The 288,358-nt window shown below is 43.2% G+C and overlaps 1 protein-coding gene and 1 long non-coding RNA gene across 19 annotated transcripts; both read right to left on the bottom strand.

The window, feature by feature from the left end:
- Positions 1–10,390: 10,390 nt before the first annotated feature.
- On the bottom strand, positions 10,391–182,487 carry RBPMS (RNA binding protein, mRNA processing factor). 18 transcript variants are annotated; one of them, XR_010409696.1, is made up of 11 exons: positions 181,420–182,428; positions 109,371–109,448; positions 106,613–106,651; positions 105,332–105,394; positions 77,287–77,437; positions 36,485–36,615; positions 25,717–25,850; positions 23,640–23,709; positions 16,182–16,285; positions 10,782–14,604; positions 10,498–10,610 (listed from the first exon to the last, which is right to left on the bottom strand). XR_010409696.1 is itself a non-coding variant. In XM_045879774.3 (9 exons), exons 1-9 carry the CDS (start codon positions 181,483–181,485, stop codon positions 10,605–10,607), a joined length of 738 nt encoding a protein of 245 aa, XP_045735730.1. In that variant the 5' UTR covers positions 181,486–182,428; the 3' UTR covers positions 10,391–10,604. The 18 variants fall into 18 exon arrangements, 8 of the variants coding, with proteins under 8 accessions (XP_045735730.1, XP_045735733.1, XP_045735735.1 ...); XR_008506473.2 differs by lacking the exon at positions 10,782–14,604 and having other exon boundaries at positions 10,391–10,610; positions 181,420–182,487; XR_010409695.1 differs by lacking the exon at positions 10,498–10,610 and having other exon boundaries at positions 11,553–13,346.
- On the bottom strand, positions 143,433–181,184 carry LOC135363698 (uncharacterized). The gene is made up of 2 exons (XR_010409704.1): positions 150,287–181,184; positions 143,433–148,434 (listed from the first exon to the last, which is right to left on the bottom strand). It is a non-coding gene; the product is annotated as an uncharacterized LOC135363698 (long non-coding RNA).
- Positions 182,488–288,358: the final 105,871 nt, after the last annotated feature.

Below are 288,358 nucleotides of genomic sequence, written 5' to 3' on the forward strand. Positions count from 1 at the left end.
TATATGCCACAGAGCAGGGTTAGGGTCATCATCCCGCTGTACATTACATCCCAGTCCTGACTTATCTTGGAACTGAAATTTGTACCATTTGACCACCTCCACCCAATTTCCCCTGCCCCGCCCCTGCTTCTGGTAACCACAAATATTATTTCTTCTATGAGTTTTTATTTTTTTGGTTTCACATATAAGATCATATAGTATTTTCCTTTGTCATATTTCACTTAGTGTAATGCCCTCAAGGTCCATCCATGTTGTTTCAAATGGCAGATTTCATCCTTATTACAGCTGAAGTATTCCATTATAGAATAATATTCTATTCCACCACATCTTTATTCACTCATCTGTCGATAGACGCTTAGGTTGTTTCCATGGGGTGCAGACAGCTCTTACACATACTGTTTTCATTTACTTCGGGTATATTCCCAGAAGTGGGATTGCTAGATGACTTGGTAATTCTGTTTTTAATTTTTTTGAGAAAACTCCACATTTTCTGTAGTGGCAGTACCAGTTTACAAACCCACCATCAGTGCACAAGGGTTCCCTTTTTTCCACATCCTTGCCAGCATTTGTTACTTCTTTTTGATGCCAGCCATTCTAATAGCATCAGAATACTTCATTGTGATTTTAATTTGCATTCCTCTAATGATTAGTGATGTTCAGCATCTTTTCATGTGCCTGTTGGCCATTTGTATATTTTCTTTAGAAAAACGTCTATTTCAGGTCTTTTGCCCAGTTTTTAGTTGGATTTCTTTTCTTTCTTTTTTTTTTTTTGCTATTGTAGGAGTTTTATATTTTTGAATGTTAACCTCTTATTAGATACATGGTTTGCAGATATTTTTTTCCCAATTTATACGTTGCTTTTTCATTTTGTTGATGATTTCTTTGCTGTGCAGAAGCTTTTTAGTTTTATATAGTCCCATTTGTTTTTTTTTTATTTGTTGCTTGTGCTTTAGGTGTGATTATCTGAAAAATCATTGCTAAGATCCATGTCAAAGAGCTTTTCTCCTGTGTTTTTTTCTCGGAGTTTAATGGTTTCTACTCTTACATTTAAGTCTTTAATCCATTTTGAATTAAGTTCTGGGAGTGGCGTAAGGTAGAGGTCTAGTTTCATTCTTTTATGTATGAGTACCCAATTTTCCCAGCACCATTTATTGAAGCAACTCTTTATTGAGAGTTCTTGGCTCCCTTATCAGATATTAGTTGACACTATTTGTTAATATTTCATACTGTTTCAGTTACTATAGCATTAATACAGCTTGAAGTCAGGAAGTGTGATGCCTCCCACTTTGTTCTTTCTCAAGGTTGCTCTGGCTATTTGGGGTCTTTTGTGGTTCCTTATAAATTTTAAGAGTGTTTTTCCTACTTCAGTAGAAAATGCCATTGGAATCTTGATAAGGATTTCATCAAATCTGTACATTTTTTTGGGTAGTATGGACATTTTAACAATATTTATTTGTCCAATTAATTTAGTCTATGAACACAGGATACCTTTACATTTGTCTTGATTTCTTTCATCTGTGTCTTGTAGTTTTCAGTCTAGAGCTCTTTCACCCCCGTGGTTAACTTTATTCCTAAGTACTTTATGTTGTTTTTGATGCTTTTGAAAATGGGATTTTCTTTTTTCTTTTTCAGATAATTTGTTGTTAGTTTATAGGAAAGTTGCTGATTTTTACATGTTAATTTTGTTTCCTGCAACTTCACTGAATTTGTTGATTAGATCCAGCAGTTTTTTTGGTGGAGTCTTTAGGATTTTCTTTCTATAAAATCATGTCATTTGCAAATAGCTATAGCAGTTCTGATGCTTATTTTTCTTGCTTGATTGTTCTGGTTAGCACTTCCAGTACTGTGTTGAATAGGCTTGGTGAGATTGGGCACCCTTGTCTTGTTCCTGATCTTCAAGGAAAAGCTTTTAACCTTTCACCATTAAATATGATGTTAGCTGAGGGCTTGTCATTATATATGGCCTTAACTCTGTTGCGGTATGTTCCTTCTGTATCTGATTTGTTGAGTTTTTATCATTAAGTGGATGTTGAATTTTGATAAATGCATTTTCTGTATCTATAGATATAATGATTTTTTTCTTTCATTTTATTAATGTGATGTATCACACTGATTGATTTGCATATATTAAACCATCCTTGCATCTTAAGGATAAATCTCTCTCTGTCTTTCTCAAATAAATAAATTTGATCATTATGAAAGAGCTTAATGTGTTGCCAAATTTGGTTTGCCAGTATTTTACTGAGAATTTTTGCATCTGTGTTCATCACGGATATTGGCCTATACTTTTTTCTGGTAATGTCCTGTTTTGGCTTTGGTACCATTGTAATGCTTGCCTTGTAAGATGAGTTTGGGAGTGTTCACTCGGAGTTTTTGGGAAGGTTTGAGAAGGATTGGCATTAATTCTTCAAATGTTTGGTAAAATTCATTCTTTGAAGCCAGATATCTCTGGTCTTGGGCTTTTCTTTGTTGGGGGATTTTTGATTGCTGATTCAGTTTCCTACTAGTAATTGGTCTATTTAGATTTTCCATTTATTCTCGATTCAGACATGGTAGGTTGTATTTTCTAATAAAATTTTCCATTTTGGAGAGCCTGGCTGCCTCAGTCAGTAGAGCACAAAACTCTTGATATTGGGGTCCTGACTTAAGCCCCATGTTGAGCATAGAGCTTACTTAGAAAAACAAAAACAAAATTTTTTTTCCATTTCTTCTAGGTTGTCCAGTTTGGTGTACAGTTGTTCATAGTAGCCTCTTAGGATCCTTTGTTCTTCTGTGATATCAGTTGTAATGTTTCCTTTTTCGTTTATAATTTTGTTGATTTGGAATCTTTTTCTTGGTTAGTCTAGCTAAATGTCAATTTTATCTTTTCAAAGAACCATCTCTTTGGTTAATCTTTTCTGTAGTTTTTCTGTTCTCTATCATTTTTTTTTTAATTTTCACATCTAGCTTTTTAATTTTTTTAAAGATTTTATTTATTTATTTGAGAGAGACAGAGTGAGCATGAGCAGGGGGAGGGGCAGAAGGAGAAGCAGACTCCCCATTGAGCAGGGAGCCCAACATGGGGCTCAATCCCAGGACCCTGAGATCATGGCCTGAGCCGAAGGCAGATGCTTAACCAACTGAGCCACCCAGGTGCCCCAAATAGAAATCATTAAAAAAAAATTTACCAAGACTTATTTTTTTAGCCTAGCATATGGTTTATCCTAGAAAATGTTCCCTATGTGCCTGAGAAGAATATGTAGCTTGCTCTTGTCAGATACAACGTTCTATATTTGGTTGTTAGGTCCATTTGGTCTGTAAGTATTGTTCAGATCTGTTTCCTACTGGTTCTCTGGATGATCCATCCATTGTGGAGAGAGGGGTATTAAAGCCCCCAACTATTAATATATTGCTGTTTATTTTTCCTTTTAGCTCTGTTTGTTTTTGCTTTATATATTTGGGTCCTCTGATATTGGTGCATAAATATTTACAATTGTTTTATCTTCTTGAAAGATTGACCCCTTTATCATTCTTTGATGACCTTTGTATCTTTTTACCATTTTTGAGTTTTATTTTGTCTGATACATATATATCTACTTTTTTTTTGTTTTTGGTATCATTTCGTTAAAGTATCTTTTACCATCCCTTCAATCTTAGTCTGTGTGTGTCTTTAAGGCTAAAGTGAGTGTCTTGTAGGCAGCATTTCATTAGATCTTGTTTTTTAATACAGTCAAGGTGTTCTGTGTATTTCAATTGCAGAATTTAATCCATTTATGCTTAAAGTAATTATTGACAGGTAGAGACTTATTGTTGCTATTTTGTTAAATTTTTTTTAGATCCATTTTTGTAGTTTTGTAGATCCATTGTTCCTTGTTTCAAATTTTGTCTTTTTTTGTGTTTTGATGTCCTTTGGTATCAGTATGCTTTGACTTCTTTATCATGTTCTTCTGTGTAATCACTGTACATTTTTCCCTTGTGGTTACCATGAAGCTTATGTAAAATATCTTAAAATTATAACACCGTATTTTAACCTGATAACAACTTCAATAGGATTTCTAAACTTTACACTTATCTTCCTGCTCACACTTTAGGTTATTGATATTGTTTACATATTTTTAATATTGTGTAACTAATAATAGATTATTGTTATGTTTTTTTTTCTGTGTTTTTAAACTTTTAAACTAGAGTTGTAAGTGAACTATGCACTGCTATTACTATGTTACAGAATCTAATTTTGACTGTATTTACCATTATCAGTGAGTTTTATGCTTTCTGTGTTTTTTCAGTGTTACTTAGCATCTTTTTTACTTCCCTCCTAAGAACTCCCTTTAGCATTTCTTATTAGGCAGGTATAGTGATGTTGAACCACCTCAGCTTTTGTTTGGGAAAGTATTTTTCCTCATTTCTAAAGGCCAGCTTTTCCAAGTATAGAATTTTTGGTTGACAGTTCCCCCCCCCCCAACATTTTGAATATGTCATCCTATTCTTCCCTGGCCTAAAACCTTTGATTAGAAATCCTCTGATTAGGGGTGCCTGGGTGGCACAGTGGGTTAAGCGTTTGACTCTTGGTTTTGGCTCAGGTTGTGAGATTGAGATTGAGCTCTCTGCGCTCAGTGTGGAGTTGGCTTGGGATTCTCTCTCCCTCTTCCCCCTGGGATTTCTATTTCTTTGTTGAACTTCTCGTTTTGTTCATTTATTGTTTTTTGACATTGTTGTCTGTGTAATTCGTTAAACTTCTTAAGAGGATTATTTTGAAGTCTTGGACAGTTTGTAGATCTCCATTTCTTTTGGACTGTACATGTTTACTTTAGCAGAGACAGTTCCTCATCAGTCAGCTTAGTTTGGGCTTCTGGATGTGTCTGCTAGTAACATCATTGGGCAGGTAGGTTTTGCTATCAGCTCTATTTTTGATGAAGCCACTGCCCAAGCTCTGAGGTCAGGGAGGCTGGCTGGGGGTGTTGGATAGGACTGCTGGCTTGCTTCCCTGCCAAAGTGAGTCTAGAGGATGGACTCTGCAGTTGCCTGGGTTCTCTGGTCAGGCTTTCTAGATGGGCAGGACTGGGTCCTATACTCAGGTGGGGCTACGAATTAGCCTCTCCGCCCTGCTTGGGCAGCAGGACAAGGCCCCAGGGCCTGCATGGCTCGGTGTTTGGTACCCAAGTAAGGCATGACTGTACCCTGAATTCCCTGGCTAGTCGGGGCCCATGGTTTTACCTTGTGGACAGGGAGTGTGCTCTGTGTTCTCCGTTCAAGTGCTACGGTAAGCAGGGCTGTTGGGTGGTCCAGGCAGCTCCCTGTATGCTCTGGTGAGATTCCCTGGTGGGCGGGCTGAAAGCTATATTCAGCAGTGGGTGGGGCTATGGATTCGTTTCCCTGCCCAAGCTCAGCAGGAGCTTCAAGGTCAGTAAGACTGTTGTCTTGACTCAAGCCAACGCACATCCCAAGTTCTCTGGCCAAACAGGCCCATTTGCTCTGCAGACTCCTGAGGCCTGCCTCCCAGACTCAGCGTCGTGGGTTGTGCAGCTTTCCACGTATCCTGGCCGGACTTTCTGGTCAGGCAGGGTCAAGAGCTACACTCAGCATTGGGCAGGCTTATGGCTCCCTCCAGGGCTGGAAAATCACTTCATTTGAGGACCAAGATCAGGCAGCCCTGCTCCCCACTGAGCCCCCTGGTCAGAGCGCATCACCGACTTCCTTCTGCAGATGAACAGAGCTACTGGTTGGGACTGCTGCTTGGGAGCTGCAGGTAGGAGCTTGGGCTGCCAAGATCTGAGTGCTGGTTGTTGCAAGCCCTTCCTCCCTTCTCTGTCACTGTCAAGATTCCCAGTGGTCAAACTCCGCAGATGCCCCTGAAATCCTGGTGCAGCCGGACCCGAGTTGGTGCTCCTAAGAAGTGACCCACAATGTTGGGAAGCTTGCTGGCCATCCTGGCAGTTTTTTCCCACCGGAGGAAATAAGGCCAAGGGGAGGGGAGGCACAGACAGTGAGTAGCTGCTCCCTTTATTCTTCTGCTACGGTCTGTCTTGGTCTCCACGGTGCAGGAGGGTGCTTCAGCCTCCCCCTTGTGTTCCAGAATTCTCTCAGTGGCCTTGTCCTTGTATAGTTGTTGTTCTTGTGACGGGGAGCAAAGTCAGGAATGACCTAAGTCACCATTTGGTGATGTCACCTGTCACCGTCCTGTTTCATTGGTTAGGTCTGGAAATGCATTTTGGGCATCTCGAACACTTCATCTTGTTTTGCAACGAGACATACCTGGTGGCCGCCATCACAGACTCTAAGGTCAGATACTTTTCTGCTAGGTGTGTTAGTAGTAGTTTCGAGCTAAGCCTGTGCTCCCAGTGTTATAAACTGGCATGTTGATTTCTGTTGTCTCAACTTTCAGAAAGGAGGAAATTGAGATAGAGAAATGCAGTATTTTGCTAAATTGTCACACCTGCAAATTCTGTAGCTTTACCTCATTCACTTGCGATTTTTTGTGTTATGCCTTGATCCCCTCTCCCTGCTACGTGGAAGAGAAATTTCTCCATCTACCCCTTCTGGTGGTCTGGGTGTTGGGGCACCTGGTGACACATGGTGAGAGATGTAGTCTTTGTGGGAAATTGTGAGAGGGCCCCGGTTGTGTCGCATTCAAAAGGACGTCTTTTACTAGTTCTGGGTGTCTGAAAACAGCCCCTCGAAATTCAAGTTAGAGCGGAAGTCCCGTTCTTGTTGCTGTTCCCCTCTCTGCTGGACCTGCTGGCCACCTAGAAGCAAGTGGGAGTGGGCATGGCTGGCTGATTTCGGAGGTGAAGACAATCTGCGGTGCGTTTTGATCTGTAATTGAGGGACGATCATTCGAGGCTTTTAGGGGAGAGCTAAGAGAAATGTAGCTGTGCCCGGACAAAACGTAATCATGAACATCCAGCCGCTGCCGTCACCCCCTAGCAGTGTGGCGAGATGGCGGTGGGACCTGGGGATGGAAGGGCTCGGCCGCCCGGGAGCAGAGTCCCTGCGAGAAGGCCGTGCGGGGGTACCCACTGCTTCTGGGCTGCGCTCGCGGGGAAGGCACTGCGAACACGCAGTCCTCGATTTGTCTGGGGAGCTGTTTGAGGTCACAAGCAGACAAACCATGTTCTGAATGGGGATTATGGCATTCGGATTTATAAATTCCCCAATTCCCACCAGCTAATGACGATTTTCTGTGGCACAGCGGAGACTCAGGGTCCCCTCTTCCCCGTAGCTGCTGTTTTTATAGGTTTCATTTGCCAGGAAGATTTTGGGTTTTCTGAGGCTTTTTTGGGTTTTCTTAACAAGCCACGGCCAGCATAGTCCCCGTGCGGCAAGGCTGGAGAGGTGTTGTGTGGACGGCAGTGATGGCCCATCATCAGTGCACTGCCGTCCTCGGCTTCACGTAGGACGGGACGTTCCTTCCGGCGTGTGTTTTGTGAGCTTGTCCTGGGCTTGTCTCGGTAGGTGTTCCGTGGGAGGGCCTAGGACTTCTAGGACCCATGTCTACACTGACTGGGCCTTGGATCACGTGACCCTGTGCTGTCCCAGGAGTGTTGTGTCGAATGAGTGCACATTTCTTAAAGTGATCCGTATGCCCTACTTGAGGCTCGAACTCACGACCCCAAGATCATCAGTGTGTTTGAGTGTAGGCGTCTTGAGGATGGTTTCAGATAATGCCTCTCCAGTAACGAGTGTTCTTGTGCCTTCTAAGGATGCTGGAAGTGTGTGGTATCAGGAGAGGGCGCCGGACCTGGGGTTGAAGGTCAAGAGCAACCACGTGCTGCCACTCTTCCAACCGGGTAGGAGTGCCCTTTTTACTCAACATGCGGACACCCCAGTGGTGTAGAACACGGGGAAATCCGAACACACTCCTCACACTAAGCATGCCCTGCCCAGAGCCCTCGGGAGTAGCTAGTGGATTCCTGTCGCCCCGAAACCCGTGTAGAGATACAGAATTCAGGGAAATCCGCCACGCCTCCTCCATTCTCAAGAATGTTCCTTCCGTCACAAAAGTCAGGACCCAAAGATGCCATGGGATCCTGGGCTTTGGGCGAACCTCACAGATGAGGGTGGTGATTGCCAGTTGGTCCAACATCTATGCAAGTGCTGGGTCCGGTGAACCTGGATGATTATCTGCAAGTGTAACTTTCATTTTGCAAGTTTTAGGGTTCTTTTCCAAATTAATTAGCAGTTTTGTCCCAGAGGTGGAAGGCATAGTGTTTAATTTCAGGTGTCAGTTGTATAGCTAGTCTTGTGCTCACAAGAGGTACAAGTGAACAAGAGAACAAGAAGGGTCACTTAGTAACCAGATGGCTTAGTGGCCACGTTCCGGGGCTCTGCACACCTGGGACATCATGCACAGAAGCAGAGGGAACGAACAGACCTGCCTTTTTCTTATCCCAAGTTCCCAATTCCAAAAAATAAGAGCGTATTCTCACTCGACAGAATGACAGAAAGACCATTTTTCATACGGTCACGAAGCTGGTGTTTCACCGGTCAGTGGGAATCTGCCTTGCGTTCACAGTAGACTGGTAAGTACCATCTGGTCTTGTCACCTGCATGGCACCTATGGTCGTCAGCACAGTGGCCCAAGGCAGGCTGGAGAGGAAGGGAATCTCCTTCGGGGCAAGCTGCCTGTCCCGTCCGCTGCCCCAGCCGGGGCAGGTCCCAGATGGGCTGAGGCAAGCTGCAGATTAGTCTTCTACGGTCATACGGACGCTCCCGGACACAGGACCGCGTGACCGGGACCTGCTTCCGGTGGATGGTTCCCTTGCAGAAGGGACGTAAACGGCAGTGCCCGCCAAGGCTAGTTAATGGTTACTGTTGGTTGGTGGTGTTACTCTGATGGAGCACTGTGGATTCTCCCCCCTCCCTTTCGGGGGATGAGGGGTGGGTGATAATCACTATCCTCATGGCTATCAACGCCTGGCTTATCCCTGAAGTTGGCAGAAAACCATAAATGACCCTTCTTAGATTGCAGATCATCCTGAGCTGCAGCTCTGCAGGCTGATGTGGGTGTGGAGTCCGGCAGGCGCAGTAAAAGGCATCAGAAGGGGGATCCTCCTGCCAGGTCAGTAAGGGCCAGGGGCCTGAGGCGTCCATGTGGCACCAGGGGCCCCAGCTGAGCATTTGTAGAGGTGGCTCCCTGGCTGTCCCATCCCTCTCCTGTTCCTTAGTCCCTCAGTCCTCAGCTTTGTCAGCGCTGAGAACAGGAAAGAAACCTGCTGGGCTGCGGGGGGGGGGGGGGGGATATGTTCCTGCTTGGTCTTGCGGAAAGGAATGTGCCAAGCAATGGTGTGGCAGCTGGAAAAAGCACTTTATTTTTGAAAAATGACAATAGAAAAGTATCTTTACAGTTTATGAAAGTATAGTAGGCAGTGCGGTTTTCCTTAGAAACGAGAGTCCAGAGGTCTCCGCAGGGGCCAGGGGGCGCTGCAGACGGCGGCCGGGTTTGAGCGGAGCAACCCCCGCCCTGCTGGACGTGCCCCTCCCTCAACACTGGTTCTTCTTCTTGTCCCTTTTTGTGATGACCTTTAAAAGCTTCTTGATATCTTTATTTCTAATGGAAAATAATCCACTCCCACCCCAGAACCACCATATAATCACTAAAACACTGGTCTTCAGCATAACGTGAGACTAAGCAAGCTAGGATCTGGTCAGCCCTGTAAGCAGCCGAAAATTCTTAGGTCAGTTTATTTTTACACATGGCTCTTCTACCACAAGGGGGAGAGACTGAGCTGCCGGGCTCCGGGGAGGGGTCCGCTTCCACCGCGACTTGGGTTTTGAAGCAAGCTGAGCAGCGTCCGCTGCAATCCCCCATGGGCCGCGCCCTCTCTCCTCGGGCCAGGGGGATGCCCCAGCGCAGTCCTCCCACTCGGGAGACAGGAGCTGCCTGCAGCAGCCAGCTCCCGTGGGAGGTGGGCCTCAGTGGGTCTCAAGAGTCAGGGTGAGCCGGGAGCAGGAGAAACCCCAGGGAAGGGCAGAACCCACCCGGGCACAGTGTGCTTGGGCCCCTCGGCAGCTGCACCCTGCTCAGGAACGCGGGCCCATGCAAGGCTGCTTTGCCTGTCAGCGTGCCCCCGCCGTAGCAGCTCCTGGGGGCTTCGGACTGTCCCGCGGGAGCGTCCCACTAGAATGGGGGGGGGGGGGGCATGCACCTAGTAGGGCTGCAGCTCGCCGTTCTGTTCCTGCCTTGCCCTGCACTCAGGCCAGGCAGGTGGACGGCTATACATTCACGATACGATTCTGGAAATTCTGTAATATTTAAAAACATGCCTCAAACATGCAGCTTGGAGGAAAAAAATATCTATTTTTAATTACAAGCATTCAAAAGTCCAGCACAAAAATTGTGATCCAACCCAGTGTAAGATCATCCATTCTCTCATACTTAAAATGTTTGGTATAAAAATACTCACTCTCTTGGTTTTATTGTTGACATCTTTTATGTTTCGTTTGAAAATATCTCCAAACTGTACAGAAATGTCAGACCATGCGTTCACAAACACCACACTATTTCTTAAAATTATACAGTGTAAAAGAGTAAAACATTTTTATTATATTTGTTTCTTCGAGAAAAACAGATGTGTGATAGGGGCTGTGGCAAAGTCTTGAAGGGACCAAAACTGGGCAAGGTGTTTTCAAGCCTGAAACAGAAAGAACACGGGTGAGGGGAGCGCTCACCTTCCCGCAGGCTGCGGGGGGGCTTCCCGTGCCCAGAACACGACCCCCCACCAGAGTAGTGCCATTCTCCCGAGACACGGGGGCAGGACATACTTCTCTCTCACCAGAAAAAGACCTCCTTCCCCTGCACTTGCCTGTGCTTTGCTTTGTGGCAAAAAAGAAAGCAAGCCTTCGAATCATCCCCGAGACTTTGCCAGCTGCAGAGTCCCGGCGTGGCCCCACGGTTTCCTTCACTTGTGTAAAGCCTCAACTACTGCTCTGTCCCTGTCCTCTTGCCATCTTCCCAACACGTCAGACTCAAATCTCGGGTGGTAGGAAAGGTCTAGGCAGAAGTAACTCCACAGACACTAGAATTTTGTGCAGGGACCTGCTTATTTGGGTGTGGGAAGAAGCTATAAAGAAAACAGCATTATCACTAACACCCCATCGAACCATCCTAAGTTAGACTTCTTTGGGAGGATGGGTCTTTGGCAGTGACTCCCACGAACACTCGCAAACAGCACGAACTGGACGATTTGGGTAAATCCGATCTATGCCAGGCCCTCACTGAGCTGGGGCACCCACGCTGTGACCCAGAGTATCTTGGCACAGCCCGTTTGCAGGTGACGGCAGAAATAAAGGGCAAGTCAGAAGACCCAACCTCATGACCACATAGCTACGGTTCAGGGAACGATCTCCCCGGGAGAGACTGGGGCGCCGCTTTCGAGGGCAGGGATCTGGACAGGCAGAGCGTCCCCTGTCATCTTCCAGTAACACTCAGCCTCTCTCGAGCTTGTTGCCACTATCTGGCTAGTTTACGCTTTTCACGGAGAGGCCCAGCTAGAGGGGCCTGGGGCTGGAGACGCTCCCAGAGCAAGCTCCGGGAGGCCTGCAGTGCCCACCCCTCCGCCTCCCCCTCCCCCCCCCCCCCCCCCCCCCCCCGCGGCCTTTCTCAGCAGAGCTCTCTGACAGGCCAGGAATGCAGGAGGAGAGACCCGCCTTCTGGAAATCCCACTTTCTGTTCTGCCTCCCCCTGGAGCCCAGCACGGGAGGGGCGTCGCCGGCCACACCCCGTCTTGGGCACATGTCACAGGACCCGCGCTGCTCCGTGAGCAGGGCGAGGGGAAGGGCCCGCTCTCGAAAGCATCTTGTTGCCGCCCCCCCGACTTGTACCCAGCGGGGACACTGGGTGCGTGTGGCCTGGAGCAGCCCTGGTGGGTGGCAGGGGCCTCGGCGCCAGGCAGTACCTGGGCCTGCAGCAGCTGGCCTTCCCAATGAGCCGGGCCCTGACGGGCCCCCCGACCGCCGAGGAGCCTCCCCCGCAGACTGGGAAGAGGCAGCGGCCGCAGAGAGGGAACCCTGCTTAGACGGAGCGGATACGAGACGCTGGGGCGACAGTCCCACGTCATCCCAACCTTGACCGGGGCCAGCAGCCCAAGCTGAGGGCTGGTTCCAGGAAGCGGTTTCTGAGGAACGGCAGTCCCTCTACGGCGGCTGCTACTTTGGGACAATTCACAGGGGACGGCGCTCGGCCGCCCTCGGACTCTGGGAGCCTTAAGGGGCCCGCGCTGCCGAGGCCGCCCCCCGACAGCAGCCCCAGCTCCGCGTGCGGACGCCGCCTCGCGCCAGAGGCTGAAAGCACAGCTGCCGCCCGGCAGGCCAAGGACACCCGTGGTCGCCCCCAGCCCTGCGCAGGCGCCTGGCCGGGGGGCCTTCTCCTCTGGAGAGCTCAGCGACCGTCTCTGGGCAAGAACACGTTGCTACTCCGGCCCTTTCTGGTTCCACAGCCAGTTCCCGGACAACTGTCCCCATTCCTGTCAGCTTTGCCCTGGACACTTCTGCCATGACCGCACAGGCACCGCGTCTAAACCCGGACTCCCCACCTCACCTTCCTCACGAGGCTCCCGCCCCCGCCCCGCTCCGCCTGTGTCTCCGACCCTCCACCCAGCCCCGCGCTCTCGGCTGACTGTCACTTCCCGACACCACCGTCGCCATCCTGGGCTCGCCTCCCCTGCTACGCGTATCTGATCGGACCCTTCATTTTGCCGCGGGCAGCCAGGTGACAAAGATTCCGAAAACAGCTCCCCCTGCCTCGCCGAGACCCAAACCCCTAACACATCGCCCCAGGCCCTCAAAAGCCTGGTCATAATCCACTCTGGGCAAGAACCCGCGGCACAGAGCTTCCTCCTGGTCTTACAAACTGTTCGCGCTCAGAGCTCCGTGTGAGCGCTCCCCCAGCCCTCGGGCAGCCCCCCGCCCCCCAGCAGGGCCTGCTCGCCGGCTCTCTAACTAGAGTCCTCACTGTCCAGGCCATTTGTTTCGCTTCCTCACGGATTAGCTCGGATTCTCTTCCTCCCTAAGACTACGTCCTCCTCCCTCCACCCCATAGTCACTTGCACGTAGAACTTCACACCCCCATATGCAGGCCACTAAAGGAAATGGGAACGACGGAGGACAGTTAATGGCACGTGGCACTGAGACTGGTGGCTCCTGAGTCTGGCTAACAACCCCGGCTGAGCACCCGGAGCCTGTGTCTGCGGCTGCTCTGGCCCTGATGGGGGCCTCCCCGAGCGGCCCGTGGCGGGGGGGGCCTCCAGCTGCCCCTGGGCTCTCAGCAGCCCACCCTGGCCTCCCAGGACTCTGCCCCCTTCTTCTTCCCGGACTCTTGAGCAGGAAGCAGGGTGCACGGGGCTGGCTCATTCCAGCCGATGAGGAAGGCTCTGGAGGGAAAAGAGAAGGGGGGGGTGAGAGCTGATAGTTTCCCGAGCTTTTCCCCAACTGTGCTGCGGAGATGTAATTCTCACATGGGAAAAGAATGCGTCCCCATTGCCATAGATGTTCCCAGACTGAACAGAAGGTCAGAATGTGGCTATTTCAGTCCCTGTAAACAAGGAAGGGGTTTAGCTAAGAACGGAGTTCAAACCTTGGAATGTATTAACAAGGACATTTTAAACAGAATACAGAGACATCCGGGAACACGGAGCACCGTGGCGGGATGGGGGCGGGGTGGGAGAGGGTCAGGCTCTGTTTGCTGAGCAGCTTCTGCTCACAGCCTTTCCCGAAGGGCGGTCACCGGAGAGACAGGGCAGGAAAAGAGGTGGAACAAAGCTCGCCGGAGGCAGGTCGCAACTGTCCCGTATAAGACCATGGAGAATGTCTGCTGCTGTCTGAAAGAATATTCTATAATTCTTAAACACTTCATGTCCGTTGTCCTTGATCAAAAAGATCAGCCTGTGGCCCTCCGGACCGGGCACAGCTGCTGCTGGGTTTGGGGCCAAGGTGCTTGCTGGCTGCCACGCCAGACAAGACGGGGCCTGCTCTCCCCGGACTCAGCCCTGAGCTCTTTCTCCCAGCAGTAAAAAAAATTTGGTTTCCCCCATCTACTACATACACTTGGTCTACTGACTAATGATTTCTTTCCCAAGAGTTTCTCTAAATGTATTCATTTTTACCGAAAGTCAGATAAGGAATATTCCCCTCTACTCAACTCCCAATAGACATAGAACATAGTTTTCATTTTATAGCTGTAAAAACCAAATACCGGTATGAATTTGTAACAAAAAGCCTAGGTGACATTTTAAAAGGTTCACAGGCTAGTCTCCAGGAGAACAGTCTCCTGTAGTTGGAAACGGCTCCCCCCATTCTAAACACACATCCCCACCTGCGCCCACAAGCGCGCACCCCTCCGCCCCAGGAACTCATGCCGTGCGCCCAGCAGGCCACCTCCAGACCTGCTCTCGTAACCCACGGCTGGCCCTGGAACTGGTGAGCCCCACGCTGAACATGGCTAGTGCCAAGGCACCCTCCAGCTCGTCTGGTCCGTGCTGGCCGGCCGCCCCGAGTCCCAGCACTACCCCCACCCCTTCTCTGCTCCTTCCATTGTCTAAATGAAGTCACCGCGTGCGTGCCCCGGCCGCTGTGCTTCCTGACTGGGCTCATCTGCATTTGCCTGGAATTACGGATGTTTGGGTTCGTTTACTGCATTAAAAAAAAAAAAAAAATCGTTATTCTAACCTGCTTCCAAAAAATTACATGGGTAGATTTTAATTGGTTTAAAGTGTGCCAGAGTGTGTGTGTGTGGGGGGGGAACCAACAAAATCTTGTCCTTTAAGCAGGTTTTACCGGGGGCCCCTGGGAGGCTCAGTCAGTTAAGCCTCGGACTCTTGATTTTGGCTCAGGTCATGATCTCAGGGTTGTGAGATCGAGCCCCGGGCTGGACTCCATGCTCAGCATGGAGTCTGCTTGAGATTCTCTCTCCCTCTGCCCCTCCCCCCGACTCACACTCGTGCTTGCTCGCTCGCTCTCTCAAATAAAAGAAAATCTCAAAAAAAAAAAAAAAAAAGTTTTACCGGGTGATAATATTGGTAAGAATAGAGTGGGCACTGTTATTAAGAACCATGACAACAAAAGAACCACCCAATAAATTAGAAGGCTAAGGAATTGGTGGGATTAAACATTAGCTGCCCTACACGATGTGGAAAACGCTTCCCTGTTAAGTCTGGTCAGTGGGAGGAAAGACCCCAAGTGCAGGCCCCTGGGGCACACACGACGTGCCTGCCTCTGGATGGGCTCTACTCTGAGAGCACGAAATTACCTAAGTCCCAAGAATGTGGTAATGACCTCCTTGGCTAGATCTGCCTGGTTCTCTGTCCTTAGCAGGAATCTTGCCCTCTTTCTGACTCATCTTTTCTTCATTGGCCCCTTGTAGGGATGAAATTTGCCACCTTATTTGGGCCGAGACATAACCGCTGTGGGCCTGCCCTTGGTACTCCTGTTGTTCTAGGCCAAGTTTCCAGAGAGCCTGGTAGCCCCTCTGTGTGGCAGCCAGCGGCCGGTCACCTGCGGGAACGCTACATTACTGTTTTAGACTACGCTTACTACTAGAAGCTGAGGGACCGCTCGAAGAGATGAACAATCACCAAAATCACCAGCCGGCAGGAAGCCCAGAGTCTGGAGGAGTCCAGTGAGAGCCCTGCCTCATTTGCCTGTGCCCAAGGACAGCCACTCTTCTTTCCAAAGAGGCTCATGCACACGTCTCGGGGTCACCGAGAGGGCTGCACCGTATTCAGTACAAGTGGATGAAGTCAGGAGGAATATACATACTATCTCTAAAAGATGCTCACCAAAATGGTGAATTTCCAGAAAAGGCGTAAGGGTTTAAAAGGGGAAAGTGTCATTTATCTGTAAATTCCCGATGGCAGAATGGCTCGTTCCATGGCTGCGGCCTGAGCACGTGCAGGTGGCCTCACCGTGTGCGCGGAGGGTCTGCAGACCCCCCCCCCCCACTGCCCTCCCAGACGCCCTTCCCTAAGCACGCCGTGGCTGGAAGAGATCATGAAGGGCAAACCCCTGGCCCCAGTGCTCTATGCCATCGCGTCTCAACCTGGAGCACCCACCAGGATCACCTGGGGGAGGTGTTAACACCTAGGCTGCTGGGCCCATCCCCGGGGCTGCTGGGGTGACGGTCCCGACCACACTGGTCTCCATCACCGCGCCCCGCCCGGGACACGCTGCCTCCCCAGAGGGCCTGTCCGGCCCCCGACTGCGGGACTCACCAGCATGCTCCAGTCTGGTAGAACGGCTTGAGCACAGCACCCACCAGTGAAGGTTGCATTAATACCCACAAGACAGATTGCAGCCACCATCACACACCTGGAACCTGGGATGGAGAAAGAAATCGCCCATTAACGGTGTGCGGTCATTTCCAACCCCAGCGCTGGTCTGCCCGTGGGTTCCCTGGGTGCCGAAGGTCAGCCTGTTCTGCGAGCAAAGAACGGAGAGTCAGTGGCAAAGGGCCAAGGCCGCCCCGGTGGAGCTGAGGACAAGCGCCCGGTGAGAATGACCACACCAGCGGCACGGCAGCTCCCCCTGGGGACCACGGGCGTCGGGCCTGGTCAGAGGGAAAGCGCCCCGGCGGTGGAGTGTGGCTGCCGGGGCTCCCTGGCACCAAGGCCGGGGGGAAGGGACTCTGGGCCCAAGCGTGCTGTGGGCGACGCGGTCCTCACACGCTCACCCGAGCAGGCGCGCGTCCGTCGTGGGGGGCGGGCCAGGGCGAAGCTGCGGCAACAGCAGGCCGCCCGGCCCAGGAGGCAAGGCAGCCGCGCCGAGTTCCGAGGGCCGGACCCCCAGGCCTGTTCCAGAGCCCTGTCGAGGGGAGGTGCAGGACCTGAAGCCGCCCAGGGGAGGAAGCCCCCCAAACCTATCCAGCTCCAGGAGCTGCCTCAGACCACAGTAACAACGTTGGTCAGCCCCAGGCCACAAAAGCAATTCTCCAGGAGGATCCTGTGCTGTCACGTGCATCAGTGAGCTCAACTTTGCTCCAAGCACCTTCTGGAAAACAAAAACTAAAAGGAAACATTTGTGACTACATCCTGTTCCCAGGGGTCTGAGAATTTTGAAATATGAAGGTGCCGAGACCCAGAAGATCATAAATTTTTAATATTCTTCCGCAGGCATGACTGCCTCTGAGCCAGCTGGTTTTCATGAGAATTCCTGGAGCCAAGGAAGGACGCCGGCCTCCCGGCGCGTGGATGCCAATGGCCCTCTTCCCTGCTAACATCTCTTGCGTGTCCAGCCCTCCTGCCTGCAGACTGACAGGCGGACTTGGGCACACGGGGCTTCGTGACCAGGAGTGCGCAGGGCACTGCCGCGAACCCCGAGTTCCCCACAGAGGCCTCCCTGGTCTGCTGGCACGGGAAGATGCCCCCCTGGGCTTCGGCAGGGAGGCTGGGCCTGGGCTGAGACCCTCCGCTGGGGTTATGGGTGAGCCGGAAGGAAAGACTGCCCTCCTAGGACATCTCTCTTCTCAGAACTAAGGAAAAAGAAAGTTTTGCCCAGATTTCCACTTTAAAAACATTATGAAAGAATTAACAGATGTAATTCCAGTTTCCTAGTGAAAATTGGGTTGAGGACAGGAAAAGAAATATTCATCTTCTTTTTTTTTTTTTTGAAGATTTTATTTGTCAGAGAGAGAGCACATGAGTGGGGGAGCGGCAGGCGGAGGGAGCAGACTCCCCACTGAGCAAGGAGCCCGATGCGGGGCTCGATCCCAGGACCCTGGGACCATGACCTGAGCCGAAGGCAGACGCTTAACCGACTGAGCCACCCAGGTGCCCCGAAATATTCATCTTTGTACATAAAACTTATCAGCTCCCCCAACTTCTCCCCACCTCCCGCACCTCTGGGGACGGCCAGACCGGCGTGGCACTCGGGGCACCTGCTGCTTAGGATGTCCCACCCATGGCCACATCCCTCCAGGCGTCTGGGCTGAAGCTCATTGGGGTGACTCCGGACCGGTGGGTGAGGAGCACGGGGCACTGTCACCGGGCTGCTCTTCGCAGTAGCACCTGTCTGCACACCAGGGCTGCCCCCGCGGACAGGGAGCACACACGGGCCAGTCGGTCCTACAGGGACCCCCAAGACGACTCCGCAAAGAACAGAGAACACCGCAGGGAAGTCTGAATGTGTTCATTTGTGACCTTACAGCGAACACGCAGGCCTTCCGAATGTCCCTTTCCAGCCGAGGTGTGGCGTGGGGGTGGGGCAGGGGCTCCTGTAGGTGGCCCTCACCTGCCCCGTGAAGGCGCTGAGACCCCATGGCCGGGTCTTCATACTCGGCCACCCTCTTTTAACTTCCTCCAGGGACCGTCAGGCAGTTCTCGTGGTGCATACGCTCAGGGGACGGGCCAAGGCAGGGAAATCACCGCTCGGACCGCCCTACCAGGTGCGGCGCGTAGGTGAGCTCAGCGCCCGTGTGGCGAGCAGAGGGCTGTGGTGCCTTCCCTTACGGAGCGGGGAGGGCACGGCAGTGGCTGGACGGGTCCCCAGTCGCGGACACGGTGCAGGCGTTCGGGCCCATCCCTACAGCTCACACAAGAACCGAACAGACCCCGGGCTCGGGGACTCAGGACCAGGGCGACACCGCGCCGGCTGCGGGGCGTTCTCTGCTCCCCTAACGCCTGGCCCAGCGAAGGCCTGCTGTGCGCAAGCTTGTTCACTTGGACTCAGCAAAGGAGAAGGCAAGAAGACCGGAGAGGTTCAATTATTCTCTAAACTTGAGTCAAGCGAGCCTGTTCTGAACAAGGAAGCCCGTATGAATCTGGGGAAGCTCTGGGTCGCTGCCTGACCGTAAGCGCCAGGCTGACCCCGAGCCCCGCGAGCCCCGCGCTCCCCCGTGGCACACGAAGCCCCTCCCTCGCTCTGCTAGTTTCCCCTCAGCCCGTCTCACCGCCTGACCTAGTGTGTGTCTTCGTGATTTATGACCCATCTCCCCCCTGTTAATGGAGGTCAGCTCCATGCAGGCAAGGATTGTGTTTGCTTTTCTTACCCTTGTATCCCTAGCAGCCCAAACAGTCCCTTACTTGCTGCAGATGTTCACTGGATAGTGACTGTGCTAACGAACTTGAGACACAGACCGTGGTTAACAGGAGGGGGAGTGGCGATTCAGGGCAAACACTGCCCCGGGTCCTGGGCACGGCGCCTCGGGGTTCCTCCTCTTCTTCTTTTAAAGATTTTATTTACTTATTTGACAGAAAGAGAGGGAACACAAGCAGGGGGAGTGGGAGAGGGAGAAGCAGGCTTCCTGCCAAGCAGGGAGCCCGATGCGGGGCTCAATCCCAGGACCCTGGGATCATGACCTGAGCCGAAGGCAGATGCTTAATCAACTGAGCCACCCAGACGTCCCACCCGGGGCTCTTCTAGGGAGAAGGCAGGGGTGCCTGCAGGACCACAGCGCTGTCTGAGCTCCCAGCTCTGCCTGACACCCGGCTCCTGGGGCTCCCCGGACAATGGCTGCATCCCCAAGGCCCTCGTGCTCACAGCCAGAGACAGACGAGGCTGTTCCTCCCAAAACAAAACATGAGGACTACACAGCTTTACATTCCGGTCTTATTATCTCTTGCCGTGTCCTTCTCTCATTTGTTGATGCTGTAACTACATGTGCTTGTAATTTGGGTGCTATGGTCTTGGTCCTAGGCCAGGGAGATTTTCGGAGTTCTTAAAGAACGCCCTCCCACATCCACCCCCGGTTCCCAACTCTCTCTCTTTTTGATTTAACTACATTGTTGGATACCCAACAAGGAAGGCTGTGTAACTCATTCCCTCTAAAGAGTTACTAAAAACTTGCTCATGCTCTCCTGTTCTCAACACATCTGGGAAATGGATCGTTTTCAATGATTATCATGTAATCTGGGGTTGTCCAGCCCATGGCTGGACCATTAGCAAAACTCCAATGATGAGCAGACAGAACTTGTAGCCAGACTAAACACCATCAAGCAGGATGCTGAACAAATTAAAACACCAATGACACCACCCCTCTGATGGTCTTAAGTTGCCACGGATGACGGTAAACACACCCCCACCCAAGGGGCTTTCCTCACAAGCCCATCCTGGAGCATCCTCAGCAGGAACTCTTTCCCTTTAAAATGTATATCCATGACTCCCACTCACTAGAACTGGAGTTCCTCAGGGGCACAGGCCTGGTCTGCATGCACATTTTTCTATCTAGCACATACTGGACACATATGTTTACTTAAAGAATAAAGAGCTTATTTACTTTTCTAGTCTAGTCCCTGATTTCCCAGTAGGAGGTCAAAGTGAGTAAATGAAAAACCCCTGCAGGGCCTGGGCGCTTCAGGACTTGGAAGGGTGGCCCCCAGAGCTCCACGTGTGGGGACTGAGCGCCGGTCTGGGTCTATGTATAGGCCGTCATGTCTGATACCAGCCATCACTCCTGCTCTTGTCTTCTATTCGGGTGCCATCTTCCCAGAGAGGAAGGACACCCGCTGCGCCCTGGCAAACAGAGGAAGGCCACGTCACTGGCCGCACCTATCCTACATCTGGCCTTTTTGAAAGACCAGTTTGCACTAAAATATTTATTGTTTCATCAGAACCACTGTTCTCAAGTCTAATTTGCATTTCCCTAAGATTACGCAGCCTGGACTATTAGCTCAAGGACTTGATCCAAGAGACTAGAAAGAGCCTGAGTAACGGATCCACACTGAACTGGTCTAACCTTAGGCAGGATGGGAGACTAGAGTCCTAACCCCAAGTGCGGTGGTAATAAGTGCAATTACCCATCCTCCTTGCCTACTGCCCCTCCTCTGCGCCCTCTAGACCCCGAGGAAGGAGTCTGGCCCATGGCCCAAGTCTAGCTCAGAACAAACGGTGCATCCACAGGAGATGTTGCACCTGCATACGGGTCCGACAGCTTCACAAGCCATACTTCCGAAGGGGGAACCTGCTAGGCCTTCTTTGGTAGCCACTGCTGCCTCTAGGTCTCCGGTGGGAAGGTCTGTGGGGAAGGATGATCTGGAACAACTTAGGTGAGCGGATAGAAACAAAGGGCAGGATCCCACTGGCTGGAACCGTGCGCCGCTGCTTAACCATCATGCCTCCCCTTTGGCCTGTATAAATGCTTAAAAAAAAATCCCTCCTCAGGCCCTATGCCACCACCATCCTCGGCCAACTGCAACTGCCGGGTTCGGAGGTATTCTCTCATCTTACTCAAGTTTCCTACACCATCTGCTACTGCTGACCCCAGCAGCTCACCACGGCCCTTCCGGGCTCCAGCCCTCAGCGGCTCCTCCGGGCACTCGTCCTCTGTGGACCCTACGGCCAGGTGAGCCTCAAGGCTGTGTCGCACTGACCGCTCTTCCGGTTTCATCAACTTCCTCAACTACCTGCTTATGCTGAATGCCAGATCGACCCCCAACCCATCAACTCTTCTGCGAGCCTCAGAAATCCCAGTTACACAGTCCTGGGTATACCTGCGGGTGAACACCTAGCAGCCTCTGAGAACGGAGGGATGAGCGCACGGTCATGGGAGGCAGAGCGCATGATCGCTCAGTGCCTTCTGGAGCCGGACGACAGGGCTGCACCCGCCTCACCCTGGCAACGGGGGCAGGGTCCCTCGTGGCGAAATGACTAAGGCTTTTGTGCACGAAGAAAGAACAGAGAGCTGGGGACATGTCATTTTAAAAATTAATTATGGGCATGCGGGTATGGCACATGGACTTGGGAAGTCCTGGACATAATGGACCCTAGAATATACCTCAAAGCTTACAAATTGTGTTTCCAGGAAGAAGAAGTCCCCCCTAAGCAGCAAACTTTTATCTACCATGGACTACTGACTTTTTTTCTAAGAAACTACATTTAAAGTGCAATTGCCATTCACGGATATTTACCATCTCATGTAAAATGGGTACTTGAACACACATACAACATAATTTCAGAATAAGGGACAAATCAAGCAGCTTAAAAAAAAAAAATCTAACACTGTCCTAATTTTTCCCTCATCATAAACAGATTAGTGGTAACTCTATCATAATGACCACTGGCCCAAAGATCTCTGTATGTGGGTGTCACTGGTTTGGGTTCCGGATAAGAGATTAGGGCATGGTTTCCCAAAATGTGCTCTATGTAAAACAACATTCTCCTAAGGGTCTGTGAAAGAGAGGGCTCCCTTGTCTCAGATGAGTTTGAGGAATCCTGCATCCCTGAGTTCCCTAATTTTACAGATTCATGATGCTCATGTTATAAGAAAGGTTCCAAGAATCTTTTGGTAAAAAACAAAAAAACCCAAAAAGTGTTTAACTGTTTGACCTTGGCAACATTTATGTAGTCTGCCTCCAATCATCCCCAAGGACTAGTGTTGCTCTGGCCACACTCAGAAATAGGTCTGGTTAGGGGAAGAATAGGCACAATTCTAACTTATTGAGTTGATGTCTTAAAGCAGAGAAATGTGATCCGTCAACTTACTCATTACCCCACCAGCAGAACAAGAATCCTGACCAGCTAGGGCGTGGGTCTGCTGCCTACCACCATCCTCCTGTGTGGTGAGGCCCCTCCTCCAGAACAAAGATGCCTGCCTTCCGACCTAGGACTGGAGCTCTCTGTAAGTGCTGGCCTCTTATGGTGGTAAAGACTTCAGCAAGTGAAGTCCACGCTCAGCAGTCACCCGGGAAATTGAAATGAAGGTGACATGACCCACCAAGCGAGACTTCGGGTCAACAGGGCAACTTGCCTGTGGAAAATAAATCCCAGAACTCTTTGAAAAGCCTATTCAGTGCTCTCCTTCCTCCTCACTAGGAGGGCCTTGACCTCTGTGACTCCCCACTGAAGCTGAACCTAAGTCAACCGGAGGCCAGTTTTTCCCACATATGTCCTTCGAAAGATCAGCATCAGGTATAGTTATGTACATAATTCTGCATGATCTCTTTAGCATTTCTAAATGGATGAAGCTCTGGTCCCTCCCTACACTCATTTTTCTTCCTGTCTTGTGAAGGAATGATATAAACCAAGAGAAACCGCAGACTGTAGAATTGTGTCATCTCAGAGACTTTCCTTGAGGGCAGACCCCCCAAATTCACACACCCTATCAGAATTCAGAGTTAACAGTGCTTTGTATTTAACAGAGATCCAGTCAAGATACCGAATTAAAGGCGGCGTTTGGGATTTCACACAAATTATACATTTATAGAGAAAACACTGACTTGGTAGTTCCCTGAAGCAAGGTTAGGCGCAAAGATGCCCATTCAGCACATTGTTTCCTTCGAGACAAGACACTGTAAGGCAAGCCTACTAGGGAGAGCTTGGCCCAAGCTCTAACACGCACACACGCATGGAAGTCAGCTCTGATAAACGGCCGAGGGCCCCACGAGCCCGCCCTGGGGGCAGCGGAGGCCGGTGGCCGAGTGACGCGGGCAGCGGGTGAACTGCCGCTGCGTCATCCGGTGTCCCGGCCCCCGACGCGGCCCCGAAGCAGCGCTGGCTGCTGAGTTAGGACGGCGAAGAGCGGGATGAGACGCGGACAGGGTGACATCCCTCGGTCTCCCTCAACCCAGGCGGACGCCCCGGCAGTGCCGCAGGGCCACAGAGGAGCCCCGCCAGTGGTCTGAGGACGACGGGCGACCACAGGTAACAGGCAGTCTGGAAGGTGTGGGTGCCGCGCGTCCCACGTCCCGGACGTCTGCTCCGCCCGGGGCGCGCGGCGGCCGCGCAAACCACGTACTTACATAGCATTCAGCAGAACTGACGGGACTTCCAGCCCTGAGAAGTAGCCTCGGAGGGAGGGAGCCAGCGCATCTGGAAAGACACGTGGGGAGAAGGCGGTGAAGCAGGGCTCCCACTGGACGGTCTCGCTCCCCACGGAGCAGCCTGCCAGGCTGCCGCCGCCTTCACCATTCCGAGCCGGAGCCCACTTACACGTGCCGGCGGCGCAGGGGACCAGAACAGCAGCCCGAGGGGTCGTCCACGTGCCCTTAGTGAACACGGGCCAGGCTCTCAGCAGAGCGCCCGCCCCAGGGAGCGGGCCGGGCCCAGCAGCTCCCCCGCTCCCACCCTCCTTGCCACGGCGAACAGCCAGCCGCCGCCTGGCCGGACCTGGCCTGAGGCTGGCCCAGCGAGTCCCTTTGGTTGCACCCGCTCAGCAGAGCTGTGCCGAGGGCACAGGCCGTCTCCTGGTTTGCTCAGCAGGGTGTGGAAACACGTATCTGCTCCGGTAAGGGAGGGACGCGTTCATGAGCCATCCGTGCCAGTAAGCCGGCCTGGACATCCTTGAGCTTCTGCTCCTGTTCTTTTAGAAATGGGGTTCTGGCTTCTCAGCCCTATGGGGTATCTGGTACCCCAAGCCCTCCGCTCACTCTGCTGAGGAAGACCCATCTTTTCCATGAAGTTTCCAAAGTGGGAGGCCAGCAACAAAACAACTGGACTGAGTGATATTTTGTCCACTTGGCAGAATGTTCCCGCTCCTGTGCTGAGGAAAAGTGTGAAGAAACAAACAAAAGGGCAAGAGCACTTTGGCTTTAACAAATGTCCATCTGTCAGCAACGTCAGTTTTGCCCCGCAGCCTTTGGCCAGAAACAAGAAATGCCCATTTACCGCTGCTCCCGTTTCCCCGGAGGAGGCATGGCCTCCCCGCAACACAGGCAGCTGGGAGTGGGGGAGGGAGAGCAATTACATCAAAGGGAGGGAGATGCTCAGGAGGGCTGGATGGCTCTGTGGAGAGCGGCATCCTCCCCAGTGTGGCAGGAGGAGAAAGATGGATCTTCGACCTGGGTCTGGCCCAACACGTTTCTAGAGTAGAATGCAATGCTGGAGGGAACTTTACCCGGGCAAATGGACGTCGATGGTTTAGTAGAAGAGATTTTGCTTGAGAACCCCCTTTTCACATGGCATCTTACTCAGATCTCCAAAGCATAAACAGATGAAGCAGCATCCTGGCAGAGGTGGAGGTGCAGGGGGCCTGGAACCTGCAAGGAAACTCCGCAGAACCCGGGGGTGCTGGGGGATTGATGAAGACCTCCTGCCTCTTCTAACCTGCTTTTACATGTGGGGAAATCCATTGACAGCTGGGTATTCTGAGTGACATCCCACGGGCACAGAACCCAGCGGGGTCAGGATCCAGGGCACAGGCTCCACTAGCCCTCGTTGACTGGTCTAGGAGTGGGCCCCCAGACATGCTCACACAGGATGCCCAGCCTTTGGTCTCAGTCCACATGCAGAAGTCCTCAGCATTTCCTTCTACCCCATGGGCCTCCCCTTCCTCTCTGGCTCTCAATGCAGGGTGATGGGCCACACTGGGGGACTCGATCCCAACTTGGGGCCTCACCTACTTGGGAAATGAAGACTTAAAAGGACCACAGATGTGTTTTGAGCTTCTCCCCATGCCAGGAATCCAGGTCAGGGAACTCCTTGGGCCAGCTGCGCATGAGAGATCCTTCGGGGCATCACACTGGATATTCTTAGAAATCAGATCACCAGCTCGAGGGGGTCCCCCTCATTGTGAGAGGGCAAAGCTGTATTCCTCGGGAGCCACCAGCAGGTAGTGAAGTTCATTTAAGGCAGGGCCAGAGTCATTTTCAACACTCAATAGCAATTAAAGGGATGAGGGACCAGAAATTCTTTGCAAGCAGGTAGGCTAAAAACATGTCACTTTGTGAATTTAGGAGTATATGCAGGATAAAGAAGAGAGAAATAAAGAAGGGAAGTGTGGGAGGATAGGAAGGAAAAGGGAGGGAGGAGTACAGGGGTGCAGGAGGAGGAGGCAAAAGGGAGGAGAGGGTGAGTGAAAGACAAAAATTTCATACCTACCCATGGCTTATGGCTTTGTGCATCTGAATCCACTTGCTCACTAAGCAAAGGGCAGAGTTCGAGCTCCCTTCCTGAGACAGGTGGTAAAGGAGGGGACGGGGGCACAGCCCCATGGCAGCTGGGGAGCTGGGAACCTAAACACACAGCGGGAGGGGATGGGTCTGTGTGCACTGGAGTCGGAGGGAGCGTGGTGGTGGCAACTGGTGCTGCCTGGGTGTGGGGCCGGGGCGCTGAGCCCCATGAGGCCAAGACATGTTGGTGTTTCAGAGACACAGGAAGAGGGAGGTCTGACCAGGGGGTGGGGGCGCAGTGGATGGCATGATTTTTGGTGACAGTGACTGCGAGAAGGAAGCCCTTCATCTCCCACACGCCCACCCCAGCCTCAGCCAACCTCGGGTGCATGCTGGCCTCTTCCACCCACACCCTCCTCAAACCCGGAGCCCTGTAGTCAGCCTGGTCTAGAACCCCTGAGCACTCCAGGGTGCTAAGCAGACTGACTCTGGGCCGTGGGCTCTAGAAGTCGTACCCAGCTCAGCCGAGCTGAAGATGGCCCGCTGGCTGATTCTCGGGGAGGATGTGGTGGTGATGGAGGCAACATAGGCCCCGAAATTCATCACTCCGTGCCCCATGGCTTGGACACCACAGCCCCTGCCAAAAGGGTGGCCCTTCTCACTCCGCTTTCAGCTCGGAGGTGTGCAGTGGCAGGCACTTGCCAGCAGAGGGCAGCGCCCCCGCCCGGCCGAGCCTGAGCTGCCTGCCCCGCGCTGGTCCAGGCGAGCGAGCTGTTGGGTGCTAACTACTGCTGTCCTCCGGGACGGGGCTGGGGGGGCGGACCCCCACCTGGGCTGCTTGTTCTGCTGTGGCTTCTGGCTCCGGGTCACTTGTGGCCACTCCGGGCCACTGCCCAGCGGCTGCTGTAGAGCGTCGTCAACGCTGGGGAGACCTGTGCTTCCCTGGCGCCCTGCCCACGGACAATACAGCAGCGCTAAGTCTGTGCCATTGGCCTTCCATGTAAGACAGGATCCTGTCTGTAGAAAACTGCACGTGAGCTCGCGTGCACACCCCCCCCCAACTGCACACTCACAACCCTGCCTACGATCCCAAGAGCTTCTCACATCCCTAGAAGAACCTCTACCGATATATGTGATCCACGGCAACACCGCTGCTCGCTCCGCCAGACCGCTGAGCACACCATCGCACGCACGCACGCACTGCAGCCTGTGGGCCCAGAAGCGCCCGGAAGACGCCGGGACGCTTCTCGGCTCCAACTCAGTACTGCCGAGTCGTTACCGTCCGGCTCACTACCCGGGGGCCAGCTGTATGGGATTCCACCACCACACTTCTTCGGGAATGCTCTTCGAAAACACAGCGGCCCTGCAAAGTAACACTGAGGTCCCCCCCACCTTAGCACAGATGGCACTGGCTCCCGCGACGTGTATGAGAGCTCGGACAGGAGAGGAGAACACCCAGAAACAGAAATACCCCAGAGCAAAAATAAACTGGAATGCTAGAGAAAGTAGTAAGTATCCATAAAAGTCATTTCTATCCTCTTCCACTTACAGATGAGGAAACTAAGGCCCAGCGGAGGGAAGTACATACAGAATTCACAGTTCCGAGCATGTTGCCGAACAGGAAGACCCTGACTGGTCTCGAGAGCGGAGCCCTCAGCCCTCCAGCAGACAGTGCGGAGCAAGCGGCGAGAGACCACGGACCCGTGCTGTACCCCCACCCCCTTCCAGGGGCCGCCTGTCCTCACCACGCCAGCCTTCAGAAATAGCACGAAAAGTGCCTACCAGGTGCTGTTTTCTTCTCCATGAAATAAAGGGATCAGTCTAGACCAGCAGTTCTCAGAGTGTGGTCCCTGGCCCACTGGCGTCACCAGGGAACTTGTCAGAAATGCAGAAAGCCCGGGGAGAGAAACCCAAGTCCCTGCATGTCACAAGCCCTTTGGGAGATGATGATGCACACATCCAAGTTCGAGAGACACTGTTCCTGTGTGAGGTTTCGGAAGTGTGGCTGGAAGCAGGCTGTCTAGAGATGCTCTGTGGTCAAGGAAGTTGGAGAGAAATGTGGTCTCTGCCCCTTCAGCGGAATGGAGAAGTTCCACCATGAAAAATCCCGTTTGACTTGATTTAAACCCTGGGTTTCCCAAGTTTATCTGCCCACAGAATCTTTTTATTATGTTCACCTGAGCTTCCTGAGAAATGCTGGTGTGGAAGACCCCTTCCAGGGGGTGACTTTCGGTGGATCTGGGAGGCTGAGGCATGCCAATATGGCATCCAAGTTTCTAGCTCTTAACAAAACTAGTCAGAGCTGGAAGACCACCAGACCAGCTAGGTGCCCTGGATGTCTGATCCAATCTGTCAGAAGCAGTGAAGATTTTCATACCCTTCCCGAAGCAGGTGCTGTACCTGAACACAGATTTCCCCAGCACCATCTATTCAGAGCCGGGCTCTCCTTTCTAAGGCATGGATATTCAGGTTTCTACACTGGGCCCGAGAAGGAGCGCTGACTACCCTGCTGGGGCTCTCCCAACATGGAAACAACTGCAGCCAGGCACTCACACATTCTTTAGTTACAACCAGCCCTGGCCTGCTCACTCCAGGCCCAAGGATCCATTCTGAGCACCGAATAAAGCACGTCAGGGCCTACAGCAAACTTTGCTGAAGGCTGCCAGGCTAAGGAGAGGCTGCCAAGCCAGGAGCACACTGCGGTCCAAGAAACTCCAAACTCACCAAAGAGACTAGATTGATCTGCAATACAAAAAAGATGATCATCTTTATGGGACTACTCACAGGGTTCTTTAAAATAGCACCCCTGCCCTATCTAACACAGTGCTCGCCCAAACTGGAAAAACACATTTGCTCCAGCCCTATGCCCCTGCAAGATCTCCCCATGCAGATGGTGGCACGCTGCTGAGGCCTGAGCCCAGGCAGCGACGAGGTCTAGACCCCTGTGAACACCTCCTGCTAAGACCAGTCAAGGCCGGGCTTAATTACCCATAAGCCTTCAGGGATAATTTTCTCTCCTGGGCTTTTAGACTCTTTCCCTGTCTGTCCTAAGCACAAGCCAGGTTCTTGCCTTCAAAGAGGCATGTGAAATGTGCCCAGACACCCCAGAAGTTCACTCAAGACGCCACTCAGGTCGAGGGCACCCAAGCGTGTAACATCCTGTGTCAGATTAAGTCCACAGTGGCTGCTTGTCATCCATATTTAATTCTGCCAGTCTGTTAATTTTTAACTATGTTTGCTATCAAGGGCCATTAGAGGTCCCCAGGAGCCGAGCCCAGTGAAGCGAGAAGTACTTCATGGCAGAGTGATGAGGCTTGAAGTTGGGGTGTCCCACTTTCCCATCCTGTCACTGAGCTCTGGCCTTCCCCACCGGCAGCACAAAACCTGAATAAAACATGATCCCATTTGGAGTTGATTTGCCTTTTTTCCCCTGTCAGAATTGGTTTTCTTCAAGGAGAAGTTCACTTTCTTTTCATGAAGGCTACATTTTGTATTTCTAAACTTTCTCTGTAGCCTTGGTTTTGTTTCCAGAGCACTTAGAATTCACATACTTTTAGATGGTATCTGGGTGCCCATTCCTAGGAAAAGAAGGCCCACGCCCGGGCGGAGGGCCACCTGGCCAAACCAGAGCCTCGCCTTGGCATACACCATGGCCGCAGGCTGCCATTCTTGCCCTGGCACCAGCTACTTCTCTTCCGCACCCGGGAACAGAGCCTGGGCCCTTAGGGTTCCCTTGGTGGGGTGCTGGTCTCGAGTCCCTATATCCTAACTGCTTCTAATGCTACAAAGGGAGGGCTGGGAGCCTCTGGGCCATGCCAGATCAAGTTCCGACAGAGAGAAGGAAACAGAAGAGCTAGGTTAATAATTACGACCCCATGCCAAGCATTTTACTCTTTCACTCGAAATGACCCCATCAAGTAGATATTCATTCTTCCTACTTAGAGATGAGGAAACCGAGCTTCAGTGAGGTTAAAATAAACTTGCTTAAAATCCCAAAGGTCGCACAGTGGGTGGAAACGGTCATTAAAACTGGCCTGTTTGATCCCGATTCCGTGCCAGGCCCTCTGCACCGTCCTACTGGGATGGTCAGACCACTTACTTGTTGATCATCCCAAGGACGAGGTGGGCTCGTGGACTTGGGAGGAGCTCTCATTGCGAAGGAGGCCGGGGGTAAAGTCATAGGCCCTAGGAAGTTTAGCCTTACAAAGGCCAAAACGAAACATGCTCGAGACACCGGAAAGACAGTGCCCCCAAAGGAGGAAACCCTGTGGCCCCCCAGCCAGGAAGAGGCCCACGTGGAGCCGCTCGCTCAGTCACGGCAACGGTAAATTTGAGGGGAGTCTCGCTGGGGTCCCCAACCACGGCCGGGGCCACCACACTAGGGGGCTGCCCAGCGTGGCGAAGTTCGGGGCCCGGCAGCAGCTCTGGCCACAGGAGCCAGCTACCCCTGTGAACTCTGGCTGAAGGCCTCCGGACTGCTTCTGAAGAGGCCAGTGCGGATGCTCCGAGCGCTTCTGCCCCTCACTGCCCTAAGGGCTCCCGAGTTCTCCAGATACTGAGCCGCAGAGGAGGGGGTGAGGACAGAAAAGGTAAACAGGAGGTCATTTGCTTGGCCAGGGTGGGATCCCCTGGGGTTCGGCCACAGGGCTGTGGAGTGAATGACTTCCCAAGGCACAAGAGGGGACGCTGCCACCTGGAAACGAGACGGGGCAGAATCCTAGCGGACGGACTGTGGGAAGAATGAGCCACAGAGTCCAGGGAGGAACGGGCCGGATGACCCGTGGGTCTTTCTCTTCTCCAGTTTCTCCGATAGCAAGGCAAGATAAGGCAGCAGCTGGAAAGTTCAGGGACAACGGGTCTGAGTAAAGCAACCCACAGGAACCACTTGGTCTCTCTGGGAATTCAGCTGTTTCCCACTCTTGATCTACTTCCTGTCAGGGATCGGCTTTCTCCTGACAGGCGTGTCCGGGCCTGGCCGTGGGGGAGGGCGTCCTGCGGGCACGCGTCCTCCCGGCGCTGGCACGGGCTGCAGACACCTCACGGCTGGACGCAGGGCTGTCACTCTGGCGGCTGTCCCCAGATGCCTCATCCTGCTCGCCTGTCCCTCGTTTATTCTTCCCAACCTCTGGCCTTCCATTCGGCCGCAGCCAGGAGGACTCTGCAGCCGCCTCCATGTCGTCAAGATGGTGCTGGATGCCTGAAGCGTCTGAACGATCACTGCCTCGTAGAGAGCTAGGCCTAGGTGTTCTCCTTGTTGAAAATCCACATGCTCCTTAAAAGGCTAGCATTTACGGTGCACTCTCTCATTCTAAAGATTTTATTTATTTGAGAGAGCGTGCGAGAGAAAGCACAAGACAGGGGAGGGTCAGAGGCTTCCCCGCCGAGCAGGGAGCCCGATGTGGGGCTTGATCCCAGGACCCCGGGATCATGACCTGAGCCAAAGGCAGACACTTAACGACTGAGCCACCCGGGCGCCCCCAGGCCCTCTTGTTCTACATGAGGGATTATTAGGCCCACTTTACTGAAGCCCAGAGAGGTTACATAAGGCACTTGTTCAGTCGAGGTCACACAGCTCGTAAATGGCAGAGCCAGTGTCTGCCCAGGTAGCCCCAGAGCCCGCACTTCCAAGCCCGTGCTACCGCCAGGCTCAGCCCTCCTGAAGGACTCGAGTTCCAGCACAGGCCAGGCCTCGTGGGGCAGGCACACGAACAGCCCGAGGTGGTGCTGGGAGAGGAGAGGGGGCTCTGTGCTCCCTTCTAAGTGGCAGACACACGCCCAGAGCTCAGAGGAGGCCAGCGCTGTGAGCTCAATGCCTGGCCGGCCTGCCCCCCACCTGGCCTCCTATGGGAGTGAAGCCAGGGGCCCCTAGACGAGAAAGCTGAACCGAGTCAGGAACTAGACAAGGCTAGCACATTCAGGAGACAGAGCACCCAGGGGCAGTTTCTCCTCACAGTCTGACCTTCACGGAGCTGTAAGGTTTAAAGGGAAAGGTACATTATCAGAGGATTAACAGTTTCATCGATGTCTAAAAACAATTTAAAGCCTTGGGCTGATCAGCCCCCAAAGGCAACCTCTGCAGTCCCTCAAAGCCATGCTCTCCCAGACAATCACAAGGCCTGGACTGCAGGGAGACAGTGGCCATTGGAGAAAGCCAGGCCTCGAGGACCAGGTCTCGGGCGGGAAGAGCTGATGCCATCTGGGAGGCCCTGAAGCAAACACCCTGAATCTCCCGACTCTTCCCTTCCCTTTGGGAGGCTGGCCAGCCGCTGGGATGCCGAAGGCCCCCCGCCCCTCCGGCTTTGTTCATGGCTCCCTCTGCAGGACCAGACACCCTTACCCATTGTGCGCGAGTCCCGCCCCACTGGGTGCTCACCCAAGTCCCTACTCACACCTGCCCTGCTCCCTGCCTCCCTCAAGACACTCCCTCTCTCCTGGGCCTTGCGCTTCCATTACACCCCGTGCCAAACCAGATCGCTTGTGTCTCATCTCAGCATTCTCCATAGGGCATAGTGACAAAGGAGAGGCTTAAAGACTTTAAATTTGTTTTTATAAAAAAGTTTAAAGATTCAGTTTGCAGTTGCCTTTCGCTGAGTAAATGCCTGGATCGGGCGGGCGGGCGGCTCTGCCGTGAGCACCCGCAGAACATTCCTGGCCCTTCTCTCCCCCCGTGATCTCTCTTCCTTCCCTGTGTGCCTGGGTCACTTTTCCCATGGTCCATTTTTATATTGATTTTGGGTTTAACCTTTACAATTTGTCCTGCGTGTCACAAGGCACCTCCCAAGGGGCATGTCCTGCCCTGGAAGTCTGTGTTACAATTTTAGAACCTACTGTTGAGACACAGGTGATGGGTTCCAGCTGTGAGCCGTGGAGTAGCCCTGGAAGATTTGCCGTTGACTCAGGGCAAATGAGGCCCCTGGAGAAGACACAGGGAACCGGGACTTGCTCTCTCACTCCTACTTACCTGGACAAGTTTCTGGCCCAACAAGGTGGCTCTGGGTCAAGGGTAAATGGTATTCTGTTTCTAGAATGTAACGGGAACAGTGCACTTTATTGGTTTTCTCTCTGCCCCGTCAGCAACAAGACTAAATAAATAACTGGCACTAAGCAAAACTGAATGGGGACCGAAAAGGCTGAGCTGTGTGAGGACGACGTGGCAGGAAGTGCTGTATGTGCATGAGAGAACTTTCCTAAAAGCCATGGATGAAACCTGCCCTCCTGTTCACAGCGACTTTCAGAATATATTTAATAAATTTCAAACACCAGTGACCTTGAAAGTAAACAGGATGATCATGTCTAAAAATGTTAATGATCTTCTTAGAACTCTGTTGTTTGCTGCATCAGGTCGTTCCTTCATCCCTACAAACGACACGGCAGTTCTGCAGCCTACAGTCCCGTTACCTTCTGCAATGAGGCCTCAAAAAATAAGTATCTTCGATTTACAGACGGAAGCTGGAGCAGAACCAGAAGATGCGACTCCTGATCTTCAATGGCAATTTCTGCCCCTTGGGTCCTCCTTCCTCGGGATCAGGGCGGACAGACTGGAGAAAACAGCTCTTTCTTCACACAGGCTTCTGATAGCCAGACACACCACCCCTGCTGATGCAAGATCTCCTGGTAGAGGCGACCCACACATGCTAGAAAGAGAGTCTTCCAATGTGCGGCTCCTGATGGCGCAGGAGCCCAAGAAGAGAGCAGTAGCAGCAGGGAGGCCTCGGCTCTGGGCCACGCCTCCCCTGGAGGCTCTGAGGCCTTCTCCCACGTGGTGTGTGCTCAGCCTCATGGGCCCAATTCTCCCACAATCTCAAAGCTCCAAACTCGCATCACCATGAAAACAAAACGCTGCAGTCTACTTGAGATAATTTTTGCTCTGATTAAAATTTTTATTGAAATCTCTCAAATGTTACCAAGAAATAATTTTTGCAAAATGGGGGAAAAATAGCTAACAAGCAAATTCAACATGGGAGCTCCCTCTGCTGGTCTGCAGTAGGTTGGTATGTTACAAACACATTCCCAGAGACAAATCTAATTTGCTGGAGAAGTGGACAAAAGACAGGTGTGTTGGGCTTTGCCTCAGGAGAGAAACACTAGAAGAAAAAAAAAATCCAAGTCTCAAAACAGAGCACAACATTGCTAAGAAAAGCAAAATAATATAAAAGCTTCTCCAAAGACATACAGTAAGATCTCCAAACAAAACCGGAACCATCCACTAAGGGGATGTTCCGTTTTAGTCTTCCCCACTGCTCTACCTCCAGTTAATAAAAATTCTCTCAGGCCCTTTGAGTGAAGGTTAAGTTCTTATTCCCTTGTCTTTGCCTCCAAGTCTCTTCTTACAGGCTTCTCATCTACTTAGAGAAGAAAGTTCCAAGGAGTCAGTGGAGTGAGGCCTTTCCAAAATTCCAACAAAGAGTAAGTCTTTGGTGAGCCAGCACTGAGGCGTGGAAAGAGCAAGGCCTGGGAGTCAGGTGACCTGGCTCCAGTCATGGTAGAGCCACTCGCGACTGTCGAGAACTCTCCATCTTCTCCAGTCTGTCTCCTCAACTGTAAAATGGGCCAGACCTGCTGGATCGGTAAGGCCTCTACCAGTTCATTCTAGGATTCTCATCTTGGACAAAGGAATTTAAATAACCGTATCTGTTCATGAGCCTTGGATACAGAACCCAAGCTTGCACTGGGAATGACTCCAAACAAGTTTTGGGGTTGAGCACAAGGATCTCACTGATTTCAGATGAAAGTTCCACCAACTCTAGGACCGATGTGGCGGAGCCAAGTGGATTCCAGGTTGGGAAAGTCTCAAGATCAAGACAGAACTCACAGGGAAGGGCGCCACCCTGGGCAAAACATCCCACTAAGTCAAATGGTTGAGTCCATCTAATCTTGGCACTGTCTCTAACCTTTCTCACGATGGGCATGGGCTTTCTAATCTCTTAAGACTCTTTAGTTCCTTCTCCCATACACCCCCGGATAGACTTTGGATTTCAATCATTATACGAAGCAAGGCAAGTTACCCGGATGTTATTAAGGCCCCAAAGCCACCGTTCCCACTCCTTTCTGGCCACTGTCAATTCTTGCTTTTCCAGGACAATGGTGAAAGGCTTTGCTGCTGATTAACAAAGCCACTGATATTCACAATACTCTGCACACCTGGCACCCTTCCATGGTATTCGGAACATTTGCCTCAACTGTCAGTTAATCCTTCTTTAGGCGGTCTAGGAAGAGGAGCGAAGACATCTCCACAGATGGTGGGGGCGGGCCCACAAACAGAGGGGGCCTCTTTGACTTGCTCCCCATCACCTACAAAGTTATATCCCCAAGGCCACTGCGAACATTTCGATGACTCAGCAGAAGACAGCCACAGGTTTAGGTTTTATCCCTTCTCCCTCCCCTGGCCCCTGCGAGGAGCCCGAACGCTGACGAGGACTGAGGCCGAGGCAGCAGCGAGGGAAGAGAAAGCAGAAAGCACGGCCGATGTGGACCCTGGGCCATCGGGCTCCGAATCCTGGGGCTGCTCTAAGTCCTGTCCCAAGCCAGCAGCTCTCAACCGTCACCCTCTCCTTTTCCCTCACTACCTCCTTCTGCCAACACCGAGGGTCATCACTTCGGGGGCCTCTCTCTGTAGTCTGCCTGCTCGGTGCCTGGGAGGCTGGGCTGTGCACGCGTGCACAGAGCACGGACAGCTCGGCTGGGACGGAATGGGCACGTATGCAGCCGGCACCCCGCCTGAGCCCCTGGCCACGAGGACGTCAGCTAGGGGGCTGCTTGTCCGGGCTTTAGTCAACACAGTGAGTTCTGTACAACATGGAAGTTTCCCGTCAGAAGGAAGAGTTTTTTGGGAAGCTGTGTATTTCACCCAGCCTTGTAAATAAACACTAAGCAAAACAAACAAAAACCCCACCTGTCTGTCCAGGCCAATGGTTTTTCAGAAACCAGGCTTTCCTGCTTTTAGAGGAGTTACACGTGCAGTAAAACGAATGAAATCTATATTCTCTCCTCTTTGCTGGTGATCCTCGCTGAATCCTAACATTACTTCATTACTACTGCTTGCACTAAGAGCAAAACTAAGAGCAACACCCCCCCCCTCCCCGCCAAGGGGAGAGGGAGGGTTGGGACGTGGGTAGTAATCTTTGTGAAAAAACAAGGGAGTTTTATTTAACTAAGAAGGGAACTGGGTCCAGACAAAGACCTTCACCTTGACGTTTAATTACATTCTCCACACTACACTGTACCTCCTTTTCTAAAGGTGGAAAAAAAGGAATCCTAATCTTTCCTGTAACATCTGTAAGCTAGCACACGGTCTTCCTGGAAGCTTCCAACTTTCCCCTCTGGCCACTAGCTCTCCTAGAACCCGAGAGACGAAATCCCTCCACGCACAGACACAGAACTCTGGCAACCAGCGCGCGCCTCCCTCGGCAGCTCCCGCACGACCAGGCGCACGCGACTAAGTTCTAGGGACGCCCTCGGGCTGGCTGGGGGCTGGGGGGGAACCTGCACCCCGTCTCTCGTGTGTGGTATGAGGGTGAGATCATTAGGGAAGAGAGAGGTGTCACTGGGGCAAACATCAGGCAGTGGGTGATGTCATTGCTGTCAGACGGTCCTCAAGTCCTGGAGGAGCGTCAGCTTGATTTAGAGGGGGTCATTAATCTCTGGAAGGGGGGTCTGTTAGCTGGATAGGTGTTAGTTGTATGGTGTGCTCTGGGGAACCAGGTTTGAAAGGACCGGTGGTGGAGGGAGTGAAGTCGTGGCCGATGGGTATAAATTACCTGGGCATGCAGTGAAGCGGGATAGGTGAAAGCAGGAGGAGGTAGAGCAGGCGCTAACTCCGCTGGGTACAGAGGGTACGGGGCCCACACTTCAGGGCTACTGGGGTAAAGTGCAGGCACTGTGAGCTCATCTGCAAGAAAAGAATAAGGCAAGAGTTAGTGGTTACCAAACAGCTGCTTTCAAATCAGAAACAAAACACCAAACAACCCCGAGCCCCCATCCAGTCAGAAGTCAAATTACTCTCATGCTTTCAATAACCTGTGGGTTTTGGTCCCCAAACTCTAAGCAAGGGAATGGTAAATACAAAGTGAACAAAAGCAACCGGCATCTGCTGCCTGTCTGGCCTGCTGGGATCTCAGGCCTGGGCTCTGCCCTGGACACTCTGATGTCTTTCCAACCAGAGCTGGGGGGAAACAAGAACAGTGGGGATTTCCTGCCCCAAACCGCACACGTGGCCCTCAGAGGGAGAGAGGAAGAAAGAGAACCGGTAGGAGATATCCCATGAAAACCCACTGCAGAGCCTTTGGGAGAACAATGGGTTACTGGCAGGGTCATGATAGACCAGAACAACTGGAGGCCTTCTCTGTTTATCAGTGTAATTACTACTGACAAATACATCATCATCACCAAGCACTTTCCGTTCAGCTCTCCGAAGCACGGGGCCAGCCACTGTACCTGCAGGGTGTTTAAGATGTCAAAAATGCAGAGAACAGAAGTGAAACAGCCTGGCGTATCCTGATTAAAGTTAAACTCCACGAAGATGCAAATTAGAACACTCGTAGTTCCTGCTTACACTGACTGTATTTTCTAGGGGGAAAAAAGTGAGTCGTGTTGCCAACTGACTGGTCTGAATCCGATTCCATTCAGGTCAAGCTGCAGTTTGCCAGACTGAAGGGCAAGTGCCCGGGGCTCAGAATGTATCAGGAAGCAATCCATTAAAGTAACAGCAAACACATGAGGGAGCGTCTCAGCAAAGAAAAAAAAAATCACATCAGTCGATAGTTATGAATCTGGACTCTGTGAAGCAGCGATCTCAGTATGTGCTTTTATCACCTGTCAAAATCTGAAATCAAGGAGGCCAAGGATGCTACCCGGGGCTGCCGAAGGAGTCAGAAAAAGGCGACTGTCATAAAGCCATTAGTGACTCTGCCATTCAGGACTGTCCAGAAGTCGAGTGCACGTGACCCAAGGTCGAAAGGGTCATTTCACTCCTTCCCACATATAAGCCGCCCCAGGCCTGCTCATTCTGCGTCTCCCTCATCCTCTCCATCCTCCCCCCTTCCCCCAAACTGTGGCTCTGGGAAGGCTTTTCAGTATGGGAAGGGGACTAGAGACAGAGAACTTTCCCGAGTGTGATGTGGGGACTACTCTATGGAGCAACGGGGAAAGCAGCTGAGCCTATGGGTGCACGGGGACCTGGTGAGTTTTTCCACAGCCAGCCAGCACGGCAAGAACTACTGAGAAGATGGGGAGTCCAGAGCTGACTGAGGACTATCCATTCAGAGGGCAGCGTGGGGATCCCAGCAATGCAGAGAACTACGCTGCGGCCGCCCCAACTCCCCGACTCCCTCTCTCAACAAGGCAGTTAAAATGTCTTCTTCAGACTTGGCGAGGGGAGGGCAGACTGCATGTAGGTTAGACTGGAGAGCCAAGCCCAAAGCGCGGACTCATCGTTATTATTCGAATAGGAACACAGTAGCATCCTAAGCTTCTTCAAATGATCAGGTCTACACCACCTATTTCCAGCTCTAGGGTGTGTAGTTTCTGTCAGAAAATTCCTTACGGAGGGGGTGGGAGAACGCTTCACAGACCCCTGTGTTTCCGGTCACGACGAGACCATATGATTTCCATTAGAGCAACTCTTGTGGGAGCCCCGCTCGTGGAAACGAACTGCTGCCAGAACCCAGGCCTCGGATTTTAAACAAACAACCATTCTCAGGAATGGCAAGCTATTATTGTTGTTGTTGGTACTGTTGTTTCAGCTACCATGCTATTTTAAGACATTGAGTCTTTTTTAAAAAAAAAAGTCAAGAGAGTCTCAGGACATAGCACACGAATGTCTTAGCCCGGCCTTGCTCAGCCCTACTGTGACAGCAGATGACTGACTAACTGCCATCAGACAGGACTACGCAGGGCCTGCAGCCTGATGGCAGCACGTCCTCATCCTGTGGCCTCACAGGAACTGACCAAGTTGGGGGTGCTCTAATCTGATCCAGTTTCCTTTAGAAAGTTTTAAAAATGAAATGAGAGGTCTTTTAAGATACCTGATCCTAAAGAGACAAATACTGGAGACAGGTGGAGTCAGGATTTCAATCTTGGCCTTGACAGATGGGATTTATGATTTCCAGACATTTCCACATTTTTATGCTAAAGCATTACTTCCCATTGGGTCTAGACTCATGCTCAGAGACTATTCACTAACATTTGCCCAAAACCTAGCCCAGCAGGATGGGGCATTTGCTTCCAAATCTCCCACACCCAAAGCCGCTGAGTAACAGAAGTCAGGTAAGTGAAGTGGAGGCCTAGGAGAGACTGGAGTGAACTTGCATTTGATCAGGTCTTTCATACCTCTCATCATCTCTCCCTTCTCCCCTTGAGAAGGAATCTCGAGTTACAATAAATGTCAAGAGACATGCAGCACAGAGTGGGCTGGTCAGGAGGAGGATGAGGACGATGAGCTCAAAATGTGCCAGTGGAGATGTTCTGAGCTGGAGAGTACTGGGGGAGAGGAGGGCAGTGAGGAGGATTTCTCCAAGGGTTGGCTAGTGAGCGCCCAGGAAGGGAGGATCCAGGGCTTCACCAAGTCTGAGCCCCTGGGGCCAACTCGGAGACTAGCATTTAGTGTGTAATACTGTTTGCTGGACTGAACGGTACCTGGTGGAACATTCTAAAAGTTGCTTAAAGATACACCACTGTTTTATTAGAGGAGTTTAGGAAATATCCATAGGACCTAGATCTAAGATTTCCCAATCTGTTCAGTATCTGTCACACTAAAACAAAAATGAAACAAAAAAACCAGCAAAAGAGCAAACGGGGCTCAAACCAGAACAAATGCTACAGAACAATGATCTTCAAAGTTCAAAATAAAAGCAGTGGAACCGTTTCTTCAAACTAATTTTTCCCAGAATCCCTTTTTAATTTTTTTAAAAAAGATTTTATTTCTTTGACTGAGAGAGCACAAGCAGGGGGAGCAGCAGAGGGAGAAGGAGAGAAGCAGGCCCCCCACTGAGCAGAGAGCCCGATGTGGGACTCGATCCCAGGACTCCGGGACCATGACCTATGCTAAAGGCAGATGCTTAACCGACTGAGTCACCCAGGTGCCCCCAGAATCCCTTTTAAAATAGAAGTGTAGCAAATTTTGGTTGACTTAGTGGTGGTGGTGGGGTTGAACTGGAGGACCTCAACCCCCATGACAGTCCCCAAGATCCGCTAGGGTTCCAGAGAACAGTCTGAAAACTGCTCTTAGAGCTGCGCTCACCCAGGGACTAGTTTGGAAAGTAAGCTCCTCTTCAAGTCTCTGGAGACTGAACTCATTCCTACTGCTCCTGGAAGCCCACCTGAGAGAGGGCCATGAGCAGCCGGAGCAGGGGAAGAAACCAAGAACACGGCAACAGCTGGGCTAGAAGCCAACAGGCTCTCCTAACACAATCCCCAGCGCCCGAAGTACCTTGGAATGCTGCGGGAGTCCTCCAGGGCAGGTTTAGGGCCTCACAAAGTGCAGAAAAATCTGAGCCAGGAAGTGTAAGAGGGGAAATGACAGGAAGAAAGGTGCCTATTCTGCTAGAAACTTACTAGGATGCCAAGACTGAAGAAAGAGAAAGTCTGCTGCCATGGGCCCATTAGGACGACTAGAGTTCAGGGAGGGGGTGAGACTCCCCCCCTGACAAAAGAGCCTCCTGATCACCCAGAGCGAGCCAGGCCTCAGTGAGCAGAGGGATCAGGAGGCTAGAGCTTTTTGTCTAGGCCTAATCCGACCCTCTCTTGAGAGGGTGGGTCAGGCCTTTCCCACTGCCCCAGATTTCCCTACATCCTTTCTCCTTTAGCACCTCTGAGGATAAAGTTTTTGAGGGCTCCCAATATACATCTGAATAGGCTCTTTTCTTAGCATAAGAATATGCAACCAGAAGAGCTCAAATTGAATTCTGACAAACAAGGACTAGAAATTTCCAACTCCACCTTTCAATCCCTTTGAAAAGAAAAAACTGCAGTGTCTGATGAAGGTTTAAACCGAAAAGAGCTCAGGAAGATCAGCTAGTCTGCCTTTTCATTTTGGATGAGGAAACAAACCTGCAGAAAGGTGAAGCTTCCCGTCTAAAGTCACACTGAACCAAAGATGAACAACTCTCAGAAACAAGAGCAAGAGGAACAAGGACAATCTTTGATGAACTTAACCTGAGTACAGCTGAAAACACAAGTTCCAAGAACTTTAAGTCAGTATTTACTTTGCCTCTTGGATATTTTTATTTGGATATATTCCACAGCAACCTCATACTCAACGTGTCCGAAACTAAACACAGTCCCTCCAACTGCCTGTCCTCTTTGGGTCCAGATTTCAGTAAAAGATGCCCCTCAGTTGCCCAAGCCATGGTGACCTGGTAGTGTTTCCCCAAGGTCCTACCGAATCCATCCCACCATCCACTTTGATTTTAACTACCACTGCTGGGTTACTGAAAAGGCCTCCTTACAGTCCTCCTGGCGGCCTCGATGCAGTCAGGACAACTTTTAAAATACACAGTTCTGCAATGTCGCTCTCCTGCTTAAAACCCTTCTATGATTTCTCCTTGCTCTCAGGACAGTGTCTGAACTCTGGCTATCATGGCCCACAAGACCGCACATGACCCTGCCCTCATCGACCTTTGAGACCCGCCTCTCACCTGCCTCCGCATCATGGGCTAGGACCAGCCCTTTTCATTGTGTGACCATGCCTGGTTCTCTCCCACTTCTAGGCCAGGGGCATTCTTCTCTCCTTTCAACTGGCTAAACCCTTACTCATTCTTCAAAGGACTCCACTTAGATGTTCCTGACTGAGGTGGCGGGGGGCGGGGCGGGGAGCACCTTCTCTTTGTTCTGCTGGGTCTTCTATCTCCCCACCAGGCCGCAGCACTTACCTCCACAACTGCAAGTTCTCACTCTCTGCTCACCCAGTGCCTAGCACAGAGCATCACAAAGTATCAACAAGTCAACTATACTTGATAAAACCAAGGGAGAAAGAAGAACATAACTTCTATCTTGCCCTTCGGAGGAGGAACGGATCAAAGTGTAGGTTAATTCAATTCTATGTGGGAGAGAAATATACACAGAAAGAGGACAGCTGTGAGAGCATGTAAATGTGACTTCTTAAATAAGATTACATTTCAATCCGGTCTTAATAACACATTATATTTGCATATATTTTTATATACAGCTAAGAGCGTGTATATCCATTATCATTCTGGATATCCATTAAAAGCTCTGGAGAAAGGGCAGGAATTTAACAATGAGAAAAAAAACCTATCCAAGGTCTCATAGTTAACTGGTCTCAACTGGAACCAGAATTCCGGTCTGTTGTCTCATGGCTCAGGGTCCCTTCCATACACCATCCGGCCCCCGACTCCCTACTACTAGTGGTGGTGACCACCCTAGAGTGCAGGTGGTCTTCATTTCTCGTTATAGCATACTCAATTTACTAGAATAAACCCAGGGACAGAGTCCTTCAGGAGAGCTTGCCTGTTAGATGAAAAATCTGACCAGGAAAAAAAACCAAAACAAAAGGCCCAAATATAATGAAAAATTCCATTTTTAATGAAAAAAAAAATCATTTTTGAAGAAAAATAAATCAAAGACTCTTAAACAACCAACTCCCACTCACACATACCTCACAAGTAGCTGATCCATGTATGTTAAGTAAACCCCTCAAAAATCAGTCTTACAAGGCTGATTCTTTTGAGGACTATCCTATCCGGACACATTCTCTTCTCGTGTTAGGGCTACGAATGCAGCCCATGCCAGCTTCCATGGCCCAGCACACTGACTAGCTCTGGCAGTGGGTGGAATAGTGCCCTCCCCAAATTCACATTTACCCAGAAATGTTTTTGAAAACAGGAATTTTACAGGTGTAATTATTTAAGGATCTTGAGATGAAATCATCCTGGATTTAGGGAGGACACTAAATCCAATGACTGATGTCTTTACGAGAGTAGAGGACACAGAGAAGAAGGTGATGTGAAGATGGAGACAGAGACTGGGATGACTTGTCTACAAGCCAAGGAATGCCAAGGATGGCCAGCAGCTACCAGTGTTAGGAGAGGCATGAGATAGGTTCTCCCTTGGAGTCTCTGGAAGGAACCAGCATTGCTGATACCTTGATTTCGGACTTCTGTCCCCCTAAACTATGAGAGAATATGTTTTCAGCCATATTTATTGTGGTTGCTCTAGGAAATGACAGTTCCCAGAGAAGGTCACACACTTTCACTGGCTCCCCAAGAAGGGAAGTGTCAGGGAAGAATCCGAAGATTTGGTGAAAAGCTCAGAGGATGTCTTCAGCACCACCGAGCACAAATCACAAATGCAGTTTCTGTATTCTGCACATGGAGCTAATCGTCCTAAAGGCTCGAGACACCAAGAGAAATCAAGTCTGTGCTCAGCTCTCTTCCACCTCTGCTACTCTTTATGATGGCCCTTGGCCACTTCCATTGTTTCAATTATGAATTCTCTTTAGGGTAACTCATTATAATCTACAGCTTTGATTTCCACTCCAAGGTAGGCATTCCCAACTCATCCAGCCCAACTCATCCACAAATGAACTCACTGTCACTCACAACCAATTCCTCTTCTCACCTCCCCACATTTTCCTTTATCCCATTTATTCAGGTTCAAAGTCTCCTTCATTTCCCACATCCAAACAACTGCTAAATCCTGGTAACAGCAAAGATGACAAAGATACTGATAGCAAGGACAGCAGTCGCTAGTGTTTACCGAGCACATACAATGAATGTGTTACACGCTGTACTGGTGGCTCCTCGTGGGAAGTATGAACACTTTCCCTTCCCCACGGCAGGAAGCAGAGACACACACATTAAAGAACTAGCACAGGACTCAGCAAGTGGTAGAACCGGGCTGTGAATCAGTCATCTCAGCCCAGATTCCAACCCTTCACGCCCCTGCCTCTCCAGACGATTAGGTCTCCTCTAGGCCTTTCTCACTATCTTTTCCTTTCTACGCCTGCTTCTACCCAATTGCAGGTTCTAGTCACCTAGACCGATTTAACAGCCTCTTGACTTTTTAAACTGGCTTCCGGCTAACGCCCACCGTCTCTCCACTCCATTCTTTCTATCCTAACCATATGCCTGGAGTAATGCTTCAAACCTGCAGGAAGGCCATACAACATCCAGGAAGTATGCCAAGGAAATTCCAAAACCAAGCTAGTCTGGATTCAGCTGGCCCAGAGTCACTTCCCCTCCGGTTAGTGATTTTTTTGTCATGCCTCTGAGCAGTCACTGCTCTTCACAGTCCTGTTCTTTCGTGACCGTCCAGCTGTCCCAGGCCAAAAAACCATCCAACACAATCCGTGGTTTTAAAAGGATCTGATTCCTGACCTGAGAGTTGAAGGGAACCCAGAGCATATGCCGGAAGAAAACTGTTCTCTGGGGACTTGATTCAAGTCACTGGTTATGTGTTCCTGCTCCTCACCAATGGACACGTCCATTCCTTTTCTGCCTTGAGACCCGCAACTGCAGGGTTGAGGGTTCCACAGCCTTTCCCCAGTCAGTTCCCTTCCCAGACACGGGCAACTGAACTTGGAGGATGTTCTGCCAGCTTCTCTGAGACCTTGGCTTTCTTAACAAGTGCAATCAAATCTAGATGTTTAACAGGAGCGGCATTTCCAGAAAGTGTTGGTTTTATATCATATTAACCATACAAAAACCTCTGCCCAGACCCACTCTGCTAGAGACCTGGCTCAGCTTCCCAAAGCTGGACTACAGCTCAGCGGTACTCAAAAGCGTGCCTTTCCAGGTCTGACACGAAGCAGGCACTCAGTAAATACTTACTGAATCAATACACCCTTACTTCTGCATAACATACCCACTCCCCCTCTTTTTCTGTTCTAGAACTGTATGGTCAGTTAAAGTGAGTCTTCTGCCTCTTTTGTTGCCCAAACGACCTTTCCCATCTGTGGTAGAGAATTTGAACTGTAAAGGGATTTCCGTATTGTACACGAGTGGTAGTGTGGCTAGCCTACGGGGCTATTCACATATCGAATGATAATAATAAGGGTATTTATACAGCACATATTTTGTGCCAAACACTTCACAGACTTTAGCCGATCCATTCTCCACAACAGCCTTCTGAGGTAGGTACTGTTAGTATTATCTCCCTGTCACGAATGGAGGATGTTAAGGGCTTGGAGAGATTAAGTGACAGGCCCAAGGCCATGTAGCTGGGAACGAAGCCATGATTTCAATACAGACAACGCAGCTCCAGAGCTCATGCTCTTACCCACCAAGTTAGGATGGTGATTTTGTCTAGCCAAGCACCTTCTCCTCAAACCGTAAGGTTTAACTTCTTAACCAAGTTAGAAAAGATAGGTCACTAACTTCAAAAAAACAAAAAAAGAAAATACTACTTCAGGGTGGATGGATAACATAAGAGGTAATATTTTGAAAACATGACAATTCTGATCTGCTTTTCGGGGACATCACGATTTTTAATTAAATGTATAATAAGAAAAGCATACCCATGAGGTGATCTTCACGTATGTTTTCCAAAAACTAGTTAAGAAGACACATACTATGTGTATATGAACACAGAGTGAAAGAGAAAGGAGGCATGAGAAACTGCAGGTTTGGATCTCAGAGAGGACAGATGAGAAATGTCAGCAATCTGTGCTGTACTGAAGAGTCCTGGAGGCAGTAGAAAGGGAAGAAAAGAAACCTCTTCCTTCCTCTAAACAACGTTTAGCCTTTTCCTAGAACTTCGAGTTGCCACTCACCTCTTCTTGGTGAGGGAGGAAAGCTAAAAAGGGGAAGGTATTTTCAAGAACACAGGGAGGTGGGCGCCTGGGTGGCTCAGTTGGTTAAGCGACTGCCTTCGGCTCGGGTCATGATCCTGGAGTCCCTGGATCGAGTCCTGCATCGGGCTCCCTGCTCAGCAGGGAGCCTGCTTCTTCCTCTGACCCTCCCCCTTCTCATGTGCTGTCTCTCTCTCATTCTCTCGGTCTCAAATGAATAAATAAAATCTTTAAAAAAAAAAAAAAAAGAACACAGGGAGGCACAGGTGCCTTTGTAATGAAACTGCTACTTGAACAGATAGATCTCTGTCTAGTCTATAAAAATGGACCATCTACCAAACCATTTTATTAAACTATGAGCTCCTTGAGTGCAGAGCCTGTGTGTTTTGCTGTTTTGTATCCTTGGTGCCCAGCATAGTACATGTTATAGAGCAGACATTCATAATTTTTAATAAGTGCTGTGTTAGGCATAAATCTTTCAGTATATATTTTTTTTCCTTTGAGATAAATTCTAAGAGTAGAAAAACTATGTCTAAGGTGATGAGGATTTTTAAAAAAAGATTTGAGAGAGAGAGCACCCCTGAGAGAGCAAGGCGGGGGTGGGAAGAGGGAGAGAGAATCTCCAGCAGGTTCCCTGCTGAGCGCTGAGCACAGAGCCGGAGCCGGGAGTGGGGCTTGATCCCATGACCCTGAGATCATGACCTGAGCCAAAATCAAGAGTTGGACCTCAACCAACTGATCCACCCACGTGCCCCTAAGGTGATGAGCATTTTTAAGGACCTTGATATATCTTACTGTGTTCAACTGTTTCCATATTACATTCCCAATAGAAATAGATACATTTGTACCAACTTTTAAATATGACCACATTGAGAATCATCATTAAACATGAAACTAAACAAAAACAGTTTGATAAGCAAAACATCTCTCCATTATTTTGATGTGTTTTCTTTGATAGCTGACAAAGCTGAACAGCTTCTTAGTCGGAACAGGTACTGCCTAGAGAAGGCTTCAGGGAGGCAATGACGCTCTCTTGAAAACCCAGGACGGACCCAATGCCCTTCCGATAGCACCCTTAACGGCACACGTGTACCCTGATCGCTGCACTTCTCCCTTGTACTGCTAATGAGCTCCTTCCGTCCCTTTCTTACTTCCCAAACTGCAATCTCCTACTCCCAGCACCTAGGTTTAGCACACAAAAGCTACTTGATGAAAGTCTGTGAAAGTTAACGGATATTACCGCGTGGCTGCAACTTCTTACACTATCACAACTGAGAAACATATAATCAAGCCAATGATTTCTAGTTTAGCACCTTTTCTTGCCTTTTAAGAAAACGTCAGTCTAAATCTGTACAGGTTCCAGTCTGGATAAAAAGGCAGAAACTTCAGTAACTTGTCAAGCTATCAGTTTTAAAGAGACTGAAAGTGACTTACGGAACTGAGGAGTCAGTCAGAACTTCAAAACATACCTGGGAGAACAATAACACAAATCCAGATGCACAGTGGCCTATGGGCTGTGTGAGGAATTCCCAAATGGAGGGTGTGTCTGAACTGAGCTCTCGCTCTCTGAGCTTAGCAACTCTCCCCCTCTTGGTTCCCCCCCATCTATGTTCACTGGCTGCCCTCAGCTATTTGCCCTTGCTTTATGGACAGGCAATGTCAAGAATATTCACAAGCCATTAGCAGAGCATAATATACTGGCTGCGGAGCCTGCAAAGATGAAAGGTGGGTGGACCACACGCACAAAACCAGTCACCCCCCTCTTCCCACTTTCTTGGTTTTCTCTCATGTCACTGCAACCCTGGTCTATAGTCTGTTCCTAAAAGAATTCTGAGGTAAGCAGGAGTGGCTACGTCAAAAAGTTCTATGCATACATTATACAAATCAAGAAAATTTATCCACCTTTATGGAAATAACAAAAAAGGCACTAGCTTATGCTAACATTCTGTATCCCAAGAGGCCTTTCCAATCACCAAAAAGAGAGAGCCCACAGATTAAAAAGTGTCAGTCAAACACAGAAATAAAGACCTAGTGTAGTAAAATGCCATGGTGTCTAGAGATGAAAGCTGAAAAATCTTACTGTTCTTCCTAGCTTCTTAGGTGGCACTATAATTTGGACTCCTAGAAATTCAAACTAAAACTGCAACTACAAAACTGAACAAATCAATTAACACATATCCTTTATCATCTTCCTGACTGAGAGGGTGTAGGCACTTTGCCACAGTAACCACCCCCAACCCTCCTGGCTGGCTGTGCACTGAGGATGAGGCACCCAGAGAATGCACCAGGGCCACCACTGGGGTCCATCAAAGCCAGGAGGAGTATGGTAGCTGAACCGCATGTGTCCCAAGCATAAACATGCTTTCCCCAACTATTCTTGCCCCAGCCTCTACATGGTACTTGGTGAAGACACAATATGATGAGGACTCTATCCCTCATGGTGTTGTAGTGTTCATTATTTGAAATAGGATTTTATTATTTATTTATGTATGTATGTATGTATTTATTTATTTATTTTTTATTTGACAGAGAGACAGACAGCGAGAGCAGGAGCACAAGCGGGGGAGTGGGAGAGGGAGAAGCAGGCTTCCTGCCGAGCAGGGAGCCCGATGTGGGACTCAATCCCAGGACTCTGGGATTACGACCTGAGCCGAAGGCAGATGCTCAACGACTGAGCCACCCAGGCGCCCCTGAAATAGGATTTTAAAACTGACCTGAATGCCTGATCATCATCATCATCCTACAGAAAGTCTTCCTTAGTCTATCAGATGCCTCAGCACCACGATGCTGACGGCTATGGTGGAGGCTGCTAAGTGCTGCCCTGTGCTGAGGGGTTCTAAACATCCCTTTCTGGGAGGCTAAAAATCCAACACTTAAAATGGAAGGTCTCACACTGCCAATCACTGTGAATATGAAAAACCTAGAGAAACAGAGCTGTCAGTAGACCTGGAACTTCCTGTCCACAGGTAACAAGGTTGCTAGCACAAAGAAAACTCAGAAACTTCTCCTTTTCCATCTTCTCCAAACTCCTCCCCCCTTCCTTTACTCATTCAATTTCATAATCTGGTGGGTCAGGTTCAATCCTGAGTGCAAAGCAAAACCCCACTTGTAGAAACATCTGTTGCTATCTGTGAGCTGCTTCCCTTTGTCCCTCCAGGTTCTCAGAGGCGACAGGGGTTCCAAATCACCCCTGAAGGACAGCTCTACCTGCATACTCTGTGATGGCACCAAACAAAACGTTTTCTCGGGGTACTGAACCATGAGGACACAATATGGATGAAGAAACTGGGCAGTCACCAACTAGAGTAGCAGAAAGAGACTAAGCAAGGTTCTTAAAGGCAGCTCAGGGCCAGCATGAATGAATAAACCCACAGTATCAAAACATGTAGTCAGGGGGCGCCTGGGTGGCTCAGTTGGTTAAGCGACTGCCTTCAGCTCAGGTCATGATCCTGGAGTCCCGGGATCGAGTCCCGCATCGGGCTCCCTGCTCAGCAGGGAGTCTGCTTCTCCCTCTGACCCTCCCCCCTCTCATGTGCTCTCTCTCTCAAATAAATAAATAAAATCTTTAAAAAAAAACAACCACCATGTAGTCAGGACTACTTTCTCTCCAATTTTACCACTTCTCTGTCAATGTTTGCAATGAATATTTACTAAGTACCTACCATGGGCTAGATGCCGGATGAATACCATCATCTTTTATTTCTCCAGCCCAAATGTGGGGCAGTGATGCTGAGCCACAGAAGGACCTCATTCTCTACAAAGTTGAAAGGTAATTCCTATTTAATTGAATGTATCCAGGCGATCCCAGGGTAGGGTGGGGAGAAGAATGTACTTGAGAAAAACTATGTAGAAATGGAACTCCTTATTAATTTCATAGTGGCAGGCTATTAGGAAGCTGTGATTTGTCATCCAGAAAGTGCTGGAAGAGCTGTAAACTCTTCAGGGAGCCAGCAAATGGTCACTGAAAAGAAAATGGGCAAGAGAAGAACGACTGACCTCCTTGTGTATTTCCAGAAATGTGGTCAAAAGTGACCGAGTAAGTTTCACCTGAAAGTCAGACCGGTGCTTCCCATCTTTAAGTCTTTTAGTTGTAGATGTTGCTAGCTGCACAACCTCGGACAACTGACCTCATTTCTCTGAGCCTCGGTTTCCTCAGGTAAAAATACAGACAACTGCAGAGATTCATCATGAAAAGGAAAATCTGAGAGGCACAGAGCGAGTGCGCGGTATCACACAGCGCCTGTTAGCAAATGGCGACACTAACATACAAAAGGAGGCGAGGACACGATCTGGGAGTGTAAATAAGGTTGTCTATGCAGTAGGCAATCTATCCTTACTACCAGAAAATTCCTTGGTTCATCACATTGACTGGGGCCATACTTGCACCGAGGCGGCAGCAGGGAGTGGAGCTTTGGAATGTGTGCCCTTAGCCACTTCTGTTTAACCCTGTTTCTTCCTCATTCTTTTGTGCCTCATACTTACTGTTCAGCTCTTTTTACTAGGAATGAGTTGGTGACCACTGGAAGATAAGGCTTTGCTAACTACTATGTTAACCACATGGCATTTTTTATTTTTAAAATAATACATTAAATGTTAATTAACTGAATTTAAATAAAAAAATAAAGGACGCTGAAATTAAAAACAAACTGCTTTTAAGAGCAGAAGGCTTCCTTTAAAAGTAGTCTCACTGCCCTTCAGCTTCTCTAAGGGTATCTGATCTGCTCAAAAGGCCCATTTAACCTCAGAAATAAAAGCAGCCAAGTACCTTTGCAGACTGATCTACGCTGTCCTGGCCACCCAATTCCACAGGCTACCAGACTTCCAAGTTACAACAGCAACTCCAGGTGTTGATCCATCTAGCCCCGACTGGCCACATTTTCTCGTCTTCTCCCCATCTCTCTGCCTCATAAAAATCAGGTTCAACCACAAAGTTTAAGAACAACCATAACAAAAAGCCTAGATGTTAATTGTGCGGGAGGTTAATAGTCACGCTGTTGACTTTCCAGTAAGATAAACAGTGCAAACTTGGCCAGCACTAACGTATACAACCCACCCTGTCATTCCTAAAGATTGTACTCATTCTTGGGATGTGAATGACAGCAAGAGTTCACTGGAGAGAACAGGGCATCCTAACCTGTTAGAAGCACTGAGATACCAAAAGAAAACTGGAGGTTTAGGCTGAGCTGCTCTATTTTGGGGAATGGTAAGTAATTCTATCTCATGAGGATCTTGAGTCTGTGATGAACAAATTACTCTCAAACTCTAAAAGACTGCCTGCCAGGGTAAGTCTTCCAGTTCTCCTCTGCCTCCAACACCAGGAAGATCTGTGCGAGAGGGTCAGCAGGAAGGCTGGCTGGCTCTGGTAGGACGTCCGAGCCTTGGTACATGATCCGCACAGGAACCAAGGGGCTGGTGGGAGTGCTTCGCCTCCCCCAAAGCCAGATACCAGAACGTCTTAGAGTAGAAAGGGCATGCCCAAGTCATCCTAGTGTCAGCAAGATCCCTCAAAAATCTAGAACTGGCAGCTGGTTAAGCATTATGAAGACGTTCACAGAAGGTTTTAAAAAAAAAGAATCAAGGAGGAGAATCTTACTGTTCAAATCCAGAGGCTGGTTAAGTAACTACAAAATGGCATATTATTATAGCCACCAAAACGGGTGATGCGAGAGATCTGTATTTATGAATATGGAAGTTGTTAACGAAACACTAAGTGAAAAGGTGAAGAGGTTACTGAACACTATGTATAGTACAATCCCATTAATACAAAGACACAGACACACAGATGCTTTGCCTGAGGGACTGGCATAATGCTCTGGTACGTTGCTCTAGGTTTAAGCCAATCATTAGCTATGTGACCTGGGGTAAGTTAGTAACTTAAGGCCAAATTTCCTCATCTGAAAACTATTGAAGAGGAAGAAGGGGAAGAGGAGGAGGAGGAGGGGAGTACACGTTCTCTTAGGCGGTCATGAAAATTAAATGAGAGCTGTAAAAACAATTTTTAAAAGCTCCTTGTGATAGGGATGCCTGGGTGACTCAGTCGGTTAAGTGTCCGACTTTAGCTCAGGTCTTGATCACAGGGTTGTGAATTCAAACCTGGTGTTGGCCTCCATGCTGGGTGTAGAGCCTTACTTAAAAAACAAAACCCAAAAACACACCACCACCACCCCGCCACAAACCGCCCCCCCAACTCCTTGTGATATAACACATTTAAAGATTTTACTTTATTTTGAGAGAGAAAACTAGTGGGGAGGGGCAGAGGGAGAGGGAGAGAATCCCAAGCAGGCTCTACACTGTGAAGCCTGACATGGGGCTCAATCTCATGACCCTGAAATCATGATCTGAGCCAAAATCAAGAGTTGGATGCTTAACTGACTGAGCCACCCAGGCTCCCCTGTGATATAACCCATGTAATAATATTACTATGATTTATCTCTAGATGGTGGATTCTATGGATAAATATATCTCTGGATTCTTTTCTGCTCATTATGCCTTCTGAATGTCTACCATAGACATGTATTTTACTAATGTTTTTGTTTTTTAAAGGGGTAAAAATATGGGGCACCTGGGTGGCTCAGTCAGTTAAGCATCTGCCTTTGGCTGAGGTCATGATCCCGGGTCCTGGGACTGAACCCCACATCGGACTCCCTACTCAGTGGGGAGTCTGCTTCTCCCTCTCCCTTTGCCCCTCCACCCCTCCCCACTTGTGCTCCCTTTCTTCTCTCTCTCAAATAAATAAAATCTTTAAAAATAAATAAATAAATAAAGGGGTAAAAATACAAAGAGACACAAGGACCATTTGGGGCATGAAAAAAAAAAAAAAAGAACACACTGTTCCAATGTTATAAACAACACACACAGGAAATGGAAATATGAAAACCGAAGATTTTCTTCATTTCATACTTGTTAAATTTCTTGTCAGTAAAAGCACACAGAAGAAAAAATATCTAAACCCCAGCACATGAGCCATTAAAAAGAAGTCCTAACACATGTTACACAATATGGATCAATACTGAAAATATAAAGAGAAAGAAGCCAGATATTAAAGGACACATGTTGTAGGATTCCACTTATATGAAATCCCTAGAACAGACAAGCTCACAGAGATAGAAAGCCAATTAGAGACTACTGGGGAGCGTGGCAGGGAGGGTACAGGGAGTTACTGGCAATGAAAAAGTTGTGGAAATAGAGAGTGATAATGGTTGCACAACACTGTAGATATATTTAATGCCACTGAACCGTACACTTGAAATGGTTAAAGTGCCAAAGTTTATATTATATACATTTTACCATAAAAAAAAGATAGTATACAAAACCACACTGAATTACACATTTTAAATTGGTGAATTGTACGGAAAGGGAATTATTATTATTTTTAAAAATTGTATTTTTTTTAGATTTTTAATTTTATTGGAGAGAGAGAGAGAGAGCACGAGTGAGCACGCACACACAAGTAGGCAGAGTGGGAGGCAGAGGGCGAGGGAGAGGGAGAAGCAGGCTTTCCACTGAGCAAGGAGCCCGACGCGGGACCTGATCCCGGGATCGTGACCTTAGCCGAAGGCAGACGCTTAACCGACTGAGCCACCCAGGTGCCCCAAAACTGTATCTTAATAAAGTGGTTAAAAACCCAAAACCACCTTGGGCTCTGTGGCCAGACAGACTTACCTGGCTTCTGAACCCCAGATGGGCAACTAACCAACTGCGACCCTGGACATATTTTTAGAACTCTGAGCCTGATCCCTCGTTTGTGAAATGAGGAGAATAACTGTGTTTACACCATAGTGTTTGGAAGAGTGAGAAAATAATAAAAAGAGTTTAACAAAATGCCCTGAATGAGAAACCATTGCTATCATCATTATTTTAAACTTCTCATTCCTGAAGATTCCCAAGGGTCAAACATGCTCTACCCACTGACTCCAGGTTTTACCAGCTCTCACAACTATGTAAAACCTAGTGACCCACCATGGCAGCAAGAACGAATCCGGATATACGTCCTGGATCCCCATCCCGGGACGGTTAGGCAAACACACCTGTGGGAGCCCTGCCCTCCTCATCCTGCCCGTCCCCACACGGTGTCAGCTCCCCCTCCTCACAATCAAAATCTCACAGCAAATCGCAGGAGGGACAGAAAGCACACGGAACAGTGCCCTATTGCACAGACTGGGCAACTCAGACCACCCGTCCTAAGCAATGGAACATCCTGCATAAGGACAGTCCATCACTAGCAAGGATTAAAAAAAATTAAAAGTATCTTTATGGGTTATATTAACTGTGAGGAACAGGAAGGAAGCGAAGGGACCTTCTCTCTCAATCTCTCTCTCCCTGTCCATTCCTTCCTAGAGCTAAACCTACCCAGTTCCTTTATCCCTTTCTCATAGCAACGCCTCTTCCCAATCTTTCAATCATTTTCCTTGTGCTGGATCCCGTCCAAGTTTTTCTTTTCTCACACAGTGCTGAGGCCCAGCATGGGATGCGGGGGCTGGGAACAGTCTGGTAAATGGATCATGGAGCCTGCAGTCCACACGGTGTGGGGCTTGGATGGTCCATTCTGAAAAGCTTAGGCCGTGTATGTAGAACCAGTGGCTGTGGGCCAGCTAGTGGGTAACGTGACAGCAGCTGACAAACATCCCACAGAGGAAAAAGAGACTGTTTGGAGAGCTGTCTCTGGACCTTTCATGAGAAGTGATCAAAAAGAGATGAGCATGGAAGTTTAGTTCAGAGACCTGGAGAACTGGTGGCTGGGGGAAAGAAGAACAAACCTCACCCAGAATGAGGCTGGAAGGCCCAGAATAGACCTCTCCAGGCAGCTGGGGTGGGGGTGGGGGGCGGGCAGGGGCAGCATGCAAGGCTTCCACTGTGTAGAGACTCCACGCTGGCCCCCAGGGTTGTTCCATATGCTAATTCCTCTGTCCCCGCTGCAAATATAGAATGAGAAGCCCGCCTGAGGGTCAGAGAAACTTATCTCAAGGTTTTATTGGAAAAGTTACTTTTCCCACACTCAAATATCTTTAGAGGAGAATCAGGTCCAAGGGGGCGAATGGTGCTGGAAATAGAGGTGGGGGTAATACTGGGAAAGTTTCTTGGGAGTACATGTCCGAAAAACAGGCTAATGTGCCCTTTTTAGGATGGAGCCACACAGAGCACTATCTGAATCATCACCCTGGCACTTTTGGTGATGCATTTGTAATTTTTCATTTAATTTTTACGGGATGACAAAATACCTAAAACAAACCCACATCTCTTTTAAAACCCACTGCTAAGTTCTTTCTGATAATGTAATTCGTCTTCTTGCAGATCTCCAAGAGATCTTCTGAATTCAAGAGCTAGCCTAACTGTAATGAGGGTTTTCATTTACACCTTCCTTCCTTCTTCCCATACCCACCCCACACACCATCACCTCATCTCTAGTGATGATTTCATGAATGAAGTTATCCCTGCCACTAGTGTCAGGCCCATTCTTCCTCTAGCCTAGAGTGGAAGTCGTCTCAATCAAGGGGTGGCCACAGAGCTTCGAATGGTTTCCCCAAGGCTGTGCGCGCTTCAAGAGCCAACTTCAGGGCCTCGCAGCCTTCAAAGCCCCAAAATTTGATCTCAGTGGAATGTCTTCACTTTAAGAACTTCTTACACTCATTTTTCTTAAATGTAGTCAGGATCTACGCTACTACCTTTTTGTCTTCCTTCTGAAGAACAAACACTCTACCATTCTTTTTTTTTTTTTTTTAAAGATTTTATTTATTTATTTGAGACAGAGAGAATGAGAGAAAGAGCACATGAGAGGGGGGAGGGTCAGAGGGAGAAGCAGGCTCCCTGCCGAGCAGGGAGCCCGGTGTGGGACTTGATCCCTGGACTCCAGGATCATGACCTGAGCCGAAGGCAGTCGCTTAACCAACTGAGCCACCCAGGCGCCCAACACTCTACCATTCTTTAGAAGGAAAGCTATCCCTTAATCCTCTCCTCCTGACAGATGTTCCATAAGCAAGTAAGTATGCTCTGCTGAGGTGTAAGAACTCACTCTTTTCCAGAATATTGCATTCTTTCTGGGGAACTATCCCCCAGAAGTCTAGATTCTGAAGGGCTTATATATAAAAAAACCATATAAAAATGGGGCTAGACTTGTTCCATGAAGTCCAGGAAATAAAAATAGGTGAGTGGAAGTTTCAGGGTATATAGATTTTTGACTAGTCAGTAGCAGAACTGGAGCAAGAATGAATTAATTTAGCAAGCATTTATTAAACACCTACTATGTGTCTAACATTAGGCAAAGCCCGGTGTTACTACTCAAGAAGCTTAGAAACTACAGACGGAGATGGAGAAGTAACTGGCAATTTCCGTACAGTGTGGCAAGGAATAAAGACAGTTACCAACCCAGTAGGGCTATTAATCTACCTTTGGAGAGTCAGATAAGCTTTCTAGAGGATGAGACAGTGAAGGGACTTCTGAAGGACAAGCAACTAATTTGCAAAAGGACTGAATTTACAACCATGGAATGGGCACTCTGGCTGGAAAGGTCAGAGGCCAAGAGAGCACATGATGTGCCACAAAGACCCCCTGAAGCGGAGTAGTGCTGGAGGACAGCTTGGAGGAGGCCTCTGGCTGGGGGAGAGGAGCAGAGGTGCAGGCCACAAAGGCCTGTCCACAACGCTAAGGAAGAGAGATCCTATCCAGGGGGCAGGCAGGGGAGCTCTTTGCAGTCAGTACAGCGATTTCCATCTATTAAAAATACCTTTTCATCAAAAGGTCTGTTATAATAACTGCTGCTAATCTGGGATTTAAATGTATCGACTATTTTAAAATAAATCAGTACCTTTTGCACAAGTGGTAAGGAACTCTTCCACACACTGTGTAATGGTATCCAGGGGAGAATTCAAGAGAGTGAGCCAGAGGCGGGGACGCCTCAGAGAGGTAGAGTTGGGAAGACCAGCTGGAGGGGCTGTCTCCAGTGGCAGAGGTGGGAGCTCCATCTGGGTTGGTCCTGAGACTAGCAATCTATCTGGCTTTAGGGTCTATGCCTCATCAAATGCCTTCCTCTCTATAACCCAGGATTTAACTACCTATAGTCCCCTCAAGGAGTTTCCATTCTTCTAAACTCTCATTACTCATTCACTTAAATAAGTAACACAATTCTTTCTAGAAACTGGAAAAAAAAAATGCTCTTGTGGTTCCACTTAATCATTTTAAGGCACCTAATGTTTCTCAAGTATAAAGTGTCACACTTTTATCTGATGGTTTGTATTATGGCTCCAGAATTTTAGATGACTTCAGAGAGGAAGCCAGTGAACTTTGAAAGGACATCATTTACATTTGTTTGCCATATCAGGTAGCACTTAAAATATATAAATGGGGGAGATGTGGGGAAGAAAAACAGAAAGATTTCTAAAGTTTCCAGAGGATTACTGTGGATCTTTTTATTTGTGGGGGGTGAGAGGATCAAATGGAAAATGATTACAGGACTTAAAACATTAAAAAAGAATCACATAGTTTCCTGTTTGCACATCTCTTTTGGCATTTGTTAATATCAGAGTCTAGGTCTTGGGAGAGGCCAATATATTTCAGACTTTTAGAAGTTCACTTGGATTTAAACTAGAAGTGGAAGACTGCTAATTGCTAAATTTAGCTTCTACACAAAATCACTACATTCAAAACTTAGCTCAACCTTTGAGGGGTAACAGTTTGCCAAAAGTCAAATTAAATTGCTATTTTAGGAAAAGAACTTAAATGAAACAAGCCTGAGAAACATTTACTATATAATAAAATGGCTTTTGAAATACCTTTTAATGACAAGGTTTATCAAACACATCTAGATCGAGTTTCTTCATAAATATAACCACTGATAAATTAAGAGAGAAGTGCTAGGAAAAATGGTATGTTTAGGTAAACGATGGACTAAGTTTGGAATGTTCCCATAGGATCCCAGCTTTGGTACTTTTTATAGTGTTAATAAATGGTCTTTAAAGGACATGGAAGAAGGTGCTACACAAAAGTAAGTCTTTCTGGCAAAGTCTGAAATTTAAGATGCTAAAGCCACTGATGTTTGGTCAGTATATTCTGAAAAACACACAGGATCAGGCAATGACCTAAAGTAATGATAATCAATGGCTGGATCATTATAAGCATCAGAGAATCAAAATGAGAGGAGATACCGGGGAATATTCTGGAAATCATTTTTATGTTTTTAACTCTCTTATCTGAACTGTTCAGTTCCTTTCTTTTAATCTCTCACCTCGCCCTCTTCACTTCTTCCCTTCTACCATTTCTAAGTGAAGACTGAGCAATTACCTAGGGCTATGGTGAAAGGGAAGGAAGCTTGTGTTATCCTGTTCAAGACTGAGTAAGGAAGGACTCGTAGACTGAACACTCGCTACTGTACTGTGTGACCTTAGGGAACGCTATGACCCTCCTTAAGCCTCAGATACCACATGTATAAGAATACTGGGGTACTCTAGTACATGGCTGTTGGCTCTGTAAATTGGTATAATCTTTACACAAAGCTATTTGGCAAATGTATAGAATTTTTTTTTTAATTTCATGAAATACAATTTAAAAAAGTGAGTAACTAAACATAAAAAGGAACAGGTAATTAACCAGTAGATCTGGGCAGAGACTTTGATGGCTGTCAACATTACACAAGGTGCGATAACTAATCATTATGTGTCCTCTGATGGAAGTACATACTGCCCTCCACCCCTGATTCTAACCTGAATCTGATCAATTCTTTGTAACTACTAACTTACAGAAAATTCAGAAACAGGACCATGCTAAACACCACCACAGAGATGCAGTTGGCAACATCCATACTATAGGAAATTATAGGACAAACAATCTGGGTTCCTCAGCAAATATACTGCAAGGAAAAAAAAAGAATGAAACAGAACACAAAGACTCCTATAAGAGACCGACCAAATGTAAAGATGGTATAGATTTGGACCTTGATTCAACCAACTGTTAAAAACAACAAAACATTATATTAAGAATCTACTTTTGTTGTTTGAAATTTTCCATAATAAAAAGTTAAAAATAAAAAATTAGGAGATTACTATTAAAAATGGTAACACAGAAAGCAAGTTAACAATCAACGTGTAAATGTGATCTCTTTTCTTGTCTATCCTCTTTGTTACTGATTATTCCCCCACTCACCAGAAAGTAACAGATTTCACAATTTGTGTCTATATTAAGGGTAATGCAATCTATGGACTTTGTAAGAGCGCAGGAACCAAGAAAACAAAAAGGTATTTCTAGAGGAATCAGATTCCAAATGACAATCCAAATGACGCTGCGCTTAAGCCCTGAGCTTCATGTTCTCCTGGTGTAGCAATACCATTTGTAATGTGCCATTATGTAGCGCTTAATATATTCCAAAGCACATTATCTCATTTTATTCCCACTACAGCTCAGGGAGGTTAAGGAGAACCGGGAGTTCATCATTATTTTAAAGAGAAACCACCAGCTGTGAAGGATGCTCACATTATTAATTTTGAGGGGGAGGGGAAAAAAAAAACCACGGAACTATCAGCTTCTCCTTCAAACGAATGATGAAGAAATTATCCACTGAAAATAAACCACACTAGTCAAGAAAGCACTGTTCTTACATAGACATATCAATAAAGAAAATAAGAAATAGACAAGTGGGGGGCGCCTGGCTGGCTAAGTTGGTAGAGCATGTGACTCTTGATCTTGAAATTTTAAGTTCGAGTCCCATGTTGGGTAGAGAGGTTGCTTAAAAATAAAAATATTTTAAAAAAGGGAATAGAAAAATGGAAAAATACCTCTCTCAAATTAAATGACCAATGAGTATGTGACAAGAAATTAACTTTATTAATAAACCATTAAAACATCATGCCATTTTTACTAGACAGAATGAATCCATTTATATATAATATCCCCCAGCCGAGAGAGGGAGAAACAGGAAAAATAGGCATTCTCATTCAAAGTGCCTACCTAGTTTCCATGTCTGTGCTAGGCACCATCCTACTTGATGGAATCAGTCTACTCTTCATGGACCCAAGATGAAAAAGTCAGTGAACCCAATCAGATCATAATGGAATGATACAACCATACTGTCTTGATTCTAAAAAGCCACCAAATTTTCAATGGTATTAATAAAACTGCAAAGAAACAACTAAAGGGCTTATACAAACAAAGAGAAAATGCCAAACAAAGCCACCCAGATCACTGATTTTCTTCCCATCTATACATTCCATTCCAGGGACCAGGGTCAGGTGTTAAAACAAGCAGAGGAGACATGTTCCAGGAATATTCCCACCAATGGCACACTGCCACAGAGTGAACAGTTCACACTAATCTAAACATTTCACTTTTGAGCTTATTTTTAAAGTGGCTAGTCAAAATCATTGGTCAGTCTGTTTCATGTTTATTTTATGTGCGTAGTTCAAAAACTCTTTTAATGAAATAAATTTCTTTTTGATGAACATTCTGTTACATGTCCCACCTTTCCATTTTTAGTTTAATTTAATTGGGGGAAATTACTGGGCATGTAGAACTATTTTTCATTACTGTTCTGTTCACATATTCTTAATATTAAGAAGGAAATCACCAATCCTATATAACCACTAATAATCTGTGTTCTACTGCAGTTCATAATTAAGGAATCTGGGAAAAAAACAACAACAACAAAAGCCCAAAACACACCAATCTATTTTGTAAAAATCTTAACCTCAACAAGGATGTAAAAGTGGCCATTTTTGTGGATAAAAAGTTACTTTGACCAGATAAATAGCCAAAGAAACTCATTATACTCCAAGAATGACAGGTCCTATGCAAGCACTTGGAAAACATCCTAACAAAGGCACAATGCACCAATCCTGAACCGCGAGGCAGGAAGACCCCATCACTCATATGATGGAAACATGGAAACTACAAAGCTCCGCCCACTGAAGCAGTCCTGGAATTTCCTTCCCTCAAAAAGATGCTGCTGATTCCCTGCCCCCACACATCAGGAATAATGACTGAAATCCACTGAAACACCCTGAAAATACAGAAACCCAAGTTCATTATGATATTCAAAAGCAGGGAAAGTGAAAGAAAAAGTGATAACCAGTCACCAATCCCTTATGTTCAAAGCCGGCAGTGAAAGGGAAAGAATCAGGCACTTATCTTGCCTTCAACCTTTTTCCTGATAAACAATTTCAGGGTAAACAAAAAGAATTAGGAATGCAGTAAAGACCAGAGGATAAAGCCGTGAAAATGAAGCTGACAGGGACCTTCACAGAGGAGCCATCCCACCTCTACTACGTGAACACAGGCCCATTTCCCATCAGCAGAGAACGACCTGAACACTGGCTACTTCATAATGTGGTGTCACATAAAGCACAGGCCACCAACGAGGTTTCTTGACAAAACAGGTGACCCTGAATTTAACCAACCTTCCAAATCTAATCAAGCCTTTCAATCTGCAGTAAACAGAGGGGACGCAAGAACGAGCGGACGGACACCTTAAGAAAACAAACCAAAAAACCCAGGAGGGTTTTTTTCTCAGGAAGGCAGATACTTTTTTCAGCAAAACAATGGCATAAAAAAGGGACAGGCTGAGGAAAGGGACTGCTCTAGATGAAAAGACACTTAAGAGATGTAACTAAATGCAATATATGGACCTCGTTTGAACAATTCAACTAAAAAGACTGAAGAGGAAGAGAAAAGAAACAAGACGCTTAAAAAGCAAATTGTGGTGTAATCTTTTTTTTTTTTTAAAGATTTTATTTATTTATTGCAGAGAGAGTGAGAGAGAGAGCATGAGAGGGAGAAGCAGACCCCCCACCGAGCGGGGAGCCCGATGCGGGACTCGATCCCGGGACTCCAGGATCATGACCTGAGCCGAAGGCAGTCGCCCAACCAACTGAGCCACCCAGGTGCCCTGGTGTAATCTTGATAACACTTAAATATGAATGATGGGTTTCTGGGTCGATTATATGATTCTCTCTACATTTTGGTATGTTGAAACAATAGAGAGGGAGACTTACTCCCCCTAAACAGAAATAAAACAAACCTTCAAAACACCAATGTCTTCTGTATTGTGGCCAAAAAACAAGTTCCTTCTGTAAAGTTGCCAAGTAGACTCAGACTCAATGAAGCCTGGGTCCTAAGTGGTTAAGTGATTTAAGTTATCAAGGGAATGGTCTCATCAGAGTTTTGTTATGCAAACAAGCCCACCCCCTAGCCTTAAAGTCACAGAGTAGTAAGAATTTTTAATAAAAGGTTTTCCTTTCCAAAAAAATTCAGCCTTGTAAAACCAAAACAAAACAGCAATGCACTCTCCCTCTCTGCAGGCTTCTCTCCATCTGTCAAATGGAGACAATGCTGCCTTACAGTTTTTATCAAGGGTTAGCAATAATGTATGTATGTGCCTTTATTTGGCCCGTAGCAGTGGCTCAATTAAATGACAGCTTATAAAAAACCATACTTCTAGCCAATTAGCTACAACCTCAAGATCCTGAAATCCACCACAACCATGTGGGCATAGAAGAGAAGATGAAACTGCAGACCAGACAACCCATTCAGTTCAGCTCTGTGAGACCATGACCAGAGGACCGACCCAGTAAACCCGTGCCTGGTATTCTAACCTTCAGAATCTGTGAAACAGTGAGTGTATGTCATTTTAACCCCCACCCCCAATCCAGCCTCCTTTATCAGCTTGCTGATATTAAACATAAATGTTCATCTGGGATGACTAAAGCATCATGCTGGTGAGATGTCTTCTGTGAAGGAATAAATAACCAGCAACGATCTCGGCCTGCTCACCTGGTATCTATGGAGTTCCTAGATCTGGCACAACAGCCCACCCCAGCCCAGTGTGGTCACCCTCTACTTCCTTCTGCGCACCTCTCTGGCTTCACCAGACTGCAAGTGCTGCTTTAACCCCTTCCTTCCTACACTTTCACGTCTGATCTTCACAGAAGCCACTCCTTCAGTCTGTAGATCACTTCTACATCATCTCTCCTTACTGAAATGTTTTCTCATCTTTAGATGCTAGGTCAGCAGACCTCCAGATCTTTTCCCTTCCCCCTAGTTACCAGCATTCTCATCCGCACACAGCATTACCTACACCTTCAATTTAGCACTTGCTCTGCCTTCTACTGCAGTCATTTACAGGCTTGTTTCCCCTACTAAAGCGTAAACACCTCGAGAGCCGAACTGTACCTTATTCAGCTTTTTATCGCTCACCTCCCCTCAAATGTTTGCTAAACTCAAGTGAGAAAACTGAAACAGGAACTCACCATAATTTCCTGTACAGAGCTGTTAATGTTTGACCAGCTTGATCTCCTTGACCTCCGGAGAGATATTGAATTAAAGGACAGAAAGACACTCCTTCACCTCAGACACTAATTAGATTATTTCGTTCAAACCAAGATGCTGCTTCTGGCTGCAACTCCATCGTTTCTCAGGACAGCTAAAACCCTAGTGCTACACACATTGTGGAATGAAAAGGAGGATGATAAAGGACCTGCATCGGCACCACAAGCTTGAGATTTTCACTTCTCTTATTCTCCAAACCACCACTTTTGCCAGGCTTTTCCCCAAGGAAAAGAACTTGATTACATGACATTCCTTTGTTACAATTCAGCTATACATTCATTGATAGGCAAAAATGTGGCCTAGAATGGAGAATGAAAGCAGGAATCAGAGCAGCATGTAATACAAATATAACCATGTGTATCTTTGTATGACTATTCATCACAAATGTTAAAATGCTTATCTCTGCGGGGAGGTGTGAGGTAATTTTCCGCATTCAACTGAAAAATACACATATTGGGGCGCCTGGGTGGCAGAGGTGGTTAAATGCCTGACTCTTTGATTTCAGCTCAGGTGTTGATCTCAGGGTCATGAGTTCAAGCCCCCACATTGGGATCCACGCTGGGCGTGGAGCCTACTTAAAACAAGAAATAGAGATATTATGTTACATATAAAGTTCTATTATTAAAGACCCAACGACTGTTAAAGATGCCTTAAACCTCTGTATTTAAAAATTTATCTCATCTATAAAACTATAGGTTAAAAAATACAATGGAAATATAATAGAATTTAACACCCTGTGTCTCTAGGTTTGGGAACTTAGAAACATTAATCTGTCCCCCGGTTTTTTTTTTTTTTTTTTTTTAATCTTTTCCAAGTTTCTTGAAGTGAACTTGTATTCCATTTGGCAATGGGGGTGGGGTGGGGGTGATTGAACAGTTTTGAAGGGTACTCAGTCCAGATCATTCCCCCAAGGAAGTTCTCTGCGAATGAATGGGAGGCATATCATCCAGCTCTTCAAACTACCACGTATGCAGCTATTGGGATGGTCTCCAGAGAGTGAGTGGAATAAATAGAAGCCCGTAGTCAAACCCCAGGCTGGTATGTGAGCCTGCAGGGCCCCAGGCACTGGTGGGGCACTGTTTCCCTCCAGTCTAGCTCTGAATGGCTTTAGCTGCTGCAAACTCAATCACCTGCCCCAAATCTATAGTAGCCATCTGGTGACTGCAGGTTCTCCATGCCCAAAGACTATTAAAGACCCCAAAGAACTTTTATATGGGTTCTATCATATTAAAAATTAAAACTTTAATTTTAAAAACATTTATCAATTCATTAAAAAAACCATTACCTATTAAGATAAATGTTTTTTGAAAAACAGCTACACACACCAAAACAAATAAGGAAACACTTCAGTTCTACATTTTTGCAAACCTCTTTATTCTCTGGTGTAATAGTAGACAACTGGATTCTCATACCTGCTTTTAATTCAACCTATTGCAAGGTATTGTTTTGGTTGTAGTATATATATTTATCTTTAAAGATTTTATTTATTTAACTGAGAGAGAGAGAGCAGGAGCAGGGGAGGGGCAGAGGGAGACGGAGAAGTAAACTCCCCACTGAGCAGGGAGCCTGATGTAGGGCTCAATCCCAGGACTCTGGGAACATGACTGAGCTGAAGGCAAATGCTTAATTGCAGATGCTTAACCGACTGAGCACCCAGGCGCCCCTGGTTGTAGTATATTATAAAGAAAGCACTGGGAGCCTGAGTGACTCGGTCGTTAAGCCTCTGCCTTGGGCTCAGGTCATGATCCCAGGGTTCTGGGATCGAGCCCCACATCAGGCTCCCTGCTCAGCGGGGAGTCTGCTTCTCCCTCTCCCACTCCTCCTCTCGCTTTCTCTGTCTCTGTCAAATAAATAAATAAAATCTTTTAAAAAAAAAAAAGCATGGCCTCACAGGTGAGATCAGGGGTGATAACTATTAATGAATAAAATGAGGCAACATTTTAAAGATCAGCATAATTCAGTGAACCAATACTTTCCAAATGACCAATGTGTCATACCATAAAATCATGCATGGGTAAAAGACCCAACTAAAATAGGAAATGGGGACGCCTGGGTGGCTCAGTTGGTTAAGCGACTGCCTTCGGCTCAGGTCATGATCCTGGAGTCCCGGGATCGAGTCCCGCATCGGGCTCCCTGCTCGGCAGGGAGTCTGCTTCTCCTTCTGACCCTCCTCCCTCTCATGCTCTGTCTCTCATTCTCTCTCTCAAATAAATAAATAAAATCTTAAAAAAAAAAATAGGAAATGGAATTTAATGTAACAGTACAAAAAGCTCATGGATAAAGTTTCAGATTTCACAATGCAACAAATCTTGGTGTAATGCAAAAAAGGAATCTCTACAATTACCTGTAAAAGATACTAAAATACTCCTTCCTTCACAAGTTATCTACTTCCATGAGGCCATATATTTTTTTAAGATTTTACTTATTTATTTGACAGAGAGAGACACAGTCAGAGAGGGAACACAAGTGAGGGAGTGAGAGAGGGAGAAGCAGGCCTCCTGCTGAGCACAGAGCCCAATGCAGGGCTCCATCCCAGGACCCTGGGATCATGACCTGAGCCAAAGGCAGACGCTTAACGACTGAGCCACCCAGCCACCCCGCATGAGGCCATATTTTTTAAATGAATTAGTAAATATTTTTAAAACTTGTTTTAATTTTCAATATGGTAATATGTATCCTTCCCATTCTGGCAAAAAAAAAAAAAAATCATAAAAGGACTTGTAATCAAGAGCTGAGACTGAATAAAAATATTTACTTCTTCATCAAGGACATTCGCAGGTGAAACTGGTTTCTTAACCACAGCATGGGACCGTGAAGAACACAATGCTCCTGAGTCCAGTTCGGTGCTGCTGTCTGGACATGTACAAAGGTGCCAGTAGTTGAGCCACTGCTACCCAGTAAGAAAAATAAACTATTCTCATGAAAATAGTTTAGACCTTGGGGACTCCCTGAAAGGGTCTTGGAGACCAACCAGGGGTTGGCAGACAAATACTATGAGAACTGCTGTCCGAGAAAAGGCACCTCTTTGAGGATTTACAAGTGTGTGAAAAGGAAGAAGGGAAGAAACAGAGAGCCTGCATCAAACTTTAAGAAATGCCTTCCTTTTAATGAGTGAGTGAGGAGAGTACAAGGCGTTAACAGAATTAAGTCTATGGTAGCTGTTTCTTCTGGAATGTCCCAGTAAACTAACTCCTTTATTCTCTCATTTCTCTGCAGATGTAATGAATAATTTGAGTTTACAAAACATGAAAGTTGGGGCAGTTATTTGCATTGCAAAAGAATTCTGTGATTTCCAAGGAGATTTGACTTCCTGAGTTCTTAGGCCTTTGTTTACAGTTAATCAATGATTAAACAAGAAACAAATTCAAAGCAAAATGTTAATAGCCATTGCTAATCAAAGATAGGCTAACTCATTAAACTGTAATGTAAATAACTGGATCAGATTCGCTGATCTACACAGTACTGCAGTAACTTACCTCCCACATAAAACCAGATATATCTATATATAGACCAGATAGATATATATATCCATATATCTTACCACATCCATATATATATATATGTACCTTACCACATCCATTACCTAATATTATTTTAGTATTAAAAAATAATACTAAAATAAAATATAAATATTAAATATAAAAATAAAATAATTAAATATAAATATAAAAAAATAATAAAAAATAAATATTTATTTTTAAAAAGATTTTATTTCTTTATGAAAGAGCGTGAGAGAATGAGAGCACATGAGCAGGTGGAGGGGCAGAGGGAGAAGCAGGCTCCCCACTGAGCAGGGAGCCAGATGCAGGGCTCGATCCCAGGACCTGAGATCATTACCTGAGCAGACAACCAACTGAGCCACCCAGGCACCCTTAAATTTCGTTATTAAAAATTATCCACATTAAGCAAAAACTAGGAACGTGTGCAGGTCTGAAGAGAAGACAGGGGCAGAAGCGGGCTGTAAACACTGATGTGGTACAGTAAAATTTTTTTTTTTTTTTTTAAAGGAGAATAGTTTTGCTTTGTCAGAGTGGGACATATGGGGAAATAAACATTATTAAGGTGTCTTGGTTTCTAAGAGTATTTTGCTGTCCTCATCGACTGGAGTTTTGTTTCATGTTTTTTTGATGTAGTGTTCCATGATTCATTGTTTGTGCATAACACCCAGTGCTCCATGCAGAGCATGCCCTCTTTAATACTCATCACCAGGCTAGGCTAACCCATCCCCCCACGACCCTCCCCTCTAGAACCCTCAGTTTGTTTTTCAGAGTCCATCGTCTCTCATGGTTCGTCTCCTCCTCCGATTTCCCCCCCTTCATCTGTTTCATGTTTCTATTCCTCAGAATGTCCAGGGGCCTAAGCACCTGGTACCCTCATACATATCCTGAGGGTTAAATTCATGTCCTGATTCTTTTTTTTAAGATTTTATTTATTTGACAGAAAGAGACACAGTGAGAGAGGGAACACAAGCAGGGGGAGTAGGAGAGGGAGAAGCAGGCCTCCCGCCGAGTAGGGAGCCCAATGTGGGGACTCGACCCCAGGACCCTGGGATCATGACCTGAGCCGAAGGCAGACACTTCACGACTGAGCCACCCAGGTGCACCTCATGTCCTCATTCTTGACAATGGGCCTTTCCCTGTCGTGTGAGAATCAGCCCACAAATGCCCTGTGGTGTTGGGGGTGAGAATATGCTCAGTGGATCACTCAATCGTTATGAAGTCTCAATACCCAGAAGGGAAACCATGACAAGTTTCTGTGAACATCACTTCTGGTAGCTTCAAACCACTCTACAGCAAGGACACAATCCCTCGGCAGTCCCGCCGTGGAGCTGGTTCAGAGGGAATGGGCACGTGATCCAAGTAAGCACAATCCTGCAAAGCTCAGCTTCCATACTTTTGAGGTCCTGGTCTCCTTTCCACTCGGCAGCCAGCTGCCTCCTCTTTCCTCCCTGTGTCCATCTCCTGGCTCCCCCTTCCTGTACCATTTCCCAAGGCCTCTGGCCACCCAAAGACTCCCCATTACTGCTCTACTCCACAACTTCCTTTTCACACTTGGGCCCTCCCTCCCATCAAAACCCTTACCGGCAAAGACTGGGGTAAGAAAAAGAGGTGAAATAATTTGTGTCTTCACCATCACTGGTTCCTTTCCCTAAAACTTTGTGGAAGTGGGGTGGGAGTCTGGGGAGGAGCGAAGCTTCCTTCCTAGAAGCACTACATCCCCAACGTACTTCCTAGTGGCATTTCAAGACATACTAAAAAAAAAAAAAAAATTCGGGAAAGTGACTTCCCCACCACCACTCTATTTCCTCCACTACATAAAAGAGATTTTTATGGTGTTCTACTTCCATTCCTGTCTCCCCAGCGCAGCTTCCTAGAGCTTTAAGGAAGGAGAGTCTTCCTTAAAGCACAAGACTGCCATGCTCAACAATCTGCATTCTCTCCCCACCAGTTAATTTAGAAAAAATTCCCTGCCAGGCATCAAAGGCCCTCACCAGCACTACACCTTCCATGTAAAGAGTCCTTAAAAAATAATGCTTTGGGTATACAGTCCTGGATGGAAAACTGGTCCTGAGGTAAGTGAGAAAAGAGGACAGTGTGATCACATGTTGTAATCAAACTAAACCAAAGATAACCTGACACACTATTTTTTATACATATACACATAAAAGGATAGAAATGTATGTAGGAAGATATGCAACAGAACATTAACAGTGGTTATTTCTAGATGGTAGAAAAATATGTATTTTTAACCCTTTAAATTTAATTTATGGTTTCCTACTCTAACAATACAGTGAATTAAGCATGGTCATTTTACAAAATGAAATGAAACTATAATTTTGTAAAGAGAAGATTCAAGGAAAAAGGAATACTGGGCTTATTTCTCAAATGCAGATGAGCCCAGATTGTGATCATGTAGTCAACATACCTGTCTGCAAGGATGTTCCTTAAAATGGACTCAAATCTTTTATCTCCCTAAATAACAGACCCAACAGCCAGTTAGACAATCCCTCCTATTTCTGTGTTTTACTTATTTATTTTTAAGATTTTTATTTATTTGAGAGAGAGAGAGAGAGAGCATGAGAGGGGGGAGGGTCAGAGGGAGAAGCAGACTTCTGCTGAGCAGGGAGCCTGATGCAGGACTTGATCCTGGGACTCCAGGACATGACCTGAGCCGAAGGCAGTCAGTTGCCAGGTGTCCCTGTGTTAGTTTTACTTTCAAACAATTGCAGGACTAGGTCTCTCAATCCCATCCTTTATATAAGGAGCAACTAAGGTTTTTGATCTGTGTGAAAAATTTTCTGCAGATTGCTCATCAGCTTTTGGGGCCTTTACAAAGAGGGACCACCTAGAGAACACACTTGTCTACTTAACCGTAAATTGGTAGGTATATATGCTGATTTCATACTATCACTGTTTCAAGAGGACTGTGCAGATGAAGTCTTAGGATCTGAAACAATGTAAAACAGAGCTGTATTATTGCCTGTTTCCATTCATGCTCATTTCCATTTCCTTGAATGATGTGAAACACTTTAGAAAACTGCCTACATGTCATCCAAGTATAAATCAAAGAAGTCAAATATCCTCATCTTTGCTGATGATACCATTATTCATTAAACTAAAATACCTGAACTGTTGAAAATGGGTCACTTGTATTTTCTGAAACAACTCAATCAACCATACCAAAACTAAATAAAAACCATCAATAGTTCAATTTGGTCAACTATGTAAAAATACATTTTACAGTTAGTGCATCCTGGCCATCAAAATCTGATGCTTTAAAGTTATATGGAAGCTTGACTTTCACTGAGCGGTGACCTGCCCTGAAATCTTTTCCTTATAATCTCATGCAGGCCTCTGGGGTCTCTAATAAGATCATCTCTAAAGGCTTGAGTTAACTTTTTTTTAGAGAGAGCATGGGTAAGGGGGTGGGAAAGGGAGAGGGTGAGAGAGAATCCCAAGCAGGCTCCACACTCAGTGGGGAGCCCGACTCAGGGCTCGAACTCATGACCCTGAGATTATGACCTAAGCTGCAATCAAGAGTCGGATGCTTAGCTGACTGAGCCACCCACGTACCCCTCTGTATTTTTATTTTATTTTATTTTTTTAAAGATTATTTATTTATTTGTCAGAGAGAGCGAGCACAAACAGGGGGAGTGGCAGGCAAAGGGAGAAGCAAGCTCCCTGCTCAGCAGGGAGCCCGATGAGGGACTCGATCCCAGGACCCTGGGATCATGACCTGAGCTGAAGGCAGACGCTTAACCAGCTGAGCCACCCAGGTGTCCCTCTCTCTGTATTTTAAAGAAAAACTTCAATTAGTTACTGACATTTGAAAATGAGGAAACCTCATTCATTCACTCATTTATTTTTCAGTAGGCTCCAGTGTGGAGCCTAATGTGGGGCTTGAACTCATGACCTTGAGCTGAAATCAAGAGTTGGATGCTTAACCCATTGAGCCACCCAGGCGCTCCATGGCTGGAGTTTAAAGCACCTCCTAAAGAATACCTTAAAAGCAACTATAGCCAAAAGCACCTGTCGGCTCTAAGTTAGGAATGTGGTGCAGTGAGATCAGCAATTAGGCCTAAAATAAGCTGTGTGCCTTTGGGGAAGTTACTCAAACTTGTTTTAGTCTTCTTGGCTGGAAAATAGGTATTTTACACTGTTCTTAAGAATTAGAATAGCGGCTCAATAGCTGTTTCCTTTCTTCCTATCCATTTAATAAAATCCGACAGATCAATCAACCAACCACCTGAATTCCGGCAGCCCAGGAGCTGGCTGTGCTCACCTGGGGCATTAGGTAATCTACCAGTGGTCTCCCACCCCTCCTCCTGCTCTAATTCTAGCAAGGGCTCTGTGTCACTATGAATTAGTACCTTACAGCAAAGGCACCACAGAGGCTGTGGCATGGGATTCTCAGAGCCCAGATATTACTTTTGGCCCTAAAGGCCATTTAATCTCACTGGACATCAGAATTTTATCTTAAGGGCATCTGGGTGGCTCAGTCGGGTAAGTGACTGCCTTCGGCTCAGGTCATGATCCCAGGGTCCTGGGATCGAGTCCCGCATCCTCTCCTGCTCGCTCTCTCTGTTGAATAAATAAATAAAATCTTAAAAAACAAAAAAGGGGGGGGAATTTTATCTTAAAGGTAAAGGGTTAATTAAATGATTCTGAAATTTAAAAACTGGATAGAGATACATTTTTTATTATATGCATACTAAAAGTTGTGGAAGGACAGACCCGAAAATGTTAATGGTGGTTATCTCTGGTATAACTTGGTGACTTTTATTTTCTTCTTTATATTTTTCTGGACTGCTGGAAATTTTTCTTCCCTTGAGAAGTACAATTTTTATCATCCGAGAAAACCATTTGCAGTATGTAATATGAAACACAAAAATCGAAGGAAGTTGCTTTTCATAGCAAAAGAGTCTTGCCCCCATCCCCACAGAACACCTGCAACTCTGTCTTTGCCTTGCCTCCCCCTAAGCAGCTTGATTAGGTCTTCTTCAGGCCCAGTCGCTGGCTTTTTGAACAACCCCACTTGCAGAGAGCAGGTGTGAGATACACAGGGCCTGCTACTAGCTGGCATCTGCACATTCCCGAGCAGAGCTGGGGACTGGACGGCACCCTCAGTCTTTCCAATGGCACATGCTGTGTATGCTTCCTTGAAAAATGCAGGTACCCTAACTCTGTTCCATGGGCACATGGAGCTTCAGATCAGGCCCTGAATGGCCCCATCCCACAGAGTTGAAAGTTAACTGATTTCATGCTTCCAGAGTGTTGGCCCTAGGAGAGCCCTTGCTAGGCACACCTTAGAAGTTCTCTGAACTTTCAGAGGATCTTTTCAGACATGAGAGAGAAAATTCACTTCCACATAGTCAGGGTCAATATTGGATAAATGGGAAATTCCAGTGGTATGGCAAGAAAACAAGGAATTGATCTGATTATTCACCAAGGGGTTATGTGCTTAATAGGTATTTTTAATAAGAGCATTAATTTAAGAGAGCATGCTTTGTTTTTGGACTGGGGTGGGGAATAGGAATGGGTACAAGGCTGGGGAGAAGAGTGTGTCAGCAGTAGGAGAATTTAACTTGCTCTGCTAGGCATTGTCAAACCTGACTGTGCATCAGAAACATCCAAAAAGCTTTTAAAAATACAGAGCATGAGTTCTAGACCAGCCAGAATCCCTGGGGTTGGACTTTAGGAATGTGAATTACTGCGAAGTTCTAGAGTCTTCTGATATTTGCTCCATAAAATTCTAGTTAAATGGGTAAAATCTGTTGACTCTGAGTAAAAGCTCTGTAGGTGTTGTCACTAGAATACAGTACGTCACAAGCAGTGTAAACAGATCAAGGGCACTGAGTCAACTCAATTCCCTATGTATTATGACAAAACTCATAAAATAGACACTCTTAATACGTGCATTTTATCATTTCCTGATCATACCTCAATAACACTGAAAAATTTTAAACACTGTATATTTTTAAACTTCCAAATGAAAAAGCATAAAATAAAATCTGCAGTATCTTAACTTCACATGTATTTCTAGGTTCCAGATGCTAAGTATACAAAGGCAGAAAAACTACAGGTCTCAACTATGAGAACAGAAGGCATATCAACATATACATTCTTAATTTTTTTTTTTAAAGGTTTATTTATTTTGGGGGGGGGTGTGGAGAGCAAGCACAGGGAGGGGCAGAGAGAAACGTTAGCAGATTCCATGTTGAGCATGGAGCCCAACTCGCGGCTCAATCTCACAACCCTGAAATCATGACCTGAGCCAAAACCAAGAGTCGGATGCTTAACCCACTGCGCCACCCAGATGCCCCAATGTATACATTCTTACATGTACGTGTTAAACAGTCACTGAAATTATTCACTCTTGTGAATGTGACCCTCTCGTGTCAATTGATTTAATCCTCACAACCTTTTGGGTAAGTTTAATTATTACTGCCATTTTATAGATGAGACAATGGAGACAGAGAGGTTAAGTAACTAGATCAAAGTTATAAAACAAAAGTAACAGGTCAGAATTTAAATCCAGGCTCTATCACTTGATGTATTAGTCTGCTCAGGCTGCCATAACAAACTACCACAGACTGGATGGTTTAAACAATAGAAATTAATTTTCTCACAGTTCTAGAGGCTGTAAGTTCTAAGATCAAGGTGGGGGCAGATTTGGCTTCCCCTGGGCCTCTGTAACTTGGCTTGCAGATGGCCACCTTCTTGCTATGTCCTCACCTGGATTTTCCTCTGTGTGAACACATCCCTGCCCATCTTTTTTTCTTAAGGAAGCTAGTCATATTGAATTAGGGCCCACCCTAATGGCCCCACTTAATTTGATGTCTTTAAAGACTTTATATCTCCAAATACACTTAATCTGGAGCCACTGGTGGTTGTTGGGATTTCAACATATGAATTCTGGCAGAACACAATTCAACCCATAACACCTCAAAGTTACTGGATCTTCCTAATAAGGCCTATTTTTCAACTGTAAAATAGTGCTACTGAGAATCCAGTTCACGTAAAATGCTTAGCAATGTCTGGCACACAGTATCATCATTTTATAGACAAGGAAAACAAAACTCAGAGAGATGGTGACTTGCCCTGTTTTCATCTCTAAAGTGGAGTTCTTACACTACAGAACACGACTTTCCTGTACAAGCAAATGCATAATCTAGAATTTTATGTAATTTATAAATTTTGTTATCTCTTACTTCCTACTTTCTCACAGTGTTTTTCTTGCTTCATTATATACAAGAGAGTAAGAAGTTAAAATTATAAAAATTTCATTAGGGAAGTATAATACTTTCCTGGGACTGTGTGTTGACACTTTCGTTCATCCTTTCTTCTAATTTGCAAAGACAATTGGCTATAGTCACAGTGATGAAAAGCCTCAGAAGATCAATGACTATTTTAACAATTAGGAAAGAAAAGTGACTCAATTGTTTTTTTAAGAAATTAAGATTATACTTTATGGGGCGCCTGGGTGGCTCAGTCGTTAAGCGTCTGCCTTCGGCTCAGGTCATGATCCCGGGGTCCCGGGATCGAGTCCCACATCGGGCTCCCTGCTCGGCAGGAAGCCTGCTTCTCCCTCTCCCACTCCCCCTGCTTGTGTTCCTGCTCTCGCTATCTCTCTCTGTCAAATAAATAAAATCTTTAAAAAAAAAAAGATTATACTTTATGTTTGCCTGGCCCTCTACATCTATTACAGCCACTTAATCCTCAACACAATCTTAGGATCTTGCTTTATTTAGCTCTTGTAAGAAGCATGTGAATAAGGTATTATTCCCATTTTGTAGCTGAGAGAACAGGAGCAGAGCAAGGTTCAGTGTGTTTAAGGTCCAACTTGACAATGATTTGACAAGCTTGACAATGACTGGCAGAACCAGAACTCTCACGGACATCTTCAAGTCTAAGGCCAAGGTTCTCCATTGCAGGCCACCATCTCCTTTAGCAAGTGCAATACCTAGTTTTCTCATTTTTCATGCTCTGCACAAACAGCAGGTGCTTGGCAAATAAGTCTGATTTGGAGCAATCTGGACTAAGCTGCAAAAAATCTTTTACATCCTTTATATGGGCCAAGTTTTCTGACAACTTTGACCACCACCAATCCCTTGGACTGATAGCTCTTTTAAGGCAGCAACCAGTCCCCTTTTTTCCCAGTGTCTAGCACACTGAGAGCTCATTAAAGTTCAACAGATATCTGAGAAACGAGAGTTCAAGTAAGTATTTGTTGTATAATTGAATCTTAGCACATTCTTCCTTTAGTGATGGCAATGGGTACTTTTCAGCCACAACTATAAAAAAACATTGACAGAAAGAAACATTAAAAACCTCTCTCATCATCCACAACAGGGAAGTCTATAGGGGTTTGTTTTTTTTTTTTAAAGATTTTATTTATTTTAGAGAGAGAGAGAGAGCGCATGCGAGAAAGCACAAGCAAGTGGGGGGAGGGGCAGAGGGAGATGGAAAGAATCCTCAAGCAGACACCCCACTGAGTGTGCAGCCTAAGAGGCACTCGAACCCAGAACCCCGAGATCATGACCTGAGCCAAAATCAAGAGCTGGACACTTAACTGACAGAGCTACCCAGGTGCCACTATAGGGTTTTTCCAATCCTACAATTCTTTTTTTTTTTTAAAGATTTTATTTATTTATTTGACACAGAGAGAACAGCAAGAGAAGGAACACAAGCAGGGGGAGTGGGAGAGGGAGAAGCAGGCTTCCCGCTGAGCAGGGAGCCCGATGCAGGGCTCGATCCCAGGACCCCGGGATCATGACCTGAGCCGAAGGCAGACGCTTAACAACTGAGCCACCCAGGTGCTCCAGTCCTACAAATTCTAAGATTCCACTGCAGTCTACTCAACAGTGGTTGAACTGACCACCACCTTGAACACCCATTAAAGGCACAGTGCAACTGGAATTGCCAGTGAAGAACCACCAGGGTTCTTAGTCTGCAGTGTGCTTTCAGGAAAACAATTCTGCCTATGTGACAGGGAAGTTCATAATTCCCAGAGGGAACTGTAATGGACGATAAAGTCGATCTGAGTCAGAATGGAATTGCTGTTCATCAAGACCCCTGTGTCGTAGAAAGGAGCTGTATTAAGAGAAATCATGCTTTTATTTTCTCAAGAATTTGCCAGTGTTTTGGATTTTTTTTAAACGTCAAGTTTGTTTTGCCACAAGCAGCCCGTGCCATGGAAATTATCTGACCACTTCTGAGCTGTTCTGTACACAGGGAAGGGAGGTGGATAGAGCTGGCCAGAGCGGTGTTCTAAACTTTGCTCTGAGCTCTCCTAGAACTTCAGAGACTCATGGATGTCCAGTCTGTTCATCTCTGTTGCTTTTGCATACCCTGTAGTGAACTGGCTATCACCTTTCTGGCGACCAATTTCACAGAGCTTTCGAAACAGATAAAAAAAAACAACAACAAAAAACTGAGGTCCCAGAACAAAAGCATTCAATAAAGAATTGAAAGGATAAAGTATCACCAGCACTATACTTGCTGTCTGAATTCATCTTTTCAAAGCACTCTCAGATCTGAGGCAGAAAATTCACTAGAAAACTAAAGAGGTACTCTAGGTTACCTTTTCTAAATCAAGGTATCTTACAAATCCTCTTTTCTGTTGCCTTAATCAAGACATTTCAGAGGGAAAAGAAGAGGCATACAAATGGAATAATTCTGCAAATAGCCAAATTAAAATATTTATCCACTTACCACTATAATATTAAATATATACAATGTACAAAAGGTAACTGAACTAGATGCTGTACGGATACAGAAATGTGTAAGAAATGTCCACTCATCCTCCCATAGTGCAACTGGATCATAAGATGAAACTTTTGTTTAGAAAGGATTCAAGTTTCTCTAGGACATGGAAGAACAAATTTCTTTTTATTATGACTTCTGGACTCACAGAAAAATTTTAGAAAACACTGGAGGAGAAACTCTTATCTGTTAGTTTCCACTGACAAGTGGCAGCTTTCTCAAGAGTTACAGGGCTACAGAATGGCTATAACGTCCAAAATAACCTGATTAAACCTGACACACACATGACATGGGGGGAGAAAGAAACTCATGTGCCCTTCAGTTTCAATAAGAAAAGTTGAAAAGTATTGTCAAGGAAAGCAGGAAGATCAAGATCATGTGGTTTGGAAAGAAGATCAAGAAAGACAGGGCAAAAATATTCCAAATAACAGCAAGTCACTTGGGATTCCCTGAATGCCCTGCCATATTAAATCACATATAGCTACGCAATGAAAAGAAAAGTTAAGGCCTATCTCACGCCTCACTTATGCTACTGACTGAGCTTAAGAAAGAAAATTAAGACAACCTTTTCAAGTTATTCAATCAAAGGCAAAACTGTAGACTGGCCATTTAAGGGAATAAGCTCATTAGGTGGGGTAAGACACTTGTTTAGCAATTAGTCAGTGTCTTTACCCAATTAATTTAAAACAGGAAGCCCTAGATTTCCTTAAATTTACCAGTATTAGTTTGCTAGAACTGATTGTTCCAACATATAAATTCTTTGTGTGTGTTTACTTTTCCTTCTAGATTTTATGGGCTCAACTGTTCTCAAAAATAGAACTTATCTGCTGCTTTCACTTTTAATATTCTCTTTTCCCAAGCCACAGAACTGATGATCTTCAACAAATGAAGTAAATGCTGAGAACAGACTCTCCTATCCAGGGATGGGGAAATAAAGAAGGGTTTGTACCCCCAGGCAAACAGAACACCCTCACAATAAGGTCAAGGTGACATTAAGGAAATCTACAGCACATCAAACGAAATTGTGTAGTAGTTACAGTTCTAATCTAGCCGAACCACCCCATTTAGGACAGCCAATCATCAACAAGATTGCTGTATTTGGAATTCAGACAGGAAGAATCCACAGCCTCTTCACAGAAATGGAAAATGACACTTAGCTCTACGTCCTGTGGTGTAATTTCACGTGCAGCACACAATTCTTGGTTATTCTTTTTTTTTTTTTAAAATGAAAAGGAGATCAACTTACATGGCTCTCTGGCAATGAACTGAGGTACAGTGTTGGGCAGAGGAGTACTGGGGTTTGGAGTCCCTACTAGTTTGTTCTTGGCCATCTTCGTGTTTGCCTTAGCAAACTCTAGTCGTAGTGTTTGCGGAATTTCAGGATCGAAGCGGATGCCCTTTGGAAATAAAGAACAAATGGAAGATGTTTTCATTTCCTTAGAGTCAAACCGGAATGGTGACAAAATAAACACACCAGTAAATCCTGGCCTATCAGAAAAAAAAGGTCAGCGAGAACCCGGGTTCTCACTACTTACACAGAATACATGAAAACCTGTAATACCACATGTCCAGAAAGTCAGGGGAGATTTTGTTTACTTAATTAAAACATTTAGTTCCTACATGTTTTTTCAATTATTTTTTCTTCCTGAACAGAAACGTTAGGTTTTGAACGTTAGGTTCAAGTTTTAAATATGGACCAGCAAATTCCTAGCATAGTGAAAAACTTCAATTAATGGATACCAATAAGAATAAAATGATTCCTGTAAAGCTCTGTGTAATACTGGAAATCGTAGCGATCTAGGCCCTTCGTAGTGTTCTGACACTGGCCTAAAACAATGTCATTCTTCAAAGCCTTCGTTTCATCACCTAGAAATAAAGGGAGAAAATTCCCCTCCCTAACTAGAGCTCTTTCTTCGTGGTGATACATGTATTTGAGTTAGTAAAACAGGAACTAAGATTTAAGATTTCAATGTAGCTAGTATCATTTAATTCTAGTTAGCTTATAAGTTTACATAAAATTTTAATGTCTTGTTGTGGTAAAGTCCCAGTTTTGATTACAGCTGGCTTATTAGCTACATGATTAGAGAGAAAACAGATTACACCGGCCAGAGACAGGGTAGTAATTTCAATTACCCTTGACCCTATATTGCAGTTTACCTAAAACAATACATAACAAACATTATAAAAACACAAGATTTAGGACAAGATAAGTCTATTCTAAAACCCTCCCACCATTCAAGAATGCCTCCATTGGGGTACCTTCGTGGCTCAGTCTCATTAAGCATCTGCCTTCGGCACAGGTCACGATCTCAGGATCCTGAGACCTAGCCCAGAGTCCAGCTCTGCACTCAGTGGGGACTCTGCATCTCCCTCTCCCTCTGCCCTTCCCCCACCCACTCGGGCTTGCTCTCTCTCAAATAAAGAAAATCTTAAAAAAAAAAAAAAAGAATGCCTCCATTACTAAGCATAATGAATAACCTCATGATATCTATTTTCCAATGCTATGTATTCCAGCAACAGTTAACAAAAAGATATCCCAGTATAGTGCATAAATGTGCATCCATAACAGGCTCAGGTCCCATGTTTGTCTGTACGGTATGTTCTGGAAAGGGGGTGGAGTTCTGAAAAGGAGTATCCTAAGAATACAGGTTTTCCATTTAGTGCACATGTCGGCCTATGGGCCCCAAAGTCCCCTTTCTACTTGATTCACTTGAAGAAAAGTCAGAGCCATTCCCACCAGAAATCAGTAAGAATCTCTTGACTCCGTGCACCAGGATGAACAACTCTGAACTTCACAGGCTCAGCTCCAAAGATGGGAAGAAGAGCCTGTGACTGGATGGTAGCAGCAATAAGAGAAATAAGGGGGAAGGAGGCAAGAGAGGTCCTCAGGGAGGTACAACAAAAGCCACCAAGCCCTGACCTACAGACATCCTGGAGTGGGTGAAATTTCTTTGTGAGCCTGATTTATCCATTCTCTGAGAAGAAACACACTGAAGGTGGCAAAGGGGTTTGGGCAGGAAAAGAAGGAATCCACTTTGTACAGCCCTAACTGACAAGAAGAAGCAAAAAGGGGGATGCCAGTTATAAGAAATGTAAAAAGAAATTCTTTCCCTAACTGGTCTCAGTTTTTGTTTCAACTTAGGAAACCTCAGTATTATCTTGCCAAAGATGTATATGAGGAAAAGGAACACAGTAGTATTCTGAAGCAGAGTTTACTTCCATCCGCTTCCACTTGAGAGAATTGTACTCTATCAAAGCTAGTATCACAACAGAATAAATATTTCCAAATATGGACCCGAAGAGCTGTGGTCTTTGCTGGAAGACAAATGCGTCAGCCCCTGGCTATCATTTAAAGGTATGCTGTGGAAGGACTCGCGTATTCACATGACAAGCCATGAGCTACGCATAGTAACGATTTGCCATCAATTTCAGGGTGTCCTCCCTGGCACTGAACTCCACCAACCCTCCTGTGAAGAAGGAACTGAGCCCACATCAACTTGATCACGGCGGCTGGGGCCACTGTAACCGGAGAAGAGCATCCTGGGACCTGTCAGTGGTCCTCTGGACCTTCTAGCCTCAGTAACAAGAAGGCAATGAGGCGGCACATCTGAATTCTATGCCTCAGCTCTTCCACTGGTATTCCAGGGTCAACAGAGGCTCTGCACAACATGCTTGCCTTTTACACCGCCTGGACTGGTGGCTCCCGTCCTAAAACATGATGAACTGAGTCTCCCTCCACTCCCAACCCCTCTTCATATCCCTCCTCCCTGTGTGAGCTAAAGTAACAACACCATCATGTTCCAAATCAGAGTTCCAGCTCCTTATTTAAAAAAAAAAAAAAAAAAAAGCAAGCTCAGAAGTTAAAATGACCTAATTTGTTTGGCAGCTTATTCAGAGGCCGGAGGCTTAGAATACAAGCCACATTCCTCTAACATCTTTAGCAGCAATACCATATTTGGTAATCAATATCCTGCCTAGCTCAGTTCCTATCCAGAGGGATCAGCCAAGCCAAAAACATTTTAAATGTTAAAGGATGATGAAGGGGGGGAGGGGAGCTGGGCTAAGGAGAACATGGAAGTGGAAGGAAAGAAAAGAGGAAGATAGATAAGAAGACATTAAAAAAACCCCCGAAAACCAACCCAACACCTCGTGCTTTTAATGAAAGCCCTAATAAGATTATTCTCTGGCCAGAGTGACTTCACATTAAACCCTGTCAGGGTAAGATTACGTCTGTGCCTGTTCCAAAATCAACTTTTTCCGCCTGTAATTCACCAAAACTCGTCGTATAATGAAGAGAAACCCTTCTCTTCAACCTGTAAATGGTATCTTATTTTACATGATGATCAGAAAGGACAGTTTCTGGCTATCAGTATGATGTCAATTTGAGAAAAGAGTTACTTAGAAGCAATCCGATCTGACTACAGGGACAGCCAACAGTCTCTCTTTAAGGTGGCCTGAAACACTGTGACCAAACCAATACAGGTTCACGATGATCTGCAAAGACTGAAATCCCTACCCAGGGCAAACTCTGGGAGGTATGAAGATAGTGTTGACAAATAATGTACCTTAATAGTCTAGTATTCTTAAGAGTCTACCAGGGCAGTTTCAAATCACATGCTTTGGAGTCACGGACTGAATGTTTATGTTCTCCCCAAATTCATATATTGAAGCCCTAACCCCAACGTGATAGTATTTGGAGAAGGGGTCTTGGGAGGTAATCAGGTTTAGATGAGGTCATGAGGGTGGGCCCCTAAAATGGGATTAGTATACCCTTAGATGAGGAAGAAGAGACACCAAAGATCGCTCTCCAAGAGCACACACCAAGGAAAGGCCACATGAGCAGACAGTGAGGACTGCGAGCAAGAAAGAGGGTTCTCACCAGATACTTAATCTGATGGTAACATGATCTTGGACTTTCTAGCCTCCAGAACTGAGAGTCTTAAATGTCTGCTGTTTAAACCATCCCAATATATGGTATTTTGTTAGGGCAGCCCAGCTAGTCTTGCTACCATGCCAACACAGTTTTCTTTCCTGGGCAACAGTTTCTAAAATACTTCACAGTACTTTTTCTGAACCTTCTGTGGCCTCACAGAGGGAACTTTCCTCTTTTCCACCAGCCCCATTTCCAATGCCCCCCTCTCCCCTCATCACAGGTGACTGAACCCACAGGACAGTCTTACTCAACTGGTGTATGGCCTGGAATTGTAATCACTGGAAGTCCTAATAATTCAATCTTAAAAGCTACTAAGAGCAATTAGCAACTCCTAAGGAAAATTCAGACTCTGTATTTACATACTATGATTTAAATTCAGCCAGTTACTGCATTCAGGACTCTGCTAAAGGAATTTAAAAAAACCGCTCTTTTCCCCTTTCTCTTAAATGTAAATAAAGCCTAAGAACTATTTGTGAATAAAGACTAAAAGAGATTTTTCTGAATCGTGGGCTTAAACCTCCAAATGCAAATTTGTGTGTCCTACTGATACTGAATTAACATTGTAAGTAAGTTAGCTTAAAAATGCCATTTTATTGTTCAAAAACTCTATCAAAACCCAGAGTCCTAAAAGGATAAGGAAAAAGCTAGTAAAAGAATGAAACACAAGAAAATGGGCAAGGTAAAATTACCAAATCCTGAAGACTCAAGCCTACAGAGATCCAGAGAGTCACTGTTAAAATGAATTCTAGCTCTTCCAGTGACTTTCTGAAGACAAGATGGAGAAGCTATTAAGTAAATATGCACAAAGCCCAGATCCGAAGTAGCTCTCGTTTCTCTAGCACTTGTGACACTGGCTTCTTGTGCATTCTAGCTGGTGCTGGAATGATTTATTAGCTGCAAATCATGGATTTGGGACCCTATGAGACTGAATCATTCTGAACATAAAGGTACAACATCATTCCAACTCCTTAGTAGTGTCACTGGTCTTGAACTAATGTTATCCCACATGAGTAGGGATAAAGATTAGCTAGCAGTTTATTCACTGAATAACAGAAAAAAAAAAAAAAAAAGAGGAAAAGGGCTATTCTAGAATGATTAAAATATCCTTATGGGCCTACCTTTACATGCAGTGTGTGGTCCTTGATAGAACAAACCAGATGTAAAAGACCTTTTGTGGAAAAATGGAGAAAACAAAACACAGAATGGGCATAGGTGATATTTGGGAATTGCCAATTTTATCAGATGTGATATTATGGTGACTTTAGGAAAATGTCTTTAGCTTTTAGTACTAAAACACAAAGACTATAATGACAAAATGTCATGATACATCATGTATTTACTTTAAAATACTTAGAAAAAAAAGATGAAGCAAATGTGGCAAAATGTTAAGTTGGTAAATTCTGGTGATGGGTTAATGGATGTTCATTACTATATTCTCTATTTTTTGGTATGCTTGAAATTGCATGATAGAAAGTAAAAAAAAAGGGGGGGGCACCTGGGTGGCTCAGTTGGGTTAAGCATCTGCCTTCGGCTCAGGTCATGATCCTGGGGTCCTGGGATCGAGCCCCGCATCGGGCTCCCTGCTCAGCGAAGAGCCTGCTTCTCCCTCTCCCTCTGCCCCTCCCCCCTCCTATTCTCTCCCTCTTAAATCTTTTAAAAGTAAAAAAAAAAAAAAAATTTTTTTTAACCACGCACATAATTCTTGTTATGCATCAGACATAAGAACCAATGAAATGGGGCGCCTGGGTGGCTCAGTTGGTTAAGCGACTGCCTTCGGCTCAGGTCATGATCTTGGAGTCCCAGGATCGAGTCCGGCATCCGGCTCCCTGCTCAGCGGGGAGTCTGCTTCTCCCTCTGACCCTCCCCCCTCTCATGTGCTCTCTCTCTCTCATTCTCTCTCTCAAATAAATAAAATCTTAAAAAAAAAAAAAAGAACCAATGAAATGAAGTCCCTGTCTTGAGGAGCTCAGAGCCCACCTCTAGAGGCGGAGCTATGCGGGTAAAGTAATGGTTAAATAGATCAACACAATGCTTAGGGCCTCGTGAGAAACACAGCCAAGGCAGAGTGACTGGGGAAGAGGGGAGGTGGAGGCATCATAGAGGAAGTGATGGAAGAGCAGAAACTGACCAGGTGGCAGTCCAGGAAAGGGCTCAGCAAAGCTGTGTGTGACAGGATGCAGAGAAGGGTGAGTGTGCGTATGTACGCACATGCATGCAGGGGAGGTGGGTAAAGGACTGCACAAGCAGGCTGCGGTGAGATCACAGGACCTTTTATGCCTGGGGAGGGACTCTGGAATATGTGCATAGCTATTAAAATTTTTTTAACTGGGTAAATAATATGATCAGATTTAGTAGAGCCGTGATTCTCGAATGTTAGCATCCATCAGAATCATCTGGTTGACTTCCTAAATACAGAGTGCTGAACACCACACCTCCCGAGTTTCTGACTCAGTAGATCTAGGATGGGACCTGAGAACTGGCTATCCCTATACTGCTTGAATAGGGATATTTGACAGTCACTGTAGTGGAGGATAACTCCGGTAGTAAAAGGGCAGCTGGACTGAAAGGAGACACCGAACAGACCAGACATGAAGCAATTATAGCAGATCTGGTAAGAGAAGGAGTTTGGGATGGCTGCTCTGCTGGACCCTCTTCTCTAGGGCACCCAGAGGCTCACGTCTGCCTTCCGAGCCCTTACCTCCCTAGCAACAGCTCTGACTATATTCAAGGAATGGGTGCTGCACTAAGTGACCAAACGTTTTTTGTTCTGAGGATTTCAACCTTGAGTATCAGGCACAGAAAATGGAGGTGGTCGGCAGTAAGTCACCTGAATGGGCTCCTACTACAGAAAAGGTCTCCCAGTTCCTGTCACTGAGGTCTGTCTTCAGGGCTCTCCTGATGCCTGATGGAGGCTTGTTTATTTGGTACATTCTTCAAACCTATGAGCGAGCAGCTATCCCAGTGTCTCTACAAGTAAAGTAGGTCGGTTTGTCAGCCCTTGACAACTAGTTTTAGGGACAATGAAAGCATTCATTTAGAGAAATTACTGGTCAAGAATAAGGCAAAGCTATACCCACCCCACCCTGATGGCAACATAAGTTTAAGAAAAAAAAGATCAACAATGTTCAGTAGTCTGGCAGGGAGAGGGGACCATATACACTTGTATGTGAACACTACCTGTGCAAGCCCAGGAATGTTCATGGTGTGACCAATTAACCTGTAAATAGTGGTAACTTTGGTGGTGATAGTGGGGGAGGGGGAGAGAACTTGTGTTTTGTATAGTTTTGTATTGAGTGTCTTACAAATATGCTTCATTTGTAAAGTTAGAATTTATAAAATCGGATTAAAAAGGAGAAAGGAGGAGAGGTGGTAGAAGTGGTTTCCTATGGAATGCTAGTAGGCCAGAGCAGAACTAACAGAAGACACCCTAGCACAAAGCACTTGACCAGCTCTATTAGAGTTTTCGGTTTCGTTTTTAAAAAAATATTTTGAAGTAACTTCTGATTTATAGAAAAGATGTAGTAAAAAGAATTCCTATATGCCCTTTGCCCAGATTTTGTCCACACGCTTTGTTTTCCTCCCTGAACTGTGTAAGAGTAAGATGAAGCATGATGCCCCTTTACCCTTTACAGTTTGATTTCCCAAAAGCAAAGACCATCTGTTTTCCTGATCCAGGATCTAATCCAAAGTCATACATAGTTTTCAGCTATCATCTCTTTAAGACTCCTGGAGTATCTTCCTCTGTCTTTGTCTTCTGTGACCTTGACATTTTTTAGGAGTACAGGCTATTTTGTAGAATGTCCCTCAACTTGGGTTTATCTGATTTGTTTCTTGATTAGATTCAGGTTATGCATTTTTGGCAGGAATATCACAGAAGAGATGTGTCATTCTCAGTGTACTATATCAGGAGGCACATGATGTCATTTTTGTCCCATTACTAGTGATAACTTTGATCACTTGCCAAGTTTCTCCATTATAAGGTTACTTTTTTTTTTTAATTCATAAAGATCTCATAGGGAGATACTTAAAAATAATAAATATCTTGTTTCTCATTAAGCTTTCACCCATTAATTTAACATCTATTGATTCTTGCCTGAAGCAATCACTACTATTGCAGCTGTCAAATGGTGATTTGCTAATCCCATCATTTCTTCTATATTTGTTTTCTCTTCTCTAAGGAAAAGCTTACCTTTCTGCTCCATTTATTATTTATTCATTCATTTGTTCACTCCTACATCGGTACTGATTCATAGCTTATTTGACTTGATGATTTATATTTACTATTTGTTTTGGTACTCAGACTGTCCCAGGCCTGTATGTACCATGCGCACACACTTCCACATCCGTATCTATTTCTCTACATCTATTTAGATACATTAAAAGCACAAGTTTGTACTGATAGCTCCAATTCCAACCTCACACCACTGGGTTAATTCTAGTCTTCCCTTTCCGTATTTCTAACTCCTCTGCATCATAGAGAGATTATCCACTATACATTTATTTATTTGCTCAATCCAGGAATGCACACCAAGTAGTTTCAGAACTACTACAGCAGTAACAACATAAAAACAAACTTGTTAACTAAAGTTCAATATTTACAGTTCTTTTTGACTTTTTAGCTTAAAAGTATACAGCCAGGATGTATATTCAAGAATTATTTGGGTTAGTTCTCCCCCACTTTAGTGTGGTTGTATTACTCACCTGAAATACAGTCAGATTCATTCCTTTTGGGTTGTATTCCACTTGGGTCTCTCCCCATCCTTGTCTTTACTTTATGTATTCATAACAGGTAAAACTGTTTTACCACTTAAAAAAGTTAAAGTTGATTCAACAACCCATCCAAAAGTTGAGGACCTAAAATTGTAACACCCCCCTGCCACCTGCTGTGACTTCCTAAGATACTGAACCTTTAAAAGGAAGCATCTAAATAACCAGATGTTTCTAATCAAATTTATTGTAGTTAATTTTTATTTCATCTTCAACTTCTAATTGAAACATGTTGAAATGTTTATACAAGGGAGAAAGAGAAGGGAAGGGTAAAGATAAATTGGAGCTAAAACTGCTGTAATAAATAACTGCTTTCATAAAGGATCAGTGAAGTTCATGGCTTGAAGCTAGGGGAGGGAGCATTCTCAAGGCTGAGTTGTTCTTGATGCCTGGTTTCTCCCGGTAAGTCCCAATGTTTAAGATTATTCCATTTGGTGAATGACATGAAACTACTGGCAAGTAAAAGGCTGCCTCTACCATTCATTCCATGGTCAGTGGACTCTGCTCACCTCAGGGAGACGGTCACAAGCCACCCAGCAAGCTACCCAGTTCTTTTAGGAAAAAAGGTCATTTCCTATCAGAAATCTCCTAGGCATTTCACACACACCCCTTTCCGATCCAATAATCCAGCAGATCTGATCTGTATTGGATGTACTGGATCAAATGACACTGCCTTTTTTTTTTTTCTTTTGTCAAAGAAAAGTAATAAAGTAGCAGCCATTTCATAAGATTCAACTTCATATGCTGAAAGAGTTTCCTGGTTGATTCTAATAAACTTTTTATTGCCCCTTTCTCCATGCCCAACTCCAAATGAAAACCCACTCCTGCTCGAAAGGAATGTGGGGCATCCAGAAAACCCTGCTTAGCCAGGTGTCTACGCTGAAGAGGAGAAATAAATGCCCTTTATGTTATAGGTTTTAACCAATTCATTCAGACTTTCTAATACAGAATAAGAGTAATCTGTCACCAGAAACCATATATACAGTACAATAAAATCTCAGCATATAAAAATCCATTTTCTTTTGTAATAATCTGCTCAGTTCTTCCATAGACTTGAGAATCTTCTAACCTTTACAAATGAAGTCAACGAAACCATCCCGTGTCCAGGAAATAAGAAACCTGAGGAAAGGAGCTCAAGTCAAGGTCAAACTTAGTAGTGACCACTCTCTGACCTCCTAATCTAATCTCAGTACCTGGATCTTGTCTTCTCCCCACTCCACACCTTCCTCCTTATCTTGGTTTCTGGTACTAAACCGCAGACCTTTTGAGAGGTGGAGTTCTGATGTGCCTCTTCAGGTTTACCCAAGCAGAGACCCCCAATAAATCTCTAGGGTTACTTCATAACTTGCTGTTATAAACTACTAAGACTCAGAGCTCCACCAGGTGGTAGGTGATCTACCTGGTGTCCACTGCTGGACTTTCTTATCACACACTGAGCCCAAGTTGTAAGTTTTAATGCTTTTATTTCTCTCTTTAAAGGTAGAGATGATTATACCACAAGGCAGAAGAAATCATATGGCGGGACTGGGGCATGGGGCCGGGGGTGGGGGTGGTGGAGAGGGGGAGCATTGATTTCCTTCTAAATTTTCAAAGATCAAACAGAAAAGTTGAACTAACATTGCTAATTTCTGTAAAGAGTGGCACATTAAACAGAATCAATGGGGAAGGAAGAACTCATTCAATTCTTAGGAGTAGCTAAAGAGACTGAAATACTCTGTTGATGGCATCCAGGCATTTATATACTAATTTATTACGATCACAACTTTGGTTGAGTTTTAGTCAACAACTATCCATTTTCTCAGCAACCTCTTAGCTTCTTCCGTAAGAAACTTAGTGTTCCAATACCAGTTTCCTCTGCTACAGTTGCCTAGAACAAGCTGATAAATTGGTTCCCTCCCCTTCTGCTGACTAGAACAAGTTAATAAATAAAAGAGAATGATTCTTATTATCTATATATGTTGTACTCCAAAGATTTCCAGTCACAGTGTGTGGGGGGAAGATGTGGCCAAGAGATTCACAAGCTGGAGGTGGCTTAATTACGCTATACTAATTTCAGAAGATTTTTCATCCCACCACAAAAATATATTCAAGTCCTTTCTTGCTAAATGACCGAATATCAAAATCTATTTATGACTTCAGTTTCTATTTAATGTTGATTTACCTAAAAATTAAAATGTTATTCTTAAAGTTGCTAGAATACCATATGCTATCTTTCATAGCTTTATGAAATATAGTTTACATATCGTAAAATTCACCCTTTTGGGCACAATTCAATGAGTTTTCATATAGTCACTGAGTTGTACAACCATCACCACTATAGAGCTTAGTACATTTTCATAGCCCTCAAAAGAAACTCTGTACCCATTAGCAGTCTCTCATTCCTCCCTCTCTCCCCTCTTCAACTCACCCCTCCAACCAATAATTTGTTTCCAGGGTCTGTGCCTATTTATTCTGGATACTTCCTATAAATGGAATCATACAATACACGGTGGTCCTTTGTAACTGGCTTCTTTCTTATACTACATAGGAGAACTTCACTGTTTTTTTTTAATTGCCGAATAATAATCCATTGTACAAATATACTTTGTTTATCCTTTCATCAGCTCACGGACATTGGATTGTTTCCACTTTTTGGGGGGCTGCTATGAACACTTGTGTACAAGTTTTTGTGCAGACACAACTCTATAGGAGTGGAACTGAACTCTATGTTAACTTTTTTGAACTGTAAAACTGTCTTCCTAAGTGGCTATATCATTTCAATCCCACTACCAATGTATGAGTATCCCAATTTTTCATATCCTCATCAACACTTGTTATTGCCTTTATCTTAGCCATCCTAATAGGTAAGAAGTGGTATCTCATTGTGGTTTTGACTCACATTTCTCTACGCTGTTGTATTTTAAAACAGTTTATAAAGGCCTCCTATTTTCTTTTTTTTAAATAAGTTTCTCATGGCTGGCTGACTTTTTTTTTTTTTTTAAAGATTTTATTTATTTATTTGAGACAGAGAGAATGAGAGACAGAGAGCATGAGAGGGAGGAGGGTCAGAGGGAGAAGCAGACTCCCTGCCGAGCAGGGAGCCCGATGCGGGACTCGATCCAGGGACTCCAGGATCATGACCTGAGCCGAAGGCAGTCGCTTAACCAACTGAGCCACCCAGGCGCCCCTAAAGGCCTCCTATTTTCAAAGAGCATTTTGGCTACAGGAAAGGAAATAACCTGGAGACCACAAATCTTTCAACATATAAAAAATGAGGTTCAAGGAATTAACTTTTACCTTCTAGAAGTTAAAAACAAAAGTTAGAAATACAAACGGTTTTCTGAAAATTGATGGACATGTCATTCCTTTCAGAAACTAGGAGGTAAATCCATACTTTAGATATTCTGAAGTCTGAAGGGACCACGATTTATTTACAGCTTTCTGAGAATTGTCAGCTTTCTCTCTCACAGGCAGCATAAAATATTCAGATTAGAAACAGACTCTAGGCAAGGTACATGCAAAAGTTTCCCTAGGAGTCTGAAAACAACTTTTACATTCAGTTGGAACCTTAAAATGACTCACGAGAAGCCAAAAAGAAACATGCATCTGGGTAATCCTTTCCGGTGGAGATGAGAATCAGAAACAAGGTGTGGGAGAAAGTTAAAGGAAGAGCTGTGTGTTTAAATATACACAGAAAAGATGATTCAAAGAAAGGAAATAGGAGTGTGGTGGTGGTGAGGCGGGGGGAGATAATACTGCAATTTCAAAAATTTCTTCCAACATACCATTTCTGAAAACAAATGAGTAAAAATTGTCTACCATTTATAAAGTGTAAAAGTTTTCTATTACCATTTATAAAATGTAAAAAAAAAAAAAAACAACCCCCAAGTTATCTGAGTAAAATCACAGAAGCACATTGCTGGTAGATGTCTGGGTCAGGTTCTCGGACAGTAAGTCGGTAAGGCGTACAGGGCGATCTGTATAAAGCATGAAATTCACAGAAGGCTAGGACTTAATTTTTGGGACCACCTAATCTAATACTTTTTAATCATGGGTAGTATTCCTCACTGGCCCTGTCCCCCACCCCTGCCAACTCCTTAGGGATATTTGGAAATGTGTGAGGGTGCTTTGTGGCTGTTACAAGACTTAAGACCATACTGACATCCTGAGGATGTTAGAGTCCCGCTACAAGGGCAGTCCGTTACAGTATAAATACAGTCTCGCCCAGAAGGCCGATAACTTCCTCAGTATAGACGGAGAAATTAAGATCCACAAAAGTAATCCACCTAAATTTACAACTGACTGGGAGAATCCAGAATTCATTTTTTTTTTAAAGATTTTATTTTTGCGAGAAGAGAGCAAGCACAAGGTGGGGGGAGGAAAAAGAGGGACAAGCAGGCTCCCTGGGAGCCTGACTTGGGGCTCAATTCCAGGACCCTGGGATCATGACCCAAGCTGAAAGCAGATGTCCAACCGACTGGGCCACCCAGGCGCCCCAGAATTCAATTTTCTGATTCCCGTGACTGCGTGCACGTGTATATTACAGTTCTGTGAAGCTCTTTATCTGACAAAGACTACATTATCTTCTGAAAATAATGGATGTGTGGTTGTACAGTTTCCACTGTGTTGAAATTTAGGTAGATGTGGGATCCGACAATGAATGAAGTGAGAAGAACCTGTCACATGTAAACCGTATTTCATACTTTCCTTAAATAAGGACATCGCTTGTGGAAACATCAGGGTTGTTAACATACCAGCCTGTGGTGTTGGGCCCCTGCCCACCGAGAGAAACTACCAGAGCAATTACGCCTTGTTCTTTCTCTTAATCCAACTACCTCAAAATCCTTGCTCTGGATTTACCTTAGCATAATCTGATTTACTTACTCATTATCCTCCTTGCCGAAATAGTCATTTGAAAAGAATGTATCCTTCTCTATTGGTAATGTATCTCAATTATACTTGAAGAGACCCCTTTCTAAGGGCTCTCTGTAGGTATATGTAGCCCTTGGACTGAAGTCAAGCCTTGCATCCAGGTACAATTCCTGGCTCCACTGCCTAACAGAATACTCTTCCAAGTGAATATTAGGTTTTTAAGAGGTCACGTGTCCTTGTTTTTAACCCCTTGAATAAAAAAAATCTGTATAATTTTGTTTCTAAACCACATGTTCCATAAAACACAATGAAACTAACCTGCTTTGAAAATTTTAGTGACAAAGGAACACACATCCACACCCAGCCTGGAAGGTCTCCAGAGGTTTATCCTTCATTTTTCGCCTATGTAAGTTCTCCTCTGGTAACATTCTGGGACAAGCTCAGTTCTCAGTGTTCTAACAGAATCAGCTTGGCCACAGTAGAGAAACCCATTATCATCATTCACTAGTCATCCTGGGTCTGGAATAAAAGTGTCTTGATAATATTTCCTAGTGACTGGGCCACTTCCTAGAATACAGTTTTTATCCCTGGCTTCACTTTTATTCATGTCAACAAACTACAGCATTCAAGTTCATACCCTCTCACCACCAAGCCATAGTCCTAACGTGAAACCTATAAACTAGTTAAGAGAGGATTTATGCACCCCAACAACAAAATGAGCGAAACCTTGTTTCTTCCCAAGTCCAGGACTAGAAATGAAACTTGGAGAAGATGGTCCTGGTGGGTCCCCTTCCTCTTATGGTGAAGGCAACAAACAAAAAACACTGGTTCTCTGGAAGTATCAGCTAGAGTTATAGGGACCGTTATAAGAGACAACCCAATTCAAGGTCACAACCAATTTTGGATGGAACTTCCTTCCAAATAAGAGGCTTAAACTGTGACAATTAGGAGTGTGTGCTCTGGAATCTGCCTGCATTCAAATCTATCTCCACCGCTGATCCTGGGAATGTTGTTTAACCTTTCTATGCCTCAGTTTCCTTGGCTATAAACTGGAAATGAAAATAGTCCATATCTCACAGAGTTGCTTTTAAGAAAATAGTTCATGTCAATGGTTAATATTTGGCCTAGGATAAACATTCTTGTGGCCTAGTGCTCATCAGCTAAGGAGCTACCGCTCCTAAACATGGACTACTGAGGATTTCTTCTCTCTTTTGGCTTTTCTGGAAAGGTGCTTCTACCACTTGTAAAAGAGGAGATTCGTAACGCTACTGTGGGATTCCCACGACTGGAGAAAGCAGCAGGATTATCTGAACTCTTGTCCAAACTGGTGCTGTGCAGTTTCAAATTATTCTTTTATTCCACCTGGTTTCATTTCCCTCAGCCACTGACCCCCACTTCAGGAAGGTGATGATGCGTGTCCTCCTCCTCTTGCCCATTTCTGTTAGTTCACAGAGTCTGAGTAGCTCTTGGGGGGACTGACTCCTAACTGCAGAGACTGGATCCACTTTCTGGGAGAATTAGGTAGAAGTACTTCAGAGGTATCTGGAGCTCCATTTGACCTGGCCATCCACCCCAGCTAAATTTCTTTCTTTTCTACTAAGGCACACTTTCTGTTAGCCAGCCACCCCCTGTGTACCTAACCATGCCCTAGGAGAATCTGCTTTGTACAGGATGACTATAAAGTCACAACAGGGTCTTTGAAGAAGCTATAAACTCAATCTTAAACACGTCAACAGAATCCGAGTCAAACAGAGTTTATTTTCCAAAGGGCTGAGAGGGCATGATTGTTTGAACTTTTGCCACTATGTTCTCAAACTGTCCTAAAAAAGGATGATCGAAAGACCTGGGCCCTCACAGTGTTAGTAAAAGGAGGTCTCCACCTCAAGCACGGACAGTTACCCATTAAAGCAGTATTTTACCGTGACACTTCGAAATGGGTAATATTACATGGAAAGAAACATAAGCCAGAGTGCAGATGGTATTCTTTCATTCAGGAATCCTGACATTAACATTTTTACTCCAAGGATTTTGAAGGTAAACGGAGGTCAACTGTTCTGGTGGGACAAAGGCATTACTTAGAATCCTTAACACACAAACACCAGATGTGGCTGGTGCTGCCAGCAGTCCGTTCACTGTGTAGTCCTAGGGCCGCCTCCTCTCACATTTTCGTTGTTGGGACGACTATACCCACAAGCATAGTCATTAAACAAATGGCATGACCAAAGAAAGCTTGAAAGGAAGCAGATCCTAGCAATATCTTCATTTAGTTACGTTTTTCACCCTAACAAGATCTTGAGGTGGTATCAAAACAAACTTGTGAGTTTAAAAAAAAAAATAGGGGGGGGGGAGCGCATCTGCCTTTGGCTCAGGTCATGATCCCAGCGTCCTGGGATTGAGCCCCGCATTGGGCTCCCTGCTCAGCAGGGAGTCTGCTTCTCCCTCCCCCAATCCCCCTGCTTGTGTTCCCGCTCTCGTTGTCTGTCAAATAAATAAATAAAATTAAAACAAAACAAAACAAAACTTGTGATGGTCCACATCCACTTGGAATGGTGGCCAGTGACAATCTAGTCTTTGTTGCTTACATGGACACCCCAAAACCCTCAGAATTTTAATGGCTAACTTCACTTATTTGGGAAATAAAGAGGTTCTGCCTCAACCTAGTATCTCCCTGTACTTGTCCAGAGCCTTATGGCTGTCGTAGCAAAAATTTTTGAGTGATAAAACGTAATGTGTGTCAGTGTGATTTCTAGGTTATATGGTTTATCTCTGTAAAGCCCAGATCAACAGGCTTAAATCAGTGCGTTTGGCATGAAGGAAAAAAGAAAACAATAAAACAGAAGAAATCACAACCCTATTCTTAGCCATAGTTTTTATTACTAAACCAGGTCCATTTAGAAAATATACTTCTTTCGTCATATAGTATATCTGATGAGAAAGCAAGGGTGTTTATGTGCAAATTTATTATTTTAACTACAAAAAGATTAAATCCCTAATGAGGATTAATTAGGAGCATCACTTTCATAAAGGCCACACGTGCTCCTACAGCTTATACCAAGTACAAAAACCCAGGTTAAACTGGGAAGGGAGGAGTTTCTAAATATTTACTGATTACATTTCCAATATGTCATTAATAGATGACCATACAGGTCCTTTAAGATAAAAGGGCTACTGGTTTCAAAGTTGGTATCAGCTTTTCAAGGAAAAGACGAATCATACTAATTACAAACTATTCTTCTAATTATTGAAAAGGAGACCAACCTGCCTCTGTATCTAACACATACTAGGCATAAGCCAGGCAAAATAAGATAAGAGGTGTGTGGGTTTGTATGAAAATACTTTATGAATTCTGAGATATGTTAGATGATGAACACTGTGCAATGTAAGGAGTCTTAGAATGATATAAAACCAAGTATTCTATGTCTATGTAGAAAAGCATATGAAGAGTAAGTCCTACTTGTAAGGTAGGCAGACTAAGAAGATACATTTAACACATTTTTAGGTTCACCTAAAGTGCTTGTTGGATCATTTGAGGTACCATCTTAACTTTCTGTATCTCCTTTAAGGATAATTCTGCAAAGTTTACACTGAGTCTTTATTAGTGGCTGATGTAGAAGAAAAAAAGATGAAGGGAGGAGAGAAAAACAAGTGCTGATATTAACAAACTCTACAACTGAAAAAAGGTGCCTTAACTTCCCAAAACCATCGTGGAAAGACTTCCATTTAAAGATCAGACATAACAGCCCACAACAGGCCTCCAAGTATATTTTTACAACAGCCGTGTTTCTGCTTTCCAGTTTTTGAGCAATGACCACCCCTCCCCTAAACAGGAACCAGGGGAATCTCCTACACAGTATATGCATAACCTACGCATAACCAAGTTTAGGTCATCTTAAAGCCAAATACCAAGAGGAAGTAGAAAATGTATAAGCTTGTTACTGATTTGTAGATAGCACAACAGGATAATGGCAATTCTTTAAGAAGGAAGGCTGTATTACGTTTAAAAATAAGTATTAAAAATACTTTTCAAGTCAACAACTTTACACCCTCAACTTTCCTGAGGACAAAAATGAGTGCCATCTACATCAATAAATTATCTGGTTCTCAAAGTCACTTATTAATGCCACTACAGATAAATCAATCCATGGGTGGGAAAAGTCTGTTCTCTGATGAATACGGTAAAAATACAGAAATAAGGAAAGAGGGTAGCATTTGCTCTGTAAACCTGTTTTTAAAAAACTCTATGAAGCTCCTTCCAAACAAGAGTTTGGGGCTATTGTAAAGAACGTGAACAGGTAAGTCCAAACTTTGGAAGCTCACTGCAAAGTACTTCTTGTGCTGTAGAGAGCCGAACTAATAAAGTGAGTCTAAACGGATCTCACCTCTGAGCAACTTAAATCAGCGCTCTGCCTCCGTTCTGATGTATCACCTCAAGGCTACTTACTGGTGACCTGACAGGGCTGGGGCTAAACTTCTCCGTGCAAAAAAGGCTTGTTCAAATTAACTAAGGAATCTCACTGGCTGCTAAATAAAATACTTTTATATAGCATTCTAAGATGTGTGTCTTTGGTTTTAAACAGATTCAACTGGAACCTGACATGGACAAAGAAATGTGCACGATTAGTTTGACAGAAAAGGGAGAGGAGGGGCTGTTTGTTGGGCTCACTATATTTTGAAGGCTCACTATAATTGAAAATTAATAAATATTAAGAACACTTCAACTTTGTTTCCCAAAAAAGCTCCAAGAAAGGACTAATGAATCAATTTATCATTAATTACATTATAATATAAATCAATGTTCAGAAGTACTCTGAACCCAGTGGAATATGGAATTCCACAGACATTATTTTAAAATCAGACTGTAGCAAAGTGGGCTTAAGGAATAAAAGCCAGTCCTTTGTGAAGATCATCATCCCAATTACCAGAATTTTTACTATTGAGTGGCCAGTGGCTTTAAAAAATCTCATTTTCTTTGATCCTTATGCCCTCTGAGATAGGTATTATCAAAAAAATAGTAATGGGAAGAAAACTGCGGTCCAGAGAAGGGTCTTGAATCAGGTAAGTGGCAGAACCTGGATTTGAACCAGGTCAGCTTGACTGACACCTTTATTACACTGTCTTCGACTAGAAAGCCTCCCAGACATGGTAACTGGTTACCAAGAAGAAACTTTCTCTGTTCTCCTCTCTTAGCCTTAATGTAGAGATTTAGTATCTTTTCACAGGTATTAACACAGAAACAATGTTCTGCACAAACACACAGAACTACCCTAATATATCAAATACACAGTACATATTTAATATTTGTGAATTTCATTTTTAAGATTATCTTAAAGATGTTTTTAGAATTTGGTGAACACGCTCACAGATAAACGAAGAGGACATCGTAAAGTGTTAGAAAAGTCAGCATCTTCCTACCATAGTTACCTAGGACTTTTCTAAACCTAAAAATCTCCATTAGTTTTGTCATTCATTTATTTAGCATTCTAAGATGTGTAAACAGCCTGATTCTCTTTCATAACCTTGTCTGCTTTTTTCATTGAGGTGTATCCATAACCTGTAATCCTGAATAGTTTTTTCTGCCTTCGGTTTAATGTCCATTTGCACATTACATTGGCCTTCTATATGAATACTAAAATTCTATGAAAAAGAATTACTGTAATGTAGTGTGAACTCTAATTTTTATTCCTATTTTTGAAAGCATAGAAACACTTTCATACCTTGCCTGTTTATGCTCCTTTATTAATAAACTAACCTTCTGCTTGAGAACATGAAGTGAATTCCATTCCATTTAAATTTATTTTCATTTCCCATGATATGTTTCCAAATTTACTTTTTAAGTACTGTGTTATTTATTCATCCATTTACTTTTTGAGTGATGTCTTATGTTAGGCAAACAAAGGACAAAATGGATTAAAGCAATTCAAAATAAAAGAGAACCACTGGTTACCAGTTTACACTAGGAATTTTCTACCCAACTATATTCTCTAGGGGAATTACTCAGATCTTTTAATCTTAAAACATTCATCTTTAAAATTAACTTGCCCCACAATGGCTAGGAAAAAAAACTCAGAACCTTTTATTCAATGTCCAGGTTACTCAAGGTACCACTTAATTTTTCAATAATTCTCTATTGAAACTTACATTTTTAGAAATTTTAGTCCTCAAAATATGCTCCCTGGTTTTTCTATAAATATTAGCCTTCTTGACAGTATTATTTTTAAGATTTTAGTCAGTATAATCACGTTCATTAGAACTGTTTTGTTTCTGGGGCACCTGGTGGCTCAGTGGGTTAAGTGTCTGACTCTTGGTATCAGGCCATGATCTCAGGGTTGTGAGATGGAGCCACCCCTGCCCACTGCCACCACTGGGCTCTGTGCTAGGCGTGGAACCTGCTCTCCCTCTGACCCCGCTGCTTGTGCGGAAGCATGCGCTCTCTCCCCCTCTCAAAGAAAAAACCACCAAAAACTGTTTTCTTATTCCTAATCCCATATTTACATTGCAGATATATATATCTTATTTCAGAAGGATTTACTCTATTTTTTCTCCCCTACTTATTTTTATGTATATAAAAATCCTTGACTATTATGGTTCTGTAACTTCAAAGTTTTTAATGTTTCTATGTAATAATTATTAAATATCCATTAAAAATGGCATGAAAAATTTCACTATGTATAAAGAAAGAAAACACCTCATATTGTATGTACTTGTAAGGAAGTAAGAACACAATCACTGACAAAGGTCTTGTCAAAACACCTATTCCAGGGGCGCCTGGGTGGCTCAGTTGTTAAGCGTCTCACATCATGGTCCCAGGGTCCTGGGATCGAGCCCCGCATTGGGCTCCCTGCTCAGCAGGAAGTCTGCTTCTCCCTCTTCCACTCCCACTCCCCCTGCTTGTGTTCCCTCTCTCTGTCAAATAAATAAATAAAATCTTTAGAAAAACAAAACAAAAACAAAAAAACCCCACCCTATCCCATTTTAAGGGGGTCAAGTCCCATTCCTACTCCCCAAGTGTATAAAATGTTCTAAAGCATTCCAGTTACAGAGTAAGACAAAAGCTTTGTGGACCAAAAGTTAAAATCTGTGTAGGGTAGATTATTATCAGAAACACAAAGCCAGTGTGGAAGGGGGCTCTGTAACCCCTAGTCATTAGGATGGTATGATCATTCACTAAAAAAAATAAAAGTGATTTTACAATAAAGAGTGATTTAAGGGGCCAAAATGTGCTGCACTGCAGAACAATCAGCAATGTGAATGGCCTAGAGAGTGTTCATTCTAAAACTGCCCTGGCTTCTTAGCAAAAAGAGTCCTAGCAAATAACTCATTCTTTGCACTTCCGTGTTCCACAAACACTAACTATACTTTCTACTTACATTTACAATAGAGGCAAATAGATTCTCAGCATTTCTGAAACACCTGAAGAACCATGGAGAAAGGTCAAGGTCAATACAAGATAGCATTTTTAAAAGGGAGTTTAAGTAAGTTAGATCCTCAACCTCAAAAAAGGCCGCCATGCAGTCTGAGGGCTGTTTCACAAAGCCATGTAATATCCGATGAACTTGAGGTTTCCACATATACTTACTGGAGTAAACCAGTTTATCTGTGAGAATCTGTGGCTCTTCTTGCTTGTTTCCTTGGGGAAAGGATAATGCTAATATTTCTGGCTACTTTTCTTTCTTTAAACTTCCTTAGGATTTCTTTTAGTAGCACTGTGTTTTCCAGTTTCTTATGTGAATGCTTAGTAGATTTAAATAACCTATTTTTCATGGTGCCTGGGTGGCTCAGTTGGGTTAAGCCTCTGCCTTTAGCTCAGGTCATGACTTCAGGGTCCTGGGATCGAGCCGCACGTCCGGAGCCCGCTTCTTCCTCTCCTCCCTGCTTGTGCTCTATCTCTGTCTCTCTCTCAAATAAATAAAGTCTTTAAAAATAAATAAATAAACCCACTTTTCTTCAAGCAAAGACTCTAATTAGAAATTTAACAAATTCCTCACATTCATCTTCATTAGTTGTTTTTCAGAACAACTTTTAAATTATGTGCTGTACCGTCCTAGGGAGGTTATAGAACCATCCAAAAATGCAGGACCATCATAAAGAAAAGCACAGAAGAACAATCTGACAGACTCTAGAACTTATTAAACAATCCTACACTGGGCATTTATTATTTTTATTTTTTTTATATTGTATTTGGGTTATGAGTCACTTTTGGTGGTGTAACTTTTGTGGACGCCTATTTCAAATTTCATTGAGGGGGCTAGCTGGACTGAGCTGTTTGTCAAGACCCAAGCATGTAGTCATGGAGAAAAAGAAGAGAGTCCAATACCCTGCATCATGGCAGCTCTATACTGACTGGCACAGGCATGGTCCCTTAGCCCAGTGACGTCAAACGGCTGCTTGAGAACTTTGCAAGTCAAGAGTAAGCAGTTAGAAACAGATTTAACAGATAAACATTAGATTGGACTCATGATCTCATCTGGCAGCCTTGCATATTTCCCATCCAAAAGTCCCAGCTGGGATCACACTAATTGGGCCTCTTCAACCACATTGAGCAACAGGCGAAGAGAAATTTAGGGAGAAAATTTTAAAACTGATAAGAAACACATTGACATAGTGCCTGGTGAGGGGGAGCTGAAATAGGCCATCTGGATGCTTGTGTTTGTGAAAACTTTTGTTTAGTGGAAATAATTCACCTAACTCACAAGCTGTACAAATATGAAGATCAAAAGTCCTAACTTGCACAACCTGTCAGGAAAACCTGTGATACAGGAAACAGAGACTGTTGTCCTTACTTCTGTCAAACCAAAGCCAAAATGTCTTTGTGTGGTCACTGCCTATCTTGACTGCCCTGGTGTCCCTCTGCAGTCAAATGCTCTACCCCTCAGCTATACCCCCACTGGTGTCCCTCTGTACTCAAAGGGTCTGTACCAGTACTTTACGGCCACATCTTTTGACTAAGAAAGTATACTCGTGGTAGAGGTTCACATTTAGAACATTTGCAAGTGCTTTTGCTTGGTGATTTCCTTTTAATACCTTTGGAAGTGAATAATACCCCTAACCTGTGATGAGGAACCTGGTACAGAACTAACAAATCAATTATGCCATGCTGTTTAGTAATTTGACAGTTGGGAGAGCTCAAGATATTCAACAAAATTGAAATTATGCACAAGGCTGGAATCACTGTGATATAAATAACCATAGTATTTACTTTAATGCCAGGAATTTATGGGGATGGAAAAGCCGAAGCTTCCCTGATTAGATTGGCTATTTTTAACATGTGACACTATGAAGTACCTTTTCAACATGCTTTCTTACAAATTTTACAGTTTTTCTAAAAATTCTTTATCATACATGCTACTGAATGGATAAACTTCCTCAGTAAGAATTTAATACCACATATCCTCAATTTCTCTTCATTTTCCACTTAAGGCTTCTTTGCATTTGAAGTCTACATGACTGCCCCTTTTTCCCCTTGAAACCAAACTGCTCTTCAATCTCTATTCCAGTCTTTTTAGACCTTGAGAAAATACCTTTCCTTCATGTCTTGCATGTCGTACACAAAAGAATATAAAGCCTAAGTCTTACCTTATTAACCCAATGGTTGGCTTTTTCCCACCCTTACTTAATTATCAGGTAAACTATTTAATGGTAACAGAGTTCTATTAATTAGAATTGCCACCACAAAAAAGAAGTGTTACTAATCCCTGTTAAAAGAAACATTTTAAGTTATGTGAGATTCCAAAAGAACCCAAATCTACTACTGCAATCAGTCCAAAAGTATTTATCAAGAACCCAATGATCACGTCATACCTACTAGGATGATCATAGTTTAAAAATCAAAACAAGTATTGGTGAGGATATGGAGAATTGGGAACCTATATACATTATTAGTGGGAATGTAAAATGGTACCAGCTACTATGGAAATGTTTGGAAGTTCCTCAAAAAGCTAAAGATAAAATTACCATATGACTCAGCAATCCTGCTCCTAGGTATATACCCCAAAGTAACTGAAAACAGGAACTCAAACAGAAACTTGTACACCAATGTTCACTGAAGCATTATTCACAAGAGGAAAAAGGTGGAAATAACCCAAGTGTCCATCAACAGATGAATGGATAAACAAAAGGTGGGAGAGCCATATAATGGAGTATCAGTCAAGAAAGTGATATGTGCTACAACATGGATGAATCTTGAAAACATTACACTAAGGGAAGAAGTCAGACACAAAAGGACAAATATTTCAATATCCAAAATAGGTGAATAGACTGAAAATAGATTAGAGGTTACCAGGGGCTAAAAATAAAGAAGAAGTTGGGAAGTACTGATTAGTGGTTACAGAGTTTGTTTGGGATGATGAAAAATTTTTGGAAATACAGAGTGGTGATGGTTGCACAACATGGTGAATGTAATTCATGCCAATGAATTGTGCACTTAAAAAGCATTAAAATGGCATATTTTTTAATAATTTAAAAAATAATATACCAAAAACCATTGAATTGCACACTTTAAATGGGTTATATGGTATGTGAGTTGTAACTCAAACTTTTAAAAAGAATCCAATGGACTAGGGGTTGCAATGATAACTGGAGATCATTTACATCAAATAGTCCAATTTGAGAGTAAAGCAAATTACTGTGCTCATCCAGGCAATGTTTAGTTGTGAAGGCAATTTGTAGTGATGTACACTGTTTGATTACATCAGACTTCTTTAATTCTGATATAATAATTTACAATAGAGTCTATGATAAAACCTAGCCCAATAACAACTATTTAAAATTAGAGGAAGAGAGATAACAAAATGGCACATATACTCCAGAGTCCACACACAACCTTTTAAAGTACAGTTGACGCTTGAACACCATGGGTTTGAACTATGGGGGCCAACTTACATGCAGATTTGTTTTTATAAATACAGCACAATACTGTAAATGTATTTTCCCTAAGGATTTTAACATTTCTTTTCTCTAGCTTACTTTATTGTAAAAATAAAATATACAATATATACATCACATAAAATATGTGTTGACTATATTATCAATAAAGCTTCTGGTCAATAGTAGGCTATTAAGTTTGGGGGAGTCAAAAGTGTGTGTGTCTGTGTGTGTGTGTTTTGTTGCTACTCAGGAAGTGGTTAGCACCCTTGATCTCTGTGACGTTAAAGGGTCAACTGTACTTTAGATGAGTGATTCCCAAACACATGTTAAGACAATGCCTGTTATGGAAACTTACACAAGCAAGGACTACGACAAGCCTGTTGATCTGAAGTATTAACTACAAATCACTCTTATTTATTAAAACAAGGTTTTAAGTAGGCAACAGTGGCAATATTGGGGTCTTCACAGTTGGTAGGAAGCCAGGGATGGCTCATTCTCACTTCTGCTCTGGGTCTTTATCCTTATACTTACTCTATTTCCTGTGTCTTTAAAATCTCCACAAGTTTTTACCAAACCAGGCTAACTCTCAGTATCACTCACCATATTTGATTTACATTCCAAAATTATAAACAAAGCCTAAAAATAATGGATACTTTGGATTATTAACACCCCCTTTCATTAGCATGGAAAACAGAAAACTGCCAGTATGGAAATTACAAATGTGTATGAAGGGTGAAGGATAGGTCAGATATTTTGTTGTCAGGTTAAAGAATGGATGGGGTTTCTAATCATATGGATTAATGGGACCATAGATAACCTGAAGGGAAGTCTGGGTTTGGGTTATTTTTAGCTTAATTTGGGAGTTTTTGCTATAAAAACAAAATATACTGTATTTAGAAGATTTGAGTAACCTCCTGATAAAAGTTCAATGTTACCACTTAATTCAATCTGAGCATGTTTTTCCATAAAATTACCAAATTGACTGACGCATAATCTAAAGATGGAAGAAAACAGATTTAAAAAATCAGTCATTTGGGAAAAGACTAATTATTAATACTAATAACTGAACCAGACAGTAACCAAGACCGAGAAATAAAAATAAGAGGCATGGAGAAGTGGTTCCATGACACTGTGGGAAGTATTCTATATAGAGGCACTTACTGGACTGCGGCTTTAGTTTCTCAATAGTGGAATAAAACAAAACATTACAACATGGAACTTTTCCCCAAAGGAATGTGAGGAAAAATTTTTAAAAGAAGCCTGGACGAATGACATGAGAGGAGAAAATTTTGTAATGGCTATGAGCATCGTATGTTTTTAATTCACCAATTAGAAAGATGACCTGAAAACAGAGTAATATGTTGGATCATAGAGAAAATTTGTCAGCTTCATGATTAAGTACGTTATCCCGAATGGGCCCATTTTCTCTGTAGAGAAAAGAAACCCTGCTCCGTTGTCACATACACCAAACTTTATCATGCCCATTTGTCCTGGACAATATGTAGTCTGTCACTGCCACCAGGAAAAATGCAGCAGCACTGCATGGACCAAGCAAGCAGCAAGATGTTGTATACAGGCCTAAGATGCAAAAAGGCTTGCTTCTAGTTGTAGCTTTAAATCTATGCTTCCTGACTGAGCGAGCCATCCATCCTTTCAAGGTCTCTATTCCCAGAACAACAGGACGGTTTCTGAGGTACAAAGACCTCTAATACCTTATATATAAAAGTAAAAAATGTCAACAAAGAAATCAACCATGAGCTCAATAAATGCCCTGCATTCACAAGTCAGTCTCTGAGCAGAAGCAAGCTCAGGTTCAATAATTCACAAATATTAAGAGTTACCCTTAGATCCATAGAACAGTATTTAAACAGTTTCGCTTGGAGTTCTTCCCAAGTTATTAATACATGAGCAACAAAAGAACATTAATGAATAAGGGGGAAGATGCTGCTAAAGAAAGGCTCACTGCCAATGAAAAAGAAGGAAGAGCTGAACCTAAAACCAGATATCAGGACACAAAAGCACAATGATCTGGGGCAAGTTGGCCTAGGGATGGACTTAAACACCTCTACTGTTATGGTACAATAGGGGGCTCAAAACCTGATTACTGGTAACGATAGAACCCTTGGACACCAAGAAAAATTGAAACTGTTTGCTATACCGCTGCTTACTGAGGCAAGGAAACACGGTTTATGACTATGACCATTTAAGCAGTTTAAAAACAAACCTCTGTAAACAAAAGCACAAATCCTAGCCCATAAGGGAAAGTTGCCTTTGTCAGATGAGAGAAGTCACTATAAAAGCCTAGTGTTCCTCAGACAGTCAAGGCAGGCCGAAGAGAGTCCACTCTGTAAACAAGCTTCAACTGTTGTTACTTCCTTTAGAAGAACAATGAAAAGAGCCTGGTGAAAACTTCACCTAACTTTGAAGGACCCAGAACAGTTCTGCAGTTAGAAACATGCTACCTGGTAAGAAGGAAAGAAAACCACTATCTAAATAAAAGCCTAGTTTTATGGAGAAGCTTAAAATTTGGTTATACTGAGAAAATTCTGGCTCTATGTAGTGATAAAATCAAAACAATTTCTATATCAAAATATTCAATCACATACTGTGCTTCAGTGTGAACCACCTGGTACACAATAAATACTTGGTTGATATTTTGTTCTGTGGGAGACAAACAGGGTAAGGAAGCAGTCTTTCTGACTGGAAGGTTATTTACCCAAATCCAGGCAAATCCTGAGCTCTTTGGAGCTCCTGGATTCCAAAGACTTTCATGAAAAACCAACAATAAGCAGCAAGCCATTTCTTCTGAGACAGTATACGTTTTTTTCAAAGCCTAAAAACCTTTCAAGATTGTGTCACAATGACCATTATGCTGAGTAAACAGACCCCTCTGGAGGCCCCTTCCCTTGGGCCTCCAAGTCTCCAGGATACCAGGTCTCTCCTAGAGCCCTCTCTCAGCATGGTCTGCCTTAGCATCCAGGGGCTCAAAAGGAGCGGCTGTGAGGGGCACCTGTAGATTCCATAGCAACACAAGGGCCATGACACTCAGACTGCACCAGTCAAGTGGCCACTTGCCTCTTAAAAAGCATCCTAAACTCTTTTGGTCGCTTTCATCAACCCTTATTCATGGCCACTTAGACCGACTGCCTGGAGCAGGATGGAGCCAGACTTTTCACTATCACTCTTCACCTCAGAATCAGCCCGCAGCCTCTGGAACTCCTATTCTGCTTCCTTTCACCTTCTCTCAGCTTGGTTCCCCTTAAATTGTTTTGTTTTTCAGCACTCTAAAGGGGAAAAATATTTTCTAAAATGAAGCTGGCAAAAGCTTCAAAACATATGGCAGACAAGATGCCTACAAACCAAATACAGGTATCTCCACTCAATTATAGGTGACAACCATTTATTATAGCACAATGCAGAATGTCTTTGGGGAAAACAATGAGAATAAAGACTGTAACCTTAAGAAAAAAAAAAGAAACCACACACAAACCCACATACCTAAAATGGAAGCCTCATGAGATGAGGAAAGCCAAGTTTTCATCCACTCTTGGGTTAGGCTTAATCTTTGAGAGTATAACGATGGCCAAACTAAGCTGCACATTACCATGGGGAGTGACCAGGTTAAATTAGAATAAGACACTGCCAGGTATTTTGAGCATTACAGTACAAGCTGGAGAGGAGCAAAGCATTATTCAGTAGTTTGCACATCTGACCACAATTCAAGGAAAAAATCTCTTTAGATGGCTGATTAAATGAATGAATCCCTCCTATTAGAATGAGCAGTCATATTCCCTCTAGTGATTTCCTGTCCAAAGATGTTCTATTGCCTCCCACCACCTCACAAGGAAACACCAATGATTACATCATTACTACTTACATTCAAAGCATTCTTTGCAGCTTCTGCTTCTGAGCGACTGTCAAAACTGACAAAACCTACGGGCTGAGGAAAGAAAAAAATATGAAGAAAAAACAAATCAGGAGATATCTATTTTTCTGGGTCAAAGGTGATGTCAAACCGAAGAGCTAAGATAAAGAAATGACCACAGGCAATGGGTAGAAATAAGAAAGCCAGTTCAAAAGAATCATGACGCAGTGGCTTAGCCAAATTTCTAACATGAATCAAAAGGGATTGTGAGGGTGGTTCTTCAAGGGCACAGCTGGGGATTTAGAGAATCATAAAAAAAAAAAAATCTAGAAGGGGTTGGAAGGTGAGCAGCAGTGAACAAGAGAATAGAGGAAAACTTGGGTCAAAAGGCTCTACTTTCCTAAATCAAATTCACTGTACCTCAGTTTCTTCATCTTTTAAAATGGAAAGAGAACCGAATCACCTTTTGGTACACTGTAAGTGCAAGGAATACAATGACACAATGATAAAAGCCCTGTACTCTCACTGCATGATCAAAATTATAAAATGAACATTTCCATCTCAAATCCCAAGGGATACCTTTAAAAAGTCCTGTGTTTAACTAGGTGTAAACCAAATTGTTCCAATTCAACAGAGAGGGGTGATAATCCCTGTGGACTCAATCTTTTAGTCCAGAAAGATGCTTGCAACATAGTTTATTCCTGATGAATCAAAGAATACCTTACTGAGAGATGAAAAGCAACTGAGAGGTGAGCATGCTGGATATTCAGCATTTTCGGGGGGGGGGGGGGGGAACATACAGCCAAAAATTTCAAGAAACTTATAGAAACTATCAGGGTCATCGATTACCATTCTCCATTCTGCACCTCCTGTGCTCTACCCTAGACTTGGGACTCTGCCTGTGATTAGAAGTTTCAAACACAGCATGATTCTTCACCAACAGATACTTACACTGAGTGTGAAAGTTTGCCTGTTTAACCTTATTTTTTTTTAAAAAAAGGAGAACTGGGAATAAAAGTGGGTTTGGAGGATTTCTTTTGAATATACAGACCAATCCCAATATAATCATGCTGGATGCATTATGTTTGCCATTTGCCTTCCTCAGGGATATAATTGTCAGTCATTTTCCTGTGCTAATTCCTAACTAATCTCACAATTTTAAATCAACAACAAAAATTAAATCCTAATAAGAATTATAAAGGAGAATGCTGAGACCCAGTAACATTCTTGAAGAAAGTCAATTCAAATTTATTGTGGAGGTCATCATTTTATATGCAAGTTTGAAATTCTTACCTGCTTAGATGTGAGCTTTATAAGAGAACCCTCGTAGCCCTGAAAATTAAGAACCAAATTTAGACGAAAAAAAATTACTAGAAAAAAAAAAAGCAACTGTAATAGCAACTTGCTCAAGTAAAAATGAGTCTGTTATGACTACTGACTAACTCTTCTTATAAATGCCTCAAGGTAACTGAGAAAGCAGATTTTATAGACGTATGCATATATGTGCCGATGCTTCCATCCTTAAGGCCTAAAACAAATCATACCTTGAAATTTATGCATGTATATCTAGGTTTGTTTTCCTTTTTTTCATGAAATCGTACAATGGTAGGAGAACAGGTTCCTCTCTCAACAGATCTTTCTCATTTTACAGAACTAGGAGAATGAATGGAGTAAATTTAATAAGATAGGAAGGTAAGTATGTGAGGACTTGGTCATGTGTTTGCTATAACATTAAAACATTCAGAATGTCCTACGTAGAACTTATTACTCGAAATCTCAAAACTGCCAGGAAAAGTTACACAGGTAGTGATACTGAATTCTTCTGAGTTATTTTGCTTACTTACTGAAGCAGCTAGTTTTCATGTTGGTACTCTGATTGGGACATACAAAAATTCCCTGTTGGGTTCTTACTCCAGCCCATCCTCAAGGAGGATAGAAACTCCTCCCTTTTCACTCCCTCCCGGCTCCTCAGGATAAGGATAACAAAGTGTGTTTATTTCTGAAAATAATCAATGGCTGGTGGCTTGCACTGATGGATGACACAAGGGGAAAAACACCATTTGACATGATTGACCACTGCACAGATCAGTGCCAAGACAGATTTGCAGACGAGGGTCAGGCTCCAGGGACTTTAATTAAAAAAGGGTTGTTAGGAATGTACCAGGGTCCTGACTCTTGCGTTGGGGTTTCTGGGCAGGATGTTGGGATTGATTCATCCTCCTATCTTCCCAGCAGAGAACTATGTTACCAATTAGCTACTGTAAACATTTTACCTCAAAGACCTTGAGCTCTTCTGGCCAGAGAGGTCATGATTCACAGCCCTGCCTCTTCCTTTTTCAAGGTGCTTTCTCTCTGAGAAACCTGGAGGTTTAAACACCCTGAAGGCCTCAGAGGCAAAGGACAAATGGATATTTCACTCAAGTACCACACCACTGGTAGCAATATATTGTGATCTCTAGCCACGAACAGAAAAGTAGTATCACAGACTACTTCAGAACACGGATGGTGGAGTCAGATTGCTTGGGTTTGAATCCTAGCCCTGCCATTTATTATGTGTGAACCTGAGCAAAATTTATTCAGTTGCTCTAAGTTTCATTTTCCTCATTTGAAAAACAGAGGCCAACCTACTTTAAAGGGTTATGATAAAAATCAAATGGAATAATCCATATGAGGGGCCTGCTGGCTAAATCTCCAGTATTTTGTCCATTAGTAAGATCATTAAAAAGTCCCCATCCTATGAAAGGGACAAATAGTAAAAATGGCAACCCTGCAGAAGATACTCAGGAAATTCTATGAAGCTGATACTCCCCCCAACATCTTTCCTTCCCACTTCCTCTCAGCTGACCTCATGTCTAACCCTTCTGTTTCCCTCTGTATAGTCATCATTGTTACAGTAAGGGGATGGCTATTAGAACAGAGGTAGGTCTACTATTACATGGTGCCTTACTAGCACATAAGCTAGATTCTTAGCTTTGCTGGCTTTTAACTGGCTGCCCCTTCCACCTTCTTCCTTCCTTTCCTACCCAGTGTTTTCAGCTGTCACACCTTACTCTCCCTCTCCTTGAAAGGCTAGATCCTGTCCCCCAACCTGTCTTGCCTCTGCGGCTAGGGTCCTGCTTCGACAGGATGGATCTTTAATCATTAATCAAGATGGTCTGCCACCTAATCATAAGTGTGCCCCTAGCCAGGCACTGCTGCTACCATGTTCTCAGGGACCAGACACAAGCCCTGAATTTATCACGACTTCCAAGTGTTCTCCTTGAGGGCCTAGGCCTCCAGCCCACAATCCACCCAGTCCCAGCTTTCTCTTATTCCCCACAGGTTAGCCTTCAAGACTTCTTCTTGGCAGCATGGTTTTTTCAGCTTTTGTCCAATTTTCTGGTAAGTTTTCAATTCTAGCAACATTAAATATCTCAAGTGATTTTTATCTCAATAGTCCCAATGGACAGGCAACTGAATTAAGTACTACACTATGTATCAGCATAACAAGTAATTCCTTAAAACTTTGTCTTACTTTGTTTGAAATTTGGGACATTTTTCCACAGAAAAAGTAATGGTGGTTAGGTCCTTAGTCTAGTTCATGAAAGGGTAATTAACTTATGTATCCGAAGAATAGTATTAACAATGTTTCAACTAATAAGAAACCTTGTAGGAATAAGCCTTGACTTATTTCACTGGAAATATAAGTAACAGTAATTGATAGTATTTTTGGTGAGCTGTACTCAGAAGAATACTCCCAATTGGCAAACGATAAACAGGGAGGACACTAAAACTGTTCTAAACAGAGCCAGATGCATGTCCCCATTATTAGTAAAGAAAGAGACTTATCTAGATTAGCTATTGGGGAGGACAAAAGGCAACTTCAGTCTCTCCTGAGACCGCACACTGGAACTGAGTTGTTAAATCTCCTTTACTAACTATCCTTTTTTAAAAAAGGTTACTTTATAAGATGCTTTCTCAAACATATTTCTTCCTGCAAAAAGCCCACATGAAGCTTATTTATACACACACTTTTTGTCTCCTTTTATAATTTCTGAAAAAGAAAAGGTACCTTAAATGGTCTGAAAAGCAGATAGAGCTCCCGAGGTTTGATATCCAGAGGGAGACCACTGACAAATAGGGTCCGGACCTGGAAAATAAATATGAGGAGTGATCACAAGACTGTACAATCTAGAGAACAGCTCTCACTTGTAATCTCAAAAATACGTGTCTTCATATATTTCATAAACCCCACCTAATTCATGTTCTTTCCGTAACCCAATGAACACTCTATGTTAAGACGCCATTAGACCAACTCTTGGATATTTCTATGGGATTACTCAGAATGAATTACCTCTAGCTGATTTAAATTTACAAACTGATCAGTCATTACCTGGTTCTGACACTATGAAGGGAAGAGGTCTACATAGTTAAAATATCAGCTTAAGAAGAAGAAAAAAAGTCACAAGAACAGTAAATCTATAGCTTCTCTGCTCTAAATCAAATGAACACAACATGATTCAAAATTAAATCAGAACAATTTTTGTTTTTTCCTGCTTGTTTTGTCCTTGCCTCCCTCATCGGCATTAATAATTACAGTCATTTTTAAAAGTATCTTATTTTTAAGTAATCTCTACACCCAATGCGGGGCTTAAACTTACAACCCTGAGATCAAGGGTCACATGCTCTGAGCCAGCCAGATACCCTGATAATTTTAATACATGTAAAATATAATCCAAACACATCTAAATAGTAGCCAAAATGTAGAACTCTTCATCTGCTCCGTTCCAAAACAGCAGGGAAGACCTCACTGACCTCTAACCCATAAGGCCTAAGATACAAAGTATGTGATTAGTGTCTCCTAAAATAGAGAACACAGATGACACACTTCCATTTGGGAGGATCAGAGAAAACACGTTAGCATTTGACTGGGAACTTAAAGGATAGGTAAAATCTCACCACACGGATATAAAAGGTGAGGGGAATTGGAAAAGACTCGGGAGGCACAGAAAAGCATTAACCAAGGCAGTGAAGGAGGGGATAGCACAGCATATCCTGGGAGAAGGAGAAGCCAAAACCGAACAAGTAGCTGCGGATCCAACTACAGGGGACATCACAAGTCACTGGCTCAGGAATCTGGTCTTCATTCAACAGGCAAGGAGAAATCACCATGTTTTCTTTCTACTTATTTAGTTTCGTGTGCCTTTAGTCAAGTTTCCTAACACCTTCCCCCTCCAAACTTTGAAATACAATGGACATGTGACAGTGTGTAAGTTTAAGATGTACAATGTTGTGACTTTTGAGTATATATAATACAGTATTGTTACCTATAACCACAATGCTGTGCATTAGATCCCCATAACTTACTCAACTTCTAACTGGAAATTTGTAATCTTTGACCAACATCTCATTTCCTCCATCCTGATCCCCTGGTAACCACCATTCTACTCTGTTTCTAGGAGTTTGACTTCACGCCCAATTTTCTATTCCTCTTCTCTACTCCAGCTGATACAACATGATTGAGTTCCTCATTAGAAATCATGTTGCTACCTAAAGAAAAATTCAATGCTCAATTGTTAACAGTCTATAAATCTAGATTTTTCCTCAGTGTGAAAAGGGAGATCTTCTAGAACCCTAACGCTTTCCATTGATTCTGGTTGTGAAGAAGCACAAATCAGCAAGCAAGGCCCTTGTATTGATGCAGCATACAGTAAAAGGTCATGCTATCTGCAGACAGGTGTATAACCAACACTATGATGATGTAAACAGCCTCAGAATCCCGAAGGACTTATTGTTATTCATTCATATTTTAGATTTATTGTGCTATAATTGATATACAGTTGACCCCTGAACACAGGTTTGAACTATGTGGGTCCATTTACAGGCAGATTTTCCCAATAAATACAGTATAGTACTGTAAATGTATTTTCTCTTCCTTACGATTGTCTTAATAACTTTTTCTCTAGCTTATTTTATTATAAGACTATTGTATGTAATATATAAATAATATACAAAACCTGTGCTAATCAAGTGTTTGTTATTGGTAAGGCTTCCAGTCAACAGTAGGCTATTAGGAGTTAAGCATTAAGGGAGTCAAAAGTTATATGTGGATTTCTGACTGTGCAGGAGATCAGTGCCTTCTAGCCCCCACATGGATCTAGAGTCAACTGTATAATGAACTGTACTTTTTGTTTACAATTTGGTTAAGTTTTGACATACATATAACCTGTGAAACCATCACAACAATCAAGATAATAAACATATTTACCACCTCCAAAAGTTTCCTGCCACCCTGGTTCTACCATCCACATTCCCAGGCAAACACTGATCTGCCTTCTACCACTATTAATTAATTGGTATATATGTTCTAAAGGTTTATACAAATGGAACCATGAAGTATTTATTCTTTTTGTCTGGCTCTTTTACTTTTGTATAACTATTTTGAGATTCATCATCCACTCCCGCATGTATTAATAGGCTACTCCTTTTTATTGATGAGTAGTATTCTGTTGCATGGATATACCACAGTTCATTTATCCATTCACTTGATGGGACAACATTTGGGTTATTTCTAGTTTTTGGCTTTTAGGCTAGGGGCAGTCATGTATCAATTTGTACAAATCTTTGTATGGATGTATGTTTTCTATCTTCTTGGTTCAATACCTAGGAGTGGAAGGGCTAAATGATATGGTAGGTATATGCTTAACTTTTAAAAAAAACTGCCCTTCAATTCCTTGTTTTAGGGCCCAGAACATGATTTAAATGCTGTGTACTTAAAAACAAAATCGTATTCTGTGGCTCTTGGATAGTATGTTTTACAAACGTCCATTAGGTCAAGTTTGTTGTTCAATGTATCTTTTGCCTTCTCCCATCTCCCTCAACTTTGCCAGTGATAAAAACTCTTTTTCCAGGAACTTTGTTTTATCAAAGCTAAAGCCTAATTATGGACAAGTGCCAAAGACACAGCTGATGAGGGAATCCTGCCATCCAGTGTGCCCTCCCTGCCATCCACAACTGTCTTCCCACAGTCCAAAAAAGTAAACACCATCTGTCCTTGGCCACTCTAGCCAGGACAACCTGAGTAGAGAGGGAATCCCAGCTCCCATTCATTCCGATTTTGCTGAGTACCCAATATGTTTGACACTATGCCAGGTGCTGACTGGATTATAAAGATTTCCAAGGAAATAATGCAATAAGCTGATCCTATGGTTTAAGCCCTGGAGTCCCATTTGTCCATCAGGGAAGCTTAGCTATGTTAACAGGTACCAATTAAAATTCAAGGAGTTAACTTATAAAACAAACTACCATTTATAGTATTGTTCTAAAGAAAAAGAACTCCACAAACTTGAAAGTCAAACAATTTACCAACAAAATACAATAAAACTCTGGGGGTTATCAATAAAATATTACTTGATATAAATTAAGGTTCATATACATCAATAAAATGTATTATGCAGCCAATAAAAATTATGTTCAAGAAAAAAATTACATTCAAGGAAAAAGTTTTATTCTGTAAAACAAACACCAACACACATACGTATGGAGAGAGGGATAACATGCCTTTGTAGGACAGAGACACCAAAATAGTTATATTTATAGGATTTACCGAGTGCAGTGATTTTAATGTTTATTTGCTTATTTGTATTTTTTCTATAATATACACATTAGATACTTTTATTTTGTTAGATTGAGAACTGCCTATTTTTTATTGTTTTCTTTTGGAAACTATAAATAATGTCAATATTTACATCAATAAAAACTTCAAAGCGTATGGAGGAACCTTTTAATGTAAATATTTCAGAATTAGAAGTGATTCTTATTTTAGTATCTCAAACTATTATACATGAAAAAAATGGAACTCCCATTAGCCCTAAGTTTGCTACTCACCCACAGATGACAAGAGACTCAAAGCAACTCTGTTTTGTTCATCAATGGGAGGCGACTAAAATGTCTGGCATTTTATTTACATGGACATGAGTTACACTTCCCATAATCTCATGAATCTCACGGTCTCAAAAACCTGCCAGGATCTCTCATCTCTCACTGAAGAGTTAGTCTCTCCTCTGACAGAACAAACTGACTAGGAGAAATAATTTTTATTTTATTTATTTATTTATTTTTAAAGATTTTACTTGACAGAGAAAGACACAGCGAGAGAGGGAACACAAGCAGGGGAGTGGGAGAGGGAGAAGCAGGCTTCCCACTGAGCAGGGAGCCCGAAGCGGGGCTCGATCCCAGGACCCTGAGATCATGACCTGAGCTGAAGGCAGATGCTTAATGACTGAGCCACCCAGACGCCTCGGAGAAATAATTTTTAAATATTTATTTATGAATACAACTAAAGGTCACTTAAAACCAAGTGCTTGGAATCTATGAACTTTGAATTAAGTTAAAAAAAAAAAAAAAAAGGATAATGTATGGGAAAAAACTCTTCCTGAATATCTAATTCATGCTTTTCTATAGTGACCGGGACCGAGATCACGGGGCTATCTGAAAACAGCTTAGCTTCTCCACTCTTCTCACCCCCACACTTTTTATCTTAGCTATTAAATCAAGAAACACTTGTGGGCTTTGTCTTTGCTATGTTTCCGGAAATCACAAAGGTAAAACAGGGTTCTTCCTTGCAGGGACGTTTCAGTCAGTGAAAGAAACAGTCCGTAAATGACCTTCTATGTTAATAGAAAGCTTAGTTGATTCAAAAAGTAACCGACAGTGAGAGAAAAGTCTGAGACAGGTAAATAAATGATCAAATACTCAAGAAAAAAAATGTCACCCCAAACAACAAATGAATGACACCAAATGAACTCTGTGGCATGTCAATCATTATCCAGGGCAGCCCTTCATTTACCAGCAGTGGCTATGGACACAGATGTGCCTGGCACTATGCCTTCAGCATCACAGATGTTTACTTTATCAGACACATGGGGAAACACACTTCTTACTCAAGGACACAACATGCCTCATGGAAGATCAAGACATGAAGCTGCTGACAGCTCTATCCCAAAGGGACTCTAATGGATTCTGTGGATGTACCTCCAGCTCCATTTTCACAACAGAACTGAAAGAATAAATGCTGCGGGAAATCTCCTGTGCTGGACAGTAAGAGCAAGGAGACTTCTCTGCTCAGCCATTTATCTGGCATTCCCTACAGAGGCCACAGTTCTATTTTGGATAAAACTGACCACGTGTTCTTCAGTGGGACTGCCAGTTCCCACTGAGAAAGTGAAGCCACATTTCAGTGACTTTTTTTTTTTTTTTAAGATTTTATTTTTGAAGTAATCTCTATACCTAACATGGAGCTTGAACTCATAACCCCGAGATCAAGAGTCACAGGCTCTACTGACTGAGCCAGCCAGGCGCCCCTCAGTGACTGACTTCTAGTTTAATAAACTCTAAGTCATCGTATCAGTCTTGAGTTTTCCTGAATAGAAAGGTCAAAATAGGCCTTGAAATGGAAGGGTCCCTTTTTATTTTTAAAGATTTTAACCATTTTAGAGAGAGAGCACGTGCGCGCCCTCACACACGCACATGCAAGCAGGGAGGGGGACAGAGGGAGAGGGGGAGAATCCCAAGCTGACTCTGCCTTGAGCACGGAGCTGGACATGGGGCTCCATCCCACAACCCCAAGACCACAACCTGAGCCCAAACCAACAGTGATATGCTCAACTGAATAAGCCACCCAGGTGCCCCAGGAACGTCTTACCTTTAACAAAGAACACACAGGTAATCTAGACATGAAAATATAAACCAAATAGACACATGCTTAACCTCAGCAGAGAATAATCACACTTTCCAGCCAATGGCCATATCTGCTAGACACCACAGTGTCCAAAGACTATGGGCCTATGGGCATGTTTCAGTTGTTTATAAAAAGATGTTGGGGATCACTTCTAGCTGCTCTGAGCTAACCTCTTGAGGTTCATCTTAAATTCACAGGATTGGGAAAGGCTATTTCTCATGTTCAAATGACTCATGTGAGGGACTCATTTAAAACATTATAATGAATAAAGCCCATGAAGGTGCTTCTCTGATAATCAATCTATCCCCTGCTAGCTTTCTCTCCATCCACCCACATTCTTAAACCTATAAATAAATGTAAACTCCAAAGAAGCTTTCAAACGTGCTATAAATTTCAGTCATTCTTTTGGAGTAATCATTCTTTGAATCACACAAGTATATTTACAGATAAGATCTTTCAAAGAGTGTTTTAGAGTTTGAAGTCTCTTATTTGGTATGGTGTAAGCATAATCCGAGGCACAGAGTATATAGTCTATAAATCTCTTCTGAATTACTTCAGAAATCTAAGTAATACTGTGTGTTCATGGGAGACAGTAAGTGTGTGCATGTTGACACCTCTGTGGACAACATGGCAAACAAAATGAGGCAACCCAGTTTCCCAGGCACCACCATAGTAGCATGGTCACAACATCATATGATAAACACTCACAGGACAAAAAGGCAGAAAAGGTTCACCTTATAGGACCCAGAAATTTAAAAGAAAAAGAAATGAGACAAAAAACTATCAGAACCCAGGCAGAAAAATGAAGACTGAAATTCACATAGACTGAAAGACAGATCACAAAAAAATCAAGGACTGAACACTCATTAACATGGAAAGAATGATCAATACACAGTTACCAGTAAAATCACTCCTATTTCAATTCATAATGACTTAAACATACTTGTGTATAAATAAGTCCCAAATCAACAACTACAGATGAGTAATCTACAAAGTTTTTTGAAAAGATACTCAAACTCGATAGTTTGCACATTTAAAATGGCAAGTAGATATCCATGTTTATTGATCGAGAACAAGCCTCCTGACTATTAAGTGAAAAAGCAAACACCAGAATTTACCCATCCCAGTTTAATTTTTTCAAGTGGTTTTATAAGTTAGTACATGCTAAAAAAAAAGGGGGGGGGAGGGTTATTGAAAGAATGTTTACTAAATTACTCTTATGTTAACAGCAGGGAGGGAAGGTGGTATTTTATATATTTATACACATAAGCATTTAAATATTCATGAACGTAAACCATCACTTAAAGAACACAAGTCCAAATAGAGCTCCTTCCGTTGAAAATATGAACCCTGAGCCCAGCCTATGCTTTTGTCCTTAGAGACTCCCAGTTTTTCTACCTGTGCACCTTAGGGGCAAGGTTGATCTAGCAGAAGTATATATTCACAGACTCACAGAATTGCAATGTGAAGCAAATTAACGCTTCACATTTCAATTCTGACTATGAGTCCGCGTTTGTTTGTACTTACACCAGAAATAAAACCTAACCAAAAAACGGGCATTAATGACTCGATATTAAGGCCCTGGGAGCAGGACCATCCTGGTTTCAGTCAAAGAGGTCTTCTTGCTTTGTGACCACCCTACTCTCCACTAACAAAAGAATGGAGGGATCACGCACTGTCCAACCCCCCAAGGAAGTGCCATCTTTCTTCTGCGAGACCACATACTACATAAACTTGGTTTCAGGGACAGAAAAGTTAAAAGAGCTCCACATATTTGTGGCAGCATAAATCCCATAGCGCTGGGTTGTTTTAACACAAATGGCGGCAGGGGTGTGGTGGGGGTGGTTCAGAGCCCTGAAAGTTTTACACCCTGATTATTTTACTCTTTTTAAATAAAGTACTGATGGATTTAAGTTCTTCGCTTATTCTGTAAGCATCACCTGAAACACCAAACTGTAACAATGAACCCTGCTGAGGATGGCACATCAACTCACTTCCAAAGAAGGCTTTGTTGGCCTGCTATGATTCTGCATTCATGTCTTGCCACTATGAAAATGGATTACCACAATTATTAAAATGGTCTGCCAGGAATTTAATCCTGGTTGCTGCTCAACAGAAACTGACCAGCCTTTGGTCAAGCTCCAGTTTCTTGCTGGCATCGATTTCCAGATGGAATAGGTGGTCAAGTTCCACTCTCCTGGCCACCTGCTGGACTTAAAGACGCACACCATTTCTGGCCCAGGAAAGGTATGTTTTGGTTCAGGAGGCCAGGTTGCTATAGATACCAAGTATTGACTAACCATAGGATAAAAGGGTCACTATGTTCTTATGAACTCCCAGGTTTTAGTTTTAGAATCTAAAACATAATTATCCACAAGTAGGCTTTCTAGTTCTGAGGGATCTAACTATTGTTTACCCTAAGTGATAATTCAGTTGTAGAATACTGTAGGAGAACCAAATTTATACTCTTATTTAGGGCCCCTGGAAACCAGGGTGCCTTTGCCAAAGTGATCAGATAGTTTCCAGTAGGATCAGGGGAAGAAGCTATAAGATTCACGGGAGCACATATAGAAGAGGAACCACCATGGTTCCATAAACTCGTATATGCAGGGCTCAGAACATGCATAGGAAATAAGGACAGCAAGTTAGCACTGGGTACACATGCCACTAGGTTCATTTAGATATCCTAGCCCAACCCAACGCCAATTTATAATCAGATGGTCTCAGACTCCCAGTTTCACAGAACTGCTTAAGACCGAAGTTCAACCTAGGCCACACCACATGTCCACTATATAACTAAAAGGTAAGAGACAAACTGGGAATTTCTGGGGTTTGAAACCACCCAAGAATAGGCAGCAAATGTGTCTGTACACATGAGCCCTCAACTTCATTATTAAGAAATTTCCTTAGTGCTGTCCGACACAAAGGGAGGTGGTACCAGAAGCAGATCAGGGATTTAGGGTGTGAATGAGCCTACACAGAAAACTAGACGCGTGTAAGAATTTAACCTCATTATGAGGAAGTTCACCGAGTACTGTCAAACAAATAAATGGTTGTCAAGTTCTTAGAGTTCAGTAAGATGCTCCTTATAAAAGCAGCACATTTTACTCCCCTTAACTCTAGTCCTATTCTTATGTACCCTGGCTTCCCTTAGTCCCTTCCTTTAAGTCAGCTTTTGATGGCTTACTCTGTTTCAACCCTGGATAGCCCGTGGAATCCTGCTCTTCAATTACACTGCCTGCATTGCTAAAACATGAAGATTTTTAAATGTACTCATTAATGCAGTGTATTGTAAACAGAAGTTTGCATTCTAATCCCCTGAAGTGCATTTGCCTTTAGGATTTTAATCCTACAGAGTACCCTGAGGCTGAATGCCCACAAGATTATCTGGGCTATCCACATATACACTTTTCCAAGCAGTGATAAAATGAAATACAAGCAGAAAAAGACCTTATCAAAATCTCAAGCCTTTTCTTTCTCCTTCTGCATAGCTTGGGTGATTGAATAATCTGCTTGACAAAATAAGAAAATAAAGTCATTCCACCTCTCCCAACTACACAGAAAAAACTATCCCCAAGAGCGCAATATTTCATAATCTTATAGAATACCTTAAAAAAATTACTCATTGGCAGATTATGGTCCCAACACTGTCCAGGGCTCTAAAGTATGTGTTTTTTATATTAATAGTGGATAAAGTTTGTTTGGAAGAACTTGATCCCACTGCAAACTTCGGTTTGCAATGTCTTTATTTTTTTAAGATTTTACTTGAGAGAGAGCACCTGAGCAGGAAGGGGGGTTGGGAAAGAGCAGACTCCCCGCTGAGCAGGGCGCTTGACATGGGGCTTGATCTCAGGACCCTGGGATCATGACCTGAGCCAAAAGCAGACGTTTAACTGACTGAGCCACCCAGGCGCCCCTGCAATGTATTCTGAATAACCACTGACAATGCACCACAGTTCTAACGTAACTAGAAAGCTGTGGTGAAAAGGTTGGCTTCCCAATATTTAGCTGTGGGAGATGACCCAATATACACTTCCAAATTCTTGATGGCAGCTCAGCTCACTTTCAAGCTGAATGTTCTTCCCTAGAATTAGTGGTGAGCATCCTAGTACATAGCAGTAGTACTAAGTATCTGTACAAGGAACTAAATGAGTTAATGTAAAAATTGAGTCACAGTACTAGGATTGAGGCATAGGAGACAGCCATGTAATTTATGAATATCCAGATATGGATGAGTATGAAGAAATAAAGTCATTGTGATTTTTTATATGCATTCAAGAGGTAAGTACTCAAGACAGTAAAAAGGATACGTAGTAAAAATAAACAAATAAGCATTCATGTGGAACCAGGCTGCTAGGATTCAAATCCCAGTTCTGTAACTCCCTAGCTATGAACCTTGGACAAGTCCCTTAACCACTCCATGCAGAAGTTTCCTCATCTGGGAAATGGAGACAACAAAGGCAGTTTTTAAATATGTCCACAAAATTTTCTGGACTCTTCCCTTCAAGAGGTAGAGCTTAATTCCCCTCCCCTTCAGGGTGGGCTTCACTCAGTGACTCACTTCTAATGAACAGAATACAGGAGAAGTAACAGTGTGCAACTTCTAACCCTAGGTCGAAAAAGGCACTGTGGCTTCCTCAGCAGATGTAGGCTCTCTTGGATCATTTGTTCTAGGGGAAGCCAGCTGCTATGTCATACTGATACTCAAGAAACAATATGAAGAGGTCCACATGATAGGAACAGAGAGGCCTCTCGCCAAAAACCACGTGAGGCAACCATTTTGGAAGATCTTCAAGCCCCAGTCAATTTTTCAGATGACTGCAACCCCCAGCTAAAAATGTCTTGACTGCATCCTCTTAAGACCCTAAGCTAGATTCACTTAGCAAAGCTTTTTCTAAATTCTTGATCCTTACGAACTGTGAAATGCTGTTTAAGCTGCTAAATTCTGGGGTAATTTCTTACAGAGCTGCTGGAGGGATTAAGTAAATTAATAGATGTGAAATGCCTAAAGTTCAGTACCAGGTTCAATAGAGTAAGGGCTCAGAAAATGTTGTATTAAAGTGGCTTACCACATTCAAAAGATCCATTTTCATGCTCCAAAGGCAATCTCAAGAAGCTGTAACTGATAATATTATCATGCAACTGTTATATATATGCTTAAAGTGGGCAAAAGAAAAACGTTTGCATAGTAAAAGAAATACTAACATGCGTTAAGTATTTTCATGGGGCACATTTTCCCAAAAGTGTGCCTCGGAGTCCCTTCATTACCATCTCTACCTCATCAGAAGGCCAGGAGCAAATCTCACTCTAGCCAGCACCCCACCCTCCTGCTGCTCAAGCATCTTCCTCAACTCCTTTTTTTCTCATGTGACAAGAGTTGAACAAGAAAGGAGAAATCTCTCTTCATTCTATTTGAGACTTAGAAAAATATCAAGGCTAATGGTTTAAGTATTCCTAATCAAGGAGAAAGTAATAAATGTTGAAGTGGTATTATGAAAGTTTTCAGTCCCTTAAATAGTTAAGTAAATTTGGATATAACAACATCTGCCCTCTTCCTACCTACTTTTAAGGGAAAATTAAAAGTATGAATTAACTTCTTAAGCATCATCATTCAAGGTACATGATATTTTACTCAACTTGAGAACATTTCTAATTTTTAAATCACTACTTTTTATTGTACATTTTAGCTACATTATACACTGATTGGTACCCATAACTCAGTTAAGTCATCCACTTGATTAATATCCATACTAGATTGTATCGTCTTATATGATACAAAAATAATGAGAATACTAACACTGGAAAGGACGAGAAGAAACCAAATCTCTTATATACACTGCTGGCAGGAATGTAAAAAGGTACAAACACTCTAGAAAACAGAGTGGCAGTTTCTGAGCGAAAAATGCGATTACCATACAACCTAGCAACTGTACTCTTGAGCGCTTACCCCAGAGAAATGAAAGTTTATATATTCACACAAAAATCTGTACACAAATATTCAGGAATGTCTGATTCATAATCACCAAACATTAGCAATAAGCGAGATGTCCTGAAATGGGTGAATGGTTTAATAAACTGTGGTATACTGCTACCATGGAATACCACTCAGCAAAAAAACAAAAAAACTATTAATACAAAAACATGGATAAATCTCAAGGGAATTATGCTGAGTAAAAAAACAATTCCGGAAGTTTACATACTGCAGGATTCCTTTTCTAGGACATTCTTGAAATGAAATCATAGAGATGAAAAGCAAATGAGGAGTTTGCAAGAGTTAGGGACAAATGAGGAGGGGTGGAAAATACGTGGTTGTACAAAGGCAATAACAGGGATCCTGTGGTAATGGGACTGTTCTACAGCTTCCCCCACCACCAGGGGGTTGGGGGGAGCCGGATCTGAAGCTAGATCTTACAACCCTGAGATCATGACCTGAGCGGAAATCACGAGTCGGGAGCTTAACCAACTGAGCCACCCAAGAGCTCCAAGGGACTGTTCAGATCTCAACTGTGGAGGACAGACAAACCTGCACATGTGATAAAACACCACAGACAGCAAAACTGGGGAAATCTAAATAAAACGAGTGGATTCTATCAATGTTAATTTCTTGATTGTGATATTGTGCTAGTTTTACAAGCTGTTACCATTAAGGGAAACTAAGCAAAGGGCACACAGGATCTCTCTGTATTACTTCTTCTAACTGTATATGAACCTACAATTATCTCAAAGTTTAAAGTGTACACTTAAAAAAAACTGACATCATTACATAAACATTAAATCAAGACATTTATATCAGTTGGTAAAACTAGGATGTAAAACTATATAGTTACAGGTTCGTATGCATTTCTATTTTAGAGCCCTACCAGAAGATTGGTCATTTTCCCCATTAATTTTTTAATTGGTAGATTCAGTATTATAAAAGACATTAGAAAAAGACAAAAGCAACTCCTTTAAAGGAAGTATGTTTTACTCAAATTATAATTTTCTTGATTTAGGCAATCACTACACCTTTTGTTGTAGTGTATGGTATCTTAGTTACGTTCCACTTTGATTAATCCTATAGCTCAGGGACGCCTGGGTGGCTCAGTCGGTTAAGCGTCGGCCTTCAGCTCAGGTCAGGTCGTGATCCCAGTGTCCTGGGATCAAGTCCCATATTGAGCTCCTTGCTCAGTGGGGAGCCTGCTTCTCCCTCTGCCTGCCCCTCCCCCTGCTTGTGCACACGCACATGCACTCTCTCTCACTCTGACAAACACATAAAATCTTAAAAAAAAAAAAAAAAAATCTATAGCTCATTCCAGGATCTCACACGACACAGGAAGTTAAAATATTTTAGGTTGATATTTGCTATTTTTAACCACCGTCAGGGAAAAGACTAATAGGTTCAAGCACAGGGAAGTTCACAGGGTACAGGACATATATGCAGGCTACGTTTTGTATTAACACGGCTTTGGTGAGCTCACTACTTAATAACTACCCACTTTTCTAAACCTGTTTCTATGTGAAAATTCATTCAGCCAAAACTTGTTTGCACTTAAAATACCACAGGACTGAAAGATGAGTATTTGGAATACAATCTACTCTAAGTTGGCTACTTCCTGTAATTCATAAACTAGCTACTTTGCTTTCAACACTGCAAAGCCTAGTGCTTATAATGTGTTCTTACAGTAAAAGAGCAAACTTCCATTTTTAAATTTAGATCATTACTTTTCCAATCATAGGAATTTCCAAATCCAGAATACCTTCAATGTGTTTAGGCTACAACTAATAATCCCCCAGCCTACTACAGGAACTACCTCTCCAGTGAGACATTGTTTGTTTGATTTGATAGCCACGTATGTCTGTAAACCATTTATGTGATCATTCGAATCAAGTCAGTACTATGGTTGTAAGTTACTTATGTGTGTACGTACTTATGGAAAGGGATGCAGGTCTCAGAAAACTTGGCAGGACTTACAGGTAAGGACTATACGGGATGGCTAGGCACAATGAAAGACATAACAAGTCAGAAAAACAGACGTGGGTAAAGTTTGAGAAGCTGAGAAATAACCTATATTAACAAAAGTATATATGCTTTACAAATGAATCTAAAGCATTTAAAAACATGTTAGATATTTAATCTGAATTCCCACAGCACTGTAACTTTTCAACGACTATAATGGAAGGAAAATACCACTACATTGAACCTAGCGATTTAAATTCCATCTCTGCTTCAAAACTAGCTGTTGAGGCCTTGGGCAGGACCTCGAGCTTTAGTTTCCTTATTTATGAAGTGAAGGTGTGGAATAGCTGGGTCTCCAGGTTTCATTCCAACTCCAAAGGCATAGTGAAAGAATGGGTTTTTGGTAAAGGCATACCAGAGTCAAAGGACATCAAGTCAAGATGACCTAGGTCTTGCCATTGAAAACCTCCCAATCACGCCACTGAAATATATGTATTTCACTAGATATTTATATAAATACATTTAAATTGTAAGTTTTTATGATTCTTGTAATAAAACATAGTTACGTCTTAAACCACAAATTTAAAGAATTCAGCAGAGCTGTCAGTGCAAAACAAGGTAATGGGATCCAGAGCTACTGATATGCAGTCAGTTCATCACAAACACTGACCTAACAGTCATGATTAAATCTATTTGCATTGGATTTTCTCCCTTGTGAGAAAGAATTACTTCATAGAGCATAGTGCTTAAGCACACAAACTCCAGAGCCAGATTGCCTAGATTTGAATTGTAGCTCCAACATCTATTACCTGAGTGATCCTGGACAACTTATGAACCAATGGAACCTCAGTTTCCTCATCTACAAAATGGGAGATATAATAAAACCTACCTAATAGGGTTGCTAAGGGGTTTAAATAAGTGACTGTTGGTAAAGCATTTAGAAAAGTACCTGGCACATAGCAAGCATTATACAAGTTTTTGTTAAATAAGTAAACAGAGCCCTTCAACTGCTATCTGGTAACACTTCTTGCTGATGGGGCAGAATGAGCACTAAAGAAGGAAATTATTCGAATCCTAAAACTTAGGCCTTCATTTAGCTAGCTGAAGAGACTTTGAAAAGTTACACATAATAAAATATTGTAGTCCATGGGGCGCCTGGGTGGCTCAGTCGTCAAGCGTCTGCCTTCGGCTCAGGTCATTATCCCAAGGTCCTGGGATCGAGCCCCGCATTGGGCTCCCTGCTCCGCGGGAAGCCTGCTTCTCCCTCTCCCACTCCCCCTGTTTGTGTTCCCTTTCTCACTGTCTCTCTTTCAAATAAATAAACTAAAAATAAATAAAATATTGTACTCCAAAAGTATAAAATAAAAAAACACAACCATTGAACAAACTGCATACCACTTAAGACAAATATTTCATTATTAATCCTGATTTCCAGAGTGAAATGCTGTTATTTACACTACCTCTACCACTTTCACTCCCTTTCAGGAACTTGAATTCCTCTGCAAGTTTAACATGTGAGTGAGAATATGCATTTGTAACATAACATACTCAAAGAGTACACAACAGTACATTTTACAGAAACCAGCTCATTATTTTCCGTTTTGTGAACTTCAAACAGCTAAGGCAGTTTCCAAAACTGTTCCTCTCCAACTGAGGAAAAATTCTCAAAATGGTCAGAGAACCTGGGGGCATGTGAAGGATCTTTCAGAGTGGACATGACTCAACCTGTCAGTGATCTCCCTGGAACCTGGTTGTGCCAGCCCAGCTCTAGCCAGAATACAGGCTAAGATACGCACATCCAAAAACAGTTATCGCAGTGCCAGAGAGTCTGTGTTCTAATATGACCAAATAAAGATACAACCAACATCCCAGATACGCTGCTCTATTGTGCCAAAACTTCTCATTCTTCCAAAAGGCCACATCTAAGCTATTTATTAAGATGTAATTTATTTGGAGCCTCATGGAAGAATTTCCAAATGTTCTGACTACAAGAGAATATAAAACCTCATCAGAAATCTAAGACAGGGGCGCCTGGGTGGCTCAGATGGTTAAGCGTCTGCCTTCGGCTCAGGTCATGATCTCAGGGTCCTGGGATCGAGTCCCACATCCAGCTCCTTGCTTAGCAAGGAGCCTGCTTCTACCTCTCCCTGCCACTCCCCCTGCTTGTACTCTCCCTCTCTCTGGCAAATAAATAAATAAAATCTTAAAAAAAAGAAAAAAGAAATCTAAGACAATGTATATATTGAACTACAATACACCGATGACATTTTTTTTTTGAGAGAGAGAGAGAGAGAGAGGGAGAGAGAACAAGAAAGAGAGCAAGTGAGCACGTGCGTAAGAGCAAGAAGGCAAGTGCAAGCACGGGACAGTGTGGGGACGGGGTGGGGGAGAAAAGAAAGAGAGGGAGGGCAGGAGAGAGAATCTCAAGCAGGCTCCATGCTTGGTGCAGAGCCCAACATGGGGCTCAATCTCAGGACCCTGAGATCATAACCTGAGCAGAAATCAGGAGACGGCTTTATATTTATAAAATATAAATATAACCGACTGAGCCACCCAGGCACCCCTAACTATGACTTTTTAAAAAAATCTTTTTAAAGGGTATGGTTAACACCACATACCACATTCAATACACTTTTTTGCTAACTGAAATTATGGTACAGGTACTACCAGGGAACGTGAATATGGATCCCCGACCTCATACTTCCTCCCTCTGACACCATCCAGATTTAGGCAGCACTTGAATAATGAGCCTATAACCTTCAGAGGACCCTCTAAAGCTAGCATAGGCATCTTTTTTTTTTCCTCTAAATGTCTTAATCTTTGCTGGAGAGTATATCATTCATCAAAAATTTTAGATTTTGTGAGGTTACCCTATGGCTCAAAGATTTTTAAAAACAGAATGGATACACCCCCAAAAAACTATTGTTTTTCTAACTTCATAATCAGCATTGCTAACATGCACCAGTTTCTTCCCACCTTATCAAAACAAAATTCCAGAGCCTCTGCCCTTCAAGTGTTCCATAATTATGATTCCCTTCTCTTCTGCCACTTTGCTTCCCTGGGCTCTAATGGGTCAGAGTCTTAACACCACACCTTGCTTAATTCCAGGCTAAAAGCCTTTTCTTTTATAGTTATTCTTTACTTGTGTAGAAAGCTCACTTCTGGACTTAGAAGCCTAAATCAAGGAAGCAGCTTTCTGCAACTGCTCCAATTCTTTCCTTCCTTCTTTGAATTCCTGTTGCACTGTTGGTACTACAGTCATAGGTCTTATTCTGTTCCCTAACTATTTCACAGGCTGAGTTAAGTTCTTTCCAATTAAGCCATAAATTCCTTGAGAGCATGTACCGTATCTTACTCATCTATCACTATAATTTTGAATTAGGGATCTAAATTGTCTTAGATTAGAGATCTAACTTTCCTCCCTGCATCTGATATTTAAGAATGGCACACCTGGAAAAAGTCATAATTGGATAGTGTTTAAATTATTGCACAAACGGGCTCCTGAGTGGCTCCTCGGTTAAGCGTCTGCCTTCAGCTCAGGTCATGATCTCTGGGTCCTGGCATCAAGCCCTGCATCAGGCTTCCTGCTCAGCAGGGAGTCAGCTTCCCTCTTCCTCTCTCCCTCCCTCTCTCCCCCTCCTCCTCTGCCCTCCCCACTGTTTGTTTTCTCAAATAAAATCTTTAAAAATTATTGCACAGAAATGTCAGGCTTTATTTGTAAGAGGACAAGGCTCCCTTTTCTATCTATCCATCAAAAACAATTAAGAATTTAAAACCACAAAAGGATTTATAAAATATAAGAATTTGAGATCCCAAACTAGGTAACACTACCTAATTATGGATTTACGCAAACAGATTCTAAGACAGTCCTCGTAGGTATTATCTTTTTGTCTTAATGCACAAGATTCAAGGATGACTCTATTCCTAAATTAGAGGTCAACACAATTTGTTTCTAAAAACCAGGTTTCTTCTGCGAAGTTCAGAAAGGACTGCCCATGAACAGTTTATTTACAAGGAAAGGGAAGAGTAATTTATTTTTCTAAATAGTAATTATTTACAAGTTTCACTTCTGAGGTTAAAGCATATTCTAGAGTTAAATGTGAGGAAAAGGAGTTCTAAGAGATGGCAAATCACACACGTTTAATCCCCTCCCCAACCCCTCCACGCATAGGCATGCACGCACACACACACATCCCCCTCAAGTCATGCTTGTCATAGATGCTTGTCACAGATCTTTGTATCCTCCCTTTAACATGCGGAATGGACATAATACTTGCCATCTTTAAGACATTTTCAAAGGAATATAGAAAGTGTGAAATAACTAATGAAGGATTTTTAAATCCCTGACAAACAATATCAAGCACTACTTAGTTATCCCCATTTCTGGTTTTCAATACTAATCCTGAACTGCCTCTCTACTGCTCTTGGGGCACTGCATGCTCAAGAAAACCAAAAGGGATGACACTATGAGCTCCAATAAATAAAATCAAAAAGTTAATCTTCTGGGGAAAAGGTCACATAATTCAATGTTTCTTAAATATGCCTGATAGCAGGAAAGTCTAGGGTGTCGATCAAAAAATAGATTGCACCCTCCAGAAATTCTGATTCAGGCTTAGGACTCTGCATTTTTAACAAGCAACAGATGATTTTCCTGATCAGACATATTTGGGAAACACTAACATAACACATTACCAAATCCACAGGAAGGTTTTCTAGTTTTAAAAGAACATACAAACAACATTCAATTATACTTACTCCCACTGAGATGAGGTTGTGGCCCCTGAAAACTCCTCACTGCCAAATGCCATAGAGCCTGTTGCGAAGACTTTGCTTGATCTTGGAGCAGAGGCCTTTGAGCCAGACCCAGAGTGAATCTCACACAGGCAGAGAAGAATTAGACCCTTTCGTATGAGAAACAGATTTGCAATTATATTTTATGAGGTACTTCTGCATTTATATTTAGGAGGAAATCACTAAAGCTGTGCTTAAACTGTGACAGTCAACTTTGACTATGATTCTTTATTGAAAATAAGAATTCTCCTGAGACACTCCCTAAATTTCTAAGATGCTAAAAGTTTGTGGGTGTTTAAAAAAAAAAAAAAAAAAAAGCAGAATATCCAAGAAGCAGATCGACAAACCAATAGGCAATGACTAACAGGAACTTACTACTCATAAGAAGTTGTAAAGCCGTGTTCAAACTTGAGTGTGCATAAATATCACATAGAAATTTGTTAAAATGTAGACTTGAGTCAGTAGATCTAGTGTGGGGCCTGAGATTCTGCATTTCAAGCTACTGCCAGGCCCACAGACCACACTAGAAAAATTCTACAGGAACAATCACCCAAACTTTAATGTGCATAAGGATCACAAGGAGATTACGATTATTTAAAATGAAGATTCTTGGTCTCATTCCTGGATATTCTGATTAAGTAAGGCCAGGACCCTGGAATTTGCAATTTTAGCAAGGGCTTTACAGGATACGGATATAGGAAGCGCATAGAACCCACACTGAGAACTACTACTATAGAGGTCACAAAGATTAGTAAAGCTTGGTATCTCTTTCTGAGGAACTTATAGGGTAGGGGAAAGAAGATACCCAAGCCAAATCGCCATGCTTCAAAGGCAGTATGAGATACTTGTTAAGAACAGTACTCAATTTTCTCTAAAAGTTAGGAGATACTGACATTTTGGAAGAGATTTTGAAGTCTTAATTAACAAACAATAACTATTAAGTATGAAAAGGATAGTTTTTAGCTAAAAAGGATAAGTATCCCTCATATTACATTAACAAATGCCAGGAGTCAGCTTCCCACAGTCTGATTAAATGGTTTAGTGCTAAAAGCTATTTGTCCTGGTATATGTCCACACTAAATACTATGAACGTCCCATTGACTGGCAGAAATTTGAGGCAGAAGAACCATTTGGCATCTTTGCCCAGGCATCGATACAGAAGTCAAAGATGACAGAATTACAGAAACTATATAGAAAGCAACAAAAGAAAGATCATTCCTATGCACTAACAAAAAACAGAAAATTCTTCTAAGGCAGGTGGAGGGGGGGAGGAGAGCTAATAAATTTAGATGCCAACAGTCACGTTCATCTAGGATCTGAACAAAATGCCAGTGATGGATATGTAACTCTAACCTAGTGATTCTCTACCTCTCCTTCCTCTGCATGACAGCTAGCATTTTGTTTATTATGGTTTGGATGCCTTCTTTGTCAATAGTAATGCCCCGTACAATCCTGTCTACACATCAAACATGAATTACTCATTCCTTCCTGCTTTCCCTAGGCTGGACTTGATGGACCTTAGTTTCTTCGTCACCTCTGAATAGAGATAATAGGTTTTTGGAACACCTGTATTTTTCATATCTAAGCACTGCTGACCATAAAATACACTCTGATCATCACCTTCCTCTTAAGTTCAATCTATAGTGAGTTAGCAGGAATGCAGCCTTGTTGAAGCAACTCACAAAAGAGGAAGGAAGAGCACTATATTGTACACCTAAAATTAATATAACACTGTATGTTAACTATACTGGAATCAAACTTTAGAAAAAGAGGAAGGTAGAGTGATATGAAGGAAAAAACACCTGAGAAGGAATTGTTAAGTCCTGTATTCTAGCACTAATAACCTTTGACCACTACTTCATTCCTAGAAGTTGCTGAGCAGAGACAGGACACTGTACCTAAAATGATGATGAAAAAGAAACAAAGAACCAACCACTCTATAGTAGTTCCAGAATAAGGACTATTCCTAAATTAACACGGCATCCAGCAAACTATTCTGCAGTCCCCAGGAGAAAGGAGATTTATAAAATTAACAATTTGATTTTAAAAAACAAATGGGCTAAGTATTTCCAGAAATAAAATTGGCCTCCAAACTCTGCAAAAATCCCGTTTCTCCCTTGTTCCTCATTCTCATCAGTATATATCCACCACCAACAGATTGTTTCTTGCTGGGAGACATCAGTAAAATGGCAGTTCTCCCTGAGAAAAGACACTAGCCTCATTCACACTTCTAGAGAGCCTGACATAATGGGAGTTATCTCCAAAGAGAAAACTGTTTGGGGGAGGGGGAGATAATCATCTACATCTATCAGAATCTCAACTTAGTTCCTGTGCAAAGCATTCCTCTTTTGCTTGACAGCCTTCACACAACCAATAACCAAAGCACACACTAAATAATGAGACATTTCAGTCTTGCCTAATCAACAAAACCCCAGGAGTACAGATCCTGTGTCAGAGGCTGAAAACCTGATCTACATCATTTTATGAGGGATATTTATCAGATATTAGCTCAGGAAAGTATGAAAAAGAAATCTGAGGTTTAGGGGCCTGGGATGGCAGGTGTGAATCTAAAAATCTCAGGAGGCCAGGCCAGTGAAATGTGTTGCCTCCTTCTGCTACAGAGCAGGTTAAGAAAAAGAAAAAATTGCTATGTTGTAGGACCCAGGGCCTGTTCAAGGCCTTAAGACTGGAACCTTTCTTTTGGCATGCAAATGATTACATATTCTACCTTCAGGGCTTTTAAAGCAGTCTACTTCTAAACAAATATTAAAATGATGGCCAGTCATGCTTACTGATATTTCTCTCCTTATTTTAATATATGTAGTAGGATTTTTGCTAAAGAAATACACCTGCCTTTCATCAGTATCATAAAAGCCTAAGGAAAAATAATTTTACTCTAAAGGTTTTTGTTTTTTGTTTTTTAAGATTTTACTTGTCAGAGAGAGAGAGAGAGAAAGAGCACAAGCAGGCGCAACAGGCAGAGGAAGAAGCAGGCTGCCCAATGAGAAGGGAGCCAGATGTGGCACTCGATCCCAGGACCCTGGGATCATGACCTGAGCGGAAGGCAAATGTTTAACCAACTGAGCCACCCAGGCATCCCTCAGTTTTTCTTTTTTTAAATGAAGGGCTCTCAGTTTAAGAAAACATTTTTTGGCAGGTACCTGGGTGGCTCAGTCAGTTGAGTGGCCGGCTCCTGGTTTATGCTCAGGTCATCTCAGTCAGGGTCCTGGGATTGAGCCTCCCCCTTCCCCAGTCAAGTTCTGTGCTCAACAGGGAGTCTGCTTGAGGATTCTTTCTCTTTCCCTGTGCTCCCCCTACCCTCACTTGCACACACACACACACACACACACACACTCTCTCTCTCTCTCTCTCTCTAAAATAAATAAATCTTTAAAACAAATTTTTTCCCTAAAGAATACATTTTTATTGCTTTTAGGCAATGAGAAACCAAATCAAACCCAAAGTAACAGATTAATAGCTACATTTACCTATGTTTGTTACAGAACACTATGCCAGCATTTACAACTTCAGTTATTTTTTCAGTCATACAGTTCTGGAAATACTATGCAGTATTTTGTGTGATGACTTCCTATAATCCAAGTATCATGAATCCCAAGGCAGGAACCAGGACTGAATTGGGACTGAAGACCTGAGCCAGCTGGAGGGAAACTACCAAAAGTTGCCCTTCACTGACCACCTTGGAGTTCCCAGCCAACATCACAGTTATAGGCATGGCGTTCTGCTTACACCCTCTAGCCCCTACCTACAGCAGCCACCCACGGTGTCTGTCCTACCTTGCTTGTTTTAAGCAGATCAGGTTGTAACCATCCAGAGGTGCCACCAGACTGAAACTAAGGCTACTTGGAAGAGTATTAAACCCAAAGTTGACCATCTATAAATTCATTTCATGCTGAACTGTTTAATTATTAATTCTCAGGAACCACCATGCAAGTGATTGAATATTCTACCTCCAGGGCTTTTAAAGCAGTCTATTTTACAACAGATTAAAATGCTGGCTAGTCATCGTGCTTGACTGTAAAGTGACTAGATACAGCAATCTAAAATTTTGTAATTTCAATCCATTCTCCCACCCCTCATTTTAAGAGGAAAGTTATTTGGGAGAAGGAAACCATGCATTAATTTATTTTGATGTGGCAACCTGCCTTCAGCATCTGTGTCTCTTGTAATACCTCCATCTGTTTAAAAGAAAGATAAACTGTTCTTTAAAAAGGCTTGGAGTCCTGCTTCTAAACAGGACATCCTAGTTGACTTAAGAGTGTAACTCAATGTAAATTGTAATTTTTCATGATTTTCTGTTGAAACCAAATTCTGCCCATAAAACTGTATACTCTGGTCCTGAACGAGTTCTTTCTAAAACAATGGAAAAGTACTCAGAGAAAAATGCTGAAGAGACCATCAGGAGCAGGAACCCCCTAGAATCTGGCCTCCCTGTCCCATCTGAACAGTTATGCTCCTCCCTGGGGCCCGTTTCTCCCTGTGTGGGGTAGAGGGGACAATGCTTGCTTCTGTCTCCTGAGAGGAGGTGGTATGTGAGGAGGACAGACCTGATGACCCTTAAGGAGCTGGCGGGAGAAAGGGGACATTATTCAAGTTGCTTCAAGGTATCAGAACATATCCTTAGTCCCATAGGACCAAAGTCAGAAAAGGAAGATCGTGTTAGAGAGTCCCTATTTTAACTAAAAACTCAAGTTTAAAAATGCTATCAAGTTTGTCTTTCACGTTTTCCCTTCTCTTTATTTCTTCTTTTCATTCTTCATTAGGCTCAACAAATTTAAGGAATACATGCCAGAATGGTAAACTATTCAAAAGCCCGATAATGTGGAATTAGAATTGCTCTAATTGCCACCTTCCCCCTTGCAAAAAGTCCCTGTCCTTCTCCAGAAATACTAGCTGAGTGAATATAACATACAGTTGGCCACATACTCTAATTTCGAAGCCTAACTTCAACTCCAGAGAAAGCGCAGGCAGGATGACAGACAAGAGAAACAATGGATAGAAAAGCTATTCCTAGGAGTATGGTCTCACAAAATTCTGATAACTCAGGCATGCACAAGAAATGGAGCATGCATAGAGTTGTGTATACCTGCCAAACATACCATCAGGCATTTTATTATATGCATTTATCTCATCTGACCTTCAACCAGATAAACAAGGTCTTATTTCTGCCTGTTTTATGGACAAGGAAACAAGCTCAGAAAGCTTAACTTGTAACAAAACTAGAAAATGACAGAGCCAAGACTTGAACCCTGAATGTTCAAGAGCCTAAACCATTATAGCTATTTCTACCCACTGCTCATTCTCTATACTTTTCCAATTTCTACCAGCCACCCTTCTCTTCTTCAATATACTGCTGCTTCCATTTCAAATTCTATACTTGATAGATAAGGTGCCTTGACTTGAATTTGAGAAGCAACATAGTAAAGAGGGGGAAGGAATGGAAAGGGAGCTAATTTTAAGAGTACTGAAAAGAGTGGGAAAGCTGATCCCCATGCCAATGTTAGGAAGGGCACAGGGGCCAAACACTGAGAATGCATCACCTTGCAAGCATCTTGCAATCTTCCACCAAAAACATTACATGGTACATTCTGCTGGTCAAAGGAGAACTTCACACATGCTTAATATTACGGCATTAACACAATTATGTGAGAAACAGGTACAGGTAAGCCTTCTGCTTTACTGACATAGCTAATTAGTTAAATCCTAGTATTCTAATTAACAAAAGAATTATATAAAAATTATAATCAGAAAACAGATTTTTAAAAAAATGTTTCATTCTGAATTTAGTAGTGGGCACTGTAGTTGTAAACCATTTCAGCTGTTCGTTCCGTTTTCTTGGCAGAGCCCACTTACCTCTACCAGCGTATGTATTCTCACAGAAAATTTAGGAACACCAGAAGACTATAGATTTCTGAGGCAAGAGGACAAAATGAACTAAGAGGCTTTTGAACTCTCCTGTTTAGATCAGAGAGCTATCTATAATTCATCATCTGGCAAAAAAAATGTAATCACAAATGAAGTATGTGACAGTTATATTAACAGCAATGTTTAAAAATTCCCCCAAATAAATGCTACATAACGTTCTTTTTTAAATGAGGTAGATCTATGTGGTAGATCTATAGAGAGGTGTCTAAGACACATTGGCAAGTTACAAACACCAATGCAGGTGCAATTCTGTATACTGACACAACAAACTTCTAAAAGTATCTCAATGAAAGCTGGATGCAGGACTTTTATTTTCTAACCTTTAATTTTTTTTTACCATATGTTTCACTTTTTAAATATTAATTTCTCCTTACAAAGTCTTCCTTAAACTAAGAATTAGGAAATCTCTCTCCATATGTGACAGATTGGAAGGAAATATTTTTTTAGGGCTATCCAAGACTGGTAACTTATGGATCCCAATGGCTGAATAGAAGGTGAAATCTTTTCTTCTTTTGGTAAATATTGATAATGATGAATATCCACAGTTAACTAAACACTGCATTTAATATACACTTTAGTAACAACTGCCCATTTTCTCTAATTATCTATTCTTCCTATTTCACATTTTAGCTGGGCACACTATTTCTCAAATTCCCTTACCAGTTAGGACTATATTGCCAAGGTCTGGCCTATGATGTGGGCAGAATGATGCCTGCAAGTTCTAAGTTGTGTCTATATAAAGAGAGCACATCTTCCTTCTTTCCTGTATCGAGAAGATATGAGGTGGGAACTGGAGCAGCCATCTTAGACCATAAGATGAAAGCTACCTGTTAAAGATGGCAGAGCAACAAAACAGAGTCCCTGATGAATTGGACCCATAAACCTATCACGAACTTTCCCAGGCTTTCATGTGAGAGATGAAGGTCTAGTATGTTTAAGCCACATTTTGTTTTTTGTTGCTGCAATGTCCTGCTGATACGTACACACACACACACACACCCAGGAAGTTATTCTCATGCTACAACTAAATATCATCCCCATTTTAAACCCAAGTTTATTAAACTGACTGAAAAATTAATCTACTTGTACGAAATCTTTAAATAGAAACCAGAAACAGAAGAACCTAAGATATCTTTCTTTCTTTCTTAACCTCCTTGGCTTCTGAGTAGCAAGTATGAAACAAAAATGCCTCCCCTTTACCAATTGCTGGTCTTGTTTCTTACTTGTTATAGGAGTAAAAGATTTTATTTTTAGCAGTCTCACGATATTTCCAATGTACTGAATGACCTAAACCTACCTCACAGATTAACCATAATGAAAGAGAAAGTGAACTAGGAGGAGTCACTAAAAACAATAAACTATAAAATCACCTTTAAAATTAATATACCATATTACTATAATGTGAGGCAACAACAGATTAATCCATATGAAAAAAACAAGGCTTACTTCAAGTAGGTGATCTTTGACAATTTTTTTTTTTTAAAGATTTTTAAAAATTTATTCATTTGAGACACAGAGTTAGAGAGAGAGCATGAGCAGGGGGAGAGGCAGAGGCAGAGGGAGAAGCAGGCTCCCTGCTGAGCCAGGAGCCCTACGTGGGGCTCGATCCCAGGACCCTGGGATCATGACCTGAGCTGAAAGCAGACGCTTAACCATCTGAGCCACCCAGGTGCCCCAATCTTTGACAATTTTGATCTAACTTTCCAAGTTCTGTTTAGTGCACGTATGTCTTAACTGATTTCATTGCCCTTTTTTTTTTTTAAAAGATTTTATTTATTTGTTTGACAGAGAGATAGTAGATAGCGAGAGCAGGAACACAAGCAGGGGGAGTGGGAGAGGGAACAGCAGGCTTCCCGCCGAGCAAGGAGCCCGATGCGGGGCTCGATCCCAGGACCCCGGGATCATGACCCGAGCTGAAGGCAGATGCGATGCCAAGTGACTGAGCCACCCAGGCGCCTCTCATTGCCTCTTTAACAGAGTCCTCACACAAATACATTTAAGAACAAACTGAAATTGTAAATATTAGGAAGAAAGAAAAATATAAAAACTCAAATATCAGCTTTCCTTCTACACAGCATAAGTTTTTAGGAACATATGGATTACTGATTTATGAGTAAAAACAGAATTTATAGTTCTTCAGACAACAGATGTCAACAAAGTAATCTAAAAAACGTTACTCTCCTGCTGAAATATCTAAATACCCAGGTCTTTAGTTACTTTTGTCAATATATCTATTTCTTTCAGACACAAGTATAAGATTTTCCTTAAAATGTTAACTTTGCCCTGGATAGAATATATAGTTTCTGCTTCCAGTACCTGGTTTATCTTTTCAAAAGCATAATTATTATTTTTTTTTAAGCATACAATATTCTTTCAAACATTTCCACATTCTCCTTTTGGTCAGACTTCAACCACATAAATACACGTATAAGGTAGAAAACGAGGATGAAAACCTGAAGGTCTAATTATTTACTACTATAAGAGCTTCAACAGATTCTTAATAGATTTTAATAGGATAAGCTGTAGCAGATTTTCAGGCCAACCATAATACAGCCATGAGTTCATACAAAATACCTAAACCCATGGTTGTATACTCAGGAAGCTGCTGCTCTCTTTGGAAAGGAAAGCTAAAACCTTAAGAGTGCTTAAGTTACTAAAAACTGAAGATTCTTCTACACCAGCAGATGTCCCAGAAATGATCAGCAGCAAAACAGATCAAAAGATTTAGATCCACAGGGTGGCTTTCCGTGTGTGCGTAATTTAATGTGTGCCTAAGAGAGGCAAGTCAAGGCAAAAGTCACAACAACAACAAAACATTTCGGAAGTTCCATGAAATCTTTGAAGTAGATGTTCTTAAAAAAATGTTCTATGAAGTAGGAAAGGCAAGATGGAGTTAAGAGGAACAGAAGAACTTTGACCTTTCTTGTTCTTCTACAATTGGAAAAAAGAGTAGGCCTGAAACCCAAATGAAATCGTGGTATGTGAAAAAGACGTATGGTGACGTGTGGCTTCCACCACGTCCACTTTAAACCTCAAAGATTTAACATTTAACATTCTTATAAGTAATGACAAACTGAAAGTCATAAAGGACAGAAGGAAATCAGTTTTGCACACAGCGCAGCATTTACATGGTGTTTACAAATGTTTTGTGTCTACGGATCCACAAACCCTAACCCACAACTCCAGAATCTAAAAGCTCTCAAAGCCTAGTGTGTGTTAAGGCAGAGAGGCTGTATGTGCAAACTCACCAGGTGGCACCGCACAACCTGAGGTGGTACTTATTTAGTCTTAATTTATCCCACTCAGTGTACCTGTATGTTTCACTACAGACAAAATGTGCTTAATTATTAAGGTGCTACCTTAGACCCCACTGTGCTTAATTATATTATCTGTGGGTTATGTACTGTGTTACCTTCTAAAGCATATCTGGTCCCAAGGATTTCAGGTAAGAGGCGCAGACCTCTAGTAACTCAATTACCCGCCCCATAACCCTATGAAAAAAGAGCTATCTTGCAAATGGGAAAACAGAGGGTTACGCAACCTGCCCAAGGTTAAAAACAAAACAACGATTAAGTATTAAAGCAACTCAGGCAGTTCAAAGCCTGGACTCATAGCCATTACCTATACAGACTTTCCTTTTTACATCACATAGATGAATGAGGTGTTTGGTTTTCCAGCCATAATTACCAAAATTAATGTAGGAGTCCTTTTATTTTTTCAGCCTTTTAAAAACCACAGTTACGCTTCAGAAAAAGAAAGTACTGCATTTTAAGGAAAAACAGACTTTGGGCAAAGTCACGCTAATATAGTTTTAAACAACCAATGTCCACGCAGCACATTCTTCCAGATCTGGGTTGTGAGTAAACGGCGGAGCTTGAAGTGGCATTGTCACAATTGTTTGAACAAGGGTGTCCAAGAACATGCTGTTTTCATCGTTCTTACTGTCACAAGTGAAGGTTTCAAGGGACATATGAATACCAGGGTTAAAAGAAAGTTAATAGTGGGGGGAAGAAAAAGTAATGATTAAAAGGCATCGCACCAGTAGAGTGAACTAATCGCCAAGTCTTTCCCTGGAAGCCCCAGTTCAACCACTAATATCACCCAAAATGCCAACCTCTGCCCTTTCCCTCCTCCCGCTGAACGAAGCTTAAATAAAACCCTTACAGGTATTCGGGCTCTCGCCGCGCTCCGACCTTCTCTCAAGATGGCGGCGGACGCAGGGGAAGCCACCGGAAGTGGGGCTGCGCACCAGGCCCCGCTTCCGCCTCCGCCCCTGCTGTAGGCTCCACCCAGGAGGAGACAAAAGCCCACAGCAAGATGAAGACCTAAGAACAGGCGTCACGTCAAGACAGGAAGCGATCCAGGAAGACACAGGGTTCGGGGGGGAATGCAATTAAAATGGACAAGGCTGTGACTGGCCAAGAAGGTTTAGAGAAACAAAATAAAGCGACACCAAACCCGCACTCTCGAGCTGCCAGAGTCAGAGGAGATGGGGCGAGGGAGGAAAACCTTTCCAGGGGCTTGGGAGTGCTACAAAATGAAGGGCAAAGGTGAAAAGCGAATAGGACCTGGAGAGGCGGAGAGTGAGAAAAATGGAGTGTAAAGAATCTGAAATGTTTTTGCATATTCTGGCTTACCTATGCCTAGACCACCAGAGGGAACATTTGGCATAGCAAAGGTCCAAAAAAGTATTTAAAATTGTTAGCCCCTACGTGTTCTTAGGTCGGAGCTTTCCCGTGTTCCTCTAGATAAGTTTACTTGATTCTCTAATACGTGTAGTCTGCAGGACGTAGATTCTGTTATTTTTTATGCAGTATTAAGAGGATACAAAAACAAAAAAAAAAACAAAAAAAAACTATTGATGAGTTTTATCAAACATAAAACATTAGATTTTTCCCTCTCATTTTTTGGAGGGTTCACTGCTCAGATTTAACAGCAAGGAACCATTTTGCTACTACCTAGATTCTGAAACAGAAAAGATGGAAATTAGGCATTATGATGGAAAAAGTGAAATACTAGAGAGAGTTGAAAAGATCCACCACCTTATCCATCTTCCTTGACTGTACAATCTCTGGAGCATTTCCATTAATGGGCAAGAAACATCCCAGTGCATTGACTATGTTCACCTGTTATTTGTAACCTCTTATGACATGAATAATGCTTTTCCCACAATCTGTTCTACTGAACTTTACTTTTTTTTTTTTTTTCTGTCAGCCTAATAGTTGTGCCAAGTTTGAGATCTGCAACTTTAGCTAATGTTCCAGTTTTTTCTACCTAGGTTAAAAATTCCCATACTGGCTGTGCTGAACATCAAGAAACAATGATACTCTGCAGCAAATATTACAAACAAGGAAACAATTTAAAACTCTAGGTTTTTAGACTGCACACAAATCTCATCTGTGCACCCCTGGACACTACAAAACTGATTATGGTTAGTGTTAAAAACTGACAATTACTATATAATAAAAAAAACCAGAAAACAAGGGTAGCTGAAGATGGAGAAAAATTGGAACCCTTCTGCACTGTTGGTGGGAATGTAAAATGGTGCAGCCCCTCTGGAAAACAGTATGGCAATTCTTCAAAAAACTGAACACAGAATTACCCTATGATCCAGCAATCTCACTTCTGGGTATAAATCCAAAAGAACTGAAAGCAGGATCTCAAGGAAATATCTGCACATTCATGTTTATAGCAGCATAATTCACAATAGCCAGGAGATGGGAGCAACCCAAATGCTCATCAACAAATGAATGGACAAAGAAAATGTGGTACATACATACAATGGAGTATTATTCAGCCTTAAAAGGGGAATTCTGACATATGCTACAACATGGATGAACCTGAGGACATTATGCTGAGATAAGCCAGTCAGAAAAGGACACACTGTATGTATGACTCTACTTATAAAAGATACCTACAGTAGACAAATTGATATAAACAAAGTAGAATGGGGGTTGCCAGGGGCTGGGGAGGGGAAATGGGGAGTTGTTTAATAGGTATAGAGTCTCAGTTTTGCAAGAAAAACTTCTGCAGATGTTGCACATTGTGAATACACTTAGCACTAACTAAACTGTACACTTAAAAATTAAGATGGCAAATTTTTTAAGCCACAATTAAATTTTAAGTTGTATTTTAAAAAAGGAACTGAATTAGCAAGATAGAAGTGAATGGGAGATTAGTACCTCTAAGGAAGAACTTTTTTCTCCTTTTAGAAAAACAGATTGGGGCGCCTGGATGGCTCAGTCGGTTGGGTGTCTGACTCTTGATTTTGGCTCAGGTCATGATCTCAAGGTCATGAAATTGAGCCCCATGCCAGGAGCACAGCCTGCTTAAGATTCTCTCCTCCCCCAGAAAGAAAAATTAAAAAAAAAGAAAAGAAAGAAAAACAGATCTTCAGAATGTCAAAAGATTTTACCACCACAATCCTTTTTTTGAGACAATCACTACACAAAATCAGCCTAAGGTTCTCTCCCTCAAATGCTCCAAGATTGTTTGGTAAATAAAAAATCAGTGCCTCCACATCATTACGCTACCCTGAGAAAGCGCTCTGAAAGGAAAAGATTTTGCTTTATGATTGAAATTACTTCTTCATTTCTTGGAATTTGCCAATTCATGACTCCGATTCTACTTTAAGATCCGACAGGAAACATGGAAGAAAGGACACATCCTTTCCTTTTGGCTTTGTGATTGAAGAGATTTGCTTTTAAATGATGCACACAAAGTTTATCCTCCAAACATTATTTCCTTGAGGATGGTGACTACAACTCACGTTAACTTCATCTAAAATAACAAAGGCCAAAATAACTACTAGTACTATAGTATCAGACAATTTTTGATACTTCTAAGTAAATTCAGATATTCCTCCTCTGGAGAAAAGAAAACAAAAACCCAACATTTAAAATAAGACCACATCTTCCTAGCTCTAGTTCTGGATATAACACAAACTTAACCTAAATTGTGGCACATCCAATCTATCTAAGAATACCATTAATGCAAAGGGAATAAAAACATGTAAAGATCAAATAATATAGTATCTGTACATTTTAAAATGCCTCTCCCTTTATCTTCCCATGTGTTAGGATAAAGAACTAAGTAATTCCAATTGCAGAAGTAAATAGTAATTCTCATATTCCTCTGTAAAAGGTAATCAAGTTACACTTTTGCTTGAGCAAGGGTTTCATCAACCAATTCACTTACTTAAAAGTTTCAAGTAAAATGGTATTCTCATTTCAAAAATGGCATTTACCTGAATGTCATCCAGATAAAATGCCTGCTCTCATTTTCTTTAATCCTTGCCATAATGACCACCATCAACTTCTGGTTCTACATACTCTATCAGTCTACTTCACTGCACAGGCAGGACAGAAAAGAGATCTATTTAGTTATATTCTGTGCCTGATAAAGGTTATAACAACCATCCTAAACTTGAAAAGAAAAATCATGACTAGCATTTGGTTTAAAAATTTTATAGACTATTAGAGAACTCTGTTAATTAACTATTATTTTACCAAAAGCAATCAGACTATCAGCAAGGGAAGATGGGAATGAAGACTATAATTGTGCTCAAAGACAAACTTGAACAGGTAAGTCATTTCCTCAAAAACAACATAATTGTGTGTTGGTTTTTCTTTTTCCAAGAGCATTCAAACAAAGTTAACTGCAAAATTTTTCTGAAGTGAATTTGTTTATCCAAACGGCAGGCTTTGAGAAGATCAATTTTAATGTTTGATCTATAATCCTGGCAACTCTAGGTCAAACTGCTACACGTTTAACAAGGATTATAAACATGTCAAGGTTCATTATTTATTCAATTACATTCAGGAAACATTTATGAAGTGCCCATGAGCAAGGATCTCTGCTAGTATAAAATCCAATCCTATTATCAATGTAACACAATGGATCCTACCTTTTTTAAAAAACAAAAACACAAGCAAACCATAACTGCATGAAAGAATGCAAGGGCACTAGGCAAAGCTGTAGCAAACCACATATACCCCAGGCCTGGAGAAGCAGGGAAACAGGGTGACATGGCTAAACTAATGTAGTCCTAAATAACAGTAATGTTCAAGAAACATGATAGTTGCCAACCTGTTTTACATGTAAGAGCTGTGCTCAAGACCACAAACTCCTATCTGAAGACTAGCAGGGACAAGCTGGAGACCCAGACATGAGGAGTCAGGTCTGCTAGGAAACTGGAAACTATGGTGTATGTAAATGGTTGAAGAAAGTAGAGATGTTAAGCCTGAAAGGGCGTGAGGGGTGGGGGTGGGAAGCAAGGCTCATAAGAAATCTGACAGCACATTTAAAATATTTTTAGAGCTTCCCTGTATAAGGAGTAGGTTTATTATGCAGTTGGCCAACTAGGCAGAAATAGTACCACGCATGGAAGTCAGGGGAAGGTCTTAGGAGTGTATAACCATTAGAACCGTCCATAGTAAAACAGGCAGGCTGCCTTGGAGCATAGAAAGCTCCTGGCACCAGGAAATGTTTAGAATTTCAGAAAAGTGAACAGAAGTCCTGACTTCAGGGAGAGATTGAAGTAATTACTTTTTTTGAACCTTGAAACATTTCCTGGTGCCAGGAGCTTTCTATGCTCCAAGGTAACCCATTTTACTATAGACAATTATCTTCTTTAAAAGAAAAACGGGGATAAATAATTATTAGAAATTCCAAATAAGGATTCAAGAACATGTCGGAGAAATTGCTGTTCCCTCCCTGTATTTACCCATATTCCAAAAACAACTTTGTGTCTTGGATCAACATAGTGCTGACTTAAATAAGCTCACCAAAGGTTCTTTTTCTCTCAATGACTTACCTCTGAAACCTCTTCAAGATTATTCTTGATGTGGCATCTTTCCTGACTCATCATCACCCCCCCCAAACACATCCCCATTGGCTGTCTCCCCCCTCTAAGCTCCCACTTATCTGTGCGTATCACCAACACAGTACTCTTGCTTCATAAGGATTATTGATATGAACGGAATTCTAAATTATAGCAAAGGCTTTGAACTTATAAAGTCATAGATCATAAAATACTAGTACTGGATTACAAAGGTCTATAATACTTATGAAAGAGAATTAACCAAATCAGAAAGCAACACACCTTCAAAGGCCTCTGGAGAGCATGTATTCTAACTTAGCACCTTCCCAAGGAGTTAGCAACCATTTGGACCATATGGGTATGCGTCTTTGGAAATCTGTCCCTTAGAAAGGTGTTTTAGGACATTTTCCATTTTACAGCATTCAGCCTTGCTTAGACTATAAATTCCTTGAGGATGGAGAGGTCTTCCTTTCCTTGTCCCAGGACAGCCCTTAGTTGCTGGTTAAATGGAATTTCATAAACTGCTTGCCAGTAGAAAAAATTATACTTGGAGATCTAAACTGTGTGTGAAAGGATGGAGTTGTGATTCCTATTTTTGCAAATATGGTAGAATCAAACACCAACTTCTCTTTCTGTTCTTAGTGGGCACAAAAGACCACTGACAGTAACTCCCTTATCCCCAGTCTTGTAATAATCCTTGATACAACTAACTTCCTAAGAGTTGTGGAAGTTCAAAGATCCCAGTTCTATTACTAAACTGAATACCGATCACAGAATTTCAGAATTAGAAGGTAACTTGGAGACCATCTGATGTAGCTCCCTCATTTTACTGCTTGACAAGTAGTGACTTACTGATTCAGGACTCTAAGCAATTTTTTCCACTTTTCCTTTTTTAAACTACAAACAAAATAGAGGCTTGATCACCTCACAGAAGTCACTGCATTGGTGTAGGACCACCTAACATTCATGACTGTTCAGTCATTTCACTCTTGCAGTAACTCACACTTGGAAGGCATCACTTACAGAATATATGACAAGACTCATGTATACAATGACAAAAATCAGAACATGGGAATTTAGGTTAAGTCAATGCTTATAATGAGCCAATTATAGAAACAACTACCAGGGCGCCTGGTAGAGCATCCAACTCTTGATCTCAGGGTCATGAGTTCAAGCCCCACATTGGGCGTTGAGCCTACTTGAAAACAAAACTACCATTTCATGAACTCCTATGTACTAGACAGTTGATCCAATCCTATGTGTACACTAGCTCATGCAATCAGCCCAGTGATTCTGCCACTGCAAATATAATTATCCCTGGTTTATAAATGGGACATAAGGCTCATTTTACCCAAAGAAAAAGCCTCAAAGCAGAGTGTGGATTTAAACTCAACCCTGTCTGACTTCAGAGCCCGTGCAACACTCTGTTGCGCTACCTTAAGTACTGTCTTATGGTTCCTTGAAACTGTTCCAATTCTCTAGGATCACATTTCCAAATGTTTGGAAAGGCATCCACAAGAAGGGAGGTGATATGGTTCAGTGCAACAAGCAAGAGCTTACAAGCCAGGCCCACCAGAGTTAGAGTCCTGGAACCATCATTCAGTGGTTCTGAATTACCAGGGCACACAGAATAAAGAGGTATTATGAGACACTTAACAAGACAAATTTTAAGAAATGGAATATTATTCCTAAATCATTGCCCTTAAAATTCAGAGTATAATCCTCAGACAAAACCTGATCAATTATTCCAAACTATGTATGACAACCCTAGAAAGAGAAAACTCACCCTCCAAAAAAAGGGGGGGATATTTTAAAATCCAAACACAGAGAACTCTGTATTTTACCTCCCGTGTAGGTGTTTATTTTGTTTCACAATTAAGTGACCATTGGAAGAATAAGTTTTTTCAAAGTTCTGGAAAGTCATCTTCAATTAGGCCCCGGAAAGAAATGGAATCTTTTAGTCACGACTCTTGTTTTCTTTGAAAGTTCATCTTTGGGTCAGCCAAGTTTTAAACGGTAAAATTATATTGCTGTGTTGTTAGTCAAGTTTGGGGGTGGGGTGAGGGTGAAGCCGCTAGCTATTTGGATCACTGTAGGACAGCTTATCTGGTTTCTATACTCAAAGAAGGGTCTGTCTATTCTTAGGCAAAAGACATCATCGTTTTAGAGGAGAAGCTTGCACTGGATCTCAATTGAATGATCCGCATGGGAAGACTCAAGAAAAGTCTAGCTCTCCAAATAAAAGCTGTTTTCAAAGCGTGTGTGATTTTTCTTGGGTCAATGGAATGTCTAAGCTAAAGGGTTTTTCTTTTTGTTTTTTTCCTGTGTTGCAATTTAGCCAAACAGAAAAAATTGTGTAATGATTTGTCCCATTTATTCCTTGCCTTATTATAACAAGAATAAAGCAGTGAATAACAAATAATGAATTTAAACTATTGCTAAGTTACAAATGAGCCAGAAGCTGTACTTGCCCTTATTATAATAGCTATTACCCTGATTGTAGACTATTACTCATACAAACCTGCACACCACATTCTCACACTCTATTAACGAAACCCATCCGACTTTTACATTACCATCTTTTTTACCGTAACTCCCTTCATGGAGATGGCTGTTGCAGTCACAGGAACTAAGGAAGTGGTTTGGTTGATAGGAAGGCAAAACAGACCAATGACACAAGTTAAGGCAATAGTTTCATGGGATGAAAACATTTCACTCCGGGAAGGAATTAAGGAGCCCGTGCTACCAAGATTCCCAAGGGTCACTGAAAGAAGTCCTGAGCACCTCTGTGGTCAGTACCAGGATCAGCAGAGGCCCAGAAAAAGGATCCCTTGCTTAAGAATTAAAAAACAAAATGAAACAGAAAAAACAATGCAGAGCAGATGAGATGCAGGCAAAGGGTCTACGGTTTTCCATCTAACCAAAGACTTGGAGGATCTCCTCAGACAGTGGGGATTAAAAGAAAAAAAGGTTACTTTCTTATTGGAGAGAGTTTGAAGACCTATAGGATTTTCTGTCAAATTATGTTAACAATTAAGATTGGTTCTTTAAAAAAAAAAAAGTGATCTTTGGGAAGTTAAACAAAAAAAATTTTTTAACTCTGATACAACAGAACTGTATGCTCACTAATAAGTATACTGATAGGCACCATCATTGAAAGAGAGAAGAGATACAAGTTAATGGCAGCAGGCCTTGGTTCATTTTAGAACCACTTTTAAATATTTATATATTAAAAATAAAAATCATACAAATAATTACTTACCTATTGCATTTAATTATCTGCTTCACTTTTCATTGCTTTCACATAAGTAAAGAGCCTTTTTAGTTGGTCTTTAAATTTTAGCCATTTACACAGTGCCTAGCACATGGTAAGCGCTTAATATATCTTTTTAGAATAAATGAAGAGACAGGTATTTTTGAAATTCATCACACTTTCATCCATATCTAAGTCGAGACAATAAAGATGAGACAAAGGCTACAAATCGGGCCTACTAAATATGATGTTACACTATCCACGTATTGTCAAACACACATAAAAGGACTGCTGCACGGATTACCCCACCCTATCCAATTAATAACAGGAGAGCTACTCAAACACGATTCTCTCCATATAGCCTTTAAATGCCAGTAATTTAAAAAAATGCTGTCACTATTGTATTTCTGTTCTTTGATATATTTTCTGATATACTTTGGGGGGGTGGATCAAAAATTAGTAACTCATTAAAAGATTGGTTTTGGGGGCGCCTGAGTGGCTGAGTCGGTTAAGCGCCTGCCTATCGCTCAGGTCATGATCCCAGGGTCCTGGGATGGAGCCCCGCATTGGTCCCCCTGCTCAGCAGGGAGTCTGCTTCTCCCTCTGCCTCTGCCCCTCCTCCACTTGTGCTCTCTCTTACTCCCTCAAATAAAATCTTTAAAAAAAAAAAAAGATTCATTTTCTAAGATCTGAAAAATGTGCCCCAAAAGTACATTAGGGATACACATAACGAAGCCTCTTCTTTGCTTTCAGTTCTCACAATACCTTGGTTCCACATGACAGCAGAGAATCATGACATGCAACTTGTTCCTTCTCTTACAGAGATACTACAGGCATATAGCAATAGGTAGGATTCTCTTCTACATAGTCAACAGTGGCAAAGGGACATATGTGATTTCACATTTTTTAAATTTGCCAAGTTTATCCATAAGTTCTATACAATTAACCTAAAGTGTTGTTTTAGAAATCAAAGTTACTAGGGGTAGGGCATTTAATTCATAAATTACTATGTAATTTCTTCTAAAGTACCCTCCCTCTTTCAATTTAAAAATAATTTAGAAAGGGGCACCTGGGTGGCACAGTCAGTTAAGCGTCCAACTCTTGGTTTTGGCTCAGGTCATGATATCAAGCCTCGTGGGCTCCATGCTCAGCGGGGAGTCTGCATGAGAGTCTCCTCCTCTCCCTTTCCCCCTAATTCCTCCCCACTTGCGCTAAATCTTTAAAATAAAAATAAATTTGGGGCGCCTGGGTGGCTCAGTCGTTAAGTGTCTGCCTTCGGCTCAGGTCATGATCCCAGGGTCCTGGGATCGAGCCCCGCATTGGGCTCCCTGCTCCGCGGGAAGCCTGCTTCTCCCTCTCCCACTCCCCCTGCTTGTGTTCCCTCTCTCACTGCCTCTCTCTGTCAAATAAATAAATAAAATCTTTAAAAAAATAAAAATAAAAATAAAAAAATTAAATTAAATTAAAATAAATTTAAAGACACAAATTGACTGACATCTTGAAAAAGGAGACAACAGACAAAAATGTATACCATTTTTTAAAAACATGGAAACCTGGAGACAATAGTACAATTTATTGGGCTGCTGAGCTTAGAAACTCTGTACACCAAGAGGCCAAAACATGAAAGGAGATGGCTGCAAGAAGTTGATAAAAGGGATCTTGCTGGGTGACTTGAGGACCCGATTGCTTAAGGATGTATGGAGACCTACCGTAACTGGTTAAACTTTGATTACAAAATAAGATTATAGACTGTTTTTGTATTTCGGTACAAAAATTTGGGAACATGTATATCAATCATTGGATGGTATGGTTAAGGCTTCCAACACTGTCATTAACTTAACTGTTTTGCTTTTTTTTAAAAAAGGAAAACTAAATACCCTTCCAGGAGGGCTGGATTTCACGGCTTCTAATTTAGGCAAAATTTAGTTTTGAAAGCACAAAGGAGATACTGCCTGGGGAATCCAGAAAGGCTTTCTAGGAGCCAGCTGTGTGCTTGAAGACAGCCAGGCACTCCTGCACAGAAAGTGGAGACAAAGGCACCCCGATATGGCCCCTCCCCCCAGGGCCATCCACATGAATCCACATGAGGACTGATGGCACAGACCGGGTCCACATCCACACCACCATGTTAGATGGCGTCTCACTCCATTTTTGGACCTCGGTTCCCTCATTTGTAACTGAAGAGGCTGGGCTAGTGAAATTCCTTCCAGTTCTAACATAGGATTATTACATTCATGACTTTAGCAGGATGCCTCTATCCTGCCCACAAAATAAAACACCCTTAGGAAAGAACTTTCAATGACCTTTTACTTACCACCTTTCACTTGTCTTAAAAGCAGAAGCAAATGCGTTTGATTGTTTTTTAATGGATTCCCACAGAACAGAGTTACCTGTGGGGCTACATATGGCGGTGACCCCCTACCCTTTCCAAAGCTTGCCAGGGCTGCTCCGAAAGTGACTTGAAAAACACAAGGTTTGGGGCGCCTGGGTGGCTCAGTTGGTTAAGCGACTGCCTTCGGCTCAGGTCATGATCCTGGAGTCCCTGGATCGAGTCCCGCATCGGGCTCCCTGCTCAGCAGGGAGTCTGCTTCTCCCTCTGACCTTCCCCCCTCTCATGCTGTCTCTCATTCTCTCTCTTGCAAATAAATAAAATCTTAAAAAAAAAAGAAAAACACAAGGTTTGAACACATTTAAACTGTAACAAAATAGTATGCATTGTATTTCCTTAAAAAAAAAAAAAAGTTATAGTCCCATAGTACCTACTTCCAAATGGCTTAAAGCCCTCAAATAGAGGAGAGTTAACCTTAATACAAAGAGATGAATAGACTGTAGGGAAGTATACCACACCAAGCCTCTTTGGGGTGCTTTCCCAATGTTAGATTCATTTATCTGATCTACGCTGGGACTTAAACTTGGAGAACACAGAATCTACTAAACTTCTGTAAGTCTAGTGTTACTAACCTCCAGTTATGCTGGATTATTTTTAAGTGTTTTTCCGTTCACTCAATACTACTTAACATTATGATTAACTATCACAATGATTAGCACTTGAACATTTTGCCATGTGCCAGGCACGACACTATACATGGACTCCACCTTCCCCTAACCCTCCCTCCCCCACAAGACTATACTGAGGAAACAGAGGCACTCAGTAACTTCATCACAAGGTCACAAAGTCTGGGTCTGAATCCGGGCAGCCTAACCCCACGGCCCACCTGTTTAAATGCTGGAAGGCAAGCCTATCTAGCATCTGACAATGCTGGGTGATCAAAGATGATTAAGACAAGCACTTGGTTTACACATGGTAGATTCTGCCAAACATATAAAAAAAATAATTACAACATGGTATGTGTGCTGTAACCCAGGCCTTTAAAAAAATCACTGTGGCAACAGAGGGAAGAGAGCGCCAGGGGAGAGCAGAAAGGCTTCCATTGAGCTGGGTACTGAAAGATGAGCAGGCATTCTGAGGGTGCAGGAATAGGGGCAAGGCATTCTGGGTAGAGGACAGCATGTGCCAAGGTACATAAAGGTGAGTGAGCTCGGGGAATCCAGTGTGGCAGGAGGGGAGGGAAGGCAGGGCAGGAACGGGGAGCTTTTACAGGCTAGCTAACTGGACCCCTTTCAGCATTGGTTCTTATCTGGCTGACAGTGGCTAGAAAGCAGGGTCCACTTGACAGCTCTCTCCTATAGGGACAGTATCTAGCAGGGCTTGAGGTTTTTTCTTCTCTTCTGAAATTCGCTTCCCCAGGGTCCAGAAGACTCTAAAAATACAGATAGTCCTAGGGGTGCAAGCAAGAATATTAAGTGCAAGAAACTAACCACTTAGCTGAATTTTGGAGCAAGGCAATCCAGGCAGAAGAGGGCACAGCCAGAAGAGAGGGTGGTAAATTGGCCCCCAGGACGAACTGCCATCAACTGGACAGCCTAGGTGCGCGGCCCTTAAGGGGTCATGAGCACAATAGGGTGAGTGTGTTTTCTGGGTAGAATACCTGTACGTTTCACCAGATTCTCCAAAGGATCAGTGGGCGGAAAAAACAATCACTGCTTTCAAGCAGGCTTAGAGCCAGACCTCCACACAACTTCTAATACCTGGGGCAATCCTAAGGCACTTTAAGAAAAACCAACAAACAAAAACACCACTGCAAGCAAAATGAAAAAGCCCTCCCTCCCTCCTGGGCCTTCCTTGAAACTCTGACAAACACGTTAGCTTCAGACTCTCTTCAAAAGGCCTTTCAGATCCGAGATCCTTATTGTTTGCCTAACATTGTTCAGGTCCTATTATGCAAGCCTACCACCAAATCAGAACCCCAGATGTTCAGGATTTACTGCTAAGACACAAACCCTCCAATATCTAATCTAATCTTCCTAAGGAAAACCTTCCCTCTAAATGGTGAGGACAGCGAAGAAATGCAAGAAGCCGGATCGACAGGCCGGGTACTTAATTAACTTCTCAACTAATATTTAAAAGAAAACTTAAAAATAAACCACACTTTAGTGAAACTCACTTTAATTTTCTACCACAAGATTAAAAGGATGGCTGCCTCCTGAGGAATAATCACCACCCTGGAGTCTGAACACAAGAACCCTTATTTCCAGGTTGGCAATTTGGCCCCCTGGGGGAACACAAACAGCCAACCCAACATCTGTCGTCACCATCACATGACATCACACGTCACCGGCATTTCAACATGTAATTCTCCTGTTGTTAGAATTCACTCTGTTGCTGATCAACTCTGAGCCGCCATCTGTAAAGTAGTATAGGCGACATTATCGTGAAAGAGACAGAAGGAGAGAAGCCTTTGAGTGCCTGGCATGGTAGGGAGCAGGGTGGTGGTGAAGAACACCAGTGCCGGAGTCAACAGCAGCCCAGGTTCAAATGCTGGCCTTATCATGAAGCGGTGTGAGCTCAGGCAAGTTACTTACCCTCTCGACAATGTCCTCAGGTAGACAATGAGAATCCTAGCTGTGCCTCATTTGACAGGATGATCAGGAGAACTCAGTAACTTGGTGTTTGTAAAAATGTTTAGAACAGTGTCTGGAACCTAGTTCGTATTTGATAAATACACTCAATCTCACCAAAATTCCTTAGTTAAGGGAACTAGCTATTTCAACAAAACAGGAGAAAGAAGCATGTTCAGTAAACAGGCACATATCCAGAGTTAATTTAATGTTCAATGTGAAATAAAACACCAAAAGTAGTCACCGCAGTGTAAATAACTGTCAATGGAAAGAAAAGTATTTGAAAGTCGGGAAACCAAAACCCAAGAGACATTTATTGATCTCCTAGCACACGTTACATCACCATGCTGGATGTTAGGGATAAAGAAATTAAGTCATTCCACATATATATATCTTTAGATCACAGGAGCAGAGAATACTGACCCAGTAAGACTCATGCTCACATACACTGCAATACATTGAGGAATGTAGTAGCCTTAACTTCTGGAGGATAGAAATTTCTAAAGTAATAATAATGGAGTAAAGCATTACTATTTAATAACAGGCTGATGCTACTGTTTTGTTTTCTCTGGGAAAATAATGCAGGAGGGTCAAAGATTTTGGAAGCGGAACAGCCACAGTTCCAAGGACAGGGGGCACAATGTAATCATTATTATAGCATAAATTGCTACTCTTTTTGCCATGCCTTAAAGTTTCCTGTAAAGTAAAAATAAGAGCTTCCTTTCTAGATCAAATTCTGTGCCAGACACTGGGCCACATGTTTTGCATACATTACCTTATGATTCCATGAAGTAGGCATTATCTTCATTCTCTTCCAAAGAGATGAAGAAACTAAGGTTTAGAGAGGTTAAAAGTCACCAGCCAGCAAGCATAACAAGACTCTGAACCTAGTTATGAATCCAACATAACCATGTACCTTAAGTATCGGATTTATAATTTGACGTACAAGGTCACAAAATCTGGGCTTCTTGACTGATTTCTCAATAACCTGTCCTCATCCACTTTTCAATGCTATAACCCCTTTCCAGGTAGCTGTGCACGAGTTGAACACATTAAATCCTAATGGGGCGTGCTCTCTCTATAATTATTGCTACGATCCGCATACAACCCTATGCTTTAGATTGTTATTCCCAATTTACACAGGAAGAACTAGCCTCAGAGAAATTAAGTAGCTTGCCCAAGATAACACAGCTAATAAAGGACAGCCAGAATAGGAAACTCGCCTTCAAAACCTGCACTGGCTGACTCCCAAGCTCAAAGCACTATGAAGCCATGGAAAGGAAGCCCATCTCAATTTTCTAAATGCAGCTCCAGTGGAAACTCTTTACTATCATGCCATTCTTCTCAAATTACTCTACCCCTGAAAACCTAAACTAAGATATTCTCTTTCCGGGAAGTCCCTCACTCCTCGACCAATCTATGCCACCGATTTTGTGGTCCTAATGGGCACCAGTGGGCCAAAGATAGAAGCAAAAATAAAGAAGAAAAAAAAAAAAGAGGAAAGAAAAAAGGGAGAGATTGTAGAGAGGAAATGGAAGAAGGGGGCCCTTCCTCCAACAGCAGGCTTCCCCTCCCCTCGAAGCCTCGCCCACACTGGAGAACCCCTCCCAGGCTTCCCCCAGCACACCAGTCCTCACTGGTCCCCTCACGGGTTGCTAGGCAACCAAAGGCGATATACACAAAGGGCAGAGAGGTCCCAAGTGCTGCCCCGCCGGTCTTCAAATTAAAGCAGAACTGGTGACCTACAAATACCCGCAAGGTGACAGAACACATGAACAGATAAGGGACACAGACGGCAGAGGTTTGAGAGTCTGGATCTCCAGGCACAGTGAGGAGAGAGAGAGCCCTGGTGGACAGAAAACTGGAAGGCTGGGAAGCCAGAGAGCAAAGCTCAGGGCAACTCAGTATCCAGGATAAAAAGGCCACAAGGGAGGCTGAACAGCTCTCACTACAGCAGCCCCAGAGGTCGAGGGCATGGGATCGTAATATACATTTCAACTGCTCACTGCTGGCAGGCCTCTGAGCCAGGTCCTGGTTCTGGGCCGGACTTTCAACAGTTGAACAGATAAGTTACATCTACAAAATGAACTGTGAATTAGAAAGGGCTCACTGCAGCAAATAGTATTCCCTGCTGTGCTGAGTTCACCCAGCACAGACAGACAGAAACAAATACTGAAAATGTAACTTTGTTTCAGCAAAACACATCCATTCAATACCATTATAAACTTGTGATCTTCCCATTTCTTTTTTAAAGAAGGTGCGTTTTTTATTTTCCTATGACTTCTGGGGGGGTGTGTTTACATGAGAAAAATGAAGACAATGAGCCCAAGTGGAAGGATTTCCAAGATCTACCCTCAGATAGGCCTAATTCATTCAGAAACCTACATTGGGGTTTCTTTTGTACAATAAGTTCCTCCAAAAGGAAGTGCCAGGGAGCACTCGTGCCTCAACAAAGCCTAGATTTGTGTATAAAACAACAGCGGATAATCCTACACATCCCAAACCCAAATGCTACCACTGCTTCTAAGAATTTTTCTTCAATCTCCAACCCAGAGATAACTTTTTAAAATCTGTTATAGCAGTTTGTCTTTTCTAACCATTTAATACTTTCCATTAGCCCATGAGTTGTCCAGACGGCACTGCACATAGTAGGTATGCACAAATTTTCTCAAAAAATTATCTGTGTGATGTCGTGCTTTCAAATTTAAGAATACCAAATGGAGGGGCGCCTGGGTGGCTCAGTTGGTTAAGCAACTGCCTTCGGCTCAGGTCATGATCTTGGAGTCCCGGGATCGAGTCCCGCATCGGGCTCCCTGCTCAGCGTGGAGTCTGCTTCTCCCTCTGACCCTCCCCCCTCTCATGCTCTCTCTATCTCATTCTCTCTCTCAAATAAATAAATAAAATCTTTAAAAAACAAAACAAAACAAAAAACAATAGCATGTATGCTTAAATTAAAAAAAAAAAAAAGAATACCAAATGGAGTATATGGAGAGGACATGTGTACTTCAAGGAATCCTTAATGGCTAACACACACACACACACACACACTCTCTCTCTCTCTATATATAGGATTCATGAAAACATCGTCTGAAAGAGGAAGCCAAATAATGCCTACAACTTCTTTAAGAAACATACTTGGAAAATGACTGCTGCAGATGTGCCTGTCCAGAACTAAAGTTAAATTAGCCTGGTAGCTGCTGTCTGGTGATAACTTTCTTAGGGCCAGGAAGTTGGTGAGTATGTGATTAGACATGTTTCCGCCCTTAGCTCCACCCTAGATGCTATCAGTTCACTAACAGAAGGTTCTGCAGCTGACCAGCTCATACCACCCTCAAAAAAAAAAAATCTATGAAAAACAAAACAAACCGTGCCAAATTTTCACACGAGTAATTTAAACCCTAAATCCCCTCCCATGTGTATACTTTTTATTCATCTTCACAACACCCACAAATTTAAGGCATAGAAGGAAAATAAGTTAAAATTGGCCATTTTCTTGACTTCAAACACGTAAGTATTTTAAACTTTTAACTCACAATATCACTAAAATATCAACTAACCTGTCAATTGATTCCAAGTTTCGAACGCATTCCTACCTAGTGTTTCTAGATAAGCCCCAGGACTCTCTTCACCTTCCACCGATGAACTATTTGGCTACATTCACAGAGAAGATGCCAGAATATGAAACACACAAGGACTTGGCAGATTTGCATGGCATTTTCCTTTTCTAACCTACCTCTATTCAAGCTTGGTCAAAGGCCCTAAGTTGATTCCTTGAGTGCATAATTTTCCCAAAATACACTGTCTTTTTAGAAATCCCCAAATAGAGTTTTGCTAAAAGACTCACGATCAGTTCAGAAACTGAGAAATACTTTTAGACTTCATGAAAAATGTCCCTAACTACCTCTATGACCTTAAGCCAATCATTTCATACCTTTCTAGCCTTCAATCTCCTCAATTAGTGATTTTATACTATCTTAAAACTAATTTTTAACCTTCTGAGTTGGGCTTTGATATCTGGTGAAGAAAGTCCTCCTTCACAGTTCTTTTTCAAACTTTCCTTGGCTTTATATACATTTATTAAGTCCACCTGAACTTCAGAACTAGTTTGTCAACTTCTTTTAAAAACAGTTGGAAAATTTTAGTGGACTTGTTATTCTTCAGGTAGTTCTTGCAAATTTTTTACTGCTGTGAAGAATACTATCTTTTTCATTATGTTTTCTAAACTGATTATGCTGGTACACTGCTTTCCTGTGCTGGTGTGTTTAAAAAAAAAAGGCACTGTGATTTTGTGTTTATCTTGTCTGGCCACCTTACTGAAGTTTGTTATTAGTTCTAGTTTTTTTTTTTCCAATTGATAATCTTGGATTTTTAACACATAGTCACAATGACAGCAACAATGACAATCTGGGCCTATCCTTAAAAGACAAGCAAGAAACAACTAGGGAAAATATTTCTAAAAATACATATATTAGACAATGTTTTCAATAAAGACCACCTAAGAATGAACAGACAACTTTAACAGAAAAAAGGAATTTCAATAAACCAAATTGTTTAAACAGACAGTTCACCAGACTAAAAACTGGTGAACACATTAAAATCATAACCTCACAGGGGCGCCCGGGTGGCTCCGTTGGTTGAACGTCTGCCTTTGGCTCGGGTCATGATCCCAAGGTCCTGGGATCGAGCCCCGCGTCGGGCTCCCTGCTCAGCAGGAGGCCTGTTTTCTCCCTCTCCCTCTGCCTGCCGCTACCCCTGCTTGTGCTCTCTCTCTCTCTCTCTCTGTGTCAAATAAATAAAATCTTTTTTTTAAGATGTTATTTATTTATTTGAGAGAATGAGCTAGAGAGAGCACGAGAGGGAGGAGGGTCAGAGGGAGAAGCAGACTCCCTGCCGAGCAGGGAGCCTGATGCGGGACTCGATCCCAGGACTCCAGGATCATGACCTGAGCCGAAGGCAGTCGCCCAACCAACTGAGCCACCCAGGTGCCCTCAAATAAATAAAATCTTAAAAAAAAAAAAAATCATAACCTCATTAATAAAAATACAAATTAAAATAACGAAATACCTTCTTTCAGCCAATGACTGCCAAGTAAAATAGATAATATCTAATGTTGGAAAGCATATGGAAAAATGAACACTCCAGATGGAATTACAAATTGGTAAGTCTTTTTACAGGGCAATTCAGCATTATCAAAAAATTAAATGCACATACTTTCTTCCAGAAATTCCACTTCTACGACTCTTTACATTTATATTCAGGTTCTAGAGTTAAAGGGTAAATTATACAATGCCTTATGGTAAAAAACAAAACAAAAAAACCTTAATGATCCTATAAACTGTTCAAGTATACGTAGTTTATGTATTCAAATATGCTTAATATACATAAATATAAATTACATTTACCGATGTACATATATCCTAAAGAACACACAGACAAAATTTTATTTATTTACTTGAAAAAGAGAGAGAAAGAGAAAATCCTCCACGCCCAGGGCTGAGCCTGAGGCGGGGCTCAGTATCATGACTCTGAGACCATGACCTGAGCTGAAATCAAGAGTTGGATGCTTAAACGACTGAGCCACCCAGGTGCCCCTAAAATTTTAGTTTTAATTATATAAGAGTATATATGGTTTAATTCTAACAAGTCAAATGCATAAAATGCAACTTTACTGCTTTATCAGAAATACCAGCACACCTGTTTCTATACGCAAAGAAGCTTCTTGCAATATCATTAACAGCAAAAAAACACTGAAAATAATTCAAATGTCAGTCAGCAGGAAATAAAATATATTATTATACATCTCTACAATGTAATACTATAACAGTCCTATACAGCTATTAAAAAGAATAAGCTACTGCTATATATTCTGACATGGAAGATTTAAGATCTACTGTCAAGTTAAAATGGAACAAATCACGTATTGCATGTTGCAAAACATTTTTATCTGTATCTAAGTGCATAGAAAGATGCATATTAAGCCATTAACTCTGATTACACTTCTGGAACAAGATGAGGATGGGAGACTGAGGAGAATATTACATTATTTGCTGCAAGGACTTCTGTATTTTTATACCTCAAAAATTACAAGTACTTATTACTTTGTAATTTTTTTTAACAGAAAAATGAGGGGCCATGGTATTTATGGTTCTTTGCAACTTTCTAAGTTTATGAAAAACAGGTGTTCTGAGGAGTCTCCATGTCGATTTCAGCTACAGATAATCCGTTATCTGGGAGTGAGTAGTGAAGATTCATTGTGCCCTGCACAGACAGCAAAAAAAAAAAAAAAAAAAAAAAAAAACCAGAGCTGCCATCCAACAATTCCAAACATTCTGGTAAACACTTAAATACCCAATGTTTCGTGTCTATATGAAACTAAACATTTTAATAGACTTTTCAGTGATCACAAACACAAAAGATTTTATTGTATTCTTAGAGAAGGTAAAATGATCTATGTGATCCTTTGAAGAACAAACTTCCCCCACCAAAAGAACAATAAATGGAAGACATCAAGAGGGCAGAATGAGGGTAAAAGAATGAGAGCGAAGAACATTCTATTTCCTAGGGATTAACATTTACACAAACACTGACTACGGTAATGGAGGGCCTTTTCCATCCTTTATCATTTTGTTTAGTTTATCTGGACGATGATGCAAAACAAACCCAAAATGAAGCACGGGACATGGCTACTATCTATGCAACTCTTCCAACTCATAAGTCACCAGGATCTCCAGACACCACTCTTGTGTCCTGGCTCACAGGGATTTCCCAACTCTGAAAATCCCACATTGCAATGTAACAGGACTTGAAATCTTACAAAAGGGATTCACTGTGTTACTTTAAAGTTGGGCCCTATACACAGTCATCTTAAGCATGAAACACACAACCAAGCTGACAAACCCCAGAAGCACTGATTTTAGATGAAGAAATCCGATGTTGTTCTCTCTGTGCAATGTGCTTCACCCATGCATGGTTCTCTCAAGGAGCCATCCCTCAAAGTCTGGCGGAAAAGCAAGCTGAAATACTGCAGGACTCCCATGTGCCAAACACGGAGCAAGGCACGGTGTGTCCACACACCGCCATCTAATGTACCAAGCAGTTAACCGCATGGTCCTGGCCCAGGTTTTCCCCAAGACAAAGCCATGACATCCTCCTGGCCAAGCCCACGCCCAGGTCTGTCTCTCCCCACCTCCTTCAGCCTGTTCCCAGAACCTGGTGTCCGACATGGTAAATGATACAGATGCTTGGAGAAGTGAACGAAGCTCAGAAGGACGAAAGCAGAATTCTCCAGGAAAAAGTCCTGCAGAGGAGGCTATCTGGCAAGGGGGCCAGCGGAAAGGTTTTAAGCAGGATTACAGAGCACATTTCCATTTTTTGAAAGGTCACCCTGACTGTCGTGAAGAGCAAGGACTATGGGGAGACACAGCCGGAATAGCAGTGCGCAAAGTTCCGCTGGCCACCTGAATAGGAGGGTAAGGGACTAGTTACAGAGGGAGATGGAAGAGGTGGGCACCTGGGTGAAGGGGGACAGATGTGGAGCACAGGAGGTTTGGGGGTGAGGATAATGACACCAGTTACTGGACGTGTGAAGTTCATTACGGTGTATGGAAGACATCCAACTGGAAGTGATGCAGATGCTAGGATATTTGAATCTGAAGCTCAGGGCAGAACTCTGGGAGGACAAAGGACATCCTCCATGGGCATGCAGGGTAAGAAAAAATGAAGACACAAGACAGAGGTTCTAAGGTATACTTTCATTTTAAGGACCAAATCAACAACAACAACAAAGATGAAAAGGAGAATAAAGGGGTAGGGGGTGGGAAGGGGGAGAGAAGTCTACAGTAAACATGGAAGCCAAGAAAATGTCACGAACAGAAAAATCCAAAAGTAAAACCTGTCAGTAATGGGATAACAAGCAATTTTTGTTTCTCTCATATTTTACTGTATTTTCCTAGGATCCTTGGTAGGCACATACTTATTACTCAAAGAAAAAAAAAATTTTAAGTAGGCCCCAAGCACAGCATGGGCCTGAATTCATGACCCCAAGATCAAGACCCAAGGTGAGGTCAACAGTTGTACTCTTAACCAACTGAGCCACCCAGGGACCCCTCAAAGAAAATTTTTTAGAAGAAAAACTCTGCAAAGCGTCTGCTATACTATCTTATAAATTTTAGAGCTATAGTCTATGATCCAGAGGGCATGTGTTTTGAGTTCCTTTACTGGGTCTGGTGATCTATCTGCTCCAGCTTCGTGACCAGTGACACACATCGCCCAGCTTCCTGGCCAAGGTGTGGAATCCCAGCAGAGCAGAGGTGGCTGGCCTACACACAAATGGTCCAGTGACCTTGGGTTCATTAGCATACTGTTGGAATCAAATGAGCTAACCAGCAACAGACCCTGCCTACTTTGTCCCACTGCCCACAACTACCAAAGCCAAACCAAAGTTCCCCAACTCTGCACCATTTCATATAAACAAGAGATTGCCTATACACATTCACAAGGCTCACCAAAATATTTGTTTATTGCCTCTAAAAAGGTCTTATGTTACTTATATGCAGAAGCATATCATTAATGAAAATGAGGGTAGCCCACGGAGCCAACATAGATGGTAACCAATGACCTACTGTTCTGATGACACGAAAAAGGAGGTCTGACCAAAATACTTCTAAGAAGTAACAGTCTACTCCTCTCTTGACCCACACCACCATTTTGGCATATTTTACAGCACTTACCTTCTCAGTCTACTCCAAGAAGGGTGCTGTTAATACCTCTCATTCTGTCCACTTTACAAATTAACACAAACTATAGGAGTTATTTACTTGACATTTGGGATCCAGAAAGATAGGACAGCTCTTCTTCCAGGGAGAAATGGGAATTAGAACAATGCAGTTTTCTTTTTAAAGTTTTTATTCATTTGAGAGAGAGCGAGCACGCATGCGTGAGCACACGGGCAGGGAGGGACAAACGGAAAGGGAGAAAATCTGAAGCAGGAATTAGGGCTCGATCCCACGACTTCAAGATCATGACCTGAGCCAAAACCAAGACTCAAATGCTCAACCAACTGAGCCACCCAGGCGCCCCTGCAGCTTACTTTAAAAAGGGAATGGGCTTCAGACTCAGCTGCCACACTGATCAATGATAGGGTATTGAACAAAAGCAACTCATAGGTCCCTTCCAGCTCAAAAACCAAGGATAACATAAATCTATGTCATTACGATGATAACCAGAGGGAGGAAAAATCTTTAAAATTGGATTTTGAACATGTAAATTTCCATCTTTACATACTACTGTTTGAAAAAAAATGCCTCTTTCATGAAAGGAAACTTTTGTCGTAATCTACATTGAATATTTATACATTTTTATTCGATTTTTAAAAAATGGAGCACGATTTGAATGTTGTACCTGCCATTTCGGTTTTATTTTATTGTTTTATTAAGTAAACTCTACTCCCAAATGCAGGGCTCGAACCCTCCACACTGAGATCAAGAGTCGCATGCTCCACCGACTGAGCCAGCCAGGCACCTGTCATTTTTTAAAAATACAACATTTTAAAAAGAATGCATTTACTTCAAAATAATTCTTAGGATAAGTAGCTTACCTTTCCAGAAAATTTAAGAATTTTGGATTATTCTGTCCAAGTGGATTTTTACTATACTTGGTTCTCCAAGGGCAAGAAGCACAGAGATGGGGTGCTAAAAATAGATGCTATACAGTGGAGGGAAAAGTACTTGTGAGAGCTGGACCAGCAATTAGCAAAAAGTGGTATCACCAGTATTAAAATAGGAAATCTGAGCCCGTTCCGGGAACAAGTCCTGGACTGCCACAGCCATCGAGCCTCCCAGGCTGGCCCAGCTCCCCAACAGAAGTCCCTGGGCCTAGTGGACAGCCTTATAAGGCAACCAAGCTCAGAGAGAAGATAACAACAACGCGGAGCACTTAACATTTCCACAGGCCTCTGCAAATATTAACTCGTTAGTTCTCACGGTATGCTGGGAGAGCTCGGCCATGTCATTGCCAAGAGACTAGAGAAGACAGAGACCTGACGTACTACAGTTAATAGTGTGCATGGGTAAGGAGCCGGCAGCTCTCCTTGGGTGCTTGGTTTGTGGCCAAGAGCACCTCAAATTGGGTCAGGAAAGGAGTCAACGCTTTCCTATTAACGAACAGGAAGGAGGAGGAGGAAGATTTTTCAACTTTGACAGTGAGGAACAGGCTCCAGCCTCCCTCCTTGCATCTCCCACAGGGTCTCCCCGTAAGATTCCAATCCTTGGAGTAATTAAGACTCCTACTTGAACAGGCTAGGAAAAAGCAGCAAGATACAGGCAAGGGTATGGAGTAAAGACATGGTTTAGTGTGAGGACAGGAGACTTGCTCTCCCCGAGTTGGTTTTCATTCTCCAAGGGGACACTTAATTAATATCCACCTCTTCCCCTTTGTGAATAAATTTGGCCAACTGTAATTATAGCGCCTGCAAAAAAAAAGTAAGACAGCCATCTATACAGCTTGGAGAGGGTTACAGGGTCTCGTTAAATTTTTTTTAACTAAAAAAATTTCAGGGGGCTTGGGTGGCTCAGTCGGTTGAGCGTCTGCCTTCGACTCAGGTCATGATCCCAGGGTCCTGGGATGGAGTCCCGCATCGGGCTCCCTGCTCATTGGGGAGCCTGCTTCTCCCTCTGACCCACCTCCCCCTGCTAGTGCTCTCACATGCTCTCAAAAAAAAAATAAATAAAAAATAAATCAATGTAATAGTTATCAAATAAGGTTTCTTGAGAATCTATACTGTAGGACATCTTGAGGCCAGGTGCTGGAAATATACAAGAGCAGCAGTTAACTGTGTGTGTATACATTTCTAAATCTCCTAGAATGCAAGCTCTGCTAGAAATCTAAAGTCTCCACAAGATCAAGACTCTTAGCTTTGTTCACTGATTCTCCGCCAAGGCCTACTATGTGTACAGCATAAAGTCAGTGCTCCGTATGTATATATGTATTTGTTGAATGGTCTTAAAAAAAAAAAAAAAAAAGAGCTCAAAGTCCAAATAAACAAACATACATAGATATGTGTGAAAGAACAGAAGTGCATGTACGAGGTAGCATTCAGCTGCTAAGTGGGAGGCTGACATAATAGTTCTATGGACGGAAAGCTCCACAGGCAAGAAGGGAAGCCCACAGGGTAAGCCTGGAAGAAAAAAAATGTAAACGCATGGAGTGAATGGAAGAAAGCACTCTATGCACTAGAACCTCAGGGACCTGGAGGGGGTCCCTGTAAGAAGGGACCTCTGTAGGGGCGCCTGGGTGGCTCAGTTGGTTAAGCGACTGCCTTCAGCTCAGGTCATGATCCTGGAGTCCCGGGATCGAGTCCCACATCAGGCTCGAGTCCCACATCGGGCTCCCTGCTCAGCGGGGAGTCTGCTTCTCTCTCCGATCCTCCTCCCTCTGATGCTCTCTGTCTCTCATTCTCTCTCTCGCAAATAAATAAAATCTTAAAATATAGATATATAAATAAAAATTAAAAAAAGAAGGGACCTCTGTAAGAACAGAGCACCCAAAAAGTGGCAACAACTTAAATGTTCAATGATGAATGAATAAAGAAAATGTGGTATATATCCACACAAGGGAAACACTATTCAGCCATAAAAAGGAACAAAGTGCTCGGGGCGCCTGGCTGGCTCAGCTGGTAGAACATTCGGACTCTTGATCTCAGGGTCCTGAGTTCAAGCCCCATGCTGGGCATGGAGCCTACTTAAAGAACACTAGACTAGCTGTTGGGTTGGAGATTGAAGAGACCGTGCACACAGGAAGATAGTAGACAAGTTCAGAAATGCAGGAAGGGGCCTGGGGGGTGGGGGGGCCGGCTTTGTCAGCTAAAGAAATCTGGATCTTGGGGCACCTGGGTGGCACAGTTGGTTAAGCATCTTACTCTTGGTTTAGGCTCAGGTCGTGATCTCTCCGGGCCACCAGAGTCTGCTTGAGATTCTCTCTAGCCCTCCCTCTGCCCCGCCCCACCCCTGCTCTCTAAAATAAACCTTAAAAAAAAAAAAAAAAAAAAGAAATCTGGATCTTACCCACTAACAACAATAAACAGTGGCAGCCGCTTCTGTCCCGTTCTTCACAGCACCTTCATATGCTTCAGACCCTTTATCAAGGAATTTGCAAATGTTTTCAAGTGTCTTCAGGAGCTAGCTGATTTATGGGAGTAACACCTTTGGAAGAGTCAATTGCTAGGAGTAACGAATGGACCAGGGATGAGAGAAAGGCATTGCAGGCTGGGGGTGTCCTTTTGAGTCCAGACCAGGGGGACGGAAAAGATGGAAGAGAGCAGACTATGGCGTGAAATCCAAGGCAACCCAGAGTTTCTGAAACTAGAGATACTGCGTATAACTGGGTGACTCACCTCCTTGAAAAGAAGTTGCCACATTACTGATCACAGAGGACCTGGGCAAGTCCCATATCTCCCAAGAGGCACGAGGCTCAAAAGACCTCTTATCTCCTTGGAATATATACTTCTCTGAAGAATACCCCTCCAGATGGGCATGGAGGTTCAGCATAAGAGGACAAATTTAGAACTGCCTACGTTTTCAAATCCAGGCTTTGGTATTTATTAGTGACCTAAACCAAGTTATTCACTTCCTGAGCCTCAGGTCCTCACCTGTACATCAAGAGTAACGGCGGCTGGTACCCACCTGCTATCGGAGGGAGGCCTAAAGGAGTTAACATACAAGAAGCGATGTACGCAATGCCTAGAACCAAGTCAACAAGATCCCCTGGTAACCCATCGATTACAGTTCTCACATTAGCTAGGCTTCTGTATAGCACTTAACCAGTTTGTGAGCCTGTATTTACTTATGCTTTTATTTGTACAATACACACTTCCCCACCACACTGAAAGTTCCAGGAAGGTCAAGTTCAAGGTCTGTCTGCTGCCCATTGTGTCACCAGGGCTTCATACAGCAGGAGGGCAGTATCATTGGAAGGACTCTCTCACCTAGGCATTATACATTTGGTTTCCAAAGCCAAGAGCCACTGTGACTGATAAACCGTCATGCTATCCTGAAGAGTCAGAATAGAGATTCATTCATGGAGTAAAGAGCTTCATCAAGGAAGCCAAGGAGGGAACAGAGAGGAAAATGCTTTATTTTTCCAGTATGCTAATCTGAACAGTCTGTGTGGCCTTGCAAGCCTAGTTTAAAAAAGGGAAAAAAAAAAAAAAAAAAGTTTAGCATATTGACATTGGGTTCTGAAGGTTGTAGATCTATTCTGTATAGCACAGGCCTGGTTGGGGAAACCAATGACAACGGACCAAAAAAAGGTCTTGAAAATATCCTTATTTTTCATTTACTTATTTATTCATTAAAAGTTAACAGCCAGTTAGGCTTCTCCTTGCCATATAAGTACACCCACATTCATTCCTATTTCCAAACCCTTATGAAGGGGTATGATACCCTCCTACTCCAGTGCCCATTTCTACCTATTTCAATCTTATCAGTTCATTAAGGCTCATCTCTTTCTTCCACCAAGCTTGTTTTACTCTCATCCACACTGCTCTCTCTGAATTTCTGAGCCCTGTCTGTATTACACAACTTGTCAACTTATATAGGAACTTAGTATTATTTTCCCATTGTTTTCTGCGCTGACGAGGTCTTTCCAAGTAGGAAAGGAAGTAGGCAGGAAAAGTGCTTCTTGGTAACCACCTCTACATCCCCACTGAAGAGCCAACAAAACACTGGGTTCAAGGCCTGTCTTCAACCAGGACTAATGACTGTACCCCAGGGGAGCTGAACCTCTTCACCACTAAACAATGTTCCCCTTCACCGACTCCCTCACCAGCTGTCAACTGAAATCAAGGACTCAAGGAAAAGGCGGCACGTTTTTATTTGCAAAAGTTTCCAGCCCCTTTTGGAAAGGCATTATGTGCATCTAAATTCAGTATTTCATGACCTCCATGGGAATTTACCCTGAAAGACTGTTGGATTAAAGCTAAATGAGATGCAAATTCCATTCATATGTAAGAGTCAGGATGAGTCAAGACTGAGGTTTCCATTACATCTGCTCGTTTCCTCGAGTCACACTCTAAGAACATGTGTGTAGGCTTTGTGGAGGGTGTGTGCTCTGCAGGAATGTTCTGTTAACAATTAAGGAGGCCTCGTGGGCTGGGGGTTGCCCTGACTGTACAGGGAGACCTGAGCTTTACTCTTCAGATGGTGTTTGGCTCTGGCTACATGGTGGGCACCCACAGGGAAAACAGCCCCTGTGGGGAAGAGGGGATGCCCTGATGGTCTGTCACTTAGACGGAGAAACACTTGTGCCCATTCAGACACTGGAGCTCCAGGCCCTCCTCCTCAACTTAGAGGGAAGGAAAACGTTCCCACTAACAGATACACTGCACAGTCCACACCTCATAAAAAGCATTGTTTTAACTTTATAAAATCTCCCTCCACAGATGTCCTTAGTTAGCAGTCCTCCAAAACTTACGTTGAACTGAACGGTGTGTCCAAGAATGTCTCCTGTCTCCAGAGCAAGCCCACCATGTGACCAGAAAAGCAGAGATGGGACGTATCCACCAGTTCTGAGACACAGGTTTCCACAACGGAACATCTTGGAAATCGAGATGCATCTTACAGCTGTTTTTAAAATTGGCAGGGTTATTGGTTCACCTGAAAACTGCTGGAATGGATTCACTGAAATGCTCTACACATGCACACAGAACGCCTCAGGTATTGGCCTCCTCCCCAGTCATTGAGTTTACGGCCAGCAATATATATAAAGGACCTAATACACTAAGATCACAAAATCAACACTGTTCATGGTGTTCCACTGAACCTGAGAAGGACCTCTCCAGAAATTAAGCATTTTCGGGCCTACAGCAGTACAAGAAACAATTGGGAGAGGTCTTGAAATGGGGTGGGGTTTTTTGTTGTTGTTAAAGTCAATACGTAATGTCCAAGCATTGTACAGATCAGACAGGAATATTAATTATGAAGCACAGAACGCAAATGTGGAAAACTCCACAGTTAGAGGAGGAACCTCTGAAAACATTTTAAAACTGCAGTGGCAGGGGATGCAGGAAAAAGGGGCCTGCTGATAGTCTTGGTGGGAGTATAAGTTAGTACAATGTTTCTGAGATTTGGCAATAAACATCAAATGTCTTAAAAAGAATGCATGCCCTTTGACCCAGAAATTCCAGTTCTAAGAGCTTAAGCTTAGGAAATCACGAAGGGTGTACACACAGATTTAGCTGGGAGGATGTTCAGCAGTGTTTATATCACAAAGCTGGAAACAAGCTCCACGCTCAATAAAGGATGGATAAGACATATGAAGGCACATCCTTATGGCATAGTACAAAGAATTGAAAAGGAGGCAGCAGAAATGTATCCACTGGCACGCAAAGATGTTCATGACATAATGCTAAGTTTCAAAAAAAAAAAAAATGAATGTAAACACTTTTATAGTATGATCTCATTTTTGTTAAAATAGAAAGAAGTGTGCTTGTACACAGAAAAGGACAGAAGACACATAATGAAGTTTTAACACTGGTTGCCAAGAAAGGAATTGCAGAATTGTTGGGGGTTGGGGGGGGGGTTGTTTTTTGCTTACCTGCATTTGAGGAGGGCGGGGGGGGGGAGGGAGAGGAGGGGATAATGTGGGTGAATTTATTCTCCAATAAGAAAAAGTGAAAAGAAACTCGGGACACAATGTGATCCAATTAGGTGAACAAATTGGCTTAGGAATCTTGGAAAGGAATCTCAATCCTAAAAAAAATAAAAGAAATTAAATATCCAATGGATTCATTACCATTATTTTAATCTCTAAAAGAGAAGCAATACATTACTACCCTTCCTTGGAGGAATGTTGGGAGAAACGACAGAATTAAGTGCGTAACAGGATTTAAAATATGCAAAAATATCCCAGGAGGAAATCTCTGCAGTACATAGAAGCTATGCCGTAGGAGTGGGTGCTACAAATGTCCAATATGGCAGCGAAAAATTACATCAATATCCTAGAGCTGCCACAAAGGCACACGACCTCAGGACTTCACAAGGAACAATATGCTTCCTCTACCACGTCCCTATAGGAGAAATCTCCTCTCAAAATTAATCCTTTAAAAATGGGGAGGGAGGGCGCCTGGGTGGCTCAGTTGGTTAAGCGACTGCCTTCGGCTCAGGTCATGATCCTGGAGTCCCAGGATCGAGTCCCGCATCGGGCTCCCTGCTCGGCAGGGAGTCTGCTTCTCCCTCTGACCCTCCTCCCTCTGATGCTCTCTGTCTCTCATTCTCTCTGTCTCAAATAAATAAATAAAATCTTTAAAAAATAAATAAATAAAAATGGGGAGGGAAAAAAAAATGGGGAGGGAGGGGAGGTATTTATGACAGGCTTTCCAAGGAAGAGGACCGCAATTTCAGTTTGGAAAATACAATGCACATTAGTTTGGTGGAGAGATTTCAGAGAGCACTGGAATGAGGAGGAGGACCCAGGTCACACGAATGGATTTCTGTGCCGGTCTCCTCTGTACTGAGCAGCACCCAAGTTTTCCTTGGGCAGCCTTTATTACGGAGTAAGGAAAAGTAACACTTTTTTTGTTGACTTCAGGATAAGCTCGCACCAACAGGATTTCTCTGCATAATCATGACCCATGACTTACAACAGAAACAAGAGCAATTTTCATGTTGATTAAAGGCCTGTGGGGCTTAAGGAATGGAGAGGAAAGGACAGTTAATAGCTAAAACTTCTCCAACGTGTATTTGCCAAAAGCAGAAACTCACAATATTCCAAAGCCCCATAAGCATTTTTGAGGCTTTGTTCCCGCCCCCCCGCCGCCCCCACAACTGACTTTTGTTTTTGTTTTTTAAGATACAGAGTCCGCAGGCTGGGTGCACTATGACCAAATGGCAACAGATGCTGGTCTTGCAGAGGGCAAGACATTTCCCTTTGATCATCCAAGAACATGGAAAGAATGGACAAACATTCCCAATCAGGACATTTTCACTTGGCTTCAAGGTTTACCAGTAGTTGCATGGAGGTGAAGAGTTACAGAAAAAGCTGCTCCTCCATCCCGTAAAATCAGATCCACTCCATCCCTGAATCCATCGAAACTACAAACTAACCTAGGCGAAGTATACTGGTTTGGAAATGTTTAGTCTTCCTCACCGTTGCTTGCAGCAGAAACCGGTCTCCAGGCAAAGCATTCCAGCACCAGGCACTGCTTAGTAATAAGCAGCTTAAATGTCGTGGGTAGATTATCACTGGTATTTTTATCTTTTCTTTGTAAAAATACAAGTGATGTTACCATAGATAATGACTGGAAAATAGTGGGATACTTTAAAAATGCAAAACATATGCCAAGTGTACACTGTATATAAGCCTCCAGAAGAATCTAAGTCAGTACGTATCTCCACATGTGTAAATTAACAACACTACAACAGTAACGTTTCCCCTAAGTTTATGTCTTAAGAAAATGAGAAACCCTGGGGCGCCTGGGTGGCTCAGTTGGTTAAGCGACTGCCTTCGGCTCAGGTCATGATCCTGGAGTCCTGGGATCGAGTCCCGCATCGGGCTTCCTGCTCGGCAGGGAGTCTGCTTCTCCCTCTGACCCTCCCCCCTCTCATGTGCTCTCTCTCTCTCTCATTAAAAATAAATAAATATTTAAAAAAAAAAAAAAAAGAAAATGAGAAACCCTATCAAGACATCAGACACTGGAATTCTCAGTGAGAATCCTTTTTCCATGCAAGCCCTGGAATTTACAATGATTGGGTCTCTTTTAAACAATACTGCACCCCTCAATTCATAAAGATAGTCTTCCAACACATTTAGTACATGAACAAAGCCTTTTCACACAGGGTTCTGAGCGGCAGCTTCAGTCCTGTCTCTGCAATTATTAAGACTGGTGCTGTGAAGTAAACCAGCTCTCTCCCCTTAGCACACCAGTGCCCACCGAAGACATCACCAGGCCTTTCTAAAAATACAATGACAATATAAAGCCTAAAAATAGTGACGCAACAATGTGCTTTGAAAAGATGTTTGTCGTTTTCAAGTGTTCTGAAAACTAAGTAGACCACAAAACCATTTTCAACAAAATGTTTGTTTCTAATTATTAGTGGGAAGATTTATATTCCTGGGGGGAAAAAAAAAATGGTGTGCCCGGAAGAGAAGTAGTTTATTGCAGCAAGTCAGCAAGAATTTGTAAAGGCAAAATAATTTTGATAAGACAGAACTACTCTGCTACAATATAAATTCAGGATCCCGCTATAGAAGTAGTGGTAATAATGAGCAGTCACTTTAAAGTGCGGGAGCATTCCAAAGCAGGGGCAAGGCCCGACATTTCATTTCTTCGTATGGGCCGGCTATCAACACAGCAATGATTACAAATCCCTTGTTAGTCAAGAGGCAGAGGTCACCAGCTATTATTGGATCATCGTTTAGATTTAGAAGAATGAAAAGCAGTTAACACAGTAATTCAAATCTTTGCTTCATTTATAAATCCATGTTTGGGGCGCCTGGGTGGCTCAGTCGTTGGGCGTCTGCCTTCAGCTCAGGTCATGATCCCAGGGTCCTGGGATCGAGCCCCGCACTGGGCTCCCTGCTCGGCAGGAAGCCTGCTTCTCCCTCTCCCACTCCCCCTGCTTGTGTTCTCTCTCTCACTCTGTCTCTGTCAAATAAAATCTTTTAAAAATAAATAAATCCACGTTTACTTACAGAGACATGGATCATACAAAATAGCTTCTCCCCCCTTCCTCATTCTCTCTCTGCATTTTGCTGGTGATGGGTTTTTCCAAGAAGTCCAGATTAAAGACAACGTCACACAGCCTGTAATTCTGCCTAACTTGGTTCCTTCTTGCCTCCTGCGGGAGGGGTGGAAGGAGGGGTAAGAAGCCACACTAGCCCAAAGCCCACCCCAGGCCCTACTCTTAAACTACTCTGGCACTCATAGTGGGTACCACCTGGGACACTCAGGAGGGCAAGCAGGGAAGGCATTTTCTCCTTTCTCCCCTCCCCCATTAGGATGGCTAAACAGAGATTCATTTCGTAGCTCAGGTCTTCTGCATAACCCCTTCTCAAAACACAAAGACTCAGGATGGGCCTTAAAGAGTCCTTTTGTTTAGAGAGGGTCATTTCCTGCCGTTAGCTCACACCCAGAAACTCCCACCCATTTCTCAAGGAGAAGCATTGATTTTCTTAGTAAAAAAACAACAACAAAGCAAAACAAAATTTCAGGCTTAAAACCATGCCCCTCCCCCAACAGCCTCCACCCAAGATGGAACTTGGCTGGTGGGCCACCCCAGCAGCATCCTCTACCGGGATTCAGAAACGGAAGGGGAGGGAGGCAGAGACACGGGAGTGGAGTTAGGATTCTTTTCAAGCACAGCAGGCATTGTCTGTCCAATCCCCATGATTTAGTTAAGGAAATGAGCTTAAATGTCAAAGCAAGCAGCTTAAAGGGCTTGTCCTAGGTCCCTCAGCAAAAAAAAAAGACAAAAAATAAAGAGTATCAATGATCTGGTCAAGAACCGACTATCAGAGGACTTATATACCATTGTCTATAAACCACTGTCTCTAAGACTAATGGACAATGGATGACGGTTAAGTTTAAGAAGTTTGCTCAAGGTCAAGTACTAGGACGCAAATGCCATAAATGGGGATAAATCCAATGGCCTGCATGGTCATGAGTGCATTAGTATGCTCAATTAACAGGCAGTCTGGTGACCAAAGTAATGACGACTTACATTTTTTTCTTCCTGAAATGTCATCTGCTCTGCTTTACAAGGAATAAAAACAGTGTGAGTTTGTGAGGCTGACAAGTGGGTAGAAATTGTAGCTGCAAATTGCCTCCTCCATAAAGGTTCACAGAGCCCAGATTAGGCCTTCCCTCATGGCTGCCCATACAGGTGCTTAAAGGCTGGATTCGTCCAGCTAAAGCCTGCCTTATCCTGAGCTATGCCTTTTGTAGGCAAGGGGAGGAAAGCATACTGAGCTTGGGGCTAGACTAAATCAAAGGAGAGTGCTAAGTCTATCTCCAAATCAATTCCACCTGGATTATTAACATTAACCCTTTGCAACCCTACAGACAGACACATCTGCAAAACAGGGATCCAATTCATCTTGCCCTACTTTTACTTATCACGCCTTGCCGGGCCCACATCACACTCCCGGTTCTGTGGAATTTTGTGCTAGGTTTCCGTTCTAGCTGGACAAAGGCAAGGATTCCATTATGTGCACACCCCCAGACAAAAGACCTAATCACTCGCCATCTAAAATTTCTGGCCTAGAAACTAACATAACACTGCATGTTAACTAGCTGGAATTAAAAACGTAAAAAGCCAAAAAATAAATAAAATTTCTGGCTTACAAGCGATGCGATGATGTGACTTTCTGATGTAATTAAGTGGGGATGGGCATCCAGAAATGCTCATCTTCAAGGCAGCAGTAATCAAAATTTAATTCAAAACTGCTGGAAAAGGTTTCGGACAATATGTATATTGCACAGGCCCCAAGTCTGACAGGTTGGTTCATATTCCAGTCACTTAACAAATTTATTTGGCAGTTCCAGGCATTGTTCTAGGCACTGAGGGTTACAGCCTTAAACAAGACAGAGGTCCCTGCTGCCAGGGAGTAACATTCCAGGAGTATAAGACAAGTACATTAAGTAATGTCAGTAAGGAAATACATGAGGGATATGGAAAATAAAAGAGGGACAGAATAGTGCTTGGGAATGTGGGGTACTTTAAACCTGGAGATCAAAGATCTCTCTGGGTAACATCTGAACAGAGATATGAATGAATAAGGATGAGGCTGCCTATCTGCAGGTAGGATTTTTCAGGCAGACCCAACAGCACGCACAAAGGCCCTGAGGCAGGAACAAGTTTGGCAAGTAGAAGCTATCTAAATAAGGCCCAAGCAGCTGAAGCATAATGAATGAGGTTGTGATTCCTGGTAGATGAGGTCAGAAACCAGCAGGGCCTTGATCACATGAACCTCGTGCACCACTGGAAAAATTTTAAGCTCTTACCCACCAGCACTAAAACTTCAGACAAATTGCTTAATCTCTCAGAGCCTCAGTTTTCTTATACCAAAACCATGGGATGAAACACCTCATTTGGTTGTTAAAGTGCAACATTTAAAAACAGAGTAGACGTTGCTCAGTAAATGCTTTTAAGGAGTGTGCAAAAAGAAAAAAAAATCCATAAACACGTTTACAAGTTTGATTACATTTGGATATGCACCTGATCTTCAACTCTCCAATTTTCTTACACAGAAGATGGAAAAGGAGATTTTTGCAACCAAGATGGTCTCAGCGTTTGTTAGCTCTAACAGTCCCTTTGCTCAGTACGGGAAAGAGCTAGGAGATTCTGGAAAAGGAGGAACTGGGGCTTAGAGTGGAGGGGGTGGGGGGAGACGGAATCAGGACACTGGACTCCAGCACTTTGCAGGTTTCCTTCTGCTGATAAAGCCCTGAGGAGAAGCAATTCCCAACGTTTTTAGTCTCCAGTCACCCAGCGTCCCTGGGCAGGCACAGGACAGAAGTGTGTGTATGTGAGAGAGAGAAAGAAAGTCTGCATGTGTCAGAGAGAGACCCTCACCCAGCCCACAAACACATCCTGTTGGCTTAGAGGAATACTGTATTTAAAAACAGATGCCTTTTCGGAAACTCACACTTTTTAAATCCTGTAAATCACACATGCTGGGGAAAGTAATTACACTTTTGTGGCACTTCCCTCAGAGCACAAAGGAAATTCTGGTACTTCTGTAATAAGGTAGCACTTTCTGGGCTGTGCCTTCTCTCAGGAGGCCCCAATTGCCCATCCTATAGGTGGGCAGGAGAGAAATTCTCACAAAACAGAATCCTGGGGATTCAAGGAAAAGCAGTTTTTAGTTTTTGTTTTTAATCTCTGGGATTTCTCTTAGGATAATGTTGGCCACCGACCAGCCTATCTACCTGGTGACATTAAATAAGTCAGGAAGAGCAGAGAACATCATTTAAAAACCGACTCATGAGAACTAAAGAGGAGTTGAAAGTAGGAACAGGTCTCTAACTCACTTGCATCGTGTTGGTGAGATGCACCTCAATTCTCAAGACCCTTTGCAAAATCCTGGGGGCCCCCAGGATTGAGGTAGGCTGTGTCAGCATTCCTTCCGCATTTTAAATTTGTGTGACAATACTGTATTACAGCCTGGAATTTGGAACTATCTTCCCGGTGCGATTGGCATTTATTACTGCCATTTCCTTTTTCCCTCTTGGATTCTACATAACCTGCATCATAATGGGTGCAGCAGGGGGAAAAACCTATGAGGAATACAAATGCAGGTGGTTGTTTTTCTTAAAATTCCCAGACCACCTTTCTTTCTTCAAGGGGTGACACGGAGCTGTGAGCAGCAAACTTTTAGGAAAGCACAGATGAGCCAATGGAAAAGAGGACCCACCGAGTAAGAGGAGCTTGGGGTCTGGCAAAAGGCTCATTTTACTCCCCACCTAATAAAGTCAGGAAAGAACCAAAAAACGTGAGGGAATGTTTTCTCTGGGTCTTCCCCCTTTACCTTCCAAACCCATCTACAAAAATCTTAGGGTAGCTTGATTTTTCCCTTCTAGGCTAGGGTACAGCGTTGGAAAAAGAAAAGTCGGAGGACCAAAAGCCTCGGAATTAACTGCAAATCGTAGAGGAAAAAATTTCCAGAGACCGTTGATGAAAGCAAAAAAAAAAAAGTGTATGGGAAATACTATATATACCTAGATTTTTCTAAGCTTCCCTCCCACACTCAGGCTTTCAAACAGATAAGCACACTGAATACTATTATCTTATAAACTAGGCAGATACAGAACACATTCTCATATTCCTAAATTAAAAAGTGCTTTAAAAAATTTGCTTCAGTTTTTCCTGAGCATTTCCAGGTCTTCCCCTTCCCTCGAAGTTCTCGGTTTTGTCTTTACATACATTCAAGTGTTAGGTAGATTTGGGGGGGGGGGGTCTTTTGTGGCCCACCCTCACAAGGTTCCCCAGGAACCAGAGTCCCACGCCTCTCTTCAGTTTTCCAGGCACTCCTTCACATTACCCACCTTTTCAATTACCGGCTATATAGACTTAAACTCTTCTGAAAATTGCTTTCAAGATCAGACGTCTCCTCTGCATCTCCAACCCCGCTGGCTTCACCTCCTCATGGCCTTCTCCCCCCTTTTCAACCGCTCAATTTGCTATTTCTTGTACAAAGAGGACCACCATGTAGCTGGCCGTCCAGAGGAGAAACTCTGAGAGGCTTCCAGAATGAAACTCCTCGTCTCCCCTCGGCGCTGACAGTTACTGAGGCCCCTGAATACCTGTGGCTGAGTCGCTGCTGCCACTTTCCTTGGAGACTAGGATTCCTGCAGTACCAGCGTTACTCTTCTCTCTCAACTCTTCCCAACCCTGCTGCCTCCCCTTTCCCACTGGCAGGTCCCATAGGGCCGGGTCCCTGCTGCACAGCAGCGCGATGCCAACCAAAGAGTGGAGTCGGCTTCCCTGGCATGAGAGGCAAGCTCCTCTACCTTCTCCCCCAACCAATGCCGCTCCCCAGCCTCATCCTCAACTCCCCTTCCTCTCCTGCCATGCCTTGCTTGCTCTCCCCCGCTCTTAAGCCTGCATCTCCACACAGGCCCATCTTCCACCCACGGTCTCAACCCTTCCCTCATCTGGCAAGAAGTGAATTGAGAATCTTAGCTCCAATATCAGCTCTTTGGGGGTACAGCTCAGTGGTAGAGCATTTGACTGCAATGTCAGCTCTTTGACACAAGGCCTTCACCCTCTCGTCCTTGCAGTACTGTGTTCCCAACTCTAACTCCACTTGGGCCCCATGCTTCATTACACCTGTTTACATGGGGCCGTCACCACCCCAACCCGGAGCAAGTGACCAGCAGAAACCAGCTCGCGCAGCGCCCCCCCCCCCCCCACACCAACCTGCACTCCAAGTCATCTTCCCATCACAAAAGATTCATCACCATCCTAATATAATACCTCCCTCAGCTCTCGGGGAGGATAAAATAATGGAGTTTGCGTATAAAGTGCCCAGTACCTGGTAAATATTCAGAAGTAAATACTCAGAAGTTAGCATTTATTATTTGAGTGAATGGATTAAAAAGATTTCTGAGAATTGCATAGGATCAAACATTCCAGTCTTTTTTCTATTGAGCAAAAACGACAAACCAGGCAACAACTTTACTGTGATAAGCTCAAACGTGCAACCTTCCTTGAGTTTGCAGTCATGCCCCCCCCCGCCCCCCGCAATGATGCACTGAAGTGGTTTCGAATAGTCTCCCAGTACTCTTTTCAAGATAGGGATGTGAGTGCGAGGCGTGCCAACCCAAGTCTTCCCCACACATCAAGTAGACTCATCCCCATCACCAGATGACGTCCTTGCATCAACAGCGTCAATTTAAATCCCTGGTCCCTGCTGGCCTCAAGCCCACTGAGCCAGGCGGCCACTTCTGCTCCAGCTATGATTAAGGTTCATTCCCCTCATTCCTTCCTAAGTTTTTTCTTTGACCAAAGCAAGCACTGTTCAAGAGGAACATTTGCATTCCCTTTCCCCCTTCCCCCAGGCAGACACTAAGGTGCCAAATGAAACTGAACACAAACATTCCAAAGTGGCTGTCACACAGAGCAGGCTTGTTTGGGAACACAGGGAGCTCCGGGCTCTTCCACCTCACCAAAGCTCCCAGGAGCCCGCGTCCAAAAGGTCAGAGTTCCACGGCACCCACCACCAAATTCTATTGGTGAAAACCCAAATGTCCCTCCGGAGAAGCAGAGAGGCTGTAGATGGCAGGTGGAGCGAGTTCATTTCCCACCTGATCCATCCACAACTTCCCTAATTTCCCAGTGGGCAAGGACCTGAATAGTAACTAAGTGTCTGCTTTTTAACAGCCTACCTATACTAAGTCATCATCACCAACCCTACCAATAAGGATATTTCACATTTACAAATTATTTATAAAGAATTATATGTGTATATATGAGTAAGTGTGTGTGTCTGTGGGGGAGTACTCACCTGGTACTGGAGTACTATCTTTGGGTAGGAGTTGAATATTGGGAATACTGTAATGAGATGGCATCAATCTTTTTAAAAAAAACAATTACATGAAAGAAGGTAATGATCCAGGAGTTAAAGAGAACAAAGCAACTTCTACTGGAATTCTGAGGACAACCATCCCTTTGGGATGGAACCTTCAGGTGACAAGAGTCTGCACAATGTAGGCTGAAACTTGGCTCCTGCCTTGAAAGCAGCTCAAGCTAGATCAAGAGGGAAAAGATGGTTGGAGCAAATGGTTTACAGAGCACAGGGGTACATGAGGGCAATCCTGACTGTCAAGTTTGGACTTTGTTGTACAGAGAACAGATCAGTGCTGAAGGACCCATTAGAGGACCGAGCAGTATGATAGAAAGATGCACTGAGAAAGCATGGTAGAACAAGGTGAGCAGCTAAAGAGCACTAAGATGAGCCAGGAGAAAAGGAATGAGTGAGAGCAACACAGAGAAGGGCTGCAAGGAACTGAAGAGGCTGGGTTCCTGCAGCAAGGCTTGGGAGCAAAAGGAAGTGGGACCAACCCAATGGTTTTGTGACATCTACAAGTACAGCAAAGAAATTCCACGGAATACTCAAAGAAAAAGACAGTTGGGTGGGTTTGTTTTTTGTTTTTTTTTTTTACAATTTTGTTCACATGTTCATTTTAGAAAATTTAGAAAGCATAGAAAAGCATTAGAAGGTAAAAATCTAATAATTTTTATTAATATACATATATTTTTTTTACCTATTTGGGGTTTGGTTTTTTTTTTTTTTTAAGAATTGGCATCACAAAGAACTTTTAAATCTGTTTTTGTTTAATGTCCTAACATTGACAATTATGCCCTCAATTAAAATGTTGTCAGAAGCCGGGAAGAAAAAGTCAGATTCTCCAATACAGCCTTCAGAGGGAATGTGGCAACGCGGACACCTTGATTCCAAATTTCTGGCCTCCAGAACAGTGAGAGAATGCATTTCTGCTGCTTTGGACCAACAACAACAAAAGTAAATATATGCATATACATATACATCCTTTAAAAACATGGCCTTTCATGGCTACTTATTATTCTCTTACAGAAATTATACCATGATTTACTTTAGCAATGTCCCTGGGTAAGACATTGAAGAGTCTTTATGACTGTTCACTATCAGAAGTAACTAATTCACGAACATATCTTGCCATATAATAGCAAAGTCCTCCAGAAAGCTGCATGAATTTGCGTCACCTTGCAGTACACATCAGCGCCCACTGTCTTGCCTCATCACCAACAATGAATTCATTCTGTCCGTGAAGCACAAATTCATACGAACCCACAAAAACCGTATGAAAGCAACTCTGAAAAGAACCTCTACCCTATCAAACGATCCACCCAACAACAAAAATGCCATGGAGAAACAAAGACTGCACAAGAACACAAGGGTTTATGAGGGAAATTTTAAAACTACTGGAAAAACAGCTCAAAAGCACATGCCATATTTGCAGGCTTCTTTAGCAGCATTTTACTAGGAGGTCATTGTGCTTTCCTTTTGGAACTATCACCAAAGCCTCTTCAAAGGCTGAAATAGGTTTGTTATATTAGATTTGATTTGGAATAACAGACTCCAGACGTGGTTGAACTGTTTAAGAGTATTCTGAGTCTTGGGACGCCTGGGTGGCTCAGTCGTTAAGCGTCTGCCTTCGGCTCAGGTCATGATCCCAGGGTCCTGGGATCGAGTCCCGCATAGGGCTCCCTGCTCGGCGGGGAGTCTGCTTCTCCATCTCCCTCTGCTGCTCCCCCTGCTTGTGCTCGCTCTCTCTCTCTGACAAATAAATAAATAAAAATCTTAAAAAAAAAAAAAAAAAAAGAGTATTCTGAGTCTTTGCCCAAGTCATAATGTAGATTATCTTAATGCCCACTTGAAAGCTTGAGACACTGCCATCCTCAACTGACATGGTAGCCTTTCTGTGGGCCAACTGGAGGAAACAATTTTCTTCATGACCCCAATATTTGGGCAAGATTACTAAGCACTTTTTTTTTTTTTTAAGGCTTTTTGGTTTTTAATCTCTACACCCAACGAGGGGCTCAAACTCATGGCCCTGAGATCAAGAGTCACATGCTCTTCCCACTGAGCTAGCCAGGCACCCCACTAAGCACTTTAAAAGGAAAGTGAGGTGAAGATTTGTATTAGCTTGTAAAGAACCAACTGTACATGATTCCTGCCCAACATCTGCCAAGTATCTTTTCAGTCAATATCGCAACAATGTCAACTTTTTTGCTTTTCTAGTTTTAAGTACAAGGAAGTTCAAATCAATTTAAGGAAAGCTTGCTGTTTACCACTGGTGCTTCAACATAATAAAACACCTTTAAGAAAGGATTTGTGATCAGCCTGAAAAATGCTCAATGACCTGGCTAAAAGCAAAAGCAAAAGCAAAACCAAATTGCATATTTATCGGATTTCAAAAAAAAATTGTTTTGAAAATTAAGGGACCAAAAATAAATTTCTATCTACGACCAGATAAAGTCTTGATACATAAAGCTCAACAAGACAAACGGAGTCTGCTCTACATATGTTTACTGATTTTTAATAAAGTCTAGTCCAGTTCAAATCGCCAAAGGTGTTTAAAGAGAATATTGCCTGGTCCAAAGCTAGATGCAAAATTCTAGGATTTCATCAACTGTAAAATGATGTAAGAAATTATCTAATGCCCTATACATAAGCCCTATAAATCTCAGATTCCAGTTAAGATTTTGACAACTGGCTTCTTTAAAGGGACATGTTGTAGAGAAACAAGCACACAGTAAGCCAGAAGGCCAGATGTATTATCTTTTACAGCTAGCTAGCAAAATCTTAAAAAGGATTTTTCCTCAAAGCTTTCAATAGTATCCAACGCAGAAGTCTATGTCCTGTCCAAGTTCTCAGACCCCAAAAAGCTACAGAAATTCTCCTCAATCCTGGGCCGTTCGTTCTATACAGTTGGAACCAAACAAGTGTTTCGGTATCAATTATTTCAGAGTATGCTTTAAAAGCTCTCATACAGGGCTAAAATGCACTGGAAGATAAAAGGAACTCATTTGAAAAAATAGAGAAAAAAAAAACCCTTGGATTCTATGAAGTGGTAGAGAAAGCCTAAATTGCTCTGATGTTCTAGGAAATAAACTGTTTTCTCTTAATGATGATTGGACTTGCTTTTCCAAGTCAGCTCAATGGCCACCAGAAATGACAACAAAACACATTTTCCCCCTCTCTTGTCATTATGGGTATATACATTTTATATGTGTGTGTTCTGTATACTGGAATCCTCAGCCAAGGCTTTTAAATGTGTTTGAGAACAAATTGCTGTTCGCTGGGTGGGCAGGGAAAGGGTCCAGGGTGGTGGTTTTTGTATAACGCTGAGCACATTAATGGGACTCACCAAATACCCTATTTATTTTACTTGTGGCTTTCAGGGTTAGGAAAAAAAAAAAGAGGTTAGAGTTTATCAAAAACAAAACAAACTCAAAACAGAGAATTAGCGCAAAATTACCTGCATCACTCAAGGCCTATTTCCTTTCTTCTCCTGAATGTTTAACATTCTCTCTCTTCATGGGGTATCTGTCTTTATACTCCACCTCTGGTACAACTTGGGTTCTAAACTCTTCCTAACCGTCCACTTAGTTTTAAAATAACTGTCTCGCCAAAACTGCTGACCCGTCGTAGAGCCACATGCTGTTGCCTCCTGAAAAAGGCACATGGTCAGGGCAAAAGAACAGGTAAGAGGCAGTAACTCTGTACTAAGCTCACCTGCGGTTCTACTCATACACAACTTCACACATTAAGGCGCCCCAGGAACGGGGCCGACAACACCTCAGTCCTGGTGGCAGTGAGGCTGAGATGGGTTACGTGAAAAATGCGATTTTTTTTCTCTACTTAATTTTCTCAAGTTAAGTAGGTTATGGTTTTGGAACACTTAAACCTCTTCTGCTACCTACTAAAAGAAAAAAAAAAAAAGCCTTTGGGTCTGCCTGATTAACTTTTCCATTTACAAGAATTCTCAATTGGGTGAGCAGAGAAAGATGGTTTCACACCATACCGTCTTACCCTTAAAAATAAACAGACTGCCCATCTAAGTGAAATAGAAAGGTTTCTGAAGCAATTGGTGTGTTAGGTGAATTAGTTAAATATAGCAACTCCTTAGAGAAGCACACTCCTCATTTTTAAAATTTTATTTCAAGGGTAGGGAAAATAAATAGAGCAGTCAGTAAGATTCAAGAAAAAAAAAGTGCAACTTGCAATTCAGGTCTCGGACTCTCTGAAAAGAGGGGAATGTCAGTAGTCCTAAAGAACTAGCATGTAAATAACACTTTTCAAAATAATAGTTTAAAATAAAAAGCACAATTACCCTCAGGTGTGAAGGCAATTTTCAGCTTACTGCAATTCAGGTGGGTTGCCCCATACAAATGGGCTTAAGAGTAAAATCTTGTGTTTTGCATTGATTTGCATGGTCTTAAGTCCCTCTATCTTCATTTAAATAGTTCCCTTTCCACAAGTGGACAATGTGCTGAGGACTTAAAAGTACTATTTAAATCCTCCCCAACGTTTGGTTTCACTATCAGGATCTTAGTCTGCACGCAACACGTTATCTCCATAATAATCTCAACATCCTAACCGCTTAACAATCAGTTTACCATTCTGTTAACTTTATATATTGGAATACAAGACCTCTAAGAATGCCTTACAGGTCTTATTCTAGATGCATACTTTCCTGCATCTCCACACTCAAGTTCTTTTTAGAATGTTTAAGAACTCAGCTATGAGGGATCCTAAAAAGTAGGCGAAAAAAGTATTGTTTCTTGGACTCCAGATTACGTACCTGCAGGAACAAAGCCATTTAAAAGGATACCACAAATATCCTAACTACAAAATTCTGAAACGTCTGTTCAGGGAGTTCCCTCCCACAGTTAAATTTTGTTTCTACCAACGGAACGCACCGCCGCCGCAACATTTTTAACGTTGTTACGGACGCACCACATAAAATTTACGCTCAGAAGTCAAAGTCCCATTAAAGGAGCCTAGATGATCGCTTGGTGAATTGTAAAGTTTTAAACTCTTATTCGCCCCGCCCCCCACATCGCCCCTAAATTTACAAAACCTAATCACCCACATTCGGGGTCTTTGACTCATCAGAGAAGAATGCAGCTGATGAGTTATCTATTAATCCAAAATGCCTCAGCTGGAAAGATATTTCACCAAGAACTTTTAACATTGAAAGGGAGGGGGCAGGGAACAGAAGGTGTCTTTTAACGAGAACTTTCCCGGAGTTCTTTCCTTACACCGCACAAACACACCCCTCAACTTCCCAGTCCCGGTCGCAGAATTAAGTCCTGACCCTCCGGGTCCCAATAAACTGAGGTCACCCAGGAGTCAGCTCTCGATTCCGCTTTTAAAATCCCACGCAAACAAAGCTGAGCATTATACTTACAAAAGTCTCCGAAAAGTCCTCAAAGTTACGCAGTCTTAAGAACCCACAAAAACACGCTCTCCGAAGAGAACCCCCCCTCCCGGGGCCACAGTTTGGGGCTGTGCCTCGGGGCGAGGGCAATTCCCAAACCCTCGACTGCGGCGCCCCGGGGCCGGCCGCCCGCACGCGGTTGAAAGCCCGCGGCCGGCGCCCCAGGTCGTACCCCCGCCGCAGCGAGCCCCTCCGTACCTCTTCCTCCTGAAGGTTGGCCTCGTTCGGGGTGTTCTCCTTCTCGGCTTTGCCGCCGTTGTTCATCTTCCCGGTCCTTCCTCGCCGGGCAGGGCTGGGGCGCGGGGCTGGGCGAGGGCGCGCTCGCCCACTTTTCCCTTCCCCGGGCGCCGGGGCTCCCTCGGGCGGGCGCCGCGGGCTGCGGGGGCTGGAGCCGGGGCAGCGGCGGCTCGGGCTCCCACGGCTAGGCGAGACTGCGGCGGCGGGCGACCCAGGAAGTGCGAGGGAGAGACGGGGCAGGGCGAGGCGCGGGCCGACTGGGAAGGGGACGGAGACAATCGGGACCCGGGAGGGAGACCTGGTGAGGGAGGGCGGGCGCGAGGGAAGGAAGGAAGGAAGAAAGGATGGGGCGAGGGCGCGCGTCCCAGGAGGGAGCCCAGAGAGTTGACGATGTGGCCAAGCAGGGGCTGGGGGCGGCCGCTGCCGGAGCCTAGCGGGGGCCGGAGGGAGGGGGCGAGGGGTGCCCAGACCGAAGGAGGAGGTGGTGCGGGGCGCGGGCCGCGGCTGGGACGCTGGGACCCGGAGAGTGCGCGCTCCAGGCAGGCTCTGGGAAGTACGGGATCCAAGCAGCTGCCTTTCTCTCGCTTTCCTCCCTCCCCTCTCTCCTCCCTCTCCTCCTCCTCCTCCTCCCCCCTCCGCCCTCCCTAGACGTGGGCTGCCGGCTTTAGCCCGGAGGGACGGGACGCGGGACGGAGAAGCCCCCCGCGGGAGGAGGGGCTGCGCCGGGGGCGGCTGCCCCGCGGCCGGATGGCGCGCGCCGGGGAGGGGCCGCGGGCGGCAGGCGGAAGCGGCCGACCCCCAGCCCCCGACTCGGCGGTAGGTCGGAGGGCGAGGGCAGAGGCGCGGGCGGGAGGCTGGGTCCTCCCGCTTCCCCGGCCCCTGGGGGCCCCGGCGGCCCGGCTGCGCCGGAGTTGGCGAACTCGCGTAGCGGCGCGCGCCGGCTTGGAGAGGGGCTTCGGGGAGCCAGGCCGGGCCAGCGCGGCGCCCGGGAAGCGTGATGGGCTACTGCTGTTGGCTTGCTGCCCGCGGGGATTCGCACCCCTGTCCCTAAGCCAGCCCCTCCCTTTCAGTACCGGCCCAGACCTATTTCCTCCCTTCCTGGTTGGCAGCTTGAAATGACAGGATGCGAGAGAACGAGCGACGTCCGGGGGCAGCCGGCTCCGGGCCGGCGTTTTCAGGGCACAGCTTCAAACCCCCCTCCAGCGCCGGGTTCTCGCAAGCCTCCCAGCCTCCGCGCGCCGGCCTGCGCTCTCCGCTAGGCTTCACGGGCCCCCTGCTCAGGCTCCTGTCAACGGCCCTTAGCAGACCGTTCTGGAATTATTTGTTTACCTGGCTGCCTCCCTCCCTCTCCTGGGAGAGCCTGCCCGCCAGACAACACCACCGTGCCCTGTTTCTCTTTATAATCCCACGGCTATTTAAATACGCTACCTGGTATACAGTAGGCACTCAAATCTTTGTTGGCTAAGTGAATATTCCTCACAGCGATCCGAACTGGAGGCCAACACAGATGATCTTCACAGGGTCAAAGCAGCTTAGAGAGAGGGCTCAGTACTGTGGGAGGTTCGCGCACAACGCCTGTTTACGCGCCAACCTCGGAAGGATTGCGAGGTTTCGGTTTCCTCACCTGTGAAATGGGAGTAGAGTTACCTCCCAGGGGGTTGCAATGAAAGGCGATGACAGGTTGGTAGAGCTATAGCACCCAGCACCCATTCCTGCCCAGTTTAAGGTTACAGAGCATGGAAGTTAGCGTTATCATTAAGGAAATTTCCATTTTTCCAGGGCCATACAGAGCTTCTCCATTCCGGTATCATAAACACATAAATTTAAAACTGCATATGTCAGTAGGTTCTCCCTCACTTCCCACGCCCAGGAATTCTCTCACACAGCACCCTGTTCCTTTCTTCACAGCACCAATCACAATTTCTATTTATTTGCTTGCCTCACTGTTTATCTCTCTCTGCCCCCTTCCTCCCCCCCCCCCCACATTCTTCACGCTATACTGGTTTAAGTGCTGCTGGGAGTGGGGTGGGGGTGGGAATGGAGATAAGGCTCCTGCTTTTAAGGACTTTAAACTGGTGTTGTGGAGACAAGATACCCAAAACAACTCCACGGCACCATGATCAGGGATCCTGGTTCAAATCGCAGAAAGCAATGAAAATACTTGTGTGAAGAGGATTGTGAAGAAAAAAAGAGTGGCGATGCTTCCATTCACCTCTTGGGTTTTTCTTGGGGTGGGAGGGGTGGGGGGGGAGTCTGAAGATTTTGATAAAGATTGAATTGCTGTCATGATGTCATGCCTCTCTACGGGGGTGGGGGGTGGGGGTAGTGTATCCTGGATGAAAATAAGCCAAGAATCTGTTGAACTTGCAACTGAAGTTCGGAAGAGGCAAGGGCCACACAATTGATCTGGAAACTTGGACAGCCCTTTCCACTCCCAGTCCCTCCCTCAGTTACATAAGGAACCACGAGGGGGCAATGTCTTCCTGAGCAATGGCTGAGTGGTGGTCTTGGGCCCCGGCTCCACCAAAGCCGCCAGCACTTTGCCCTCCTTGGCCCTGGCCTGGTACGGAATACGCTCCACAGAAAGATATTGTCTTGCTGGAGCCTGGCAAAGGCCCAAGAAAAATGTCAATTGATCTAGTCATTGATGGTTCCAGACTCCTCTTATGAGTAGGTGGAAGATGTTGTGTGATTCCAGGACGCTGCTGCTACCCCCATCCAGGGAAATGTGGCTTAATTCCAAACATAGAACCTGATTCCTTTGTCTTTAAGCCAAGCCAGCACTTTGTCCATTGTTAAAAGTCAAAAACCTCTGGGATAAAAAAACGAAAATAAGGGCTATGAGAGGATCTTTGTCTGATGTGTTCATTGTTGTGTTCCCAACATCTAGAGAGTGTCTAACACATAGTAGGCACTCGGTGGTTATTTTTGAATGAATGAACACATTAAGTCTTATCAGATATTGATTTTCAGCCTTGAATGACATTATCAGATCCTTCCAAGACCCTTCACGAGGGACTGAATTAGGAGAGGTGTCTCAGCATGGAGACCCACCACAAGGGCACTAGGCAGATTTTGGTAGTGGTCTGTAGTCAATATTTTACAGGGGGAGACCCTACCTAGACAGAGAGCTTGCTCAGAATGAGACAACTGATGAGATTTCAAAAATAAATAAAATCACACCACTCAACTAGTCACCTAATGCATCAGGCAGTTAACGATACAGCAGGGAGGTCTGGAACATATATCAACGGTGAGCATGAAATTCAAGGTGTTTTCAGAAAAGTATATGGGATGGGGGTAATACGCCACGAAAAGAGGGACTCCTGTTTCCTGTCCTTTCCATGAAGAATGGTGTAGACTTACTTGGAAGAAAGTAGGGTCATACATTACCAACAAACCCCCCTGAAATTCTGTAAATAGACTTTGGCTGTTGATGAAACTTTAGTGAGAGGAAAGAAATTGTTCAGGATATAAGTGATCTTTATGACCTGTTTATTACTTTAAAGCAAGAAAGTTTCAAAAGTGAGAACTCGGGGCGCCTGGGTGGCTCAGTTGGTTAAGCGACTGCCTTCGGCTCAGGTCATGATCCTGGAGTCCCTGGATCGAGTCCCGCATTGGGCTCCCTGCTCGGCGGGGAGTCTGCTTCTCCTTCTGACCCTCCCCCCTCTCATGTGCTCTCTCTCTTTCTCTCTCTTTCAAATAAATAAATAAAATCTTAAAAAAAAAAAAGTGAAAACCCAGGAGCACAATTTCCAGACACATCAGGAGTTACAAGACAACAAAGGGATTTTGTATCCTAAAAATATAGGGCTAATGACCACGAAACATCTGCCTTCTCCCCTGCCCACTGCTTTACCACATTGCTTCTAGCCTACAAGCTTACATGCTAGATTGAAAGGGGAATGTTGCATGCACCTGTAGTTTTATGCCTTATCTCTGTTTCTTGGGCAGTGTTCATTTTGAGGTTTGCTTTAAGAAATCCAAACCTAGGGGACCTGGGTGGCTCAGTCGGTTAAGCGACTGCCTTCGGCTCAGGTCATGATCCTGGAGTCCCGGGATCGAGTCCCGTGTCGGGCTCCCTGCTCAGCAGGGAGTCTGCTTCTCCCCCTGACCCTCCCCACTCTCATGCTCTATCTCATTCTCTCTCTCAAATAAATAAAATCTTTAAAAAAAAAAAAAAAAGAAATCCAAACCTATAATTACGTCTTCAGTGTTTGTCTCTGGGAATTGCAGACATTAAAGATCTATTCTGAGGTATTTTGCAGGGCAGGGGTCATGTACCTGTTAGCACTCCAGCAGAAAGCTACAGGATCTACCACATGGGTTGTGAATATCTTTTCACACTTTTGCATCCTCTGCTCGACCCAGAAAGTTCTCAAGGCCAGAGGCTATGTTTTATTGGGTTTTTGTCATCCTTGACATCGCTCTCTCTCTCTCCACCCCCACCCACCTGCAGGCCATCATCATCTTCCCCTGATTTTATTCATTAGGTTTTGTGGCTTTAAAAAACACAGCACTGTATATACCATTCCACAGTGCGCAGTTCAGTAGTGCGAGGTATACTCACATTGTTGTGACACATCCTCTTGATTTTTACCTCCTAAATAGTTGTGAAATTCAATTACTTCCTTCTAATCATTTGTGGAAACCCATGCAGCCACGTGGAGAGGCCCACGTGGAAGAGAACCAGGTCCCGGGCTCACAGCTCCCGCTGAGCTCTTGGCAGACAGCTGGTACCAATTGCCAGCCTTGTGAGTGAGTTCTCTTGGGAGTGGATCCTCCAGCCCTGGTTGAGCTGCGCCAACTCACGCCACATGGAAGAGACATGAGCTGTCTTCAGAGTCATGCCCAAACTGCAAAACTGTTAGCAAAAAAGTGAATGCTGTTGTTTTAAAACACTAAGTTTTAGGGTGTTCTCTTATACAGCAATAAATAACTCAAATGTAATTGCATACCTAGAGGTGAGGTCCCGATGTATAGAAACCTAGAACAGGCGGCAGTGGCTCTGGGACCAGGTAGAGGATGGAAGCTGGAAGAACACTGAGGAGTCTACTAGCGGAGAGCATTACGAAGGGGCAGTGAGTATTGTTATTAGAGGCTGGAGAGAGGGGGCTCCACTTATCTATTGGAAAAACGATTAGCTAAACTAGCTTGCCGTTACATGAAAGACAGAAAAGATACCTAATGAACACATGGATCTGGCTAAGGAGCTATTTGGATAGATGGTAAAAAAAGTTGAAGAATTTCTTTCAGATGCTTATGATATAGTACAAGAGAAGTGAGATGAGCCAAAAAAAAGGGGGGGGGGCACTGCTCCGTTTTCCATCTGAATTTAGAGGAAACATAAAGAAGCCGGGACTTGCTGGATTTGAAATAAAACTGTCATTTCTAGCCTCTCCAGAGGACAAAATCATCAAAATAAGAAATGGCCTCGGGGCCGAGGTCAAATCCAGGGTGCTCTCAGGAAAATATGGCCTTAGGTAAAGTTCAAGACAAGGGTACAGCTGTGGCAGGCAGCCTCCACCATGGCCCCCAATGGTCCCTCCTTCCTGGTATTCAAGCCCTTGTGTCATCCTCTCCCCTTGAGTGTGAGCTGGACCCAGTGACTTGCTTTTCATGAATAGAGTCTGGCAAAAGTGATGGATATCACTTCCAAGATTAGATTAAGAGAGACAATGACTCCCTTTTTACACACCCTCTCCTTGCTCTCTCACTTGCTGCCCTTGATGGAAGCCAGCTACCATGATGCCAGTAGCCCTATGGAGAGGCCCATGTGACAAGGAGCAATGGACGCTTCCATCCAAGCACCAGCAAGGAAATGGCGCTTTTGATCCAACAACCCACAAGGGACTGAATTCCTGCCAACAACCATGTGAGCAAGTTTGGAAGTGGATCTTCCCTAAGTGCAGCCTTAGATGAGATGAGACCTGTTAGGGACTGAATGTTTGTATCCCCCCAAAATTCATATTATGAAGCCCTAACCCCCCGTGTGATGGTATTAGGGCCTTTGGGAGGTAATTAGGTTTAGATGAGGTCATGAGGGTGGAGCCCCCGGGATGGGATTAGGGCCCTTGTAAGAGATAAAAGAGACATCAGAGCTTCTGCTCTCTGGCTTGTGAGGACAGTGAGAAGATGGCCATTTACGAGCCGGGAAGAAGCCACTCACCAAGAACTAAACTGCCTGGCACCTTGATCTTGGACTTTCCAACCTCCAGAACTGGGATATTTTGTTATGGTAGCCTGAGCTGACTAAAACAAGACCATAGATAGCCCCAGCTGACACCTTGGTTGGTGCCTTTGAGAGACCTTGAGGCAGAGGGACCCAGCTAAGCAGAGCCCTAGATTTCTAACCAACAGAAACTGAGATAATAAAAGATTGCTGTTTTAAGCCATTACGTTTGGGTAACTTGTTACACAGCAATAGATAAATTGATAGCTCTGAAAGATTTAAGGTGGTACCTCATAGATCCTTTCAACTAGATAGCAGGGCTTCTAAGAATCTAGATGGTGGTGTCCAGAGCAGTCTCACACTGGCCCAATGTAGAGAAGGGCCTCCCTTAGAAAGAACTGGGAGTATGGCTTTTGCCTAAGGGAGATGATAAGAAATATATGGCTTTTAAGGATCTCCACTAGCTTGCACTGAAGTAGATACTGTGCATAATGAAGAGGCTTCCAGAGCTTCAACTTCAAAGGCAGGAAGCAGGCTGAGGAAGCTACTCATCTGCAATTATGGGCTGTTTCCAAAAGAGGACATGACTCAAGATGGAGCAAAAAGGGGCACCTGGGTGGCTCAGTCCATAAAGTGTCTGCCTTCAGCTCAGGTCATCATCCCAGGGTCCTGGGATCGAGTCCCGCATCAGGCTCCCTGCTCAGTGGGGAGCCTGCTTCTCTCTCTACCTCTGCCTGTGTGCTCTCTTACTCAAATAAATAAATAAAATCTTAAAAAACAAAAAAAAGATGGCGCAAAAAGCCCCTGAGAATCATTTTCAAAGAGAAGGAGTAGGCCAAATTAAGGAACTGCTGTTGGGGAGCCCAGGTGGCTCAGTTGGTTAAGCATCCAACTCTTGGTTTCAGCTCAGGTCATGATCTCAGGGTCATGATCTTAAGGTCATAAGATCGAGTCCCACATCAGGCTCCATGCTCAGTGCAGAGTCTGTTTATCCCTTTCACTCCTCCTCTACTCTTCTCCCTGCTCACTCTCTTTCTTTATATATAAAATTAATGAATGCATAAAATCTTTTTTTTTAAAGATTTTATTTATTTATTTGAGACAGAGAGAATGAGAGAGAGCACATGAGAGGGGGGAGGGTCAGAGGGAGAAGCAGACTCCCTGCTGAGCAGGGAGCCTGATGTGGGACTCGATCCAGGGACTCCAGGATCATGACCTGAGCCGAAGGCAGTCGCTTAACCAACTGAGCCACCCAGGCGCCCGAATACATAAAATCTTAAAAAAAAAAAAGGAACTGATGTCATTTGACCAGTCGGATTTTGGAATTGCTATGGATCACTTTCCGTGTCCCTCTTGTTTTGTCCCCTTTTTGAATGGGAGTGTCTATTATAGGTTTTCTGTCCCTACCTTACCATTAGATGTTGGGTGTGTGAAAGAGACAGATACTTTGTCTCTTCGGTTCACTGGTCTTCAGATCAAGAGGATCCATGTCTGAGGAGCCATAGTCAAGGGATGACACCCAAGGAGCCACATCTGCCCTTGAACCCCATTTAGAAGCTGATATCCTAGACCAGGAGTTGGCAAACTTTTTCTGGATAGAGCCAGATAGTAAATATTTGAGGCTTTGCAGGTCACATGTGTGATTGTTCTCACATATTCTTGTGTTGTTGTTTTTTTATAACCCTGTAAAAATACAAAACCATTCTTATCACAGGGGCTGTACAAAAATAGTCCACAGGTTGGGTTTGGCCCTCATGCTGTGGTTTGCTCACCCCTGTCCTAGACGATGAACTGATATATAATGGTACGGATATTTTCATATCTTAGGGGAGGAGATAAGTGTATTTTTCACATGGGAGGGACATGTATTGTTGTGGCCATATGGTAAATGGTGGTAGCTAGTCTTCAAATATGGCCCACCCCAAATTTCACCTTTTTGTACATGCATGTCACTCTTGCCATCAAGAGTTGTAGCTTATGTGTCCTCCTCTTGAATCTGAGCGGGGCCTGTTTCTGCTTTGACGAATAGAGTGTGGAGGAAATGACATTCTGGGAATTCTGAGCCCAAACATTAAAGATTTCTGGCAGCTTCTGCTTCCTGCCTCTTGGAACCCGGCTTTCATGTAATGAGAGATCCCAAGCAGCCACCTAGAGAGGCCCACATGGAAGAAATTCAAGCCCTAGCCATCTTCCCAGACCCCATCACACACAGCTTCATCTGAGCTGCCTACAACAGGCCAGCGCCAGCAACCAGCCTTCTGAGTGAGCCATCTTGGAGGTAGATCCTCTATATTGAGCCATCCCAGCTGACATCACATGGAACAGAGACAAGCTGTTGTGTCAGAATCCTGACCAAACTGTAAACACTCTTGTGAGCAAATTAATGATTATCCTTTTAAGCCGCTAGGTTTGGGGGTGGTTACTTATGTAGCAATATATAATGAAATCACTGGGGTAGGGAACAATGTAAGCAAGGCTCCGGAAACCAGAAAGCCCTGCGCATTCTCAAGGATAAGCAAGGAGAGTAACCCTTGACGCAAGAGTTCTATCTATAAAACAAAAATCACAAATGTCATTTCTAGCATAAGACACTTCCTGCTGGGAGATAGTAAAGTGGAAATATATAGATGGTCCCCTCAGAACTTTATTTTTTTTTTTTATAAAGATTTTATTTATTTTGACAGAGAGAGAGAGCAGCGAGAGAGTGAACACAAGCAGGGGGAGTGGGAGAGGGAGAAGCAGGCTTCCCCGCGGAGCAGGGAGCCCGATGCGGGGCTCGATCCCAGGACCCTGGGATCACGACCCGAGCCGAAGGCAGATGCTTAACGACTGAGCCACTCAGCCGCGACCTCCTTCAGAACTTTAATAAAACCTGCTGACTATGATGAGGATAAGTTGAAAACAACAAAGCCAGAGTGAGGTGTGGCTCTGGGGCAGTTGGCGAGCCACTCTTATAATTAAGTGACTTTTCCTATCACCAACTTTGTAGCATATGTAACTTGAATTTGTGCTTCCGGAAAATAATAAATTAGCAATGCCTCCGGCGTTTTGGAGAGTCACTTATAAATAATCAAAGGTCAAATGCTAAATTTAACGTTTTTTTTAATGTCTACCACAGTCTAACTTGTCTGGAATGTGGAGAAACCGTGAGTGTTAGGAGGTAAGGCTGAGGACGTAGTTCATTGTCATTATTAAGAATTGCCGTTCAATTGCACTACTGGGTATTTACCCCAAAGATACAAAAGTAGGGATCCGAAGGGCTACGTGCACCCCGATGTTTATAGCAGCAATGTCCACAATAGCCAAACTGTGGAAAGAGCCAAGATGTCCATCGACAGATGAATGGATAAAGAAGATGTGGTATATATATTCAATGGAATATTATGCAGCCATCAAAAGGAATGAGATCTTGCCATTTGCAACGACGTGGATGGAACTGGAGGGTATTATGTTGAGTGAAATAAGTCAAACAGAGAAAGACATGTATCATATGATCTCACTGATATGAGGAATTCTTAATCGCAGGAAACAAACTGAGTGTTGTTGGAGTGGGGGGTGGGGTGGGAGGGATGGGGGGACTGGGTGATAGACACTGGGGAGTGTATGTGCTCTGGTAAGCGCTGTGAATTGTGCAAGACTGTTGAATCTCAGATCTGTACCTCTGAAACAAATAATGCAATATATGTTAAGAAAAAAAAAAAGAAGAAGAAGAAGAAGGTAGCGGGAGGGGAAGAATGAAGCGGGGGAAATCGGAGGGGTAGACGAACCATGAGAGACGATGGACTCTGAAAAACAAACAGGGTTCTAGAGGGGAGGGGGGTGGGAGGATGGGTTAGCCTGGTGGTGGGTATTTAGGAGGGCACATTCTGCATGGAGCACTGGGTGTTATGCACAAACAATGAATCATGGAACACTTCATCTAAAACTAATGTTGTAATGTAAGGGGATTAACATAAGAATAAAAAAATTAAAAAAAAAAAAAAAAAAAAAAAAGAATTGCCGTTCAGAGGGGCGCCTGGGTGGCTCAGATGGTTAAGCGTCTGCCTTCGGCTCAGGTCATGATCTCAGGGTCCTGGGATCGAGTCCCGCATCGGGCTCCCTGCTCCTTGGGAGCCTGCTTCTCCCTCTGCCTCTCTCTCTCTGTCTCTCATGAATAAATAAATAAAATCTTAAAAAAAAAATGTTTAAGAATTGCCGTTCAGAAAGAAATCTTTAATGGCTAGTGAAGGAGATTTGAGTAACATAGATTTTTTTTTCCACTGGACAAGCGGTGAAAAAAGGATATGGAAATGAAAGCCATTTCCAAAGGGGAAGCTACATAATTTGACAAATGAGTGGATGTAGAGGTTAAGGGAAAATAAGGCATTTCTACTAATAGCCAGGTTTCAAGGCTTCAAGGATTTGGTGATGCCAATTCCAAAAAGAGAGAAAACAAGAGGTTCAGAGGAGAAGACCTGGTTGTATGGCTATGTAAGGAGGTCAGCATCAGGCATATGAGGTTTGCTAGTGTCAGGATTACACTGATGGTTGGAAAATGAGTCTGTAGGGAAGAAGCAGGAGATCATGTATTTATTTGGGTGCCATCTGAATTGAAATCATAGGTGAGCTTCAGCTTGGGAGACTAGAATCTTAGGAGATATCTATGCTTAGACAGGACAAGGAGAAAGACTTGCCAGAAAAGAGACAGACCAAGCAGTCAGATGTAAGAGAACAAGCCTGCTAATAAAAATACTAGAAGCTGGGGCGCCTGGGTGGCTCAGTCATTAAGCATCTGCCTTTGGCTCAGGTCATGATCCCAGGGTCCTGGGATCGAGCCCCACTTCGGGCTCTCTGCTCAGCTGGGAGCCTGCTTCTCCCTCTGCCTCTCTCTGTCTCTCATGAATAAATAAATAAAATCTTAAAAAAAAAAAAGAAAGTTTATACAATTTACACTTGCTCCTACAACGTATGAGAGTACCCATTTCACTGCAACATTCCCAACATGGGAGAAACCTTTGTTCATTTTGCCAATCTGTTAGTGAAAAATATTACTCTTTTTTGGGTACATTTATTTGTTTATTTATTTATCTGAGAGAGAGCGCGCGCACACATGTGAGTGAGGGGGACAGAGGGAGACTCCGTGCTGAGTGTGGAGCCCGCCTTGGGGCTGGACCCCAGGACCCTGAGACCATGACCTGAGCCAAAATTATGAGTCTGATGCTTACCTGACTGAGCCACCCAGGTGCCCCTACACGTACACATTTCGATCCACTCTGTTCCGAAACCTCTCATAAACACATGAAAAGGATCTGTTGTTGTCATCGTCATTATTTTAAGGCATAAACTAACAAGGATAAAGAGAATGAAAGAAAACAACAGCAATAGAGTTTGGGCAGCCTCAAAGCGTATAGATAAATACGGAGAAGCTCCATCCTAAGTCTGATGGGAGAAAATTGAGAAGCAACCTGATGCTGAGGAATCTCCCCAAAGACCCAAGGCTTGACACCAGCAAGCACCTCACAAGCAAGAGTGAAAATGGGGTTCTCACCTGGAGGCTTGATTGAAGAACATGGTTTGCACCCAGATTTCTCTTTTCCCCCCACATTTTATTATTCAATTAACATCTTAAAGTTTCTCCAATAAAGAAAAGCATTTCTTCATTTTTATTAGTTTGTTTCTCTTCATATGAGAAGAGTCTCATCAAATCAGCTTAAGTATAAAATAAATCCATAAATTTTTAAGAGGCAAAAAATAGGACTAATTATGTGAGATAAGCATCAGTGGCTGAAAACTTGCAAAACCAGATCGTGTGTGTGTTGTGTGTGTGTGTGTGTGTGTAAATTTCAGGTCACATTAATCCTAAACATTGATATGATTTTACCCTAAGTGACCCACTTTACAACTTGTGCCTTTTTTGAGTATGACTGATTGTTGTGAATGTAAAGTGAATATTCTCTGACTGAAAAGGTTCAAAACTAGTGGCTGGATATGTTCCTCTTGATCCAAGATGTTCTTTGAATGGTTTGTTTCAACCGATTTATTAATTGGTTTAGTTGTTTTAAATTTGGTATTTAATTTTTAACATGTATTTTAAATGGCATTGTTATTTACTAATACTCTATACTTGCTTTTTCAATTAAACACATTTTATGAACATTTATTCATATCAAGACATCTAGGTGTTTCCTATCTCCTCTTTTTTTTTTTTTTTTTTTAGATTTTATTTATTTGACAGAGAGAGAGACAGCGAGAGAGGGAACACAAGCAGGGGGAGTGGGAGAGGGAGAGACAGGCTTCCCGCGGAGCAGGGAGCCCGATGCGGGGCTCAATCCCAGGGCCCTGAGATCATGACCTGAGCCGAAGGCAGACGCTTAACGACTGAGCCACCCAGGTGCCCCTCTATCTCCTCTTTTTTAAACTTTGTAGGATTCTGCTGTGTAGGCACAAGTTCTGTATGGGTGTACATTTAAGTTGCTTCCAGGTATATAATGTTAAACAATGCTGTGGTGAACATCCACATCCAAACATCTTTGTACATTGCCTGATTATTTTCTTAGAATGCATTCTAAATAAATTACTAGGTTAGATGGTGAGTTTAAGCGTTGATATTTATGGTTAGAAAGTTTATACAATTTACACTTGCTCCTACAACGTATGAGAGTACCCATTTCACTGCAACATTCCCAACATGGGAGAAACCTTTGTTCATTTTGCCAATCTGTTAGTGAAAAATATTACTCTTTTTTGGGTACATTTATTTGTTTATTTATTTATCTGAGAGAGAGAGCGCGCACACATGTGAGTGAGGGGGACAGAGGGAGAAGGAGAAAGAATCTTAAGCAGGCTCCACGCTCAGCACAGAGCCTGACATAGGGCTCAATCTCACGACCCCGAGATCATGACCTGAGCCGAAATTGATTCCAACGCTCAACCGGCTGAACCACGCAGACACTCCATTATTTATTTATTTTTAAGTAAGTTCTATACCTAACATGGGGCTTGATCTCGTGAAGCCAAGATCAAGAATTGCATGTTCTACCAACTGAGTCAGCCAGGTACCCCCAAAATATATTATTCTTTTTCATTTGTGTTTTTTGATTGGTACAGGGGCTGACCGTCTTTTCATCTGTTGATGGCCATTTGGAAATTGCCTATCACGTCTGTGTGCATTTTTCTAATCAGATGTTTGCCTTTTTCTAATTGATATTTGAAATTATTTTGCTTCTAATATCCTTCAACTCTTCATATGTTCCACAGATGCGACTGCTAGGTACCATGTAGATTCTTAGGATACAGAAAGGAACAAGAGAGACACAAACCTGACTTGCATGGGTCAATTTGTTAAGTAGTTACAATAAGTGGAATATGTGCTATAACTGTGGAAGTTCAGATATCTAGGAACTTCATAAATGTGGCAAATCCATACTCTGGGTGGTCATTAGAGTCTATGTGTGACACCTCGTCTTAGGGTCTCATGCTATCTCTTCTTCTAGTCCCCATATAGCTGCAGCAATTCCAAGCATCATGTCCTTACAGTTATGTTCAATGGCCTGGAAAAGGTAGGCAGAGTCTGTGCAAACAGAGAAGAAAGTCTTTTCCAGAAGCATCGCTCGGAATTCTCCATTTCTTCATTGGCCAGAACCCAGTCACAGGGGAACACCTATCCGCACTGAATGCCGGGAAAGCGTGTATCTGGCATTTTCACCCTTTGTGATCGGAAGTGGCTTCTTTTTTTTTTTTTTTAAAGATTTTATTTATTTATTTGAGAGAGAGAGAATGAGAGACAGAGAGCACGAGAGGGAGGAGGGCAGAGGGAGAAGCAGACTCCCCGCTGAGCAGGGAGCCCGACGCGGGATTCGATCCCGGGACTCCAGGATCATGACCTGAGCCGAAGGCAGTCGCTTAACCAACTGAGCCACCCAGGCGCCCAGAAGTGGCTTCTATCTGCAAGGAAGGGAGGGAAGAGTAAGAGCTGTTGGGTAGGAAACCATCGGTGGTGTCCTTAGCATCTGAAGGATTTTGAGCAAACCAGTGATGGGATCAGGTTTGCAGTTAGCTTTCTATTCCTCTAGGTCTTCTTGCTTCTTCCACTTCACTGTCCATTACCTCCATCCTCTACTCTCAACCACCACTTTTCTATCTAGTTCCCCTATTTTTTTTTTCAGGCATAATAAGCTCACTCTCTACAACATCTCTAAATATTAATGACACTGTTTGATTTACTTTTTTTTTTTTTTTTGGTGCAAAAAGGTGATCTTATTAAAGAACAGGGACAGGACCTGTGGGCAGAAAGAGCTGCTACTGTTTGATTTAATTCTGATAAGATTACCTAAGACAATTCTATCTATCGCATTTGGCATGAATATTTCAGATAGTGCCTTAGTTGATCTAAAAAATGTTCTAAAACAATGAGTATTTGGGGTTCCAAGTATGCTCAGGTATGCCTGGTATTGCCACTGGTATGTTAACCAAAACTTACTTAATTTCCATTATTAACATAAGAAAATGATACATTCACTTAGATTGTGTGCCAGGTACATAGTGGATAAAAATTTATAAAATGAATAGCTTTTAAAGAAATAATAGTCTCTAATTCACTTCTTTACTTCACCACCTTTTTTTAGAAAAAGTAAGAGCAAACATGAATTTTGCTGGAATATTTATTGATTTTTTTTTAGAGAGAGAGAGAGAGAGCATGTGGGGGGTGGGAGGGTGGCAGGGGAGGGGCAGGGAAAGAATCCCAAGCAGGCTCCACACCTAGTGCAGAGCCTGCCACAGGACTCAATCTCATGACCCTGAGATCATGACCAGAGCTAAAATCAAGAGTGGGACACCCGGGCGCCTGGGTGGCTCAGTTGGTTAAGCAACTGCCTTCGGCTCAGGTCATGATCCTGGGGTCCCGGGATCGAGTCCCGTATCGGGCTCCCTGCTCGGCAGGGAGTCTGCTTCTCCCTCTGACCCTCCTCCCTCTCATGCTCTCTGTCTCTCATTCTCTCTGTCTCAAATAAATAAATAAAATCTTTAAAAAAAAAAAAAAGAGTGGGACACCCAACCAACTGAGCCACCCAGGTGCCCCTGTTTATTGACTTTTAAAGACTAAATAGTGTAATAGCCTCATCTGACACTTCCATTATATCTGCTTATGCCTATTTAAAGCATGTGAGGGGCACCTGGGTGGCTCAGTCGTTAAGTGTCTGCCTTCGGCTCAGGTCATGATCCTAGGATCCTGGGATCGAGCTCCGCATCGGGCTCCCTGCTCCGCGGGAAGCCTGGTTCTCCCTCTCCCACTCCCCCTGCTTGTGTTCCCTCTCTTGCTGTGTCTCTCTCTGTCAAATAAATACACAAAATCTTAAAAAAAAAAAAAAAAGCATATGAAAATCATTATAGGCGGACTTGGCTGGATGATTCTTTTCTTAAGCCATGATGCAAATCCACTGAATGGTCTTTCAAGTGTGATGCCACATCAGTTAAGCATTCTAGCAAATGTTTTGTGAAAAGCATTATTTGTTTAGAAACTGTCTGGAACTTATTTTATGAGTGCTGATCTTGATTCCTGACTGACTGGAGATAATCAGACTTGCTGTCACGGATGCTGGGCTACAACCAATAGCCTGGTCTGATTCAACAAATTTTGTCTGCATCTTCAATGTCAATCTGAACTGAACAGTAGCCAGTGAAGAAATATGGAGGAGTGGATATGTGGAGATTGTGCAAGTAGCTTTATGCTCATAATCACTAACAAACACTTTAAGCACTTGTTGATACTTTCAATAACAGAGTTTAGAAATGAATGACAAATGAGTTCTTTATACGAGCTATTACTGAAGAAATGAGCTTTTTGAGCAATATATGATAAAATATGAACCAATGGTTTGAGATCATGGCCTTACTCCTTAGTGTTGATTTGTGTTTCTTTGAGTAAGACTGATGACATGGAGATCGTAGCACATTTCAAGATAGGGCATCTATGTTGAGCCCAAGCTCTGCCCCCTTGTTAAGTATCAACTTTGGAAAGGTGCTTCATTTGGCTTAGATGTGGTTTCCTTATTTGTAAAATTGAACTAGTGGTGATGGCTTACCTCCTGCCCAGAGCTTCTGTCAAGACCATATGAGAGAGTGCACATATTCATTTTAACAGAAGTACAACCATAAGGGGCGCCTGGGTGGCTCGGACGTTAAGTGTCTGCCTTCGGCTCAGGTCGTGATCCCAGGGTCTTGGGATCGAGCCCCGCATTGGGCTCCCTGCTCCGCGGGAAGCCTGCTTCTCCCTCTCCCACTCCCCCTGCTTGTGTTCCCTCTCTCACTCTGTCTCTCTCTGTCAAATAAACAAATAAATAAATCTTAAAAAAAAAAAAAAAGAAGTACAACCATAAGTTAGGATATAAGTTCCCAATCTGTAAGCTCCTCAATTGATAATGCTTGCACATGACCACATAAAATAAATTTGCCATAAGCAGTGTTTCCACAACGTGCTATGCAGTGCTGAAATAGAGCCTGCTTCCGTGGAGAGTAACTCAGCTAAGGGCATGGTGTGCTTCTTCCATCTTTATGATGAAATACAGACTTCCTATTAAAAGGTGTCTCTGTTATTTCAAAAGGTTGAGTAGAATGACTCTTTTAAAAAAAAGAGAGAGAGAGAGTGTTCCAGATGGTTAATTTAGGTCTGAAGCCCATACTGAGAATATCCTCTGGCCCCAGGCCACAGTACTATATATATATATATTTTTTCAGTACTGTGTTTTTTATTGGATTTTGAACTACATGCAGTTTCTTCGCTTTAAACTCTTGTTTTTTACTATGCAGTTGTTTGTGAAGTAGTAGCAACAATCACATTGACCTGAGTGGGTCTGTCTCTTTTCCTGATTGATCTATTTCTGTTACTTTTTTTTAAAGATTTTATTTATTTATTTGGTAGAGACAGCGAGAGCAGGAACACAAGCAGGAGTGGGAGAGGGAGAAGCAGGCTTCCCGCAGAGCAGGGAGCCCGATCCCAGGACCCTGGGATCATGACCTGAGCTGAAGGCAGACGCTTAATGACTGAGCCACCCAGGCGCCCCTATATTTTTGTTAATACAAATGTTATTCACTGAAATATTTTCACTAACAAACTGTGCAAAAGATATTCATATTTTATAGCCATTTGAATCCTTTCTTTTCTCCTTTCCTTTATGGCTTTCACTCATTTACCACTAAGAAGAGCTTATTTGTGCATTCTGTCCTGTTCTCACATCTGACTATAAATTCAGCACTCTTCTGACTTTACTCTGTTTATGACTTTTTTCTTTTTCCTTTTTATTTTGAAATATTTTTTTTTTAAGATTTTATTTATTTATTTATTTGACAGAGAGAGACACAGCGAGAGAGGAAACATAAGCAGGGAGAGTGGGAGAGGGAGAAGCAGACTCCCCGCGGAACAGGGAGCCCGATGTGGGGCTCGATCCCAGGACCCTGGGATCACGACCTGAGCCGAAGGCAGACGCTTAACGACTGAGCCACCCAGGCGCCCCTTATTTTGAAATAATTTTAAACTTACAGAAAAACTGCAAGAATCGTACAGAGAATTCCCATATACTGTCCATCCAGAGATGTAATAAAGTTTCAGCAACTGTCTCAACACACAATGTCCTTTAAAGCAAAAGGATCCAATCCAGGGTTATATATATATGTGTGTGTGTTTGTGTGTGTATTGCTATGTGTCTTCAGTTTCCTTCAATCTGGAGTAGTTCCTCAGCTATTGCATAGAATTGGTTTTGTCTGATGTTTCTTTCTTCATGAGTAGATTGGGGTTATTTGTTTTTGGCAGGTATATCACGGAAGTGAAGCGTGCTTGGGGCACCTGGTGGCTCAGTCGGTTCAGCATCTGCCTTTGGCTCAGGTTGTGATCCCAGGGTCCTGGGATCGAGTCCCACATCAGGCTCCCTGCTCTTCAGGGAATCTGCTTCTCCCTCTGCCCCTCCCCCCCACTCATTCTCTCAATCTCTCTCTCTCTCCAATAAATAAATAAAATCTTAAAAAAAAAAAAAAAAGAAGTGAAGCGTGCTTTTCTTACTGCATTCCCATCAGGGAGCATGTGATGTCAGTTTGTCCCAAATAATGTTAATAGTGTCTGATGGTAAAGTTACTCTTCTTCCTCTTATAATTAATCACTATTTTCTGGGAAGGAACTTAGAGACTGTGTAAATATCCTGTTGTCATCCAACTTTCACCTGCCTGTTTTAGCATCAACTGATGTTTCCTGCCTGAATTAATTATTACTGTAATGATCGACAAGTGGTAATTTTCTAATTCTATCATGCCTTTTAAACTTGTTAGTTGGCCTTCTACTCTAAAGAAGAGTTTGGTCTTCTCCCCATGTGTTTATTCCTATGTCTGTTTACATCAGTGCGGACTCGTGGATTCCTACTCTACTCAATGGGATATAATCTGTTCCTATCATTGTTTATTTTGATGCCCATATTGTCCCATATTTGGCCCAGATTTGAACCCCCATTCAAGCTAACTCCTGTGTCCTTTGTCATGTCCCATCGGTCTATGAACACTTCCTTACTTTTTAGTACAAGATTTAGCTTGTACTTCCCATGCTCCAGACCTGGAACCAGGCATTTCTACAAGGACCCCTTTTAGTGGAGAATGGAATTTAGATACCAAGATCTGGGCATTAGGTGTGCTCATTGCTACAGGTCCTCTTAGTGGACAGAGTTGGGAAATATATAAATGTGTATATACACACACACACACTTTTTTGCACATAGATATATATAGTTGACTCTTGAACAATGTGGGGGTTACCGACACCAACTCCCCTATGCAATGGAAAAATCCATGTATAAACTTTTGACTCTCCCAAAATGTAACTACTAATAGCCTACTATTGACCAGAATTCTCAGTGATAACATAAATGGCTGACTAACCTGTATTTTGTATGTCATATGTATTATATATTGCAGTCTTACTATAAAGTTAGTGAGAGAAAAGAAAATGTTATTAAGAAAATCATAAGGAAGAGAAAATACATTTATAATACTATACAGTATTTCTTTTTAAAATCTGCATATAAGTGGACCTGTGTAGTTCAAACCTGTGTTGTTCAGGGGTTTACTGGGGTTACATCCCAATAAACTCATCGTAAGTTGAAAATAACATAAGTCGGGATGCCTGGGTGGCTCAGTCAGTTAAGCATCTGCCTTCAGCTCAGGTCATGATCCCAGGATCCTGGGATCAAGTCCCGCTTCAGTAGGGAGCCTGCTTCTCTCTCTGCCTGCCCTTCCCCCCGCCCTGCTTGTGCGTGTGCTCTGTCTCTCTCTCTCTCTCTGACAAATAAATAAATAGATAAATCTTAAAATAAAAAGGAAATAACATAAGTCAAAAATGAATGGAATACACTTAACCTACCAAACATCATAGCTTAGCCTAGCCCCCCTTATATGTGCTCAGAACACTTACATTAGCCTACAGTTGGGCAAAATCATCTAACACAAAGCCTATTTTCTAGCAAAGTGTTAAATATCCCATGTAATTGATTGAATTCTGTACTGAAAGTGAAAAACAGACTGGTTGTAAGTGTATCAGTTGTTCACCCTCGTGACTGCATGAGCTGACTGGGAGCTATAGCCCACTACCACAGCCTAGCGTCGCGGGAGAGGATCATACCACAGATAAAAATTCAAAATTCAAAATATACCTTCTATTGAATACGTATAACTTTCACACCACCATAGAGTCAAAAAATTGTTAAGTCAAACCGTTGTAAGTTGGGGACCAGCTGGATGTACATAAACACACATATATTTGTTTCTACATCCTTATATTCCAGACCATTAGTTCACATCAATCCCTGTAATTCTAATCCAACACTCAGAGTTCATTCCAGTTTTCTCCTTTTCCATATTTGAAATTCCCTTCTGTGAAAATTCTGGCTCTCTTTATCCTCAATATATTTACTTATTGCTCAAATCTCCTGTATTTTTCTAAGACTTGCCAGGCTGTCACCCTGCTTGGCTGCCTTCCTGTTGTGAACTCCAACCACCATCCATGCTCAGACCTGCATAATGTTTTTTTACATTAAATTTTAAAGAAAGAAAAGGAGGAAGAAAGGAAAGAAGGTTGCTCATGATTATTAAACATTTTAAATTAATTAATTAAATACATTTAACATCACTTATATTTAAGGTGCTTAATAAGGTATCAATAATTCAATAGAAGAGTGGCCAAAGGGCACAGAGGGACAATTCACTTAAGAAATGTAATATCTAGGGGCGCCTGGGTGACTCAGTTGGTTAAGCATCCAATTTGGTTCCAGCTCAGGTCATGGTCTCAGGATTGTGAGCCCTGCATCAGGCTCTGAGCTCCGCGTGGAGTCTGCTTGGGATTCTCTCCCTCTCCCTACCCCTCTGCCTCCCCCCCCCCCACTCAAGCATGCACACACATGCTCCCTCACTCTCTAAAATAAATAAAATCTTAAAAAAGAAAGAAATGTAGTATCTAGATGTTGCACATAACCTAAATATTTACAAGTAGGTGATTGAATAAATAAATTACATTCACACGCTATACTGAACAGTCATTAAATAGGATTAATATAAATCATTTATCGATTTGAAAAGACTTCCATGATGTATGAAAATAGTGTTACAAAATATTACTTATTTCATATCCTAGTTTGTGTTTGTGCCTAGAAAAAAGCATGAGAAGTATAAAGGAAAAATATTAACAATATTCCTGAGTCTTAAAATAATGGGTATTTGAGAGATTCTTAGGAGGTAATCTGAAATCACCATTTAATGGTATTTTTCCCTCCCTTTGAAAACCACATAGATTTAATAAATTTTGACTATTTAGGTAGGTCTGTGTGTCTTTAGCTGAAAGCTTGTATTCTTTTACCAACCTCTCCTTATTTCCTCCCAGACCCCCAGGCCCTGGCAACCACTCTCTGTTCCTATGAATTTTACTTGTTTGTTTTAGATTCCATATATAAGTAATACCATGTAGTATTTGTTTTTCTCTGTCTGGCTTATTTCACTAAGTGTAATGCCCTCAAGATCCATCCACGTTGTCCTAAATGGCAGGATTTCCTTCTTTCTTATGGCTGAATAATATTCCATTGTATGTGTATACCATATCTTTACTCAATCATCCATTATCAGACACTTAGGTTCTTTCCATCCCTTGTCTATTACAAATAATACTACAATGAACACGGGAATGTAGATATCTCTTTGATATTGCTGTTTTCATTTCCTTTGGATATATACCCAATAGTGGGATTGCTGGATCATATGGTAGTTCTATTTTTATTTTTTTTAGTGTGTTTACTCCTTTGAATGCATGATCCACACCTGCTTGGAGGTCCTAGATTTAGGAAGAAATCCCACCCACAGCAGAAGACTGAAAGCAGTGGTGGAAACCCTAGAATGTTGCTTAGCATCGTCAGTGCAATGATCTGCCTTTGATGGGTGTCTGTCTCTTGGCATCCTGAAACTTTCATCTCATTGTGATTAAAAGAATTGTGGCAAGGTTCTCTAATTTTTTTTTTTACTTTTAAAAAAAATTTATGCATTGTCTGCTTCTTAAAAATGAGTATATGCTACATTTCTAATTAGACAAAATAAAGCTTTCATTTTGAAATTTAAGGAAATAATATCTTAAGAATGCGCAAAACTCAGTAAGAGAGCAACTCAATTAAAAATGGGCTGGGGCGCCTGGGTGGCTCAGTCGTTAAGCGTCTGCCTTCGGCTCAGGTCATGATCCCGGGGTCCTGGGATCGAGCCCCGCATCAGGCTCCCTGCTCGGCAGGAAGCCTGCTTCTCTCTCTCCCACCCCCTCTGCTTGTGTTCCCTTTCTTGCTGTGTCTCCCTCTATCAAATACATAAATAAAGTCTTAAAAAAAAAAAATGGGCTAATGGCGCCTGGGTAGCTCAGTCAGTTGGGCATCTGACTCTTGATTTCTGCTTGGGTCATATCTCAGGGTCATGGAATCAGCCCAGCATTGGGCTCTGCGTTCAGTGAGGAGTCTGCTTGAGATTCTCTCTCCCTCTCCCTCTGCCCCTCCCCCCTCTCTCAAATAAATAAATAAAATATTTAAAAATGGGTTAAAGATTTGAACACTTATGCAAAGAAGATATATGAAAGGTGATTAAGTGCCTGATAATTGCTCAACCTAGTTAATGGCAAATGAAAATTAAAATCACAATGAGGTAACTTTACATACCTGTCAGAATGGCTAAAATTTTATTTTATTTTTTTTTTAAGATTTATTTATTCATTTGAGACACAAAGATACAGAGAGAGAGAGAGAGAGAATGAGCAGGGGGAGAGGCAGAGGGAGAGGGAGAAGCAGGCTCCCCGCTGAGCCAGGAGCCCAAGGTGGGGCTAGATCCCAGGACCCTGGGATCATGACCTGAGCTGAAAGCAGATGCTTAACCATCTGAGCCACCCAGGTGCCCCAGAATGGCTAAAATTTTAAAAACTGATAATACTAAGTACTGATGAGGATGTAGAACAACTGCAACTCTCATGCATTGCTGGTTGTAAAACAATTCAACAGCTTCTTATAAATGTACCATACAACCCAGCAATCCCACTCCTAGGTATTTACCAGGTGAGATAAAAACTTATACTCACTCAAAAGCCTAGCAGCATTATGTATAACCTCCAAAGACTGGAAACAAGCCAAATGTTCTCCAACTGCTGGATGATTAAACACAGTGTGATATATTCATGTAGTTCAATACTACTCAGCAATAAAAGGGAATAAACTACTGATCTGCTCAACAACTTGAATGAATCTCAAATGTATTTTGCTAAGTGCAAGGAGCCAGACTCAAAGAGGCTATATAACGCATGATTCCATTTATATGACCTCCTGGAATAAAGACAGAAAACTGATCAGTGGTTATCAGGAGCTGGGGGTGGAGGGAGTGTTGACCACAAAGGGGTGCCAGGGAATTTTGGGAGGCGGGAGAGTGATAGAAATGTGGTGGGATTTACTCAGTGTGTCTTTCCTTTTTTTTTTTAGATTTTTTTTTTTTTAAGTAAGCTCTATGCCCATCGTGGGGCTCAGTCTCATAACCCTGAGATTAAGAGTTGCATGATCTACTGACTGAGCCAGCCGAGTGCTCCCCTTCTTTAGAATTTTTAATTTTAATTTTAAAAATTTATCAGTTTTTAATTGTAATATAATTGACGTGGGGTGCTTGGGTGGCTCAGTTGGCTGAGTGTCTGACTCCTGATTTCAGCTCAGGTCCTGATCTCAGTCAGGGTCGTGAGATCGAGGCTCGAGCCGGGTTCTGCGCTCTGCACTCAGTGAGGAGTCTGCTCAAGATTCTCTCTCTTCCTCTGCCCCTCCCCCTACTCGTTCATGCTCTCTCTCTGTCTAAAATAAATGGGTGAATCTTAAAAAAAAAAAAAGGAAATATAGTTGACATATAACACTGTGTAATTTTAAGGTATACAGTATGTTGATCAATTGTGTCTTTCAAAACGTATTGAACAATACTCCAAAAAGGTGACTTTTACTGCATTTAATCATACCTCCATAATAATAATAATGTTTCAGTTCCCAAGGATCTGGGTATAAGTAGTTCATAAACAAAGAAGTATGGTGAGGGAATGCGGAATTTCTGGAAAGAGAAGAAAGAGTATGCTAATGAGCAGCAGTCTATTGCTCATTCCCACTGGGGTTTCCTTAAGACAACAGAATGCACCTCAGAATTGTGAGAACCCTGGGGTATTTACTAATGAACTCTCATCCCTCATTGATTAAAATTGCTCTTGGGGGTTTTCTCTCCCTAATACTTCCAGCTTGCCTGGCGCATGGGCTGAGCCCTACTCTGCAGCCAGAGAAAGCACTCAAGAAAAGAGACTCAGGTGCTGCAAGTGATCTCAGGGGTGGATTGAAGGGATATTTGGTGAACACCAATAGCATCTGCTACAATATTTCAATTAGTTAATACATTTTAAAGAAAATGCTCTCTTTCCCGTTGAAGCAAGACTTGAGAACTGTATAACCCTTGCTGTCTGAAGATAGTCTCATTAAGCCCATGACCACCACGTAACCAGCCTGTTGTTCAGTTTCCTGCTGCATGGTTAGGTTTGTGCCTTCGGGGTTCCTACTCCTTTCATTTCCCAGCCCTTTCTCCGTGGTTCTGTGGAGCCAAACTACATGTATCTCTTTTTGACCAAAAGGTAGAAGATGTCTGACAAGCTTATACCTGGTTGTGGATCAGAGCATCCTGTGTCCTTAAAGAACATTGCCACTTGGGGGCAAACTCAGAGGCAGCCATTTCTCCAAATTCCTATTATGCTGGTTTGATGATACTTTTACAGGGAAAAGAGTAGAAAGACGTCTGTTGGACTCACAAGGTTGCAGGTGACAGACATGGAGTGACAGACAGTCGAGGGCACCTGACTCAGATGGAATTTATTGTCTCTTGGAATCTAAAAAAGTTTTGATATATCAAGGTGAGGAAGCATTAAGAACCATGTAGGTCTCAAGAACAACTGGAGGCAGGGTCTTAAATATCTCTGTGTCCCTGTGTCAGCTCAATTCTCTTGCAGACCTGCTTTCTTTGCCCACCACAACATGGCTGCTGGAGGCTCCCAATTTTATATCCTAGAGCTCCAGTATATAAAACTTTATATCCGGTCACCAGAAAAATCTGAGCTGACTCTTTTGGGTTCCAAGTCAAAAACAATGAGGAGGAGCTCATTGGCTTAGCTTGAATCAGGTGCCCTGGGTGGGTCAACTGGGAACTTGTAAGAACAAACCACCCCCATAGGGATCATCCCCCTGGAATAGGGGGTATTGTTCAGAGTATGGAGTGGTGGTATTTGGCAGGCAAAAACAATGAGTAAGAGAAAGAAAAATAATGTTAGAGTTAAGGGACAGTCCACTTTCATATTGTCCAAAGATACGAGGTCTGCATTAAAAAGGACAGGCTAATCAATGCTTCAATAACAAATCAACTCTCGAAGTTTGTGTTTATTTCCCATTCACATAAAGTTCAGTGTAGGTAGGACGGTCCGCTCCCATACTGTAGCAACGCCGTCTAGAACGTGGGTTACCGCCGTATTGGCATCGAGTGTAGAGGAAAATGATCAGTTCCTAACTGCCATGGGCCCACTGACAGGTGTCACTTCTTCATAGTCTTCTGGCTGGAACTAGTCTCATGGCCCCAACCCACAGCAAAGGGGGCTGAGAAATGTGGGGAGCGCTAGGGTATTTGGTGAGCACTAAGTGTCAAAAGTCATTGGTTCTACTCAATAATCAAATAGTTCACAGAAGACGGGAATGGTCAGGGACACTTCACAGAGAAGGGAGAATTTGTTTTGTATCTCAGGGAAGACTTCTGGCTTGGATAATTGGAGGGAAGACGGAAGGCAGTAGAACTTTCTGGTGCTCTTAAAGGACAATAACAAGCCCAATTTAGTAGGGTGGAAATTTGCATAAAGGTGAGTTCAGAGAACTGGATCAGGACACAATTGCAGAAGGCCTTAAATATCCAGCCAAAACACATGGACATTAATATGTAGGCATTGGGGGACTACTGAAAGCTTTTGAGCGAGAGACTAACATGAACGAAGTGAAGATTTTAGGAAGCTTAATCTGGCAGCAATGTGTAGCTTGGCTTATATTATTCTATACACAGTCTAATTGCAAGCATTCTGTTGACCTCAAAAACATTCTTTGGAGGACTTCCATTTCTGGTAAAATGGCAGGCAAGATAACCTGAAAAAACATCCCATTACAAAACACCTCAGATATAAGGAGAGACACATCCAGATGGCACTGGAGGCTCATTTCCTCTCCCATTTCTGTAGCTTAGCAAGCAGCTGCCTCAGCAGGTCTTTGTGAGCTCAGCAGAAGGACAGCCTTGCCAGTGGGGCTGAGCTCCAGAACTTCCGCCTTTAGAAAGAGCTAATTTCCTTGAAGATCCTATTGTCATATTCTAATTTCCCTATAAATTAATTATGCCTTGTCTCAGCACACCTACCCATAGGATAGCAGGAGATGGTGGGGGGAACACATGCACTCTGCTGATTCTTTGCCTGTAAGTTCCCCAGCAAACCTCACATTACAATTACACTACATGTTACCAGTGGTATATATCTATGCCCTTGACGTGGCCAACTGAACATTTAAAAAAAATGCATATCCAAGCCAGTAACAAAGGGAGGGACATCCTCAGAGGCCAAAGTTGAATGTCACAAACTGGGAGGAGATATTTGCAACCAACAAAGGATCAGTAACCAAAATATGTGAACAATTCTTAAAAATCAATAAGAAAAAGACATATAATTCAGTGGGGGAAATGTACAAAAGACAAGGACAGGCAAGAAAGATTTTTTTCTTTCACAGAAGAAAAAAAGGAGACATATGAAAATTTCATTAGTAATCAGGGAAATCAAAAATTTAAGCCAAGCATCATTTTATTTTTTATGTTGATAGAAATTTTAAAATCTGGCAATTTCCCATACAAAATGCATCTCAAGGTAACCAAATAATTGGTAAGGGGAAACTTCCCTTTAGAGAAGCATCCTAGCTAATACACGAAAAAGGAAGGATAGCATCTCACAATTTTACACCCTCTAATGAATTAAGGAACAGTGGTTATCAGTGATTGCTGCCTTTCCACACAAAAGAGACAAAACCAAATATTATGTGCCTTCTTATAGAAGAACACGCCACCACTTATAAAGTGTTCTTGTCAGAAACTTGATCCTGAATCTAATCAAGGCTCGGGATTTAACAAACACATTACTGGAAATAAGGAACAGAGGAACATGTGAAACAGCACCAGGAGAATGCATTCAACTGAACCCAGACTGTGGTAAGCTGGTTTGTTCATCAAATAAACTGCAAGAAGGGGAAAAGGATGGCTTTTATTTGGATCCTGATTTGAGTGGACAATAAGACAAATAAAACAAAACAAAAAACAAATGTATGTTACAATTGAAAAAATTATTGTTAAAGTTTGGGTGTGATAGTGCCATTGTTCTTATGTTTTTATAAGGCCCTATGAAGGAACTTTCTTGGGGGGGGAGGCTGTAAATATTCTAGATCCTTTTTTTTTTAAATTTTATTTATTTATTTGAGGGAGAGAGAGAGAGCATGAGCAGGGGGGGAGGGGCAGAGGGAGAAGGAGAGAGAGAGGGATAAGCAAACTCCCTGCTGAGTGGGGGGCCTGACACGGGGCTCAATCCCAGGACCCTGAGATCATGACCTGAGCTGAAGGCAGATGCTTAAATGACTGAGCCTCTCAGGCACCCCTGTAAATGTTCTGGATCTTGATCTGGGTAGTAGTTTCACAGCTGTGGACATGTGTAAACATTCACCATACACTGAGCTGTACTCTTAAGATTTGTGTACCTAACTATGTAAGTTTTATTACAATTTTTAAAAGGTAGAGTCCATTTTTTTAAGGATATGTTCTGAAGTTTGTTTTTTTTTTTTTTAAGATTTTATTTATTTATTTGAGAGAATGAGATAGAGACCATGAGAGGGGGGAGGGTCAGAGGGAGAAGCAGACTCCCCGCCGAGCAGGGAGCCCGATGCGGGACTCGATCCTGGGACTCCAGGATCATGACCTGAGCCGAAGGCAGTCGCTTAACCAACTGAGCCACCAGGCGCCCCTGTTCTGAAGTTTTAAAATAGGAAGTGATATCATGTCTAGGATTAGCTTTAAAACAGTCTACCATGGCCCATGGAAGATTGGCCATGACTTGGTAAGTGTTGAAGCTGAAGGATGGGTCATAAGACAATTCTTGCACACGTTTGAAATTTTCCATAATATAAAGGTTTTCTTTTTTTTTTTTAATGTCTGGCAAGATAACATTGCCAAGGATGTGAAGCAACAGAAACCTTCATACACCACAGGTGAGAATATAAATTGTAAATTGAGCAGCTATTTCATATTATCCAGTAAAACTGAAGATGGGTATATCTTAAAACTCAGCAATTTGTCTCTGAGGCTATAACCTAGAGAAACACTGGCACTCTGCTCATACATGTGTGTACATGTAAAACAACTCATAAACATTGCTTATGATAAACCAAAATAAAAAGAGAAGGAAACAATTCAAATATCAACTGACAGGAAAATGAATAAATGAACTGTGATATACTCACACAATGGAATTCTATATGATGAATGAATGAATCTCACAAAATTAATGAGCAAATACTTCATAAGTTGCAGAACTACAGTGATACCATTAATTAAATGTTCAAGGAATGCACAATGGAAAGATGTATTTTAGGGGCATTTTTATATGTGGTAAAACTATAAAGAAAAGCAGGTGAATGATAAGAACAGGGTGGTGCAATTAGGTAGAGGCCTAGAGTGGCTTCATTGGTTCTGATAATATTCTACTTCTTAGGCTGGGTGATGGGTATTTATTTCAATATTGTTTTTTACTCCATATATATATTATAAACAACTTAGATGTGTAGAAATATTTGATAATCAAATTATTTTGGAAAGCCATTTCTGTTGGTTTCAGAAAATGGGCTGATCAGCATTTCCCAACTATTCTTCTTCAGAACAGTAGTTCTAAGATACATGAATAGTATTTTGTGGCAACAACAATAACAAAGCTTTGTAGTGAAATTAGTCTGGAGAACTCTAGATTAAACAACAGTAAGAGGGTTTCCCCATAGCAAGAATTCTCAGAGCCTTGAATGTACAAGTGTGAGTTGTAAATCTCCAAAAGAGCAATATGGAATTTTCCAAAGTAGTTGACCACCGAATCATGTGTATCTGTGCGTGTACAACAGCTCGTAAAAAGAGCATGGTTTGGGAAATCCTCAAATAGGTGCTTTCTAAGATCTCCTTCATCCTAACCTTCAGTAAATCTACAATCTCAGATGACCCTTACTGCAGGATGTACAGCGAACTGTTGGAAAAGACATGGGAGCTGGGATGCCCATGAGGAGATTCTTGCAATGGTCTAGGCATGAGAGCTCAACGACCTTAATAACAGCATGGTAACAGGGATGGAGAGGGAGGGCACTGTTGGGAAACATCATGAAGGAACCATGAGGCAGGGCTGAGCACAAGGCCACCCCTTGCCTGGTTAAACTCTACACCTCAATGCTGGTCAAGCAAAACCACAGTGGTTGATTGCTGCTGCAGTGACCAGTTAACTACCCAGAACCTAGCTGTGGCTTTGCAACACATGGAACATTTTTAGAATAGGAAAGGCTCTCAGAGCTCATCGGGTCCAATTCTTGCATTTGCATGTGAGCATATTGTGTTCCAGAGTTTAAAGTGACTTCCCCAAGGTCACATAACTCAGTAGAGTCAAGAGCAGAATGGCTCAGACCTCCTGATTCCCAGACTAGCCTCTGCACCATGACACCCTGACATTCGAATACGTGCAGGGAGCATGAGTGCCTCACCAAGGACCCAACCTAGTTTCTATTCGCTTCAATTTCAATAACAATCTTGTCCCATACAACATCTATAAAGTGAGGTGGGTGTTATGAAATCAAGTGTCTCAGAACCAAGCAAGGATAATGGGTGCTTTCACCATTTCTCTAGGTAACCAGCTCAGATCTGCCATTAGTAACATTTGAGAATGTGGATGCACTAAGGAAAATCTGTCATAACCACTGCTCCTACCGAAGGAAAGCACTGATGTCACACCTACATATAATATTTTGTGTTTTCCAAAATACTTTCACACATTTAATTTCATTTGATTCTTACAGTCCTGGGAGGGAATTATTATTTTCATTTTAAATAAGAAATGTATTTCTCCACGGCTGAATAACAAATTAGTGACAGAAATAAAACCTGAATCCAGGTTTCTTTATTTTTACTCCAAGAATCTTTCCATTCAATCACACTTGAATTTCAATATATTTATTAGTCTACCATCTTGAATCAAAATAATGATTAGTCAAAAATTTCAAATGGGCACATGTTCTGTAAATAGTAATAAGTTTTGGCTGGCTGAGAGCCATAGATTTTAGAACGCCTGATTATCATCGATGTTAGCCAGATAAAACCATGCGCTTTGGAAATACAGAGACATTCAAGAAGGTACCAGGAAGGATAGTTATCATCTAGCTGCATTATTGGGCAATCCTTGAGTTCCATTTCAGTTAGCCAGATTAACTGGAATGCTTAGTGTATTTTATCAAGCTGAAAGTCATGCAATCTTCCTATCCCAGTCCTTTCATCAATTACAATACCAAGATAACACCCATTTTTAGAAGGTGGTGTAAAAGTTTCTTTCTGGACCAGGTAGTGTAGATCCATTTTTCCCTGTTCTTCTCCATTAAGCACAATTTTAAACCCTGGAAATAGCACAAGAGACAAACAAAAGTGATCTCTCAAAGGTGGTAGGGAGAAAGTGAACTAGTTTGGGACTCTGGAGCTGGAAGAACAGATCCTATATATGCCCACCCTACAGAAGAAGGCAAGCCAGACCTGGCATTCTCTGACCCCCGGGTTGGTAACAGAAGGCAGCCCAGGCAGGCTCATTCCTCTCCTCTGAATGACTGAAATCCTTGTGATATTAGGTGATCCTGACACAACCAGCAAGGCGGTTCCCCAAGAGGGCACTAATTTGGAGTCTCAGCAAAAATAAGTGGCCAGGAAAAGCATCTTATTCCCTGAGGGACCTGAGACTCCCCTTTCCACCAAGAGATACCAAGACAGATGGAACTGGCTAAAGAGGTCCAGCTACAGCAGGTCAATTGGTCCAGGAAGCTCTTGTCCCTGTGGGCCCCAAGTCCTTCTCTCCCACCTAGAGTCACCAGGTGGTATGGGGCCAATGTTTGTGTTCCTCACATCCACCCCCACCAAATTCACATACTGAAGCCCTAACCACCAATGTATTTGGAGATGCGGCCTCTAAGGAAGTAATTAAGGTTCAGTGAGGTCACAAGGGTGGGGACTATATGCAGTAGGATTATTATCCTTACAAGAAGAGACAGAGACCCCAGGGAACAACACCCCCTTCTCTGTGCACTCAGAAGAAAGCCCTGTGAGGACATGGGGAGAAAGGAGCTGGCTATAAGCCAGGAAGAGAGGTATCACCAGATGTGGAATTTGCCAGCACCCTGATCATGGACTCCTAGCATCCCATCTTGGTCTGTTCAGGCTACTATAACAAAATGCCACAGACTGGGTGCCTTATAAACAACAGACATTCATTTCTCACAGCTCTGGAGGCTGGAAGTCTAAGATTAAGTGGCCAACATGGCCACATTCTTTGAAGACCCTCTTTCTGGTTCATAGCTGGTGTCTTCTACCTGTGTCCTCACGTGGTAGAAGAAGCAAGGGAACTCTGAGGGACCTCTTTTATAAGAACTCTAATCCCGGGTCGCCTGGGTGGCTCAGATGGTTAAGCATCTGCCTTCGGCTCAGGTCATGATCCCAGGGTCCTGGGATTGAGCCCCACATTGGGCTCCCTGCTCGGCGGGAGGCCTGCTTCTCCCTTTCCCATTCCCTCTGCTTGTGTTCCCTCCCTCGCTGTCTGTCTCTCTGTCAAATAAATAAATAAAAAATCTTTAAAAAAAAAAAAAAGAACTCTAATCCCATTCATGAGGGCTCCACTCTCATGACCCAAGCACTTCCTAAAGGCCCCCCCACTTCCCGCCTTCTAATGCCATCATCTTTGGGGGTTAGAATTTCAACATATGAATTTTGGGGTGACACAAACATTCAGACCATAGCACCTCCAGACTGAAAAATTAATTTCTGTTGTTCGAGCCACCCAATTTGTGGTATTTTGTTATGGCAGACCAAGCCAACTAATATATGGAGTCAGGACAGAATGGGCAAGAAGAACCCAGCTACAGCAAGTTGTCCCTGTCAAGAAGCTGCCTTTTCCCCTACAGGCCAAGATGCTCTTCCTCTATCTAGAGAGTCTGGAGCGGCTGGGGGATGGTGGGGAACTGATAGGAGGATCCTACCACACCTCTCCCTCAATGAGATGTATCCAGAGGGGAAAATACTTTTGCCCTCTCAGGAGGCACCAGCAGGGACCAGTGGGAGTCCCAATGATACTAGATAAACCACTGAATAATGCTGCCAAGTCTCTGGAAATTAAATTACCATTGGAACCCCAGTCCAGAAATGTAGGCCAGGACCCATGTGCTAAACATAACAGGGTGACTATTTGTGAAAATAAATTATTTAAATAGGACGTGAATCCCTTACATAGTAGACAAAATGTCCAGAATACAACTGAAAATCACCCGTCATACCAAGAGTCAAAAAAAAAAAAAGAAAAAGAAAAAAGAAAACAAAAGCCAGTCACAGTTAAACGAGAAAAGACAATCAACTAAAGCCACAGCAAGTTTAACAGAATGTTAAAAACATCTGACAAAGATTTTTTTTAAAGATTTATTTATTTATTTTGAGAGAGAGAGAGTGAGCACACAAGAGAGGAGGGGCACAGGGAGAAGCAGAGAGAATTTCAAGCTGACTCTTGCTGAGCATGGAGCCCTACACAAGGCTCCATCTCAAAACCCTGAGATTACAACCTGAGCTGAAAACCAAGAGTTGGAAACTTAACTGGCTGCACCACCCAGGTGCCCCTGAAGCTTCCCAAATTTGACCAAAGACACAAGCCTACAGATTTAAGAAGGTAATCAAAACCCAAACAGGATAAATCCAAAGAAATCCATGCCAAGACATGTCAAAATTCGGGCGCCTGGGTGGCTCAGTCGTTAAGCGTCTGCCTTCGGCTCAGGTCATGATCCCAGGGTCCTGGGATCAAGTCCCACATCGGGCTCCCTGCTCGGCGGGAAGCCTGCTTCTCCCTCTCCCACTCCCCCTGCTTGTGTTCTTGCTCTCGCTATCTCTCTCTCTCTGTCAAATAAATAAATAAAATCTTAAAAAAAAAAAAAAAGACATGTCAAAATTCAACTTTTAAAAACCAAAAACAAAGAAAAAAAACAAACTTTGAAAGGCAGAGAAAAACAATGCAATATCTATAAGGGAATACTGATTCAAATGACAGCAATTTTTCATCTGAAATCATGGAGACCAGAAGGAAATGGCACATTAATTTTCAAATGCTAAAAGAAAAGATCTGTGGACTGAGAATTCTATATCTGGTGAAACTCTCTTTTAGAAACAAAAGGAAATAAAAACATTCTAAGACAGGGGAACACTAAAAGAATTTGCCATTGTTAGTACTACCCATAGAAATTGGCTAGGGGCGCCTGGGTGGCTCAGTGGGTTAAGTGGTTAAGCAGTCGGCTCTTGGTTTCAGTTCAGATCATGATCTGATGGTCACAGGATAGAGCCCTGTGTCAGGCTCTGCGCTCAGCACAGAGTCGCTTCAGATCCTCTCTCCTCCTCCTTCTCCCTCCAGTTTGCATGTGTTCTCTCTCTCTCAAATAAATAAATAAAATTAAAAAAAAAATTGGCTAGGAGGGTGGGGGGATGGGGTAACCCAGTGATGGGTATTTGGAGGGCACATGTTGTGATGAGCGCTGGGTGTTACACACAGCTAATGAATCACTGAACACATCAAAACCTAATAATGGTCACTAACAGTGGCTAACTGAACATAATAAATAGAAAACTAAAAAATAAATTACTTTTTAATTTACAATAAAATTATGATCCCCCCCAAAAAAATTGGCTAAAGGAAGTTCTTTAAACAGAAAGGAAATGATGAAAGAAGAGATTTGGGGGCATCAGGAAGAAGAAAGGAACAAAGAAAACAGAAATCTGGGTACACACAACAGACAATTTTTTTTTTCCTCCTGAGTTTTATAAATCATATTTGATGATTCAAACAAAAATTAGAAAATCATCTGACCCTCATGCTGACAACACAGCCTGAGGTGGGGCACAATCCCGTGACCCCGAGAGCACGACCTGAGCTGAAATCAAGAGTCCGATGCTCAACCGCCTGAGCCACGCAGGCGCCCCTAAAGCCTTTTTTAAAACATCAGACCTAGGACCTACCTACCCCATGCTTACTAGTAATAATAACTAATTTTATCCCATTAACAACTCCGTGAAGTAGTTCACTGTTAATTATCCTAATTTTGTAGATGAAGAGACAGGGCAGACAAGATAAGTGACTTGCCTGAGGGCTCACATAGTGGAGGGAACTGGAATTTGAATCTAGGCAATCTGACTCCAAAATCTACACTCTTGACCTCCACACCTGTTCAAGTTCCTAAATCAGAGTCTCTGAGAGGCTGGTGTCTGAGTACCTCTTAGTTTATAAAACAAACAAATCTCCACAGTGCAAGGTTTGGGGACCTCTAGGTTAAACACTATTTTTCCGGAGACACTCAGGAGTTGAGGGAGGGGCGTGTGCTCAGTTGGGAGCTAACAGCTTCTTGCTGAATTACCTGGTTGTCCCGAAATGGGTACCATCCGTTGTGGTTAAATAGTTTACATACATCTTCCCCTTACAACTGCCCTTCCAGGAAAATATTATCATCCTTATTTTATAGATGAAGAAACTGAGGCTCAAGTACATAACCTGCCCAGGTCGCTCTCAGCTAATAAGTGGCAGAGGCAACATTTAAACTCTGAAGCCCAAGCTCTTAGCATTACTGCCTCTTCTAACGAAAGGTCTACCAGTTAATCTCGATTGACTGGTTGGAGTACCCGCTCCGAGGTATCAGCAAAAAAGTGTTCCCAGAGGTGCTTTGCAATTTTCAAAGTAGGACCATAAATGTGATTAGGCTTCAAGACTCCACGGGAAAATTGTAATGGTAGAGCCTCGAGCCCTGTGATCAATCTACAGGGAAGATACGTGGGGGCTAGGAGGGGTACTCAGCACCTTCTGGATGACAGCATCTCTGTGGATTTGCAGCCTGTGGGTATCCACCCACCCATCCCACAAAGCTGTCCTCTGGTGAAACTATCTTGGTCTTTCTGGCTTTCCCAGAGTCAATCCTCACTCTTCCTTTTCCTTCCTCGGATCTACCATGCAACTTTGCCTTGTGCCATAGAGCATGGAGAAGGTTTGAAAAAAAAAATGTTCTGGGTATGATTGTTAATGTTTGCCCAATTTAAATAAAACACTGTTCATCGTATTGTATATAATGATGAAACTCATTAACTGCATAATAGCTTCATGCTCCCTGGTCTAAAATACAGAATATGCTCAACATTAAAAATTAAAACCAATCCGTCAAAATCTAATGGCTAAGTAGGGATATTAAAAAGTAAGAGGCATTATTTGAATCCATGTAAAACTGTCATGGGATTCATGAAAATAATTGACGAATTCTGACACAGGACAGAGCCTGAGGTAAAAATAAAAACCTCGTGCAGACCAAATCGCAGATTTGTGGTGTCCATTTAGTATAAGGGCTCACCTAATCGCACCCAAGTCTCAGTTTGCTTGAGTCATGAGCCCCCCCCGCCCCCCCAGCCTGGCGCTCTCCCAAGGTCACCTGCGGCACTTGCACGAATCTGAACAGGGAGTGATCCAGACGGTTACAAGAGCCAGGGGCTCCTTGTGTTGACTTTGTTTTTAGCTCTTTGTGAGATTTTAATCACTCCAAAGTCTTCCTGGTTGGGTTTCTGCCTAACTTAGCGAAGCCTCTGTTGCTGTTGGTTATTAAAACTTGTTTCCGTTTCACAGCATTGGTATACTGAGTGTGTCTTTACAGAACGAAACAAAAAATGAAGTATCGAATATTCAGTTTTGGTAGACTTACATGACGAATTTTTTATATTAGTTTAATACTAACTTCAAGGCTGAGGGTTTAAACTCTCCTTATTCTTCAGTGTGTTATATTTGATGACTCATGAATTCTTGGTCCTTTATCAGTCCCTTTAATCACACCCGTGCTCTCAAGACATAGAAAAAAGAACATACCATCTTTGAAAGTGGAGAGAGAAAATCTTTTACTCCCTAGTTTAAAAGAGGAATATGGATCTGGTCCTTTTCCTTTAAAAAGTTTATTTTAGGGGCACCTGGGTGGCTCAGTCAGTTAAGGGTCTGCCTTCGGCTCATGTCATGATTTCAGGGTCCCAGGATAGAGCCTAGCGTCCTCTGCTCTCAGCAGGGAGTCTGCTTGTCCCTCTTCCTCTCCCTCTGCCCCTTTTCCCACCCCACCCCCCGCCTGCTTGTGCTTTCTCTCTCAAATAAATAAAATCTTTAAAAAAAGTTTATTTTATTTTATAATTATAAAGTAATATATGCTCATTTGAGAAATAGGTAAAAGAGAAAAGAACTACCACATAGAATTCCACTGCTCAATGATAATCTCATTTGAAATTTTTAGTTTATTTATTTGAAGTGACTTTTTCCTTTTGCACATTACTTTTACTGAACTATACTCATGATGGACATCCAATTTTGTATCCAGTGTTTTATTTTTTAATTTTAATTTTTAACTTTTGTTTTAAGATTTTATTTATTTTTAATTTTTAAAAAGATTTTATTTATTTGAGAGAGAGAGAATGATTGGTGGGGAGGGGCAGAGGGAGAGAGAGAAGCAGACTCCCTGCTGAGCAAAGAGAACGATGCAGGACTCGATCCTAGGACCTGGAGATCATGACCTGAGCCGAAGGCAGATGCTTGACTGACTGAGCCACCCAGGTGACCCTTAAGATTTTATTTTTAAGTAATCTCTACACCCCAACGTGGGGCTCAAACTCACAACCCCAAGATTAAGAGTTGCATGGTCTACCGACTGAGCCAGCCAGGTGCCCCTGTATCCAGCTTTTTAAACTTAACATTATAAAAAGTATTTTCTCATATTCTATAAGTACTATTTTAAAGAAATAAGATATTCTGTTGAATAATTAGATAATAATTTGCATAAGCATTCAAAAATTGTCAGGTTGGACTACAAACCTTGGAACTATCTTGAATTCTTCTTGCATGTCACCCATATGTTTGATCTTCCAAGGAAGACCTGCTAATTCTTCCTCCATATGTCTATATTTATTCCTTCTTTATCATCCTCACACTGGTTCAGGACCTTGTAATAATCTCCTAACTGATTTCTTTTTTTTTTCCCCAACTGATTTCTATGCTCCAATTTACCCTACACACCACTGGTTGTTTCACTCATGCCACCTGCTTGAAGACCTTACGGTGACTTTTTTTCGCTTAGAGGATAAAATCCAAAATCTTTAGCATGGCCCTCTGCACCTTCCAAATCTGAAGCCAACCTAATCTTTCCAGCCTGATTTTAGCAACTTCCCCACATAGATCTTCAGCTCTAGCCAGACTGGTTCATTCAGTTTTCCACACTCACACCTTAAAAGCTTTTCTACCATTTTGCTCCTTTCCTTATGCTCTTCCCACACCTATCCTTCCATTTCTATCAAAATCTTATCCACCTACAAGGAATTCCCACATCTTGTCTCTTGGGAGACTGGAAGGATTCCCTAATAAATAGCATCTCTTTTCTCTGCCCACGTTAAGAAATTTGAGAAATAAAACAGAGTAAAAATGGAGGCCAAGATATTGAAAACCTTACAGTGGCTTTACTGATCAAGAAGGGTTGAGGGCTTAATTCAATGTGAGGGTCAGATGGAAAGAAGAGAGCAGACCCACTCACCCACCTGGTTTTGAGCAGTGCTTAGCGCTCAGTCACTGCCAGGGGAAGATGAAGAGAACTCTTGCTCTCTGTGGCAGCTCACTGCAAAGAAGGAGAAGGAGAAGGGCTGAAACAAAACACTTTTCATGGGTAGGAAACATCGGGATTGAGGAAAAGGCTTCCATAATCTCACCATCTATTGCTAGGAACTGATACCAACTTTTCATCTCCAAGTATCTCCCAAATGCATCAACTTCCATCCTCCAATGCCACCATCATCTATTGCCTGGAACGGGGGCAATTGGCTATAGTTGGTCTTTCACACCCTCTCTAGAGCCCTACCAGCAATCATTCCCCACAGTGAGGCCAGAAGAGTGTTTTTAATAGATGAAACTGATGGATCAACCTTCTTCCTAAATCCCTTTAATAAGATTCTCATGGCTCTTGGGATCAAGATGAAAGTCCTTACTCACAAGACCCTGATAGTCTGGCTCCAGTCTTTTCTTGTTCTTCCTTTTTCCCTATCACGATTTTATTTATTTATTTTAGAGGGGGAGAGAGAGAGCACAAGCAGGGGGAGGAGCAGAGGAAGGGAGGGGGAAAGAATCCTAAGCAAACCCTGCTCTGAGCATGGGGCCCATCCTGGGACTCAATCCCACGACCCCGAGATCACGACCGGAGCCAAAACCAAGAGTCAGTTGCTTAGCTGACTGGGCCACCCAGGCGCCCCTTCCCTATCACTTTCGCTCCACCTACAGAGGCGGTACAATTTTTTTTAAGTTACCATGTTTACTCCTACTTCAGGAACTTTGCTTGTTCTCTTTGGCAGAAATGCTCACTGCCGGGCACCTGGGTGGCTCAGTTGGTTAAGCGACTGCCTTCAGCTCAGGTCATGATCCGGGAGTCCCGGGATCGAGTCCCGCATCGGGCTCCCTGCTCGGCAGGGAGCCTGCTTCTCCCTCTGACCCTCCTCCCTCTCATGCTCTCTGTCTCTCATTCTCTCTCTCGCAAATAAATAAAATCTTTAAAAAAAAAAAAAAGAAATGCTCACTGCCTTCTTTTTTTCTCTTTCCTTTTCTTTTCTCCCAGTTGACTCCTACTCATTTATATATCCAAGACACCACATCCCTTCCACAGAGCAGTCTTCCCTGCCTGCTCCTTTATGCCCTCATAGTTCCCTCTGCTTCCTTCATGCAGCTCACCACGCGTAATTACTAAATAATTGTGTGATCACTTGATTAATGGTTGTTTCCCTCATAGGCTCCCATAGGACCCACGGACTGTGTCTGTAATGCCCACTCGTGTTTCCCCAGCAATTAGCACAGTACCCAGACCTCAGAGACACCCAATAAATATTTATTGAATCAACAGAAGCCCAGCTCAACTTGAACTTCCTCTGTGACGCCAGAAATTTTCTCTCCCTCCTCTGAAATCCTCCGGCTCTTCAGATCCCTACCACTCACTCACATGGCATATATGACCCCCTGCCCAGGAGCGCCTCATTCTACTTGCCTTATCTCTGCAGTTAGATTTTGAGTGCCTGTGGGCCAGGGCTCACAGCTCCCCTGCAACTCTCCTTGTGGCTAGCCCAGTTTCCAGCAGTTGACACGTGCACAGTAACAATTTACTCAAAGAATTAATAAAGATGTTGGCTCTTCCTTTTCGGTCTGTAGCAGTGTTGGTAGCAGTGGGAGGAAGTTATAATTCCCTGATGTTTGGCAATGCAACAGAGACTGCATTTTATAGGATGGAGCTAGGAAAAGATATTAGGATGTTGTCTTTTTATTGCAAGAACATCTTCTCTGCCAATTTGCTTGGCAAAGCAAAGCCTTTTCTGTGAACACAGCGACTGGTTCTAATTTGGAGCAAAAAAAGAAAATCTAACCAAAAAGCCACATATCCACATGACGCTGAGCTGTTTTTATTTATTCATTTGAATTCTATTCTGTTTGTTTGCTAATTGTCATGTGCTTGCTCATCACAACTGTAGCTCCTTCAACCTTCAACTTTCCCCTCATCCTCATAGAAGAAGATGTGGGCGCAAGACTGTCAGCCATGTGGAATCAACAGGCCAGAGCCCAGAGTGTGGATGAACAACACTACACTGACCGGACACACTGGGCAGGGCCGAAATTCCTGAGCCAGGTCAAGCATTTATCCTAAAGCATGGTTTTCTGAGAAAGTGCTGAGTCAAGAAGAGATGCAAACAGAGCCTAGAGAGACCACAGCGGAAGATACTGGAGTGTGTGTAGATAGATGCGCAGGGAGGTGGTTGCCTGGTGGGATGGAGAGGATCGTGTGAGGAGCACCCCTTTAATTGAGAGCCAGGTTGTGGGAGGCCTGGGACAGTTCCTGAAGAGTTCCAGGATAGACCACGATGTGGGGCTTTGGACACAGCCCCGGCTTTGAGTTACTTAACAATTTGGTTCTTTGCAGATGGTCAAATAGGCAATTGACTTTAAGGATTTATTTTTTTAAGATTTTATTTATTTATTTGAGAGGGAGAGAGAGAGAGAGAGAACATGAGCAGGGGGGAGGGGGAGAGGGAGAGGGAGAAGCAGGGAGCCCGATGCGGGGCTGGATCCCAGGACCCTGGGATCATGACCTGAGCCGAAGACAGGTGCTTAACCGACTGAGCCCCCCACCCAGGCCCCCTACTTTAACGACTTCAAATTACACACGGGAAAGTGTAGATTTGGACGCATACTCTAAAGCCTGCAACCCTGGGTGAAAGACGAACAGAGTGTGTCAGAGCTTCTGCCAGAACAGGAATGTGTAAGTGGATCGGGAGGTCCTGTCTCTCTCCCCACCCTTAGCTCCATGCTCTGTGTCCTGCAGCCAGGCGCTCCCCTCCCCAAGCTCAGGCTAAACCAACTCATGTCTGGATAAGGAGTGTGCACATGAAGAGCCTACTTGCCAATGGCATTGAACTGCACACTGGTCAGAGGCAGTTAGACAGACACACACGTTCTCGATCTTCAGGAGCACACAAGCTAAAACAAGACGGGCACAGAGATTGACCGCTGGCTACATACGGGAAGAAAAGACAACGAGAAAATATATATTGTGAGGGGCACCGGGCTGGCTCAGTTGGAGGTGCACGTGACTCTTAATCTCGGGGTTGTAAGTTTGAGTCCCATGCTGGGTGTGGAGATTACTAAAATAAATAAATAAACAAATAAATAAACTTGAAAAAAAAGAAAAGATGTATGTTGTGAAAATCAAAGTGTTGTCGTCATTGATGACACTTCCTATACACATTCTTCCTAACCCACCTGGGACCTCAAACACATGAGGGGGCGCCTGGGTGGCTCAGTCGGGGAAGCGTCTGCCTTCCGCTCAGGTCATGATCCCGGGGTCCTGGGATCGAGCCCTGCATCGGGCTCCCTGCTCAGGGGGGAACCTGCTTCTCCTTCTGTGCCTCCCCCTCCCCCTACTCATGCTCTGTCTTTCTCTCCCTCTCAAGTGAATAAATAAAATCTTTAAAGAAAGGAAGAAAGAAAGAAACCTGTGATTGTGCCTGGCACGTCTCTGCTTGAACATCTCACTCTTCAAGACAGGCATTTCCCAAACTGCCCTCCTCCCACTTTTCCCAGCCTCCCCTTTCTCAGTTTGTTTTTCTGTGCCTAATACCAACCATGGATATTATTTTAGCATTTACAGACTGTGAAACCTGTCCTCACACTTGAGCTCATTACTTTCCCAGTTGCCTAGGCTTGAAGCCTGTAGCATCAGCATTAACTCCTGTTCCTTTGCCATCCCTTTCCTCAAATTTTCTACCTGAGTCCTTGGTTTGGTCTACAAATACTGGGATTGTCATTATTCTTTTTTACTTTTTTTTTTCTCTTTGAGAAAAAAGAATGATCTCATTTATGTATGTAGAGAGCCAAAGGGTTTTTGGAAACTGAGATATCTGCCATTGGGCTTTAGGTCGTGCTACAAATTTTTAAAAATTATTTATTTATTTATTTATTGGGGGGGGCAGAGGGTGAGACTCTTTCAAGCAGACTCCACGCTGAGCGCAGAGCTGATACGGGGGCTTGATCTCACAACCCTGAGATCATGACCTGAGTGGAACCAAGAGTCAGACGCTTAACCCACTGAGCCACCCAGGTGCCCCCTGCCGTGCTACAAATTTGAAATGGGGCCCTAGTGAAATGCAAGGCTTCCTAATACAATGGAACATAAATGAGTTGTTTAAAGTGGTTCTCCTTTATTGATTTGATATACATACAACATGCATGTCACAAAATCCAATCTGATTTTCAAAATAAAAAGTAGCATTAAATTACGCCTCTCATATTTACCCTCATGGCAGTAGGTATATGCGCACTAGACTAACTCCCTGCTCTAACCGCTTCCGCCTGACTTTTTTTGGTTGGGGGATGTTTTGCTGCTAGAACCCTTCCAAAGAGCATGGGAAGTCATGTTAAATTCAATATCTACATTTTAAATCAGAGAGCTAACCAGAAGAGAAGGACTAAAGGCAATAGATTTCTGGGCAGAGGAGGGAAGAACCCCAGGTAAACCGAGTTTTGAGAGAAAGGCAAGCCGGTGCCTAGAACATAGATTAGTTCACAGACAATCCCCACGGAAGGAGATGGTTTGAAAAATCCCGTGAAGTGCGGTGAAGACAGCGACCAGTACAAAGGTGAGAGCGTGGGCAGCACTAAGGTTTAATTCATTCAAGGAGTCTCACATAAAAGGCAACCAAAGAAAGTGCTTCGAATATTTTCTCAACTGTTTTGAATATTTTCTTTACTTGGAAGCTCTGCTTAGTGTAAAGCGTGACAAGAAAAGGGCTGAGAGACAAACTTACTGATAACAACTTCTAACAATAGAAAATTGTAATATACTGGGTTTACAGAGGTTGTACTCTTAATACCCCTCAGCACCAGATTCACACGACTATCGCATTCAAAATAATATAAATCGCATAGTGAACCATATGTTTATCCATATATTTCAGGAGCAATTCTGAGCCCATGAGACATGCTGTACTTTGACTTTTGCTAAACTAATCTTTGATATATTTGGACAAAATTCATTCAGTTACCCAGATTGTGTCTTATTTAACATCAGCTCACTTCCCCCTTTCTTTTGCTTTTGGAAAATTCCCTAAAAATCCATTTGGCTGTTTTTGATCACTTTAAAATGGCTAAAATGTTTCCTTTTTTGTGGGTGGGGGAGGAGGGAGAAGCAGATGCATTTACACTCACAACTAAACAACGGCGTTGTTTTAATAACTTTGGCATGTACTAAATTCGGTTGTAGATGAAGAATAGGGCCTTATGTAAAGAAAGCGGATTTTGAGTATCTATATTTGTGAATGTTTTTAAAATGTCTTTCTTCAGAGACCCAATGCAGTCTGCTACATTTATTTAAATATGTTGCTGTCCTTTTGCCTATGGCCATTGTATACATGATTCACTGATGACTTGATTCTATAAACAATACAATTTGAAGACGATGGGGGCACCTGGCTGGCTCAGTAAGTAGAGCATACGACTCTTGATCTCTGCGTTGTGAGTTTGAGCCCCATGTTGGGCGTAGAGATTACTTAAAAAAAAAATTAAAAGCTATGTTATCTGAGTCATTATGAAGTTTTAGAAATGATTAGGCTCCAGGAATAACTTAATGGTACTTCCTGATATGAATTTATGGGACTAGGTTATAAATCCTCACAATACTTTTGGCTAAAGGAGAAAGGAAAAGGCTGCTTAAATTGTAAAGTTTGAATTACAGAATACTTCATTATTAAGAGATCATCAGTTTTATCACTTAATAAGTATATAAGTGCTGTGAAATATAGGACTTCTATTTGATCAGAACCGATCACATAATTGTGTATTTCATACCACCCAACATGGTTTACAAGTGAGTGGAAGTTGGGGCATGCATACCTTTCTAAAACTGGGACTCTCTGAGTCTGTTTACTTTAATTACTGCCTGAACTTGGTGTGAAACAGAATCATAGTTACGTGGTGATGATGCCCGATCCGGTTTCCCAATATGGGAAGAACTTCCCTCTGCAGGAACCCAGGCCGTTAGGCTGTACTCAGGCCCCGCCAAGGCATACCTCCCTCCTGGAGAACCAGAGCCCAGAGAGAAGCTCAGGACTGGGGCCCCAGGTAATGAGAGAGACCTTGAGTGACCTTGGACACCGAAATACTCCCGCCCCCTAGGGAGCCAGATGAGGTGCCACTATCCCTGTGAATGAAAACAATCTTCATTCACAAACAGCTTTTGCTTCTAGAAACTGTGGCATTTTACTGAGCAAGTTCGGCCTGGGTGCCACATCCAGCCATTACCCCTCTTCCACACCACACCCCTAGTACTATATCTTCAGACGGTGCATGTCTTTTAACAAACAACCTCTTTACTACGAACTCATAGCTCATTACACATTCCCAGAGTTTTTTTTTTTTTAATTACATTATTTTTTTTAAGATTCTTTTTTTAATTCTTATGTTAATCCCCATACATTACATCATTAGTTTTAGATGAAGTGTTCCATGATTCATTGTTTGTGCATAACACCCAGTGCTCCATGCAGAATGTGCCCTCCTCAATACCCACCACCAGGCTAACCCATCCTCCCACCCCCCTCGCCTCTAGAACCCTCAGTTTGTTTCTCAGAGTCCATCGTCTCTCATGGTTCGTCTACCCCTCTGATTTCCCCCGCTTCCTTCTTCCCCTCCCGCTACCTTCTTCTTTTTTTTTTTCTTAACATATATTGCATTATTTGTTTCAGAGGTACAGATCTGAGATTCAACAGTCTTGCACAATTCACAGCGCTTACCAGAGCACATACCCTCCCCAGTGTCTATCACCCAGTCACCCCATCCCTCCCACCCCACCCCCCACTCCAGCAACCCTCAGTTTGTTTCCTGCAATTAAGAATTCCTCATATCAGTGAGATCATATGATACATGTCTTTCTCTGTTTGACTTATTTCACTCAACATAATACCCTCCAGTTCCATCCATGTCGTTGCAAATGGCAAGATCTCATTCCTTTTGATGGCTGCATAATATTCCATTGTATATATATATACCTCATCTTCTTTATCCATTCATCTGTTGATGGACATCTTGGCACATTCCCAGAGTTTTTAAAAAATTGTTTAATCAACGTTGATTTTACATTAATTCTCCCATGGCCTACCTTTGTATACTTAAACACAATTAGGTGTGTTTTTGCTCTATTATATTTTGTTTTGGGTTTTTAATCAATCAGGCTCAGCTGTTGAGACAATATTGAGTCCTGGCACTTTCCTTTTTTTTTTTTACGATTTTATTTATTTATTTGAGAGGGAGAGAGTGAGCGCCAGCAGGGGGAGGGGCAGAGGGAGAGGGAGAGAGAGAATCCCAAGCAGACTCCATCCCCAGTGCAGACCCCCACTGGGACTCTATCCCACGACCCCCAGATCATGACCCCAAACGAAACCAAGAGTCAGACGCCTAACCGACTGAATGCTGGCACTTTCTAAGACTAGGAGGACAACTGCGTTCACAGAAGCTCTCTCCTGGGCATTTGTCTTCTGTGGTGTGGTTCCCTTCTCACACAGTCTCTGTGAGTTTTTCTCACTTTACCAAGACTCAAAGAAGGAAAGGGAAGCTCACAGAAGGTGCTGCAGCTGGTGAGTGGGTGAGTGGCTGCCTGTGTGGCGCTTTCCAGGACGTCAGCAGTCCCTTATAATGTGCGGGCAATTATAAACCCGATAAACTGGTCTTCCATGTTTCCATGGGGAGGCTGGCAACTCTACTGGAAGTGGACAGGACTAAGGACGGACACCTTGTAGGTCCCTGGGGATCGCTCTATCGGCTCACGCGGGGCCAACAACTGCACTCAAGTTGGTCCGTCACAATGGAGTCTGCTCTCTTCCTATGGTGCGTGTAAATCTCCTTCTGGCCAAGAGGATGCCATGAGGGATTCTGTTAGATGCCCGTCGCAAATCATGGCAGGTGGTACACAGCCTTTTCACGTATTTTTAAACTTACGTTTGAAAAATCTATTAAAATAACTGAAGTTAGTTTGGTTGTATCTTTCATTTGTTCCTTTTTGCAGTGCGTACTTACCATCTGCTATTTATCATTTTTTGGGTTTTGCCGGGAATTAAAATCAAACAAATTCCAGTCTGCATTTTCTGGAAAACGTTCTTCTCCCGTTGAATTGTGGCACATTTGGTTGCTACCTGGTTTAAGTTTGTGAATGATTATTGAGAATGGTTCAAATTACATTCTGATAGTACGATGGGATGTATTTCATGTTGCTTTGAAGTTAAAGTGACAAGGTTTTTATGTTAGAAGCGTCTCTGCTATTCCTGGTTCTGTTAGAAAGACATCTTTCTCTTGTAATACTATTTTAATGCCCAATTTTTACTGGCTCTGAGATTATCTTTCTATAAACAGAATCAAGGGACTTTCCTCCTCACTCACTTTTATCATAGATACTCATCACTGAAATGAGTGTTTACTGTACCTCTGAGAGCTATCGTGATTGTGCTCTGTCTTCCACGAGACCCAAGAATGTGAGACAAGTCTGAGTTCAAGGCCAGACTTACAGTTCTTATTTATTTATTTATTTTTAAGGATTTTATTTATTTATTTGAGACAGAGAGAATGAGAGAGAGAGAGAGCACATGAGAGGGGGGAGGGTCAGAGGGAGAAGCAGACTCCCTGCCGAGCAGGGAGCCCGAGGCGGGACTCGATCCAGGGACTCCAGGATCATGACCTGAGCCAAAGGCAGTCGCTTAACCAACTGAGCCACCCAGGCGCCCCCAGTTCTTATTTTGAATCTAAAGTGTGTCTTGGGTGATTTCTCTTCAAGCTTTCTTGTCATGTAACCGCATATAGAAAGCAAGTGAAACGTAACAGCAAAGGACTGGTGTTTTGAACTCCAAATTTCTGAGGGTTGAGTGTGCAGTCCGCTCAGCCTTGTTGGCCGGTGTGGAGCTGCCCTCAAGGGAACTGCGGGCCCAGCTGGATTCACTTAAGGTGCTGAAACCACTTCCCTGCTCCCTCTCTTCAGCATGCTCTTCCTCACGTTCCTGACGGCACTTAGCTCGACCTAATGGACAGAATGGGATTCCCAGATGACACCCCCTCATAAATCCAACCTATCTACCATATCCCAACGTCTTCAGTGCACATGGAACCTGCAACGTGCTCATTCCAGAGTCTTCCATTCTGAACTAGAGCAGGTGCCCTTGCTGCGAGTTGGAACAGGTGTAGAGCAAATCCGCAGTTTTCTTTGTTATTTCCAGGTGTGGGGTAGGTAGCCCTGCTCAGCTAAGAGGGCTCACCATTGGCAGGACAAGTGGGTGGGTTGTCTATGACTGTCAACCTTTGGGCCTTTGGTGTCACCTGTCACAGTTGCCAAGAAACCTTGACCAAGGACAGCAGGGTATATATGAGGTGGTGAATGGGGATCTCAGTTGCCCAGTAATAGCAAAGCTTTTCTTTGGGCCAGACATCTGTTCACTCAGTGTACTGAATGACTAAAAGGAGCAAAACTCTGCTCCGGCCTCTGCAGAGGGCTTTACATGTGCTTGATGGGTCCCAAGGGCATCTGAACGACAGTCTAAGTGTGCCCTTCGTTCTGTGTACGGGATTTTGGGGGTGGTGTTCTGTGTTTCGCACTGTGCTTTCCCCTCTGCTATGTAGCAGCCCGTCCTCTGTCTTCAGCTCGTGGGATAGATCACATGTCCCTGAGAGGCCTGCCTGAGCCCCTGGTCTAAACCAGCCATCTGCCTCCTCCCAGCTGCCCGCTCACATCACCTTGCTTCTTTTCCTCATGACGTGAATCACAATTTGTAATTAGATATTTGTTTGCTAGCATGTGTATTCCCATCTCATACTTGTTTATTATCTCACAAGTTCAGGGACCTTCTGTCTGTCTCCTTTTTTCCTTTCTACTGTATCCCCCATGCCTAAAACCCAGTGCCCAAGTGGTACAGAGTAAGTTCTTAATAAATATTGAATCAATAAACGAGTCCATCATTAAGTGCTAGTTCTACCGAAATCCAATGATGAGAGCCCTTATTTTCTTAAAGCTTCCTTTTTAAAAAACTTGTTATAAAGTTGCCTTTGTTTTATTATAAGATTTTATCAGTCAACCACTTTTAAACTGCTTTGGGAAAAGTTGCTCAAACCTCAACTCCAGTGTCTACCAATAGACCTAATAGTTTTTCAGAGATGGTGGTATTTATTAGACATCCTCATTCCCTTAGATCCTGAGGTGTTTATTCCTACTGCGGCTTGTCCACTATTATCAGACTTACTCTCGGTTGGTAGGAACCATGGTCTTTAGGGCGCCTGGGTGGCTCAGTTGGTTAAGTGTCTGCCTTCAGCTCAGGTCATGATCCCAGGGTCCTGGGATCGAGCCCCGGGCCAGGCTCCCTGCTCTGCTGGGAGTCTGCTTCTCCCTCTGCTTTTGCCCTTCCCCCTACTCATGCTCTCTCTCACTCTCTCTCTAATAAATAAATAAAATCTTTAAAAAAAAAAAAAAGAACTATGGTCTCTAGAGTGAGCATTCACACTGAGGGCAGTGGGTGGTGGGGAAGCAAAATAATCTAAGAAGTTGGGGAAGAAAATATTGGAACTTCCGTTTATATACTTTTATCTACAAGTAAGAAATTAAGCTTTATGAATATTTAATGTATGTTTTAACGGTAGTTCATGTATAAATTTGTACATTAACGTACATACATAGGGGGTACATGTTAACATGTTCACATTTTTTTACTGATAAGAGGTTTTTTTTTTTTAAGATTTTATTTATTTATTTGACAGAGAGAGACATAGCGAGAGCAGGAACACAAGCAGGGGGAGTGGGAGAGGGAGAAGCAGGCTTCCCGCGGAGCAGGGAGCCCGATGTGGGGCTCGATCCCAGGACCCTGGGATCACGACCTGAGCCGAAGGCAGACGCTTAACGACTGAGCACCCAGGCGCCTGATAAGAGTTCTTAATGTAAAAAGTCGGGAAGCCACTAGACAAGAACATCATGTTCATGTGAGTTCCTTGAAGGCAGGGATCATGGCTAATACTTCTTTGCATTCTTCAGACAGCCTAGCATGGTGATTGGAGGACACAAAAAGGTGATGGATAGCTGCTTGCTGGATTTTTTTGTTTGTTTGTTTGCTTGATTAATGAAGTCAAAGATCACAGGTGCTGCTCAGTTCAGGACAATTAACTTTTCACTGGAAAAAATAAAATCAGCAGGTGGTACCTCTGGCCTGTGTGTAGTTCTTCACTGTATCACTTTTTAAAACTTGTGATCAGTCCTAGGAAAACAAATGAAAATAGAAGTCCCATTGAGAGTGGGTTAGTAGAATTCTCTCGGTATATAAAGGGCAGAATATTCCATATTTACTATGGGCTTTCCCGTCAGGGCTTCATGAGTCAGAGAAGCTGTGTCTGTCCCCTGATTGAAGCATAAACCTACTTAGGGGACACCTGGGTGGCTCAGTTGGTTAAGCATCTGCCTTCGGCTCAGGTCATGATCCTGGGGTCCTGGGATCGAGCCCCACATCGGGCTCCCTGCTCAGGGGGGAGACTGCTTCTCCCTCTACCTGCCGCTCCCCCTGCTTGTGCTCTGACAAATAAATAAATAGAATCTTAAAAAAAAAAAACAAAATCTACTTAAGTTGGCAAACGTAAACCCAGAGGCTCATGGAGGCACAGGCTGTTAGTTGTTATGTGTTAGAACCTTACACGCTTTGCTTATATACTTCGGGTGGGGTGCAACTCACTGCCTCTTTTGAACAACTCTCCTCATCATAGGGACTTGAACTCTGCTCTTCCATAACTTCTCTCCCAGCTCCAAAAACCCAACCGTTGTCCACACAAATGTTTTCCAAGGGCTAGAAGCTTCTTTTGTCTCTGATAGGTTTTTCTGCTGCAGGCTAGAAATCCTTTGGCTTTTCAAGCTTCTTCCATAGCCTGGGTCTTTAGTCAGTTCACACCCTAGTTATCCTCCTGGAAATGTTTGTCAGTCTCCCTTGGAGTGCGGTGCCTAGAACTATATGTAATTATCAAGACATGGACTAGGGAGTGTAGGCCACGCATCCCCCCGCCTTGCCCTGAACGCTGCATTTCTATTAAGTAGATGAGCATGGATTTGGGTCTTCTTGAAGACACATTACATAGCAGACACACATTGAGCCTTCGCATGAGGAAATCCCCTCTCTTCTCACCATGAGCAAGATATACACACCCCTATGTTTATTGCAGCATTATTTACAATAGGCAAGATATTGAAGCAACCCATGTCCATTGATAGATGAATGGATAAAGAAGACACGGTGTGTGTATGTGTGTGCATGTATATATATGTGTATAAATGTGTACACACACACACACACTGGACTATCACTCAGCCATAAAAAAGAATGAGGGGCGCCTGGGTGGCTCAGTCATTAAGTGTCTGCCTTCGGCTCAGGTCATGATCCCGGGGTCCTGGGATCGAGCTCCGTAGAAAGCCTGCTTCTCCCTCTCCCACTCCCCCTGCTTGTGTTCTCTCTCTCGCTCTCTCTCTGTCAAAAAAAAAAGAATGAAATCTTGCTGTTTATGACAACATGGATGGACCTAGAGGGTATGATGTAAAGTGAAATTAGTCAGACAGAGAAAGATAAATATCTTATGATTTCACTTATATGTGGAATCTAAAAAAACAAAACAAACAAACAAAACCAGACACATAAATACAGAGAACTGGTGGTTGTCGGTGTGGGGGTGGGGCACGTGAAATAGATAAAGGGTATTAAGAAGTACAAACTTCCAGTTATAAAATAAATGTCACAGGGATGAAAAGTACAGCATGGGGAATATAGTCAATCATATTGTAATAATGTTGTATCGTGGCAGATGATGACCACACTTATCGTGGTGAGGGTTGCGTAATGTATAGAATTGTCAAATCGCTATTGTGTATGCGTGAAACTCCTACAACATGGTTGCCAACTAAAAAAGCAAGGAAAAAGGGAATGATGGATCTTTTTTCCATTTTCTTCCCCAAACAAAAATTCAGAATTTTCACAGTAGTGTGGACTATAGAGGCGAAAATGCTGTAATTTAGAGCACCAGCTATTTGCAGCTGGTGTTCACTTTGGATCCTTATCACTGAGCACACAGACTGATTTATGTTTTTAGACAGAGTGGACATTCTCTTTTGCATTCTTCTCTTTTCTCTTTACATTATCTTACATATGCATTTTGGTATATCAACAGAATCTATAAACTTAATTCCTTTAACTAGCAATGTAACATTCCATTGTCTTAATGTACCATAGTTTGCCTAACCTTTTCCTAGTTTTGGGCATTGGGTTGTTTCTCATTTTTCCAGTTATGAATGGTGTTACCATAAACAACTTTGTGCTATTTACTTTCTTTCTTCTTTTGCATATTTCCTTGGGGTATATTCCAAAAAATGGGACAATTGGATCAAAGCATAGGAACAGTTTTATATATGCCCAGACTGAGCTTTGGAGGGGATAAGATACTTTTCAAAAGTACCAAATAAGACAATGGGGCCTGGAGAAACTGTAGCTTAACTGGAAATGTTGGTTTGCGTGTTGCATCAGACCCCCTTCTAAGTCCCCCACCCTTAGCTCCAGTGATCTACATGTGAGGAAGAGAGCATTAAAGACCAGCACCCTCAGTGGGCCTCTCTGTTTTACCCAGAAGTGCATCTTGCTTCTTTCTGAGATAATTTTTATCTGAGAGGAGATTGCACAACCTGATCCAGATTCTAATCCGAGTGTTGGCACCTCCTTGCTGTGTGCCCTTAGATAAATCACCTCACCTCTCTGAGCCTGATTCCTTCCTCATTTGTACATGAGGTTAGATGATAGTCTCTACTCAGGGTTTTGAGAAGATATTTATACAGTGCTGGGCTATTGTTACCCAAGACCCACTTAGTGTGAGGGGACCACGTGTTTCTTCTTTCTCCTTTGTACTGCCAAGGGTCCAGCTCTGTGCTTGCCCCATGTTTGATAAATAGATGTCTATTGTGGAATGCATGGATTATCTTCACCCTTGATCTTGATTGATAGTGTTTGGGAACTGGAAAAGCATAAGAGAAAAGTTTGTGAAATAATGTCTTTAACCTGTGAAGAAAGACCTGTACTTGAATGTTTGTAGGATGTGCTAAGTTTGGGGCCTGTGCTTTGATTCATTCACTGAGTCTAAAAGCATCTCCAGTTTTTCAAGACCTCCAAAGGTATAAGACTTTATAGACAAGATGGGTTGGAAGCTTAGCGATAGAGGTCAGAGTAAGCTATTTGTTTCAGAGAAAGCTGCTTCCTGGTAAGGCCCTGGGTCTCCAAGTCTCCAAGATGTTTACAGTATCCCATGGTCTCTGAGAGGGATTGGGATGATGTGTTCAAGGCCTGCCTTGCATCTCTGCAGTATCCTTCCTGCTACTGAAGAAGGACCCAGAGTAGTGAGATGATGCTTGTGTAGGTGGCCCACTTCCACTGGGTAGCAATTTCTTCCATTCTCTAATGTCCTATGTGAATAATGGCCACAAATTCTTGCTACTTCTCCCACTGAGAGGTAAAGTCTAGTGCCCCTCTGCTGGGAGCTGAGCTGGCCTTTGTGACTTGCTTGATTGGGAAAAATGCTACACAAGTGACATCCTGGAATTTCTGAGGCAAGGCCATAAGAAAAAAGACAGGTTCCACTCAGCGCTCTTGCAACAGTTTCTCCGGGAGCTCTGAGCTGCCATGTAAGTTGTCAAGTACCCCAAGACTCCATTGTAGAGGCCAAATGAACAAGCTGTTCAGCGAAGCCCACCAGGGCTCTAGACATGGGAGTGGGGAGCCCTGTTGGACCCTCCAGATGAGGCCACCGTCATCTGACCACCCGCACTGAACTCAGTTGATGCCATGTGGAACAGAAAAGTTGTCCGGTTGAACTCTCCTGGCTTCTTGGCCCATAAAGTCATGAGATAGAATGTTGTTTTAACCCACTAAGTTCTGGGGCAGTTCATTATGCAGCAGTAGGTAAGTAAACATCAGGGTTCCCTGGGAGGTGCTGAGGCTTGGCTCTGCTGCATCTCTTTCACTCAGCTCTGCTCAGCAAAACTTGTATTTGGACTCATGATCCCCCTTCTCACTCTTTGAACTAAATGTCAGAGGCTGTGCAGAAGTCATTGAGGTCAGTTGTTCCATTTGACAGAATTCCCCAAATGTATTTTTGGACTACAGTCTATTACTTATGATCCCTTGTTGAATTTTACACACAGATATGGCAGTAGGAGTCAGCAGTATTCCAGAATCCCAGCGAAATGGACTTTAATGTTGCATACAAAATGGAAATGACAAAGCAAAAATCTCCAGAGCTGCTGTGGAGGTGTGGAGTGACTCTGTTCTATGGCAGACCCATTCTGAGAGTCTCAAATTCTAAATGAGGACCTGTACAGCACCCAGATATTTAGGACAGTCCGTCAGTGCACCTTTTTGACTGCTTTCAACCCTCTTCAGGTGACCCAGGAGATTTTATTTAAATTTATTTTATTTGAATGTGTTTAAATTCTTCAGAAGGTTAAAAATGTACATTCCGTTGCTGATGTTTCCATGTACCACACAGTGACCCTTAGTAGGGCCCAAACACATAGGAAGAATCCAAAAGGATAAAAGAACTGACATTTCAGTTTTCAGGCTTCTCTTCCATGCCAAAACAATTATTAACTAAGAAATTAATCATTAAGGGTATTAATGGACTGGGCCCAGTTGGCCACATCGATCCTTACCCAATGGAGCTGATTAACTTCTGGCCTTGTCCAATAGCCCTGATGAACACAGATGCAAAAATTCTCAAAAAAAAAAACTCCCCAAAAACTCTACCAGACTGAATTCAACAATACATTAAAAAAAAAATCATTCACTGGGGTGCCTGGGTGGCTCAATCAGTTAAGCGTCTGACACTTGATTTTGGCTCAGGTCATGATCTCAAGGTGGTGAGATCAAATCCTGCGTTGGGCTCCATGCAGGGCATGGAGCCTGCTTAATATTCTCTCTCTCTCTGTCTCCCCTGCCCCTCCCCACCTGCTCGGGTGCATGTGTGTGCTCTCTCTCCAAAAAAAAAAAAAAAAAAAAAAAAAAAATTCACGATCAATCAAGATTTATTCCTGGGTTGCAAGGGTGGTTGAATATTCATAAATCAATCAGTGTGATACATCACATCAATAAGACAAAGGATAAGAACCATACGATCATTTCACTAGATGTAGAAAAAGATTTTGACAAAGTACATCTATTCATGGTAAAAACCCTCAACAAATTAGGTTTAAGGGAACATACCTCAACTTAATAAAGGCCATCTATGAAAAATTCACAGCTAACATCAGCCTTAATGGGGAAAAGCTAAGACCTTTTCCCCTAAGGTCAGGAACAAGACAAGGATGTCTACTTTTATCACTTTTATTCAACGTAGTAGTAGAAGTCCTAGCCACAGCAATCAGACAACAAAGAGAAATAAAAGGCATCTAAATCAGTAAGGAAGAAGTAAAACTTTCACTATTTGCAGATGACATGCCACTATACATAGAAAACCTGAAAGACTCCACCAAAAAAACTGCTAGAATTGATAAACAAATTCAGTAAAGTTACAGGATACAAAATCAATGTACAGAGGGGTACCTGGCTGGTTCAGTTGGTGAAGCATGTGACTTGATCTTGGGGTCATGAGTTTGAGCCCCATGTTGGGGGTAGAGTTTACTTTTTTTAAAAAAATATTTTATTTATTTATTTGACAGAGAGAGCACAAACGGGGAGCGGCAGGCAGAGGGAGAGGGAGAAGCAGGCTGCCCGCAGAGCAGGGAGCCCGATGAGGGGCTCGATCCCAGAATCCTGGGATCATGACCGGAGCTGAAGGCAGTCACTTAACCAACTGAGCCACCCAGGTGCCCCATGGGGGTAGAGTTTACTTAAAAAATTTCCAAGAAAAAAAATCAATGTACAGAAATATGTTGCATTTCTGTACACTCATAATGAAGCAGCTGAAAGAGAAATTAAGAAAACAATTCCATTTACAATTGCATCAAAAGTAATAAAATACCTAGGAATAAACCTGACCAAAGAGGTGAAATGTACTTTGAAAACTATAAAACACTGATTAAAGACATTGAAGACAACATAAAGAGACGGAAAAACATTCCATCTCATGGATTGGAAGAACAAATGTTGTTAAAATGTCTATACTTCCCAAAGCAATCTACACATTTAATGCAATCTTCATCAAAATACCAGATGCATTTTTCACAGAACTAGAAGAAACAATCCTAAAATTTGTGTAGAACCACAAAAGACCCTGAATAGCCAAAGCAATCTTGTAAAAGCAAAGCAAAGCTGGAGGCATCACAATTTCAGACCTCAAGTTATATTACAAAGCTGTAGTAATTAAAACAGTATGGCAATGGCACAAAAATAGGTCCATAGATCAATGGAACAGAATAGAAAACCCAGAAGTAAACCCACAATTATATGGTCAATTAATCTTCAACAAAGCAGGAAAGAATATCCAATGGGAAAAAGACAGTCTCTTCAACTATGATGGGAAAACTGGACAGCAACATGAAAAAGAATGAAAACAGGACCACTTTCTTATACTATACACAAAAATAAATTCAAAATGAATTATAGACGTAAATGTGACACCTGAAATCATAAAAATCCTAGAAAAGAACACAGGCAGTAACTTCTTTGACATTGGCTGTAGCAACATCTTTCTAGATATGTCTCCTGAGGCAAGGGAAAGAAAAGCAAAAATAAACTATTGAGACTTCATCACAATAAAAAGCTTCTGCAAAGAGAAAGAAACAATCAACAAAACTAAAAGGCAACCTACTGATGGGAGAAGATATTTGTAAATAACATATCCAATAAAGGGTTAGTATCCAAAATATATGAAGAACTTATAAAACTACCCCAAAAACAAATAATCCAGTTTAAAAATGGGCAAAGCACATGAACAGATATTTCTTCAAAGAAGACATACAGATGGCCAACAGACATATGAAAAGATGCTCAACATCACTCATCATCAGGGAAGTGGAAATCAAAACCACAATGAGATATTACCTCACACCTGTCAGAATGGCTAAAATCAACAACACAGGAAACAAGAGGTATTGGCAAGGATGTGGAGAAAAAGGAACACTCATGCAGGTCAGTGGGAATGCAAACTGGTACAGCCACTGAGAAAACCAGTATGGAGTTTCCTCAAAAAGTTAAAAATATAATTATGCTATGATCCAGCAATTGCACTGGGTATTTACCCAAAGAATACAAGAACACTAATTAAAAGGGATACATGTACCCTTATATTTATAGCAGCATTATTTACAATAGCCAAAATATGGAAGCAGTCCAAGTGTCCATTGACTGATGAATGGATAAAGAAGTGGTATATACATATATATGTAAAAAAAAATATATATATATATATATAATGGAATATTATTCAGCCATAAAAAGGGATAAAATCTTGCCATTAGCAATGACATGGATGGAGCTAAAGAGTATAATGCTAAGCAAAACAAGTCAGTCAGAGAAAGACAAATACCATACGTTTTCAGTCATATGTGGAATTTAAGAAACAAGAAAAGCAAAGGGAAAAAGTAAGAAAAAGGAGTGCCTGGGTGGCTCAGTTGGTTAAGTGTAGGACTCTTGATTTCAGCTCAGGTCATGATCTAAGGGTTGTGAGATCAAGCCTTGCATCAGGCTCTGCACTCAGTGGGGAGTCTGCTTGAGATTTTCTCTTCCTCTGTCCTTCCCCCAGCTCTCTCTATCTGTCTCTCTAAATAAATAAATAAATAAAACCTTTAAAATAAAAAAAAAAAATGAGAGAGTGAGAGACAAGCCAAGAAACAGACTCTTAACTATAGAGAACAAACTGATGGTCATCAGGGGGAAGGTAGGTGGGGGGATGGGTTAAACTGGTGATGGGGATGAAGGCGGGCACTTGTTGTGAGGAGCACCAGGTGTTGTATGGAAGTGCTGAATCACTATATTGTACACCTGAAGCTAATATAACACTGTATGCTAACTAACTGGAATGAAAATAAAAACTTAAAAAAAAAATCACAAACTTCTGGCCTTGCCTCATTCACCTAGCCACCTTGTTTCTCTGTGCTGCATATTTTTAAGGGAGTCAACTTTTCTGTGTCCATTTACTTCCATGGATGTGCTAGTGGTTGCTTGAGACATCAAAACTAACACTTCATCTTGACCTTCAAGTTTTCCAAGCAGATTCTCAAAGGTCACTACTTCTCTAGTGATTCATTTCTTCTTCATTAATTTCTTTTTTCCCACCCACGTATTTATTTACTTATTCAATAAGCATCGATTTAATACTTAAAATGTGCCAGATATTGTGCTAAGCATCTGGGATGCAAGGAGAAGAACAGCAGCTCTGCTTTACAGGGGCTCACTGTACTTAGTAGATGCTCAACAAAAATTGCTGAATAAGTGAGCTTTCTCTGCGAGGCCATGTCAGGAAAATGAAGCTCAGAATAAGTAATGAGCACAAAGCCAGACAATCACAAAGCAAGAAGTAATCAAGTGTCTGACTCTGCATCCTGACCATATCACCGTATTTCTTTTTTCTCCTGCTCTGTTCTTACTGGTCTTTCCACTGTGTTAGTCATGCATTGATTTAAAGTTCGAGACTCCAAGGGCACCTGGGGGGCTCAGTCGGTTGAGTGTCTACCCTCGGCTTCAGTCGTGATCTCAGGATCCTGGGATTGAGCTCTACGTTGGGCTCCCTGCTTAGCGGGGAGTCTGCTTCTCCCTCTCCCTCCACCCCTCCCCGCCGCTCGTGCTATCTCTCAAATAAATAAATAAAATCTTAAAACAACAACAACAACAACAACCTTAAGGCTTCAAATGTTCATGCTGAGAAAGTCCTCTTCTGAATTCTACCATACTATGTCTGCTTGCTTCGAGGCAATGCTTACTAGAGGATCCTCTTGCCAATCACAGAGCATTCTCTATTATTCTGTTCTGGAAAAGCAACAGGTGTATTCCAGCAAAAACAAAAGATGGCTCAGGAGAAATTTTAGTTCACAGAAGATGCCAAAGTCCCTCTCAGAGAGCAAGATAAAGCCAGTCTTATCTTTGTAGCTAAGTGAGCTGGTTGGCATTGAGAGCTTGCTCAGGGGCACTGTCATGTAAGGAGCGTGGAAGTCTGGAAGCCCAGGGCATAACTGCACTGTGAGCAGACGTTGGAGGCCTCAGAACTGAACAGCCTGAAACCCAGCTGATTCAGGAGCAATAGGGCATTGCCACTAACTCCACCCCTCACCCAACCTCCTGTATTAACAATGCCCAGTCCGGCCTGTAGAGCCCTTTCCCCTACTTTTCCATTCTAAGCATAGACATGGCTAATCAAAGCCAAGGTTCCAGAAGACGGGAAAATGCTTGGCCTACACCCAGGCCAATAGAATGGGGCAGTAACTGAAGCAATTCCCAAAGACAGTCACTAAAGGGTCAAACATTTATCACAGTTCACTTTCAAACTGGTTCAGCTGCCCACGTGGCAGAGAGTCCAAGGTAGCAGATGAGAAAGTTCCCTGAGTTTCAGAATAGAGACTGGAGGCCCCCTCTAGCAGACCTGCTAGACACTCAGCCTGGGTGAATGGGGCTGACCCTGGTTTCCAGTTTAAGGGACTCTGAATCTTGGCCTGCCCTTTGCGTATGTCCTTGGCTTCTCTCTCAAGAAACACTCAAACTTCCTTTCACCTTGGATTCCTGATTTTCATTCTGTATTAGTGGCCAGGTGTTAGGACAAAAAGAGCATTGTTGGCCCCATCTATGCTAGTGTTGACCTGCTCTCTCACCCAATAACTGAACTTCTACTTGTTCTGCCATTTCTCTTGCTGAGGTCTGTCAAGGGCTCTCTCTCAGCCTGTTCTTTATCTGATGTCCTGTACCCCTTCCTATTACTCCCTTGAGCCCTCGAATGGAATCTTATTGCAGCGGTATTGTGAGTCATCACAGATTGGTCTGAATCAAGTTCATTAAAAAATATTAGACTTACAGAATAAAAAGAGCTTTGCTTAGGAAAAAAATCTTGCTTTTCGTGAGAAAAAAAAGTAGGGCATAAAATTATACAACATAGCATAAACTTAGACTTAAGAAGTTAATTAGAAGAAATAACAATCCTTAATGTGTATGGGCCTAACAACACAGCATCAAAATAATGAAGCAAAACTGATAAAACTGCACAGAGAAACTGCAAGGAGATGAATTCACTGTTATAGTTGGAGACCATAGATCTAGCAGGCAGAGTATCAGTAAGAATACAGTTGAACTCAACAGCACCAACAATCAACTGGATATAATTGACATCCATAGATTACTTCATCCAACAGCAGTGGAATATACATTCTTCTCAAGCTCACATGGAACATTTACCAAGATAGATCACATAAAACACACCTTAACAAATGTCAAAGAGTAGAAATCATTCAATGACTGCTCTCGGACCATGATGGAATTCAATTAGAAGTCAAGAACAGAAAAGTAACTAAAAAATCCCCCAACTACTTAATGTTAAGCAGTACACATCTAAATAACACATGGTTCAAAGAAAAAATCTCAAGAGAACTTTTAAAATATTTTGAACTGAATGAAAATAAAAATGCAACTTATCAAAACATGTGGGATGCAGTGCAAGTAGTGCTTAGAGGGAACTTTATAGCATTGAATGCATATATTAGAAAAAAAAAAGCAAGATCTAAAATCAATAATCTAAGCTTCCATCTTAGAAAACTTGAGAAAGAAGAGCAAATTAAATCCAAAGTTAGCAGAAGAAAAGAAAAGCATATAGTAGAAATCAATATTGAAAACAAGAAATCAATAGAGGGCGCCTGGGTGGCTCAGTTGGTTAAGCGACTGTCTTCAGCTCAGGTCATGATCCTGGAGTCCCGGGATCGAGTCCCACATCGGGCTCCCTGCTCAGCGGGGGGTCTGCTTCTCCCTCTCCCGCTCCCCCCTCTGGTGCTCTTTCTCTCTCTCACTCTCTCTCTCAAATAAATAAATAAAATCTTAAAAAAAAAAAAACAAAAAGAAATCAATAGAGAAAATCAATGAAATTGAAGGCTTGTTCTTTGAGAAGATCAATAAAACAAATAAATCTTTGACCAGGCTATAAGAAAAATAGAGAAAACACAAATGACTAATATCAGAATTGAAACAAGGGACATCACTACAGATATCATGGACTTAAAAAGAATAATAAAGGAATACTATGAACAACTCTATGCCTACAAACTTATATGAAATGGGCCAACTTCTTGAAAGATAAAATCTGCCAAAACTCACACAGGAAGAAATAGACAAACAGTAATAAACCTGAATCAACAGTTAATAACTTTCCAAAACAGAAAGCACTAGGCCCATATGGATTCACTGGGGAATTCTACTAATATTTAAGAAAAAAATACCAATTCTCTACAATCTCTTCCAGAAGATAGAAAGAGAGGGTGTATTTCTTAACTCATTCTATGAGCCCAGCATTATTCTAATACCAAAACCAAAGACATTACAAGAGAACTACAGACCAATATCTCTCATCAACATAGATGCAAAAACATAATATTAACAAATAAAATCAACAATGTATAAAAAGAATTATATACCACAACCAAGGGGGATTTATCTCAGGTAATGTAAGCCTCACTCAATTAATGTAATCTATCACATCAACACGCTAAAGAAGAAAAATCACATGATCTTATCAATAGATGCAGATAAGGCATTTGACAAAATCCAACACCTAGTCATGAAAAAAACTTTTAGCAAACTAGGAATAGAGGGGGAACATTCTCAACTTGATAAAGAACATCTACAGAAAACTTATGGCTAATATCATAATTAATGGTGAGAAACTGCTGCTTTTCACTAAGATTAGAAACAAGGCAAGGATACTTGCTCTTACCAGTCCTTTTCAACACTGTATTACAGGTCCCAGCTAATATAATAAGACAAGGAAGGGATATATAAGATATAAAGATTGGGAAGAAATAAAGAAAACTGTCTTTGTTTGCAGATGACATGATTGTGTAGAAAATCCTAAAGAATCAACAGAAAACCTCCTGGAACTAGTAGATGATTATAGCAAGTTTGCAAGATACAGGTTAATATAATAATTCCCACCTTATCCACAATTCCACTTTCTGTGGTCAACCACAGTCTGGAAGCAGATGATTCTCCTTCTTATGTATGGTCAGAAGGTGTAACCATAGTAGCCTAACACTACATCACAATGCCCTATGTCATTCACATTACTTACTTACTCATGTAGGCATTTTATCCTCTCATGTCTTTACAAGAAGAACAGTGAGTATAATACAATAAGATGTTTTCAGAGAGGGAGAGACCACATTCATGTAACTTTTATTATAGTATATTGGTATAATTGTTTTTTAAATTATTATTGTTGCTAATCTCTTACTGTGCATAATTTATAAATTAAATTTTATCATAGATATGTATGTATAAGAAAAAAACATAGGGGCACCTGGGTGGCTCAGTCAGTTACGCATCTGCCTTCAGCTCAGGTCATGATCCCAGGGTCCTGGGATCAAATCCCATATTGGGCTCCCTACTCATTGGGGAGCCTGCTTCTCCCTCTCCCTCTGGTATGCCCCCTGCTTGTGTGTTCTGTCTCTTCTCCATGTCAGATAAATAAATAAAATCTTTTAAAAAAATAAATAAATAAAATGGACAAAATATCTGAACAGACACCTCACCAAAGAAGATATACAAATGGAAAATGAGCCTATGAAAAGATGCTCCACATTATGTCATTAGGGAATTGCAAATTAAAACAATAATGAGATATGACTACATACCTATTAGGATGGCAAAAATCCCAAACGCTAACAACACCAAATGCTGGTGGGCATGTGGAGCAACAGGAACTCTCATTCATTGCTGATGGGATTGCAAAACGGTACAGCCACTTTGGAAGACAGTTTGGCAGTTTCTTACAAAACAAAATATACTCTTACCATATGATCCAGCAATTGTGCTTCTCGGTGTTTACTCAAATGAGTTGAAAACTTATGTCCACGCAAAAACCAGCACACTGATGTTTATAGCAGCTTTGTTCATAATTGCCAAGACTAGAAGCAACGAAGATGTCCTTCAGTGGGTGAATGGATAAATAAACTGTGGTATATCCAGACAATGGAATATTATTCAGGGCTAAAAAGGAAATGAGCTACCAAGCCATGAAAAGACATGGAGGAAACTTAAATGCATATTACTATATGAAAGAAGCCAACCTGAAAAGGCTACACACTGTCTGATTCCAACTATATGACATTCTGGGAAAGGCAAAACTATGCAGACAGTAAGAAGTTCAGAGGTTGGGGGACAGAGGGGTGAATGGGTGGAGGGTGGTGAAACTATTCTGTATGATACTATAATAATGGATACGTGTTGTTATACATTTGTCAAAACCCACAGAATGTACAACTCATTCACAAGAGTGACCCCTAAAATAAACTGTGGACTTTAAGTGATAATGACACATCAAAATTTGTTCACTGATTGTATCAAATACACCACTATTGTGCAGGTGTATCAATAGCAGGGCGGGCTGTGGGGAAATGGGGGAACCCTCTGTACCTTCCTCTCAATTTTGCTGTGAACCTAAAACTTCTCGAAAAAATAAAACCTATTCAAAAACAAACACACAGGGCGTCTGGGTGGCTCAGTTGGTTAAGCGACTGCCTTCGGCTCAGGTCATGATCCTGGAGTCCCGGGATCGAGTCCCGCATTGGGCTCCCTGCTTGGCAGGGAGTCTGCTTCTCCCTCTGACCCTCCTCCCTCTCATGCTCTCTATCTCATTCTCTCTCTCAAATAAATAAATAAAATCTTTAAAAAAACAAACAAACAAACACACAAATAAAAGCCCAAACACCAAAGGAAGCAGGACATAAAATAGTATAGCATCACATAAAACTCAGGCTGGAGGGAAGGACACTGAAATGTTAATAGTGACTCTAGCTGGATGGTGGCATTATGGTTTACTTTTATTTTATATTTCATTTTCTCTTTCCAGATTGTCTATAAAGATTATGTATTACTTAGAACAAATTGATGGTGGGGGCGCCTGGGTGGCTCAGCTGGTTAAGCGACTGCCTTCGGCTCAGGTCATGATCCTGGAGTCCCGGGATTGAGTCCCGCATCGGGCTCCCTGCTTGGCGGGGAGTCTGCTTCTCCCTCTGACCCTCCCCCCTCTCATGTGCTCTCTCTCTCTCATTCTCTCTCTCTCAAATAAATAAATAAAATCTTTAAAAAAAATATTCTGGATTCAAGGGGCGCCTGGGTGGCTCAGTCGTTAAGTGTCTGCCTTCGGCTCAGGTCATGATCCTGGAGTCCCAGGATCGAGTCCCGCATCGGGCTCCCTGCTCGGCGGGGAGTCTGCTTCTCCCTCTGACCCTCCTCCCTCTCATGCTCTCTGTCTCTCATTCTCTCTGTCTCAAATAAATAAATAAAATCTTTAAAAAAAAAATTGATGGTTGCCAGAGGGAAGGGGGTGGGGTGATGGGCAAAATGGGTGAAGGGGAGTGGGAGGTACAGGGTTCCAGTGACGGAATGAATAAGTCATGGGAATAAAATCACAGCATAGGGAATACGGTCAACAGTTGTGTAGTACTGTCGTGTGGTATGAACAGCAGCTACGCTTGTGAGCACAGCATAACCCACAGAGAAGTAGAATCACTTTGTACACATCTGAAAGTAATGTGACATCGCCTATCAACTAGACTCAGATAAAAAAATTTAAGAAAAGAATGTCATTACCTAGATAATCTGAAAAATAACCATATTTATTTTTAAACAAGAAAAAAAACCGAAAGCACGCAGACTCTGGACTCAGAACTAAATTCGGTCGAGGCTCCACCCCTTACCAGCTATGTGACCCAGCAAGAGGCACTTAGCATTGCAAACTTCAATGTCTGCATCTTGAAATGAGGCTAATAAAAACTACCCCACAGGGGTGTGTGTGTGTGTGTGTGTGTGAAACTATAGGAGGAGTATGAATGCGCAAGGCGCCAATATGGATTAATTTCTGAGCCCTTTAAGGATATTTGGGTATTTATGGGTTCCAAGGAGATTCTGTTGGGCACACAAAAGGCCTTTTGTTCATTCTTCGCCCTTTGGCATCCCGACATTCCTGCTGAAACAAAGAGGCCTAGGGCAGCGCACCCCACATCCACCAAGCCCCTCCATGTTGGAGGAGAGAAGGAAGAGCCCTAGAAAGGAAGCCATGTAAACATTACTATTTTGAAAACCCCACAAAGTGTGAGGCTCTGGAACTGGCTGATATTTGCTCTTTTTCTCCCTCTGCTATCCTTTAAGCATGTTCTCTTTTCCCGCTCCGGCCTGAGGGAAAGGCCAAGGGTACACGGCACCCCAAAATAGCTACAGGGCCAGAGTCTTACATGAGGATTTGGATCCGGAAAGGCTTTTGACAGACAAGGAGGAGACTGTTGCAGGGATGGGACGGCGAGGAAGGGTGCCCAGAGCCATAAGGAGGACGGGAACAAAGAACTTAGTCTCCTGACAAGTCTGGACCAAATTAGGTGGAATGGTGGGGGGCGGGGGTTCCTGAGCAGAAAACATCCAGCCCCCTCCAGCCAAGAGTGAGGTGTGACGCACGAAAGGAAGGAAGGGACTTAGGTTCTTATTCACACTCAGTTTTGCTCTGAACATTCCAAACATGGTGGGGACCAAGGCTGTCTGGAAAGGATTGTTATCTGAGGCCACAGCGGGATGGAAGAGACAGGGGGAGGCCCTCAGGGTCGGGGTGATGGCTGATGGTTCAAGAGACCATTCCAGCCTGGAGATAAGTTGAAGGCGGGAGGTCAGAGATGATTCCATGGAAGTATCAAGACCTGCTTGTTTTACTCCTGACGTGAGTTGACAGGACATAAATGAGACAGAACTTTGAGGCTGCCTGGGTACTTCCCTAATGCGGGAATACATAGTTGCTGTCAGATTTCCATTAAAGACAGGTCCCCTTGCTCTAAATTCTAATTTCAGGAAAATGTGCCCAGTTTTTTTTTACTTCGCTAATTTTCACTGGCAGGAGAGCATTTTATTTATTTATTTATTTATTTATTTATTTATTTATTTATTTTAAAGATTTTATTTATTCATCTGAGACAGAGAGAATGAGAGAGAGAGAGCACATGAGAGGGGGGATGGTCAGAGGGAGAAGCAGACTCCCCGCCGAGCAGGGAGCCCGATGCGGGACTCGATCCTGGGACTCCAGGATCATGACCTGAGCCAAAGGCAGTCGCCCAACCGACTGAGCCACCCAGGCGCCCCTTCAGGAGAGCATTTTAAAAGCTAAGAATATCTGAATTAAAACTACCAACAACAGTCCCATACCGAAGCTCATTGTGGAAGGACTGTAGAAAGAGGTGATGATAAAATTCTATAGGCACATTTTAAAATATATTGTTTAGAGATTTTATTTATTTGTTTGAGAGAGAGAGCGCGAGCAGGGAGAGGGGCAGAGGGAGAAGCTGATTCCCCGCTGAGGGGGGGACCTGGGGCAGGACTCGATCCCAGGACCCTGAGATCATGACCTGAGCTGAAGGTAGATGCTTAACCACCCAGGCGCCCCTATAGGCACCTTTTAATGATAAACTTGACTCTCTTGCTTTGTCACCTTACGTGCCTCCACCCAAATTCCCTATGGTCACATGGGCTCTTGCTGTGTTCCTGGGTATAAGCCATTTCCTGGAGTGGGGGTGAAGGAGGGTGTGGCAAATGCACCCTCAGCATCACCCACAAACATTCACTGACCACCTTGAGGGTAGAAAGAGGTAGGGGACTCATTCATTCCCTGCTTTCAGTGACCTTACGGTATGCTCTTGGGAAATGGAAGGGGTTTTGACATTTTGGAATGGACTATGAGGTTATGGAGGACATCACTGAGAGGTAGATGGGTCATCTCTGAGCTTGGTGCTTTGCTCTGTTAGACTCTCTCCTTGACCTTCCAGACTCTGTATCAACTTACCAACATGTTGTTTTGGAGGAGCAAGCAGAGCCTTTCTTTGCAGTTGCTGTTCCCTCCGCTGTTAATGCCCTTCCCCCAGATCACAATATGGCTCACCCCCTAAACTCCCACCTTCAGGCTTTTGCTCGAATGTCATCTACACAGCAACACCTTGTTAGGGTATGAATTGTGTCCCCACAAAAGATGTTGAAGTCCTAACCCCCAGTACCTGTGAATATGACTTTATTTGGGAATGCGGTGTTTGCAGGCAATCAAGGTAAGAGTCATTAAAGTGGGCCCCTAATCTAATATGGCTGGGGGTCTTTTTTTTTTTAATCTTTTATTTATTTGACAGAGAGAGCACAAGCAGGGGGAGCGGCAGGCAGAGGGAAAGGGAGAAGCAGGCTTTCCACCAAGCAGGGAGCCTGATGTGGGACTCAATCCCAGGATCCCAGGATCATGACCTGAGCCGAAGGCAGACGCTTCACCAACTGAGCCACCCAGGCACCCCATGACAGGTGTTCTTACAAGAAGGGGACATGTAGACACAGAGACAGACACACACAAAAGGAAGATGCTGTGAAGACTCAAGAGAGAAAATAACCCAAGGTTACCAGAAGCCAGGAGACAGACAACCAGGCCTCCCTCGCCACCCTCGGAAGGAACACACCCTGCTGACACAATGTGATTTCACATTTCTGTAAGAAAAGTAATTTCTGTTATTTAAGCCACTCAGTTTGTGGTACTTTATTACAGCAGTCCCAGAGAGCTAACACACCTTCCATCACCCACACTGTTTAAAACTGCACTCCCCATACCCTTTTCTCGAGTACTTACGACTTTCCAGCACGCTATATTTTTAGCTATTTGCTCATTTGCTCATGTATTTGTTTATAGTCTGTCTATCTCAACTGGAACGTAAGCACCACGAAGGTGGAGATTTTTGTGCATAGTCTTCATGTATTCTTAGCACCCAGAGTCAGCCCCATCCCTACTGCTGTAAGGCCCCTACCGGTCCTCTTCTAGCTCCGCCCCAGCCTGTCGGCTGCAGAGTCTGTGAGGCCTAGTGCAGGTGCCTTCTGATGGTGGTGCTCCAGCTTGGTTAATACTTACTGAATGCTCACTTCTCATAGTAACAATGGTTTACTTTTCTGGGGGAGTTCTTAAGAGACTCATTGAATGTTAAAAGCTGAAAGGGGTCCTCAGTGACCATAACATCTTACCCCAACTGTATTAGTTAGGAATCTCCTGGTTGCAGGTGATAGAAAATCCAACCCCAACTGGTCGACACAATGGAGGGATTTACTGGCTCATATAACTTAAAAAGTCCAGCTATCTGGTGTTTTCAGGCAAACCTGGATCCCAGGCTGAGAATGTCAACAATGGCCCAGTTTATTTTCACATCTTTCTCTGCCTTCCACACCTCCTGTTAGATCTCAAGGCCAGCTTCTCTGTCATCGTAAGATGATTGCCAGCAACTCTCATGGGCTTTTTCATTCATGGCCAGGTACAAAAGAGCGTCTCTGTACAACACTTCCATAGAAGGTGAAAAAGTTTCTTTCCTCACAATTTCTAGCAAATGTCCCCTCATCTTGCATTTCACTGGCCTAGAGTGGGGTACTTGCCCATCTTTGACCAATCACTGTGACCAACAGTGGTGATTGGTTTAAGCCAAACTGGATTTGTCCCTTGTGATGGTTAACTTGACTGGGACAGGGGGCTCCCAGACATTTGGTTAAACATTATCCTGGGTGTATCTGTGAGGGTGTTTCTGGATGAGATTAACATATGAATCAGTAGGCTGAATAAAGCAGATTGCCCTCCCCAATGTGGGTAGACCTCATCCAATCTGTTGGAGGCCTGACTAGAATAAAAGGTGGGGTGAGGAAGAATTTCTCTCTACCTGATTTCAAGCTGGGACGTCGGTTTCTTCCTTTACGCAGAATGGAACTTGCACCATCAGCTCCCCGGGTTCCCCAGCTTGCAGACAGCAGACTGTGGGATTTCTCAGTCTCCATAATCACATGAGCTACTTCTTTATTAATTGCTCTTTCTTTCTCTCTCTCTCTCTGTCAGTTCTGTTTCTCTGGAGAACCCTGACTAATACACTCCTGGAGCCAAGAGTAGGATCATATTTTCCCAAAGGGCATTGACTGCTTGAGCAAAGAATGGATGCCTGATGAGAACTGGGATTCATTTTTTTTTTATAAAGATTTATTTATTTTAGAGAATGAGAGAGAGAGGGAGCATGAGAGGGCGGAGGGTCAGAGGGAGAGAGAGAGAGACAGAATCTCAAGCAGACTCCACCAAGAGCACGGAGCCCTACTCGGGGCTCAATCTCACCACACTGAGATCATCATCTGAGCCAAGACCAAGAGTCAGATGCTCAACCGACTGAGCTACCCAGGTGCCCTGAGAACTGGGATTCCTTTTTTTCTTTTTAAAGATTTTATTTATTTGAGAGAGAGAGCACAAGCAGGGGGAGAGGCAGAGGGAGAGGGAGAAGCAGACTCCCCGCTGAGCGGGGAGCCTGACGCGGGGCTCGATCCCAGGACCCTGAGCTCATGACCTGAGCCCAAGTCTGATGCTTAATCCAGGCACCAGAGAACTGGAATTCTTGATTAAAAGGAAGGGTGAGCAAAAACTAGTAGAGAAAAAGAACAAGCCTGTGCTCCCCTTGAGTTTATCCTGTCTTGAATGGCAGACAAGGTCTAGTACTTATATCTTTACATTATATCCTACCTCTTATTGTTTACTGCTAATAATGGGCAACTCACTGAGCTAGGTGCTGTGATAAACAGCCCAGAAGAAACCAGAGATTTAGCATGAGGCAGAAGGCACGCACAAATAGCTAGAGTGGAACATAGTATGTAATATATGCCATCACAGGGAAGTAAGGAGTGCCCTGTGGCTGGTAGGTAAACGTCCCATATAGACACATGGTGCCTCCTTCCTTAGCAGAGTTGCACACCACTTTTTGTGCTGTGTGCTGAGAATCCTTAACCCGTGGACAGTGGGTTTCACAGAAACAGCACATTGCACAATCTTTCGTTAAAGTTAACTAATATGGAGAAAATGTAAATCTTTTATGTACAGGACTCTTACCACATTCTTTAGAAAAACCAAAGGCTTAACTGAGTAGTGTATTATTCAAAATTAAGTTTTGAAATGTGCCGTTGAGCCTCCAGGAAATATTCCTGAAATATTTTTCCCTCCATGGGATAATGTCTATTGAGAACCTTTCTTCCTTTCTCAGTCCTAAAATAGTCTACTTTTTTCACATCTCTCTGCTCAGCACCAAAGAAGGGGCATAATTCTTTTGTTCTGAATTTGATGGATTGTGGTTTTAAAAATACCTAGCCTGGTGCCTGGGGCACAGTAGGTCCTCCATAAATGCCTGTTCAATCTGGGTCTATAGCTGTCAACAGTGGTCATCTCGGTCTTCTCTTGAAGCCACACCTGGTTTCAAGGTCTCTCCAGCTCGGTCTCTTGTGCTATTTAAATGGAAGTTACTCCTCTCTTCTTTGGGCTCCTTCTCTTGGGCACCTGATATTAATGTCCTTGTCAAGGGTTGCAAACTCAAATAGCAACAGGGGCCAAGCAGGCAAACAGAACAGTAAAGCAGTTATGGTCAGTTTTCCATGGGTAGTCTAATACCAATCTTAATACTGTATTCATTAATTTTTTAGCACCCTCCCCAAACAGAGACAATTCAACACAATAATGAAAAATTATTAACCTACTGAAAATGTTATGGAGAGACAGGAATGAGCATCTGAATATTTAGAGCAGAAACAACCACATTCTCCATTTCCCCCAAAAGATCTTCTTCTATCCCATCTACCTCACTTCTCTGCCTTCTCTTTCCCACACAGGCTATATATGGATAGCGCAGGTTCTGAAATAACACAAGGACAGAACTTGACTTTGTGGGGCGCACACGCCCATCTTTCCTCAGGCAGACTCCACCCAGGAGGAAGAAAGTGTGGTGAACACTCCGCATATTCACCCGCTGAAAGCCAGAGACCACGGGAAAGGACAACAGCAGGCTGGCCGCCCATCGGATGTTTCCTCTTCCCAAGAATGTGGTTTAGATGTGGCGTGAGCCCTTTGAGTACAGGATGGAAGAAGTATTTAAGAGACTCCAGAATGGAAATTCTGACTATCTCCGAGTCTTTTTAGAATTATTTGCCTCAGGACAGTCATAAAGCTAGTTCTTCAAGGATCATTAAACATTTGACTGGCACCGAGCAGATGCCCTCGCCTCACTCTAGAGGATGCTGTGTTAACCTCCCAGAGAGGGACTAAATCGACTGATGGCCTGAGGAGCATTCACTCCAGGTGGCTAGATACTGTCCTTTATGGTAAGCTGGGTTATTAGGAGATACCCTTTGGCTAAGAGCATCTAAAAATAATGAATAAAAAGGCTTTAAGATCTTCATAAAAGCATCACATTACTGATGAGATAAAAAAGAAATATCAGGCCAAAAGCTAAGAGAAAGCAAAAACCCAGAGGTAAGCAGAGCACTTGGAACTACTTTTGTCCTGATGGTATTTGCCAACCTGGTCTGAGACCCTGAGCAGTGGTTTTCACAGACTCTTGGTATGAGAGGGACAGACACTAGGTCCACGGTCCTCTAAACATCAAGATTTAATGGAAGCCTTCTCATTATGTGGGACTCTCAACAGTGAAGTCATCTTCCTGCTTTCACCCCTGGGGAGTATGAGGAGATTTTACTGGACCAGAAGGAGCAAGGGAGAAAACCAAAATGGACAAGAAGTTGTAATTGCAGGTAGTTACTCTTGTGGATTCAAAAGACTTGAGTAGTCTAAGAAATTTTAAATCCTGAATGAAGTTTAAAGTGGTAGCAGACAGAAGGGTACCCACCTATGTAAAAGAAGCAGATTCAAATTCTCCTTGTAGAAGGGCACCTTCATTTTAGACCACAGAACATCTCCACAAATAATTTTCTAAGGGCAGTGAGCAGCATATAATTAAAAATATTCAAGCACACAAGGAAACCAATGGAAGTAACAAAGAGCCACAAAAAGACCCATGTAGATGTTAGATTATGGGATTAGCAGTTATAAATTACAAAGCATCCATGCTTAGTGTTTAAAATAGAATTTAGAAATGTCTGCATGGTGGGGTGCCTGGGTGGCTCAGTTGGTTAAGCGTCTGCCTTCGGCTCAAGTCATGATCCCAGGGTCCTGGGATCAAGTCCCACATCAGGCTCCCTGCTCAGTGGGGAGCCTGCTTCTCCCTCTCCCTCTGCTCCTCACCCCACTTCTACCCTTTCTCTCTCTCAAATAAATAAATTAATTAAATAAAAAAGAAATATCTGCATGGAATGGTAAACTATAAAAAGTGTCAGTGGACTTAAAAAATAACTAATTTTTAAGTTTTAATCAAAATTAAAAACTCAGGGGATCAATGAAACACAATTAGAGAAACAATTAGTGAAAGAGCAAAATAATTTTTTCTAATGCAACACAGAATCATCAAAAGATGAAAACCAAGAAAGATGGGTTGAGAAACATGCAAGAGAATGTTACATAGGAATTCTAGAAAGAGGGAAAGAAAAAAAAAAACATCTAGGCAATATTTAAAGTCATGATAACTAAACATTTTCAGAACTGCCAGACACTTCTGCAGAGATTTGGGAAACGCATCAAATCCCAAGTAGGACAAGAAAAACACATCATAGTGAAGTTGCAGAAAACTAAAGATAAGGAAAAAAATCTTAAAAGCAGCCAGAAAAAGAGAGAGAGAAAAGATTGCCTTTAAAGGAACAGCAGCTCTGCCGACAGCAGATTTTCAACAGCAAACAATGGAAGCTAGAAAAACAGTGAGAGAGCTTCAGTGCACTGAGAAATAATTTGCCAACCTAGATTTTGTCTTAGCCAGTGGGGGGTGGGGGGGAACTCTTTCAAGAATAAGGACAAAATAAATATTCCAGAGAAAGAAACATGGTTAGTTCATCACTAACAAAAGCTCCTAAAGGAAATACTAAAGGATGTACTTGAGGCAGAAAAAAAATAAAAACTAAATAAAAGATCCTATATGGAATGTTTGAGATCCAAAAAGAGTGACGAGCAAAGCAAATGGCAGAGGCAAATGAACATTGACAATATAAAGTTGTAATTCATAATTTTTGGTTGTGTTTTAAAGGTTGATTTAAAATATATGAAAAAATTAATGTATAAGTAGGTAAGGAGGAATGGAGTTTAAGCATTCTAAGGTTTTTTGTATTGCCTGGGAGGAGAGTAAAGATATCGATTAACTTAGACTTTGATGGGTTATGGGTGCAAGTTGGAAATTTTCTAGGGTAACCACCAAAAGAGTAGAAGCAAAGTGCATATCACTTCCAAATTAGTGTGTGTCAGAGAGATGGAATAATTTAAGACTCTCAGTGAAACCAAAAGAAGGACACACAGTATAAGCATCCAAGATTACACCATTTCCATCTAGTTTTGAGATATGTTAAAGACATGAAAAGAGGAGACTGGTCAACTCAGATGATTCTGCCACAAAGAGTAGAGGCTCTTTTTTTTTTTTTTTTTTTAAAGATTTTATTTATTTATTTGAGATAGAAAGAACGAGAGATAGAGAGCATGAGAGGGAGGAGGATCTCAGAGGGAGAAGCAGACTCCCCGCTGAGCAGGGAGCCCGACGCGGGACTCGATCCTGGGACTCCAGGATCCTGACCTGAGCTGAAGGCAGTCGCTTAACCAACTGAGCCACCCAGGCGCCCCAAGAGTAGAGCTCTTGACTCCAGCTTTACTAATCAGATTCTCTCACAGGAAGTTGAAAACATGAACAGAGATGACAAGTAAATAGGGCTAAAACACATGATAGAAGCAGCCCCCCAAAATATCCATGAGCTCTGGCCGCTGAGGTCCCTGGGGGAGGCCCCTGGTCCCTGTCCCCCTGTCTTTCTCAAGGCCTAGCTGGTCAGCTCTTCCTAGCTGTAAGCTCTCCCACGTGCCTCTAATACATTCTGCCACCAATCCCTTCCCCCACATCCTCCTTTTTTTCCCTTACCTAATTGGTCTTGATTCGCTTAAAACAAAAGAAACCTAACTGATGCCAAGAACCACTGTGGCTCATGCCAGAAGTATCTTCACTCTGTTACACAAAAATCTAAATGTTTGGCATGGATGGTGAGTTGTCTTCTTAGGAACAACAACCTAAGATGCAGCTGGATTCTTTAACTTACATCAAATAGGCAAGATGAGGATCCCTAGGATGTACCCCAGATGGGGTAGGCCTCCCATGGGGAGCCTTGGTTCTTCCTTTACACTCGCTTTGAGGCCCTACTCACCACTATGTCATATCCTCTAAAACACATGTAATACTACAACACATTAATAAGAAAACTGGTGTTCTAGTGAAGATTCTTTGGAGCCTGTGAAAGAGAGGTCACATCCCATACATATCACCAAGCAGAAACTTCATCCGTTACCCCATCAGCCACGTTTCCCCATCCTACCAAAGAGCCTACCTCTGCCCGTTGTTTCTTTTCTCTTCTTTCGTTTCTCCCACCCGACGTTAAAAGTTATCTTTGTTATCTTAAAGAAAGCCAGGCTTTAACCAGTTTGTATACACCATTCAGTGAAACCAAAACCCTGGTAGTTAGCGGAACAGCATATCCCTTGGGGTTGGGGATCTTGGTTCTTTTTACCACCTTATCTGATGTGTTCTTCCTCAGTGACCAGAGTCCCTCAAGAGGGGGAACTCTGTAGCACTCCTAGCACCTTGACTAATGGCCTGGCACAGTAGACTTTGCATAAAGAGTTGTTGAATGAATTTCATATATCTTTGTGCACCTTGTAGAGCCTAGAAAAGTGCAACACGTGAAATATGTACTTGACAAGCAGTCCGTGAATGGATGACTGCATCACCTCTATGTAGTTCTTACCATATGTTCTGATGCTGGACTAAGCACTACCATGTATTCAAAATTAGAGGCAATGAGCTTTTCCAACCAGGGCCAGGCAGAATGGCTCCCGCAAAGAAGGGTGGTGAGAAGAAGGGCCATTTTGCCATCAACGAGGTAGTGACCAGAGAATACACATCGACATTCACAAGCACATCCATGGAGTGGGTTTCAAGAAGCGTGCCTCCTGGGCACTCAGAGAGATCCAGAAATTTGCCATGGAGGACATGGGAATTCCAGATGTGCGCACTGATACCGGGCTCAACAAAGCTGTCTGGGCCAAAGGAATAAGGAATGTTCTACACCATATCCATGTGCTGTTGTCCAGGAGAACGTAAAGAGGATGAAGATTCACCAAAGAAGCTTTATATGTTGGCCACCTATGTACCTGTCACCACTTTCCAAAATCTACATATGGTTAATGTGGATGAGAACTAACGGCTGATGGTCAAATAAAGGTATAAAACTGACAAAAAAAGAATTAGAAACAATCGAATTAATAGTGTGCATACTAACAGAATAGAGCATTAACTCAATTTATCTATTGATTAAACTATGATGCTTTAGGGCTCCTTGCTAAGGGTGTGGGCCATTTAGAAGAAAGTTTGAAATTGAGAAGAGCAGTCTAAATTTCCATTTCAAAGATGGTGGAAAGGTAGATGAGCCATGGGAAGGGCTTCATTTCTGTGGATAAATATCTTTAAAAAATAATTATTGGATTAAAAATAAAATTCAAGGGCACCTGGGTGGCTCAGTCGTTAAGCGTCTGCCTTCGGTTCAGGTCATGATCCCAGGGTCCTGGGATCGAGCCCTACATCGGGCTCCCTGCTTGGAGGGAAGCCTGCTTCTCCCTCTCCCACTTCCCCTGCTTGTGTTCCTGCTCTCGCTATCTCTCTCTGTGTCAAATAAATAAATAAAATCTTCAAAAAAAAAAAAAAAAGAAAAATAAAAATAAAAATAAAATTCAGACTGCATCTATACAAGGCCAGAATATTTAATCTAAATAGAATTACCAGGTAAAATATAAGACACCTGGTTAAATTTGAATTTCAGATAAACCACAAATCGTTTTTAGCATAAGTATGTCCTGTGTATTACATGGGACATACTTATACTAAAAAAAATTCATTGTTTATCTCAAATTAAATTTAACTGGGTATCTTATACCTTTATTTGCTAAATCTGGTGACTCCAAATCTATGGAAAAAATATTCAGTTTATTGTTTAGATATTTGATCTGCATGTCATCTGGATAAATTAATCTCCCTTTCATATAGATATTCGGCTACTGTGTAAAGCATTAAAGGCCCACTTTCTCCTATTCTTACATCTCATCACACCTTTTCTCCCCCCTAGCCATAGTGTTCAGTTGAAATAAAAGATTTTTTGTGCCGTCCCCCACCCCATCACCACCCCCAGCTCTCAAGGACTTGAGAACCAGAGGTTCTAGGTAATTCATTTATTACTGACTTTCAGTGGAGGTGATATTGATAAAAGGGGTCAACATGACTACTCTGGATAGTAAAGATCTCAAAGTGTGAAAAAGCTCAAAGTGACAAAAATCCCCTCATCCTTGACATACTTTCCAATCTGGGTCACACAGCCCTGGCCATAAGGGACCATGCCAGCAAAGCCAATCTTGACGAATATGTCCATAATTCTTCATTCTTCATAATGAATAATGACCAACGTAGGCACAGGAAACAAAGATGCTCTCCATATAGCAAATCCACAAATGCTGGGATTCAAGGCATAGGACGTTCGTTGGTGAAGGTGGAGGAGAGGAAATGGATCAATATACAGAATAATTTGTTCAACAATAAAAAAGTGTAGTTGGGCTTGATGCCATTTTTTTGTTGGGGGCCAGATATGTACACTTGGAAACCTCATCAACCCATTTTAGTTGGAGGTGAGGTCTACCTAGATGAAAGTGTGATTCTAAAGGTCCTTTAAGGAAGAATCAATTTCCTGTAAGTGTATATTCTAATTGGAATTAGATTGGCCAAGTGGAACTATTAAAAGTCTTACTTTAAGGGATAGGTAAGAATAAGGTACACGATTAAAACGACAACCACCCTAAGTGGTGATTGACTCTTTATGGCACTAATGCATAATTTGCATCATTAATATAAATATTAACAACACATGTTTGTTATAAAGTTATTGCACACAAACCTGCTATAATTCTTGGGCTGCCTGCCTGGCTCATGAAGATTCCTCTTTTCCAAAAATGGCTCCAGAACTCAGGAGTGAGCTCCTAATAGACGGAGTTCATCCAATCCCCTGGCCATCGCTGATTGGTCCAGGGGCAGACACTTGGACCCAGGCAGGACCAATCAGAGTACTTCTCTAAGACTTATTTCATACGGAAACTTGAATCTAAGCTCTCTTTGGAGGCGGAAGCCTGTACATGAATCTTGAGAGTTCTCAGTGCCCCGCGGAGGCATCTTGACTGCCGCAGGAGAATGGATCCAACATGTAGAGAGAAGTAAAGACACAGAGCTTGTGTGTGGTTGAATTCACATCCTTAGCTCTAGTCGTCCCGGAGGCCCCACTGTTCCCTTGTACTTCCTACTGCTGTGTGATCTGCCGTGTGTGTTTATCTAATAATTCCTTTTTTACCTCTGTTAGCTGTGTTCCTGCCATTTGTCATAAAAGCATCTGGAATAACCCAACAGGGTGTGTCATGTGCTGTGCTGTTACTAGGGGGCTTTTACCCTGAAGGAGCTCACAGCTTTGTGTGTCATCCGTAATACAAGGTGGGAAGTTATAAATGTTGCAAGAGTATTTAAGAGCTAGAACAAAGCAGAGGTGGGGAGGTATCTCTTCCAGCAGGAGGGTTTAGGAACAACTTCTTGTCTGAGATGGCTTTTGAGCTTGCCTCTAAGGTAAGGTAAGATTCGATCATGTGGCAATGAGGGAGAGAAGGCCCTCGAGACAGGGAAAATGACATGAGCAAAGATTTAGTTGTCAGACAAAATGAGGTGTGGGTGGAAAACAGCCACGCCTGGCAGGTCAAATCCTTTAGCAGCAATGGGGGAAACCTGAAGACTTCTAAGCAAGAGAGGAATGTGGTCTTTGGAATAATACTTCCAACACTGGGTTGGAAAGGGAGAAAGGATGGGGGTGTGCAGTTAGGAGCTTACTGCAGTGTTCTGAGCTGAAAACAGTAAATGCTCAATGAGAAGGCTGACAGGGAGTGGAAAGACAAAGGAAACTCCCAACGATGGCAGATAATTCCAATATTGTCAGTAAAGAAGGATCTCAGGAGAGCAGGGGGTAGAGATGGGTGGGAACCCAGGGAGTGAAGTGAAGGCAGCAAGGGGCTCCATGAGGGGTAGGAGAAGGGGTCCAAAGTAAGCAAAGTACTTCCAAGGGCCGCCAAAGTCTTCCCTGAGGTTAAATAACAGGAACAAGAACTAAAACCAGCGACCAGCCTCCTCAGTCGGTGGGCTTGCAGGAGAGGAGTGAAAGTGCAGGGTACAGGTTACCCTGAGTGGGGACCTCATGAAGTTTGCGAAAGGAAAACATGGAAGGAATGTTGCAGGGAGAACCTTATAGACATGCTTGAAGCCAGGAAAGGCCCACCCAGGAGACTGTGTGGCTTGAAAGTGGGAAGTCACGCCTGGGTAAGGATGCAAATAAAGCCAGGAAGACACTCAGAAAACAGCGAGAAGGGTAGTAATAGGACCATTGGTTCAGTAGCATCAAGGGAATGTGAGATCCCGTAGAGCTGAAAGGAGAATTTCAGGGTTCTAGAATGGGTGGGGGGTGGGGGGTTGCAGCCGTTCTGTATGATGATCTGTTCGTGTCCTGACAACATAAAACCAGTGGAGACAGAGGTCTCTGAACCTGAGAAGGCTGAGGAACTGTAAGAAAAGGATATCTATAGATGTTTCTAGAAGAGGGAGGAGCAAGAGACTAGTACATGTGAAGACCATCCTAGACAGCAGTAGACAGGAAGGACTGGGAAAGGTGAGCAGACAGAAGGGTGTGGACTTCCACAGAGCTCCCTGAGAGTGGCTGATGGAAGCCAGAGGCAGGAAAGAGAGCTGTGGGAGAGGATCAAGGTCTGTCAGTGCGGAATGGGGGAGGTGGGAGATAGGGGGTATGTGTTGGAATGCTGTGTGGGGAGAGGACAGTGTCGTCCTCCAGATAAAGTCAGGTTTTTAGTAAGGTGAGGTAATGAAGGGAGCATCTGAAGTAAAGATGAAGGATATGGGACGGTTTCTTTCCAAGAGATGACTGGTCTCCCCGGGTGCCCTGAGGAGAGCTCACATGGAGCTGTAGAGGAGTAAGAATGCGGAGCAAAGATGAGCACGGTGATAATTGTCCATAGTGAGTTTAACAAAGTGAGAGGTGGCTCAAGACTCAGGTTAATGGCAAGGAAGCAGATCTAGGAAGATGGAGTCTCCCAAAATTCTTTTAAAGATTATTTTCACAAGTGGGTATATATTTCCCCTCCAACCCTTGAGACCTTTATTTGCTTAGCAAATCAAGCGTGTGTGTTCATGGGCATACGTGTGTGTGTGTGTGTGTGTGTGCGTGCACGTGCAAGATAAGGGCTTACTGGACCTTCCCTATGTTTGGAGATAGAGGGCCCGTGTCCCCCTTTTTGATCACTGCAGTAGGCAGCTGAGTGTAGAAGATTCTAGAGCAGACAGATGCCTCCCTGACTCTCTTATTTGATCTGCTGGAAAAACAAACAAACAAACAAACAAAAGTAATGTCAGGTCTGACTAAGAGCTCAAAGTGGTAGCAAAGGTTATCTGAGGACCACCTTAGGAGATAAGCCCATTTTCCCTTTATGGCTTATTTCCAAAGCCTCATGACCTGAAGATTATTGCTCCTTTTGTCTTCCCCCTGCAGTATGGATATAAGATAACCCTGCTCCTCTGCTTTTCAAACCCACATGGCAGGGCTTTAGGGTGGCCCCAGCTCCGGGGCCCCAGAGGCATGGAGTCCTGTTTGATAAGGGTAGCCTCCTATAATGGGGGAAATCCGGTACAGGTCCCAGAGCTGCGCCAGGAGTCCACGAAGGCGGCCCAGGCTTCAGAACCCTCACGGCACTTGTGCCCCGCGTAACTAATGTGCCAGCAGCACGGACCAAGAATTAGGATCTGCAGCTCGATCGCCCCTTGGCTGTGCAATCTTTCGCAAGTTATTTGACTTCTCAGAGCCTTGATGGTCTCACCTGGATCGCCGGTGTGTGACTGTTAATGGACAGGGAGGACCTAATTAGCATAGTACCTGCCACAGAGTTGAGTGAAATACTAACACTATTATTAGAGATTCAGTAAGCTTCCAGTGGAAAGCAGGAGGCAGGTGGGGTGCATGGCATCACCCAGTCCTTCAGTAGTATGAAGATAGGGTTATAGACCAGGATCACCAGGGTGGCTGGGAGAGCCAAAGTCTTTGGAGGGGAAGAGGAGCCTTACAAAGCCGGGTGGGGGGCTGGGGGCAGGGGGGGCGGGGAGGGTGGCATGCCTGGGTTGTTCTGTGTTTCTATAACAAGGTCCTGAGGGGCCTTGCTACTAAAAGTGTTGTCTGGACCACAGCACTGGCGTTCCCCAGAATCTAGTTAGAAATGCTGGCTCTCAGGCACATACACCCCACCCGAGCCACCGGATTCAGAACCTGCATTCTTAACAAGACGTTCAGGCAATTACTGTGCCTGTTGGACTTCGAAAAGCCCTGCTGTTGGGAGCTGAGGAGTTCTACTGACTCGATTTACTTAACCAGCACAATGTCATGTTGCTTCTGGGGAGTGACTGAGAGGAGGTGACGGTCAAAGAAGAAAGCTCAGGGCTGGCTGCCCCTTGCCGGGAAGGCCACCCATATGAAAAAAGAGTAGGCCAGACCCTTCTGAACATTCAGCAATGCCTTGTGACTTGAGGCCTCAGGAAAGCATTTGAAACGCTTTAGGATAGCAAAGTAACAGAGTGCCTGGAGCAAAGCACCATAACCTAAGTCAGCCCCATCCAGGCTGGGTTTGCAAAGTGCCTAGGGCTGTCCTAGAAAATATGTGTATGTGTGTGTGAACAATCCTCTCCCATAAAACGCACGGCCAGGAAAAATGTCTGCTTTCTTTCATAAACAGAGCAAATGTGCCTGCGTAAAAGGGAATAGGAAGTTATTAAGACCTCTTCAGAGGGTACAAAAAGCTCTCTCCAAAGATCGGGAAGGGGTTTTTCCTTTCCTGTGAAATATAACTGGTCTCTGGATCCAGCTCTCCCTTCCCTGTGCCCCGTCCCCAACAGCTTTTCTTTCTGCTGTTCTTTTTTTAAACAGAGAACATGCTTCCCGTTGACAGGGTCCACGCTCAGCACCCTCACCGAACATTGCACAAACAGCCCAGGCCTCTGGCTGCCCCTATGAATAAACAGGGCAGGGGCCACGGGAGTGTTCCAGGAGCAGCCCCGGCCTAGGTCCGCCCAAGTGCCCCCGCATGCCGCCTGGCCTAGTCTGGTGGGGCTGGGGGGAAGCAGAGCCTGGGGCCGCCCCGTGTGCGGTGGGCAGAGACTTCTGTCCACACCAGCACTCCCCGGAATCTGCCCTGTGTTAGTCAGGAATGTTCTTCAGATAAGGAACTGAGCAGAATGCAGGCCCTCAATCAAAGCTTTCGGAGGCCAGCCGGGATCTTTATCGGGCGGCAGGCAAGGGCAGGCCTGCGCCTGGGACCAAGCCGGAGAAACCCGAAAACGGTGAGGACGCGGCAGTCATGCCCTGAATTGTGGAAGAATGTGGCCGTGGTGCCTTCTCCGGGATACCTTTGACCTGGAACTGCAAGCAACCACTGCTTTCCCTGTGTAGCTCCTCCCCTGAGAATGACCCCAAGGGACTGCAGATTACTTAACAGTTATATTTAGCAAGTCATGGAAGGGACTACCCTTCCTTTGTCTTCTCCCCGGCGCCTCCCCTCATTTCTTCCTGCCCGCTGACTCTTAACCCCTTGGTAGCCTAAGGATTCCCCTGCCGGCCTCACACTTCCAGAACAGATAGAATGGGAAGGATGCCACCCAAGGGCCCAGCTCCCCAAACTTCTCTCTTGGCAGCCTGCAATGCCGCTTTACAGACTTCTCTTTCGGAGCCAGACTAGTTTTTGTCATCCAGGGCTTCCTAAGGAAATGATGCAAGTACCCCAAGGGGAAGGGAAAGGACTCGAGCTTTTCTTTGATCGGCTCGCAGACTGAAGAATGGGCGCACCTCATGGCTTGGGGGGAGAGATGGCTGGCTGGAGACTGAAGGAGGTGACTTCTGGCGCAAAGGAGAAGACTGACGACTTCCCTAATCGCGCTCAAGTGGAGCGGAAGGAATGGAAAGGGGTATAAACCGACAAGGACCGAGTGAACGCGAGGGAGCACAGGGGAGAGAGTGCATGACTTGGCCTCAGCTGTGAATTAGAGGGCACGATCGTGGAAACCCTATTGATTGACTCAAAATCTGCGCGCGTGGGCTCCGGATCTCCATCTTCCATCCTCGAAAGGCAACAGTCAATGACTAAGACTGAAACGTGGAGAAATCAAGGAGCAGGCTGCTTTTTTAGGAATGCAGAGTAAATACCAGGGAAAAAACAAACAAACAAAGAAAGAAACAAAACAAGTGAACAGAGAAGGATTAGAAGCCAAAGAAAGGCAAGCAGCAAGGACTCTTGCTTTCCTTTCCAATGCTAGCGGTGTTTCGTTTTTAGACTATGGGACGCGTGTTTCTTTCTCCATGAAAAAAGTTAAAATGTAAAAACGCGCGAGGAAAGAGGTGGAGTGAAAGAGAATGCCTGGGATTTCAGGGCTCCCCAGGGCTGGCTCCAGCGGGGTGTTCTAAACCCCGAGCCGAACGAAGACTGACTCCGCCACACCCTTGACAGGAGGGCAGGGAGTCCTGCCAGGGCTCCTCCGGAGAAGTGTGACTGACAAGACAGAATTCTCCTTTGTCCTTGTTTGGCTTGCAAGGGGGGCAAACCTGGGGGGAATCTGTGGGCCTGGAAGCTGCAAGTCAGCGGGGCGGGGGAGGGGGAAAGAGGGCTTGTCAAAGGCCAGTGCCCAGCAGAAGAATTTGCATCTTCTTTGCCTCCCAGGGACTTCTGATTTTCAAGTTCGCTGAAGTCAACCCACTGGGCCTTCCGGGGCCTGCCCCCGTCGCCCCCCCCCCCAGCCCGGACTGCATTTAGGGGCTCAGCGGCCCCTGCAGGGGGCACCGCAGGGCGGGAAGGGCCAACTAGGCTCTGAGCCTCAGCGAGCACGCCACGGGCCCCTTTGCTTGTGTCTGGGGATCTCGGCCTGGGTGGGTGAGCAGGTCGTTGACTCTGCAAAACCAGCTCCCCCCACCTTTGGCCAGGGCACGGCTGCTTGTTAAAGCTAGGAAGCGCAGTAAAACCCAGGACCTGGCCGCTAGGATGCGCAGACGAGAACTCAGAAGCCACCACCCCTCAGCATCATACCCAACTGGCAAGCATAAAGGGGGGAAAGCAAGTTGCAACACCGTGTATGGGCAGGCCTGGCAAAATGTACCAAATGAGAAGAAAATGAGATAGTATAAAGTACTTAGCAAAGCCCCCAAATAGCACCGAAGAAAATATTAGTTACGACTATGACAATAATTATTAGCACCTTCTTTGGCCAGGAAATGTGCTAGAAACTGTGAGGCATTTACACTGTATTCTCCTACCACAATACATGCTTTTCATCTTTTAATTAATTTCTAAAAGCCTAATAAATCCATTGTTTGATTATAAACAAATTCTTGGATTCCAGAGCTTTCAGCTTTGTAATGCATGAGAAATGGAACAGCCAATGTTGCCCAGACAAGCTGAAAGAAGAGTGGCTAACCTTCTCCAACTGGCTCTCTTTGCCGACTAGCTAACTAGATGTTCTGGCTGCCGGTCCTTTAAGCTAATATAATATTCTACTAAGCGAACCTGTCACCTTTTTTATAATCATTCCCCAAGTGCTATTTCGATTGTTTCTTACTTTTCAGATTATTTATGATGCTGCGTGAACATTGTTCAAAAGGTTTTTTCCATATTTAAGATTATTTCCTATGTTAGAGTCACTACGGGGAAATATTAAAAGGGAATGAAGATTGTAAAAGGCTCTTGAATTTATTCCCTAAGAATTGTACTAATTTATAGTCTCACTGAGAGTATTCTATTTTCTTGAACTTTTGCTAACATCAAATATTATCATTTTAAAAATAACTTAATTATTTGAAAAAGAAAGTGGCCTTTTCTTTTAACTTATATTTCTTAGATTACTAGTGAGATTGAACATTTTCTTTTTTTTTTTTTTTTAAGATTTTATTTATTTATTTGTCAGAGAGGGGGAGAGAGTGAGAGAGAGCACGTGAGCACAAGCAGGGGGAGCGGCAGGCAGAGGGAGAGGGAGAAGCAGATTCCCTACTGAGCAGGGAGCCCGCCGCGGGGCTCATCCCAGGACCCCGGGATCACAACCTGAGCCGAAGGCAGACGCTCAAACGACTGAGCCACCAGGTGCCGCGAACATTTTCTTAAATGCCTGTTAATTCATTGTGAATTTTCTGTTCATATCCTTAAAGCAATTGTGCCTACTTGGGACGAAATATGATAAATATAAATATTGATTAGCCTGGGGTGCCTGGGTGGCTCAGTCGGTTAAGCCTCTGCCTTCGGCTCAGGTCATGATCCCAGGGTCCCGCGATCGAGTCCTGTGCAGGCTCCCTGCTCAGCGGGGAGTTTGCTTCTCCCTCCCCCGCTCCGCCTGCTTGTGCTCTCTATCAAATAAAAAATAAAATCTTAAAAAAATATATTGATTATCCTGACCCTAAAACCTCATACTTTTAATTACCTGGAGTTTTTGCCATTTTTTGACTCCTGGGGAAAAGTGGTAGATTGTAGAGTAAAAATCTAACAACATGGATGAAGCTGATGGACATAATGGTGAGTCAATGCAGAAGCCAGATGCAGAAGAGCACATACAGTCTGGTTCCACGCAGACTTCAAGAACAGAAAGAACTAACCTCTGGCCAGAGAGTTCCTAGTAGTAAGTCCTTGACAGGCACTTTGGTTGGGAGGGAGTAGGAGGAAGCATTTTAGGAACTGAAAATATTCTATGTCCTCATATGTGCGATGGAGATATATATATTATCATATATATATGAGATATCTATATTTATTTAATTCCTCTAAGATTAATACATTTTACTTTATCTCCATTCTCTATCTCGTGTATATACATACAGGCATACACTTCTTTCCTCATAAACTTGCTCTTAGAACTTCCAGGAACCATGGCATTTGGGTGGCTCAGTTGGTTAAGCATCTGACTTCGGCTCAGGTCATGATCTCAGGGTCCTGGGATCAAACCCTGTGTTGGGCTCCCCACTCAGCAAGGAGTCTGCTTGTCTCCTCCATACCCCCGCACTTATTCTCTCTTAAATAAATAAATAAAATCTTTTTAAAAAATTCCATGAACGATCCTAGGGTCAGAGCTCTAAGGATCCTGAAGTAGTTCAGGGGATTCTCAGTTCCCCTGGAGAATCTGAGGAAGAGGCAGCAGACAGGCTCTTGGGGTTTCCCCCGTGTGAGAAACTAAGAGCAACAAAAGTCTGCTGTGAACACAGAAGAGAAAAAAGCTAGATTTTTCCCAAAGCTGTGAATCAGTTCTGAAATATAACGAGGTCTACAAGATTCTAGTGCTCACAGAACTCAGACAATGTGGAGCAAGGTTTGGAGAGAATGTGATGTCAGAGAAGACTAGAAATGATGAGGCAGAGAATTGGGAGCCTGGCTGTGCTGACATGTTGGGGCGGGTTTGTGTGTGGGGTATATGGGGTGGGGGTTTGTTTATGGAAAATCTCAGGTTGGTCTTCAAGGACCCCTCTGGGAAGGAAGGAGGCAAGACGCAGAAACTCCTTCAGGACACAGAATGAATGTTTAGAATAACAACCTCTCCATCCTGCAAGATCCTCCATTAGAAGAAAAGATTCATTTTGCTGGATTTAGGCAAAGAAAGTAATTTAAATGCTGTAGGGGTTTTCATTGATAACTATTGAAATCAAGGTTAACCTTACATAAATATTCAGAAGATGCCTTCCCGAAAGCATGTGGATCACCGAGATCTGGTTCTGTTTCCTTAACCATCAGCAATGCAGTCTTGAGTGGCTGCTTCTCACCTGGGCCTTGCCATCTTCATGTGGACTACATATGTCTCAGATTTTCTCCATCTTTTGCCATTCTATGATTTTATGCAACACATTCCTGGTGAGTATACAAATACTCAGATGTGATGGGTACTGACTTTTTGTCCCTGGGACGGGAGTGTACTTTATAACCGTAATCCAAGTTGTTCTAAAAGTCCGGTGTGGTGAAGGCAGGGACAAAACAGTCCTGGCTTCCAATGAGATATTTTCCTGGTGGCCTCCAGTTTAACTTGTTGTTTTAAAAAGAAGGGGAAATTGCAGTTCTTAGATTTGATGAAAACTCTAGACCCACTCCATAGACAAAAGCAACATTCACATACTCCAAATTTTGCTGAAAATTTCAGCAATTCATTGATTCCTACAGGTTCGTCCATGGAACCAGGTTAAAAAAACCTTTGGACCTGGTGATGGGTGTTGGACTTTATTAATCTGAGATTCTATTTACCTCAAATCTTTCTCTGTATATCAATCAGAGGTCAGAAAATGATATTAAGTTTCAAGACACATACTGTCAGATGAGTCTTCAGAGATATTATTTTACATACACAAGTTAAACACTGCTGATTGGAGGATAAATTACTACATTGTTACTTGGCAGTATGAGAATAAGAATAAAAATCCTTAACAATCTTTTAAAATTTTGACATTTGGATGTGGAGAAAAAGGAACCCTCCTACACTGTTGGTGGGAATGCAAGCTGGTGCAGCCACTCTGGAAAACAGTATGGAGGTTCCTCAAAAAGTTAAAAATAGAGCTACCCCACGACCCAGCAATTGAACTACTGGGTATTTACCCAAAGAATACAAAAACACTAATTTAAAAAGATATATGCACCCTTATGTTTACTGCAGCGTTATTTACAGTAGCCAAATTATGGAAGCAGCCAAAGTGTCCACTGATGGATGAAGAAGGTGTGGTGTATATATACACAAAGAAATATTACTCAGCCATTAGAAAGAATGAAATCTTGCCATTTGCAACAACATGGATGGATCAGAGAGTAGAATGCTAAGTGAAATAAGTCAGTTGGAAAAAGACAAATACCATGATTTCATTCATATATGGACCTGAAGTAACAGAACAAACAAACAAAGGAAAAAAGAGACAAACAAAAAGCCAAACTGTTAACTATAGAGAACAAACTGATGGTTACCAGAGGGGAGGTGGGTGGGGGATGGGTGAAATAGGTGAAGGGGATTCAGAGCACACTTATCGTGAGGAGCACTGAGTAATGTGCAGCATTGTTGAATCACTATACTGTACACCTGAAATATGACACTGTATGTTAACTCTACTGATTTAAAATAATTTTTTTTTAAATGTTGACATTTGTCCCCATATTCCTTTTCTGGGGAATTTACCCTAAAGGTAAATGATTATGGATGTGGCCAATGGTTTATCTACAAATAGTTTTATTTCTTCTTTAAAATCTCAAAAAATTGGAAGTAATATATAGTGTAAAAATAATAGAGTAGTTAATGAAATTATGAAGTCTTCATATGAGAGAGTACAATGCAGTGATGAAAAGTCATACCAAAGGTTTTCAAATTGTTCCCTTTGGGGTCCCTTCAGAAGGTGACTGCGGGAGATGGCACAGAAGTGGAAGAACTGGAGAGCATGTAGATAGGCTCTGGCCTTCAGAAACCTGTGTTCATCAGATAAGCTCCACTGTCCTGTACTTTAAATATTGTGAGTTTGTGTAAGATTTTATTAGGAAAAAAGAAAGGATTTTGTAAGCTAAAAAAGATTTTGAAAATACAAAGTAATAGAATATTTCATGATGTGGAAGAAAAATATACTGATAAATGAAAAAGCATGTCTTTAAACAGCATTATGAAATTCTTTTTTTTTTTAAAGATTTTATTTATTTATTTGACAGAGAGAGAGACAGCGAGAGAGGGAACACAAGCAGGGGGAGTGGGAGAGGGAGAAGTAGGCTTCCCGCTGAGCAGGGAGCCTGATGTGGGGCTCGATCCCAGGACCCTGGGATCATGACCTGAGCCGAAGGCAGATGCTTAACGACTGAGCCTCCCAGGCGCCCCAGCATTATGAAATTCTAGCAAACTGAATTCAGCAGCATATTTAAAGAATTATGCATTATGACCAACTGCAATCTATCCCTGGAATTCAAGGATGGTTCAACATATGAAAATCAACCATCGTTATATGACACATTAAGAGAATGAAGGGAAAAAAGACTACATGATCATCTCAACTGATGGAAAAAATTGACAAGATTCAGTACTCTTTCATGATTAAAAAAAAAAACTATAATCAAACTAGGAATAAAAAGGAACTTCCTCAACATACTAAAGGCTATGTATGAAAATTCCCCAGCTAAGATCATACTTAATGGTGAAAGACTGAAAGCTTTTCCCTTGACATCAGGAATAAGACCACTTTCACCACTTCTATTGAACATATGACTAGAAGTTCTCGCTAGAGCAATTAGGCAAGAAAAAGGGGAAAAAATGTATTTGAATTGGAAAGTAAGTCAAATTATCTGTGATTACAGATAACATCATCTTACATGTAGGAAACCCAGAAGATTCTACAACAGCAACAAGAACAACAACAAAAACCCCTGTGAGTACTGATAGACAAATTCAGCAAAATTGCAGGATGTAAGTTCAACATAAAAATCAGCTGCATTTCTATATACTAGCAATGAACAATCTGAAAAGGAAGTTAAGAAAACAATTCCATTTACAATAGTACCAAAAAAAATAAAATACTTAGGAATAAATTTAAGCAAGGAGGTGAACAAATTGTACACTGAACACTGTAAAACATTTCTGAAAGAAATTAAAGAAGACATAAATAAGTAGAAAGACATCCAGTAGTCACGGATTGGAAGACTTAATATCATTAAGATGACAATACTACCCAAAGCAATCAACACATTCAATGCAATCCCTATCAAATCGCAATGATGTTTTTTGTGGAAATAGAAAAATCCATCCTAATATTCACATGGAATCTCAAGGACCCTGAGTATCCAAAACAATCTTTAAAAAGAAGAACAAAGTTGGAGGACTCACACTCAAAACTTACTGCGAAGCTACAGTAGTGAAAACTATCCGGTATTGGTGTATGACAGACATATAGACAATGGAATAGAGTAGAGAGTCCAGGAATAGCTCTCATATCTACAGTTAATTTAATTTCCCCAAGACCATTAAATAGGAAAGGACAGTCTTTTCAGCAAATAGTTCTGGAAGACTGGCTATCCACATGCAAAAGAATGAAGTTGGACCCTACCTTATACTGCATACAAAAATTAACTCAAAATGGATCAGACTTAAAAATAAAAGCTAAAACTGTAAAACCCTTAGAAGAAAACATGGGGGGAAAATCTTCATGACATTGTATTTGGCAGTGATTTTTTGAATACAATTCCAAAAACACAGGCAACAAAAGAAAAAATAAATTGGAGTTCATTAAAATTGAAAGCTTTTGTTTATCAAAGAACACTATCAACAGAATGAAAAGACAACCAAAAGAATGGAAGAAAATATTTGCTAATAATATATATGACAAGGGATTCATATCCAGAATATACAAAGAACTCCAACAACAATGAAAAAAACTGATAATTCAAAAGTGGGCAAAGGGCTTGAACAGATATTTCTCCAAAGAAGATCCACAGTCAATTAACACATGAACAGATACTAAACATCATTAGTCATGAGGGAAATGCAAATCAAAACCACAATAAGATAATATTTTACACCCATTAGGATGGCTATTACCTAAAAAAAGTAGAAAATAACAAGTGTTGATGAGTATGTGGAGAAATTAGAGACCTCGTTTATTGCTGGTGGGAATGTAAAATGATGCAGCCACCATGGAAAACAGTCTGGTAGTTCCTCAAAATATGAAAAATAGAACTACCATATGATCCATCAATTCTATTCCTAGGCACATACCCAAAATAATCGAAAACAGGGACTCAAACAGATATCTGGAAATTAGCATTATTCACATTAGCCAAAATGTGGAAGCAACCCAAGAGTCCATTAACAGATGAATAGGTAAACAAAATGTGGTATATACACAAAATGGAGAGTAGTATTCAGCCTTAAAAAGGAATAAAATTCTGACACATGCAACAACAGGGCTGGACCTTGAAAATATTATGCTAAGTGAAATAAGCCATACAGAAAAGAACAAATTTTGTATGATCCCACTTATATGAGGTGCCTAAAATAGGCAAATTCATAGAGATAGCAAGGAAAATACATGTTACTGGGTGTGGGGTGATAGGGGAAGGGGGAGTTAGTGTTTAAGAGTTAGGGTTTCTGGGGGCACCTGGCTGGCTCAGTCAGTGGAGCATGCAACTCTTGATCTTGGGGTTGTGGGTTCGAGCCCTGTGTTGGATGCAGATACTTAAAAATAAAACCTTTAAAAAGAAAAAAAAGGGTATGGGGCCTGGGTGGCACAGTCGGTTAAGCACTGGACTCTTGGTTTCTGCTCAGGTCACAATCTCAAGGTTGTAAGATCGAGCCCCAAGTAGGGTTCTGCGCTCAGCAAAGAGTCTGCTTGAGGCTTTCTTTCTTCCATCTGCCCCTCCTGCTCGTGCACTCTCTCTCTAAAATAAATAAATAAATATATTTTTTAAAGAGGGTTTCTGTTTGGGATGATGAAAAAGTTCTGAAAATAGAGAGTGGTAATGGTTGTACAACATTATGAATGGACTTAATGCCACTTAATTATATACTTAAACATGGTTAAAATGGTAAATTTCATATTAATTTACCACAACAAAAAAGTTTAAAAAACAGCATTGTGCAAAATAATTCTGAGTTTAAAAATTAATATGCATGGAGAAAAAATTGGGACAATTTAGTGCATCAAATTACTAATAATAATTTTCTCTGGAGGTGAGATTATAATGATTTTTATTTTGTTTTTTGTATTATTTCCCTACTTGACCTCAACAAGCCCTTACAGCTTATGGGTCACAATTTTTAAAATTATGAAACAGTTCATTTATGCAAAATAATATGTTATATATGGGAAGATATAAAGATTAATTTTAAAATAAGATAATTAAAATATGAAATTAACTGTAAAAACATCATTATACTGTCACTTATTGCTATGACGGAACCAGAGTTCAGCGTTACCATCCTACCTCAACCAATTAAAACCATGGGAGAAAATCTATGGAAAAAAACAAACCAGTTTTTGGGCACTGGAAAACAGTGCCTTGATGGAGATCTCTGAGAGAATGCAAAGGAATGAGATGAGCCCTAAAATTGCCCTCCTTCATATCTGGAGAGAATTTCCAGGCCATAGCATAGGGAAAAGTAACCTAAACACAACCTGAGCGGAGACAGAATTGAGAGCTTGGGAATTCCAAGGCAGCTAGAATTTGCAGGGTGGAGGACTGTAGAGGACAGAGTTGTCTAGAGAGGGCGCTTTATAACCTGCCAAAGGTTCTTTAGATTTCTGCTGCCTGCTGATCATAGGAGAACAATACCTGAAGCTGTGGGAAGTTGATACAGGATTCTTTTCCTTATTCTCGAAACTTCTATGCAAGTTTGAAATTGTTTCAAAATAGAAAGGTGGTTTGGGGCACCTCAGTGGCAGAGTCCATTAGGCGTCCAATTCTTGGTTTCAGCTCAGGTTGTGATCGTGATCAGGTCGTGAGATGGAGCCCCAAATCGGGCTCTGCACTCAGTGGGGAGTCTACTTCAGTTTCTCTGTCCCTCTGCCCCTCTGCAACCTCCCCTCAAAAATTAAGAAATAGATCGTAAAAAAAAAAAAAAGGTAAAGGGATGTTAAATGGTATATATCATGTTACATTAACCAAAAGAAAGCTGGAGTGTCTATATTAATATCACACAAAGTAGATTTCAGACCAAAGACTGTTACCAGAGAGAAAGAGTATCTTTTTATAATTGCAATTGAGTCAATTCAACAAGAGCACATAACAGTCCCAACCATTTGTGCACCTATGGATATTTAAGTTATTTCCAATATCTTTATATTATAAATATGGAGGGTACAGACTTTTTCAGATAACAAAATTCACATGTGCAATAAAAGGCAATTTTTTTATAGGTGAGTTTTGAGTCTCTCTTGAGTCTCCATTCTCTATGATGTCAAGAGACAGAATACTCAAGTCTAGGTGTTTTCAGTCATTTCAGGTTTGTACTTGGCTATTTTATACTTTCCTTCACTCTCTACCTCTACAGAGATATTTCAAGTTCTAGGAGTTGATGTGAGGGTGGCACCTGGTCCTTCATCATGGGCCCACCCAGGTCACTGCTGAGGAGTTCCATTGCCCATTTGGTGTTGTTATCAGCATCTGTCTTCCTGGCATGCATCCTTGATGTCCATATCTTATGATGGTCTCTGGTGGTTGGTCCACATGCTGTACACCTCATTTTCATGACCACAGGCTATTGGTGCTGGAGAAGAATTGAAAGGTTGCCTCAGGCTGTTTCTGCCTAAGTCTACTCCATTGGCTCCTGGGATTCCAGTAGAAAGTGGGGCATAAAATCCACCTACTCTTGGATTCCCATAATATATATAGAATCCTACTGCCGTGTGAGTGTGAGAGAGGCAACAGGGTGCAAAGACTACGTTAAGAGGTGAGCAGCATCTTAATTCTCCTGGGGCCTTTTTAACTGTCTTCCCCCAGCCTAGGAAATCCTTGTCTGGCCTCCCAGGGGCTATTAATATAGTCCAATGCCCTACTTACTCTCTTTTCAATCAGTTGTTAAAGGCACGAATTTTAGATTTTCATAGTTTGACACTTAAAAGCCAAATTTTTGAAACTAAAAACTCCTTTATGTCTCAAAATGTCCATGAAAAATTTGGGTTTCTATTCTTTCCATGCACTTCAGGGGTAGATCACTGATTTTGTTTTCTTAGTGGCTTAGATCAATACATATTTATTTTCTTACAGTTCTGGAGGTCGGAAGTCCAACACAGGTCTCACTGTGCTAAAGGCAAGGTGTTGGCAGTGGTGTGTGTCTTCTGGAGGCTCTAGGGGATGACCTAGGTTTCTTGCTTTGGCAGCTTCTAGAGCAGCCCACATCCATTGGCTTGTGGCCCCTTCCTCCTCTCCAAAGCCAGCAGCACAGAGCTGAGTCCTGCTCATGTTGCCATCTCTCTGGTTCTCTCTTCTGGCTTCCTCTTCCACTTCTAAGGATCTTTGTGATTCCATCGGGCGCAGCAGGGCAATGTCATCTCAAGATCAACTCATTAGCAAACTTAATTCCATCTACAACTTCCTCTTCGCCATGTAACCTAATACGTTCACAGGTTCCAGGAACTAGGGCATGACAACTTTGGGGGTGGGGTGGCGGGGCTTTGTTCTGCTTACTATAGTCAGGCCTAGCTTCAGCCAATTAGCACAATCCATTAGGCTAGAGCCTAATCCTGCTATACGGTCATCGGTATAGTCTTAGAGTGTATAGCCTAGTCCAGTCCAATCAGAGTGAATGCCAACTCTAGCTGGGAATGCTGGGACAGAAGGACTCTCCCTCTACTTCTAGACCTGTCCTGCCCAGTATAGTAGCCAGTAGGGACTTAGGCAATTGAGCACTTGAAATGCAAGCAGTGTGACTGAGATGTTCTGTAAGTATAAAACACACCCTGAGTACTGAAGACTTAGTACAAAAGAAAACATAACGTAAAATATGTTATCAATCATTTTTAAGTGATTTCTTGTTGAGATAATATTTTGTATATATTGGGTTAAATAGAAAAAATTATTGGAATTAATTTCGCTCTTTTCTTCTTGCTTTTTAAATCTTTAAATTTTTTAAAAGATTTTATTTATTTGAGAGAAAGAGACAGTGACAGAGAGAGTGCATGTGAGCATGGGAGGAGCAGAGGGTGAGGGGCAAGCCAACTCCACACTGAGCAGAGAGCCTCATGTGGGGCTCGATTCCAGGACCCCGAGATCATGACCTGAGCTGCAATCAAGAGTTGGACGCTTAACCAACTGAGCCACCCAGGCGCCCCTCTTCTTGCTTTTTTTAAGTGTGACTACCAGAAAATTTTAAATCACACATATGGCTTGCATTATATTTCTACTGGATGGTGCTGTTCTAGATGGTGTAGCGAAAAGAAGTGAAGCTTGGGGCTACAGTAGCAGTTTTCATCAGTATGTGAGCAGTTAGGTTTGGATGAAGCTGCTACTGAGGAAGGCAGAGCATAATCTTTCCATTCTAATGTCCTCACAGACTTTGTATGCCCTCCTCTTCAGCCCTACACGTCAACACTTCCCCTTCCTCTCAGAGACCGCCTGTGTTAATGTTTATTCTTCCTAATTTAAGCCAACATTCTATTCTGGAATGTGTAACTCAAATTGTGTTTAAGTCAAAAAGTACAACAAGCATTACATCATCCAGTGAGCAGCGTCCAGAATGTGTTCGCTTGCAAGACAGAGCAGCAGGGAGGGGTGACTTCCCACTTCCTTCTTCTGGCACCTTCTTGATTTCACAGTCCCTCTGTTTATCTTCCAGACTTTGGAGGACTTGATGTCTCCTCAAGCTGCCATTGCCAACTTATTCTCACAGCACACAGCTGCCGGCTCCTTGAAGTTGAAGCTCTGTGGCTTCCCTTGTAGTTCTGCATTTCCTGGCCCTTTCGACCCCACCAGCTTTGGTCTGGTCTGCAACTTCCGCTGTGTAGAATTCTTTTCAATGCTATGGGACTGGGCAAGTTCATGGCCAGTTCCAGCAGCTCCAACTGCTCTGTAAGCCTCCTGTTACTGGTGCCTCCTTCCATTCCAGCGGCGTTAAAGCTGGGTCTGCCTGCGCCTAAGCAAAGTTTAGGATGCCTTAGAAAACTGTAGACAATTTTTCAAAATTAGAATAAAGCTTTGCCGATAATAATTCAGAAATGCCAGAGGCATAGGGTGAGAATCTCACAATAACAGACACAGCTGTAAAAGCTGAGAGCGAAGGCCCACTGGTGCAGCCATGGGCTCTTGCTTACGAAGTTGTCTCTGCCTGGCAAGCTTTGTGTCCCCAAGCACAATGCAAAATTTTCTGTGTCTAACGTTACATTGTGCACCAGACTCACATTGCCCCAGTTTGCCTTTTTTTCTAGGGTGGCATTTTTATGGGGCTGGGGGCAGGGAGGAATCACAGATCCGAAATGAGGATATTCTAGGATATTTTCTATTGAATTACATGCTATTTTTTTAACTAAAAAATTTAAATTGCCTTTTCACAATTCAGGGGTTATCTCATTTGTGAATAAATTTAAGATTAAACTTATTCAAAGACTTTCTAACGGCTCTATATTACTTAAACAGACCCTGTATTAGAAGTTAGAAGTGAGATTTTTGCCAGCGTTTGATTATATTATGGCCAGGGGCACAGGACTTCCTCAACCATGTGGCCCACACCTCCAACGGGTTTATATGCTGGGAAGAGTAGTCAAATGGGAAATAAAGCATGACTTGGTAACAGTTGGCCAAGCTCTCCATACTCCCAAACGTGGGTCGCATTGGTGGACACGGGTTGGAGAATGTGGCTGAGGCCAGGAAGACACAGTGGGACTTTCTCCTCTCTGCCTTCTTGCATCCAAGATGGCCGTGGGCAGAGCAGCCTCAAGCTAACAGGGAGAGAGGAACAAGAACAGAGAGACTTGGCCAGGCTTGACCACCCAGGAAAACTGACCTTGATCCTTTCTTCTGCTTATTATCTCAGGATGCACAAGGCAGAAAGGGCCTAAAGCTGCCTGGGAGATGAACCCAGTGCAGAGAGCGCTCACCACAGGGGAGCAGAACGTGTGAGGGGGATGCCACGATGCTGCTGACCTTTAAGGTATAAATGACAACTTCCAAAGTTCTTCACAATGAAACAGCATTTTCCCCTCCCGTTGCGTAAAGCAGAGCTGGGGAGGGGCACACAGAGGAGCAGAAATGTGAGTTGGGGGGAGTCTCCTCTCTGAAAAGCAATACCTAGCATAGGATCTCATATCTAGTAGTAAAGTAGCAGCTATTTGCTACTCATTTCACTGTTGCGATGGAATGAGCATCTTTATTCTTATTATGGACTTACCAACTCGTACCTTCATGTAATGCTTTACTGAGCGTTTATAATTTTTAAGCTATAATATCTAGCTCCTTCCTTCAAAGAGCTTGTAATCTTTTTTTTTTAAGATTTTATTTATTTATTTATTTGACAGAGCGAGACACAGCGAGAGAGGGAACACAAGCAGGGGGAGTGGGAGAGGGAGAAGCAGGCTTCCCGTGGACCAGGGAGCCCGATGCGGGACTTGATCCCAGCACCCTGGGATCATGACCCGAGCCGAAGGCAGACGCTTAACGACTGAGCCACCCAGGCGCCCCTAAAGAGCTTGTAATCTAATTAAGATAATACATAAGCACAAAAAATTGTTATCCATGAAGATTGACTTAAATGCTGAAGATAATAAGAAAAGGCATAAAGCAGCCGATGGTTAATTGTCCTGTAAGTTATAAGGACAGTACTTACTAAAGCCTTTCCAAGGAAGGTGACCACTGTGAGTGAATGGCCAGGGAAAGGCCAGCAGGGATGAGATTTCAGCTGGATCTTTTTTTGGAAAAAAAAAAAAAAAGATTTTATTTATTTATTTGAGAGAGAGAGAGCGCAGTGGGGAGGGGCAGAGGGAAAGGGAGAAGCAGACTCCCTGCTAAGCAGGGAGCCTGACGTGGGTCTCGATCCAGGATCCTAGGAGCTGAAGGCAGACACTCAACTGACTGAGCCCCTCACCTGGATCTTATAGGAGAGTGGTTATAAGTTAGAGAGGAGACGAGAAGACAGCGAGAATGTTCCAAGAATGTATAGGGAAGACCAAGGTAGATTTCAGAGACTGTGAGTAAAATTGTTTGACCAGAGCAGAGTTCATCAGGGGAACTGTGGAAGGTTGGATTGATGGGTTATGTTGGCACCACATTTTGAAGGAGTTTCCACGCAAGGCTAAGGAATTTGAACTTTATTTATAGGCAATGGGAAGCCATTCAAGGCTTCTAAGCAGAGTAATGACAAAATCAAACTGAAGTTAAAATCAAGTCTTTGGAAACTAATGCTCAGAAGTAATGACATGGTAGTGTTAGGATGGTGGGTATTTTTTCCTTCTCTATTTTTTTTTTAAAGATTCTGTTTATTTATTTTGAGAGGGGGAGGTGCAGAGGGCGAGGGAGAGAGAGAGAATGAATCCCAAGCAGACTCCAGGGCCTGATCCCATGAGTCCGAGACCACAACCCAAGCCGAAATCAAGAGTGGAACACTCAACCAACTGTGGCCCCCCCCATTTTACAAACATTCTACAGTGATCTAATTTTTCTAATTCAAAATTATAATCAAGTCTTTTCTTACTAAAAAGTAGAAGTAATTTTCTTCTTGGTCTCTCTGTGCTGTGTTTCCTCCTCCAGAGCCTTCTTGGTTTTAGGTATTTGTTTTTGATTTGCAGTAAATCAAGGTGTCACACTAACTTTCTGTCCCTCTTGTGATTCAGAGTGTGGACAGCCCCATACCATAGGCATAGGATCTCCACCACGCTTAGCTAGAGATTCCCTTGCCATAAGAGGTCATGAGTTGCTCCTATAAACACCGATATAGAAAAATTTGTTTCTATTCCTCCATAATCTCATCAGAGGAAAAGAGGAGACGTTTTTAATTCAGTCCATTTTCCCCCTGCCCCAAACACATAGAGAGGACTCATGGGCTTCTTACTGGACTCCTTTCCCGGCACGTGGTACAAGGTTCCCTCATAAGATGCTATGCTGGTACATTACTTTCTACTTAGCCTCCTTCTTTTCATCCCCATGGGCTAACAGGAAAACATCCTTGCAGACAGATCCCAGAAATAATGTTTTACCGCTCTCTGCACATACTCAGCCCAGTCGGGCTGACACATTAGATTAACCATCACACACCGAGCCACAGAGGGGCTCAGTGATAGTTATCCCTCTGCCTATCCCTGATCTTGTCGCTGCCTGCTGGCAGCCGGGAGGCCCAATGACTCTAGTCATTTCAGTGAAACCTCGAGCTGCTTCATTCCCTGCTTTACCTCCTTTCAAGTGTACCTACCTTGGACCTCCAGGTTTCTGTTGTTTGCCCACTGCTATGGAGATGACAGAAAATGGAGGCCTAGTTGGGTTTTACAGTAAATTCGTCTATTCTCCCGTCTATCTCCTTCCCAGATGACAAGCACATATCTCCAGAGGACCCCAAATTGGTGTTCCTAAATAGTAGGAGTTTTAGGGTCTGGGAGGCTCCGAGGAAAAACTATGGAATGTTAAGTAGGACTTCTGTCAGACTAGAATTGGAGCTCAAAGGCCAAAAGGTGAGGACAGGATCTTGCCAGCAGCTGGGACCACACATGCCCCCCAGAGCTTACCGAGAGGGGGTAGAAATGGCTCTGCTCCCATCACCGTCCCACCATGGATTCTATTGGAAAACACTGGGGAGGCGTTCAGGATTCATAATAAATGGCGATCCTCTCCCCACCCTCCAAAGGAAGGAGATGCTTCTGTTCTGTGAACCCAAAGGAACAGAGGATGCCTCCCACAGCCTCACTCACAGGCAGTGAAGGTGCCCATGGGAAGTCGCGCTTTGGGCTAATTTTTTTTTTTTTTTTAAGATTTATTTATTTATTTGGCAGAGAGAGAGAAACAGCATAAGAGGAGATAGGGCCAGAGGGAGAAGCAGGCTCCCTGCTGAGCCGGGAGCCCAATGTGGGACTCGATCCCAGGACTCCGGGATCATGACCTGGGCCGAAGGCAGTCGCTTAACCAACTGAGCCACCCAGGCGCCCCTGGGCTAATTTTTTTAAAAGATTTTATTTATTAGAAAGAGCGAGCGAGAGAGAGAGAGCACGAGCAGAAGGGAGGGCAGAGGGAGAGAGAGAAGCAAACTCCCTGCTGAGCAGGGAGGCCCAACGTGGGGCTCTATCCCAGGACCCTGGGATCATGACCTGATCATGACCAAAGGGAGACGCCTAATCGACTGAGCCACCTGGGCGCCCCTTGCCCTTGGTTCCTTGAGACAACCTATGATTTTATTTTTTCCCTCCTTTCTATTTATGCTAGCTCAGGTGCATCTTTACTACCTGTGCCCAAAGAACTTTAACTGATAAGCCAGTAGGAACATCTATTTTTCTAATAATAACTAATAAAAATTAGTTAAAAACCGCATATTCTTTTTTTTAAGATTTATTTATTTATTTGAGAGACAGAGAGAATGGGCGCACACATGAGCGGTGGGGAGGGGGGCAGAAGGGGAGAAAGAGAGAGGGAGGGAGAAGCAGACTCCTCACTGAGCGCAAGCCCGATGCAGGGCTGGATTTCACGACCCTGAGATCATGACCTGAGCCTGGATTTCATGACCCTGAGACCATGACCCTGAGGTCATGACCACACACCAAGAGTGCGACGCCTAACTGACTAAGCCACCCGGGCACCCCACTCATTGATTCTTTATTGTTGTGCTTCTTCATCCAAAGCAGAAACTCTGGTTTTGAGAAATTGCACAGCTCTGTAAGAAAATGGACATTTTTGAACTGCTAACGATATTTGTCCAACGGCAATCGTAAAACTACTTCCTTAGCATCAGTCTTTCTACGGCAACTAAGCATTAACCCTCCAACTGAGCATTCTCATACAAAGACATAATGAATCATTAATCGTTTCATGTTGGAGCACTGGGCTTGGCACATAAAGGTAGGGGTCACATCCCATTTAGGATCTGTGTGCCTTTGGATAGGTGTGTAAGGCCTCTGGCCCTCAAATCCTCCATCTATTACAGAGAAACAATTCCTTCCGAACAATGTTGTTGTGACATTTAAATGAACTGCTGCACGCCAAAGCACTTTCTAAATCATAAAGCTCTTATAAATGTGAATTCCCAATACTGAATATTTGAATGGCTGTGTTGAAATGTAGTAGAAAACACAAGGAAGAGAAGGAAGACAAAGGAAACACTGTCAGACAATGGGCTCGCAAGTGGAGAGCTAAAACCTCGATGGAAAATTCTCTTCTCCACCCAGTTAATCTAAAATCAGAGTGACTATAATAACCGAAGTGAACTCCTTCTTCATGTTTACACTAAGGTAAGAGAAGCAATCTTGTTCTTTCCTACAATCCAGTCACGCAAACACGGGCATAAACAGAAATTCTAGCGTGCAGACTCAAAACCATGTTTCTGTCGTTTGAGCTCAGTGATGTGTGTAGCACGTCATCTATATACACAAACACTTCTGTGGACGTGCATAACACCCTATATATGGTAGACACATATTTACATAGACTTCGAGGATTCCAGAGTGCAAGGCTAACTGGGGGATCCCTGGGAGCTCGGGCATATTCGGGCATGTCTGAGGAACCAGGATGGGAGACCACCCAGGATCTATTGACATGAGGGCCTGAGGTGGTGCACACGAGGGACAATGATGGGACACGCTGGACAGAGAGTAGACCCCCAAGAATAAGATCACCAGCCTTCAGGAATCAGGAATCCGTTAAGCCTTCCCTGCTCAAGACAAGTGTGTCCGAGAGGAAGAGGGGCTATAGGTACAAGCCTGTTGGCCCTGGAACTGCACTTTGGGGTGTAAGAGAGGGCTAGTTCCCTACAGTGTGGTGCACTGGCCTCACCCCGATGTCTTCAGTATCCCCTCTTGTAACCAAGAACTAAGAAGACAGCTGTATCCCCAGAGTCTGTGTGGGCCAAGTCCGAGTGTAAGAGAAAATACTGCTGGAAGTTACTTCCTCCTCACTTCCATATGGTGCCCAGTTTTTTTTTGTTTTTATTTATTTATTTATTTATTTATTTATTTATTTATTTATTATTTTTTAAAGATTCTTATTTATTTATTTGACAGAGAGAAAGCACAAGCAGGGGGAGTGGCAGGCAAAGGGAGAAGGAGAAGCAAGCTCTCTGCTGAGCAAGGAGCCCAACGTGGGACTCGATCCCAAGACCCTGAGATCATGACCTGAGCTGAAGGCAGCCGCTTAACCCACTGAGCCACCCAGGTGCCCCACGGTGCCCATTTATTAAGAGCCAATGAGGTGGGGCGCCTGGCTGGCTCAGCCCAAGAGGCTGTGACTTTTGATCTCGGGGTTGTCAGATTGAGCCCCACGTTGGGTGTAGAGATTACTTAAATAAATAAAACTTTAAAAAACAAACAAAAGCCAATAAGGCCCGTGGAAACAGGACAGAACTGGGGCAGTACCTGCCCATTATGATCTGTCCCGCTGACCCCTCCAGCTCTCATCCGCCTATTTCTCCCCACCTCTGTGTGTCTGGCCCGTGCCCACGGCCACTTCCTCCCGGCCCGAAGGTGAGGCTGCGACTCAACTCAAACGCAGAGGTCTGCACTCACTCACCGTGCCATAGCTTCCTGGTGCACCGTGACCCCTCGCCATGGTGATGTGCTCCTAACAGGGCAGGCAGAGCGATCCTTTAATGCATAAGTCATGTCACTTCTCGGCTCAGAACTCCCTAATGGCTTCCTGTCACAGTCAGAGGAGAGTCCCTGCGACCTTCTGTCATCATCTCCTTCGACTTCTCCTACCTTCAGAGGGGATCCAGGTTCTGTGGGGCCGGAAGCTTATACAGCGTGGAGGGCTTTTTAAGAGCTATCATACAAAATTATGTATGAGCACAGATATTTATTTACAACGTGAAAACAAATCACAACAAATTAAAAATCTTCCCAACTCAATTTCCCCTTAGCTGGATTCCCCAAATGCTGAATGTCAAATGTCCAACACTGTCCCACTTGGGGGGCAAGTGTCATGGAGGGGACACTGGGCTGGGAGAGAGCAGCCCTAATCAACCGCAGTTGAAAGAACTTAGATATGTAAATTTTACAAAATGTGTGACCATGTGAACACACTGCTAGGCTTCTCTCAGGGCTTGGGGGTGGGAGTGGGGGACCAGTGCAAGCCAGGGGCCCTGCCTGGGCCCTTTCCTGCTCTGGCCATGTTGGCTTCCTTTGAACGTAATCACCATCTCAGTCCCTTCTCAAGGCTTCATCCTTGTCATTGGCTCAGCCTGAGCAATCTGGAGGGTTTCCTTGCTCATGTACCTCAGGTCTCTGCTCAAACGCCATGTGTCAGACCTTCTATATGAAAAACAACCTCAAATCCATTTTCTGTCCCTCTTGCCCTGCTTTATTCCTCTCCCTGCACACATCAGCACCAGATTTGATATCTAGTTGTTTGCTGGCTATCTCCCCCCGCCTAGAATGTGAGAGCAGAGACTCTGTTCACTTCACTGCTTTATCCCCGTAACCTATCGTGCTGCCTGGCACATAGTAAATGATCAGTAAATCCTTGTTGAATCAGTCCATTTCTTTTAAGACTTTATTTTTTTAAGCAATGTCTACGCCCAGTGTGGGGCTCGAACTCACAACCCCGAGATCAAGAGTCACATGCTCTCCTGACTGAGCCAGCCAGGCGCCCCTGAAGCAGTAAATATTTTAATAATTGTAAGTATTACATTCAAGTGCTTGTTGACAGGCCTCTTTTTGCTGGTATGATTCTTGAGAGCAGGGGACTTATCATCCTTGCATTTATTTATTCAACAAAGGTTTCTGAGCACTCTATGTGTATTATCAGTCTGCTAGAGCTGCCATAACAAAATATCACAGACAAGGCAGCCTAAACAACAGAAATTTATTTTCTCACCGTTCTCGAGTCTGGAATTCCAAGATCAAGGTGCCATGAGGGTTGGTTTCTGGTGAGAGCTCTCCTTGCAGCTTGCACGGTGCCTTCTTGCTGTGTACTCATGTGGCCTTTCCTCTCAGTGCACCCACGGGAGAGATCTCTGTCTCCCCTGAGTCTCTTTCGTTCTCTCTCTCTCTTTTTTAATTTTTACTTTTAAGTAGGCTCCACGCCCAGCATGGAGCTCAACGAGGGGCTTGAACTCACGACCCTGAGATCAAGACCTAAGCTGAGATCAAAGAGTTGGACACTTAACTGACTGAGCCCCTTTTCTTATCGGGATACCAAGCCCATCAGATCATTCATGACTCAACCTTAATTACCTCCCTACAGGCCCTATCTCCAAATACAGTCACATTGGGGGTTAGGGCTTCAACATGAATTTTGAGGGGACACAATTTAGTCCATAACACCATGTCAGGTGCTGGAGATGCAATATGACCGAACCAGTCCTGACTCCAATCCCTAGGGAATCTGTAGCACATACTACAAAAAGTAAAATCTGATTAGAAATGCTCAAGATGAAGGGCGCCTGGGTGGCTCAGATGGTTAAGCGTCTGCCTTCGGCTCAGGTCATGATCCCAGGGTCCCGGGATCGAGTCCCGCATCGGGCTCCCTGCTCTGCGGGGAGCCTGCTTCTCCCTCTGCCTCTCTCTCTCTCTCTCTCTCTCTCTCTGTCATGAATAAATAAATAAAATCTTAAAAAAAAAAAAAAGAAATGCTCAAGATGGGGATATGCTGAAGACAGAGTCAGAAAGGACTATAGGGGGGCACCTGGGTGGCTCAGTCAGTTGAGCGGCATCTGACTCTTGGTTTCAGCTCAGACCATGATCCCAGGGTCATGAGATTGAGCCCTGCATCAGACTCGAGATTCTCTCTCCCTCCCTCTCTGTCCTCCACCCCCCCGCTCAGCTTGCTCACTCTCTTTCTCTAAAATAAATGAATAAGTAAAATCTTAAAAAAAAAAAAAAAAAAGAGGGGCACCTGGGTGGCTCAGATGGTTAAGTGTCTGCCTTCGGCTCAGGTCATGATCTCCAGGTCTTGGGATCAAGCCCCACGTTGGGCTTCCAGCTCAGTGGGGAGCCTGCTTCTCCCTCTCCCTTTGCCTCTCCCCCTGCTTGTGCTCTCTCCCAAATGAATAAATAAAATCATTAAAAAAAAAAAAAAAAGAAAGAAAGGACTATAGGAAGCAGGAGATACCAATAACAGCAACAGTAATAATAGCAACATTCATTTCATTCTTCTGTGTGCCAAGCATCATTACAACTAAGAAACAACAAGTAGGTACTATCATCCTCACTTTACAGCTGAGTTACAGAGAGGATGCCTGCTTTGCCAAGTTCACACAACTAGTACATGGCAGAGACAGGATTCAAACCCAGGCAGCCTGCTCCCAGAGCCATTGTGCTATAGAAGGTTTGAGAACTGCCCCATAGCCCTCACCTTACAGAGGAAAACCACAAGACAATAGCAACTATGTGGCAAGCTGATGATGTCAGTATTAGTGACAAGGTATGTAAAATTATGGACTGTTACACTGACCACTCCCAGTGAGTCAGGACCACTGGTGATGATGGCATTCATGCCTTTGGATAGTCTCCTTCCACACTGACTCCGCACTTGGCCTTCTTTGTTTCTTTTTCTTTTTCCTTTTTATGGGCTTGGACTTCTTCTTTCTTTCTTTCTTTTTTTATGGGCTTGGCCTTCTTTTTTTCTTTTTCTTTTTATGGCCTTGGACTTCTGACTTGCTTGGCTAATGAGACATTATTGGGACACAAGCGGAAGCTTGAAACATTTACACATTGGGGCTTACCCTATTGGAATCCAGATGCCATGTAAAGAAGTTTACCCCCCTAAAAAGAGGTTGTAGTCTTCCAGCTATCCCTGTAGATTGAGGCTATCTTAGACTCTCCAGCTCCAGCCAACCCACCAGCTAAATGCAGTTTCCTCTTTTTTGTTTTTAAACCAAATATTTATTATTATTATTTTAAAGTAAGCCCTTTGCCCAACGTGGGGTTTGAACTCATAACCCCAAGATCAAGAATTGCATGCTCTACTGACTGAGTCAATCAAGTGCCCTTAAATGTAGCTTCTTGAGTTGAGCCCAAGCAAGATCAGCAAAAGAACCATCCAGCCAAACCACAAAATCATGAGAAATAATAAACGGTTTTGTTTTAAGCCACTAAGTTTTGGGATGGCTTGTTAAGCAGTAATACATAATGGATACATTAATTCCTATTACTAAGATCTGTTTTTACTTAGAATACTTCTGATACCAAATGTGTGGGCTTTTTTCCCCTACACCAACCACTTCTCCAACTCTCCAGATGCCAAATGGGTTTCCTAAAATTTCATTTAATTCTGATCCTCACTCCTCAGAGTTAGCACAGACCCCACAGGTTAAGGGCTCAGTCCCATAAGACTGCTCTAACTTCAGAGGCACGTTGTAAGTCCAGGACTCCCACAATTAGCTGGTCAGCTACAAAGTCAGGGGTGCGGTGGGGGTCAGTTCCCACAACCTCATTCTCAGGCTTGATAATTTGCTAGAATGACTCAAAGAACTCAGGAAAAATGGTTTACTTACTATTACCAGTTTCTTATAACGGGTACAACTCAGGAATAGCCAAATGGAAGAAATGCACAGGGTAGGGTATGGGGGTGGGGGTAGCATGGAGCATCTGTGCTGTCTCTAGGCTGGCCACCCTCCCAGCACCTCATTGTGCTCACCAACCCAGAAGCTCTCCTAAGTTTAGGGGTTTTATGGAGGTTCCATCACATAGGTAAGATTGATTAAATCACTGGCTACTGGTGATTAACAGTCTCCCCAGAGGTCACGTGGTTGGTCCCTCTGGCAATCACCCCCATCCTAAAGCTATCTAGGGCCCCACCAAGAGTCACCTTGTTAGCATAAACTCGGGCATGGTTGAAAGAGGCTTATTACAAAAAGACAGCTACAAGCCAATATCTCTGATGAATCAAGGGATGCGCAACTCCTCGACAAAATATGAGCAAACCAAATCCAACAATATATTTAAAAAAATCATCCACCATGATCAAGTGGGATTTATTCCTGGGTTGCAAGGGTGTTTCAATATTCACAAGTCAATCAATGTGATACATCACTTCAACAAACAAAAGGATTAAAAACCATATGATCATTTCAATAGGTGCAATAAAAGCATTTGAAAAAGTACAACATCCATTTGTGATAAAAACCCTCAACCCACCTCAACAAAGTACTTTTAGAGGGAACATACCTCAACATAATAAAGGCCATATATGGAAAACCCACAGCGAACATCCTCCTTAATGGGGAAAGACTGAGAGCTTTTCCCCTCAGGTCAGGAACAAGACAGGGATGACCACTCTCAACACTTTTATTCAACATAGTATTGTAAGTCCTAGCCACAGCAATTAGACCAAGAAAAGAAAATGGGGTGGGGGAGAGGAAAAAAAGAAAAAGAAAAGGCATCCAAATTGGTAAGGAAGAAATCAAACTTTCACTATTTGCAGATGACATGATACTGTATATAGAAAACCTTAACGACTCCACCAAAAACCTATAAGACTGATACATTAATTCAGTAAGTTCTCAGAATACAAAATCAATGTACAGAAATACATTGCATTTCTATATACTAATAATGTAGTAGCAGAAAGAGATTAAGAAAAAAATCGCACTTACAGTTGAACCAAAAATAATAAAGTACCTAGGGATAAACTTAACCAAGGAGGTGAAAGACCTGAGAACTATAAAATGTTGATGAAAGAAACTGAATACAACACAGATGAATGGAAAGATATTCCATTCTCATGGACTAGAAGAACAAATATTGTTAAAATGTCTATACTACCCAAAGCAATCTACACATTTAATGCAATCCGTATCAAAATACCACCAGCATTTTTCACAGAGCTAGAACAAACAATCCTAAAATTTGTATGGAACCACAAAATAACCCAAATAGCCCAAGCAATCTTGAAAAAGAAAAACAAAACTGGAGGTATCACAATTCCAGACTTCAAGTGATAATTTCAAAGCTGCAGTAATCAAAATAGTATGGTACTGGCACAAAAACAGACAAATAGTCAGTGGAACAGAAGAGAGAGCCCAGAAAAAAGCCCCATGATTATATGATTGATTAATCTTCAAGAAAGAAGGCAAGAATATACATGGGAAAAAGACAGTCTCTTCAACAAATGATGTTGGGAAATCTGGATAGCTACATGCAAAAGAATGAAACTGAAGCACTTTCTTATACCATACACAAAAATAAACTTAAAATGGATTAAAGACCTAAACGTGAGACCTAAAACCATAAAAATCCTAGAAGAGAGCACAAGCAGTAATTTCTCTGACATCAGCTCTAGCAACATTTTTCTTTTTTTCTTTTTTTAGTGTTTTTGTTTTGTTTTTCAAGGGAGAGGGTGGGGGGAGGGGCAGAGGGCGAGAGAATCTTGAACAGGCTCCATGCCCAGCACAGAGCCTGACACAGGGCTCCATCCCACACCTCTGACCTAAACAGCTCAACACCAAGAGAACAAACAATCCAATTAAAAAATGGACAGAAGACATGAACAGATATTTCTCCAACAAAGATATATAAATGGCCAACAGACCCATCAAAAGCTGCTCAACATCAGTAGTCATCAGGGAAATACAAATCAAAACCACAGTGAGATATAACTTCACACTTGTCAGAATGGCTAAAACCAACAACACAGGAAATAACAACTGTTGACGAAGATGTGGAGAAAAAGGAACCCTCCTACACGGTTGGTGGGAATGCAAACTGGTGCAGCCACTGTGGAAAACAGTCTGGAGGTTCCTCAAAAAATTGAAAATAGAACTGCCCTAGGATTTACCCCAGTAATTCCACTACAAAAGAATATAAAAACACTAATTCGGAAAGATATTTGCACTCCTGTGTTTACTGCAGCATTATTTACAATTGCCAAATTATGGAAGCAGCCAAAGTGTCCACCAATAGATCAATGGATGAAGAAGAGGTGGTGTGTGTATATATATAACATATATACACATAAATATACACATACACACATATATACATAGACACAGGCACACAATGGAATATTACTCGGCCATAAAAAAGAGTGAAATTTTGCCATTTGCAACAACATGGATAGATCCAGAGAGTAGAATGCTAAGTGAAATACGTGAGTTGGAGAAAGACAGATATCATATGATTTTACTCATATGTGGAATTGAAGTAACAAAACAAACAAACAAAGGAAAAAAGAGACAAAGAAAAAACCAGACTCTTAACTCTAGGGAACAAACTGATGGTTACCAGAGGAGAGGTGGGTTGGGGAATGACTGAAATAGGTGAAGGAGATTAAGAGTACACTTATCTTGATGAGCACTGAGTAATGTAGAGAACTGTTGGATCACTATATTGTATACCTGAAACTAATAT

The sequence above is a fragment of the Mirounga angustirostris genome, unplaced genomic scaffold (assembly GCF_029215605.1).
Source record: "Mirounga angustirostris isolate CCGP_5_RB_7025 unplaced genomic scaffold, mMirAng1.0.hap1 SCAF_2, whole genome shotgun sequence".
NCBI classification, from domain to species: Eukaryota; Metazoa; Chordata; class Mammalia; order Carnivora; family Phocidae; genus Mirounga; species Mirounga angustirostris.

Bases quoted from the DNA above. Each gene is read 5' to 3' on its own strand.
- RBPMS (XM_045879774.3), bottom strand. From the start codon at position 181,485: ATGAACAACGGCGGCAAAGCCGAGAAGGAGAACACCCCGAACGAGGCC. The intron at 109,449-181,419 runs GTACGGAGGGGC...TTTATTTTCCAG, and splicing joins CCAACCTTCAGGAGGAAGAG to GTCCGGACCCTATTTGTCAG. The intron at 25,851-36,484 runs GTAATTTATACC...CTGTGTGTTTAG, and splicing joins CCGCTTCACTGCATGCCCAG to GTTCCCAGCTCCCCAGCTGC.